Source organism: Pangasianodon hypophthalmus, chromosome 10 (genome assembly GCF_027358585.1).
Source record: "Pangasianodon hypophthalmus isolate fPanHyp1 chromosome 10, fPanHyp1.pri, whole genome shotgun sequence".
In the NCBI taxonomy this organism is placed as follows: Eukaryota; Metazoa; Chordata; class Actinopteri; order Siluriformes; family Pangasiidae; genus Pangasianodon; species Pangasianodon hypophthalmus.
The window spans coordinates 19675992-19947917 of record NC_069719.1 but is presented as its reverse complement, the minus strand read 5'-3'; the positions used below and the strand labels follow the sequence as shown (position 1 = coordinate 19947917).

General features: G+C 38.8%; 11 protein-coding genes and 1 long non-coding RNA gene across 26 annotated transcripts; 7 read left to right on the top strand and 5 right to left on the bottom strand.

Moving 5' to 3' along the window:
* Positions 1–40376: 40376 nt before the first annotated feature.
* mthfd1b (methylenetetrahydrofolate dehydrogenase (NADP+ dependent) 1b) lies at positions 40377–63568 on the bottom strand. Its single transcript, XM_034308225.2, has 27 exons — positions 63371–63568; positions 59479–59563; positions 58791–58850; positions 58583–58636; positions 58163–58299; positions 57932–58032; positions 57322–57458; positions 55324–55435; positions 54619–54746; positions 54427–54524; positions 53295–53468; positions 52911–53047; positions 52785–52831; positions 52090–52197; positions 51511–51585; positions 51211–51313; positions 50989–51065; positions 50653–50793; positions 49310–49378; positions 48810–48921; positions 47652–47791; positions 46335–46376; positions 46067–46167; positions 45022–45199; positions 44802–44909; positions 42639–42791; positions 40377–41772 (listed from the first exon to the last, which is right to left on the bottom strand). Exons 1-27 carry the CDS (start codon positions 63406–63408, stop codon positions 41683–41685), a joined length of 2805 nt encoding a protein of 934 aa, XP_034164116.2. The 5' UTR covers positions 63409–63568; the 3' UTR covers positions 40377–41682.
* Positions 63569–66529: 2961 nt separating this feature from the next.
* On the top strand, positions 66530–79984 carry LOC113538986 (sushi domain-containing protein 6). Its single transcript, XM_026934500.3, has 9 exons — positions 66530–66693; positions 70547–70691; positions 70976–71167; positions 71707–71901; positions 74953–75144; positions 75397–75591; positions 75870–76008; positions 77474–77838; positions 79559–79984. Exons 2-9 carry the CDS (start codon positions 70577–70579, stop codon positions 79582–79584), a joined length of 1419 nt encoding a protein of 472 aa, XP_026790301.2. The 5' UTR covers positions 66530–66693; positions 70547–70576; the 3' UTR covers positions 79585–79984.
* Positions 79442–89651, bottom strand: LOC113538896 (hepatic sodium/bile acid cotransporter). 4 transcript variants are annotated; one of them, XM_034308209.2, is made up of 7 exons: positions 89498–89651; positions 86824–86895; positions 86176–86509; positions 84994–85198; positions 84121–84299; positions 82692–82891; positions 79442–81548 (listed from the first exon to the last, which is right to left on the bottom strand). In XM_034308209.2, exons 3-7 carry the CDS (start codon positions 86463–86465, stop codon positions 81484–81486), a joined length of 939 nt encoding a protein of 312 aa, XP_034164100.2. In that variant the 5' UTR covers positions 86466–86509; positions 86824–86895; positions 89498–89651; the 3' UTR covers positions 79442–81483. The 4 variants fall into 4 exon arrangements, with proteins under 4 accessions (XP_034164100.2, XP_034164099.2, XP_034164098.2 ...); XM_034308208.2 differs by lacking the exon at positions 89498–89651 and adding an exon at positions 88806–89436; XM_034308207.2 differs by having other exon boundaries at positions 81236–81548; positions 86176–86624.
* Positions 89652–100564: 10913 nt separating this feature from the next.
* Positions 100565–109494, top strand: LOC113538763 (protein max). Its single transcript, XM_026934113.3, has 5 exons — positions 100565–100729; positions 101023–101049; positions 103919–104026; positions 106042–106180; positions 108332–109494. Exons 1-5 carry the CDS (start codon positions 100694–100696, stop codon positions 108514–108516), a joined length of 495 nt encoding a protein of 164 aa, XP_026789914.1. The 5' UTR covers positions 100565–100693; the 3' UTR covers positions 108517–109494.
* A 5566-nt stretch (positions 109495–115060) lies between these two features.
* On the top strand, positions 115061–121491 carry LOC113538862 (ras-related protein Rab-15). Of its 5 annotated transcripts, XM_034307869.2 has the most exons (8): positions 115713–115837; positions 116920–117033; positions 118568–118628; positions 118707–118794; positions 118971–119048; positions 119181–119270; positions 119911–119976; positions 120107–121491. In XM_034307869.2, the coding sequence occupies exons 3-8, from the start codon at positions 118582–118584 to the stop codon at positions 120239–120241; spliced, it is 504 nt and encodes a 167-aa protein (XP_034163760.2). In that variant the 5' UTR covers positions 115713–115837; positions 116920–117033; positions 118568–118581; the 3' UTR covers positions 120242–121491. The 5 variants fall into 5 exon arrangements, with proteins under 5 accessions (XP_034163759.2, XP_026790072.3, XP_034163760.2 ...); XM_034307868.2 differs by lacking the exon at positions 116920–117033 and having other exon boundaries at positions 115061–115837; XM_026934271.3 differs by lacking the exon at positions 116920–117033 and having other exon boundaries at positions 115645–115837; positions 118734–118794.
* An 11-nt stretch (positions 121492–121502) lies between these two features.
* gpx2 (glutathione peroxidase 2) lies at positions 121503–123354 on the top strand. The gene is made up of 2 exons (XM_026934177.3): positions 121503–121962; positions 122794–123354. The coding sequence occupies exons 1-2, from the start codon at positions 121741–121743 to the stop codon at positions 123145–123147; spliced, it is 576 nt and encodes a 191-aa protein (XP_026789978.1). The 5' UTR covers positions 121503–121740; the 3' UTR covers positions 123148–123354.
* Positions 123355–124119: 765 nt separating this feature from the next.
* Positions 124120–182031, top strand: LOC113538672 (signal-induced proliferation-associated 1-like protein 1). Of its 6 annotated transcripts, none has more exons than XM_053237436.1 (22): positions 124232–124249; positions 149698–149795; positions 150218–151885; positions 151982–152112; positions 152693–152881; positions 153057–153231; positions 156188–156291; positions 156734–156891; positions 163438–164017; positions 166070–166344; positions 166864–167139; positions 167994–168143; positions 169153–169274; positions 169789–169877; positions 169966–170363; positions 172368–172571; positions 176505–176664; positions 176815–177016; positions 177520–177669; positions 178524–178638; positions 179700–179778; positions 180044–182031. In XM_053237436.1, the coding sequence occupies exons 3-22, from the start codon at positions 150406–150408 to the stop codon at positions 180185–180187; spliced, it is 5181 nt and encodes a 1726-aa protein (XP_053093411.1). In that variant the 5' UTR covers positions 124232–124249; positions 149698–149795; positions 150218–150405; the 3' UTR covers positions 180188–182031. The 6 variants fall into 6 exon arrangements, with proteins under 6 accessions (XP_053093412.1, XP_053093411.1, XP_026789723.3 ...); XM_026933922.3 differs by lacking the exon at positions 124232–124249 and adding an exon at positions 127049–127349; XM_053237437.1 differs by lacking the exon at positions 149698–149795 and having other exon boundaries at positions 124120–124249.
* A 3646-nt stretch (positions 182032–185677) lies between these two features.
* LOC113538555 (zinc finger protein DPF3) lies at positions 185678–216438 on the top strand. 2 transcript variants are annotated; one of them, XM_026933698.3, is made up of 11 exons: positions 185678–185892; positions 201298–201458; positions 203715–203822; positions 204427–204548; positions 205116–205211; positions 207548–207611; positions 207900–207941; positions 208194–208337; positions 208495–208605; positions 211312–212210; positions 212948–216438. In XM_026933698.3, exons 1-10 carry the CDS (start codon positions 185693–185695, stop codon positions 211470–211472), a joined length of 1209 nt encoding a protein of 402 aa, XP_026789499.2. In that variant the 5' UTR covers positions 185678–185692; the 3' UTR covers positions 211473–212210; positions 212948–216438. The 2 variants fall into 2 exon arrangements, with proteins under 2 accessions (XP_026789499.2, XP_026789500.2); XM_026933699.3 differs by lacking the exon at positions 207900–207941.
* A 136-nt stretch (positions 216439–216574) lies between these two features.
* LOC113538831 (RAS guanyl-releasing protein 1-like) lies at positions 216575–233076 on the bottom strand. Its single transcript, XM_053237526.1, has 16 exons — positions 233001–233076; positions 231419–231524; positions 230232–230294; positions 229128–229259; positions 228813–228966; positions 228323–228496; positions 227322–227438; positions 225079–225354; positions 224036–224116; positions 223099–223203; positions 222742–222851; positions 222273–222417; positions 222140–222176; positions 221327–221461; positions 220840–221228; positions 216575–218362 (listed from the first exon to the last, which is right to left on the bottom strand). Exons 1-16 carry the CDS (start codon positions 233074–233076, stop codon positions 218222–218224), a joined length of 2241 nt encoding a protein of 746 aa, XP_053093501.1. The 3' UTR covers positions 216575–218221.
* Positions 233077–235512: 2436 nt separating this feature from the next.
* On the bottom strand, positions 235513–250366 carry gcfc2 (GC-rich sequence DNA-binding factor 2). Its single transcript, XM_034308096.2, has 18 exons — positions 250000–250366; positions 248591–248698; positions 248360–248494; positions 248039–248278; positions 247237–247334; positions 246980–247089; positions 246188–246371; positions 245914–246037; positions 244638–244698; positions 243865–243950; positions 243472–243671; positions 240926–241070; positions 239423–239544; positions 239261–239337; positions 238592–238658; positions 236407–236553; positions 236176–236315; positions 235513–235927 (listed from the first exon to the last, which is right to left on the bottom strand). The coding sequence occupies exons 1-18, from the start codon at positions 250289–250291 to the stop codon at positions 235810–235812; spliced, it is 2454 nt and encodes an 817-aa protein (XP_034163987.2). The 5' UTR covers positions 250292–250366; the 3' UTR covers positions 235513–235809.
* Positions 250367–253616: 3250 nt separating this feature from the next.
* On the bottom strand, positions 253617–260862 carry ywhaqb (tyrosine 3-monooxygenase/tryptophan 5-monooxygenase activation protein, theta polypeptide b). 2 transcript variants are annotated; one of them, XM_034308097.2, is made up of 6 exons: positions 260732–260862; positions 257775–258221; positions 256318–256438; positions 255267–255430; positions 255070–255165; positions 253617–254897 (listed from the first exon to the last, which is right to left on the bottom strand). In XM_034308097.2, exons 2-6 carry the CDS (start codon positions 258066–258068, stop codon positions 254865–254867), a joined length of 708 nt encoding a protein of 235 aa, XP_034163988.1. In that variant the 5' UTR covers positions 258069–258221; positions 260732–260862; the 3' UTR covers positions 253617–254864. The 2 variants fall into 2 exon arrangements, with proteins under 2 accessions (XP_034163988.1, XP_034163989.1); XM_034308098.2 differs by having other exon boundaries at positions 260727–260842.
* Positions 260837–269627, top strand: LOC113538592 (uncharacterized). Its single transcript, XR_003403864.3, has 3 exons — positions 260837–261006; positions 268767–268791; positions 269231–269627. It is a non-coding gene; the product is annotated as an uncharacterized LOC113538592 (long non-coding RNA).
* The last annotated feature ends 2299 nt before the right edge of the window (positions 269628–271926 follow it).

Genomic DNA, 271926 nt, shown 5'->3' with positions numbered 1-271926 from the left:
AGTTTTTGTGATTTTGCCTTTATACACCACCACAATGGATATGACATTAAACAATCAAGATGTGATCGAAGTGTAGATTTTCAGCTTTATTTTAAGAGGTTCCACACAAATATGGCATTTACCATTTAGGAATTACAGCCATTTTAAGCAAAGTACCTCCATTTTCAGGGGCTCAAAGGTATTTGGACAAAGTGACATAATTGTAAATATAACCATAATTTTAATACTTGGATGAAAATCCTTTGCAGTCAATAACCGCCTGAAGTCTGGAGCCCATGTTCTCTGAGTTTCCTCGCTGGAGATGCTTTGCTGAAGTTATCAGATGGATTTTTGATATTAGAAACTGTTTACCCATAGCATGCAAATAAATTTGACAGTGAAGGTGTAAAACAGAAAGTGGGGTGATATTTTGAAAACGCACATATGAATTCAAAAAATTATGTACAAATAATGACATCTACTAATCAAACTGAATCCAGCAAGTTAAAAAAAAAAAAAAAAGCAATGTTCAGACCTACCATGTGTGCACAGTATACAAAGCCTTTCCTGCAAGAAAGCACACAGAGCTCTGAAACCTGATATTTATACAGATGTCTCACCTCATTTGGTCTGTAGAGGAAATAGTGCATTTTTATTATTGTTATGAATTTCTGTGGATTTTTTTTTTCATGAGTGTATTTTTACTACACTCACCAGACACTTTAACAGGAACACCTGTACATACGCTCCTTTATGCAGTTACCCAATCAGCCAATCAGCCCATCATGTGGGAGCAGCACAATGCATAAAATCATGCAGATACAGGTCAAGAGCTTCAGTTAATGTTCACATCAAACATCAGAATGGGGAAAAAGTGTGATCACTCTGACTTTAAATGCAGCATGGTTGCTGGTGCCAGAAGGACTGGTTTGAGTATTTCAGAAACTGCTGATCTCCTCGGATTTTCTCTAGAGTTTACACAGAATGGTGTGAAAGACAGACAAAAAAAAAATCCTGTGAGCAGAGGGTCTGCAGGCTGAAACACCGTGTTGATAGGAGAGATCAGAGGAGAATGACCAGACTGGTTTGAACTGACAGGATGTCTATAGTAACTCAAATAAGCACTCTTTTCAACCATGGTAAGCAGACAAGCATCTCAGAATGCACAACACATCAAACCTTGAGGTGGATGGACTACAACAGCAGAAGACCACATCAGGTTCCAATACTGTCAGCCAAGAACAGAAATCTGAGGCTATCATGGGCACAGAATCACAGAAACGAAACGGTTGAATACTGGAAAAAGATCTGGTTTTTTTTCTAATCTTCAACTGTCCAGGTTGGGTGAATTCCCACACAAAAATGTGTTCTGCTCAGGGTCATTTATTCTTCATGCCTGTGTAGTGAAAAACATAAATGGACAAGCATTAACATCAGTGGTGCTCGCTCTTCCCTACCTCTCTTCTCTGATGGCACCGCTGGAAATAGTGCGAGCCAAAGCCATACATATATAATAACACTAATACTAATAAATATAACAAAAATGGCATTTTCCATACAAAATACACATGTCCAATGCATTCAAAACAAACAATATAGGGTTCTTTAAATACATATTACATACATGTGTAGCAAAAAACATAAACGGACAAGCGTTATCATCAGTGGTGCTCACTCTGCCCTGCCTGTTAACCACAGAATACACAGTTTTAATATACCAGGTAATTAATTATAAAACACACAATATACTATACGTTATATGTATACATATATATACATATATATAAAAATATTTATGAATGCTTCATAAAATATAACATATACATTCATAAAATATAACCCATACAGCACATGCACACACTACCATGTTACAGCAATAAGAGATTCTCCCATAGCAAAACATGAATAAACTCAATATCGCATGTTGTTAACTCAAACTAATGATCGAACATGACAATGCCTGTAACAACTTCTCACATTTAACCACATTTAAACAAAATGAGCAATTAAAAGATGTGATATTACAACAAATTAGCTGAGCCAGCAAAGTCGTGCCTCTCTGGCATCACTGGAAAGAGGCCGAACCCGGATCTCGCTACAGCTTCAGTGCTCTAGTCTGTGCATGACATCAGCCAACATGCATGCTGTGACCATTACCTCTGGTAATACGCAACAAACCCCTTTCAAAATAAAATACCCCATAACAAATAATAACAAAATGAATTCATAATCTGGTGTAACAACATATCCCTGCTACATCCTCTCCCACTGTTTTACACCAGATTATAAAACACATTCAGGTTTGTACTGACTTATCAGGGATGTCACATGTTCTGAGATCACTTAAGATCTGTTCAGCATCAAAATACCTCTTTCAAGATTAAGGTAACTCAGGGGTAGCTAATTCCCGAATTACCCATAGAAAATTATGACTTTTACATAGTTCTACTCATGACACCCACTACAAATTTCCGACAAATGTGTAGCCCTCAAAACAACATGCAATTAACATTAAATTTGTTTCTTTTTTCCAGGGTTTAAAAATTTTATTTCTAATCGATATCACAATTTAAACATTTACAACAGGCTACACTCCTGCATAGACATGGTCTGTATTAGTCTGTTAACTGGCTTAATGAGTCTACCATATCTTGACCAAAGGTCCTCTGTTATTAATATGTTCTTGCACACTCAAGGGTGTCCCCATTGGTGTCTCTCCATGGTAGAACCATCACACTTGCCAATCTTGGAAGCGTATTCATCACTTAGAACAGCCGACACAGAAGATTCATCAAACATCACAGAACATACAGACGTAGACGGATTAGACAGGCTCTTGGAACGTAAACCTTAAACACAGTCATTCCATCCCACTCCACAGACACTATGCTTGCCACATCTGTGGTAGCATTTAAATCAGCCACCCAACGGGAGGTCTGATCTTCACTCTCAGTTTGATCATTTTCTTCATGTGATGTACCAACTCTTGAACTATCTAATATCTTGATTAATCCAAGTGGTTAACGGCAAGAAGTTGACAGGCATCAACAGGTTATGATGCACCGTCTTAATCTGACTTGTTCCAGGATTACTTATCTTATGTGTTCAATGAGCCATTTTTGCCCACAAAAACATACAATATACTCTCCCATCGATCAACAACAACTTTGAAATGTCTGGATGAGCAAACCCTGGCTCATCAATGCAGTCTTCAAGTTCTCTAGAGCTGCTCTGCAGTCATCAGGCCAATCATCAGACCTCCTTTCAGCCTCTTTACATGCTTCCTCTTTCTAGGTCTATTCTGACCAGACATAAGCTGGAACAGGGGTTTGGCTACATGACCCAAATATTTTACAGACTTCCTCAAGAACCTACACTTTGATGGACCCAGAAGTCAGGTCCATGGTACTAAAATACACGTTCCCACCCAATGCTGCCAGCACATCCACTTGGTGAGGAAGGGGATGTGCTTCCTTCACTGTGCGGGAATTCAACCATCGGAAATCAGTGCATATACTCAATTCACCATTTTTCTTCCACACTAATACCAACGGTGACAAAAACTCACTGCTGGACGTTCTTATAATTTCATCTAATGTCTCTCTCAACTCCAGCCCCAGGTCATCTAACCATCTGTTACTTATAGTGCTAGCCCCAGATGTAGAACATCTCATAATGAGGCTACCACACAACCTGTCATGACAAACCTTGCCTGTATTTTGACAAACCACGCTGTCAGTGATTTGTTCAAGGTCCTTCAAAGCAAGACAAGGATACACATCAGCCACCTTTGCATTTTTCCTCAACACAATTTTTGCATTGTTTGGGTTGAGCATTTTCACTGGGAGACAGCCTTTGCCCCACAATGGTAAAACTGCCCTCCCAACAAAACAATCAAATGTACACAAAAAGAGGTACTCCGGTCAATGACTATAGTGCTCCCCAAAGAGAGTACCAATCCTGGAGGCAAAGGCCCCAAACAAGATGGTTGCTCTCCCCTCCATTTCTCAATACAGAAGAGCATGCAAAGAAGCTTTTCTGATTGGACAGATGTGTCAGGTTTACTCACCACCTTCCAAAACCTCTCTGTACACTTCATCTTACTAATCAGGGGTTTCAATACATTTGTGCCAAGTATAATTTGATCCTTTTGACCACTCATGATAAGTACAGGAGCACTGAAGCTGACCCCGTACACTTCAAGCTTCAGATTGCACACATTGATAGGGCTAGTTTGTTTCCCACCTCAACCTGCCAAAACACTGTTTGAAGGACTAAGAATTTCTTGGTCCAGGACTCTGGTGTCTGAGTTGAGGAACTACTTCAGCACTCAGAGTTGCTGCCATGGAGCCACTGTCCAGCATCCCCTGAAGCTCAACTTTGTCTTGTACCAACACACTCGCGTAGAACAAACTATCACTCTAATTAACTTGTATGCTGTTCTGAAAAAACAGTCTTTGTTTAGCGAACAGTTTCACAAAAGAAGGGATACACAGACTCAACGTTTGGTTCTCCAGAGGAATTTTCACACAGCTCCACCTCGTCCTTTGCCCGAAGGGAGCAGTCTAGTTTTCCTCAAATGTCACTTTTTCTTGTTGAACAGAGCTCACCTGTATGTAGTTTTGTTGCAGTTGTAGCTCACGTGTCCTGCTGCAAAACACTTGAGACACAAATTATGCATTCTGCAATGAGCATTTGTGCTGTGTTCAATAATATTGAACACGTTGCATTCACGAGTCTGGTTTCTGTTTTGCTTAGGCCAGGCACCACACAGTGTGTGTTGCATACTAATGCCTTTTCCAGCAAAGTCAATACTTTGTCCAATGCTTTATCGTCAGCTATGGCTGTGACTTGTTCAGACTTAGTACAAGGTGAGAGAATCACATTACCTGTGGTACACAGCTGTGGCACGTTGATATACAGCTTGACTCGTCAACTTCTGCTCTCTTATCACCTCCAGTTGCTCCTGTACCTCAGATGCAGTCCACGACTGTACTGGTCTACTCTTGAAAACTAGTGATAATTCTTGGTCTGCGCATGCTAATTCTTTGCTTCTGCTATCCAGAGTTCTACGCTCCCACTTTAAATTTTGCTCAGCTACTGCCATGTTCAGCCTTATCCAATAATCCCAAGTACTCTCGTTAGAATAAGGTCTTACAGAAGTTAGCCAATGGAATACCTGAACTGCTGGAGTCACCAAAGTCCTGCTCTAAGACAGAAAATACAGAATCAACGGTCGTAACAGGTGTAGCTGTACTGTTGCACAGCCAGGCTTTCATTACATATCTGGCCCGCCCCATTACTCTGTTCATTATCTCATCAACCATTTCACAATTCGTCACATCAAGTTTGTTCAAGTATACTTTCATCAGTTCCTCCCATTGCATAATGGAATACCTATCTGACCTATCTCCTCTAAAGTGAGGCATAGCCACCACCTCAGCTTTCAGAAAATTTTTTATTTTTGATGCTTCAATGACAGTGGTATTTGACTATTCAGGCACTTGGCCACAAAACACCTTCCTGGAAATTATCTATTAGATGGGGAATTCGAGAGTTCACTTCTCATCATACTCGCGCTTATTGATTCCTCAATCTCACTTCTGATTTGTTTGATGAGACTACCGACTTTGAAGTGATGCATTGCTTTTGAAATATGCAGTGTAATATGGCAGACACATAGAGCACATAATTAGCTTATCATACCTTTGAGACAAATTATGTTAGCTGTCACTTTTCAGCCTAGTTAAATAAATTTGGGCAAGCACAACTTGGCGGACTAGTTTACGAATTATTAATTTTCCAAACCTGCAAATACAAAATACTTCAATACACCCAAATTTAACCCAACCCTTAATCTGAGTAAACAAAATGAATCATTTAGAATCTTTTAGGATCTTTTTTAATAGAAAGTAATAAGTTTGTTAAAATAAAGCAGTGTTCCTCATACAGACCAACCAAATGTCCCTATTGTCAGTCAGAATTGATATTCCAATCTTTGTGGGGACATATAAAAAAACAGATATAAAAACAGGCCCACCAGAGGTAAAGCTTTGCACCGCCCACCTGCTGACCTGCTTCGTCCCTTGCCTTTTCCCAGCTGCCCCTGGTCCCACATCGCCTTGTACTTGAACTGTGAGCAACTAAAGCTGGTCCACATCAGCCGTCTGAGACTCAAACCATTCCTATTATAAATTGACCCTAATAGTGGAACTGTGAGCAATCTTGAGCATTACATTAGGACTTAAGTTCCAAGTATAAGGAACAAGAATGTGCAAAATGTTTATATATGTACATGTACCTCGTAATGTGTTCTAGAGATCAGTTTTTGTTCCAAGGAGCTAAGACCATCCTGAGCCGAGATACTGAGGTTTCCATAAACAGCTCAATAACCAAAATTTGTTGCGTGTCATGGCTATCGTGGTTAAACCAAGTGAAATAAAAAAAATTATGGTTTTGCAATGCCAATACATACAGGTAATCACTCAAAAAAAAATTAGAAAAATTAAAACGGTCAAGCAACCAACTTTACAATTATTGGACCACTTGAGATAGACTGACCTTGTAGTCTGTGTACTGAACTACTGTACTGTCATGGGTTGCACCATGGTCCTGTAGAAACGACATTTCATTCTGATGTATACCAGCTATATTTAGGAATGACAATAAAAAGCCGCTTGACTTAAAATGTGTGTATGCAGTAATCATATTGAAAGGACATGCCTTTATTTAACAAGACTGTCTGAATGGAGATGGAGTTCCAGTTTTAGGATTAAAAGTTTCATTTTGTAAAAAGACAACACTGATTCAAACATTCAATGGATATGTACATCAAGGTTAGAAAACAGTCAAGCTTAAGACATAGGAGAAACTTTTAACAGTTACCAGTTTATAATCTCTTTACAGTTCTTAAGTTACAAAAAACTGGATGTTAAAGAGTTTGTCTGAGATAGAACTGGGCGCATATCCCCAATTTTTCCAGTCCTCAGCTTTGTCTTTATACCAGCCTACAGAAGCCATGTTTAGTCATTACTTGATCATCTTCAGTACTACTTAATGATGATGGCTTTGTATATTTCACTTATAGGGCAGATACACTTCTGTCAGCTCATGGTGTTACACAGAGAATTAATACAGTGGACCAATTATCATGTAGTGTACCATTAAAGGAATACTATATATATATGAAGAAAAACAGCTCTTATTAACTGTTTCATATTTTCTGATATTCTGATTGGCAGAATAAATAACTCCATACAACTCCATATTTAACCACATTAAATGGAGAAAGTGATTTGATAGTTGTTCATTTTTACATTCCCAATGCTGCACTTTGATTTAATTTTTTTTATAATAGGCACATAATAATGTGACTAGGCAGGTCTAGTCACAATGTTTCACGCTTTCATCATCATGTCAACTAACTGTACATAAAATACATAATTACTCAAATCAAGGCCAGTTAGAAGGGCTTTACGCTGGAATAATTCCACCCACCACATACAAATTACATAATCCAATTGGATGGTAGGTGTGAGAGTCTGAAATTACATTCCCATTTAACTGAACATAAATGTTTACAGCTTTGTTGCCTCTGAGAGTTTGTCAGTTATAAGAACATCTCTCCATAGTAGCACACTCTTATAGCTATAATACTGTCCCAATGACTACATCAAATATGAAACTATGAAACAAATTTTTATCAAATATGAAACTATGAAACAATCAGGAAATGATTCTAACTCTACTAATATATGTTCCTAAGTAAAAGATTACAAATAGTGAATGAAACAGGGGTGTGTTGGGAGGCCTGGTATGGTGGGCATCTCTATCGGAAAACCACAAAGTGACAAATATGTGTAAATATGTGTGAACAGTTTAAACAGTTTCTAACTACCTTTTATACCGCAACACTGTTGAATTTGCTGTTTTCTGTGAGGAGCTTTCTGTGAGAACCTGTGTCAGTGCTTTGTAACAGTCAGAGGTAGGAAAAAAAGAAAAGAAAAAAGAAAAGATAAAGATAGAGATAGAGATAAAGAAATCTTCAGATGGAAGGCTTTATAGTTTCTTGTTAAAATCCTTTTTTTCTTAATAATGTAAGAGATAAACAAAGAAAGGCTGGTGAGGGAAATACTGTTTATAACTGCATTATTGTAAGTGATAAAAGGAACTAACTTGTGTCGCAACATTAACCTTAACTAAAAATATATAACGTATGATGTGTCATTCTTAAATAAATAAAAATTTATTAGTGTTGGCAAACTTCAAAAGTGAATTTCAAAAGTGACTGAGACAATTCAGAACATGAGGGCTGCCTCGACACACTCTTCATATAATCACAAGTGGGGGGTATTTGAAAGATGGTGTGCTGATAAGGATGTCATCCCATACTTATATTCAGTTTTGGATGTGTTATGTTGCAAGACATGCTGGATAAGAGCAGAGTCTTTTCTACGGTTAAGGTTTATTTGGCAGCTCTCTCTACATGTCATACAGGACTTAACTCAGGTTCTATAGGTCAGCACCCTCTCATCTACTGATTTATAAGAGGAGCACGGCAGTTACTCCCAGTATGTAAACTGCTGGTCTCGCCCTGGGATCTGTCCGTGGTCCTGAAGACGCTCTCAAAGCCCCATTTTGAACCCATTGGGAGCATTACTTTAAAGCCGCTTTCCAGGTGAGTGAACTGCAGGCTTTATCAGTACACTCCTCATGTATGTTGTTCGCCCCAGGTGGTCACAAGGTAACATTTAGAACAACCCAGTGTTTGTGCCTAATTAAGTGATCTGTCTGGCTTTTCATCAGCCGCTTTTTTATCCGCAGAAGAAGGGCAGATACACTGTTGGTGCCTGGTTCGTGCTCTACATATGTATGAACAGAGAACCAGAGCACTTCAGGTGAGTAATCAGCTTTTTGTCTCTCGGGCTGATTCTTGTGAAGAAAAACCTATCTCTTGTCAGTGCCTTTCCCACTGGGTGGTGGAGGCGATCATGTTGTGTTGTGTTTTATGAGCTCACACCACCAAAGGTATGGCTACATCTTTTGTGCTGTTTAAGGTCATTTTGATCCAGGAAATATGTACTGCATCTGGATGGTCTTCCTTGCACATGTTTTTGAGATTGGATGTGACAAGCCCTGTCTAGCTCACTCGGTCTTGGGAGTGAGTAGAGATAAGGTATATTAAGCACTCGTGTATGCTGTTTTTTTATACAGGGATGACTTTACATATCATATTGATCTGTTTCATTTCTTGGGTTGGTTCTAAGAGGAATGAATTTCGGTGTATTATACATATCATTCAGTCTGCTTTGACAGCACATCTGCAAACCAGGAGTTGTCTATATACCATAGTGAGATACCAAACGAATGTTAGAAAGAGAACTTTGATAACCGGTTCACTGATGACATGAAGAGAGGTATCTTACAACATTGCCCTCCTTGCAGTTTGCACGAAGAGATTTGCGAAGAATGATGAAACACCAGGCAGCTGTGGTTTATATTCAAGGAGGCGGGACTCCCTCGCTGCAGCAATTGGTCTGCCATGTCGGCAGACGTGGTGTCATTGGTGCTTCTGCAATCGGCCATGACTGAGGCATTCCCATAGTGAGATCCTCACTTCATGTTATCAGAGAACCAGGGTTACATTAGCAACCTAAAGATACGAATAGTAGACACAATATTTGTTGACAGCATCTGGTTGAGTCTAGAGGTGTGCATGGGAGGACCCGAAAAAAAAGCCTGAGTGTGAGGTTTTTTTTTACTTTTTTGCAGGTGTGGGTGAGCAGTTAGATATGAAACTTGAACAACCAAAGACCACATTCATTCATCAACTGTCTGGTCAAGGTTACGGTGGTTTAAATGAAGCTACAACAAACTAAATTTGTTAGAAAATATCGCAGGCAGGTACAAACAAAAGAACCGCGTGAGCTGGATTATGCTGGTGGCACAGTAAGGGCATTGCCTAAAAAAACATCCCTCCGGTTTAAATTTGAAGACATAGAAACGATTATTTGGAGCACTTATACAGATAGTGGCATTTCATTAGACCCATCCCCCTCCCCCCACAACTCACACACCTACACACACACACACACACACAGAAGAATAGCTTAGACATCTTTATAATCATGTCAGAGTGATGTCACGTGATAATTTCGCATTATGCCCAGGTAAACTGTGTGCCCAAGTATATTTCACACAATTAAAAAATTCCTTTTTTATTAATCCGTTCAGAGAAAACAAGGCACCTTGATTCCAATTTGGCTGTGACAGTTACGGTCACCCCGATCGCAAGTCAGGGTGTAAAGTCAATCATGTTGAGAGTAGTTAAATCCCACATTGAGAGTACTTAATTTAAAACTAGCATGATGTAGAATTTCAGCTGTCCCACAGGCACTTAAGGTACACTATATGGCAAAACATATACTGACACCTGACCATCAAACCCCTACTTGTTTCTTCCCCAAATTGTTGTTACAAAGTTACAAGCACACAATTATCTAGAATATCATTGTATGCTGTAGCATTTCCCCTTCACTGGAACTAAGAGGCCCAAACCTGTTCCAGCATGGCAATGCCCCTGTGCACAAACCGAGGACCAGTATGACATGGTTTGCCAAGGTTGGAGTGGAAGGACTCTAGTGACCTGCAGAGAGCCCTGACCTCAATCCCACTGAACACGTTTGGGATGAATCTGAACACCGACCGCGCACCAGACCTTCTTGCTCAACATCAATGCCTGACCTCACTAATGCTCTTGTGGCTGAATGAGCATAAATTCCCATAGCCATGTTCCAATATCTAGTGGTAAGCCTTCCCAGAAGAATGAAAGTTATTAATGTAGCAAACATCCAGTTCCAAACCAAGCATGGAACTGAATGTTCAACAAGCACATGTGGGTGTGATGGTCAGGTGTCCACATACCGTTGGCCCATTGTAACTAGTAGTGTGCACTCTTTGTCACACAGAGTGATGTATTTCACCATCACCAGCCAATCAGAAACATGATTTAATAGTATATCCTTGATCAAGATTTTCTTATTCTAAGCAAGGTCTATGTCTCAAGTTAGTCAAATAGACTGTGCTTTACTATAAACTGGTGACTCAAATGATCCATCTCTTGTATTTTTACTTTATACACTTCTGTAATAAATGGTATTTTAGTAACAAACCATAGGAACAAAAAATAAAGTGGCTGCAAACTTTATTTGCATTTGAATATGCTGAATGACAGAATAAGGTATAATAATATATTTAATGATATTTTGAGATGTACTTTATGAATAATCTCCAATTTTCCCATGACATTTTGTGCTAAACGAGTAAATTGCTCCTGATATAAAAAAAATAGCCTAGTTGTAGTATATCCCATGATCCCTTATGTTTATAGATGAACATAGCTGCAATTTGAAATTTACATTCACACTAGGCTGTGATTGCTTTTGTGAAACTTACTATCCACATAGGGAGCTTTAGATTAAAAAAAGTTTGATAACTCTTGCCCTAGAATAAAGTGAAGATTGCATTGCTTATAGCAACATTTAATTAATCATGCATTAAATGAAATAGCTGGTGACATTTTTCTGTCCCTAGTTGAGTTCATGGTGCATCCTGCTCCCCAATTAACCACTCATAATAAGCTGCCTTAACATAGTACTGTAGAAAGGTACTGGCAAAAAAACATGATTAAATCAATATCAATTTCTTGTTGCCAAATGATATATTATGACACTGAGAGCTAAGTGGCTCAGCCTGTTTTTAACTGAGCCTGCACATGGCTGTTTTTTCTTTCCTGCATAAGAGCCATGGTTTCATGGCCTCACTCCCATCAATCACCTTTGCCAGACGGTGTAGAGGTAAATGAGAGACAAACACAAGGAAAGGGACAGAAGGATGCAGATGACAGTTCGAGCTTAGCGATAGACAGATAGTGAGGGAGGGCAGCAGTGAGGAAGGGAGACAGTGTGAGACAGAGGGAGAAACAGAGAAGAGATAGAGAGTTAAAGCCACTCACAGATCGGTCCATGTCAGCAATGAAAGCTGGATTGCTTCCAGACACAAGGCAGCCGAGGAGGCACAGAGAAGTGAGTGGAGTGTGCAAGCATGCCTTGATTACAAATGAAAAAAACCATGATCTCTAGCAAATGCCCACTTACTCATGTACATGCGCACATACACATTCTTTCTGCTTCTCCCACTCTCTCTATCTGCCACTCCTCCCTCTCCACCACCCCCTTCTCTCTCTCTCTCTCTCTCAAACACTTGCAACCCTGGATCCTGTCTTTTTGCTCCCTTGTGCTGAACTACAAAAAGAAACAGAGCAGTCTGTTTCATCACTCTTCTGCTTTCACTCTAAAACTTGTACCATACACAGCCTACCATGGTAAAGTCTGAAATACTTACATTATAGTATATAACAGCCTATAATCATTAGATTTATTCTATACCACTTAAACTACCACATCACCAAAACCACACAGATCCAGATACAACATAAAAATATAGCTGCAACCAATAATTATCAGGGTTCAAGCACTTTAGGGCCTTTAAGGACATGTGTAAAAAGATATTATGTAATATTGTGCAAGTCTGTAAGCACCTAAATGAGAAAAAACAAGATAATTTTAAGAAATATTTGGTCATTTACCATAAAGAAATAGCATTTTTAAACATGTGTAAAGTGCTGTACTGCCATCTATTGTCCGATTTCCATTAAATTTTGCATGCTTCTTAAGAATCATATACGTTGCATGTGCTTACTTAATTTCATGCAGTGCTAAGTTTTCCTTCAGGAGTTATTGACTTCTGGGTACACTAAACCACACTCATTTTTGTAAATAACCCTGTTATGACTATCTAAATAAAAAATGTTTTGATCAATTATTGACCTGGAGAGTCCAGAGAATTGTACTACACTGGTTTTGTTGTGACTGAGTAAAAAAAAACTAGGACTAGTTAAAAAAAGTTGGTTTTTAAATAATCTCAAATATTTAATGAACAATTTGATGAACAACAGTGGTCCATGAGACAAAGGAATGAGGAGATCTAACATACCGTATGAATACCATGTGCACATAATATACAATAATTTACACATGTACAATGTGATAGCATCTCCTGGTGGTCTTTTTTTATTTATTTATTTTTTAAATTTTGCACAGACCTTTGGGGAAGGGAGTCAAACAGGCCCACCAAGTTTTGTTCTGTTCAGCCTTCATTAACCTTGTCTAATAGCTGCTGAACATGGATTGGCCACTGGCAGCCATGTTTTTCAAGATTCACAACTGTCCTCATAGATACTCATGGGACATTGGACAAGGACACTTGATGCAAGAATTCAAGTGGATTGGACCAATGGTTCCATATTTAACGCCAATTTCATGGTTTGTCCTGTTATAGCACCACCACGTGGCCAAGCTCTGCCCTTTTGTACATGTGACCTCAGATTGAGCCCATACATAAGAGTGCCCATACATACTGTAAGTTTGGTGAAAATATCTCATTCCGTTCAAAAGTTCTAGCCATTTCAGTAAAAGTGGCCACACCCTCTTCAAACGTTTCTGCCTGCCGTCATGGCGATGAATTGAAAGTTAAAATTTTTTTTTGATAATTATTGATCTAAGGAATGCAAACAATTGTCCTGCACTGGTTGTATTTTGGTTGAACGAAAAACCTAGGAATAGTTCGCAAAAGCATGTTTTTTAATTAATCGCAAATATTTAACAAACAATTTGACTGACTCCAATGGTTCTTGAGGCAAACTTGTTCAGAATGAGGTGCTCCATTAAACGGTATGAACTACTTGTGTTTGCGTGAAACACTGCAATATATAAAACCATTTATGTGCATGAAAAAACTTAATTAGCCACTGGGAGGTGCTATCAGTTTCAAATTTCTCACAGACCTCTGAAGCCAAGAGTCAAGCAAGTCCACCAAGTTTCGTTCCAATCGGCCTTTGTTAACATTGTCTAATAGCTGCTGAAAATTAATTGGCCGATGACACGTGTTTTTCGAGGTACGTGCCTGCCGTCATAAATACTGACTGGACCTTTGACAAAGACACTGTATGCAAATTTTCAAGTCAATTTTTCTGACATGTCCTCAGATTGGGCCCATATATAAGTGTGTCAATGTTGGTGAAAATATCTCATTCAATTCACGAGTTATAGCCATTTAAGTAAAAGTGACCATGCTTACTTCAAACATTTTGACATGCCATCACAAGGTTAAAAGTTCAACATTTTTTTGATAATTATTGATAGTGATTGATAGAGAATTTTTCTGCACTGGTTTGGTTCCAAGCGGACGAACGACCTAGGACTAGTTCACAAAAGCAGGTTCTGCAAAAAATCCAAAATGGCGGAAATGAAATTGAGCTGTACTCTTTGTTTGTCTTGAGCCAAGGATTCCAAGGATATAAGACACTTGAGTCTGTGACAAACGGTTCAAAAGTTATGGCCATTTTTGTTTCATTTTTTTCTTTTGATCACTGTAGCACCAAAGTGTGGCAGATCGGGGCGAGACTTTGTGCCGTTGTAGACTGGTGGAGTAATACTATCCTTCAAAGTTTCATATATCTAGGCCTAACAGTTTGGTCTGAACAATCAGTTTTAGGGCAGAATAATAATAATCCTTACAAAAACAATAGGATTTCAGCACTTCATGCTTGAAACCCTAATAATAATAATAATTATAATAATAATAATAATAATTAAAGCTGCAAGCAGCATTTTCAGGGCACCCAGACTCGGTGAGCCACACATTCGCAGACGCGCTACCATTGCTGCCTAAGCAATCACAGGAAAGCGGAGCCATAACTTTAGGCAAAGGGATTCAAGAGTGATTTGTAGTTTCACTCATGATGTGTATGTTTTGACCACGGACAGTGGTGGAATTCTCTGTCTGTAGGACGAAAGGTCTAGATGAACAAATGCTACTGCTCTGACCTAAAAACTTTTTTTTTCTTGCAATTTAAAAACGTCTAAGGTATTTATGTTTTTTCGCACCAGGCTGGGCCTTTTTTCCTCACTTTCTGCAAGTTTAGACAAGTTTCAAAATTTGGTGAAGATTGGACAAAATTTGAGGAAGAGTAGCAAAAATGGCAGTTAGATGGAAGCATTTTCGGCATGTTATTGTAACTTTTGACCAGTAAGTGGCGCTGTCACAAAACTTGTACTGAGATACAGCCTCGGTTCCTGTCTGTCATCAGATCTGTTGGCACATTACGGGCAAACCGTTTGGACTATGAACATTCTTTTGATAACTTTTGACCAGGTTGGTCTGAATATGATGTATGCCAAATTTGGTGTTGATTAGACGTAATTTGTAGGAGGAGTAGCAAAAAAGAAGTTTGACAGCAAGTATACATGAATTTCAGATCTTGGTGTGCATTCACTTCAGCATACCCCAGGGAATTATAAGAAAAAAGAACTGTGAATTTAGCACAAACTCTTCAGATGATATAAGGAAAAAAATAAAAGTCGTTACAGGTCTTAACATGTTGGCACAGTCACGAAACATCTTGGGTACATTCTGAGCATGGTCCTGAAGATAATTATCAAGTCTTGTGATGATACGTAGATGCATTGCTGAGATACACCCTCACATCCTGTTTTTTTTGCATTTGCCAGTGCAGGAGAATGGTTTGAATATCAATACTCTTTGATAACTTCTGTTCAGACAGCTCTCAAGATGATGCGAGCCAAATTCAGTGAAGATTGGAAAAAATTTGGAGGAACAGTTGCAAAAAATGGCAGTTAGATGTAAGCATCTTTTAATTTCTGCCCAGTAGGTGACGCTGGCATGAAATTTGTCGCATAGCCTCAGGTCATGGTCTTGAAGATGCCTACCAGGTTTTGTGTCAGTGTACAAAGTCAGTGCTGAGATACAGCCTCACTTCCTGTTTGGCAGTTTCACTGTCAGATTCGTTGAGCCATCAACCTCTGGATTGCTCATTAGGGAACGAAATATACATATGGATTTCTATAAAGCTGATTTGTGATAATGTCTGTTGTTAAATGTTATGTACAAATAAATTGAATTCAATGTATATACGAGTAAATAATTTTAGTATTTGTTTAATGAATTTGTAAAGCTGATTTTGAGGTAAATATGCATCTAAAAATACAACTTTTATATGTTAACTAAATAAAAACTATTTTTAAAAAAAACCCTAAACTAAAAGAACGTAAATGTTTCCTTTTGGTTACTGAGGTTAGGATTTGAGTTAGATTTAGATGTAACATAGCATTTACTAGCTATGTCAATGGAAAGTCCTCATAAGGATAGTAAACCATTTTGTGTGTGTGTGTGTGTTTATATTATGTTGGGGAAAATAAAAGATTTAAAGTTTAAAATTAAACCATGGTCCTCTAATTGGGGCTGACGGATCCCCAGGGGTCTGGGAAGCCTACACTCATAAGAGTTCTTCAGATAGTTATAGGTTATTAGCCTCTGAAAGGGTTTATATATCTGAAACCTCTATGCTACACACCACATGCACAGTGATGCAGATTAACAGATGGACCCTGAGGCTAATATTCTAGAAATTCTGAACTTGAATTTAATCAGATGTGAGACAGGGTATAAAATCATTTACAGACAGAGCTTTAGAGATGCATTGTCTTTCCAGTGGGAAAGCATGAGTGGAAAAACCTCTACAGGAGATTTTCAAAGTGTGTTTGAAGAATGTATTTTGTGTCAACGCAATAAAAAAACTATTTACAGATTCATCCATGTAGAGCTCTGTTGTGCTGTGTGAAGAATTCTAAGCCAACTTAGTACTAAAATGTTTGTTAGCCTTTTTAAAAGTGTAAGGAACAGTGTTTTTAAAAATGGAAGGAACAGTATCCAGAGGTTAGTGGCATAATGTTAGTGCTGAGTAAGAGATAGTAAGAGATGACATGTTACTGAATAGGTGACACACTGTAAAGCCATAATGACAGGGGTCAGGGTTCACATATTCCTGAACTTCCTTTTTATACTCTTTTTTCCTTTTTACATATGACTGACGTCTGACTTTTTTTACTCCCTGTACTTTTTGCTTCTTGAACATTCTTGATTATTTGTAAAATATTTGAAGTAAATAGTTTGGCCAACTATTCAGACATTGCACATCCATATGTTTTACAAATGCACATTCAGTGCTAAGCAAATAGATTATGGAGTCGTCTACATTACCCCTATATATATATATATATATATATATATATATATATATATATATATATATATATATATATATATATATACAGTCAGGTCCATAAATATTGGGACAGTGACACAGTTTTGGTAATTTTGCCTCTGTACACCACCACAGTGGATTTGAAATCAAGCAGTCAAGATGTGACTGAAGCGTAGACTTTCAGCTTTAATTCAAGGGGTTTAACAAAAATATTGCATTAGCCGTTTAGGAATTACAGCCATTTTTTACAGAGTTCCTCCATTTTCACAGGCTCAAAAGTAATGGGACAAACTAATATAATCATAAATATTAGGATTATTTTTATTACTTGGAGGTAAATCCTTTGCAGTCAATGACTACCTGAAGTCTGGACCCCATGAACATCACCAAATGCTGAGTTTCCTCCCTTGAGATGATTTGCCAGGTCTTTACTGCAGCCATCTTCAGTTGCTGCTTGTTTGTGGGTCATTCTGCCTTCAGATTTGTCTTCAGTAAGTGAAAAGCAGCTCAGGTGGGTTGAGGTCAGGTGACTGACTCGGCCATTTAAGAACATTTAATTTCCAAGCTCTTGGGCTGCTTTCACAGTATGTTTTGGGTTGTTATCCATCTGTACTGTGAAGCGCTGTACTATCAGTTTTGCAGCATTTGACTGAATCTGAGCAGAAAGTATAGCTCTGTACACTTCAGAATTCATCCTGCTACTTCTATCAACAGTCACATTATCAATAAACCCCAGTGACCCAGTTCCATTGGCAGCCAAACATGCCCATGCCATAACACTTCCTCCACATGTTTGACGGATGATGTGGTATGCTTTGGATCATGAGCCCTTCCTTTCCTTCTCCAAACTTTTCTCTTCCCATCATTCTGGTACAAGTTAATCTTGCATCAGAACTGGTCAGGCTTTTTTTTAGAGGTTTTTTTAGCAAAGTCTAATCTGGCCTTTTTGTTCTTGAGTGTTATCAGCGGTTTGCATCTTGAGGTAAACCGTCTGTATTTACATTCATGAAGGTGGCTCTTGATTGTAGACTTTGACAATGATAGGCCTACCTCCTCCAGAGAGTTCCTGACTTGCCTAGATGTTGTGAAGGGGTTGTTCTTCAAGAAAAGAATTCTGCAATCATCCACTTTAGTTGTTTTCTGTGGTCTCCCAGGCCTTTTGGTGTTGCTGAGCTCGCCAGTGCATTCCTTCTTTTTAAGAATGTACCAAATTGTTGATTTGGCCCTCCTAAAGTTTCTGCTATCTCTCTGATAGTTCTGTTTTGGTTTTTCAGCCTAATGATGGCCTCCTTCACTTGCATCAACACCTCTTTGGATGGCATATTGAGAGTTCCCATGAACAGCTACCAAATGCAAAATCAACACTTGGAATCAGCTCCAGACCTTTTATCTCCTTAATTTATCATGATATAAGGAGGAAACAGGCCACAGCTGGCCATGAAACTGCTTATCATTCAATTGTCCCATTACTTTTGAACCTGTGAAAATGGAGGAACTCTGTAAAAAATGGCTGTAATTCCTAAACGGTTAATGCAATATTTTTGTTAAACCCCTTGAATTAAAGCTGAAAGTCTACGCTTCAGTCACATCTTGACTGCTTCATTTCAAATCCACTGTGGTGGTGTACAGAGGCAAAATTACCAAAACTGTGTCACTGTCCCAATATTTATGGACCTGACTGTATATATATATATATATATCTTAAAATATTATTTGCACCCATCTAATCTTTATTCACTGTAGATGTTAAAAAAAAAGCACAGGGGCTTGATCTTAACTATACTTGCTAATATAGGGCATTTTTAAAATGCCTGAATAATATAAAAATATAAGAAAAGGAATGCCTATAAAATCTATAAAATAGAAAAATCTACACATGCATATTATAAGAGAGTATCTTAAAGGCACAGGAAATAATGTAACTACTACAATGTGTTTGCGAGTGTGTGGAGGTGTGTGTTTGGGTAAGGAAGTTGTATTATCTATTTCTATGTGCGCAGTAACATAAATACCATAAATACCATGACTATAAATACCTTCCTCTTAGCCTCTGATGGTAATGTTGCTATTTCTGATAGTTTTGATTAGTGATTCCCGGAGAGATGTTTATATAATCGTGTAAACATGGGAGAGCCTGCCAGTGGAACAGATTCAAAAGTCTTTATATGACTGCTGAAACATTATTGTAACTTCTATGACTTAATTCCTCAAAACTCACAGGGTGGCCCTTCATTCTGAAAGACAGTGAGCCCAAAAGGCAACTGTTCATTTCTTCAGTACCAAAGACTTGATGAAAGCTCCAAAACATGCAGCTGTTCTGTTATTAAAGCTGCCAGAGATGTCCTGATGTCATTTTTCATTTTCGGTACATGATACATATATATCACTGCTCTGATACTGATCAGACAATGACCCTTTGCAAGCTTCTCCTTCCTAATTAATGTTACCTGCATTCACATGCAGGATGTGTGTCATGTCAGTCAACATCACACGCACTCACAGCATAGAATATGTCAAGTGATTGAACAGAAAATGCTCTACATGTGTTTGATACTGGTGGTTCTAGCCATTATCAGCCCTGCTACTGATACTCAGTTGATCAGTGCAGCCCTAGTCTGTGTTACTGTGGCTTATGCAACCGTCAGTTCCAGTTCACTGATTTGATTGGTCGAGCGGTGTTCCAAGCGTGCCTATATTCTCTATAACCGCAGTGGGACATTTCACTCCGTGTATCGCTCCACTTGTATTTGTTCGGCATGTAAAATTCCACTTCCTAATTCAAAACGGTTACTACAGTAGAGTTAGTGACATCATCAGCAGACGTATCAAATGATAATCTTCAGGAATATAACTTTTGGTTTAAAATATGAAAGATCGTCACATGAAGATGAAAAGGAAGGAGGGATGTCAATTTTACCAGAAGCACCTTTAACAAGAATGTAAATCAATGTAAGCTAGCTAGCCAGCTAGCCGACGTGCTATAAAGTGACTGTGGCTTCTTTGGGAGATACTTTCGCTAGTGGAGCAAAAATAAACAGAACATTTGGCCATATTGTGTCCTAAATGTCACTCACGCAATATTAATTTCTTGTTTATAGAACTGTTGTATAAAAGCAATATCGAGTTCACATTCCTGCAGTTATGCTGAATATCGGCAAACCCGCAGGGCCGGCACGCACGAGCCTTGTGCCTGCTTCTGTTGTGGCATATTGCTTAATAACATTTTAAGAAGCAAATCCCATTAGGTGTAAACTCATGGATGCAAGATTGACACTATGACACTAAGACATTTTATTAAAAAAGAAGACAAAAGTTTATCAGCCGTGCAAAGAAAGTGCTCCTGAAGCTGAAGGAGGTGAAAGCATTTGATATTCAAAATGGCTGATAAAATAATTGTTGTTGTCGTCAAAACATGATATTCATTCCATGGGTTTCCCTTAGCAACAACTAGTGATACAAAAGGATAATATGTTCATTGTTGTTAAAGTGTGTCACCACTGGAAAGGAGAAATCCTTCATTCCAAACAATCAGCCAGTCTCCTCTGGGTTTCTTTGATGTAAAGCTGATTGCATCTCTTACAGGAAATACAATAAACAGCTCCTGCAGCAATGTATGAGGAGTGATGGGTGACAAAACCTGATCCCTTAGGGATCCCTCAGTGGCTGTCTTAATAAATTCGCAGCAAACTGTAAGCTGATGGGATCAGTTCACACCCCTGACTGCATGAATGTGGCCTAGAATGAAGTTTATTGATAGTTCTATTTAAAATTCAGAATTTCCCCAGGACGAGACACCTTTGCTTATTGTGCCTGTTGTTTATAGTCCCACTGAAATTGTAATCCTGGTGATTTTCACAAGAACAGGAATTGCCAAACAAGTATTATTAAGTGTTAGTATTAATAGTATTATAAGGCTATTGCTTTCATGTTTATAATAAACCACTGAGTTAGCAGAGGAACTTTTTCATACAATACGTACTTAGAGTTAAAAGTGTCTGAGAATGGTTTATACAGTGCATGCTTAAAGATAAATAAAAGCCTCAGAGACCTTTCAGTCACATTTTATTGAAAAGCTTCTTATTAGTTTCATATAAAACTGGGCACATATTAGTATTGGTAATACCTTTCCAACATTTTAACTAAAGTTCATTATTTGGTATCAGTTGCAATAAGCCTCTTCTCCAATGTAGAAATGCGTCTAAAAAAGATTTGTGCCAAGTCATGTTTTTATTAGATTGTTTTCATGTCCACTACAATGGACACCATGACTGAAGCAAAGTAAAATTTCAATAAATCTTTGGGAGAAATCCTCATATTTTAACCATACTTGTGAACTAGAGTTTAAACATATACAGTATGTGAACTAGTCTTAAAGATTTTGAAAAGAACATGCATACTGAAACAATGAATAATGCAATGAGAATGTAGGAAGAAAAAGTTGTTGTATGATATGATGAAGTCTCTAAAAACTTGTTTGATTCTTTTTGTTCCTTGCAGTGTGTGAGTCTGTGTGTATATTTCTGTATGTGTTTATGGGTGTGTTTATGTGTACTTGCTGGTAGCATTACAGGCTTTTGCACTCTCACCAGACACTGGGCCATGTTCATTTTGAAATGGAGGAGATCTAGGATGTCTTTTTTTTGGGATCTTGGTCCTCTCTGCATCCTGCCTGTAGTCAGACCAACTGTTGACTATAGCCAGGTCAAAAGCATGTGTGATCATTCTCAGGTTTCACTTTTTGGACCTAATGTCATTTTATACTCTAAAATATCTATTCTTCCATCCATTCATCCATTCTCTGTATCGCTTATCTTACACAGGGTCGCGGGGTAGCCTGGAGCCTATCCCAGGGAACTCGGGGTACAAAGTGGGGGACACACTGGACAGGGTGCCAACCCATTGCAGGACACAATCACACACACATTTACACACCCATTCACACACTACGGACAATTTGGAAATGTCAATCAGCATACAGTGCATGTCTTTGGATTGGGGGAGGAAACCCCTGAAGCACGGTGAGAACATACAAACTCCGCACACAGGGCGAACCCCCAACCCCAGAGGTGCGAGGCGACAGTGCTAACCACTACACCACCCTGTCCCCATACTCTAAAATATAATTGTTGAATTGTTGTTGTTCTTTCAGCTGCTCCTGTTAGGGGTCGCCACATCGGTCCACACATTTGATTTGCCACAGTTTTTATGTCGTATGCCCTTCCTGATGCAAAGCTCCCTAATTTGTAATAGTGGCTGGGGTTGGTTCCCTAGCCTGGAATCGAACCTAGACCACAGTGGTGAGAGCGCCAAAGCCTAACCACTAGTCCTCCAGGGACCCATAATAATATTAATAATTAATAAACATTAATGTTCATAAAGCATTAACATTCGAATTTTTCGCTCTGTATTTTAGCTCTGAAGTGCTTGCCCAAATTTCACACCCTGATCAGGGAACAGTCAGTGACTAGGCATAATTCATATTATAAAAGCATAAAATTTTATTGGTTTAAACAAAAAAGCATGTGATGTCCATTCCAATGGACACAGGGTCTGAAGGACCTTATAGTTAACCTTATAGATCAGATAATTCAGTTACACCAAAATTATAAATTGGAGTCAGACATTTACTTAATAAAATCAACAAAAACATTTAACCTTCATATGTACCTGTTTCTGCCTTTGCTTTTAGGTTAGAAGAGGGTTTTCCCCCTACAGCTTGTTGGACATCTTGAACAGTTGCATGCAAGAATGGTGTAGTTTCTGTCAGACAGATCATTTAATTTGCTTCTGACAAGCATGTCGTTAATGCTTTTATCCTGTCTGAAGGAGATCATTGGAAATTCTTTAAAAACCAAAGCAGTCTCAGGATGGAGGATTCTGAAGTTTTTAAGTATAATTTAGCCACTTTTTTGGCAGCAACTACCACTTTTTCTTAGGAATTCCTGAGTTATAAATATTATATAGTAGCTACTATATATCATCCAGACAAACCAACCAACATTCACACTGCATTCCAAAGCACGCTGAACAATTTTAGAAACTGTAAAAATAGACATAACTTAGCCAGACAAAGTCCTCCCAAAAACAAATGCTGACAACATAGCTCATAACTGGTAGAACAAGGTACGTCCGCTTTCCCAGACACACCTCCAAAGTGGCTACTGAGTATAACGAGACGTGTTAAAATGAGTATCAGTTTACATATTACACTGAGGATTACTCTATGAGACTTGAGGTCAAACACCACAATAAAGCTATGAAGCTTACAGCGCTGTGAAAAAGTATTTGCCCCCATCCTGATTTCTTCTGTTTTTGTGTATATTTCATACTAAATTGTTTCAGAAATTAAAACAAAATCTAACATAAAACGAAGGCAAACACAAAATACAGTTTTTGAATGATAGTTATTTATTGAAGCAAAAAAGTTATCGAATACCAACTGGGCCTGTGTGAAAATGTATTCCAGTATTTACTAATTCCCCAAATCTATGAAACTGCAGTCATAATGGGGTTCAGCTGGACTAGACGCAACCAGGCCTGATTACTGCCAGCCAATTCCAAAAATGGCATCCATGGAAGAATGGCAAGGCAAAAACCACCGCTAACCCAGAAGAGCGTTAAGACTCGTCTGAATTTTGTCAAAACACACCACGATGATCCTCAAATCTTTCAGGAGAAAGTTCTGTGGACTGATGCATCAAAAGTGGAACTGTTTAGAAGACAGGGTCCCGTTACATCTGGCGTAAACCAAACACCGAATTCCACAAAAAGAACATCATACCTACAGTCAAGGATGGTGGTGGCAGTGTGGTGGCGTGGGGATGCTTTGCTGCTTCAGGTCCTGGGCAACTTGCAATCATTGAAGGAAATATGAATTCTGCTCTCTACCAGAAAATCCTAAAGGAGAATGTCCAGTCTTCAGTCCGTAAGTTGAAACTCAAGCGCAACTAGATTATGCAGCAAGACATGATCCAAAGGATAAGAGGAAGTCTACCTCTGAATGGCTCAAAAAAGCAAAATTAAACTTTTGGAGTGGCCTAGTCAAAGTCCTTACTTGAACCCAATTGAGATGCTGTGGCAGGACTTTAAACGGGCAGCTCATGCTGGAAAACTCTTCAATGTGGCTGAACTAAAGCAGTCCTGAAAAGAAGAGTGGGCCAAAATTCCACCACAGGGCTGTGAAAGACTGATCTCCAGTTATCAGAAGCGTTTGGTTGCAGTTACTGCTGATAAAGGTGGCACAACCAGATTTTAGGTTTAAGAGAGCAGTTAGTTTTTCACATGGGTGATAGGTGTTGGATAACTTTTTTTGCTTCAATAAAAAAAATAAAAATAAAAACTGTATTCTGTGTTTAGAAGGTTGCTTTCGTTTTATATTGTATTTTGTTTGAAGGTCTAAAACTATTTCGTATGAGATATACACAAAAACAGAAGAAATCAGGATGGGGCAAGTATTGGGAATTAAGGTTTTACATAACAGTTTGGAAATTAATGCCACCACAATAATAATGAACAAATTTTAATCCCCAATAATTAAGAATACAAGTGCAAAACACCCAAAAAGTAAATGTTATCTAGATTCTGTATATTGTGCAGTGATGTTTGGTGTATGAAATATATGAGTAACCACACAGACAGGCTGTACACAAAGCTGGAGACACAATGACACATATATGGGCTCCACCCAACCCTGTTTGTGTGCCGTTAAGACTTCTTTATTGTAACCATGGCTGGTGCTCAGTCTTAATCAAGGTGTCACTCAAGAGGGACATCCTTGTCTTTGTTAACAACACTGTATCTATTGACACACATACACACTGACAAGAAAATTTCAAGGTGGGGTTTCATAGTCTAAACAACCGAAATACATATTTTTGCGAGTGTGCATTATAGATATTGAGGAAAAAATGGAATCTCCGTTGTTTCTGACTACAGCTCTTTCTTCCTGAATTTGCTCAATCCCCTGTATTTAAATAAATCATGGGTGAACTTGGTATTGGTTCAGTATTATTGGATCTCTGCTTTAGTCCACTTCTTTTGATTTGGATAGTATGTAAACCGGTTGCATCCTTGGTTGTAAATCTGGTCCTCTATAAAGCATTGCACAGTATATTATACAAGTGGAGAGTGGCAATGATATGTTATTATTGAACTATTATAAAGCTTACTGAACTCTTATGCATTTGTTTCATATCCTGAAAATATTACTACTACAGTACTCCTTCCACCTCAGGCAGGTATATGCATGTCAGGCAAGAAAGCTCTGGGTGTAAATGTGTAATTAAAATTCCTGTCAGTGTATCTACGCAATTATTGTAGGCGTTGCCTTCTTACATCACCAGAGCAATTCCACAGCTATTCTACTGAAAAACAAACATAGTTTTCACATAAAGTACTTCCAGAAAGTTCATCCCCAATGATTATTTCTCTTTTTGCTGTATTGCAACATCAAATTTAAGCATATCACAATGTGATTTTTTCTGCTCCTTTTGAAGTCATTTTCTACTTTAATAAAACTAAATAAAGTATTTAGATGTCCTCACACTTATTTGAAAAGAAAACATCTAAGCTGCTAAACTGATAAGAATTCACCCCCTCAGTTTGAATGGAAGAAAATGCCCAAATCAAAATGTGCAAAGCTCAAACAGGCACATCTGGGACAACTCAAATCTGTTAATCTTGCAAAAGGACAATTTCTTCTGCAAGATTAACAGATTTGAGTTGTCGGAGATGTGTCTATATGAGCTTTGCACATTTTGTTTTGGGCATTTTGCTCCATTCCTCAATGCAAAATCTATCCAACTCTGTGATGGCAACAAGTGTTCCAGTTCCTCCTGCTGAAAAGCAACCATAGAGCATGATGCTACTATGCTTGATCAAAGAAATGGTGTTATTTGGTTTGTGCCAAATATTATGCTCTCGCATTAGACCAAGTACCTCAACTTTATTCTCATCAGACCATAAAATCTTTTCCCAAAAGTTCTCAGGTTTTCTAAGATGGCCTTTCTCAGAAGTGACTTCCTTCTGTCCACTCTCCCATAGATCTGACAGAAGGATTCGTGAAGAGCTGATGATATTGTTGATATCTTCAGAGGTTCTTCTATTTCTGCTAGAGAGCTCTGTAGCCCCTTCAGTATTATAGCTGGACTCTCAGACACTTCTCTGTCAACTGCTCTTTCTGCCTGAGCACTCAGTTTGGCCTGATCTTGGTAGAGTCTGAGTTGTGCCATATTTTTTTCCACTTTGTTATAATGGATTTCACAGTGCTTCTAGGAAGGTTCAAAGTTTTGCCATTGTTTTAATAACTTTCTCCATCTTTTTTCCTACTAACAACTTCACCTCGAAGCTTCACAGGCAGTTACTTGGTCTTCGAGACAGCAGGGCTGATCTGATCTGCCGTTTTAGCTGTGACAGCTCCCTAAGTCAGAGATATTTATCGTGCAAGCATACTGTATATTTGGACACAGGCGAATTAAAAAAAATTAAACACTTGTCCTAAAATAGATTGCTAAAAGAAAGGGGGGTGGGGGGTGAATACTTTTTAATTATGTATTTTTATTTATTTATTTTTTTTTAATTCTGAGGGAACACTGGGCACGAGGCAGGAATACACCGTGGATGTGACGCTGGTCCATTGTAGGGCATCATGCCCACACAGTGACACACGCAATCACAACTAGGGGGCAATTTAGCATAGCCAATCCACCTATCATGTTTTTGTGAAGTGGGAGGAAACCAGAAAACCCATGCAGACACAGGAAGAACATGGAAAACTCCACACAGACAGTAACCCGAGCTCATGATCAGACCAGGGACCCTGGAGAACCTGCTGTAGCACTAAGCCACACTGGCCTTCAGTAGCATTGTAATTTGGTTTCGATTCATAACTGTGTTTCCCCCCAAAATTTCAATTGTTAAGCTAGCCTGGAACAAGAAGAAATAATTAGCATTTTGCATGCCCTTGCCTATATGCTTTGGACCACAATCAGCAGTAATTATCAGATGCATATCACAGCCTCTGCAGCCACACCTGTGTATGACTTGGAAACTCTATCCTGCCTACCTTCACACTTTTTTTTTTTTTCTTCAGAAACACGCATGCTATAAGTCAAAGAGACTGTACAATGACTCATAACTGTCCACGCAATGCAAGGTAAAAACAACCTATACACATCACATGCACGAACATGTGCAGATGATCTGCTTTCCCAGGTGCTGAAAAGGGGGCATGTTTAGGAATTTCAGCATAGTGATCCTTGCCATGTCCACTGCCTGGCTAGTGTTAATACTGCTGTATTTTCCAGTACATAAGATTTCTTTTTTCCACTCTATCAGGTACTGTTACTTACACTGCAGCCTTCTGTTTACTTGCTGTCTTACTTCCTGGTTTTCACAGTTTCTTCTGTTTATCCGGCATTACTTCTGCCTTGATCGGCGTTTGCTTCTGTCCCTCACCGTTAACAAGTGTCTGTAATATCACAGTGATAGGTCTGCAGTTCTGAACTGGATTCAGTGTGATTTCAGAGTTTATAGTTTCAAGTTCCCAGATTACAAATCTCCATTTTCTAGTTTCTGGTTTCTAGTTTCCAGACACCAAGTACTTAGCATTCCTGTTTGTGGTTCACTGTGCTTTCTGCATCTTCTGGTTTTTACCTTCTGCCATTGCTTTTAATTAATGATGATAAGTTCACCTCTGATAAATGTCTATTTGTGTTTTTACCACAGCTATGAATTCAGCTGTAATTCAGAAGGATAGTATATAAAACAAGAGAAAGATTCAGTACAACCATCTGTGGCTTGGGTTACTTTTACATAGGTTTTGTTGTTGTTGTTGTTGTTTTTGTTGTTGTTGTTTGCAGTGAACCATTCAGTAGTGTCTAGTTGTTTCTTTGTGTTTTTTTCTTTCTTACCTAGCCAACTCCCATGACCCATACAAAGGAACCTGCTTAACAGGTTCAATTTTTTTGTTTGTTTGTTTGTTTATTTTGTCTGTTATATTCATTTATTGTCCCATTGTTGAGTATGATAATTCTTGTACTTTTCCTCTGATTTATTTGATTTTAATTTTGCACATGGTAGATAAGTTACACGGTTTGTTTTGCCACAAGAGTTCATTGCATGACTCACATCATCATTATGAGACAGCAGACATTCAATCCCATAAAAGGCTGGTATGACAAGTTATTGAGGAGTGGTGCAAACAGTTTCACACTGCTGCAAAGGGGAAAAAAGCATATAGACTTATGTGGACACCTTAGGGCAATCACAACCCAGTGCAGTTAAATCTATTAATTGTGTTACACTGGCAGCTAATAATGGATAGAACAATGTGTTTGTGCTTTCTGATATAGAATGCACAGAAACCTCATGTTCTAATGTCACTTATAATCTCTGTTATCAGACTATGTATAGAAATATTTTCAATGTTTCACTGCTTTTTTGGAAAAATGTGAACATAACTTTATTATAAACCTCCATAAAAGATTCCAATGAGGTATCTTTCTGGCCCAAATATACAGTACATAGCACATTAAACTACACTACATGGATAGGATTGGCATCCTATACACCATCATGAAACATATATGGAATGTGATATTACCTTTGGCCCAAACAATATACATGACAATAATTTATGCATGACAAAGACTTATCATTTGGGAGTCTTTCATGAATGCTTAAAGATCCTCTTTGTGCAGTTCTACAAAGCAGCATTACAAATCCATCATGCATCACCTCCTACTCATTTTTTACTTACATCCTTAATATACTTTATTCATAATTTGTTTTTTCTAATTTTTTTTTTATAGTTTTTAGTATTTATTTATTTGTTTAGCGTTTATTAGATAATTTATTTTAGCAACTATCACCCAATAAATATTAACTGGGGAGAAAAATCAAGATTCAAAATATATGATTTTAATCAGAGGAAACACTGACACTTGACCACACCTGCTGACTGAACTGAACTGTGGATTAATAAATTCATTCATATGAAATGTCAAACAAACCTGTCTGTGGGCGCTGTACGAACATGCGTTAATGCATTCACAGTATTTGCAAATGCATATGGACAGTTATTAATTAGAAAAATTAATTAGAAACTGCCACATGCAAAATCATTGTTATGGCTAATATAACACCTGAAAATACTTAATTAGAAGTATATGCTGTATATGCTTTTTATATGCTCTTTCCTGATGTCTCCTTCATTCTCTTCTAAATTTCCGACATCTAACTTTGCAATATCAACATTTTAATATCTAAAAATGATCTTCCTCTTCTCCAATAGTTTGTGTAGCCGGCGTCCCACATTAGGGTTGTCCTTAACGCTTCTCCACTTGCTTAACATGTTGTACCAGTCTATACCTGTCCATCTACTCCAGGGTGTGGCTACATCATAAATTCAGACAGAGCAGAGAGTTTCTTCAGAGGTGGACTTGTCAAGCCAACAGGTAGGACATGATACAACAATTATTTTTAGTGATGATTGTTCAGCAAGAAAAGTTTTAAAATATTGGTTATTAGTGACGTATGAATATATGTAAACTCTAGAACTATGCAACAACTAATGTAACAAAAAAATTAGACCAAGAAAAATTAGAACACAGAAATGCATGCTTCATACGTTAGTTTAACAGTCTCCTTTTCATGCAGTTTCAGTGCAGTTATTCCTGAGAACAATGGCAGATACAAACCCAGGTAAGTACATTTCAATATTCTATACATATATATTCTATTTTCTGTAAGCATTTCTAAAAGAAGCTTTTGTTTATTCAATTAAAAAACATGTGCTCTGTTTTCTCTTTTTGCATGGAAAGATCAAACCCCTCAGGTAACAGCTTAACTTCTTTTCTTCTTTCTGATGTATGTGCTAATGATATGCATGTATACATATGATATCCATATGCAACAATAGCATCATATGCTTTGAGAAATATGAAGCTCATGTATATTTCTGCTGCAGTGCAATAAGAGCAAAGAATGCCAAGGTGAGAGCAAGGGCAAAGGAAAAGGCCAAGAGCACGGACATGGCCATGGGCCAGGTCAAGGCCAAGGTCAAGGCCAAGGTCATGGCAAGGGTCAGGGTCATGGTCATGGTCACGGTCATGGTCATGGTCAAGGACAAGGAAAGGAGGGCAAAGGCAAGCCATAATGACAAGGAGACCTCTGAAGTCTGTCTGATGCTGTTTTTTCTTGTGTAAACATCACCAATGAAATAAAACATGTATAAGTAAGCTACATATATTTGTTTTCAATTAAGTGATAATAAAAAAAAGGTTGGTTTTAAAGAATGACTTTTAGAATCATTGACTCCTTGGGCTCTGAAATTCACACAGATGAAACTTCAGTCTCCAGATGTTCCAAAAAAAAAAAAAAAAAAAAGAAGCAGCTGTGGCATGGTGTGCAACTTTAAAGAAGGTGGAAATGCTGAAACAATGTCAAATCTTGAATTCTGGAAATAAGACCCACTTGGTTTAAGAATGATCTCCTTTGTAAATAACACTTGTTCACTTGATTATGCAACTTGTGCAAGGTGTAGATTAAACCATTAAGCGCACATAACCCATGCACCTGAAACATTTTTATAGGTTTTAGGAGCAAGAATGGCTCAGAAGTTTACATTTCCATTATAAAACTTATCACTGGTTACAGGTTCAGTAGAACAAAGAAAATTAAGGATGAATATGGTTCTCAATCTCAGTCTTAGTTTATTAGGGGTCAAGCACTGATGGTGCTGGAACACTATTGTTTTTGTTTGTGTTTTTCTCTTATTATTCTTCTACACTGGAAATCTATGTCATTCCCTAGAACCATATGACAAACAGTTGGAAAAATTTGGCACACCGATTGGGCATAGTTCCAATAGTCATTTCACCAGATTTGGGCTCCGCCCCTCATTGTCTCTAGCACCAGCATTGGGTCAGATTTCATGGTACATTTATGCTTATAACTTTGGAACCATTTGACATAGGAACAAAGTTTATTTTCCACATTAATCCTTGGCTCATGCCAATTTCAACAGACTCACTATATTGGATTTTCCACCTTTCCAACTTTGGCTCAGATGATCTTTAGACTAATCTCCACAAAAGTTATCTGAAGGTTTTTTACCTTCAAAAATGTTCGCTTGTAACAAAACAAATTTGACAGTGAAGCCGCCAAACAGGAAGTGAGGCCATATCTCGACAACGGCCTGATTGATCAACATGAAACTTGAGAAAACTTAGTGGGACAGCACCCCCAAAACTTTTCACAGCATTTGATATTTGCTCATGCAAAAAGATATATTTTTCTATTTACTCTGGAACCATTTGGAATAAATTGGTAATTCTGGTCCAGTCTGATTTGTGACATGATGTCATGTCATGTCAGTGCAAACATTTTCCATCCACCATTATGCACCCCAAAAATTTGGCTGTCTCTCAGTAATGCTTTGACATTTTCACACCAAACTTGACAAAGACTTCAAGAAAAATGAGTTTTATAGAGAACCAGACGGCAGGAGGGTGAAGAGTGTGTGAGAGGGGTGTGTGGGGTCATCCACAATGCTGGTGGCTTTGCGGATGCAGCGAGAGGTGTAAATGTCCGAGATGGAGGGAAGAGAGACCCCGATGATCTTCTCAGCTGTCCTCACTATCCGCTGCAGGGTCTTGCGTTCTGAGACAGTGCAATTCCCAAACCAGGCAGTGATGCAGCTGCACGGGATGCTCTCGATAGTCCCTCTGTAGAACAGGGTGAGGATGGAGGGTGGGAGATGTGCTTTCCTCAGCCTTCGTAGAAAGTACAGGCGCTGCTGGGCTTTCTTCGTTACAGAACTGGTGTTGAGCGACCAGGTGAGGTTCTCCGCCAGGTGAACACCAAGAAACTTGGTGCTCTTGACGATCTCCACGGAGGAGCCACCGATGTTCAGCGGACAGTGGTCACTCTGTGCTCTTCTGAAGTCAACAACCATCTCTTTAGTTTTGTCCACATTCAGGGACAGGTTGTTGGCTCTGCACCAGTCCGCTAGCCGCTGCACCTCATCTCTGTATGCTGACTCGTCGTTCTTGCTGATGAGACCCACCACGGTCGTGTCAACGGCGAACTTGATGATGTGATTTGAGCCGTGCATAGCTACACAGTCGTGAGTCAGCAGAGTGAACAGCAATGGACTGAGCACACAGCCCTGTGGGGCCCCAGTGCTCAGTGTGGTGGTGTTGGAGATGCTGTTCCCGATCCGGACTGACTGAGGTCTCCCAGTCAGGAAATCCAGGATCCAGTTACAGAGGGAGGTGTTCAGGCCCAGCAGGTTCAGCTTTCCAATCAGGTGCTGAGGAATGATTGTATTGAATGCTGAACTAAAGTCTATGAACAGCATTCTAACATAAGTGTCTTTATTGTCCAGGTGGGTGATGGCCAGATGGAGGGCGGTGGTGATGGCGTCATCTGTTGAACGGTTGGGACGGTAAGCGAATTGCAGGGGGTCCAGTGAGGGAGGCAGCAGGGTCTTGATGTACCTCATGACGAGCCTCTCGAAGCACTTCATGATGATGGGTGTAAGTGCAACGGGACGGTAGTCATTGAGGCAGGACACTGAAGACTTCTTTGGTACGGGGACGATGGTGGTGGCCTTGAGGCACGTCGGAACAACGGTGCTGCTCAGGGAGGTGTTGAAGATGTCCGTGAAAACATCTGCCAACTGGTCTGCACGTCCCCTGAGCACCCTGCCAGGAATGTTGTCTGGTCTGGTCCAGCAGCCTTTCGTGGGTTGACTCTGTGTAGACACAGCACCTGGTCATTGGGAGGAGGGGTGGTCTTCCTCGCCGTCACGCCGTTCTGTGCCTCGAACCGAGCGTAGAAGTCGTTCAGCGCATCTGGGAGGGAGGCATCACTGTCACAGGCAGATGGTGGTGTCCTGTAGTTTGTGATGTTCTGAATGCCCTGCCACATGCGCCGTGTGTCTCTGCTGGTCTTGAAGTGGTTGTGGATTCTCTGAGCGTGTGCGCGCTTTGCTTCTCTGATGGCCCGGGACAGATTGGCCCTCGCTGTTTTTAGGGCCACCTTGTCGCCTGCTCTGAAAGCAGAGTCCCGGGTCCTCAGTAGCGCACGCACCTCTGCAGTCATCCACGGCTTCTGGTTGGAGCGTGAGGTGATGGTCTTGGAGACGGTGACGTTATTAATGGACAGTTATTGGACAGTTATTAATTAGAAAAATTAATTAGAAACTGCCACATGCAAAATCATTGTTATAGCTAATATAACACCTGAAAATACTTAATTAGAAGTATATGCTGTATATGCTTTTTATATGGCATCCCACATTAGGGTTGTCCGTAACGCTTATCTCCACTTGCTTATCATGTTGTACTTGTCTATACCTGTCCATCTTCTCCAGGGTGTCGCTACATCATAAATTCAGACAGAGCAGAGAGTTTCTTCAGAGGTGGACTTGTCAAGCCAACAGGTAGGACATGATACAACAATTATTTTTAGTGATGATTGTTCAGCAAGAAAATTTTTAAAATATTGGTTATTAGTGACGTATGAATATATGTAAACTCTAGAACTATGCAACAACTAATGTAACAAAAAAATTAGACCAAGAAAAATTAGAACACAGAAATGCATGCTTCATACTTTAGTTTAACAGTCTCCTTTTCATGCAGTTTCAGTGCAGTTATTCCTGAGAACAATGGGAAATACAGGTAAGTACATTTCAATATATTCTATACATATATATTCTATTTTCTGTAAGCATTTCTAAAAGAAGCTTTTGTTTATTCAATCAAAAAACATGTGCTCTGTTTTCTCTTTTTGCATGGAAAGATCAAACCTCTCAGGTAACAGCTTAACTTCTTTTCTTCTTTCTGATGTATGTGCTAATGATATGCATGTATACATATGATATCCATATGCAACAATAGCATCATAGGCTTTGAGAAATATGAAGCTCATGTATATTTCTGTTGCACTGCAATAAGAGCAAAGAATGCCCAGGTGAGGGCAAGGACAAAGGAAGAGGCCAAGAGCACGGACCTCGCCATGAGCCAGGTCAAGGCCAACATCACGGCAAGTGTAATGACAAGAGTCAAGAAAAAGGACAAGAAAAGGAGGGCAAAGGCAAGCCATAATGACAAGGAGACCTCTGAAGTCTGTCTGATGCTGTTTTTTCTTGTGTAAACATCACCATTGAAATAAAATATGTATAAGTAAGCTACATATATTTGTTTTCAATTAAGTGATAATAAAAAAAAGGTTGGTTTTAAAGAATGGCTTTTAGAATCATTGACTCCTTGGGCTCTGAAATTCACACAGATGAAACTTAAGTCTCCAGATGTTCCAAAAAAAAAAAAAAAAAAAAAAGAAGCAGCTGTGGCATGGTGTGCAACTTTAAAGAAGGTGGAAATGCTGAAACAATGTCAAATCTTGAATTCTGGAAATAAGACCCACTTGGTTTAAGAATGATCTCCTTTGTAAATAACACTTGTTCACTTGATTATGCAACTTGTGCAAGGTGTAGATTAAACCATTAAATGCACATAACTCATGCACCTGAAACATTTTTATAGGTTTTAGGAGCAAGAATGGCTCAGAAGTTTACATTTCCATTATAAAACTCATCACTGGTTACAGGTTCAGTAGAACAAAGAAAATTAAGGATGAATATGGTTCTCAATCTCAGTCTTAGTTTATTAGGGGTCAAGCACTGATGGTGCTGGAACACTATTGTTTTTGTTTGTGTTTTTCTCTTATTATTCTTCTACACTGGAAATCTATGTCATTCCCTAGAACCATATGACAAACAGTTGGAAAAATTTGGCTCCGCCCCTCATTGTCTCTAGCACCAGCATTGGGTCAGATTTCATGGTACATTTATGCTTATAACTTTGGAACCATTTGACATAGGAACAAAGTTTATTTTCCACATTAATCCTTGGCTCATGCCAATTTCAACAGACTCACTATATTGGATTTTCCACCTTTCCAACTTTGGCTCAGATGATCTTTAGACTAATCTCCACAAAAGTTATCTGAAGGTTTTTTACCTTCAAAAATGTTCGCTTGTAACAAAACAAATTTGACAGTGAAGCCGCCAAACAGGAAGTGAGGCCATATCTCGACAACGGCCTGATTGATCAACATGAAACTTGAGAAAACTTAGTGGGACAGCACCCCCAAAACTTTTCACAGCATTTGATATTTGCTCATGTAAAAAGATATATTTTTCTATTTACTCTGGAACCATTTGGAATAAATTGGTAATTCTGGTCCAGTCTGATTTGTGACATGATGTCATGTCATGTCAGTGCAAACATTTTCCATCCGCCATTTCTAAATTTCCACCATTATGCAAGCCAGAAAGTTTGGCTGTCTCTCAATAATGCTTTGACATTTTCACACCAAACTTGACAAAGACTTCAAGAATGAGTTTTATAGAGAACCAATCAAGTTTTGTCTCATTTGACCGCTAGGTGGCGCTGTAATAAGCAAAACCATGTTTCTTTTCCAATTACTTTTTTAATTGTTTAGTTTAGAATCATGATTATTGTTTTCCCTGATTCCTTGTAAGATCATTTGATGTTTCTTTTCCAATTACTTTTTTAAGCGTTTGGTTTAGAATCATGATTATTGTTTTCCCTGATTCCTTGAAAGCTTCTAAGATCAGTACATGACATGGCCACCTTTGTATTTCATGAACAATTTGAAATTTCTTGAAAACCACATAAAACTTTTCACAACCTTCAATTTTTGCCCAATCCTCACCACCGTTGGCTCAGATAATCTTCAGACCAAACTGCGCAAAGGATTTTTGATATTAGAAACCATCCACCCATAGCATGCAAACAAATTTGACAGTGAAGATATAAAACAGGAAGTGAGGTGACATTTTTAAAACGCACATATAAATTCACAAAATAATGTACAAATAGTGAATCCACCGGTATATCATACATACTTGTAGACCCATGGCAAGTTGAAAAAAGCAATGTTCAGATCTAACGTGTGCACAGCATACAAAGCCTTTCCTGCAAGAATAGAAAAAAAAGAAAGCAGACCTCTGAATGCTGAGTTCTGAAACCTGATATTTGTACAGATATCTCATCTCATGTGGTCTGTAGAAGAAATAATGCATTTTTATTATTGTTTTGAATTTCTATGGATTTCTTTTCATTAGTGTATTTTTACTTCACTCACCTGTCACTTTAAAAGGAACCCCTATACAAATGCTCATTTATGCAGTTACCCAATCAGCCAATCATATATCAGCAGGACAATGCATAAAATTATGCAGATACAGGTCAAGAGCTTCAGTTAATGCTTCAGTTAATGCTCAAGTGTGATCTCAGTGACTTTAACCGTGGCATGGTTGTTGGTGCCAGATGGGCTGGTTTGAGTATTTCAGAAACTGCTGATCTCCAACAACAGTCTCTAGAGTTTACACAGAATAGTGCAAAAAACAAAAAACATCCTGTGTGCAGAGGCTCTGCAGACTGAAACACCTTGTTGATGAGTGAGATCAGAGGAGACTGACCAGACTGTTTTGAGCTGACAGGAAGTATATACTATAGTAACTCAAGAATAACTCAGAAGTACTTGCAGTAGGACCACATGAAGCTCGAAATAAGCTTTCTGATTATATAGTAACTCTGGATGGCCTTTCTGTTTCATCATGTGCAACAGTAAAAGACCTTGGTGTGATTATTGACTCCACTCTTTCATTTGAAGCTCATGTAGATAATTTTACTAGGATAACCTTCTTTCATCTCAGAAATATTGCTAAGATAAGAAATATAATGTCACTACACAATGCAGAAAAATGAGTTCATGTTTATTATTGTAATGATTATTGTAATGCCTTACTGCTTTGCGCGTTGCATAGTCCACTAAAACTTACAAAACGATGCCCTCATGCAATCCATTCTAATGGCCCGACGAGGTCCATACCAATTCTTTCGAAGGGGACCTCAATTAAGGGTAATGCACACTATGGTAGTTTTGGGGTGGCCGGCGGATTCACCAGCTGACATTGCGACATGCTGCACACCACCTGCCAACATCATCTCGAATGCCTGGCCAATAGAAATAGGCCATGAGTAGGTTCAGTGTTTTATCCTTGTCTAAGTGCCCCGCTATTTGATTATGGTGAGCTGCCTGGAATAACATCTCCCGACAACTCAGTGGGACCAATTATTGGGACGTTTCCTCTGGTTTGAGTGTCCTGTATCACTCGGGATAACCTATCTTTAATAACTGCAAAATAGGGGCAGGAGAGTGCAATGTTGGGCTGAACCCACTGACTATGAATTACTTTCATTTGGTCGAAGGTGTGACTCAGAGTTTCGTCTCATGTCTGCTCCAAAGGGCAATCCCTGAGGGTAATTCCCCCGAAGGGTGGGGCCTTTCCCGCCCTCCCCGCCCTCCCCACCCTAACGTGTCTTCCTGACAGCCCGTCAGAAACTGGACAGTTGAAGGTTAGAAAAAAATCACCTGGTCTTTTTCCAGTCTTGTCTAGTTTTGGTGAGTCTGTGCCCATGATAGCCTCAGATTCCACAGGAGTGGAACCCAATGTGGTCATCTGCTGTTGTAGCAGACATCCACGCCACGATCAAAGTCACTGAGATCACACTTTTTCCGCATTCTGATGTATGTTATGAACAGTAACTGAAGCTCTTGACCTGTATCTGCATGATCTCAGTGTTTACAAGCACTATAAAGATTTCAGTCTGTAATTTTTTTAAAAACGTGCTCATATCTCTTTAACTGTTTGACCTAAAATTGTGATGTCTTTGTCATATGATTCCTTGGAGACTGCTGCTTTGAAGTCATGTATTGCTTTTGAAATCTGCAGTGAAATATGGCAGGCATTGACGATGAAATAGCCAGTAAGTACCATGTCCTGAGAGAGGAAAAAACATTGGTGTCATTTGCCCCATATGTAGTGCAATGTAGTGCTTGACTCCTCCGTAGTCAAGCATATTTCATGTAATAACTGTCTTTAATTGTATTTAATGAGTATAACACAATTCATGCATTAATGCCATTCAGCTCAATTCACAATTTTTTTTTTACGAGAATTGTCTAATATTTACATTTAGAATTTTTTTTATTTCACTCATCAAACAACTAGACAACGGGAAAACTCTATTCCTTATTGACTTTTGCATAACAACACATTTAATTTGATCTGTTTGTTTAAACACAATACACTCCAACTGGTCCATATGCTGTGGCACATGCTACTGTTTTCAGAATCCTGCCACCTGCTGATGCACTACGCATGCGCACCAAGGACGTGGTCTGGCTGTTAGTAGGAACTATATTTACTAGTCATGTTAATCAGCTTGAACGGATGATAGATATGGAAACAAAACTAAGCAAAATACAGCATAATGCAGTACAAAAACAGTTTATAACTCGATTGCCAGCATAACAGTTACCTCATATTTAAACACTTCATCAAGTGAAATGAAGACTAGTCAGATTCCATCGTTGAAACAAGAAAATACCACAGCTCATAGCTGAAATGTTAGCCAGTACTTTCTGGCATTTTGTCTTATGCAGAGACATAAAGCAGAGACATAAAAGTCACCCCTTCCATAATTAGTCTGTATTAGCCCAGATAATTAACTCATCATACATTTGAGTTAAATTTATTCATCTTTGATTTGTCCGAACCTGGAAATACAAAATATTTTACATGTATTGACTTTTTGATACATTATTTCTCCACTCTCTTACACAAACACACACACACACACGTTCATATTATTATCATTGTGAGGCGGACCTTCCATTAACATCATTATTAAAGCAGCTAATTAATACTGTGCCTACACCTAAATTTAACCCAACCCTTAATCTCAGTAAACAAAATGAATAATTTAAGATCTTTTAGTTTTTTTTTATAGAAAATAAAAATTTTGTCCAAAAAAAAAAAGCAGTTTTCCTCATGCAGACCAACCAAATGTCCCTACTGTCAGTCAGAACTGATGTTCCAACTCTTGTGGGGACATTTGGTCCCCAAACAACATATAAAAACAGGCCCACTCACAGACAAAACACACACACACACAATTCATCCATTCTAAAGCTTGTCTCTGTTGGTCATGAATAATTCATTCGGAGCTGCTTTGCTGATTGTTTTATAAAAATGAATGTGATCACCTGTTTGAAATGTGTCAGGTCAATACAGGGTTTTCACTATGGCAGGTTTCTAGTGTACTCTACTGTTTAGGAGATATCTAAGAACAGTACATGGTTTATATTTTTCCATGCCAGTCTGAGTTTAAAAAAAAACAACTTGTTTTTATAAAATGGAATGTGCAGAATACCTGTGGCTAGGTATTTTTTTTAGGTAGGTATTTTAAGATAGGACTTAGAAAGTGCATGTCAGGGCATGGAGGATGAGGGACATCATAGTTCTTCCTACCTAGTTTAACGCACTTGATTCAGCTCGGGTTATTAACAGGTTTACCAGCAACAGGAAAGTCACATTCTGACATTCCAGGCCTGCAGTTACTCCGAGCCACATCAAGTGGGTGTGACAAATCTTCATCAAAACAGGTTTTGCTAAACAGTGTCTCTGGCTCTAAATAGTTACTATGATTCTATAACTCATAAAAATATGTCTTTGCTTTAAGTGTATTTGTGCTGCTGCACAATAAACTTCATAGCAGAAGCACGGTTGTTTAAGCCAGAGGTACTTAACTTGCTGCCCTGGTCAAACCCACCTTACTGAGTCCCTTGTTTGCGGGATCAGGTTTCATTTCACTCTGTCACTGCAACTCCATCTGAACCATAGAGGTTATAGACACTAAAGATGTACAAGAAACTAGAAAGCAGAAAAGGAACGAGTACAGCAGTAACATCACAGTTATGTGGACAGGATAGCTCAGATAAAGAAGACTCAGATAATGCTACTTGAATGAGTCCATTGTTGCAGTAGCTTTCCCACACAGCACTGTTCTATTATCACTGCACTGTGTATTTGTTATCTTGCATATTCACTGTTCTGTGTATTTTGTTCTGTGTACTTGTCTTGCACTCATCTCATGCTGTTGTGTATTTGCACTTTATGTAGTATGTGTACTGAACTACTATCCTGTTACGTTTTGCACCATGGTCCTGTACCAACGACATTTCATTCTGATGTATACCACTTATTTAGAGAATTGACAATAAAAAGCCACTGGACTTGACTTAAAATGTGTATATGCAATAATGGTATGCCTTTAAGGGATATGCCTTTATTTAACAAGACTGTCGGAATGGAGATGGGGTTCCAGTTTTAGGTTTAAATGTTTCATTTTGTAAAAAGACAACAGTGATTCAGACATTCAAAGGACATGTACACCATGTCAGACTTCCAGAAAAAAAATTCCATGAAGAAAAAAAGTCAAGGTTAAGACATAGGAGAAACTTTTAACAGTGAACAGTTTATAAACTCTTTACAGTTCTTAGTTCTTTCAGTTACAAACCTGGACGTTAAAGAGTTTGTTTGGAATAGAACTGAGGGCATGTCCCCAATTTTTCCAGTCCTCAGCTTTGTCTTTAAACCAGCCTACATAAGCCATGTTTAGTCATCATATGACCATCTTCAGTACTACATAATGATGACTGTGTAAATTTCACTTGCATGGCAGGTACATTTCTGAAATTGTCAGTTCAAAGAGTAACAGAGAATTAATACAGTGGATCATTTATCATGTAGTGTACCATTAAAGGAATGCTATATGTATGAAGAAAAAAAGCCCTTCTTAACTATTTCATATTTTCTGATTCACATTGCTTGCAGATGAACTTGGTTTTGTTTTCCTGTGTCTAAATTTCCAGAGTATTCCTCCCTAACGTAAAGTGTAATAATATCTATACCTAATAGTTCATATTAAACTGTTGTTTTAACACAGTTCTACTGAAAAATTCCATCGTACAATCTCAAGCACATTGCCAGTAGTCATTATTCGTGATGCACTTTGAATTTAAAAATGCTCCAAATTGGCAGAAAAAAATACAGCTCCATATTTAACTACATTCAATGGGGAAGGTGATGTGATAGTAGCTAATTTTTAAATTTCCCATGCTGCACTTTGATTTAATTTGTTTTTATAATGGGCACATGATTACGTGTCTAACCAAGTCTGTTGACCTACTTTGTGAATTTTTCACAATGTCTCATGCTTTCAACATTGTGTCAACTAACTGTACATAAAATGCATAATTGCTCAAATCAAGGCCAGTTAGAAGGGCTTTAGCGATTGTACGTTGGAATAATTCCACCCATCACATACAAATTACATTCCCATTTAATTGAATGTAAATATTTAGGGCTTTGCTGGCTCTGAGAGTTTGTCAGTTCTAAGAACATCTCTCCATAGCAGAACACTCTTATAGTTGTAATACTGATCCAACAACTATGAAGACCACTTACAAACTATGAAACAATCAGGAAATGATTATAACTCATATAGCTTCCTAATTAAACCATTACAAACATCTGGTTCAGAAGTGTGCCTACGGGGGATTCAATTCAGCATCTGTTAGAAGAGGCCGATGACTTCTCCAGTCACTGGATCCAGATCTATGTCGTAGAAACAGGGGCGTGTTGGGAGGCCTGGTATGGTGGGCATCTGTATCGGAAAACCACACAGTGAGAAATATGTGTAAATATGTGAATGTTTTAAAACAGTTTCTAATTATTTTTTATACCACAACACTGTTGAATTCTCAATTCCAATTGTTGAGAAGGTTGATTCATTTTCTGTAACAACAGATCTTACAGTAGTGCTGGCTGTAATTCAAATTGCACGTATATATCAATGCACTTGTCCAAATCATTATGGTTTCCATAGTAACAACTTTCACTGGGACTTGTATAGCTGTCTCAGAATTGTATTAAATAAGTTAATAATATTATTGTTGATATGATGAAGCTTTCTGTGAGGAGATTATTTAGCATTTTTGGAAGTCTCCAGTGTCAGCACTTTGTAACAGTCAGAGGTATAAATAAATAAATAAATAAATAAATAAAGCTGTTTCGGACACAGAAGACTTCAGATGGAGGGCTTTAGAGTTTCTTGTTAAAACTGCATATTTTGTCTTATTAACATAAGAGATAAAGAAAGGCTGGTGAGGGCAAGACTGTTTATAACTGCATGATTGTAAGTGATAATAGGAACTAACGTATTTGGCAACATTAACCTGAACTAAAAATAGATAATATACATGCCGTTCTTAAATAAATAAAAAATTATTAGTGTTGGCAAACTGCTGTGGTGTAAGAGGAATAAAGGAATATAGATACTCCATATTTGCTTACAGGCACAACATTACTTGCATACAAGGCTTGCTCGTATTATCAGTCCAATGTACTGGCTAGGCCTATAAAGTTGTTTAGGCCAGTAAAGGCCAGTACAGTTGGTTTTCTTGAATATATTTCCTGTTTTAATTCATAGTGTAAGATAAGGAAGAACCACTGACTCTTAGAAGTGCTCACCGTGCCAACCAGTGGGTAGAGAAACCCAGCACCAACGCTCGCACGAATATCACGAATAGGTAGCACAAAGCCAGTGGGCACACCCTTCTTTTCAGCATCATGAGAAAGAGACAGATGGGTCTTTGCCATACAGATGGGCAAATTGCCAAAACCCTACAAAGAAAGAGGGAAAAAATGAAAAGCTCTTTAGAAACATAATATGGAAGTTGTTCATCAGCACCGCAAGCAATTCGATGCCACACATACACATGTGTACACATGTTCATGTGCAATTATTTTACCCATCGTACAACTAATTGATCTGATTTAACGTGGAGTAAAAACACAACACACTTCCTTGAGCATTTCTGGCTCCAGGGGCCTCCACCCTTTCAGCTAATGTCTGTCATGTAGGCATGCAGGGCTTTTCTTCTCCAAAGAAGTTGGCAAATCAGAGACAATAAAGACATTTAATGTAATGTGATGTGTGATGTGACAGTGTGTTCTGGACAAAAAAATAAGTGTGCTGCCCTATCACATGTTTTGGTTACCCGGAAAGTAAGAAGGCTGAAAAGTGGTAGCTAACATTATCATATGCCAGGCTAGTTTAGCTAGTTCAGTGTAGCAATACAGACTAAAGGAAACAAACCAGTATATGATCATTAACTTCTAACAAAGTTTCTAATGTAGCACACCATGTTTTTGCCCTTGACAAAAAGACAGCAAGTCATTGGCAAACATTTTGGCAATGGTAGTGTTCTGTTCTCACAACACACATAAAAGGTATTATTTGAGTCTAGGTGGTGTTTTTGTTTTCTCTTGATATGTTAACCATGAGGTGACTTATTTATAGCTGGAGAGTTATATGATGGCTGATTCTGAAAAGAGAATCTGTAATCCATACGAGCATCCATATACCTACTAAAAGATTAATATGCCTAATAAAAATCATTCTACCATCAACCAGATCAGGCCTCTGTAAATGTGCGTAGTGCAGCAGGCAGTGGAAATTGGAAGCATGTGCTATAGTTAAAGTCTCGAGGTGTGTCTTGTCTCTGTGAAGCGCACTATTGTTTTGTCGAAGTCAACTAGCATTAGGTCAGCTATGAATAAAAATGCTGTTAGTGCAGACACTAAATCTGCTTGTCCACCCCTGATACTACTTAAGATGCTTTCAATACAAACTTGCAGCAATGACATATCAAATCTAAAAACAACCTTTTAAATAGCTTAAAAAAACACTACATCTGTAGAAAGAATCCATACGTATGCAGTGAGCTTTGGGTTTATTGCCAGACACAAGTTTCAACCAGCAATGTTTTTTACTGTTCTATTGCCACGTTGGTTGAATGTAGATTTCCCACATATTTACATGTCTCAACAACAGATAACTATCGCTAGGCTTTGTTTATCACACACTCAGCCTGTGACCCTGCAAGCAACCTCATGTTATCATGTCATTGTAAATCTCTATAAACAATTATAGTAACTTAAGAAAAACTTAAATCTAGGCCAATGTAAGACACTATATGGCCAAAGGTTTGTGGACACCTGACCATCACACCCATACGTGGTTCTTCCCCAAACTGCTGCCACAAAGCTGGAAGCACACAACTGTATAGGATGTCTTTGCATTGCTACAGCATTCAATTTCACTGGAACTAAGAGGTCCAAACATGTTCTAGCATGACAATGCCCTGGAGCACAACATGAGATCCATTAAGGTTAGAGTGGAAGAACTCGTGTGGCCTGCACGGAGCCCCGACCTCAACCCCACTGAACACCTTTGGAATTCCTGAACTAGAATGCTGACTGCACCACAGGCATCCTTGCCCGATAATCAGTGCCTGACCTCACTAATGCTCTTGTGGCTGAATGGCTTATATGCCCAAGCAACGGTCAGGTTTCCACAAACTTTTGGCCATATAGTGTATGCTGCTTATGGCGTTTAATTCATAAAATGTCATTTTAGAATAAATTTTAAAAATTGTCTTAAAAAAAGGACACTCCAGTGACTATAATAAATCAAATACTTCAACATTTTCACAAAAGGTTCCTAAACTACATCATGTCATTACATCCCATTGATTTTCTAAATTATATCCGTGCCATTGTTTGGATGCTGGAGGTGAAGCCTGACCCTCCAAGTGCTAGCACAAGACGTAACCCTGATAAATGTCTTACCTGTTTGGTGTATAGCTCCACTTTATGCTGGGCTTCTGGGAGCAGCTCGACATCATCTGCTCCGTAAATCTTCTGTGCAATTATTCTGATCTTATCAACGACAGGCAACTAAAGAATCAGAATAAGAATACAGAAGCACTTTATACATACACAACTTAAAAACAGCAGTTATGAAGTATATAAACTACAGCAGAAGTGCTGAAAGTGTGAATGATATTACCTCAGTGTCGTACAGGAAGCTGAAGTTGCTGGGTGCTTCTGCAGCTTTCTGCACGGCTTTGCCCAACTCAGTGGCTCCAGCACCCCCATCTGCCCAGTGAGTGCAGGGCACTGCATCAAACGCTCCTGCCTGTTTAGCCAGCTCACAGATCAGCTGCAGTTCAGCATCAGTGTCTGTCCTGCATACAAGCACGCAGAGAGAACATTCACGCTCAAACTATCTGAACTCAAATATAAGGTATAAAGCACAACAGGGCATGCTGTTATCGGAAAATAACCAATAACAAGGTGGTGTGTTGTGCGCAGACGAGAAGCGGAGTTACTCTTTCCACCACTAGTTGCTTGCTTTCATTTAGCAGCACATGCGAAAGTGTTACTCCTCTTATACCGCACCAATTCGCTAACGACTACAATTCTTATTTACTAAAGAATGGCATCATACTTTTTATCCACCTATAGATATATTTATTTTGTGTAACCTCTCTTTCTTTCTCTCACTTATAGTTGATTACAAACAAAATGCAGCTTGTCATGTTACCACGAAACTTCAAATCCCTCAGTCCTAAAAACTTTCCTATGAAGGAAAACTTAAAGTTACAGCTTCACCGCTGACTTTACAAAGCACTGACTCTGGAGACTCATTCCAAAAATGTTAAACAAAATCTCTTAGAAAGCGTCAATGATTACATGTTTTCTTTGTTAAATTACATTTTTATAATTAATTTATTATTTATTTATTATATAATAAATATTAGTTATTAATTTATTATTAGCCTTAGCTTAGCTTATGTAGATCATCCACTATACAAGTGCCTGTGTAAGTTACTATAGAAACAAACGCATTCATTACAAAACTTTTTGAATTTGAATTAGAGCCAGAACTACTCTCAGAGAAAATAAATCAACACCTCCTGACCAATCAGAATCGAGAATTATTCATAAATAAGCTATATCTTTCAATGTAATATAATTACGTAGCTCACATCAGTGGAATGCATAGTCTAGGTGTTATATTAAATGTACTTTATGCCTGTACAGTCTCTTACTTGAAAGCATTGACTGCTACAACAACTGGCACACCAAAGTGCTTGGCATTCTCGATCTGCTTCCTCAGGTTGCTGCAGCCTTTCTCCACCAGCTCCAGGTTCTAGAAGACCATCATATACACAAGTCATAGTTAGGACAGGTTTCTATTAGCTTTATTTACTGTACAGATATAATATTTCTGTACAATAATTGTATAAAAAAGACGTGTTGCTGGTATGAAATGTACAAGTAAGTTTATTAGACAGAAGAACTGATAGATATTCTCACCTCTTCTATGTATTCCTTTGGAAGAGGCATGCCAGCTGTGACCTAGAGAAAAATATATACACATTTCAGTACATTGCAGTATAGCAAAATGCAATCGAACTACGACAACTTCAGTCAATTTTTTTTATAGTCTAATCTAATTCTCACCAACATGTCCAGCATGTCACTTTGAAATAGGAGGCATTAAAAATCTATGCAAAAAGGACATTACTACTGATGTAGAGTCTAAATAATGAATATAATTTCCCATGCATAGGTTATATTGCTTTTCTCATTTTCATTATTAGTCAGAAGGAGAAAAGGAGAGGGAAGGGACAAAATCTGAGCGCCTCACAGCAGCAGTAACCCAACAAAAACAACAAAGTCGTGAGAGAGTAACCTAAAGGACCTGGTAAAATATTCAACATCCCTGTCATTTTAATTTGTTTGATGCTAATGACTCCAATATGACTTTGTTCGCTAACTAGTAACAAACTAGTACACTAGGGATGTAAGATAATACTGTCTGTCTATCTATCTATCTATCTATCTACACATCTCATGGGCACAGACTCACTGAAACTGGACAGGTGAAGACTGGGGAAAAAGAAAAGAAGGAGAAAAAAAAAATTATTTTTTTTCCCCTTATCTTCAAACTGCCCAGTTTTTGTAAGTCTGTACCCATGACAGTCTCAGATTCCTGTTCTTAACTGACAGGAGTGGATCCCAATGCGGCCATTTGCTGTTGTAGCCCATCCACCTCAAGGTTCAATGTTTTGTGCATGCTGAGATGCTTTTCTGCTCATCACGGTTGTAAAGAGTGATTATATGAGTTACTGTATCCTTCCTGGCACCTCGAACCAATCTGGCCATTTTCCTCTGACCTCTCTCATCAACAAAGCATTTACACCCACCACAACTTTTGCTTACTGAAAGTTTTTTTTTTTGCACCATTCTGTATAAACTCTACAGACTGTTGTGTGAGAAATTCCCAGGAGATCAACATTTTTTGAAATACTCAAACCAGCCCATGAGAAAAGCATCTGTTTGATGTGAACATTAACTGAAGCTCTTGACTTGTATCTACATGATTATATGCATTGTGCTGCTGCCACATGATGGAATGATTGGATAACTGCATAAACAAGCAGGTGTATAGGTGTTCCTATTAAAATGGATAGTGAGTGTAGATAAAATAATAAAACTACTTCACACATGGATAGCACTACATCATGTAGCTGGCATATCTAATCATTACCTAAACTTCAGCGTAGTTAGCAGATCACCAATAAAAGTAAATCACTCTTTTATTAGCTATTAATAAGTGCTCTCACTCACTGTTGGTCCACCCCCGTGCATCTTCAGCGCTCTCACTGTGGCGACCAGCACCACCACGTGAGGACGCAGCCCGGAGTAACGACACTTAATGTTGAAAAACTTCTCCATGCCGATGTCTGCACCAAAGCCTGCCTCAGTTACTGCCAGAAAGAAAGCACCAAGGACAATAAAAGATTAGAAATAAACATGACAATTCAGCTATGTGTATGTAGCAGAAGAAAAAATTAATTAAGCCAGTGGTTCTCAAAGTGGGGTCCAGGAACCCCCGGCTGTCTGTCATTTTTTATTTTTTTGTTAGTGGTGGAAATCACAATCCATCATTCTCAAAGTTATTATAATTATTATTGACTTCCTAAAATTATTAACCTGTTTGCCTTGGTCACTAATCTAAATATGAATAACTCAAACATTAGTATGGCTATAAATAACATTAACATGGACCTACTGTGTTACTTTGGTGGAAGTTTCAGGAATAAAAAGCTCTGTGGTGCTAATAAATAGCCAAAATATTATTACACTCATTTAATATTCTCATATCTAAGAGTTAAAGTGCAAAAGTTTGAGAACCATTAACTCTTTTTACCAGAGGCCTGTGTTCAGCATTGAGTTTATTTGTGATGTCACACTCCAGTGGCTCATATGAAAGTAGTCACTCAGGGCTTTAATAATTTGCAGATGTTCGTAAGTATTTCCGTTTTTATCTAGCCTACTAGGTTTAAATGTTATAGTTTTATTGTGGCAGTTGTATACAGTGTTTTATCAAAAAAGCTTTAGTTATGCTGTCCGTTTTATCTCTGTACCAGTGTTATTGTGGAGAGATGTGAATTGTTTGTCCAGCAGGGGGCTCACACCCCTCCCTTTTCCCATCATCCTGCTCACCAGCAGCTAAACACAGAGTCACAATACTCTACATACAGAAACCCAACAGTGTCCTGACTAAACTTATAGCAGACTTGCAGCGATAAAATAATTAATTTGTTTATACTGATCGAAAATGTCTGATATGTCAATTTCCATTCCTCCAGCAAGATGGAACGCAAGTATACTGCGAGAAAGGGTTAAGCAAGCTGAACAATGCTAATGTCAACTTATCTATAGTTATCTATAGTACTAGCTTATATTATATTATTACTTTGTCAAAACCTTTATTAGTCTTACCCACAAATCCTTCAGGCCCTACAAGCTTCAGAGCGATTTTATCAGCCAGGATGGAGGAGTTTCCATGGGCGATGTTGGCGAAAGGGCCGGCGTGAACAAACACAGGGTTTCCCTAAGACAGAAACATGAATCACTTTGGTCATTTTTCTTATTAGAAAGGTGATAAGCTTATTTTCTGGCTAAGCACAGAAAACCACGTTAGTATATTGTCTGTGTATTCTCATATTTCTCAAGATTTAATTTTATGAAAAAATTGTGTATGTCAAAAAAAAAACAAAAAAACAAAAATACAACTAAACAAAAAGCTGGTTCCTTGTTGTCCAAATTTGGTTTGGAAATGTAAAATGGATGAATGCAAAGCACACAGACCCACTGCTCTCCTCCAAATTCACCAACTGAGGAGCAGAACCTATACAACCTATAGCTCATAGTTGTAAATAAATCCAGCACACACAAATGCATGAACACACACACATGTACATGCATGCAGGTTCTCATACCTCTAGGGTCTGCATAAGGTTGGGTTTGATGGCATCTCTCATTAGCACTGTCAGTGCTCCACACACACCCTGAAAAGAGATAAAGATCAAGAAGATAAAGCAGGGTTGGACTAATCATAAATTCATTAGATAGCAAGTGAAAGCTTCAGTGTGCATGCCCATTTGCATGTTGTGCTTGCTAGAGCCAACTAGCCAACTCAAATGTATTATAGCCTATTTATTTGCATTAAGACACACTATTGAAAAGAAGTGAGTACTTGAATCCCTGAGAGGGGTGACTATGTACCCACAGTCTCCTGATAATGTCTCAGGTGAAGAAGCATCGAGTTTGTGCCCTCAACAAAAAGGCAGAAAGTCTTCGGCTAACATTTCAGCTATGAGCTGTGGTGTTCTTCTGTCGTATATAAATACGTTATTGTCTAGGTTTCCACATCCCTTCATATTCCTGATTCAGAAAAGATTGTCCATCATCGCACTCATTCATCATCTTCATTCATCAACTGCTATATCCTGGGTAGGGGCAATTCAGCGCCAGTCTGCCTAAATACATATTTGTTGGATAGTTGGGGGGAAAGCAGAGAATCCAGAGGAAATCCAGAGGAACACAATCAAACCAGGGACCCTAGAGCTATGAGGCGACAACACTACCTACTGTGCCACCGTGCTGCCCCTGGCAATCAAGCTAATTAATATGACCAGTAAAACAATTCCTATCAGACAGACCAAGTCCTTGGTTCACATGCAGCAGTTGGTAGGATCTCTGCTACTCTTTCAGAAAAGAGTAGTACACATCACAGAGTTGAGGTGCTTTGCACCACAGAGAAATGTATGAACCAACCAGCGCATGTTATGTTTAAACAAACGCATCAAATATACATTTTCTTTAGTGAAAATCAATAAGGGGGTAACGTTTTTCTTTCGCTAGTTGCTCTGCAGCTTAAATGCAGAACCTACTTGTCCACTGGATGAAACTGATAGCCCAAGCTACAGATTTGTCGACTCCTTTAAAGTCGATGCAATTAAGCGGAACAGCTAATGCTCCACACACAGATAACTGAGCTACAGTTATCTTAGTCCTGAGCTCCACTGCATGCATATACTGATAATAGATTAACTAGAATTTTTGGCTATAATATATGCTTGATGGATCTCTGTTTGTCTCTTTGTATATTCCCCTTTCTGCCCCTCCAAAAAAAAAAAAAAAAAAAAAAAAAAAACACAAATAAAAGACAAATTTGCAATGAAGACTACATAGAAAATTAAACAGCAACACAAGAGATGATTATTTACAATGGATTGTATTGAATTCAGATTTAATGACCATCAAAATCTGCATCACTGACCAGGTCTTCTGTGGTGATGGGCTCTCCACTGCGACTGGTTGCTACCACCATTTTAGCAAGCCTCTGCCTCATGTCCTCCAGACTACTGGTGAGAGCCAACACAGCCATGATCTCACTGGCCACCGTGATATCAAACTGAGCCTGCAAAGCACACACAGGTTTCCAGCTCAAGAACAGCCACTTTACTAATAATTAGATTCCAATATTATACACTAGCAATGTGAACAGTATGAATGAGTGCATTATTATACACCAGCAATGTGTACAGTATGAATGAGTGCATTATTATACACCAGCAATGTGAATAGTATGAATGAGTGCATCTATAATGCTTACTGCTCTGGTATAGCCCTTTTCAGTGGGGCTTTGGCCAATGGTAATCTTCCGGAGGAATCGATCATTTGTGTCCAACACTGCATTATGGGGAAGGGGAAAAAAACAAACAATAATTAAAAAAAAAATAATAATAATCTAGAAAGAAATCTGTGTATTTCAGCACAAGGAGGAATCAATATGTTTGCACACAGTAGTAAATTTAGAGCCTGCAGTCATCCATACCTCTTTGCCAGGTGACTGATTCAGGGTCAATGTCCAGCCTGGCAAAGCGAGTGATCTCTTCCTCTGTCAGTGCGGACGGATCAGTTTTCTCAATGCCCAGTTTCTGTGGTTACAACGCACAATCACACTATTCATAGGCAAGTGAATAATGTTACAAATAAACAACGGTGCTAATGTTTTATCAAAAAAAATGATATTGATGGAAAATACAGTTTGAATTTTGGGCCAGTTATTTAAGAAAAAAAAGAATGCAAGCCACTCTTGCAATCATTAAAACATGTCATATACAAATATTCATACTTTGAGTCGGTTGATCTGCACAGGGGAAAACTTCCTCTGGCCTCCACTTAGCGGCACCAGGCGGTTAAAAAGTGCCTGAATGGATCACAGACACATAAGAGAGCTTGAAAGTTTAGAAATTTTGTAATTATAACACTACATTAGGGACAGGCAATATGACAACAATATTATATCATGATATATACTGAAAGACATTATTACAATATCATAATATCAACTGAAAGACATTATTACAATACAAGATATGTATCAGGATATACAGGTTTGCTAGCAAACTGCCAGTTGTGTTACTTTATCAAGACTATTTTTATTTAATAACTACAAAATTAAAGTATTTAACAGTGAAAAAGAGGAAAATGAACAGTTTACACTTTTAAAGATTTAGTACAAATTTTAAACCATCAAAACAAATTAAGTTTGTAATTGTCTTTTTAAAAAAGGAAAATGATTTTGCATCTCAGTAAACTGTACTGTGACACAGTTTATCAGGATATTGATATTATATTGTCATATTTCCCAGCTTTATGCTACACTGATGCTTTCTCAAGAAGCTCAAACTATGCCCAAAGAATTCTTTACCTTATCAGACTGAGTGGCTTCATGAAACATACGAGCATCGATGGCAGCAGCCACCAGGTTATTTGCAGCAGTGATGGCATGGATATCACCAGTGAGATGAAGATTAAACTACAACCGACAAAAAATTCAGCAAACATTAACGTACATTAATGTACTCGCTCTAACGCATTACTATTTCTGTAGTAAGAACTAATTCACAGTAACTTGTATGACAGATGCTCCACTTAATCTCAGGCTAATAATAAATGGATCGAGAATATCATATCAATTGACAACAATCAATGGTTGATACAGTGAAGCTTCCTGTAAGATGATGTTTAACATTACGGGCGTCCCAGGTAACAGTCAATAAATTTTCCACCAAGTGAGAACAGGAACTAACTTGTCTCACAGACGTTCTGCGAAATTAAAATGTAACTATAAATGGTTAAAAGGTCTGAGGTAGCATTCATGCAGTCTAAAAATTGTAATCAATAGAGAATTATTGTGGTATGAGAGGAATAAAACTTCAGGATGTACTGTTATAGGAAAATTACACTCTCCATCACATCACCTTGTTTTGTTTTTGTTTTTCCTATAACAGCATGCTCTGTCATTTTATTCCACATTTAATATTTCTCCAGCATTTAAATATTTTCACTGCTAACCATTTTCTGAAACAACTTATCAAATTAGCAAGAGAACAGCCAGATTACCTCTTCCATGGGAATAACCTGAGAATAGCCACCTCCAGCTGCACCACCTAGTAAGAAAATATGTTGTGTCCATGTTCAATAAAGAGACCTGCTAAGCAAATTCTGCAACATGACCACATGACGTACCTTTGATGCCGAACGTGGGGCCTTGAGATGGTTGGCGCACGCAGGCAAACACATTGCACTTGAGGTGAGCACCAAGAGCCTGCACTAACCCTATCGTAGTGGTGCTTTTCCCCTCACCAAGAGGTGTAGGAGTGATCCTACAAAAGCAAAAATCGTACCATTTATAGACTTGATTCATATATAACGCCACGTTTTTGACCTAACACTCACCGTTTCATTCACGACAAAGGAACAAAGCTAAATTGTGAGATCCACTTGCTTATACAAATATACAGATCATTTATGCCTTTTACACAGAAGCAGATATTTTGAGTCAAAATGTTCCTTTCTGACATCGATCTATAAACCCAAATGTTGGATCAACTGTAAAAACAAATTTCTTACCCAGTAACAACCACATATTTGCCATCAGCCTGGGACTTCAATCGATCAATAGTTTCCAACTGGACTTTGGCTTTGGTCTTGCCATAGAGCTCGACTTCATCCGAGAGAAGCCCGATCTCTCTGGCCAGACGGTCAATGGGCTTGGGTATACCGGAGCGGGAAATAACGATATCACTGTGACAGAGAGAGGCAAAATTAGACAAAACTCTCAGTAGTAAGATGCCAGACAGTTATAGAGTTAGCTATATAAATTGTTATCTGAGCCACACAGAAACCTGTGACTTATTTAGATATAAAATATATTTGTAACATTTTGTTATAACTTTTCAGTTTGTTTTTTTTAAAATAACTTTTCAGTTTTAGCTTATATGCAGTTTTCCACAGTCAAAATCATCCTGTTAACAACAGCTGCTATAAACTAAGTAAGGAATAAAACATTTCTGGGTGTGCTGTTAGGATTTTTTTTAAATAATTAACAAAGGGGTAGTGTAATGCCCAAAGTTGATTACTTTCCTAAAACAGCTCATAGCAAAAGTGTTTTATTCCTCTTATTCCTCAGCAGTTTGCTGTCATACTTTCTATCTGTTTATAATTACATGTATTTAGGTGTCCGTGAAACAAGTTCGTACCCATTACCACTTACAATAATGCAACTTGTCATCTTATTGAGAAAGTGCAAAAGCACAAAAGAGTCCACTGTTCTGAAGACTCTTCCATACTGACTGTTACAAAGCACTGAGAAATGTAAAATAAACATTACCATACAGAAAGCTTCACAATAGCAACGATTCTACATTTTTATTTGTTAAATAACAAGAATCCATTATTTACTAGCCTTAGATTTCACGTTGTTGTCCACCATACAAGTCCCTATGTAAGTTGTTGCTATAGAAACCATAACGTATATGAACAAATGCATTAATATATAACTGGGATTGGAATTTGATCTGGCACTACTGTCTGAGGCATGGTGTTATAGAAAATTAATCAACACATTCTGACCAAACACATTTGATAATTCAACAGTGCTGTGGGATTATATACTTTAATACAGATGCCATAAACGTGACAGACTCTGCAGTTTACACTAAATCAAACACGCAAATTAAAAAAAGGGAAGAAATAGTGGAACCTGGGAACGGGTCTCTGCAAGTTGAGCTTGGTATAAGAGATGTTCCATTTGCCTGGTTCATGTGCTTGAAGGAAGCGCTTGGCACTCAGTACGGTATTCTAAGTAAAAAAAATTTAAAAAACATACGGCTCATACAAAGACAATAACACACTGCTTACTATAAAATAAGAAGACAGAAAACATCAAATATACCTGCATGAGCATGGCGACAGTCATGGGGCCGACTCCACCCGGGACAGGCGTGATGAAGGCTGCTTGCTCCTTGGCAGTGGCAAAGTGAACATCACCTACGACCCGCTTCCCACTTGGCTTGGTGCTGTCTGTGAGAAGATTTAAACATACATAGCCTCAAAGATGAGAGAAACACTCAACAGTTGTCCTGATCGTAGGTAAATGTGTACAAAATTAAACAGTTATTGCTCTCTTATAGTGTCGGCTGTCTTCTGACACTGCACACAACAGTTTTTTTTTTCCATTTTTACCCTATTTTCTCTCTGTGTGCTTAGCCATCACATCTTTTTAGAAAGGTTGCTGATGATGTTACATCACAGCTCAGCAGAACACACTCGACAGAAAGTGCTATCTGCCCTCTTCCTCATACAGAGGCTCACAGACGCCCATGATTGGCTGTCTAGTGTCGTTGTGATTGACAGGGGAGAGAACTGATATCCCGCCCATCAAGAGAGACGCCTGGCCACGGCTGGCTGTGGCATTGTCAGGATTCAAACTTCTCCTGAGAATAGGGCAAATGTTTTTCTGATGCCAATCAGGAGCCCAGATATGCATGTTTTTAAAGAAAGAAGTCATCGGCCTTCACACTAGAAGATGGATAACGTGATGACGGAACTACACTCTAAAAACTGGGCAAAAAAAAAACATTTCTCTCTCCGCACCCACCTGGAACATGGTTGATGCCACAGTCAATGACTACAGCACCTTTCTTCACCCACTCGCCCTTCACCATCTCCGGTTTCCCAATCCCGGTCACCAAGATGTCTGCCTTTCCCACCTTTGGGGAAAAAAAGAATGTGCATAATTTTAGTGATCCATCATTTCTGCAATAATAACAATGTAAATTAAGCTGGTGCAATATAACAATATTATAATCCCTACACGATATTACATCGGCACAATATCCAGCAGTGTTTATCGTCGATTATATTATATTATATATTACCAGACCCGTCAAACATTACGTATTTTGCATAGTGATCTCCAGGAGATCAGTCCAAAATACACAAAAAGAGCAATCTCCGCAATAAAAAACTGGAAATGAGCCATTATGAATATGAATATATGACGTATGAATCTGAAATGATTTGTGCAAGTGTTCTGAACTCTCCAATATTAAGAGACACTTCCTGGAAGTGAATGCAGTGAAGTGAACACTACATTCAGGAGTGGGTGGTTGATGATTTTTAGATCGTGAACAATTAAAATGTCTCCATGGTCTGTCTTTATAGAGAGATCATGAGTACAATGATATTAACAACACTCAGATACGGCATCCCAAGTTGTTTTATGAACCAGACTTTGCTCTATTCACTAGTCCAGCTCGCATTCTCCCTGACAGACATGTGAATAAACACATCAAGTGTAGGCAGTTCCTTAGCTTATGCTTCCCCCTCGTTTAATTTGGCAAATCAGCAGCATGGCTGACAACACCGAGGCGTTGGTGCCTAAAAAATTTTACATCAGTTACATGGAACTCGTTTGGATTTTTCACAGTGAACACAGCGCAAACAACAGCTATTTGCAAAAATATGTAAAGGCAAGATCGGCATGTCTGGAGGAAACACAACAAGCCTGCTTAACGAGGAAAGTGCCCCAAATGCCAGATAACATGGAGAAACAGCGCTGAAGCGAAATAACTAATGCATTTGGAAAAAGTACTACTTATGAGAAAACAAGTGAGTGCTGGAAAGACAAGGCCAAGGATATAATACCCATCAAAACAGTCAAAAAGATGGGTTTTTGAACGACTTCTAAAAATAACTGATCTTCATTACAACTTACTGAGTCATAAATATTCCTCAGCTGTACACATAGTGCCCAGAGAAGTGCAAAAAAAGCCAAAGCAATGAAATAAATCACTTAAAAAAAATAAATAAATAAATAAAAATGTAAAAACAACTCTGCTAAATTATCCAGTATTAAAACATATTTAAATACTCGTTCACCTGTCAATCACCTTCCCATTTATTGCACTTTTGAATACTGAAGACATTAGTATAACTCATGTACATATTTAACATTTTTTAAACATGATGATATCAGTGCTCGGTTTTCATTATTTGAGAAAGAATTGTTTATATTTTGGAATAATTTAATTTTTGTTGGTAAGTGCACTTTATTAAATTTCATTTTAAATGGTGCTTTGTGTGTCTTTTTCTTTGGAGTCATATTTCTTTGTATATTTTTTATACATAGGGAAATTAGTTTCTGCTCAGTAACTTAAAAATAGTTTTAAAAAAATAATCATATTAGTAATCATATTGTGGATCATGATCTAGCCTGAAAAACATATATGATATGATATTTTTGTCAGCAGAGAGACAACAAAAAGTAACCATTATGAGGAGCAAATGCATCTTTCACATCGTAGGTCCTTTCCCCTTCACTGGTGGCTTTTCCACCATGCAAATTTTATTCATATTTTGACTGCTGCTTTAGCTGAGAAAGCAGAAAAGTGTAGTTTTCATGTGTCTCTTGTATCGTTGTAGCAACGGGTTAAACGTCGTGAATGCAACAGCCAAGCCTAGCTGTCGTCGCTGTGTGAGGATGGGATGCCCATCTCTAAGCAAATAACTGAATTTATAGTCTTTTTGGTGAGAATAAAAGACATAGATCATATCTTAGAGCAGTTTTGTACATGTGTCGTGTTTGGAAATTTACCTCAGCTGCCAGGTCAGCAGTTTTTGAGTGACAGGTGGTAACAGTGGCGTGATTCCAGAGCAGGAGGTCGTGCATTGGTGCACCCACAATCTTACTGCGGCCAATCACAACTGCCCGTTTTCCTGCCACGGATACACCTGTGGAAAAGCTTCACATTAATCAACCACACTGACATTATAACACTGACTTGTAGACAAGTCAGTGTTATACAGAGCATTTTTGTCATGAAATAAGACTTGCTATTCAATTAAGACAAAAGAGATGGCACCCTGTAGAAGGAAATTATAGTTAATGTCTGTCATAGCGACACGCTGCAGTGGCCGAGCTGCATTATTAGAAGATTTAGCACATGCTGCACCTAGGAGGCACTCTTTCACCATTTAGTCATCGTTCACCATTTACTTTGAATTTTATGGAGATTTGCACTTGGTAATTTATGGGTGTTTGGAAATTATCAGCATACATATGTGAGTACGAAGAAAATCAGCGTTACCTAAACTTTTATAAATCTGTTGGGAATTTTTAGTGGCCTACGAAAACATTTACACACAAAAATACTAAAGATTGATCAATGAGGCCTGTTGTTATTATCAGAAGACCACATACTGACCTGTCTGTTTAATGAGCTCCATACAGCCATTGGGAGTGCAGGGAATGAAGCAGTCTCCAAGGTCACCCCGGGCCAGTTTCCCTGCGTTAATGCTAGTCAAACTGGAAAACAGAAAACATCCGCTCTAATTTTCCAAAATGTCACTTAATAAATACAGACATTTCTGAAAGAATGTCTTTAATCATAAGTTATGGTGCAGAGTGGAAGACTAGATTAAGTCTCTTTATTTACCCATCTACATCCTTCTCTGGTGCCACAGCGTTGGTGACCTTCTCAGTGTCAATGCGGTGAATGGAGTCCAAAGGCAGCTGCACTATGAGCCCATGCACACTGGAGTTCTCATTGATCTCTCTGATGCGCTGCAGGACCTGAGTACATGTGTGTTCGAGACATGTGTGTACATGTATACATGAGTACATGTGTGTTCGAGACAGAAGTTGACAAACATTTTATATGCTTTGCAGCATGACTTTATATTATGATTAAAAACCCGTTACTAATTCCATATCAAATATTTCAAGCTTCCAAAACCAATTATTGATTTTTCTTAGCTTTGAAGAGTTTACATTTTAAACCTCTTTGTTTTCCGATTCTGTTCTACACACAGTGAATGAGAATAGGCAGAATATACATCCGTGAGGTTTCTCTCACCTCTTCTTCAGTAGCGGTCTGTGGAAGCCTCACGTGCATCGCATTGATTCCAATCTAAAATTACATTCCATCAAAAAATAAATATAATAAACACAGTCATTACATGAAAATGATGGTGCATGAATTGGAGGCAAGTTATAATAATCTAAAAATGTGCCAAACTATCTTATTCCGTAAGCGAGCATTCGATTACTGGAGCCAAAATTACCTCAGCAGCAGCTTTCATCTTCATGCTGATGTACAGGTTTGAGTCCTCTCTGTTTCCCACCTGCAAGACAGATGTAATGTAACAATCAGTGTTTATGAAGAGCTGCATTACAAAATAAATGATTGGTTATGGAAGTTTATTTCCATAAATCAACTATTATGGCAATACAAGCAATCCTAAGCACACCATCTAGAGCATCTGGTGCCACTTGATGGTCCACCGCAGGAAGAGGACTGCCTAGACTCTATCTTGAATCAAGAGCTACAGTCAGGTCCATAAGTATGTGGACAGTGATACGATTTCCATAATTCTGCGTCTGTACACCACCACAATGGATTTGCAATGAAACAATCAAGATGTGATTCAAGTGTAGACCTGCAGCTTTAACTCAAGGAGATGATTGCTTAATTGCTTGATAATTCATTTTAATTGCTTTTTAAAAAACATTTAATGCTTAAGATTATAATTTTCTGTAGCAAATTTACCTTGCATTCAGTATTTGGACGAAAGAAATGTCTAAATAAATGAGCTAAATAAATAAAAATGAGCCAGCCATAATAAGAGTGATCATGATGACGATGACTCGTAACCCTGAAGATATCTTATTACAAGATGCATGTCGTATTTGAGATGCATGTCTCTCAAGTTCAGTAGACAGCAAAAAAAAAAAAAACTTGTTCCCACTGACCTGTAACACCACCAAGCCTGGTCTGAAGTTTGGGTCTTGAGTCTTCATTTCTTCCACCTGCTTCTTCAGCTTCTCTCGCACCTGGCTGTATTGTGAAGATAAATAAATAAATAAATAAATAAAACAATTTAGTCTATACTTTCAGTCACTTTAGCCAAGGAAATACCAGAAATCATTTAGCCCTGACATGATTCTTCAAGATTTGAGAAATGAGGTCAAACATTTCTTCGTTTTAAGTGGCTCTAAAAGCAAACCAGCATCGTCAGTTTGCTTCAAATTTCATTTGAAACATTTCACCCTGAACGACTTGCAACCTATTCTTCATAATTTTCGTGAGCTACAGTGAGCTCCAAGATTTAATTTGTAATAAAATTCCGAATTTACTTTTTTAGTTTAAAATTCTTTCCTCAACGTGAATGGGCTAATTTCACTGTATCGGTTTCCTACATTACTCACAATGCCATTTGACCACCTGCTGATAGTAGGAATTACCCCTTGCTTCATCTCTACCTAAAGAAATTTGTGCAATCCTTTAATCTGTCCAGCTCTCTCTGCTACTCCTGTGGTCTGACAGAATCACAGTAACTGTTTCGACACATGAAGACTGCTACTACGTTTACATTTCTACGGAATGCAAGCTCACACATTATTGTGCAATTTTTTTGGCTTGTTCAGCTTAAAATAAGCCTTTTGACTTGTACTTCAGGATTCAAGCACATCTATCACATCTCCAGTCCAGAGGTCATGCAGAAAATATGTAGGTCAAATTTTTCTTTATTACAATGAAATTCAATTCTGGCCGAAACGTGAGGTAGCAAAATATGCCTGAGAGTCTGGTCAGTCTGATAAATTAGACCCGTCACTGTTGTTACAGAATAGCAATTATTTAAGCTGACCATGTGACCAAGCATTAGATTACACCACAGTGGTTCAATATAAATGTATGCTCAATTACTTAACTGATTTAAGCACATACACACATTGCCTGGCCAAAAAAAGTCACTGTTTAGATTTTAATAGGCAAATACATAAGAGTCTATGAATGGATCATTATTAGAGTAATTATAATGTTTCTAGCATGTTATATGTTTGGCAACTGTTCTTTTAATCTTAAAAGATGAAGTGTGTAGCTTTTTAGTTCTTTAATAACCATGTAGAAAGACGTATCATGGCCATATTCCAGGATGACACTGCCAAGATTCATCAGGGTTAACCTGTGCAAGATCTTGACCAAAACAAAACAAGAGCTTGACCAAAAACTGATGCACCTCTTGATGGAAATAAATGTTGTGATGTTATTTCCACCAAGTGGTGCATCAATTTTTGGTCAAGATCTTGTACTGACAATGAAAGAGGTGAGCACTCTGTAAAGTCTCCTCCAGCACATCCCAAAGACTTTCACTGAGGTTAAGGTCAGGACTCCGAGGTGCCAATTCATGTGTGAAAATGATTCTTTATGCTCTCTGAACCATTCTTTCACAATTTTAACCCTGATGAATCTTGGCAGTGTCATCCTGGAATATGGCCATGATACGTCTTTCTACATGGTTATTAAAGAACTAAAAAGCTACACACTTCATCTTTTAAGATTAAAAGAACAGTTGCCAAACATATAACATGCTAGAAATATTATAATCACTCTAATAATGATCCATTCCTAGACTCTTATGTATTTGCCTATTAAAATCTGAACAGCGACTTTTTTTTTGGCCAGGCAGTGTGTGTATATATATATATATATATATATATATATATATATATATATATATATATATATATATATATATATAATTTTTTTTTTTTATTCACTTTTTTCACCAAATCCCTTCATATATTTATGTATATAGTTTTCTTATAATTAAAATATTCTTATATATATATATATATATATATATATATATATATATATATATATATATATATATATACACACACACACACACACACGTGTGTGTATATATTTTATGTATATATTTTTCTATATATATATTTTTTATTTCGGAACAGTTGTATAAAGCATTTCACTGCAAGTCGTACTGTGTATGGTTATGCATGTGACAAATAATATTTGAATTTGATTTCTATAAAACTGCTTTGTGACAATGTCTATAGTTAAAAGTGCAATACAAATAAAACTGAACTGACTTGAAGACAGGAACATGGCTGGCTTTTGCTACACAGCTCTGGATCCTACAGTACATTGTGTGCTGTTCGGTAACCCCTTTACCCTTTTTATAATGCTGAAATTGAATTTACTTGCATGTTTACAGCTGATATCTATCTTATTACAATAATTTTATCTTTATATTATATGATTGGCTCAGACTCGACTATAGATAGCTTATGATCTTATAGATAGACTTATGATCATAGCCTAGAATGATTATAAGTGAAACTGTTTGGTGCACATTTAAAGGAAGATCCAAAGACTAAATAAAAACCTTATGACACTAAACAATAGCTTCACTGAGCTCATTGTAGAGGTGTGCATCAAGACTGGGATCCCACAGGACCCAACTAAAAAAAAAAATCACAGAAGCATTGTTCATGTTGCACAGGCGGAACCAGGTGGTCCGAAATGAAGCCCGTGCAACAAAGAAAAGCAGTTTTAATGAACACAGGAGTGTGTTGGACAGGGTACGCTGCTTGTGATGAGTTTACCATATTCAGTCATTAATCATAAGTAAATTCTTTATCCTAACCAGAGGCACTGTGGATCAAATTACTTGGGTTATATAATATTATATTATATTATATTATATTATATTTTAGGAAATAGAACCGAGTAAAAGCATTAGAATATATCACAGGCAGGTACAAAAAAAAAAAGATAACTGTGGGAGAGATAACCTGTGATAAGTGTGATAACCTGAGCACAGCAGCAGGCAGTGGGATTAAAAATCAATCCCCGAACACACACGCCTCTAGTAGGGCCTATTTCTTATTTTAACTATTACTGTTATAACCGGGTGGAGGTGGAAGAGGTGTTGTACTCTGATCAGAGTTAGCCAATTTGACAGAAACTATAACACTGACTCTATCTTTATCTCTCAGTGATTAAAAAAAAAAAGGCATGCACAAAGGTCAGTGTGCAGGCCAAAGGATTACACCATGCCTCCAAATTCCAGGACTGAACTCTCTAAAGAGAATCATCACATAGCTAAAAATAAAAAAGTAAAAAACAGTGAGAGTAGTAATGGTAGATCAGCTACTGTTAATTACAGCCAAATCAGTCATGCAGTGTCCCAGATAGAGACTGATTCCACTCAGCCTTGTGACCAAGTGGCTGCAACAGAGCTGAATAATGCTGAAGAGTGCTGAAGACTGCTGAATGCTGATCCTCTAGCACTAATGTGATCAGATCAGCATTACTACAAGATTGCAAAAGACAGACTCCACAATCTTATCGCGGATTTCTTATCACTTGATCAGCTTAAACTGTCAGAAATATTATATGGTATAGGACCAATAAAAATCCCATGCAGGAAGCGACTGCATTGCAGATCTTATTATACTTAGAAAGTAAACCTATATCTAAATTCATTTCATTGCAAGACTCATGCACACTTGCACACTTGGATAAAGTCACTCTATAAGGATCCTGCACTAACCAAGTTCATGTAATGCAAGAGTGGAGGAGATGAAATGCGCACGAGCGCTGCACGTGTTCTCAGGTGTTCCTCCAGCACGAGAACTTTCTCATGCTTTATTCTGTACAAGTGCAGACCTTCAAAGAGCCATCGACACCACGTTTACCTGATAGCACTGCTGAAGAAATGTGGTCCATAAAAACAACCCCTGAATCAATCACGTGCATGATGAATAGCGTCAAAATGCTACCCAGCTACCACTTCAGAGTTGCGGAAACTGCGGTTTGAAAAAGCTAACTTACGCTGAGACTTCTTTTCCGCTGATGATTTGGGCCGACATGGTAGGCTTCCTGACTTTCTCTTCTCCAGAGAACAAAGTTGACCACTCTGTCCAGAAGTTCACCACTCACACACACACTCACACACACTCACACGCTTAGAAATGATCCACGCAATTTCCGTTGCGCACTGAAACCCTGCCGCTGCTGCTCCAGCCGCGCGCGCGCCGACACTACGCCTTAAACACCTTCGTGAATAGCGCTAGATGCTGACGTAAAAATGTGGGCGTAACTATTTGCACCAATCATACAGTTCGGAGAACTTACAGGCTTTCCTGAACGCTAATATGCTTCCCTTTGTACGTATTTAAGCCATAACTAAAAAACTCAAGCTACTCATGAGGAAAAAGTCAAAGTCTAGTGTAAGTTCAGTAGAATACACAAAGTTTCCTGTGAAACAGAAAGCTGTGGTGAGGCTCAGAAGCACTCTAACTGTACACCTCATTTCTGTTTCAGTGGAAACTTTGTGTACTGTATGACCTCTACCATTATAAACAGTCAGGTCCATTATATTTGGACATTGACAAAGTGTTTTTTTTTTTTTTTATCTGTCTACTACAGTATATTGAAGTTGAAATTAGATATGAATATGAGCTCAAAGGTGCAACTTTCACTTTTGGGGGTATTTACACCCAAATCAGGTACCAGAAGTAATTGGACAAACTAACATAATCATAAATCAAATTGTCATTTTTAATACTTGGTTGCAAATCCTTTGCAGTAAATGACTGCCTGAAGTCTGGAAACCATAGACATCACCAGACGCTAGGTTTCTTCCCTGGTATTGCTCTGTCAGGCCTTTACTGCAGCTGTCTTCACTTCCTGCTTGTTCTTGAGGTGTTTTGCCTTCAGCAATGAAATGCATGCTCAGTTAGATTCAGGTCAGATCACTGACTTTGCGATTGCAGAATATTCCACTTCTTTGCCTTAAAAAAGTCTTGGGATAGGAAGTCTGCACTCTGAAGCACCGTCCAATGGGTTTTGAAGCATTTGGCTGAATCTGAGCAGATACTATAGCCTTCAGATACTACAGAATTCATCCTGCTGCTTTTGTCAGCAGTCACATCATCAATAAATGCACAGGAACCAGTTCCATTGGCAGCCATACATGCCCACGCCATAAGATGAGGTAGTTTACAGTTACTTCCCTTCTCCAGACCCAATGAGCATGCAACATACGGAGGACGTCCCATTTGTGTCCAAATCAGGTTCATCCATCAAGGCTCTCAGTGGGACGTCTGTTGGATGTTCAGCTTTGACTGGGTTTAGAGCAGCATTGTAAAGTCCATCAGAAATGATGTAAAATTCTTATGGTTGATGAGTATACAGAAAGTATTGGAGTGCTATTTGGGTTTGAGATGAAAAGATGAATATGAGACGATAGATCATAATTTCAGCTTTCACTTCCTGATATTTATATCTAGATATGTTAAACAACTCAGAACATGGCACCCACCCATTTTTTAAGTGATCGCCTGTCAGTGATTGACTGACAGGTGTTTCTTGTTGCCTAGGTGTACCCTGTTAGATTGATTGTTTAAACAATTGATAGCTCTGAATGTCCATAACTTTGTGATAGATATATTTTGTGTTACCTAACTGAAGACTGTAAAGCATCTTTACAGAAAATCCAGGCCCCGAATGAGCAAAATAGGACAGTGGCAAGGAGAAGCTCAGATGACATGAAGAAGAAACCAGGAGCCAGACTTAATTATAGTAATTCATTCATAGAAAATTGATTAATTATTGCATGAGGTTTGCAAGGCTTGTTATATTTAAGAAACAATACATGCAAGAAAAGTCAAGATATGAAAGACCATATAAGGACGTCTACTGGATGTACATATTTGAACACTGGATTGACGTACATCCTGAAAACTTTAATTCTGGCTCCCATGGACGGACTTAGTAGAAGTGCTTTAGACGTCATTGGCCATGTGACTGCTCAGTGGGTACTTTTTTCTTCTTCAGATACAAGTTGATCTTTGTCTCACCTGTGTATATGATATTGTTCCAGAGCTGTACAGGCTTTTTTTTTTTTTTTTTTTTTACAGTGGATATAAAAAGTCTACACACCCCTGTTAAAATCGCAGGTTTATGAGAAATAAAAGAATGAAACTAAGATAAATCATGTCAGATCTTTTCCACCTTTAATGTGAAATTGCAAAGTATACAAATAAAGTGAAAACCAATCAGAAGCTTTTTTAGGGAAAAAATGAAAACTTAACAAAAACTTACAATAACCTAGTTCTATAAGTGTGCACACCCCTAAACTAATGATTTTTTGAAGCACCTTTTTTTTATTACACAACTCAGTCTTTTTGGCTAAGAGTCTGTCAGCATGGCACATTTTGTCTTGGCAAAATTTTCCCCTCTTTCTTGCAAAAACATTCTAGATCCATTGAACTGTAAGGGCATCGCCTGCTTCATGTCACCCCACAGATTTTTAGTTGGATTCAGGTCTGGGCTCTGGCTAGGCCATTCAAAACATTGATCTTCTTTTGGTTAAGCCTTTCCTTTGTTGATTTGGATGTATGCTTTGGGTCATTGTCATGCTGAAAGGAGAAAATTCCTTTTCATCTTCAGCTTACTAGCAGACACCTGAAGGTTTTGCACTAAAATTGACTGGTATTTGCAGCTATTCATGACTCCCTCCACCTTGATAAAACTCACAGTTCTGGCTGAAGAAAAGCAGCACAAAAGCATGATGCTGCCACCACCATGCTTCACCGTGGGTATTGTGTTCTTTTGTTGTTCCTTTTTTTTGCACCAACCATACCTTTTGGGATTATGGAGTTATTATAACTTTTGGAATTGGTCTCATCAGACCATAACACATTTTGCCACATGGTTTGGGCATGGTTTTTTGTGAGAAACGGCTTCTGTCTAGCCACCCTACCCCATACCCAATATCACGAAGATTGTTTCTGGGTTAGAAATAAATGGCAATGTCTCTGTCTGGGAGCCAAAAGAGTCGACTCTTTTTAGTGAACTGAGCCAAATGATGTGACTCACTGAAAAGAGCCGAAATCACCATTCAGAACTCCGTATAATTTCACCACATGAAGGGTTTTCGCAATATTATAAGTAGCTGTAACTGGTGGATATTTGAGATTTGAGACTCTTATTGTGGCAGTGTTGTGTTTGTGTCCCTGTGGTGTGTGTGTGTGTGTGTGTGTGTGGGGAGAGAGAGAGAGAGAGAGAGAGAGAGAGAGGAGGCGCTCTGCTAGCTGACAGCTGTGCGCGGCGGCAGAGCTAACCTGCTAGCTACCTATCCCCGAACAAAGGTCAGTTTCCACACAAAACATTCGTGTTTTATTTTTTAAAAAAAGAGCAGGATAATGTATTAGGAATATGAGGTTGGAATTTAACGAAAGAAGAAATGACGGAATGTGTGCTTTATTCACATGAGCTAATATTGTCGGTCTAACGTTAATTACTGACATCCTAACGAAAACAAAGCTAGGTTACTGTTAAAGGGAAAAGAATTGGTGATTTAATGAGCTAGCTAACCTGTGGAGTTATAGCTGTAGTCATTCTCAGTGGATAACAGCTGATAACAGCTGAGCTTGCGGCTCATTACTTGAGTTCATGTTGGTGAAGAGAACATTTTGTTTTCTTCATCAGATAGCAAACAATGATTGGCTAACGCTAGCTAGCTATTGTCTGTGCTTCCTTTGTTGCTGAAACAGTAACCATACACATACACACACAGACACACGGTGAAAAACACAACCAGTAACCATAAAGACATGTTTTTATCGTGGTTGTTAAGGTATTTTAAGTTATGTGAAGATAAACTAACTCTCTGGTGGTTAGCTTAGGTTTTTGTAAACATTCTAGCCAGTTAGCTACGTTTCCGGTGTTGCTAACTGTAGCTTTAGCTTTACGTTCGCGCTTGATATATGCCACATAAACAGTAGAAGGAGTAATACTGTTGATGCCACGTCGACATTTATGAACTAGTCAGCTTTAAATGACATCGAGTCTTGTGAGGAAACGACATGAGGAAGTCGGTTTTTCAGCAGTGGTGATGTGTGGGCGGGTCTGTGTTGATGTGCTCTTTATTATGGCAGAGAAAGTAGCTCGCGCGTTGAGGTCACCAGGTGAGGTCACAGCCTAATTTGCATATCAGGTGAATAGTAATGATCATTTGCATATCAAAAGAAGGAAGATTTTCGGAAGACACTTGGACTAGACAAGAGGTTTATCGAAATAGGAAAAAAGTAAGGGATGAAACATAATGGGGCGGTGCTTTTATAGGAAAACAATCCACCAAGGGGTGGTGTGATGAGAAAAACGCAAAGCAGAGTTATGCTGCCTTCACGTGCTGTGGCAATTCTGCTACACACCACTTCTGAGTGGGAATTACGAGTAGGCCGTGTTCACATGCTTTGTTGTCGGAAAGAACATGAAGCATAGACGACGTCAGGGTCATTCATACATATTTCTTTTTTATTTTACTTTTATTTTGACACCATAACACTTGGTAGTGCTTGCTGACGGGAATTTTGGTCAAATAGCGACTATTTTCATGGTATAAAAATGTACAACATGCATAGAATGGTTGCTGAATATGACCAAAACGGTAAGCGCTAACAATTTAGAAAAATGAACAAAACCTGTTATTCAGTACAGAAATGAACTCTGCTCTGCCATGTTGAAAGTTTAGGACTCCTACCATCTCGGAAACTCGGGTATCAAAATTATCTCCGAGTTTCCCAGACTGAATTACGACTTGAGGGGTCATTCATGTGCAACTTCCTAGTGGGAAACTCCTGTGTACGAGAATTCTGATTGCACGGGAAGGCAGCATGACTGTTACCGCCCCAGAGTGGATTATTTTCCCATAACAGCGTATCCTGAACTGTTTTATTCCTCTTATCACAGCTATTTGTTAATGATTACCATTTTAATTTATTAATGAATGACACATCATGCTTTTTAATCGTTTATAGTTATTTAATGTTGTGAAATGGGAGCACATTAATATAAACTTATCATTTGAATTACAGCCAGCACTACTCTCAGAGCTGCTGTTATAGAAAATTAATCAACACCTTTTGACCAATCAGATTTGGGACGATTGACCATAGTATCTGTAGTAAATATCACAATAGCTGTCAAGTTGGACAATTTAAATGTCTGTGGGAAAACGTGCTGTCTGCAGCTTTAAGACTGACAGTGTTTCCCCCTTCTTTTTTTTTTCGGCCTATTTTGTATTCTATATGAACCTGCCATGAATGTCTTTGCCCTCAAAACATGAACTGAGATTTAAATTAAGAACACAACGTGTTATTCGTCAGGGCTGCTTCACTATATAAGAATTAAATAAGTATCTCCATGGCTGTTCACCACAGAGCACATGCACATGTAGTTTACATTATTTTATTTACATTTTGTAATGAGCTTAGTCACAGCTAATAACTTGTTACATTTATTTACAGTCCCAACTTAAGTTTTGCAGCATTCCTGATCTTCTTAACAGGGAATTAAGCCAAAAAAACCCACACTGACTGAACACTAACACTAGCGATTGCAGCTACAGCTGACTCATAACCCGTAATGACGTAATGTATACGTGACACATTCTATATGTCTGGCCACGCCACTTCCTTCCTCCCCTCAGAACGAACAGGCAATACTATCATCAATCAGCGATAATTTGGGGGCAGGATAGGACGATGGCATATTACACACAATCTTACAAGCCCACTGGTAATTTAACGGTGCTGTGGTACAGTAGATTATCAATTAATTTATATAGAATGAAATCATCTTGCAATGGCACCACAAACTATTTATGTATTTACCAAATAGTGTCAAACCAATTATTTACAAAAAAATAGAATATTATAATAAAGACAGTGGCTCTTTTTTTAAATTAAGCTAAATATAAACTAGTTTATATCGTACAAACATTTAAACAAGAACTGTGGTATTTATGAAAATCCCATAAATTCTGAAAAATGTTCATATCCTACTCATGCTCTTGAATGTTTGTAAATTTACACATAAGAAGACTAACATCGACTTTAAAACATATAATTTGAGTGGATTGCTGCACTTTTATATATGGAATATACTGTCGAGTTTAAGCTGCTTATTTTTATTACGTTTGCAGATGCTCTTATCCAGAGCGACTTACAGCTTTGGAGTCTCTATGAAAAGCACATTGTCATGCTAGTTCACTAGGTCAGGGACTAAGAAGCTAAATTTTGCTAACTAAGCGAAAATTTAGCAAAAAACAGTCGTTTTATAGTTTGGCATTAACTAAAGAATATGAAAAATAAAGAAAGTGAGCCAACACAAACCCATAAATTAAGACACATAAAACTAATCATTCAGTTATGACAAAAGAAATGGCACCGTATAAACGGAGGATGGGTTGGTCTGTCTGTGCATAGCCGTACGCCGTATACAAATGCCTCAGCTGCCTGAAGATTTAGCACATGCTTATTATTATGAATATTATATATTATTGAATATTTTCTTGGCATAGAAGTGAGTCAAAATAACTTCCACTTCTGCCTTTCAGCCTTTACCCTCAGCATTCATTTCATGCTCCCAGCTGTCTGTGCACTTGAACTTTTATGGTGTTTTGTGGGTGTCACTATGTGCAAATAAGCTGTGTCAGCTGTGTGCTTTGCACTTTACAGGGGATCAACATGCACGTGCGAGTACAGGGTAAATCAGTGTTTCCTAAACCTTTGTAAATCCGCCAGAAAATTTTAGTTCAGTTTGGCTAAAAGATTTATAAATGAGGCCCAGTGTTAGTAAGCATTCAGAAATAGACATGAAGAAAATGGTTATGGAAGAAATAACCTGTTTGTTACTTGTAAACATTGCCAAGAAGAGAGTTTAAAATGAAGAACAAAGAAGTGCATGGGAGGGACAAGTAACCGTGATCAGTGAATGGTTATTGGGCTCACATAGCACAACTCAGCCAGGCTTTACACAGTGGTGGTGAGTTGACCGAACCTGGTTTTGAAAATGTCAAGTAGCCTATTAGTCTGAATCATCTCAAGCCAGTGAGCACTTCATGCTAAAAATGTTTGTCTATATAAAAGTAAGTATCGTACAGTGGATTTCCCAGGTTCATTTATTGTGATGGATTGTTAACACTTTAATTCTCTACAGGAGACAGTAGCCCTGCCGCCGAGCTGTAAGATGTCAGAAGGAATCACTGAAGGTTGTTCACTGGATGGTGTCTCATTTCCACTTTCTACCCTGTCTTGGTCTCTTTTGCTCTTCGTGAGTGTGCTGTCTACTACACAGGCATCAAGTAAGTTCCCTGCAGCCACATATTTTTATGTCCTAGGGTACAGTTTTAATCTATTAAGGCAAACTCTGGGCCCGTGGGACAACACAGCTTCAACTGATTAGCTGTATGAGATAATGAAGTTAAGGGGAGCTTAGGAATAGAAATAGAGCTTTTTACTCCACCCCCACTCTAGCCTACTAAAGACAGGTTATTAATTAGTTCTGCCCTCAGCTTTGAACTACTACATTCTTTGTTCATTAGCTTTACTAAATTTGGGAATTCGTCTGCTGGTTTTTCCTTACCAGGTTGTGTGAGGCCGTTCTCCATCCAACATGGCCGAGTAAATGTGACTGAGACAAACAGAGGCTCGTTCCCTGTGGGCACTGTGCTGCAGTACAGCTGTGATTCAGGCTACACTGTGGACGGACCCAGCATCATCGTCTGTACCAGAGAGGGCCTCTGGTCCTCGGGCCCACCACGCTGCCTCCACAATAACTGTGAGCTACTCTTGTGACTCGTCAGAAATTTGCAAGGGTTATTTACGGGTAGCACCAGAAAACCATGAAGCTTCCTAATGTCTATGTAAAACTTAACCTAATCCCAAAATAGTGTCAAAATAAGAACGCATATATGCCAAGACTATTTAATGGACTGCCGGAGTATTTCTAACACCAGCTTTTTTTTTTTCACCAAATGTCATGTTGCACAAATTATAATACTTCACATCTGGGTTTTGACCTGGGTCAGTATCTAATATATCAGTATTCAATGTGCATGTTGATTTTAAGAGCCATCTATCTAAACAGTTCTGCTTGTATTGGTAGTCTAGGCGGATCTGTTTTAAAAAAAAAAGGATTGTACCAACGTGTGATGCTTGATTTCCACACCAATAGAGCTGAAGTGTGAATGCAAAATGCTCTACTTTTGTAGTGTTGAAACATAAATATAAACAAAAAATTTGTATATTTGCCTTTTGTTCACTCATTGATTCATTGATTCATTCATATATAATGAAAATGTCTCATTTCCCCACCAGACTGTGCCCCCCCATTAGAGCCAGAGAACGGGGGTTACACCTGCCACCCGTCTCCATGTCATCGTTTGACTCACGGCACAGTGGTGGAGTATTTCTGTGACGAGGGCTACACACTGAAAGGAGATTACAAATACCTCACCTGCCAGAAGGGAGAATGGAACGGTCCTACAGAGATCAGCTGTGTGCTCACTCAAGGTCAGTAGCAGTGTTAGGAATGAGATTTAAAGTGGGGCTTTGTTATTCTCATTAAACTCAGCTCTGTGTCACCCCTCCTAACTGCCAGGGGCAATGTGAAACATCAGGATACCTCCTTGTGCACATGTGCACACCTGCCATGACCTTCCAAAAAAGGTCACATAGTGATGTATGGTGCAGTCAGTTGCAATAACTACTGTCATCATGTAGCCATCTTTCCCTGTCTTCTCGCCTGTGAGCATGTCGGATTACACGTACACAATATGGACCTCACCACCTAGCAGCTTGTGATCTCAGGTGACTTTTCCTTCATAACTGGGGATAGCCTCATCTCATTCCTTTGCATCTTTGTAAAATGCTACCAAACAGGCAGATTTGAACCTGGGCTCAGAGTCGACCCAAGCCTCTCATCTTAAACAGCTTGCTAGTCGCAAATGCTTAGGTCTGGCAATGGCCTATAAGCACAACAAGAAGCCCGGGACAGTCTTGATTATCTTCTGGGCAAATCAACAACCTGGTTGCAGACATGGCGCAGCTGAAATCAGTCAGCAGCTGAAACTGTATAACGCAGTGGTTTGTACTTTTCAACAGAGGCCTCCTTACAATTCAATGGCCAGCCATCCTTCTTGTGGGGATTACAGAGGAGCATGAGGGCGCTATATCTGCAGCCATGTCTGGGACGTCTTCCCAGGTTGATGATAACTTACCAGCCAAGCTGCCAATTTCAACTCTGGTCTCAGCAGAGTCTGAGGAAGAGTCTCCGCCCCTGCCAGCACTAAGGCCTCTATGGCAGGCACTATAAAGATGCTGGTGGCTCGAGTAGGATTGCATGGTGCAATGCAACCCACAACCTTGAGTGCATTGTTTTGCACAGCATCTATTGTGATAGAGTTTGCTACAATAGTGCAAGCATTTACTGACAGATTTCAAGGGGGATTCAGGCAGGCCCCAGCTCACGAGCGCCCAAATTCTTTGGTGTGTTTTCTAGCTAGTATGATGACTCACGGGCAAGTGGTAATATACCTGACTTTGATACTTGTGTGACATTGTTGGTGGTCTCACCAGGTGATGCGCTATGCCCAGATAAATGCTAACCAAGTGCTGAGTGCAGATGTCCTGACACATCTAGTGAGGACTAAATATTGCCTTTTATGTGGTATACACTATCAGTGCATTAGCTAATTTGTTGCAGTCACTGGAGCAGCCCTTCCAATTTGATCCCTCTGTAAGGGAGCTTAAAAATCCACTCTGCCTGATGTGTGCAAATTGATCCTTTGGAATCTTTCAGTACAATCCTGGGTCACCCTTTGGTCCTGTCCCCAAAGACCCCCTGGATAGGAGAGTACAGGTTTCAAAAGCCAGCACCGCCAAACGGATCTTTCATGTGGCACCTTTAGGACACCACAACTGGGTTCTGTGTTCCAACGGCTAAAAAGGAACCGATCTGACTCACACTAACCTTAGGCGGGGGGTGCCACACCTTCAGACTCCTGGTAGGCATACTCTGTGGGACAGGACCAAACAATTACAAACACGACTAGAGTCCCACAGAGCATGTCTGTGAAGGGTAGGGGCTGGCGATAGGGCACTTTACAACAGAAAACTTTGTTCATTGGACGTCAGCTACTTTGGATGAGTGGGTCCTGATGACAGTGTTGCAGAGATGCAATCTGCATTCCACTGACGGCCGCCAGTCTTTTTGAGCTCAAGGCGTTGTTGATACCAGGCCCAAACAAAAACAAACTTACCAGTCTATAGTTGGGCCCCAAACTCTGGGGATGGGAATGTGTCCTTATTTTAGTGAAAGGAGTCACAGATATGTCAGCCATCACTGTGGCACAAGATCAACTGCTTTTCTACTCTTTACACAAAATCTCCTCAGTTGGGCTCCATCTGCAACTGGCCTCACCGAAAGCAACTCATCTCCTGGAGCTGCACAATGGTGTGATGGATGCCCTCTTGTGTATGTGCAGAAAAGTGGGATCTGCTCCCAGAGGTGGTAGCCCAGATCTGGGAACGGTTTGGAGCAGATGGACCTCTTCGCCACTGCCTGGTCAACATGTTGCGTGTTGTAGTTCTTTGTGGCAGAGTAGGACAGCCCAATGCAACAGGATGCCCTGGCCCATGACTGACCAATGGGATCTTCGTTCCCACTACTGCTTTCACTAGTTGTTGGAACACCCCAATGGCTTCCTCCAGCCAGATGTGGCATTAATCATGGCGCTGTTTTTATTTTTCTGCCGATAACTCCAGTTGGCAGATGAAGCCAGCTGCGGATGAAACATGCTCTATGTGTAATACGTCAGTGGCAAGTTTTAAGGAAGACGGCGCATGCAGCCATGAATTGCTTGCCCCATTCATTCATTTCATACTTTTAGTTGTTCTTTTTTGAGTTGTTGGGAAATATAGTATTGAGTACCTACCATTTGTTTACGACGTTTGTTCCCTCTCTGTACAAGCAAGTGCTTGAGTAATTTGAAAAATTATTCAGATTAGCTTTCCAACATTGTTTCTCTCCTTTTTCTTCTGTAGATTCACCATACTTCAGGGGTAGTGTGTGAGGTCATGTAGTAGAACATATATATGGTCATTAGTCACAGCAAACATTGGAATAGTGGTGCCCTGTTTTATCTGGTTTTATGGTTGTCTGAGTGCCAATTCTGCAGAACTGGTGCTGTGCTTGAATCGATTTACTTTGGAAAATGAATACTTCATGGTTTTACTATGATTTTTATTTTTTTTGGTGCAACTCCATAATGGAGGATAGTTATCAGGAGTCAACTTATTAAGGGTATTTCCAGGTACCTTCTACCATCTTTGATTTAACTCTGAATCTCTGAAAATGTTCCTTAAGTGGTCATTTGTACCCATCAGTTTTGATCTTAGATAGTTTTGGATGTAATTTAGTATTTTGTACAAAATGTTTGAAGTACTTTTGTACTAAGTATTTTGAGGTACATTTTAAATATGCTTGTTTTTAAAACATTTTAGGAGTTTTTCTAATAATCGTGCTCCTAAACTTTTCTGTTGGTAAATGCTTTTTCTTACCAGGTTGTGTGAGGCCGTTCTCCATCCAGCATGGCCGAGTAAATGTGACTGAGACAAACAGAGGCTCGTTCCCTGTGGGCACTGTGCTGCAGTACAGCTGTGATTCAGGCTACACTGTGGACGGACCCAGCATCGTCGTCTGTACCAGAGAGGGCCTCTGGTCCTCAGGCCCACCACGCTGCCTCCACAATAACTGTGAGTTCTTCCATACCGTTTTTAAAGTCCTGCAGGAGTGCTTAAGAATACTCATAAACTGATATCAATTAAAAATTAAGATATTATTAAACTATTAAAAAATAATTTAATAATATATGAATAAATTCTGTTTTAAATTGTGATCTGAATGGTTGTGTTTAAATAGGAAAAGGCACTGAAGTAGGGCATGATTTCTTATTATGCCACTTACTTAGACTTTTCTTCTGTAGCTGTTTATCCTGTGTGTTTCAGTGTGCAGTCCTCCATTTGTGCCAAAGAACGGGGGTTACAACTGCCATCCTTCACCTTGTCATCGTCTCACCGATGGCATGGTGGTGGAGTATTTCTGTGAGGAGGGCTACACGCTGAAGGGAGATTACAAATATATTACCTGCCAGAACGGAGAATGGAACAGTCGCATGCAGATCAGCTGTGTGTTCAATCAAGGTGAATTCTCACTTCAAACATCTGCCAGACCACTTCAGTGTTGTCCACTGCTCCTTCCGCCACCTCTATTTTATGAGCCTTTTTAGGCTCATCTGTAATTAATGCTAAAAATTATTTGGCTTGAGCGAAGAACAGGAAACAGCTGTCACAATGCCAGATGTAGTAAGGGAGATAAGATTTCAGTGGGGCTGTTGCTAATAATTTTAGCCGTTTTTTTTTTTTTTTTTTTTTTTTTGGAAACTTTTAAAACTTGTAAATATAAATTCTGCTTTGTACAGAAAAACATGCAGCTCCTGTGCTGGGAATGAACACACTGTCCATTGTGGCCACCACAGCCAGTTCTGTGGCACTTGTCCTTCTCCTAATGGTGGTGCTCGTTTTACTGCAGCCCAGACTGAAGGCTTTTCATCATGGACGGTGAGCTTACTTTTACTTTTAGGTTTTCTGATCTTCAGTATAATAGGGTACAAACACAATCTGTAAACAACAGTTTTCTTGGAGCGGAAGAGCAGTATCTGGATCAGTTTGGTTTTTTAATGTATTATTATTAGTTGTCTCAAACCAAGTCAGGTTTCACTCCAATAACTTATTTTTTATAAGTTATTGGAGTGAAACCTGACTTGAGCAGCTCTTTTAAGATAAATGGGTGTGCCTTGTTGAGCCATCTTCTACATTCTGTCACTGAAGTCTTTCCTGTACTCAAATGCTAAGATTGTTCAATCATTGATGAATGTTTCCCAAGACCCTCCTTAAGTAAAGTACTTCTTTATTTGGACACTTCTTTATTTGGAAACAGTTCTACCTCATAAAAGGAGAAATGAGGTATGCAGTCACTGAGGCAACTAACTTTCTAAAAAAACAAAAAAACAAAAAAAAACCCATGCTGAACAATGTCCTGAACTAAAGTTGTTTATTATTATTATTATTATTATTATTATTATTCACAGAACTGTTTATTAGTCCTTTTGTAGATTGATCATTGATGGTGATCATTGATTGTCTGCCTGATGAAAACTGTAGTCAGTTAGGCCGCAGTAGGACTTCTGTTCAAATAAATAAATATGGAAAGACAGATGATTATGCACCAGCAGGGCAGACTGTAGAGTCCACTAGGTGGAGCTGTTCGTCCAAATGCTGTGGTGTGATCAACTGTACAAATTGTTAGTCTCAGTCACTTGTTCGATTATTTGATTTGGTGCACAATAAAGGCCGCACGACAACATTACTGTATTCGCTTTATAGTTCCAGATACATTTTAATGTTGTAAGTATTGGTTAAATATCGCAGCATGACAATGATTAACACCCTGATGGCATGTTAACGGGGTAAACCGGTTGTCCATGGGTAAAATAGTGACTGAAGTAATTTGCAGTGTTACTCTGTGCAGTGTTATGCCTCCTTTTTTGAGATTAAGACATTAATATAATTTGTTCGGAGGCAACTGTGATTTCCAGTATAAACTGTTGATTACACTTACATCTACAGTCTGCCATTTCTAAGTACTGTCTCCTAATGTTATTTGTACTATTTCAGTAGCTGATCCAGAATCTGGACTGTGAATCGATTGTTTGACTATTTACTATTTACTCATGCTACTTTTGTCCAGGCTTGGGTTTGAGGCAGTGAAGAAGCACTGAACTCTTTCTTTAAATATCAGTTAATTCAATCTTCACTCGCAAAACAGGCTTATACGTAACGTTACAGACACAGCATACGGTGTAAAAATTTCCACAATAATGCACACCGGAACAACAAATGTTTATAAATGATAAGAATAAATATTATAAGACTAAATAATTACTTCAAGGTATTTATTAACATTAACATGTCATTAGAAAATATGTGAAACTTTTCTGCTTATTTGTGCTTTCCCCTGCTGTAGGCGTGAGCAGGGAGACTCTGGGCAGCCGGTGACCATCATGGTGGAGGGTGTGCAGGTTACCTTGCCATCCTATGAGGAGGCAGTGTCTGGAGCTGGAGGTGCAGTTTTGCCTCAGCTTCTACCCCAAACACAACTAGAGTCTATGGAGCATGTGTTAACCCAGACCTCAACAACACACGCTCAGCACACAGAGATCTCAGTGGTGCATCAGCCATCTTCCTCATCTTCCTTCTCATCCTCCTGGAGTTTAGATGGTGCACAGGGAGCAACAGCAGCATCCTCAGCATTTCAGTGTCAGAATCCAGACTCCAGTCCGCAAAACAGTTTACTGTCTCTACACGGCTCAGAACAGAACCTCGCTGATGGTAAAGAACTCACTGTGCTTTTCTACTATTCCTCTAACCTTTGCATTCATGTCTTTTAAGCTTTTCAGTCTTTCCAGTCAGTTTGAAAAATGTCAGGGAGGGACTTCATTAAAATTGTGGAACAATTGGGCCTTTCACACCGCGGGAACCTTTTCATACCTGAACTAATTGTGGAACTACCCACTTTTTGGTGTTTTCGCACCTCCGGAACTGGGTGCGATTTTAGTACTAGACTGCCTTTTTCGAGAACCAAATTAGCTCCTACTCTGGAGCAGGGTCTTAACCAGCACAACTGGTACTATCTCTGACGTAAGTAGACGTTGATTGGCCAAACGTGTACGAAAACGCCCTCACTCGCCATGATTTAATACGCCGTGTAAACATACTGTAGTGTCAACTTATTTCGCGAGTATGGAGAACAGCGATAGATGGACGCGAGACACAACAAAAACACAGCTCCGATCACAGCGTCCTCCATCCTCCTTGTTTCCGTTGTTGAACTCTGCGCACAAATGACGTCGCTGTCACCCGGCTTACGTCACTTCCTAGTGTCCACTGTTGGTGCGAATGCAACCTTTTAAATGGTACTGGGAAATAGTTCGCGCAAAATCACCCAGTACTTTCTTACTGTATATTTAGTTCTGGAACTAAAGCGGTGCGAAGACCCTATTAAGACTTTTACACAAGTCTAGGTGCCTTGAAGGTATTATACTAAACATCTTTCTTTCTCTGTCTAACTCTGTCTCAGCATTGCTGTAAACTGTTTTAAAATACATTAACGGTGCTTTTCTCAAGTCTGATTGATCAGAAGTTGTTTATTAATTTTCTAGAACATCACCGCTGGGACAGTAGTTCCAGCTGCAGAGCAAATCACATGTTTATGTTAATGCCCTTGTACTTATACATTATCATTTCTATAGTAACACTTCATTCACAGAGACTCTGTATGGTGGATGCTTCACATAACCCAAGTCTAATGATAAATGGATGAAAAAAAACATGTTGCCTTTTAACAAGGAGAAATGTATAATTGTTCACGTGGTGAAGTTTCTGTAAGGAGACGTTTATACAATAACGTATGGAAGTGTCTGCTTTACAACAGGAAGTGAGTCTTCAGGACAGAGGACTTTACACTTCCAGTTTCTCAGTAACATGGCAGGAACAAGTGGTTGTATGCTTGCAATATTTATGTGGAATTATCATTGTAACCAGCCGATGTGATTACATTTTGGAATTAATCCAAAGAGGGTCAAGGTCACAGCAAGGTGAAATGTCTGAAATAGATTTCCTCCCTGATTAAAGTGTACTTAATGATATTTGAATCATACAAATTAGTAACAAGAAGGACCAGAGTTCTACTTGTTGTCTTATTAATATCAAGAGATAAAAAAAAGAGGCTGGTGAGGGAACAACTGTTAGAGCTGTTATAACGTAAGGAGTAACATGAACTAACTTATGGCATTCCGAGACGTTAAATGTATGATGTGTCATTCATTGGAAAATTGCAGTGGTACAAGAGGAATACAACACTTCAGGAGGTGCTGTTATTGGAAAATAATCAATCAATAATTCTATTATTGGAAAATAATCAATCAATAATTCCTTCATGTTTTATTCATTTTATTTATTCCAGGTATATCAAGGATATTAAGAATTAAACCGAATGGTTTTCAGGCTTTTGGTCCATAAATAAACACTGTTCCTTTTCTCTTCCCATTAGACATTCCCTTATTAAAGGAATCCTGAGACTTTCTGTCACAGCCTCTGTTGTTGAGGCCACAAAGACTGCAGCCACACACGCCTGACTGCTATGATCTGACTTTCAGCTGAATCTCTGCAACACGTAACCCATCTCAGGTGATACTGAACTAGACCGACCTGATGCCCAGCGTGAGCCACCAGTTCTGTCCAGTCAAGAACTTACAAATTATTTTCACATGTATTATACACACACACACACACACACACACACTCACACTCAGATACGTCACAGCTTTTGATTCCTCTGTTTCCTTGGACATGTAGCAAAGACACGACACTGTACAGAGAGTACAAGTTTTATGAAAGGCCTTTAAAGGATTTAAATCTTATTTTGGTAGTAAACACATTGTTCTGAAATAGACAACATTCCCCCCCCCCACACACACACACACGCAAACACACACCACCCACACAGCAATGTTATGAACAATGTTATGTACACCCATGGCACCACCTGACATTGTGATTGATGCATTCACACTTGTGCTAGCACTGAGTGGTTGTTTGTTTGCATTTTTTTTTTTTTTTTTTTTTTTTTTTTTTTTTTGCTTGATTTTTTTTGTTTTTAAGATTGGAGAATTTAAAGTGTCCTCACACTCATGGCAATTAAGTGGTTTCTGTGGAAATGTTATTTTAAAATTTTATTGTGTACACCTTGCTACAGCATAACAAAGGGCTATTTCTACCCTCATAGTGGTTTTATCCCCCATTTATTCGTCACTGCCGAGCATTATTTAAAAAAGTAATCTTCTTGTCTGATTAGCATGCATTATAAAAAAAAATGACTCTTAAGATTAAGTAATAAGGCATGTGACTTAGTGTTTTAAGAAGCTTTAGAGTAGGATTGAGGTGGTTGGTGATGTATGGATTTTAAAACGCATGGATTTGCTCTGAAAGCATACAAAACACACTGGAGGCCCTGCAGTAGCACACTGATTCATCTATAAGTTAGCTATACATGCAGCGGGGCTCCATTTCCATAGGGATTGGCTGAATGTTATGTTCTCTCATAGCCTCTTAAAGCTTAAGCAAATGTGCTTGCTTTGACAGTATCACAGGCTTTTTCACATTTTTTTTGTTGTTAATGTGCATTGATGTGCATTAGTACATTTTTTAAAAAAAATGACTTTCAGTATGAAGTGCTATTGATTAGCATTTTAAAATTCATTTTTAAATATATGATGCAAGCAAGTTCCTAACTCTCCTTGCTTTAATGAAGATAATCCAGATATCTTTGCAGGAGCAAATGTTGGATAATTTAATGTAAATTGATTTATTTAATACCAAACAAGTGAAGTCCTGTACTGTATAACATCTGTTTTTCATTTTTGGAACAGAATGAAGTTACTTGCCAGGCATAGGATTTTAAAAAAAAAATAAATTTAATTTATCTCTGCATTGTAAATAATTATTTCTGATTAAATATCATTTCACCTATATGTTCTATTTGTATTTTTTTTTTTTAAGAGATTTGCAACTGTGTGTGTGTGTGTGTGTCTATATATATAATATAATATAAAATATAAAAAAAATTATTTTCTTAGAGAATTTTACAAAAAGTGCATATTAGTTAGAATTTGATTTTTTTTTTTAAATATACAAAATGAGCCCTTTGTCCAAGAAAATCATCTTTAAATATCCCAGCAGGATTCCACATTTTTAATACTGATTAAAAAAAACAGAACGCTTCAAATGCCCTATGTTTGGAGTAGTTGTGGATGGAGTACCACAGAGCTCACAGCAAGCTCCACATCAACACCATTAACAAGATGCTCAGACAAACATGCCCTTCATCCTGTCAGTCATCCTGTTGTTTGTTTTTAGTCTGGTTTAATGATCTGCACTATATCCCTTGTATTGTATTGCAATCCAGATGAAGTCTTATTAGGAAACTTTCACCACCTCCACCGTGTTGTCCACTGCTACATACTCAGCCGTCTTTACGGGATCTGCCACAAAAACACCACAATATGAATTCAATGTGAATGAAAGATACAGATCATACAGACCAGGTTTGTACAGTACATATGCTGGAGAGTCAGTTAGTTCAAATTGAAAATAGACTTGTATCAGCTCAATTCATTCAGTGGCTTTGGACCAGTGGAAGTTCTCAAAGCGTTATAGTCCAGGTATCCCAGGGGTCTCTGATATAATTTTTTAAATTTGTTACAGTGTTGGAAATCATGACACACCATAATCAAAGTTACTATATTAACCAGCAGATGAACGGATTACATTTTGGAATTAATCCAAAGAGGGTCAAGGTCACAGCAAGGTGAAATGTCTAGAATAGCTATTTGGGGCAGTCGTGGCCTAATGGATAGAGAGTCGGCTTTGCAACCCGAAGGTGAACCTGAAGGTTGCGGGTTCGAGTCTCAGGTCCGGCAGGGATTGTAGGTAGGGGGAGTGAATGACCAGCGCTCTCTCTCACCCTCAATACCACGACTGAGGTGAGACCCTTGAGCAAGGCTGCCCACTGCTCCAGGTGTGTGTGTGTGTGTGTGTGTTCACTACTGTGTGTGTGTGTGTTCACTACTGTGTGTGTGCACTTGGATAGGTTAAATGCGGAGCACAAATTCCGAGTATGGGTCACCCTACTTGACCACAAGTCACTTCACTTCAATCGCTTCCTTCCTAAATGAAAGTGTAATTTAAAGGTATTTGAATCATACAAATTAGTAACAAGAATGACTAGACTTGGTGGTGGTGGAGTTGTCGTTAATGTCAAGAGTCTGAGGGAACTGTTTAGAGCAGTTGTATTGTAAGGAATAATATGAACTAACTTGTGACATTCCACAACATATTAAACGTAATTCTAATCGTGACACGCCATTATCAAAGTTACTATATTTATTATAGTGGTCTTTTAGTTATTAGCCGGGTTGACTGGTCACTTGAACTGAATGGGTTTAATCCAAACTACATACTGTATATGCACATTTATTTTTATATTTGGATAGTTGGATAATGTTGATAAAATAAATGAGGTGTATTAAGTCTGTGGAATTTATTTTACAGTCAAAGGGGTCCCTGGCTACAAAAGGTTTGAGAACCCCTGATCTAGACGAAGTACTACAGGCAAGATATCTCACCTTCAGTTGAGGGTTTAAACCTTTGGTACATTCTGAAGAAGAAGATGAGCAATAGAGCTTCAGCACCCTGAAATACGATGTAAATCAGTGGGAAGAGAAACAGGGGTCCGATGACCTCTGGAGGGAAAGCCACTTTCAAAATCGCTGAGCACAGCTGGATGTTTTGACAGCCGGTCTCCATAGCGATCGTCCTCCTGCACCTGAAAAGACAGCAGAAAACTGGAATTGTCCAGTGTGTCTTTTATAATAATCAGGCTGAGCAAACTTATCAAGATCAGTTCATATGCAACAGATATGCTTTTAGAGATCTATTCAAATCCATAATTTCACTTTATATCACTTTATATTTGTAAAGATGTGATTGTGCAGTCTGTAGTTGCATAGCAAATTGTTTGTATGGTGGTGATAGCCTACTAATGACTCGAAAAAAGGTGCAGGTTCTGTTTATTTCCAGTGCTATTGTCTCATGCCACAGTTTTATTGAACAAAGTTGTAATTACAGCTGGCCCAATTTCAACATCCCCCGTTTCACTGACATGTAGAAAAAAAACTGAAGTGCAGAACATACCTGGGACATGACACTGCTTAATGTTCACAACTACCAAGTGACACCAATTCTTTATATTTATATTTAGTTTATGGGGTCATTCTTTTGACAGAAGCCAGTAGTTGGGACCAATAGTTGATGAAATGGGTGAAATTTGGTGTTTTGTCGCTTTTTCTTTTTACAATCTTTAAGTGTCCTGTTTCAGTGAGCCTGTGCCCAATGCAGCCTCAGATCTTGGCTCCTGTTCTTGGCTGTCAGGAGTGAAACTCGATATAGTCTCCTTAAGGTTGATGTGTTGTGCATTCTGAGATGCTTTTCAGCTCATCATGGCTGTAAAGAGTGAGTATTTGTGTTACTGTAGCCTTCCTGACAACTCAAAGCAGTCTGGCCATTCTCCTCTTACTTGTCTGAGCAACAATGCATCCACTTACTGGATGTTTTTTGATTTCGTAGTTCTGTTCAATAAATTGTGGGAGAAGTTTGGTGTTTCTAGGTCTCTGTTTTAACACATCAAGCTGCATTAAGCTGTTTCCTTATAATGGGTTCTTATAGAAATGAAAATGCTAAATGTGAAAATTATAGTGTTGTTTTTCAATTATTGTTTTGTCCTTTGGCCGTGAAGATAGTGTTTATGACAAGGTTAGTGTGTGAGATTTGGTGTTGCTTGGTCATCGTTTTGGTACGTTAAGCATTTAGAATGTAAACAAGCTGGTGTGAATTCATGGAGTGGAGATGTAAAATACCGGATTACTGGAAATACTGGATTACATTTTAGCACTATGACATTAGGCATCTCACAGGAATGTACAGTGATGTATCATATAAAATGTTTGTCCAGTTTGATTTTTGTTTTAATGCTTTAAAGACATTCTTGGTACTCACGGGCCATTCTGCTTGAAGATCATGGACATGGTGTAGCCTAACAGGTAGCCTATGAAAGGCATGAGAAAACCCACAGCCAAGATTTGAGGAGAGAGCACAATCCACACTGTCGATCCTAAAGTGATTCCGCACATCACACCAATCGCCACAGTGGCTATTAGCAAGATGCTAAGACCAGCCTGTTGAAAAGACGAGCATCACTGATGTCTCAATGAATTAAATTCAGTGTTGTGGTTGGTAGCAGAAGTCTCACTCAGAATTAGTGTAAACAATACAGTACAGAAATATTAGCATAGATTTAAGTGTAACTCAACTACCTATATCAAAATTGCATAAAGAGCCATTTTCCTTGATGGTCAGGATGATCTGTTGAAAGACTTTTCATTGGTGCTGACTTAAGTTTGTGTCTGAAACTGAATCCTTGATTTTACAGACAATATACTCCCAGATTTGTTACTAATTCATTGTAGAAGAGTGTTTTCTAAAGTTACACCAAAGGTCTAATATACAACAAAGTGCAAAAGATGGCATACATAAAGAAACGTAATTTATAGTAACTAGAAATTTAGCGGTTGTTTCCTGGACATGGTTAAATTAAGACAGGTGACCCCTGAAAGACCATATTTTTAAGGAAGCAGCACAACATTATGGCAGTTAGAAAATCTCAAGCATTTAGTCATGTAATAAGGAAGCTGGGAAATAACTAACGAGCTGGAAAAGACTGGGAGCAGGTCAGACTAAGCTGGATTTTTCAGCAGTGTTAGGGTTGTATAGATGAATGAATTCTATAGAGGAATCATAAAATAGAGGTATATGTTCCTTTTTTCCCATTCAAAAACCCAGAGGGGTACAAACTTTTGTGTTGCAGTATACCTTAGTTATGATTTGAGAGTAACGTGGTACCCAGTGGTTGATGGCGATTCCTACAGCACAGGGCACTAAGGTCATGATGAGAGCAATGAAGATCCCAGTGTAGGGAACTGCATTCTCCAGACCAGAGAACCCTTGGCAGTACAGATACAGGAGAAGCGGCATTGCACCCAACGCTAAAACTGTAGAGCAGGTGGTCATCACAATACTGTAGAAGAGAGTTTCTGGGTCACTTTTCACTTCTCTGTGTCATTATTCTTTGCAGGTGTTAACAATAGCGTTTAAACAAAAGTGTAGGAACCTTGTAGTGTTCCACAAACCAGTCTGTGACTTCAGTGAATGAACTGATCTAGGATTATTTGGGAGATTCCACAATTGAAGTGTCATTTAGCCGTTGTAACTCTTAAAAATAAACTTTTTAAAAATTCATTTTTCAAAACTGAATCTAAAAAAACATGTATTTAACCATTCAAAAATGGGTTAAACAGTCTCCGGCAACAAGATCTCATTTTCTACATGGTTTCCTTGCTGAAATTGGTTGCATTTTGCTCTTCGGATTAAAAAAGTAAAAGTGTGAGTTTTTGAGCATAGAATTAGCAGATACAAAATACATGAGTAACTAGCAATATCACTGAAAAAAATGAAAGAATGTATTTTTCTTCTTCCCATGATCTGGAAATTCAGAAATTCCTGCTGCACTCCACTGTTGTGGAATATTTTATATATTGCATAGAAGACAATGTGTTCAGTTAACACGGTTGAGTAAATGTTGTGGAACTAAAAAGTCCTAAAAAGTCAATTTTTCCTCATTTATAATGGTTGGCTCACTGAGTTACATGTTTCCAGCACGAGATGTTAAACACATTTACAAATTAATGCAAAAAATAATAATATTTTTGAAGTATTTAATGATTGTGTTTTAAGGTAAAGTGTATTTACATATGGCTGGGGCAGGCCAAAATGCTGTTGTCTAAGTGTTGTATAGAACACTTTACCTCTGTCTTTTAGTGTCTTTTACCTTTATTTACATACATATTTGGAATATCAATGGGACACTAATGAGACCCCTATCATGAAATCATCCATTTGGTACCTTTTAAATCCTAATAAATGCAGTTCTGTGTGCAAAGGAAAGCTGAAAATCACCTCTGAAACCCTTGCTAAATGTAGGCCAGTGTAATTTACCTTAAATTCATGTCTCCTTGGAGAGCTAAGGCAAAAATGTTGGAGAGATTTCCTCCAGGACAGCATCCACAGATGAGTACAGTGATGGCCTCAATGGACCCGAGCTGGAGGATCTTGGCCAGACAGAAGGCTGTGAGAGGCATTATTCCGAACTGAGCCACCACCGCTATGCCCACGCCACTCGGCCTGACAATGTGCTGCTTGATCTTGTTTATCTCCATGGTGCAGCCCAGGGAAATCATAGTGATAAAGAGGATGATGATGGTGATTCCATTGATTGCCTTGTCCATGACTGGAGGGAAGGGAGACTGGAAACCTCCAGTGGTGCCATTTCCTGAGGTGCCATTGTCAAAGCTGTAGTTAAAGCTGTAGCTGAAATATCTTTGGTAATCTTCTGTCACATTCATCACTGCATTAGAGGCTTCCCAATACGGCTGACTCTGTGTTCACTAATGAAGATTAAACATATTTCTTTAATTTTCCTTTCAATAGTTCTTTAATTGGATAAAATCACTCTAAACTTTACAGCACTTTGTAAACTATATAGAAAAAACAGTTGATTGTGGAAGTGTCATAGAAATGTAGCTATAATTGAAAAGTATTGTAATTTCAGAGTATTATATTTTGAAATTTTAGGTAAGATCCTACCCTCTTGGTTTTTGTTTTTTTGTTTTCCTCCTCTTCACTCTTCAACTCTTGTTATCATGCTGTTCTTGTTCCCTGCAACAAGACGAAAATGAGAAAATCAAGCAACGAAAACATGAAAAAGCTCAAGGAAGAAAAAAAAGTTTGTTGAACTAAAGTGATTTAAACATTGGAGGATTCACTCAACGTATGATGAGAAGAAGCTGTTTAAATGCAATAGATGGTACATTTTACAGTAAACTTTTTTCTGTACCGTTCATTTTTGTTAAGATGAATGTCAAAGCTCGGGTTCCACAGGGTTCAATTTCGGGGCCTCTGTTATTCACTCTGTATATATTAATGATGTTGGCAATAATGTCTCCGATTCTGATATGCATTTATATACTGATGGCACTGTTATCTGTTATTTTGTCTGATCTCCAGCCGTGGCAATCTCAGATCTTAAAAAAGTAACTGCATATAGCTCCATATAGCAAAGTCTCAACAATCTAAAATTAGTCCTAAATGATAAAAAAAAAGCATGGTATTTTCTAAAAATTTGATACATTTGATCTCTATCTCGCAAATATACACAGGCCTTGCATGGCAGACCAATAGAATTAATGTCGTCATATAAATACTTTTTGTATTAAACAGTGATCACATTGAACAAATGATAATAAAAGAACTTTAAAGTTAAAACTAGTTGTTTTATTTTTGTTTAGAATTTAGAATTTAATTCCCTTCCTGATGCAACTCTCCCCAATTTTGTCCAGGCTTGGGACCAGCACTGAAAGTGCACTGTCTTGTGCAACCCCAGTGGCTGGAGTCGGTTCCCAGGCTGGGAATCAAACCCGGGCTGCAGCAGTGAGAGAGCCGTGGCCTAACTACTAGTCCATCAGAAACCCCTGTATTCATCACTGTAATCTCTGTTAAATTTCTGAATGCCTCTGCTTTAATGGAGTAATGGAGTTTTTTCCTGTATATATAAGGCAGTTCTCTGTAAATCTGCTTAATCTGTATTTTTACAAACACAATGCATGAAATATAATTTACATTCTTATAGATGTTTTTATTTATTTGGTAAGACAGCATTTCATTCTAGTAACACACCATCACAGAATGACTCTCAGGATCATCTTGCAATTAATCTCATTATCAGAACTGAAATTTAAAATATTATTTATAAGGACATTGTTTTGGTACGAATGCTCCTGTTTCACAGCGCTGTTAGAAGTGTTATTTATGTTTTGTGTCTGAATGTCATTTGTGTTGCCTTTTTGGCCAGGGATTGCTTGAAAAGGAGATTTTGTCTCTATGTGACGAAGACAAGTATGTTCTGGATACTTTCTAGTTTTGTCACACAGCTGAAGTCTCAGTAGTCCAGAGTTTCTCAGAGGACATAATACTCCAAAGGAGCTTCAGCTAGCTGTTAGAGACACTGAAAAGGAGGTTAAAGCACGCTCCAATAGCCAATCTCCATGCTGAAAGGAATGCAAGCCAAAAAACAATCATGCTGCTGGTAAGGAGAGGTACCAACATCCGTTTCACACGATTTTCCTCACAGATTACCACAGACACACACTTAGAGTGCTTTAATCTGTCATACTCTGCTACACATTTTGCAGGTTATTTTTCAGTTTCACTTTCAAAATGTAAAAAAAAAAAGCTGTAAAGAAAGATTTTGTGGCTAAAAAGTGCAGTCTGGCTGCCTGTGTATGAAATGACACACCCTTAGTAAACCAAGTACTTCTAAGCAAAACAGAAAAGTCCAGATTGAACATTGAGAAGGTTAAAATCAGACTGGAAAGGATTCATGATAGCCAAAGATCTAAATCAATAAATTGTGCCCTCTTAAAACTTTGCAAAAAAAAAAATTTAATTGCAAAGTCAACTTCATATATTGGATATACTAGAAGATAAATGTTTGAATAAATAAAAGGGTAAAAAAAAAAAAAGAAGCAACAATTATCCACATTACAAATACAGCAAATGGATTTTCTTACCTTAATTGACTGAGTGCATGAAGCTAGTCTACAAATGTGGTGCACCTCAGAAATCTCTCAATCTCACTTACTCTCTCACTCACTCTTACTTTTCTCTCACACACATTCTCTACGCCCCCTTTTTCTTCTGTTCAAAGCCTTTGCTGTGATCTCTGCAATCACATGTTGTTTTACAGTCACTGTGCCGTCCCCCCTGCATAATTCAACTGAATCTCAGCACTCAGCTGAATCAACACTCATCTCTACATCAAATATCTACATCTGTGCTCTACAAAGTGCTTCTTATTTGCATTCAGTAATGTGATAAAATTTGTCTGTCTGACTATCGTGGGAACTCTCCAAATATACACCAATATGTGGTTTTTTTTTTTCATTCACACTCATTGAGATGCTCTGGGCAAAGAGCTAAGCCTGGTTCTTTGCCAAGACTCCCTGGCCTGTTCTAGGAAGTCATTATCACTGCTGGTGTTGTCTTGAAAAACACAAGTCATGCAGCACAAAAAGAATCGTAACATGTCACAGAGTTACAGTGTGAGCTCCGGGTTTGTGTTCTCCATGCTGTCCTTTTAAATGCCCATGTAGATGTAGTTCCGGAAAACAAGAAAGAAGACAGACAGAAAACCTAGTGCAAATGTTTTCATACTAGCACACACACTAGTGACTTCTCTAGAATGTTATTAACATACACTCACCATCCACTTTAAAAGGAACTCCTGTACACCTGCTCATTTATGCACTTATCCAATCAGACAATCATGTGGCAGCAGCACGATGCATAAAATCATGCAGATACAGGACAAGAGCTTCAGTTAATGTTCATATCAAACATCAGAATGGGGAAAAAGTGTGATCTCGGTGACTTTAAACATGGCATGGTGGGTGGTGCCAGATGGGCTGGTTTGAGTATTTGAGAAACTGCTGAACTCCTGAGATTTTCACACACAACAGTCTTGAGCATTTACACAGAATGGTGAGTGTAGTGAGTGAGTGAGTATAGTTTAGTTTAGTGTAGTTTTATATATATACAAACCGATATAAAATGAGATAAAAATGAGAATCGATAAAATGAGTTTATTTGGTAAAATGGTTAATTAGTATTTACTTTTATTTATATGTACACTTTGTATGTACACTTTTTTAAAACCTTTTTTCTACCACTCGTAAACTAGTTCCTTAGAGATTTCTAAGATCTCCTTAATACAGATACAATTTGTCTAAAATTTGCAGTACAGTTAACATTAAAACACTGTACACTTAATTAAAAATGATTAAATAGACTCTATAAATGGGTCTGTAAATGATTATAGCAGAATATATGTTTTTAATGCATATATTTGAACAAAAAAAGTGGCATGTGCTTCCTATATAGTTCATGTGACAGTAGATCATTCATCAAAAAATATGACAACAACCAGGATTGTATTTTAGCAATTTTCACTTCAAGCTTAAACAAAGAGCCCCTAATTTGTTGTTTCCTCACAAACATTTTTCACTTTTTCACTTTTGTATTAAAATATATATATATATATATATATATATATATATATATATATATATATATATATATATATATATATATACTGTCTGTGTAGAGATTCTGTCTACGTGGTTAAGCTAAACAGCCCTAGGTGTGAATGAGTGTGTGAATGTGTGTGTGCGTGGTGCCTTGTGATGGATTGGCGTTCAGGGTGTGCCCCACCTCACGACCAGTGTTCCCGAAACTGGATCCACTGCAACCCTGACCAGGAGAAAGCAGTTACTGAAGATAAATGAATGAATGAATGTATAGTCTATTGTCTGTATTTATTGTGGTTATTGATTTTTCATTGTCTGTCATTGTGCACTTCATCTGAAGTGTAGCACTGTGATACTGGAGGAACTATATTTCATTCTAACATCTTTAAATATCTTAGATAAATTTCAAGATAAACCTTGATACCATTGCTAAAAAACACTCCTGATTTCTCAGCGAAACAGAACTGAGTACCATGAAGGTGATACACTGCAGTGAAATTACATAAATGTAAGATATTATTTTTAGTTTTAATGTGTTTGGGAGTCAGGTTTCTGTGTCGAGTGCCTCAAACAGGGTTCACTGAGCTCCCATCTCCAACCTTCACCTCACTTTGCCTTGAGCATATCGAACACAGGACAGGGACTTCGAGCTGATGGTGCACGCTGACAGTCCACCTTATACGTCTTTACTACATGATTATGGTGCAGAAGGTCCAACCTGAGCCTGAACATCTTATCTTAAGCAAATTTATCATAAGAAAGCTTATCTATGGCTTATCCTGAGCGTGTTAGGTCTAACAGATTTTTCCTCTGTATCTCTTATTGATTATTCATTTTTATCTCTTTGGGCTTTATCTTCTTGCTCTTTTTCTTTAGCAAGCATCTGTCTATCATTTTACAATGAAAAATCTTGTGTGCATTTTCAGGTGTGTTTAATGCTATTATTTTGCCAATGATTTGGAAATATATTTAAATTTCCTTTGCAAAAACATTTTTTAAAGCACCTAAGAAGAAACACCCAAATCAGTTAGCCAACCTTGACATGAAGATGTTGTCACTAATTGTGAGGAAGGTGTCGTAATATGCGTTTCGCAAAACGTCAGTTATCTAAGAGTGGACACCTCCTAAAACTGATGATCATCTCTGATTGCTCAAAGTGCTTACTCATTCTAATGTTCTGTGTGTGTGTGTGTGTGTGTGTGTGTGTGTGTGTGTGTGTGTGCTTCAAAAACACAAATTGATTGAATTCAGACTCTGCTGTAAACTACATTTGATCAATAAAATGAGAAGGTTTATTTGTATTTATGTATTTTTTTGTTAAATTTTAGGAAAATTTTGAAAAAAATTAAGGTTAATAATTAAGGTAATGAAATTACATTACACAGGCATTTATGGAGTTCCATGTATCTTAATATTATGCAAATAAAACACTTTTTTAAAACCTTTTTCTAGCACTCCTAAACTAGTTTCTTAGAGATTTCTAAGATCTCCTTAATACAGATACAATTTGTCTAAAATTTGCAGTACAGTTAACATTAAAACACTCTACATTTGATTAAAAATGATTAAATGGACTCTATAAATGGGTCTGTAAATGGGTTTATAGCTGAATATATGTTTTTAATGCATACATTTAAACAAAAAGAGGTGGCATGTGCTTCCTATATACTGTAGTTCATGTGACAGTAGATCGTTCATCAAAAAATGTGACGACAACCAGGATTTTCACTTCAAGCTTAAACAAAGAGCCTCTAAAAGAAATTTGTTGTTTCCTTGCGCTTTTTTCACATTTGTATTGGAATAATTTTCTTATTCCTTCTCATCAATTTATTCATCAGTATTTGTACTCTTCACCAGCTGAATGTATGGATGGAACAAACCGGCTCTGAAGACTGTATTCCAGCAAGGCCTTATCCCCGTGCTTCAAGCCGAGCTAGCCTGTCGAGAAGATGCTTTAACTCAAAACCAGTTTATCCAACTCACTATTCATACTAACAACCTGATTCAAGCTCTTGCTGTCCCTAACTGGTCATTCAAACCCAGTCTCGAAAATGAATGACATAGGCGCTTTGTTTCTACTGTGGGAATAGGGGACAGATTCATATAGTTATGCATAACATATAGTTATGGTCATGTAAGTCACATGAATTACACTGAGTTTAATCCATACTTCAGTAACTCAAAAACAAGTAAGCCTATAAATAATGTCAAATTAGACCTAAATATGTTCTCTAGGTAGAAGGTCCAGGAATCAAAGGCTTTATGACAAGAAAATTAATGTACAAATTTAAATAAAGAGCCTAATATTTATATTATTATATAAATAGTTGGTATTTTTTGTAAAATAAATTTGTATTGATGGGGTCAGTGGAATTTATTTAACAGTTTAAGAGGCCCCTGGTGGCAAAAAGTATTATGAAAATAACCAGTATTTACCATTAGCTAAAATTTGACTTGACTGCCTAGCCAGTTATGCTAGGTACTGGAATTGATGCTAGTCTAAACTGGCATTAGCAAAGAAAACAGTCTAAATTAAATATAGAATTTAGTTCATGCTTTCTAGGGAGGCAAAAGGGACTCCTTATTTTATATGAGTCTTTGGTTACTCCAGTGTATTGAAACATTTTAGTGAGGTAAGGTCAGGGATGCTCATCCTCATGTTCCACGCTGGAGTGCTTCCATCTTCAAACCCATCCATCTTCAAACACACATGGATAGCTATAGCGTACTACATTGTGTAGCATGAGAAGGTTACTGCAGATGACAAATTGGCATGATTTTTATTAATTTTTTTACACTGATGAACTTGATTGGATATTTTAAACGGAAATGTAAATAAAATGCAAGCCCATTCTATTGATATATAGCACACAGTCATTAGCTAGATAAGAGAAGAAGAGACCTTCAAGAAGGTTTCAAAATAAATTTCATGCACTCACAGCTTTCTCCTAGGGTTTGTCACATCATTCTCCTCTATGATGTAAATATGGGTTCTGTGAAAGTGAGAACTGTCACTTTTACAAAAGATTTATTCTAAATTTACCATAAATAACTGCCCTAAATGCTTGATCACATATCAACAACTCCCCTTTTTTAATGAATTAATTGTCTGTATACTGAGATCACATGACACTTTAACTGCACACACGTGGACTCCATTAAAATAATTATGGCAAGTGATTGCACCAGAAATAATTTAGGGGTTTTACAGTAATGGGGTGAATACTTATGCACTTACTCATGGAAAAGCTTTACTTTTTTATTTGTAAATAATTGTGCAAATTATATAGATCTGTTTAACACTGTTAAACAGATAACACTGTTTAGTGTTGATTCATGACATAATAGTGAAAAGGGCTGGGAGACTTAGGACTAGATAAGCAAATTGGGCTCTGTTCTTCTATAATCTGTTCAATTTTGTTGTTACTTATCATAAAGGGTGAAAAGTGCGAAGACCTTCACTATCTCTCACCAACTCGACTCCTCCCTAATGGATTCCAAAACTGTATAGATACCAGTCAGCTCAGCATGTCAGGATATAAACAAAAAAATAATCTATTGCTCTGAATCTCTAAAGATTTTCATTGGTCCATTCAAAATCATCAGACACATGTTGGAGGATTGTCACGTTCTTTATATCTCTTAAAAGGGGGGGTGGGAGGTGGAAACGAAGGTCAATATCACCTCTGCCTCCTGGAAATAACCACTTACAGATTCAGAGACTGTACCTGTTGCCTCTTCACTCTGCTTCTTTAAGGATTATATCATTAATGTGGCTCAGTATTGAAAATGGTATTCACTAATTTCAGTGAGATATATATATATTTATTTATATATATATTTTCTGCGACATAAGAAGAAACTTTCTTTGTGGTGACCAAGGCCAGTCTACGTTGAGTCCAGTGAAATCAGCATGGCTATGTTATTTGTCCTTCCACAGAAATCTCAAGAAGGACAGAAAGCTGTGCTCTAACACGTGCAATATGGCATGCTCTTCTCAGCAGTCAGTGTTCCAGGCAGCTCTGTGGGAGAGAAGGCTCTTTATCACACAATTACTGTCTAACCTGATCAGCTGCTTCCACCCAGCTGACTGCAGAACCATAGTTCATAAAGGGTAATGATCGAGGCCTCATTTTTGTATTGTGTTGATGGAATGTTATACCAATGTCACTGTATGTTGTCCTGAATTCAGTGTGTCTCAATCACTGCTTCTATTTCCTGTGCTGGGGTTTGGGAATGCCTTTGGAATTAGGGAAAAATAAATTATTCACTGTAGCCAGGTGTGGTTTTGGCTTGTTTCAGTGGCATGCACAAGCATGCCTTATATTTTTTTTGCAAACTTCATAAACAGCAGTCCCATTAATTACTAAATAACGATCAATAAATACTAGCCTATACAATTCTTGTTTGCAAAGCAGTATACATTAAAGGTGTAACACACTGCCTGTATCTGTATCTGTATCTGTTTGGTGCTCCAAATATTCATATCTGTATCTGCATTCAGATATAAGGGTTTTTATTTATTGCTTTTCTAATCCCGCTCGTGCAGTTGCAATATTTTGCAATATTTTATAACATTAATAGTTGGTTCTATTTCTCAGAATATAAACAAACTCATAGCCTAATTAAAACCACAATGACTCTGACCAGGCAGTTACTAAGGATGACTGAACAAATGCTGTAAATGCATTGCGTAGCACTGTACATTCTTGTTAATGAATGTTGTCTTTATCTGTATTTGTATCGGTTTAGAACACATTATCTGTTCATTCTGAATAATATATTCATATTCAGTTACACCCCAATCTATGTGTAGGCATGCCTCATAATCCCAGTCAAGTCAGGGAAGGAAAAGTTTTAATATGTTCTAAGTAGTCTGCTAGTTGCTAGTAAGCTAGTATCACCATAGTTAGCATGAGAGCACAGCTTTGTTGACCCATGGCTGGACTCCAAATGCCACAAACTGAAACATGTTTTTGTCCCAGCAAGAGGAACTCAGGCTCTCAGTTGCTGGAGATGCAAGGTACTATTTAGACTGGACTGATCCTCAGAGCAGCTGTTCATCTCTCATGGAAGTGTGAAGAGAAACAGATCTGTGAAGAGAAAAAAGGGACAACCCTCATTTTCCCAAATACGTGCACCACCCCCGCTACACATACCCTGAATTCATCATTAATAACCACTAATGATGTACTCATGTACTTATTATTCAAAGTCCACTCAAATGCATAATCCTGTGGAAAAAACAAAATTTTTTTTTTTCAAGAAACAAATAGTTTCTCCAAAACCTCAATGCTATATGGAAACCATACATTTCAAGTATGTACAATAGCAATATACAAATTAGTGTGGCAGGAATCTGTCCATTCTCTTCATGATTATCAGCTTCACTTCAGCATCAAATCACACAGACATCACAGAAATATGATTTTCTCTATTCCAAGAACAGGAATTTGTGACAAAGATGTTCATATTATCCAGTTTTTAAGTTGTTTTAGCTTGCTAGCTAATAGCAGCCAGTGTGATTAGCTAACAACATTTGTCTTTTTTCATTATTGCCAATATTAACATACAATGGTGTTGGATTGATATGAGCTTACTGCAGTTACGGTGCCTTTTCCTAGAAAACCTGTCAGATGTTGGATGGACTCGCCATCCTACTTCATTGGTCGACATGATACTTTATGTTGCACTGTGGTCCAGATTTCAGGGCATTCTGAGCTTCTGTGTGGTGGAGTGCATGCCACGAAGGTGTTGGGGCCTGGTTAAAGTGCAGATTGTGGTACAGCTTTTAAAAGACCCTACTGCATACACTTCATTCACTTGCTTCTGACTGGGAGTGCACTGTACAAACTTTTGCTTTTTAGGTGCTAACATCAGCACCAGGGACAGCAACAGGGCCTTTTGCCAAAAATAAATGGAACATGTTCATGCCAGAGGTGATGCAGGACTCTGGAATATGCGTGGCTGAGAGCGTCAGGCCCCCAGGCTGGTGGCTCATCAGGAAGAATATACAGGAGCTGAGGAATATGGAGATGATCTATAATCTATAATGATCTATATAGTAAAAAGTATAAATGAGTCCCAACATCTCTCTCCTTTTTCTGTAAATTTGTAGATTTTTCCCATGGAAAGCTCTAGTCCAGCTTTCCCCATAGCTGCTGACTGAACATGCATGGCACTGCTGAAGAGCACCACAAGCTTCTCTCATGTGACTTTCTTTGCAAATTATATCATTTTGTATGAGTTTCTCTCCACTCTCAGCCTGTTTCCACAGCTTTGAAGTGCTTTTGCCAATTTTAGGGGTTTTTAGGGCAATTACTGTGGAATGAAGATGTAATTAGTGGTGGCTTTCTGTGCACTGTTAGCAAGTGCATTACTGTTAACTAGTTAGCCACTAGACAACAAAAACCTGTCACAATCCTTACTGCATTTTCATACTGGCTCTGTCAGAATGATTAACCCATCCATTAGACATACTACACAGTACTACATGGTTTTATTAGAAATTATTATCAGATACCACAGTGAAATATGCCACTATTTGCATGATTACAGCAACATTTCTTTAGGATTGTAAGTATACAATACTTCATTGAGACTTTTGTGATTAAACATTCACTAACACATAGCTCATGGAATGTCAATCATCGAAGGTTTATACATTATCGCTAATAATCAAATTTGCTACAGAATTGAGACCTTGTGGTGGTCAAGGGGCTTGTATACTTCATTGAACCTCAGGGCTATGTCACCAGAAGCATAATGCTCCCGGTAGGATTAGATTAGATTAGATTAGAGAGCTTTATTGTCCTTCTAGCCATATAAAAATATACAGTAGAACAATATAAGGCCCTTCAATGCTTTGGTACAGAACAGAAAGTGACAACAATAAACATTTTCACAGATCTGTTCTGAACGACTTTTTGTGTTCAGGCAAGCAATATGGCTGTCTGCGTACAAACACACCAGGAGTTTTTATGTGGTGTTCTATGAGGTTTGTGCATCCAGGCAGGGAAGAAGTAGAAGGATGGATGCAGAGCTGGACTTAAAGAGAAAGCAAAGATCAAAAGTGATGGTACAAGCCTTTCATTCAGTCGATCATTACGGGGAAAGTGAGGTCATTTGCTAATAAGATGGATGAGCTCATGGATCAGAACCCAGAAGGAGTTACAGGAATGCAGTGTGCTTTGTTTTACTGAGACACTGCTGAATGAGGATATTCCAGACTTAAATGCTTCCATCCCTAGCTTTCAGTCAAAAAGGATGTACAGGGATGTGAAAATGAGTGGTAAGAGGAGATGTGGCAGGGATTGCACTGTTAGTGAACAACAGATGGTTTAATCTGGGACATGTTATGAAGAAGACACATCACTGTTGCCCGAATATTGAACTGTTGGTTGTTGGGCCACGTCCATATTATCTGCCAAGGGAATTCACGGTTGCCATTGTGGTAATTGTTTACATTCCACCGTCAGCTGATGAGGAAGTTGCGTGTGACATCATCCACTCGGCTATCGTGAGACTTTAGACTCAGCACCCAAACGCTTTTCTTTTAATCTCTGGTGATTTCAATCATGCATCACTCTCCACCACGTTGCCAAAGGTTTAATAGATTGTTGAATGTGCAACCAGAGAGAACAGTACACTGGACCTCCTGTATGCACATATAAAGGATGCATACACTTCATCTGCTCTGCCCCTGCTTGGAAGGTCTGACCACAGCCTGGTTCTACTACACCCACGTACCTGCCTGTTGTCCAAAGGTCATCTGTGAAAAAGAAGACCATAAGGAGGTGGTCATGGGAAGCAGAGGAATCTCTACAAGTCTGCTTTGAGACCATAGTCTGGGAGGTGTTGTGTGAGCCAGCTGGGGAAGACATTAACAGCATGACAGATTGCATCACAGACTACATCAATTTTTGCACAGAACAAATCAAAGGATGTGTGGGCCTTCATGAAGAAAATCACTGGCTTCAAGGTGACGCAACAGCCAGTGGGCAGCAGCCTGGACAGAGCCAACAAGCTGAATGTGGTTTTCAACAGGTTCATCATGCCGTCACCCCCACCTGCAGCGGCCCCACATCCTCGCTCATCTCCCCCACTCTCTCACCTTCTGCATACTGCACTGATGCTACTCATAATAATACTAAACTATACAACTGAACAACAGTGGTCGCTCTGTTGCTCACAGCTACTCTGCACCTCAATACCTGCTGTTTTGCACCATTAGCACCATACATTAGACTAATCATTCATCTTCCCTGGGGTTAATTTACTCATAAGACTTGTATATGTAAGGTTAAACTCACTTTATATCCAATATTATTGTGGCAGGTGTGAGCGTGGTTTAGCAGGAGGCTGCAGCGGGAGTGTGAGTGAGCAAATTAACATGGCACACCTGTCTTATTTAACGTGTTGTTTTTCTTTCTATTTCTCTCTCAGTGAGCGGGGGTAATGTGTGTGTTTGTGGATGGATGGGTGGGTGGGAGTGTGGGCTGAGCTGAGCTGAACCGAATTGAACCAAGCAGCTGAAAAGCCGTCAATTTTCTGTTTGCTTTTTTCTGTGGTTTGCCTTTTTTTCCCCGTGCAGGGGCATGGACAAAAAAATAAATGCTCCCCAGTCATCTCACCCTGAGTCCACTGTGTCCTTGAGCTGCGTAGTGTCACACTGGTGCTGAAACCCAGGAGGAAGCCTCCTGTATGCACATATACAGAGAATGTCATCCCGCAGACATGGAGTCCAGTACTTTCACCCAGGTGATTCAGTCGCTAGCGCAGATGCGGGAGTGACAGCATCAAGCTCTCGTGAGTCTGCAATAGCAGCAGTAGGAGATTCTGACCAAAGTGGTGGACGGGTAAGCTGCAGGATGAGCTACCATCCAGAGCCGCATTCAGGCCCTCCTGACGGGAGAAGCCCAGCTGGCTGCCTATAGTCTGCCACCTAAGTGCCAGCTGGACTACACAGCCATGAGGAAAGCTGTGCTCGAGTGGGTCGGATTGTCGCCACAGGCATATCATCGGTGCTTCTGATCATGCTGTTAGAGGAGAGGGATCATCTATTCACCTACGACCAGTGACTGGACTCTAAGCATTGGTCATGGCTTAATTATCTTGTTCCCATACCTTACTAAGTCATGGACATTATCTCATTCCTATACCTAACTAAGCACTGGTCATGGCTTAATTATCTCATTCCTATACCTAACTAAGCATTGGTCATGGCTTAATTATCTCATTCCTATACCTTACTAAGCATTGGTCATGGCTTAATTATCTCATTCCTATACTAAGCATTGGTCATGGCTTAATTATCTCATTCCTATACCTTACTAAGCATTGGTCATGGCTTAATTATCTCATTCCTATACTAAGCATTGGTCATGGCTTAATTATCTCATTCCTATACCTTACTAAGCATTGGTCATGGCTTAATTATCTCATTCCTATACCTTACTAAGCATTAGTCATGGCTTAATTATCTCATTCCTATACTAAGCATTGGTCATGGCTTAATTATCTCATTCCTATACCTTACTAAGCATTAGTCATGGCTTAATTATCTCATTCCTATACCTTACTAAGCATTAGTCATGGCTTAATTATCTCATTCCTATACCTTACTAAGCATTGGACATGGCTTAATTATCTCATTCCTATACCTTACTAAGCATTGGTCATGGCTTAATTATCTCATTCCTATACCTTACTAAGCATTGGTCATGGCTTAATGATCTCATTCCTATACTAAGCATTGGTCATGGCTTAATTATCTCATTCCTATACCTTACTAAGCATTAGTCATGGCTTAATTATCTCATTCCTATACCTTACTAAGCATTGGTCATGGCTTAATTATCTCATTCCTATACTAAGCATTGGTCATGGCTTAATTATCTCATTCCTATACCTTACTAAGCATTAGTCATGGCTTAATTATCTCATTCCTATACCTTACTAAGCATTGGTCATGGCTTAATTATCTCATTCCTATACCTTACTAAGCATTAGTCATGGCTTAATTATCTCATTCCTATACCTTACTTGTTGTTTTTTTTATTTATTTTCTCATTCCATCACCCCTTACTGAGCTGTGGCCACGACCCACTGATCCCGTTCCCACGCATTAATAAAAAGTCGTAACCACGGCAGTATACTTCTGGGCTGTTTTCTGATGTTCTCTCATGATCGAGACTCGCTTCCTTTAAGAACCCTAAAGCCCAGCATACCTCGCGCCACCGCGCATGCGCGCACTTGGCGGTGTCGCTCAGTCACGTGTACACGTCTAACTCGAGTCCCTCTTGTCTCACAGTGGAGCTGTGGTGTTTGCCGTCTGCTCGGAATCCAAGTGGCATTTCTGTCGATTTCAGAGAATGAGTGATAACGATGACATCGAAGTCGACAGTGATGTACGTCCCGGTGCTCCTCGTGAGCTGTTTCTCTGTGTGATTAGACGCCAGTGTTTTGTGGAAGTATCTGCATGTGTAATTGATAAGACGCGTGCTTCAGTCCATTTCTCCTCGGCTAGCTAGCTTACAGAAAGCTACCGGGTTAGCTAGCTAGCCTGTTAGCTAGCGCTGTTTTGCATGAGATTTCTCATCCAGTTCGATTTTGTGACTGGGTATAGAAATTGGATTTGTATTCGGAGCTGTGCCTCTTGATTCCCAGTTAACTCCATTTTGTTTTTGTTTATTTTTTACAGGAAGAGTCGTCGAGATTTCACCCAGTGGTATGTAGCCGCTTTGCTAACTAATGAGCTCCAGCAGCGTTTCTGCTCTCTGCTGCTGCTCTCATGTGGCCTTTAGCTCGATGACCTGCCTGATGTTCACAAACCTCAAACACTCCTGTAGAAAACATGTCCACTGCAGGCAGGAGATCTTTTTTTGCAGCAGTTCATGTTCATTTGACTGCCTGATTGCCCAATGAGCCAGCTTCTTCCTTAAAAAAAAAAGAGTGGCTTCATAAATCGCAGTGCTACACACTATAAAGATGTTAGCACAGAGAAAAAAAGCAAATAGTCACTCTCAAAATGTCTGCTAAATCGAGATTGTGTTGTACTGTAACATAGATGATAAATATGGCTAAGGAGCTGTTTACATACCCTCTATAGTAGCCCAAGTCAGACCTGTCATAGCTTTCATTTTTACTTTTTTATCTCTTCCTTAGTCTTATGGACACCAACACTAGAGTGTATCTATGGGGGAAATAATTTTGGAGTTTTAATTTTATTAAAAAAAATTTTTTTTGATGACTCAACCCGTACTATACTTGTTCATCCAATGAAATGCTCTCTAGAGTGTCTATGTCCCGCCCCCAGGGGTGGGACTTGCTCTACAGCAAACATGGTTGTAAAACTTGTAAACACCATTTCTTGGTTGTGAAAAAAATGTCAGTTTATTCATTTTAAGCAGAGTGAGTATGTGCACGTTTGCTGTTACGTGACAGGCGCTGTTCAGTGAAGTGTTTTACCCCCTGAGTGTTTTACGTCCAGGCGACTCAGTGCCAGAATGTTGCTACCTCGTTCTGATCGAGAACATGATTCTGTCTTTATACACTGGACAGTAGTAAGAGTCAGTAGTATGATTTTTATCCATCATTCAGATGCCTCCTGGTCACTATCAGTGCTGTTAACAGTGAACCTCGGCTCAAACATGTACGTCATAACTCCAAAAAAACACGTGGTGTCTCGCCATCTAAGATATCCTCTTAAAGTCAACGTGAAATCCTCCACAGTAGGAAAAAAATCTCTCCTTAAATGCTTCGCTGTTCCATATTTATTGAGTTTACTAAGTTATCGTTAAGTAGGTTTATATTCGGTGAGGGTGTAGTGTATCTCGGATGCTATTGGCTGCTGTTCTGTAAATCAGTCGAGCAGTTTAACACCCCGTCACTCTGACTTCCTGTTTTTAAAGGAAACAAGTCAACATAGGCATCAAATAATGGCTGACAAGCCTAACACTGCTTACTTTGTCACGGAAATACAAGACATCACGCACAGCTGTTATTTAATTTTGAACTTGTTTTCTATCCAAGATGTGACGGAAAACCACAGCTACGTATGGACAGCGTGTTCTTTAGCCATAAAGCAAACAAACAAAAGTGGACACTTTTCACAAGACACAAATCAAGTGGACCACAAAATGAACCACAGACAAAACAGAATGAGACCAACTCTGAGACCGAAGGTGGTCTGAGTAAGGTTTGCTCGTGGTCCATTTTAGAAGGTCTGAGTTCAGGAAGTGGTAGCTCAGTGGTTACGACGTTGGACTGTTGATGGGAAGGTCAAGTGTTAAAATCCCAGGACCACCAGGCTGCCACTGCTGGGCCCTTGAGCAAGGCTCTTAACCCTCAACTGCTCAGTTGTATAAATAAGATAATTGTAAGTCGCTCTGGATAAGGACATCTGCCAAATGCTGTAAATGTAAATGCCATTTGTTGTGTAGCACTTGGAATGCTAAAATGGACCTAGTTTGAAAACACCCATAGATTTAAAATGTATAAATATAGCTAGCTGTTTACATACCAGCTTCAGTAGCCCTCATTAGACGTGTAAAATATATATATAATATATACATATACACACACACCAGTTTTACTGCTCCCTTGTGCCCTTAGGGAAAATAATTGAGGAGAAGAGCATATTAAGGTCCATCTATTCCACCCACACTACATAGCGGCTACTGAGTGTGCATGTTTTAAAGTTATTCAATTACCCTAAATATTAAATGCAAGATAAATACGCTACAGAACATTATAATCTTAAAGATTAACTGTCAACAATTTGTTTACATCACCCCTTTCCCCCCTTTACTTAAAATAAAGACAAGACGCACCAGCCACTTTTATATGAACACCTATATACCTGCTCATTCATGCAATTATCCAATCAGCTGACAGGTTTGTGCTGATGGAAAGTTTAAAGAAATTCAAATAAACACTCTTTACAAACGTGGTAAGCAGAAAAGCATCACACAGCGCACAGCATGCTGAACCTTGAGACGGATAGGCTACAGCAGAAGAAAAGCACATCAGGTTCCTCTCCTGTCAGCCGGGAACAGGAATCTGAGTCTGCAGTAGATCTGACCAACATGGCAAAAATATCATATCATATGATACATGATATGGATTGCAATATATTGGATTATATTGTGATTTAAAAATACTACGAAACTGAGTTTGTAGAAATTAAATGAAAGTATTTAACACTGAAAAGGAGGGAAAAACCTGTACAAACTTTTAATCAGCTGCTCCAAATCAGAGTTTGTAATTGTTAGAATACTGTGGTGCTGCCTCAGAAAAGGTTTATTGCGACAGTTTATGCTGATATCAACGATAAAAGGCCAAAGAGAAATTTTTAAAGCAATAAAACTAGAATGTTGAAGTTAGAAACCGTATCACTACATGGCCTGTTTGTGTTTCTCAGTGGTAAATCTCTTGAAGACATAGTTACTATTAAATTCAAGAAAGGTCATTTCAAGTCATGGTGCTTGGGCAGTCTTTCTCGTTAGTGGAATTATAGTATGCTGTTGTAATTATACTTATTTTGTGTCTGTTTTTGTGTCTGTATAAGAACATGGGCTGTTTTATTTAAACTGCAGGCAGACAAGCGAGCACACCACAACGCACTGGAGCGCAAACGCAGGGACCACATCAAAGACAGCTTTCACAGTTTACGTGACTCTGTGCCTTCTTTACAAGGAGAGAAGGTTGGAGGACATTTCTCATTCTGTCTTTTGTTTGTATTCTGTATTAGGTGCAAACTTTATTATGTCTTTTTACCACTGCAATTATTCCATTTGTGTGTGTGGTGGTCTGGGAAAATGAGACGGAATTCTGGCAAATGGGCAAAAAAAAACAAAAAAAAAAACATATATGTGTGTGTGTGTGTGTGTGTGTGTGTGTATATATATATATATATATATATATATATATATATATATATATATATATATATATATATATATATATATAAAAATAAATAAATAATTTTTAGGCCTATAATATTTGACATCTCAACTTAAATAAACCATAAATATATTTCAGCAAAATTACATGTTTTTATTTACTTTTTAGTCTTGTCTAAGGTTACTTCCACATTAATCTGGATAAATTTAAAACCGCATCTTTTACTCATCCACACAGAGACGGCGTGCCTGTCAAGCGAAAACCGAGCTTTTCGAAAACGCTCTCTCGATTGGATACATATGAAAACGCCATTTCCGTGTTGTAGCATGAAAACTGAGATATTCAAAAACAATGATGTGTTTTTAGTCATGTGATGCAGTCATGTGACCCATTCAACTCAACTCATCCATTCAACTCAAAACAAACGACTTTATAGTCTTGGGTTACCCGCAGCAACATCTCCACCTCTTCGACTGTCCATTTAGAAAACTTTTTTCTTTTCCTCAACATTGCCGCATCATTTCAGAGAGATAGAAGGTCAATAAACACCTGACAGAAATGATGCGGGCCAAAGCTTCTTACGTTTTAACACGTGCGCAGTATAGGGATGTAAGCGTTTTCAGATGTTTCAGTGTGGATGAGCAATTTTTGGAAAATGTTTGAAAATGCCAGTGAAGACGGAGAGCATTTTAAAATGAAAATGCAGTTTTCAGATCTATCTGGATTGATGTGGACGTAGCCTAAGTCAGTCTGTGTAAACCTTCCTAGCTAATATCCACATGCAGTGCATGTCAAGCTTTGATCAAGTTGTTGGATAGCTACATGCTGTAGTGAAATTGACATAGGCTTGATTTTCTTCCTTTTCACTTATGAGGGTAACCTGACTTTAAAATGCTGTAACTTATTTCTGGTTGAGATGCATGCAAAAGAGAAACATATTTCAAAATTGTGTGCAGATGAAAATTACACCAGTTTCCCACCAGTTTCCCACCAGTTTCCCACCAGTTTCCCACCAGTTTCCCACCAGTTTCCCACCAGTTTCCCAGGCCATCACACATTTTTACTACAAAAATGTTTATACTATTTTTAGTTTATTTTATAGACTTCTTAAATTTCATTTGAAGTCATTATTAATTTTGGATTAATGATTAATTGCATGCTGTTTTACAGTAAATGAAGCTGAATATAGCTGGCATACAAGCTGAATATAGCTGGCATTCGAGTAATTATAATGTTTCTAGCATGTTATATGTTTGACAACAGTTCTTTTAATCTTAAAAGATGAAGTGTGTAGCTTTTTAGTTCTTTAATAACCGTGTAGAAAGACGTATCATGGCCATATTCCAGGATGACACTGCCAAGATTCATCAGGGTTAAAACTGTGAAAGAATGGTTCAGAGAGCATAAAGAATCATTTTCACACATGAATTGGCACCTCGGAGTCCTGACCTTAACCTCAGTGAAAGTCTTTGGGATGTGCTGGAGGAGACTTTACAGAGTGCTCACCTCTTTTTATTTCTATTTATTTCCATCAAGTGGTGCATCAGTTTTTGGTCAAGCTCTTGTACTGACAATGAAAGAGGAATCTTGGCAGTGTCATCCTGGAATATGGCCATGATACGAAATCTAAACAGTGACTTTTTTTTGGCAGTGTATATAACAAGTTCATATTAATGTATTAACTGCTTCGTTTAAATATTTGATGCAAATTAACATTAACAAGCTTTCTAACCATTAGAGATGAAAGGATTATTATTGTCATCTTGATATATGTATATATGATGGAACCTCCTGTCATGATTCAGATGTGTGACAGCACTTTGTCAAACAGGCTTCCCGAGCTCAGATTTTAGACAAAGCCACAGAGTATATCCAGTACATGCGCCGCAAGAACCACACGCACCAACAGGACATTGATGACCTGAAGAAACAGAATGCTTTGCTGGAGCAGCAGGGTAAGAGTGAGAGTTCTTTAAAAGCGTAGTAGAGCCACAGTATTTCACATGCTTTAAAATCAGGGCTTGAAATGAATAACGCCGGCCAGATGAGGGAACATTTACTAGGGGCGGATCAATGTCAGTTTCATATCATCTACAGAGGTGCCAACGTCAAGGGATTAACTGGAGCATTTACGATTTCAACCCCTTGCTACGTCGGTACGAGAAACACTTGAAGGCTTTTCTGCTTTCTCAGATAAAGTTTCCGGCTGCAGTTACTTTCAATAAACCGTGCCGGATTTATCTAGGTGAAATTTGACCTGTGAGTTCACAAACATCTGTCTTGTGAACCAACAAAGACTGGTTGTTAAAAAATGGAGGAGTTGCTTATTATTAATAATAAACATCTGAGCTGTCTAGCCATCGTCTCCACTGACATGCACTAATGGGTTTGTGGAAAACTTCTGTTTATTTTCCCTGCCTGCTAAGATTTTCTCATTAGGAATGTTGGCACCTCGTAGTCTACATGCATCACCCAGCATGATCACCACTTTATTTCTCGTACTAAAACAAGTGAGGGTAGCTGAAGCCCCTTAAACAAGCCAGAACTGAACAAAGCTGCATTTTTACCAGGAAAGATGCCGAGCATCTAGTAATGAGCGTGGCTGTGTAAAAGACTGTCATTCCTATATGTATGACCCAGTATAAATAGGGAATATCACACCACAGTGCATGCTGTTATAGAGAAAACTGACTGTTTTCATTGTTTTACTATAATAGCATGGTGGAAATTTTATTTGGTTAGCTGTCTAGGATCCATTCAGATTCAGGAACTCTTCCTCGGTTTAGTCTTTTGCAATGGGGTTCAGATCAGGCGATTTACTCAGCCAAGGTTATTTCACTATTTGGCCCTACGTCACTGCTTTCAGTGTAGCTCTGGAGGCAGAAAGTGTGGAGCTGAGGTGAGGAGCTGCCTATGTGACTTGACTGTATGCAACCACAGTTAACGGGGACGTCACACTGCTTACTGGGGAATGTCTCAAAAACAGCCAAGTCTTTACTTGTAGTTACATTGCAGTGTTGCAATATTTGCACTGAACTATTTTCGATTCAGTCATTAATATTTACTCACTAACAGAACGCATTTGTTTTCCATGTTGGTTTTTCTAACTTCTCCTCAGCAGAGGGGAAGAGGAGGCAGTAGAGGTGTTAAAAGTGTAACAACACTCACTGCTTTTCTAAAAAAAAAAATCTTTTAAATCTTTTTTTTTAGTAGTAATCTTTATTTTATTAAAAAAAAATTCTCTTCAAATATTGGAAGTGGTCTGTCACCCAAAAAGAAAAATGTCAGCAGCAGCACTTTTTTAAAAATAAGATTACATTGTCTAGAGTGAAGGCAGCCTGTTATTGACTCTACTTTCAGTTAAGCTTTGAAGGATTTAAATCCATTTGAATGGACTTTTTAACTACAGAATTATTCCTACTCTTGCTATGGATCTGACTGCTGTAGCAGCAGTAGGAAGAATTCTGAAGTTAATAACGATGAACGAGCCAGCTCTTCTGGCAGCAGTACATTCATTCGTGTTTCACAGATGGGTGAATGTGGCTGCATAGAACTGGATGTTTTGGCTCCGAAGTTGCACGATAGAAAAATAACTCAGTTGAGAGTGGGAAAATTAAGAGTTTGAATCCTGCCAATGCCACAGACATCCGTGTCTAGGAGTCCAAGAGAAAAAAAAATCTGGCCACACTCTCATGGCGTTACTTTCTCCACCTGTCAGTCAGATTGACATTAGCCAATCATGAGCGTCTGTGAGCTAATGTATGTGGAAGAGGGCAGTCAGCACTCTCCTCAGGGTTTATCCAGCTGCTCTGGTCCATAGCATGAGCAGCAGTTTGAAATGTTGCTGTGACTTCAGGTATCTCAGAGCAAGCATGTGCTAGTCTTCAGCCTCCCTCGTTGGGAGCTGTCATGTGATAAGGGAGAGCTAGCTAGAGAGTGGGAATTGGCAAATGATTAAAATGAGGTAATAAAAAATAATAAAAAAAAAAAAAGAACTGGACGTTTTGTGCAACCTCTCTAAAGGTTCGTTTGTTCACATAGCTTGAAAATGCAAATGCCTCATTTAGTTATTTGTCTATGCATATTTTTTTTCTCGGCCACACCAGTCCGTGCTCTAGAGAAGGCCAAGGGGAACACGCAGCTGCAGGCCAGCTACTCATCGGACAGCAGCTTGTACACCAACCCTAAAGGCAGTGCTGTGTCGGCCTTCGATGGCGGTTCTGATTCCAGCTCCGAGTCTGAGCCTGAGGAGCCTTCCACCAGGAAGAAGCTGCGTGCGGAGCACAGCTAGACACATCCATCCTGCCTGTCAGACTCTCTCCTCCATCCTCGCCCCTTTCTGTCTCACCCTCCCACAACCTGTTCCTTCCTCTCTTTTCTCCTGTGTGTTCAGAAACCTGGGGAGTGTCTCGAAAGGCCTGAAGTTTCAGCCTTTCATCTCTCAACACTGATGCCACTTTGTGCGTGGATCAAGCAAAGCTTCATTTTCCTCCAAGGCGTGGCAGCTTGGCAGTTTTAAGACTGCGATATTTTTCAGCCTCTTCAAGTAGTCATGCAGCAAGTAATGTAAAGCAACAAACCATTATGTTTCCCAAATGAGCTGAGATAGAAAAAAGGAAAATAGGCATTTAATAAAAATAATTTACATTTGTAATATTTCTAATTTTCCATGAGATATACAATGGTGCTTTTTAAAAGAACACAAGGTATGTTGGCTGTATGGTCCTTGTATGGAAGCCTGGTGTTCTCCCCAACTTGGCAAATATCTGTTGCTGAATTTGTTTATTTAATGGAATGTTGAGGCTGTATTTTGTTAATGTGTTGTTTTTGCCTGAGATTATAAGTGGAAGTAGCTGGCCTCGACTTTTCCATATCCAGACTTCATAGTTTTGGAACTTGGATTTTTAATCTGCTTCGCCAAAAGAGGACAACTTTTTAATACAGGTAAACTTCCCTCCAGAAGTTGAATGTCACCATGTAGTTCAAAAGCAGTTTTTTGATGACATGTAAGTTTGTCCATTTCAGTATGTAGTATGTGGCACTGTATACTCTTAAACGTAATTGTCTTGATGGAATAACCTTCCCCGCGAACCTGCCTGCCTAGGGAATGTTTTGGTTTCATTTGAAAGAGTGTGTATGAAATATTGTGCTTTTATTCCATTCCATGGAAATTACAGGTATGTTGTACATACTGCCAACAGTTGTCTTGCAAGTTGAGGCATACCTTTACTATGAGACTCCAAATAAAACTATTTTATCTTCGACCTTATCAGGTGTGGTTGTGCTGGAGGGGGTGAGATTTCAGTGTGTGTTTGCCGGAAAGAGATTTCGAGTTTACATCTTCCGGTTGGTATAAGAGTATTACGACAATCAAACCTTGTACAAAGTACACAAATTCCCACCTGAATTTAGATTGTGAGATATTAAGGCATCAGCATCCTCTCCGACATCATTGCAGTTCCAACTGTAAAATGCACTAATATTTAATTTCAGGTAAATGGCAGCCAGACCCAAACGTGATATTGCGAAAGCCCATGGAACCAGATTCTGAGTGTGTGGTTGAATTGTGAATGTTGAAATGTTATTATATGCATCCACAGCATTGGCCTGTAATGGCAAATTGTCAATCAAATGGCTTGTATTAATTGTATTTTGTTTATGTAATGTACATTTGTTAAGCTGTGTTGTGTCTTTTATTTTTTATGTCCATTTAAAAAAAAGACCTACACCTTTTACTTTTGTTAACATGTTCGGTTGGGTTAATGAAAATATCAGCAATAATTTGGAGTGTTTTGGGTATCTGCATAGCTCAGTGGCCTCTCTCACCCCCTCGTTGAAACTTGTCCACATTTTGTAGTTTTACAACCAGGACCTGAAATGGACTTGGTATTATTCGTCATGGATCTACACAAAAGAGGTGAACATATTGATCTGGGGGGAAAAATCAATATAATTTACAAAAATATTTACAAAAAAAAAAATGTAAAAGGTGTGATTGCATGTTGACATCTGTTAGTGCATGGTGCTGGGTTGAGAGTCCACCAACCAAAAAGTGTACAGCATCCTGAGGCTAGAAACTGACACTCAGGAATGGTACTGAAAATGTTACATGGGGAATTATATTTATAGTTTCTAATTGTACACCTATAAGGGAAGTGTGTCTAATAAATTGGGCAGTACTGTGTTTAAAGTTTAAAGCAATATTGCTGTGCCTGATGTACTCGTACCAGCCCCACATACACTAACACTGCTATGCTGAGAAAGATTCACTCCCAAAATAATGACTAATGGTGGTCCCTTTCCATTGATCGATGAGTTGGGGGGGCAAGCAATGCACTTTGCTCGTACTATAGCATTGTCAGCTGCCTATGACTGTCATAGGTAGCTGACTGTCATTTTGTTTAATGCACTTTGATACAGTGGACTGGTCAGGATTTCACCAGGGCCTGTCACGAGGCATCAACATTTTTAGTTGTTGCAACCACTAATGGGTACTGTATGATTCATAAGATACTGCTTGTTACTAATGCAATTGTTTAGTTGACCTTGCATTTATGGATGAGATAGTCATAATGCAAGGATGAGGGAAAATATTTTGTCAATTTGATATGGATTTTTCACCAGCTTCAGCATACTCATTGCTTTTTCTCCTGCCGGATGGGTTGTGAAGTGTGAAGACTATAAACCTTCAAGTCAGCAACCAAAAAAAAATTAAAAGTTTTTTTAAATCATGTTACAAGTAGCTTGAAAGTACACTATAGGGCCATAAGTATGTAGACACCTGACCATCACACAAACATGTATTTTTTAAACATCTCATTCCAGATTTATTCCCCTCTTTGCTGTTCTAATAACCTCCACACTTCTGAGAAGACTTTCCACTAGATTTTAGAGTGTGGTTATGGGGATTTGTGATCATTCAGCAACAAAAGTGTGTTAATGAGGTCAGGGGTGCAGTCGGTGTTCCAGTTCATCTCAAAGGTGTTCAGTGGGGTTGAGGTCAGGGCTCTGTGCAGGAAACTCAAGTTCTTCCACTCCAACCTTGGCATGCCATGTCTGTATGGAGCTCGCTTTGGGCACAGGGGCATCGTCATGCTGGAACAGGTTTGGGTCCCTTAGTTCTAGTGAAGGGAAATTGTAATGCTACAGCATACACAGACATTCTACACAATTTTGTGCTTCCAACTTTGCATCAACATTTTAGGGAAGAACCACATATGGGTATGATGGACAGGTGTCTACATACTTTTGGCCATATAGTGTATATGAGCTTGTTGGACATAACATTCAAATACGAGGGGTGTTCATATGGAGTTGGCCCTCTCTTTGCAACTATAACAGCCTCCACTCATCTGGGAGGGCTTTCTACAGGATTTTGAAGTGTGTATGGGAATTCAATCAAAAGAACATTTGTGAGGTTGTGAGGTTTGGGCATTAATGTTGGAAAAGAAGGCCTGGGCTGCAATAGACGTTCGAGTTCATCCTAAAGGTGTTCAGTGGGGTCTTTTCAGGCAACTGGAGTTCATCCAAACCTGGCATTCGCCAAACCCAGGTTCATCCACCAGATAGTGTGATTCATCACTCCAGAGAACACGTTTTCACTGCTCCAGAGTCCAGTGGTAACGTACTTTACACCTCTCTAGCCGACGTTTGGTATAGCGCATAGTGATCTCAGGCTTGTGTGCAGCTTCTCGGCCATGGAAACTTTTTTCATGAAGCTCCCAATGAGCAGTTTTTGTGACAATGATAGGCGATTTTTATGCACTATGTGTTTCAGCACTCAGCAGCCCTGTTCTGTGAGTTTGGGTGGGCTACTGCTTTGTGGCTGACACGATGTTTCTCCTAAATGCTTCCATTTCACAATAATAGCACTTACAGTTGATGGGCAGATCGAGCAGGACAGGAATTCACAAACTGATTTCCGGCAAAGGTGGCACCCTATGACAGTACCACGTTCAAAGTCACTGGCCTCTTCAGTTCATATAACCCATTCTACTGCCAGTGATTGGCTATGGAGATTGCATGCCTGTGTGCTTGATTTTATGCACCTCTTAGCAATGAGTGTGGCTGAAACACCTGAACTCAATCATTAGGATGGATGTCCACATACATCTGGTCATATAGTGTACATAGATGAGCCTGTATATTTTTAAGAGGACTCATTAATTCACGTCTGAGGTGTTCCAGCAATTGTAAAGATGGCAGCAGCAGTGCAGCTGTGCACAAACATACAAGTAAATACCAAAATAGGATTATATTATAATAGGGCCAGTTCTTGCGAGATAACCTTAATGTATGGAAAATCTGATTTTAGTTTTTGTGTGACCATCCATTTCAAGGAAACAATTTAAATACTAGGTGTATAGAAGCCTTTTTTTTACACTAGTAATAAGAATTTGAGATTAAACAAAAGTGCAAATGGTCTCTTTTTTGACTTGCAGTTTTGTGGGAATAATTAGTTTTCAGACCTTCAAGCTATTTATTTATTTATTTATTTGCTGTGAATGCAGCTTTTAGCCTTTTACTCTTAATCTTCAACAACTGCCTCTGGGGTGAAAAGGTATGAGATGATGCTTAATAAATACAAAACACTCAGAACCAAAGTTAATGCACTTGGTCTTAGCAACCTGAATGAGTTAAGAATTTTGGAAATGAAAAAAATCCACTTGCAAGAACAACATGAGGCAAAAACATAGTTTGTACAAAAAGTAAGTAAACTGAAAATGCATACCAAAGTGCGAGTACCTTTTGCTGAAGATCTGCACTTGTTAAATGTAGAACCTTCAATGATCTTTCAGTTCATCCCTCTGGGGAACCGTAGAACCGTTTGTTTCCATGTTAGAGACGGTTACAAATACAATCTCTTCAGAAAGCTAAGAATATTTGAAGAACCTTTCTTTCTAAATGTAAAAGAGACTAATTAGGACAGTGAACTCAAAGTTGCTAAGCTGTTATGAGCACAAAAACAGATTAGAAAGAAAATGTAGGGATGACTGAGTTCTGTTTTTATTCTTTTATTGTCCCAGTGTCTCACTAATGTGTGTGTACATAACATACATACATATACATACATTTATATTTCACACACACTGACAGGTGAAGTGAATAACATTGACTATCTTGTTACAAAGGCACCTGTCAAGGGGTGGGACATATTAGGCAGCAAGTGAACAGTCAGTTCTCCAAGTTGATCTGTTGGAAGCAGGAAAAATGGGCAAGCGTAAGGATCTGAGTGAATTTGACAAGGGCCAAATTGTGATGGCTAGACGACTGGGTCAGAGCATCTCCAAAACGGCGGGTCTTATGAGGTATTCCTGGTATGCAGTGGTTAGTACCTACCAAAAGTGGTCCAAAGAACGGCAACCCGTGAAACAGTGACAGGGTCATTGGTGCCCAAGGCTCACTGATGCGTATGAGGAGTGAAGCCTAACCCATCTGGTCTGATCAGAAGAGCTACCGTAGCACAAATTGCTGAAAAAGTTCATGCTGGCTAAGATAGAAAGGTGTCAGAACACACAGTGCATCGCAGCTTGCTGTGTATGAGGCTGCATAGCTGCAGACCGGTCAGAGTGCCCATGCTGACCCCTGTCCACCACTGAAAGCGCCTACAATGGGCATGTGAGCATCAGAACTGGACCATGGAGCAATGGAAGAAGGTGGCCTGGTCTGATGAATCACATTTTCTTTTACATCATGTGGACAGCCGGGTGCGTGTGCATCGCTTACCTGGGGAACAGACGGCACCAGGGTGCACTATGGGAATAAGGTGAGCCGGCAGAGGCACTGTGATGCTCTGAGCAATGTTCTGCTGGGAAACCTTGGGTCCTGGCATTCATGTGGATGTTACTTTGACATGTACCACCTACCTAAACATTTTTGCAGACCAAGTACATCTCTTCATGGCAACGGTATTCCCTAATGCCAGTGGCCTCCTTCAGCAAGATAATACGCCCTACCACAGTGCAAAAAATTGTTCAGGAACGGTTTGAGGAACATGGCAAAGAGTTCAAGGTGTTGGACTTGGCCTCCGAATTCCCACAGATGCTCAATCGGATTAGTTTACTGAACAAACAAGTCTGATCCATGGAGGCTCCATCTCGCAACTTACAGGACTTAAAGGATCTGCTGCTACCGTCTTGGTGCCAGATACAACAGCACACCTTCAGAGGTCTTGTGGAGTCCATGCCTTGACAGTTCAGAGCTGTTTTGGCAGCAAAAGTGGGACCTACACAATAGTAGGCAGGTTGTTTTAATGCTATGGCTGATCAGTGTATATAGTGTCAGTTGTTAAAAAAAAAAGTGCATCTATTTATAAAGTTAATACCAAGATAGAAGATACAAATAGATACAGATCAGTTGGTACATTTCTACCCACCCAAGTATTTTTTTTTTTTTTTTTTGACTTTCCTACTGAAAATTCCGGCTATATTTACACTACACATTTTTCTGAGATTTTAATAAAGTATTTCTGACGCTGCCAGAAGTTTGTCGTCAGCTGTCCTGGGTCTCAATGGCACCAAATCAGCTGCTTTTGAGCAGGAAATTAAGTCTCATCTCATTCTGTACAATGTGCAATTGTTGTCTGCGACAGCAAAATTGGTCATATTGTACAGTATAAAGCTGGCTTTAGTTTTTACAGCTGCCATCTGCCAAAACATAGGCTGAGCTGGTTAAACTGGGAGACAGTCTCCACCAAAAGTGCTGGTAGACAGGAAACTATAGTAAGGAAGCTGAAAAATACTGTAGCAGCAGGTAAAGATGGTCTACCAGTTTGACCAGCAGCTGGTAGATGATAAATCTAAGCTGGATTTTTCAGTAGGATTATGATGCTTGGATTCATGCATGTTCTTCACACATGCAGCACATTTTTCTCCTGTTCTGGGGCATATTATTATAAACTGCTTAGTCAACCAGACTTTATGGCATTTTGTCATTTATAGAATTATTTAAGGGCGTCCCTTAGTGGGTTAAATTATGCCTAAATAAACTAAGAACCCTGCACAAATTTGCTTGAAAGAAGGAAAACTAGCCTTGTCCTTATCTATGTATCAGTAATACATATTGGAGACTATACTACATATGTTTATATGGTTTAGCATAGCTTATCTTTTCCAAGGCAGCCATTCATTTTAAGCTGAAGGCTATTTGACATTTTGCTTTATCTGGCTGTAGCAAGAGCATGACATGGGTTTGACCCTGAAAAATGAATGAATAAAAGGTGATATCATTAAAAGATGAAGTTGAGGACACTTACAGAGCAGACTGTCATGGCTGCTCTGAGGCTGGAGGGAGAAAACTACTGAAGAAAAAAAAAACAATACAGGAGAGGCTCTTTTCCTTCCTCTCGGCTACTTTTAGGAGTGTGACTGATGGTGATGAGTGAAGCTTAGCTTAATTACAGGAAATATGAAAGAATACGGCTCTTGAACAGCAGTTCTCGACGAGCACTTGGCTTGTGAACGCGTTTGTCAGGAACTTGGTCCACGCCATGGCGAAGCAATACGACGTCCTCTTCAGACTGCTGCTGTTAGGAGACTCTGGTGTGGGGAAAACCTGTTTACTCTGCCGCCTCACCGACAACGAGTTCCTGTCGCCGCACATTTCCACTATCGGTAAGACTGGAGCCCTGGAGCACTGGGAAATGCTGGCTAACTTCATTATTATTACCTGCAGTTCACTGTGGAAGCCAGGGAACAGGTCAACTAGGATGAAACTGATGTAAATAACTTCTGTTTGTAAACGGTGCAATGTTCATGCCGAACTGTTTCAGGCTGAATAAAAGCAGTTTAGAGTAAAAGTTGCCATCATTCGGATCTCCAGTGGCCTCTGCTGGCTGTGGAGAGGTAAAGCAGCCTGCAGGCCTGAGGGTCAAGTGCAGGCTGGGGTGGAGGAGGACAAGTGACTCAAGTATAAATTAATTAAATAAAATAAGTAAATAAGTCTGTAAATAAATAAGTGTAGAAATCAAGTGTAGAAATCAAGTGTAGAAATAAATAAGTGTAGAAATCAAATGTAGAAATAAATAAGTGTAGAAATCAAATGTAGAAATAAATAAGTGTAGAAATAAATAAGTATAAATAAATAAGTGTGTAAATAAATAAGTGTGTAAATAAGTGTAGAAATCAAGTGTATAAATAAATAAGTGTGTAAATAAATAAGTGTGTAAATAAGTAAGTGTATAAATAAATAAGTGTAGAAATCAAGTGTATAAATAAATAAGTATAAATAAGTGTAGAAATAAGTAAGTATAAATAAATAAATGTATAAATAAATAAGTGTGTAAATAAAAAGTGTATAAGTGTGTAAATAAGTAAGTGTATAAATAAATAAATAAATAAGTGTAGTAATCAAGTGTATGAATAAGTGTATAAATAAATAAATAAGTGTATAAATAAATAAGTGTAGAAATCAAGTGTATAAATAAAAGAATTAGTGTATAAAGAAGTGTGGAAACAAATAAATAATTGTAGAAATAAAGAAGTGTATAAATAAATAAGTGTGTAAATACGTAAGTGTAGAAACAAACAAATAAGTGTAGAAATACAGAAATAGCCCAGATAAATGTTGATGTGTGGAAATCTAGAAATAAATGAATGGCTTTAATTTAATTATGCCCTTTTTCATGAACAAAATGAATGAATTAGTTAGTTAGGTTGTTTGTTTATACCTAAGTCATTTTTTTTGTCCTCCATAGCTGATCTTTCTTGCTGAAAATCCAGGGTGTGGGTCTGACCAGCTGCCATAACGCAGGCCGAGCTGCTCAAGTGCTGGTAGCAAGGACACAGTTTCTGAAACACAACTACTAATGGTACACTGCAGACTTTGTTGTTAAGGCAATAACACAACAGCAAAGTGTTTAAACATTTAATGAACTGTTTATTCAATTGCTAGAAAGTGGCAAAAGCAAAAAATGGTCTACTGTTTCGAGCAGCTCAGCCTGTTTTGGCAGCTTGTAGTTGGTCAGATTAAGATGGATTTTTTCGCAGGATTTTCAGTTGGTTTAATCTGCTCAATTTGTTCCAGATAGATATGGAGCAACTTTGAATCATCACCATGTTAAATCGAGTAGATTTTCGCCTGATACGACCTCTCAGAACCAGTAGAAATAGTGAAATTTTCACCAATCCTGTTACTGATCTGCCTTCCTACAGAATTCAACCCTACTACAGGATTAAACCCTGCTCCAGATAGAGCCATAACATAATAGCCAGGATTAAAATTTTAATGAGGTCCACATTGCGGAAATATGACCCACTTCAGAGTATGTATATTGTATGGCCAAAAGTATGTGGACCCCTGACCACGACACCCATAAATGCTGTTTGAACATCCCATACCAAAACCATGGGCATTAACACAGAGCTGGTCCCCCCTTTTTGCTGGTATAACAGTTTCCACTCTATTGCAAAGGCTTTCCACTATATTCTGGAACATGGCTGTGGGGATTTGTGCTCATTCAGCCACAAGAGCATTAGTGAGGTCAGGCACCGATGTTGGGTAAGGAAGCCTGGAGTGCAGTCAGCGTTCCAGTTCATCCCAAAGGTGTTCGGTGATGTCGAGGCTCAGGGTTAGATTTCTTCCACAACAACCTTGGCAAACCATGTCTTTATGGAAATTGTTTTGTGCACAGGGCCCTTTAGTTCCAGTGAAGGGAAATCTTAAAGCTACAGCATACAAAGACATTCTAGACATTTCTATGCTTCCAACTTTGTGCCACCAGTTTAGAGGAATGCCCACATATGGGTGTGATGGTCAGGGGTCCACATACTTTTGGGAATCTAGTGTACCACAATGCCGAATGTGTACATCAGTAATAATTTCTAATAATTTCTAATCTGTTTAATTTTACTTAGTTCAATATTTTGGTATACGTCGCTGTTTTCATATTGAATTTGACAATGGAGGTAGTTTACTTGGGAGGTAAAGAAAAAAAAAAACAGTCTACTTGATTAACTGGAAAAGCAGAGATGGAGCTTAATTCTTCAGGAAGGTAAATCTTCCTGGTGGAGGAAGTTGAGGATCACAGTGCAAAAAAATGTTTAGAGGTAAAGATCTCGCCAGAATTCTTGAAAACATACTGAGAGAATCTGAGACATACTGAGAATCTGAAATTATGATGATTATGATGATTATACTAATTAAGCCTCTTCTATGTTTCTTTGCTAGAGAACTGATAACCTGCCTGTTGTATACCGTATGTTCACATAACAAAATGCTGTCCACTTTTTCAACAGTATTCTACACAATTCCTTGTATGAAGTAAAAACAAACAAACTACTTTTCTGGGTAGTGTTTTAATTGTTTAATCCTGTCATGTACATGTATCCTTTATCTTTCTTCAGGGGTGGATTTCAAAATGAAAACAATAGAAGTCAATGGAATCAAAGTGAGAATACAGATATGGTGAGTGAGATATCCAGATTATAGATATTTTAGATTATGCAAAGTCTCAATTTAGCTAATTAAGTCATTGAAGATTAGCTTTGCTCGTGTAACTGTCTTCTACAGGGACACAGCTGGACAGGAGAGGTACCAAACTATTACGAAGCAATATTACAGACGAGCACAGGTATGGATTATGCTCTAGCCTGTGGCTCTGATCCTTTTCACTACAATAACTAGAAGAGTACAACCATCACTGAACATGTTGGAGACCTGAAGCTAAATGTAGCCTAGATTACTGTGGTTTCAAAGTTTGAGTTCTTTGGAAACATAGTTTCGGAGTGTTTCCTTTTCTTTTCCCAGGGAATTTTCCTTGTATACGACATTACTAGCTCCCTTTCCTTCCAACATATAATGAAGTGGATTAGTGACGTTGATGAGGTGAGGAGGCTTTTTCCTCTTAAACTTCCTAAGCGCTCAGATTCTGTTCTCCAGTGCAATGTCCTATTGAGCTGTTCTAACAGGCTGAAGATCAGTCAATGCCAGCTTCACAGTTAGTTTTTTGTTCTCTAGTATGCACCACACATAGTGCAGAAGATTCTCGTTGGGAACAAACATGATGAGGAGCATCGAAGACAAGTGACCACAGAGCAGGGGAACAAGGTACCAGTTGCATTTTATTCTCAAAGCCATATGACCAAGAGCAGGTTTTTTACCTATAGCCTGTTTCCTCTACATTTTACAGTTGGAATAATATTCACTGTGACACAGCTCCAGGGTCCCTGATTCAATCTTGAACTCAGGTTACTGTCTGTTGAGTTTCACATATGTCCTTGTGGATTTCCTCAAGGGTTCTCCAGTTTCTTTCCACTTCCCAAAAATGTCAGTAATTGGCTTTGCCCAACTGACTCCAGGTGTGTATAGGTGTGTCCGGGTGTGTCACTGTGTGTGGTGTCCCAACCACTAGCCCTGTAACAGGCTCCGGATCCAAGGCTACTTGACCAGGATACAGCGGGTTACTGAAGATGAATGAATGAATAATAGTAATATTATATTAATATTATTTGCAGGCATTAGGGTAAAAGTGCTTTTATACAATGATGTTTCTTCTTCAAAGTTAACGTGCAGCAATTGCATTGTTAATAATGAGTGCAAAAGAGCAGTTTCTATTTGGTAGTCAGGTTTGACTTTTGTAGATTCTGTTAAAGGAAGGCAAATGCATTTTTTGTGGAAGGATGGAATTCTGTTTGCCCTGTACTGAAAAAAGATTAGGTGTAATGTAACGCTACTTTCTTTCAATAAGCTTGCTAAGTCTTATGGTATGGATTTCTTGGAGACAAGCGCCTTTACCAACTATAACATCAACGAGGTGAGTTGCATGGTTTGTTTTGATGTCTAATAGTGTAAAATGATTGTTGGAACAGAGATGTGTCAATAATAAAATGGTTCCACCATAATTGGATTAACTTGGGGTTAGTATTACTCTTTGCGCTTCTCAGGCATTCATTCGGATGACCGAGCTGGTGCTGGAAGCCAACAAGGAGGAGTTGGATAGTGCGCTGCCATCCAACAACGATGATCTCGGCGCTACGGAAACAGAGCAGGAGCATGAATATTCCACCTGCTCATGTTAATAAAGTGTTAAAGCATATTTTTCAGCTGCTACTGATGTCAGTAAGGCAGTTACGAAAATCATTTCAGCAATGTCCTTGTATTTCTGAAACGCTTTGTAATCTCCCTCATTACTGCATCTGTATAATGTGTGCTTTGTCTCATTGCTTGATCCTAGATGCAAGAATGATCAGTAAACATTTGGAAAAAGCACTTCCGTTTGTGTCTCACTAGGGGGCAGTCATCTACGAATCATTTTTTTGTTCATCACTGCAAACAACTGTTCAGCTAAAATGCATCAAATTGCTGCTTTGACCTAATTTTGATATTTAGAGCCATTTAGAGTTGCAGCAGCTTGTGACATAAACACGGGCAGAGCTGTAAGGTTGATCAAGGACTTGTGATACATTTGACCACCATTCCATCGAATTGACAGGAGAAAATCCTCCATCCCACCCATACGAACCACAGAATTGGATAATGGGGGTGTGCTGACCTCACTGTAGTGCTTACTTCTTAAGCAGAGAGAGAGATTTCCTTTTGGCATTAAAATGACACATAAATTTAGAATTTGATTCCATTATTAGTGTAAAAACTAAAAATATATTATATTTGCTGTCAAATCTGTATGTCTACTAAAGGATTGTATTGTATAAATAAGTTGTAAAGCTTTGTATATGATCTAGAGCTATGCATGAAATACTAGTACTCTCTAAAATAAATGCGTATTATGATCATAATCACTGACCACTCCTATGAATACTAGTGAAAACACCTTTTTATGAACATTACCTCAGGCCACACTGACCCACTGACCAGTTCGTTGTCAGACACACACTAGACGAGGCTGGACTTTATATATGTTTCAGGAAGCTTAGCTCTTTGGCAGATTAGGAGTGCCGCTGAATTACAGATTCCACGTAACGGAATCAGAATTTGGGCCGAGCTCTACTGAAGCGGATTAGATTGAACAGTTATCCATTTTTAATGACGTGAGAATGTAGGCAATGACTTGCTGAATGTTTAATGGCTCAGAAGTAGATTCAGTCTCTAAAGCCACTGAGAGTTTAATGCAATCTGCTGCACAGAAAACTGTATAACTTCCTTTCTCACCATGGGAAACAGATAACAGCATTTAGGTAATCACTGTACATGTAACTAGAACAACTGCTACCATCTGTTTAGAGTGTGCCATTAATTGCTTGTTGAGTTGTAGTTAATTCCCTGTATATTTTATACCATCTTTCCCTCTTGTTTGTGGAAAATATCTTCCAGACCAACATATTCCATAGACAGGACTGTCTGAATGTGTATAAAAACTGGTGCAGGTTTATAGATTACCTGCACCTGAGATGGCCTACCTCGGTCTTTTCACCACATCGATGCATTATGTATCACTTGCATATCAACTTCCCTCCAAGTCATTTGACACCCAAGCTTTATAGCTGAAGCCAGGCAACCAGGATGACTTGCATGCCAGTTAGGAAGCAGACGCACATCAGGAGGACACCAAACACGGACCATGACCTTCATAGCCAAGACGTTTTATGACCTGCGTGCTACCACGTTGGAAGGGGAATCTATCGATTTTAATGTCTACCGAGGCCGAGTGGTACTTATCGAGAATGTGGCATCGCTATGAGGGACCACCACCCGGGACTACAGCCAGCTCAACCAGCTCCAGAGCAGGTACCCGCACCGGCTGGTGGTCCTGGCCTTCCCCTGTAATCAGTTTGGCTACCAGGTTAGTGGGACAAACAATTCACCATGTATTCAGAATTGTTTTTGATATGTTGGATTAGCTCAGGCACAATGCATTTTCAGCTCAGTTTAGATAACCAAGATGAAGCAAGTGTGGTGTATCAGGCTTTAAGAATTTTCTTTACACCAAAGAACACCCTTGTACCTGGAGAGCCAGCATCAGGCAGAATTCAATTTTAACCCAACTCCAGTACACTAGCTATAGTGAAGCAAGGAAACCTGGTTTGATTGATTGGATCAGATGTGTGCAATTAGGGATGAAACCAAAAGTTTCAAGAATGCAAATGGTTAAGTGCTTTAAATCATGACAAACATTGTGCTAATGCTACTTACTACTGATGCCAGTGTATAGTGCTGGTAAAAGGAATTAATGAAAATTAATTAATTAGTTAATTAATGAAAAATTTCTACACACATTCTCAGAAATAAAGGTATCAAACTCTTCTTTTTTGATGGTATCACCAAGGCTACAACTTCTGTACCTTTAATATGTATCTTTATGCCTTTAAAAATAATTTATGGTACATAATTGGACCTTAAAGGCCACTGCTATACCTGTAAACATTACTCTAAAAGCTAATCAAAGGTACGCCACATGCACTTTCCCAGGTAAAAGAAATAGACTAAAGGTACAAAAGATTTACGCTTGATGTTACCACCCAAGCAACAAGGAAAATATAGTTGGTATCTTTATTTCTGAGTGGGTATGAAGGAGCTTGTCATCTTTTCATCACTAGACACAATTCACCAAATTACAAGCATTGCAGAAGCATGGTATACTTATAAAGAGTGATTATATCTTCTCTTTCTCCAGGAAAACTGCAGAAATGGAGAGATCCTGAACTCTTTGAAGCACGTACGACCAGGTGGAGGGTTTGAGCCTTCGTTCACCGTTTTTGAGAAGTGCGATGTGAATGGGGCTAACACACATCCCGTCTTCGCATACCTGAAAGACAAACTTCCGTACCCCGATGATGACCCAGTCTCTCTTATTCAGGACCCCAAGTTCTTAGTGTGGAGTCCCATCAGCAGAACTGATGTCTCTTGGAATTTTGAGAAGTTCCTGATTGGCCCAGAGGGAGAACCCTTCAAGAGATACAGCAAAAACTTTGAGACCATTAATATAGAACCTGATATTCAAAGGTTATTGAGGCTGACCAAAAACTAATCAAAACAAGTGCCTCATAATGTATTTAATTTTACTGTAGGTACCACTGTGCACTCCTCTACCTTTTCTTATTTTACTTAATGAAGTTGATGCTCTAAACTAACGTAGGGAGTATTAACTGAGGTGGTGTAAATATAAAAAAGACGTGTAGAGGATGCTAACAGAGATGTACTGAAAGGAATCCTTTAATAAAAAAAACAACTTTGAACTTGCAAAGTGTCTTATCACAAAACATTATTACATGCTCATGAATGAATACTATCATGAAGGAATATGTATAAGAGTCTAACGTGGTTACCACCGTGCTACATCATGTAGGCATCATGTAATGTCTAACTACCAAACATTTTGGTTCTCTATTCAGTAACAAGTGGTATCTTCCATGTAACACAAATGCCTGAGGTTTTTGTTCATTTATTCTGACCATTAGGTGGTAGTATTGCTGAATATTTCTAACAGGTACCTCATAACCACTAGTCTTCCCTAGGTCTAGACTAGTACAAATAGTTTGAATTGAATTTCATTTAATGTAGATCACATTCCTTTCTCTCTAGTGGCAGCATTGACCAAAGCTGGAAAGCTCTTGACTTTGGGGGCAGTCGTGGCTTAATGGTTGGAGTCACGGACTTGTAACCCGAAGGTGTACTTGAAGGTTGTGGGTTCGAGTCTCAGGTCTAGCAGGGATTGTAGGTGGGGGGAGTGAATGACCAGCGCTCTCTCCCACCCGCAATACCACGACTGAGGTGAGACCCTTGTACAAGGCACCGAACCAACTGCTCCCCGGGTACCGCAGCAAAAAAGGCTGCCCACTGCTCCGTGTGTGTGTGTTCACTACTGTGTGTGCACTTGGATGGGTTAAATGCAGAGCACAAATTCCGAGTATTGGTCACCATACTTGGCTACACGTCACGTCACGTCATGTTGCATCATTTCACTTTGAGTACACATTTCTTGAGGCTTTCCACACACTGAAAAAAATATTGGAGTGAAATTTACTCAACAAGAGTGTGGTAACAATTTCCGCACAAAAAAATTAGTAAATTTAACTAGGCATAATTTAAGTAAGCTTTACACAGCACCAAGGATTATTCTCCTAAAAAATGTAAGTAAATTTAACTAGCAACTTTCCTATCTTATAAATAAATTTTACTCAAATTTGAGTTAAATGAACTACATAAACTTCAATCCTGTAAAAAAAATATATATATACACATCAACTAAACACTGCATGGTCACTAATACATTTAACAGTTCCAAACAGAATTAACACAACAATGAGTAAATGCAGTCACATTTCATAAAAACTGAACTAATTTGTGTGCACATCAACACCATAGACCTGACCGATAAACACAAAGAGGGTGAACCAAGACAACTTGACTGAATCACTTGATCTTTCCAAAGATTTCATAATATAATAGTCTTAGGCTTTAAAGCTGACACAAAACAAGAAATATTGAAAAAACAATCCACCAGTAATGTTCAAAATTTAAATTTAAAATTTAAAAGTTTAAAGTTCTGTGAACACATGCAAATCGAGTTCAGAAACCATGCCCCCACTTTAGTATGCAATCGCTTCAAGTAAACATGACTTCTTTTTTCCTAGTTTTATGAGCACTTGCAAAATAATAGTAAATTTAATACAGTAAAGTAAGTAAAATATACACTTTGGGTTTTAGTCGCATATTTACATGAATTAATTTAGTACAGAACTTAAAGCATTCAAGCATTTGTCTTCTTTGTGTAAAAATCACAGGTTTGTTTTTGTCATATTTACTGAACAACTGAATCATTTTTTTTTCAGTGCAGTAATATACAACCAAGACATTAGTAAGGACTATTCTTCCATTTTGTAGCCTATACTACATGATACAGCATTTTCATACCTTTAAATGATTAAATGCTGCATTTTTATTCTTTTGAAACTTACTGTAATAAATTTAATAGCTATACTTGAGCTCTGCCATGACATTAAATAATAATATCACTATAAGAACGGATGATTTCTACAGAAGTAAATCCATAAAGAAACCATGCCTGTAATTCTATATAACATGGTCAGTTGACTAACTCTATTAAGACCACTGCCTATAGTTAATTGAGTTCACTCCATTTTAATCTCGTTCTGGAGTAGAGCTTAGTGTAATCGAATACCAAAATGAGTGCCTTGTTGAATACCAGATCTGTCTATAATATAATACAAAAATACAGATCCATCCACATGAATTTTCCAGTGTTTGTGGGTAAGACATTTGGGTGGGTTTAAAAGAACCTGCAGCTCAGAAGAACATTTCTTTGCTCTAACAAATTAGTCAAACCCCATTCTGAATGGCAATGTTGACGAAAATGCAGTGAACACTGACATAAATGGGAAGCTACTAATGTTCCACTCAACAATCTCTGATTCAATTAATCAAGATAGTCACTATAATGACAGGAGCCAAGTTAATATCTGTTCTATGCACATCTCTAAAATGGCAAAGTAAAATGAAACATCTGCTCACTAGGACATCTTATTCTCCATTTTAATCATTACTGTTCCTCATCTGGCCCTGATGATTTGGCCTTGGTGATTTTTAATAGTAAAGGACAATGTGAGGTAAGGAAATATTGAGGTAGGACAAAATGTAACAGAGGGTTGCAACAGTAATATCCTGTATCTTCCTAGAAATATGTTACAAAATGAGTTCTGACGTGATTGTTATTAAGAGGACTCAGACCCAAAGTATATCAGGAAAGGGTCTAGACCAGTCTAGATATGATCTGCTTCTTTTTCGAATAGCCACTCTAGGTTTTTCTAATGTTAAGTGTTCTATTAAAATGTTAAGGCAGTGCAGGGAGGATATTTTAAATTAGTAATATGATCTTCTTGGCTAGGGTTGGTGATGTTAGTGCAAATGGTTGGAGCTGTCAGGGTATCTGAAGTGATGGTAGATCACAGAGTATTATAATGGTGGGGCAGTGTGGGATGTTCTAATCTGGTTCATGTTGCAGAATTAATTTCAAGTGACTGCTTTTTTTTTTTTTTTTAAATGAATTTCTCCTATAATTTGAGTTTCTCAGATTAGACATCCCAGTGATTAACCAAGCATGAGTACATGAACTCACTGGGCACTTCGGAACATCTGCACAACAACAAACACACACACAAAACACACAAACACATACAGAAAACAACAACAAAAACAAAAAACAGACAATGGCCAGTCTGGTTCAGCCTGAAAGATATGCTTGGTAACTATGGCTATGGTAACTCAAATAACCACTCTTTACAGCCATGGTGAGCAGAAAAGCATCTCAAAATGCATAACTTTGCAGCAGATGGGCTTAAAAAAGCAGAAGATCACATTAGGCTTCATTCCTGTCAGCCATGAACAGAATTTTGTTGCTACAGTGGGGACAGGGTCACTGAAATTGGACAGTCGAAGACTGGAAAAGACCACGCGCCGTTGTAGCCCATATCACCTCAAGGTTCGACATGTTGTGTGTTTTCTGAGATGCTTTTCTGCTCAGCACTGCTTGGATAATTGCACGAATAATAAAGAAGTATGTGAGCGTACAGCATAGTTTTCTACTTGTGATTCACATTATAACATAGTCACTAATTTTAGGCTAGGTCTGGAACAGCACTGTGTAGTAAACAGTAGCTATTTAGCCATGACTGCAGTATGTGGCTGTGGACTGGAGAACAGTATTATAGTCAGAAAAGAAGTTAATGTTCAACTAGACAGGAGTTGTTTGTCATTTGTGTATTTGTTAATCCTGTCTAAGTGCTACGACTGCACTGTGTTTTGTTTCACCGCAGGTGGCGTAGTATTCTGAGGTATTATTTATGCTACAGTAGTTTGCCATTCTCATCCATTGATCCATTCAGTTTCCGGTGTAGTCCCGTTCTCGGCGCACTTCTCGCGATACTCCAGTAGGGGGAGGATACAGCACAGCGCGGTGATCTCATTGCTTCAGTAAACTGCATGGTGCAGCTGGAGTGCTGGAGTCGCAACTTTTTAACTCGGAAGCAAACTTTTAATTCCTACCACCAGCAAAACAAGCGGATTGCGGTGTTTGTGTGTGGATGCGGTGGAAGAGGAGTAGATGGGTCGGGGTGAGGACGGCGGTGTGCGCCTGTGTTTAGGAGCGGAGGGGAAACGCTGTTTAGTATTTCTCTCATGCAGGGCAGCTGTTGTTGAACAGGGAGTGGGAAGGTGAGTAAAGCAGTTTAAAACCGGGATGCGGATATCTCTTTGCTTTCCTTTCAAACCAGACATAGAATTTATCATTCTTTTTATTTTGTTCTCTGAAGGTACGGCTTTATTGTTGTTCATTCACGACGCTTTAACGTGGCACCAGCTGTGTCATTCTTTCTTTTCAATCAAATCCTGTTGTTAGCTTCTTAACCATCAATGCGGTAGGTGGACTGGGTCCCTTTCCAAAAACACAAAAACAGCTGGGAAAGAAGCGTTTCGACGGAAGAAAACAAAACTTTTAAACAGAAACACCAAAAATAACGTTTCACACGCTTGTCAAATTGCTTTCTCTACCCAAAAGACTGTATGTTTTAGGTGTTCAGACCTTTTGTTTGACCAAACCGGGGCCCAGTTTCCCCCAAAAACACCATAGTGAATAGTTTTGGAGTGAGTGTGCTGTGTGAGACTGTCTGGTTTTTCACAATACTGCTCTCTGCTTTCATCCTAACCCTAAAATGAGCATCTGGTTATGATGGCTAGGTCTCTGCAGTGTGTCCTTTAGAAACAGTTCAGACCTTTTATCAGCTATGATAACCAGAATTGCTGTTTACTTTGCAAATTAGGCGTTTGAGCAAGCTGCTCTTGTCCAAAGTGTCCCCCTGACCCACTGAGACACTATCACTTCATCATTTCTTACTGTTTATTTCTTTGTTTCTTTTATAGCATCTCACGGAAGTTAGGATTTGCTAGGGTTTTGTGGATTTACAGTGCCATGTTTACTGATGGGTAGCTAGCTAACTGTATTTCTGTCTATTTTGTCAACACCAGGAGGAAATTTGGTTAATTCACAGTTTGGTTTTCATTATTTTCCTTCTCCTGGACAGTTGTGATGACTAAGAGTACCCTTGGGCTCCTTATTTATGCAGGGCCTTTTGAATCACTCCACCTCCCCCATCCTTTTACACCACCCCTGTTTCTGTATCCGCACTAGACTTCGTTGAATTCATTGTTAGTTTGGTCGTTTTTCCGTTACATACACTCTGAGAAATAAAGGTACCTTTCCTTGTCGCCGGCGTTACCATGAACGGTACATCATTTCTACCTTTGGTATGTGTCAGTCATCTGGAAACGTGAAAATGGTGTACCTTTAGACGTGACCTGAAGTACAGAATCGGACCACGTGTAAAGCTGTATATTCGAACGGCTCATTAAACGGACACAACATAGACTTTCCAAGTAACAGATGACTACAATCGATGCAAACGATGTACCCTTGATGTTACCATGCCGATGACAAAGAAAAGTAGGTTTTGGTATCTTTATTTGGCGGCGTGCCAGAATCCAGTCCAAGCATGTGCTTGAGGCACTTCAGCTGTGCTCAAGGACTGAGCAGTGGCTCTCTGGCACTCATGGGATTTGAGCTCACAACATTCTGGTCACTAGCTCGCACCTGAAACACATAAACATAGAATATGTTTATATCAAGATATCTGTGTACTGAAGGAAGGAATTTGTAGGTTGATCCCGGATTTTCTTTATTCCTGTGAGAAGTCTGAACTTCCTATCTCACTAGGTATTTTTCAACAACGTTCGGTGTTGTATCAGTGAAAAAATCCAGCGCAGAAGTCATGCAGACGGCAAATGATGGACTCGAAGTTCCAGAATGTCATTGACTGAAAGTTGAGCAGACTGATGAACAGAGTGTACAGATGAGAAGACAAGAGAGCTAGACAGACGAAAGGACTAAAGCGCTGCTGCTGAAAGTCACTCTCTTTAGGTAAAGATGAAGCAAGAGCTGATTCTGCATTTGACTAAAGGTCGTAACTCGTAACTCTTACTAGGGGAAAAAGACAAAGAAAACAATCTCTGAACTCAGAATTCCTACTCGGGAACTTGGGATGGTGTCCTCAACTCGAGTTCAGCAAGTGACAACATGGCTGCTCACAGCATCAGCCATAAACAAAGTAGTATATCTTACCTTGTAATGAGTTATGCTGTATATACGAGTATTTGCTTTAGATCAATCAACATACAGACATATTCGCTTTTTAAATCTTTCAAATGTTAGGTAAATTTAATGACGGTGGTAAATTTGCTTCACTCATCACAATTAGCTGGCTAGATTGTTGCTAACAAAATATAAACTTGGAGGCATCCATGTCCCCCCCCCCCCCCCCCCCCCCCCCCACTTTGTAGCTCGAACTTGTGAATGTCGCAAAATGACATAAATCCCAGCTCTGACTTTCCAATTTTGAGGTAAATCGAATGCAACCTAAATCCCACTACCACCACTATCAGCTGGTAGTTGAATGGCATTGTGGGTAATGTAGTTAACCAAAGTGAAAATAGACCAACATGTCAATGAAACAAGTTTAAACTAAAAATGTCATCTCACACCCTTGATGATTTATATGCAAGTCATTCAGGGAAGATTTTTCCTCTAACTGCAGCATTACCTCTAACCCCGATTCAATCTCGAATCCACCACGACCATGTCCATACGATGCTCAGGAAATTATCAGACAGTTTGCAAGATAGTAACTGGCTGCAGGACATTTATGAGCTAATGGTGCCCTGTTAAAGATCATAGTGCACGAGTTTATTTGCTGACTTTTTGCCTCCTCAGATTTCCGGTCAGCCATTTGTGAACTAGGGCAGGAACGTTATGGAAAAATTCTGGTGCTGACACCAGCACAATATCACACTGTAGTTTTTGGTATATTAGAGTATCTGTTTACAGCTACACATTTAAAGAGGTTGACATTAATGCTATTTAACACTGCAGCAGCAATCCAAGATTTGGAATATTTGTTTGGGGAAAGTATTAAAATAATTAAGGATTGCTTATGGCCTTCAGTAATTTATCACTGTCATGTAGAAATATAGTTTTCTCTTATTTGCACCCAGTATGTTGATTAAAGAAATCTTAAAAATAGCATATTTCAAAGGGCATAATGAAAATAACGTTTTGAGACGTCACCATCTATGCTTATACTTAATACTACAACTATTTTAGACTTTCTTATTACAGTATACCAATATCTCATTACATCCCTAATGTAATAAAACTATGTATGGATGAGCTCTGGCCAGTAGTTGATGTTATTTACCCTTATTTCATGGACAGGTACTTAATTAAAACACCTTTAGCTTCAGTTTCAAATCCTGAACCCAGTCATTTTGAAGGAATTGTGATTAAAATGTGATGTAAACACCACAGTGTGCTGAAGATGCATATTTCTGCTTCATGGATCATTTTTGTTGTTCCATAGTAACATCTGACAAAAGTAGAGCAAGCTGTTTAACACCTTCCTTGTAGTATTACGCTGCGCTACAGAGCAAATGTTTACCTCCGAACCCGGCGCTGAGTGGTGAGCAGATCACAGCTGGATATTCTTCCTGTGTGAGGAGCATGACTTGCGTTTAGCACTCTCAGCTCGGCACCTGCTCTGCATGCTGATCGGAGTTTCCTCTTGCTTCAGGACAAAACACATCTGTCCTGCATATATGAAGGGAAAATCAATTGTTCCAGAGTCCCTTCACTCTACTTTTTAAAGTATTTTTAAAGCTGCAGCACTGCTAAACTGAGCCAAAGCAAGAGTTCTGGTTATTTGGAGAAAATAAACGCTGGGTGCGACACACTAAATATTTTAAGCTAGCTAATCATATAATTATCTCATCGTTTATTTAATGCCAGCTCTGTGTCCTCCATGTTCGGGTAATCTTTGTGATTTCTAAGTGTGCTTGCCAAAGGTTTGTTTACTTTTTTTTTTTTTTTTTTTTTTTTTTTTTTTTTTTTTTAACCGTCTTCAACTGTGCCCCTAAGCCAATGATTTTAAATTTTTTTTTTTTGGTTCATTTATTTATGTGCAATGTGAAAACAAACCAAAAGTATCTATTTCACGCTGACTCAGCAAACAGGTGTGAAAGCGACTTGTATGTCATCAGTCCCAAAGCATGCAAGGAGCCGTGTTTAGTGTCAGAGTTACCATAAGAAATGAGGCGTGTGTAAGTCCTATCAGAGTGTTAGTTCAGCATGTTGGCCTAGTGTTTGTTTGCGCTGCGTGTTTAAAGTTTTAACTAGAGATGACACAATACCACTTTTTCCTTTCCGACGCCGATACTGAAGCACTGAGTATCGGCTTATATCAATAACCATCCGATATTGTTTTCTTTACATCCGACTAAGCTTAATGTTTCTTTAACTGAAGCACTTCACACAAAAATCAAATGTAATAAGCATAATAAAGTATTAATATAATAGTATAAACGTAATAAAGTCATTCCTAGCAAAAGAAAAACATGTCTCTTTTATATGTAAACATTTCCGGTTCCCAAAATAAATTTCACTTCCAAATCCAATTCCAGTCTTTGCCGGTTATTACAGGATTTTATATCCAGTATGTTTTTTTTTCCCCCCCGATATCTGATCCGTTATTTTTTGCTGGTATTGGCCTGGTGCCAATACTGGGTATCGGACCAGTGCCATCTCTAGTTTCAAATGATATACGTCTTAGCAAAGGTTTCTCCAAAGTTCCTTATTGAACAGACAGCTGGAAGAAAAATTTGTGATCCCAGTGAAGTTTTTTCAGCATTAGGAAGTTGTCTGAATTACAGTGAGAATGCCTTAGTTGTAAAAATTAAATGAAAATGTACACATAGTCTGTAGGTAAAGCAGATCTATTGGCTTTATTCATCTTCTCCTCCAGTGTTAACAACATTAAAAGCATTGTCTGGGAGTATTCATATTCTTAATGCTGATACTTTACTGTACTGTCCTCAGAATTCAGCTTTGATGCCCAAATATTTGAAATCGTCTAAAGTGTGTATTTTGTTTGCCTACACCACCATGCTTTTCACTTCTGGTTGCGAAAGTAATCAGATACGGAGGTTTACATTCCGAATATTCTTTTGTTTAACAGCTTATACACCTCGTTTTATCAGATACATCTTTCTTTCAGACTAACTTTAGGAGTTCACAAGAATTGTTTTTATTCCATCTAGCCATTATCAGTAGGATTATTAACAGGTTTTTTCAGCTGTATTTCTTTTGAAGCCCAGAATTTTTGACCATGTCACAATGTTCGTAGCAACACCACGCATGAAGGAATTATACATGTTGAGAGTTTAGTTTGTGTTGGGTAGTAAACATGTTAGACCAGAGTCTTTTTAGTAATTGTAGGTATATTACGTTCACTCATTTGGCAAATGCTTTTTTTTTTTTTTTTAAATTCGAAGCACCTTTACGAGTGAGAAAGAATCCAATCCAAGTGTACAGCAGGGCAATTGAGGTTTAAGTGCCCGTTTAAAGCGCCACAGTGTTTCTCTGGCAGTCCTGTGATTTGAACTCAACCATCTTTCACTGCCACAGAACATTAACTACTGAGATTTTATATGTTTATGAATAACCACAAGGTTTAAAAGTAGTCCAGGAGTGGGGAACAAAAATGATCTATTGATTATGACAGCATCTACGACCTGACGATGGTTCATCAAGGTTTATTTTTATTAATTAATTAATTTATTTATTTTTTAAAGAGTGTGAATGCAGTATAATGTGGTCAGTGATATGGAGTGTGTGTGTGTGTGTGTGGTGGCTGCCTGTGTATGAAATAACAGTATCTGGAGTTTTCTGAAGTTGTGTAATTAGTTTGTGTTGTATATTATCCCACATCACTACTGAATTCTTGACCGTTAATCGTTAACATTAACCTGCTGATTAATTTTCTACAACAGCAGCTCTGACATTAATTACAGCTGTAATTCAAATGACAGGTTTCTATCAATGCGCTTGTTCTAATATGGTATTGTTTCTATAGTAGCAGCTCATTCACAGGGAATTCACTTGTGTAGCAGATGATCTGTTTAATCTTAGATTAAGAAAATGTTTTTCTTTGATTAAAAAAAAAACTATATAATCATTGAAATGGTGGTTTTAACATATATGGAATGTCAGCGCTTTGTAATGGTCGGTAAGTTTTCTGCCACTGGAGAGTCTTCAGGACAGATGAGTTTTTGTTTTCTGGTTTCTTGACAAGCTGTGTTTTTATTGTCTTGTTAACCTCGAGAGAGAGAGAGAGAGAGAGAGAGAGAGAGACACTGGTGAGGAAATGACTATAGCTTTAATAATGTAAGCGATAACAGGAACTAAGACTCTCTTCACATCTGGCATTAACGTGCATCCTGGGCGATCTGTTAGTAAGTGGACGGCACTAAGTACAGGTGTGAACGGGGTTTGATGTTTCTCAGAGGCACATTGTGATCCGATCACTCGAGTCACCTTCAAAGGTGGTCTGGGCCACATATGATCACCTAACATTTGTAGTGTGAACACAAAAACTTCTCAGTGCGTCTCAGACAGCAACGAAGGACCAACTAATTGTCTGCGTCATTGACCTAGCCGAAAACTACGTAAGCATTGTGAGACCGTTCAGAAATCTCGCTGAAGAGCAGAGCTCTCCACCGCCAGGCTAAAGGATAAAGGAGATGCTCTAACAGCAGAGACGAAAGCAGATGCTTTTTGTAGCGTCGTAATTTCATTAGCAGACCACGTGATTGAAATGTTTGAAACAACCCCTACGTGTACATAAAATAGGATTCATGGGATAAAACCAATTACTGATGTAATAAATGTGCGCAACAGTCTTCCTGGCTGTCCGCTTGTGATGGGGGTCACTCGAGACGGATGTTAATACCAGGTGTGATCAGGGCCCAACTTGTCTCACAGACGTTGCACAACATTCAGTGTAACTATAAACAGTTAAAAAGCAGGAGGTGTTATTCATTAACAAACCCAAATTGTAATCTCTGTCAGTTTGCCGTGCTAACGTAATCTACTTCAGAGCAGTAATAATAAATCCGCCTTGGATCAGGCAGCATCACATTATTTCCTATAACAGCATGCTCTGTCGTGTTTCATTCCTTATTTAATATACATATGGAAATATTTATTACACAGAGCTCATGTAAAGATGTAGAGCGCGCAGCGATTAGTACAGCTAGGAATGATGCTGCAGGAGTACTAATGAACGAAATATAATTGCAGGCTTTTGCTCTCATCATATCTTAGAAGGCACTTTTGGAATAACAGTTAACTTATGGAGTAACGTGCAGTTGTCTGACACGATTGCATAAATAAAACACTCATTTTTGCCCTTCTGGAAAAGGCAGGAGTGTGGCGGAATGAATTTGCAAGTCAATGTGCCCTTCTGTAACGCGCCCTGGCATTGCTCGGTGGCCACTGATTAATTTGAATGTGTTCTTCAATAATGCCTATGACTATGGCTTCCTGTTGTGCTGCTGGGACCGGTAAAGCTTTGTGTGTATGGAAGCCAATTGTGACCGATGTGAGCTTTTTTTTTTTTTTTTTTTTCTTTAGAGTGCTGCGTGGAAGGAAATGCATATGAACAATGCACACGGTCTCCCCGATCACATTTCATCTGCATTCATAAAACACTCTGTCGGATTTAGTGGATCCATGCATCAAAATTGACTTAATTGTTTCCCTTGTTCGTTTGCGTGTATCTAGTCCTGTGTCCGTGCCCTGAGGGCTCGCTTAGTAAATATGACGGATCAACAGGAAAGGGCACGTTTCTCCATTGATTTGCCAGGCTACAAAGAATAACTAGGAGCAGCACATGCTGGAGTCTTGTATGACCTGCATCTTCATGTGATTACTTAGCAGCAGATTTCAGAAAGGAGTTAAGCAGGTGTTCTGGAAGCATTCGATTTCAACAACCCTAACACACAACTCTGTTCCTCTCATTTTACCCCTGTTAAAAACTTTCAGAGTTCAAACAGTCACCAAGATTTCAATCACAAATGACTTGCATTCTTTTAATCCCTGTTGATTGAGAAAGGGCCGTGCAGGTAATAAGCTCAATGTTGCTGGCTTTGGGAAAGAAATGCACAATGTGGTTTAAGCCAGAACCACAGCCGAGCTAAACAGAGCATGCTTTCCCGTCTCGGTCCCATTCCCGAACCCAGCTGTGTCTGAAAATAGTTAGCACTTGGCAGGCTTCTCTCTAACCAGACAAGTGTAATGGGGCTTAAGAGAAGAGAAACGAGAGACGCTTCCCAGCTCGGAGCAGTGTGTGCGGCTGCGTACTTTTTTTTTTTTTTTTTTTTTTTTTTTCCCTCAAGGAAAACACGCCCGTACATGTTTGCCTTGTATCTTCTCACCAGCCATCCAGGGGGAACCACACAGAGGTGCAAGTAGGGGCAGAATAATCTGGATTTCTTTTAACACTGATATGGTGGTTAATTTTTAGCCAGGACTTGCTACAATAATAATCCTCAGAAATACATGAAGATGGGGCAGAAGTGAAACGAACAAGGAATCAATAAGCATATTAAATAAAATGTGTAATATGCTGTGCATTCAGAACTAATTTACTAAGAAATGTAAGCTAAATGGTTTGTTATAGGTGCTAAAATAATCTCTCATAAACAAGCGCAAAAGCAAGGAGCAAGTCTTCAGTTTTGGAAGTTGTAATTGTTTTTAAGTCAGATCAAGTTTCCAGTCTCACCTGCTGGGCCTCCATAATCTTAACTGTCCTTTGTCTAATGTGCTGTGATTGTGTCTGAAAGCCTTTCCAAATAAGACAATGTGTAAATGCATCAGTAGTAATTGGATTCTCTGTGAGGGAAGAAAGGTCCTGACCGCCTGGTCTGTCTGCTCTCTTGTAGTTATTATGGGTTATTATGTTAGACCAGTACTTTTTTTTTTCTTCACTTATATTGATATTATGGCTCCTTCGCAGTGAATCAGCAGTGAATTTCTATGTTGCCACTTCTACTTAAAATAGCTTATAACACAGTGCTGGTGAATTCTCGTTTGAGATTGGTCAGAAGGTGTTGGACGGTACTTCCAGCCATAACCTGAACAATAGTTTTATATTCATACGCTTGTTCTAATACGTTATTGTTCCTATAGTACATACTATAATATATACAGGGGATTGTACATCAGACGCTCAACATAATCTACGATGGATTTAAAAAACATGTTTTGTTTAACAAAGTAATACGTACAGTCAGGTCCCTAAGTATTTGGACAGCGACACAATTTTTGTAATTTTGCCTCTGTAAACATCACAATGGATTTGAAATGAAGCAATCATTCAAGATGTGGTTGAACTGTAGACTTTCAGCTTTAATTTCAGGGGTTTAACAAAAATATTGCATTAACTGTTTAGGAATTACAGCCATTTAAAAAAAAAAATTTTTTTTTAACATACTACCTCCATTTTCACAGGCTCAAAAGTATTTGGACAGTTGACTGATAAACAGTTTCATGGCCAAGCTTTAGCATGCTTTTCACCTACTGAAGACAAAACTGAATGTAAAGTCTACACTTAAGTCATATCTTGATTGCTTCATTTCAAATCCATTGTATTGTATTGAAGCAAAATACGAAGATTGTGTCACTGTCCAAATACTTATGGACCTGACTGTCGTTGATGTGGTGGCGTTTTTTTGTTAGGAGATATTTATTTAACATTTAAGGAAGGAGTCTTGGTTATAAGCTCTATGTAACATTCACGGTGCCTTGCGAAGTTTCCCACCACGGGAAAGTCTTCAGGACAGGAGTTACGCCTTCCGGTTTCTTGGTAAAATGGCAATGCGTGTTTTTTGAGAGCGAGAACGCCGGGCTGGTGAGGGAATGACTGTTTATCGCGGCTATAAAGTAGGTGAGAACAGAAACTAACTTGTCTCTCAGATGGTCCACAGCATTTAATCTAACTATAAACTGTTAAAATGCATGAGAAATCAATAATTTATAAATTAAACATTGTAATTGTGGGTAAATCGCGTGGTATAAGTGAACACACTCAAAACCATGCTTTTATATGAAAATAATGCACATCGGGGGGTAGCAGCACTCTGTTGTGCGTTGTGCTGCATCACACCCCCCCGGTGTGCATTGTTTTCGTATAACCGCATGGTTTGGAGTGTGTTATTAATTACATAACAGCAGCTCTGACAGTAGTGCTGGCTGTAATTTAAAACACACGACAGAGTCGCGGGAGAGCATTCTCGTTTCTCGATAACATGACAAATTGCATTTTTTTTTATTATTAGCTTCGAGAAAGAGAAAAAAAAAATGACAGGCTGGTAAGAGAATGGCTGTTTATAGCATAAATGATAAGAGGAACCAATTTATCTCATGGATCTTCCAGAACATTGAATGCAACTATAAATGGTTAAAAAGCCAGACTTGTCATTCATAAAAATTAGAAATTGTAATCATTGGCAAGTTGTTGTAGTGTAAGAGGAAGAAAACAATTCAGGACACGCTGTTATTTGAAAATAATCTTTGGGGAGGTACCAGTAATCGGTCATATCACACCACCTTGTTGTGCGTGCCATGTCATGTTTTACTCCTTACTTATCAGACCAGGGTGCTGTGGCCTTCTGCATTCTTTTAGCTTTGCTTCTTTAGAATCAGACCGCTGTGTTTTGTGCTGAAATTGTGGCTTTCGGCTGCCGAAGGCTTGTGGGTGTTACAAGCACCACTCTCCTCTGACATACCATTTACACGACCTTCTGACTCATGAGGTCAGCTTATCTCAAATGATCACCTGGCACTTTTAGTTAAAGCCAAAACAAACTCACCGCTTACGTCTGTCCAGCCATCGTTTCAAAATAATCTGTGGAAAAAATGGCGCATTTAGTGTGCCCGTTTATTATTAGGACTATTTTAGTCATACGGTAGTCATTGTGGCATTGCATTCGGATTGAATTTTTTTTTTTTTTTTTTTTTTTACCTGCCTGTATGGTGAGTGATGGGGCAAAAAAGGGGAAATTAGTCAGTCTGACTGTGTGTCTGCTGGTTTAGTCATTGGAAATCATCATATGAGATTGATGGCTGCCTTGTGGGCAAGAATAGCAATTAAACTGCTGACATCTGCAATCTCTCCAGATATTTAATGAGAGTTCATACACTGCATAGGCATGAACACACTCACACACAGTCCTTCGTCTCACTCTTAATTACAGTGTCATGCACGTGTTTGTTCGTATGATTTTTGTACGTGCTATGCTATGCAGGGAAACAGGAAGCTGAGAAAGAGGTATTGAGGGGCAGAAGGTGAACTGGACCGGAATCACGGTACAACTGAAAGGTCAAGGGTTAAACAAATTGCAGCAGGCTTATTAAGAGCTTATCAGCTAAGGGTTGGCTGGAGATCATTGTATTTTTGGCGATTCACGCTCATTATTAACACATCATGCCCTGTATCTGGGAAATCAAAATCAGTTTTTATTAAGATATACCGGTTGAGCCTAGGGTTGAAATTAGGGTTGTGAGATATGCCAATTAAATTGTCTTTACATGATTACACATTGCCATGATTTATAGGACATTTACTCTAATTGTATTACCAGGTAGGTTTGGGACAATTGATGGCCATCACGTCGGAAAATGTGCCTGCAGCTTTAAGATCAACAAAATTAAATTTTATTGTATTGCGTAATGTACTTCCTTTTAGCCTATTTTGTATCCTGCATGAATCTTGATAGCTTACATTGTCTGACTTCAGGGCAGAGCAACAAAACATCTTTCTCTGATGCGTCCTGACTTCATTTGTCCGTGCTGCCAAACACCTAAAGCCTTGAAAAAGCCTCACAAAATGTGAGCTCTAGTTTAAATTAAGAAAAAGAAACAACTTTTTTTTGTGTGTGTGTATCAGGGCTTAATGAGTATCTCCACTGCTGTTTAACAGCATGCATAGTTTATATAATTTCATTTCAATTTTATAATGAGCATAGTTACAGCTAATAACTTGTTACGTTTACTTACAGTCTCGATTTCGGTTTTCCAAGCATTTCTGACCTTATAAATAGGTAATTAATTTTAAAAAATATGACTGAATGCTAGCAACTAGAAGGTACTGGTTACAAACTGTAACCAGCTTCCAGTATTTTTTTCCGCTGTAGTGGCATAACATGTACATGACACGTGTTACGCATGCCTGGCCACTCCCCCTTCTTCCTCTACCACCATCTCACATGCTCTAGACCGAACCCTTTCTTTGTCAAGGTAAACGGAGAATGTGTTGATTTCATTAACTGTGAGAATTTGAGATCGTCACCAGTGAAAAATGTCAGCCATGTGGAGAGTACAAAACCGATTTATAAAAGGATTATATTGAAACTGATGAGTTTATTGATTGATCCAGGTGAGTTTTCGCAATTGCTGCTGCCAGCAAGCAGTTCCTGACTGCACAGCTGGTAATATTATTACGCCCTCCCATACTCTCCCTAAACCTGAAATGGTGGAAATGCTTGTTTTCCTGTCTTGTTTTTTAACCTATTGGTTCTGGATGATCAATTGCGATTTAAAAAAAAAAAAGGTTAATTGTGAGCAGGGGGGAAAAAACGATATCGCACATGTCTAGCAGACGTTGGGAGTTGGATTGCTGAGTGCTATATTTACAGCATTGAGGTTTGCACAACATCAAGTTTAACTGTGGCCCCCATACCAAATTTAATGATTTTTCAGAAGTCAACAAGGAGTAGGGAATTTTTTTTATTTATTTATTTTTTTCTGGTCTGGTTGAATGTCCATTGGGCAACTGCTAATTTAAAAACTGTCCCAGGTGCCCTGGCTGTTGAATTGTCCACCTCTGGACACTGTTGCTAACCAACTGAGCAGTTAGAAAGATGATCAGTGATGCAAAGCCAGCATTGTGCCAGAGACCTAGTCCCAACCTGACTACTCTGACTCACTGCACCACAGGAACACCATGTTTTATGATATTTTTCTCCACTGGCTTAATGACGTGGGTACTTTAATTGTTTAAAAAGTATGTTACTCACTGTAGCCTTAAACGTAGAATTTAACTGGCTGTAGAATCAGCCCCAGTGGAACGTTCACAAAAGCACATAACATCATGTAAGCAGTGCTAAGTAATAAACAACATATATAGAGAAGTAAACATATAAAATTCTGTAAAATGCCCTATAAACAAATATAAACTTAAAAAGGATTTACTTGAAGTGGTCCTCTATGAGAAGTTTTAACTACAGAAGTAAATGACTGTTTTTTTTGTGCTTGTGTGCAATTTATTCCAGCTGTGTGGCATGTAAAAATAAAAGAGCTGAACCAATCCTGTGAATCAAGTGTGAAGATTAATGGCATCAGCACAGCAGGAGAATAATGGGAGAATAAAAATTGCTTCCATCTTCAGTCCCTCTTACTCGTTTTCCACTTGGCATTGCATCTGCTGATGGTGGTGGCCATTTTTTTTTTTTTTCCCCTCTCCTGCTTTTTCTGAAGCCCTGCCAGAAGTGAACAGTCCCAGAATCCACACGGGTGTGTCTCGAATACTGCGTACCAGTCACACTCTTATTCAGATGAAAGGGCATTATTCCACAATGCAAGAAGTATGGCAGAGCTGGGAGGCTCATGCATAGTAGCAATTATGGCTAAGTAACACCAGCTTTTCAGTCAAAACACAAACATTTATGGCAGAAGGAACTTGACCTATGCCACACAAGATTATGCAATCTTAACCAAGGTTAAGATTGATCATGTGAGAAACACCAGATAGAATGACAGATTTCGCTGGTGCTTTTGTCCTACATTGCATTTCAGTCATCAAATCCCTGACATTACAAGATTTACCCAAAAAAAAAACGTTCAACCAATGATCCCCACTCTCAGAAACTGGAATCTTGCAGAATATACTTAAGCCAGGTTGAATATTTTCATACTAAGGTCATGTAACCATGTAAGGACTTTTTTTCATTGTAGTATTGAGTCATAAATATTGAAGATGTTTAATTCACAATTTTTATCAAGGCTGCCACCACTGTGAGAAGATTGAACAGCTTAAGATTTGAATTTGCACAACACACACCACAGGATAATCTGGAAAGGCCAGCCTAAAATCAGGACACAGTGATGTCGTGATGGTCGGCAGGGGCAAACTGGCCTCAAAATGATCCTCTTATCATCCCCATTATCCTCTAGTTTGGCCCAGCCATTGGTTCATGTATTAGTCAATCTAAATAGATGAAAACTACAGCACTGAAAACAATACCTATGGGTCTTTCCTACTGGAAATCTTTCTTTTTAGCATAATTTATAGAATACCCATATTTTGTATCTCTGTATTCTGAGATTAAAATTATCAAACTATGACAGAATGGTGCATATCAGAGTTTGTGTGTTAAAATGAGGGAGGGTGAGGAATTGTTTTATTTATGTTTTATTTGGAAGAAAAAAACACACAGTCTTGGAGGAAATTGACTCTTTTGCTGAAGCGAAACCTTGAACCCGACTACTGCTTACGATTCCTTCACCAAATTCTCAACGCTCCTCATTTTAACACAGCATTGCTCTGATATGTACTATTTTATGTACTATAATAGGATTATGACTTTATTCTCAAAATATTGCCACTTCTCATATCTAATATTACAGCTTCATTCTCGAAATATTGCGACTTTATTCACAAAATCTTGTATTTTTTTAAACACTGGCCCTAAAACACATTCGTAGCACATCACCTACTGTGACAATGGTGACAGGAAACACACCTGCTGTATTCAACACAGTTGAATAAAGTTATATGTAAAACCATTCAAAACGTGCTGCTAGACTGTATGTTTGATGAGTGTTGTCGAGACTCAACTGCCTAAATCTGGGGCTACGCTTAAAAACTTATTAGATAGTAGCGAATTTGTTAAAGTTATTATTACTGTCATCCTGTGCCACCAAAAAAATAAATAAATAAATAAATTCAAGCAAGCCACTGCTGCTTTGTCCATTCCAAATGGATAACAAGAACCAGTAATGGCTTTCTCTAAATTGTGCAGTAAGTCTGACAAAATAAGCTTATTTGTACTTATGGAAATTGTGTAACTGGCTGTGCATCATACCTTCAATACCAACATGCCTGTGTCGACGAGTGACATGTGGTGCTTAGACCCCAATGATTGTTGCTTGCGGCTGTATTTGTTTTTGGTTTTGAGCAGACAGAAATCGCGGGGCAGTCTCTCTACTCAAGGTTGTTGAGATTGTTAAGACCTGCAAACCCCTCCTCTTCTTACTCATCCTTGTTACTTCCTGTGTCATCGGAATTCCGCTCAGTTTCACCCTGGCTTCGTTTGCTTACCTGGGGGGATGTGTGCTGGCCAGGAGGCGTTACATTTACAGTTTGTTCAGACAGCTGTACTTTTGCCCTGTGAATAATTTAAATCTTTTTGCTGTCTTTGTCTCAGGCAGAGGTTTTGTGGTTGAGTTGTGAAATTGTGTCCTGTGTGACGCTGTAGTGCGTGTATAGGCGGAGGGAAGCAAGCTTTCCAAATTAAAATATTATATAATCTCTTCAGTACCTTCTCTTCCCTAACTGATTCAGCAGAGCAATATCGAACATGCGCTCAGTAGAAGTGCACTTGCTCTTATTACTTGTAATGAATTGATTGAGAAAATTTTATCTGAAGTGTCGCATTGACAGAAACAGGAAGCAACTGACACCCTGGTCTTATTAGATTAGAAAGGTTCCCAGCTCAAAGACCAAAATGTCTCAGCACCACTATTCTGAACCTTTAGGAATCTTGGTGTTATGCTGATTGCATTACTTAAGTCGTACTTTAATTCAGCTAAATTAAATAAATAAATAAATAAACACTTTTACCAATAGACATTGTCAGAAAGCAGCTTTGCAGAATTCCCATATAGCCACAGGCTACAGTGAAAAGGAAAAACTCTGAGACAACATGAGGAACAACCATTGTGAGGAACCAGACTCAAAAGGGAACCTCTTCTGAGTGACAGCAGAGTGTGCAGTTATAAATCCTCACATTAGTAGAAGTTGTAGAAGAATATAGGATGTTCTGTAAAATCAAATTGTGAATAGGAGCACTGGGATGAGCACAGGACATATCTAAGTGAGAATTTCCACTGAAGCAGGGTGAGTTTTTGGGAAGTGAAAATCTTTAGGTTCACCATTGTATGACCATCCACAACAGCAGAAAGTGAGTCACAAGTGCAGGAGTAGAGCATCTGGATGAATCAAACAGGTCTGGAGGGCAAGAGGAGTCACAGTAGGACAAAAAAAGTGTCAGACTCTGGCCCTGGCATCATGTCAGGCAGCAGCAGTGCACGTACAGCTTGAAAGAGAGAGACACACACACTAAATTAGGGATGCTCTTATCCTACAGTAGTTTAAAAGAGTGTACATTGTGAGACAATGTAAGCAAGGTCTCATTAGTTGTGGCAGTATAAGTAAAAGAGATAGCCAGAATGTAACACGTGTGAGAACGAACTCTTCTTCAGAGCAAAAGGAATCCACTCTCGTCTCTTGGCACTACAGTGTCATTTTATGCTTGCTTAAAATTCACACACAAACTGCGTGTGTGTGTGTGTGTGTGTGTGTGTGTGGTGTGAGTAACAGCCATGTGCCAGCTAACTGTGGACGTAACTCTAGACATGATGTTCACAACCTAGCCTGTGGTGATGCTGGACAGCTTTACTAATCGATATCCTGTTTCGCCCTTCAACAGTGTTGGCTCTCGCTCTGTTGTCAAGGCTGGGACTTACAGGCTTTGAAAAACTTTCTCACAGCTAGCTCTGGAACTGGGCCAAAAGATTTCCGAAAACTACCCCTTCACTCAGTGGCTTTTTAGTGGCCTTGTTATTTAAAACACTCTTGTGAAGCAGACTACTGTCAATAGTGAAAGAGGACAAGTGCACTGAAGTAAGCTAGTGTTTTAGGTGGGGGGAAATGATAGGGATCAATCAAATTGATTGAAAAACAAGTCTAGTCTGCACTTAAAGGTGTGTGTGCCTTAAAATCCAAGGCATTCAGGCAACAGAAAGCTCCAGACATCTATTTGATAAAGCAAATCAATTCATTGTAAGTAGATACTAAATTACAATTGATCTTAGAAATGCTGTCTTGTTTGGACTGTGAGAAAGCAGTGTCATCATTCTGGCATGTAATGTTTTCACAGTGTGAGGTTTGTGCTGTTAAATATACTGTCCAGACACAAGCAAGGCTTAATCCAATGTCCACATTGTAGAACAGCGCTGGACACACGCACACACACACACACACACACACACACACACACACACACACACACACACACACACTCCCTCCCTGTTGCTCTCTGACTCATTAAGAACAATCTGCTCGTTAAATGAGCAGGGTCAGAGATGCCAACATAAAACTAGCATGTAATACAGGGTGTCCCAAATTAGGGGTCATGACTCCATTTGTAAATCAAATGACCCCATGTGGGAAACACATTTGTTTCATTTATTTATTTTACAGATTCATATTAGAAATATTGAAAACGGACGTTACTGGGAGTCACAATCAGACAAGCCATGATTAATTTAACAGGGTACATGCTGTTTTAGTCATTTCACTATCCTGACACCCTGCAAGAACATCTAAATCACATATTATGTACTATTCGACTATACTATTCTAAATAACTTTGAATGTAAGGACAGAGTTTGAGATGCAGTTCATGACAATAATCACAACAACAGCGGAACGTTTTAAAAGGAAACAGTCCGTCATCGCTGTGCATGGAATCGATAAACATTTAAAGTTCGATTTGGAACTCAGATAGACAGGGGTGTTTGGGCTCAGAAGTGCCATCTAGTGAATGTCACTTTTAAATCTTTCGGATGTACGTAAGATACGCAGACAAGTATGAGAACATTGCCACTCGCATTGCCTCTCATTGTGCACGCAATTTCATGCGTCAAGTATAAACCAGGCTCCTCGGCTTATGGCGTGGATTATTTTCCTGCAACAACACAACAGTTCACACTAAACTGCTAAGTTACTGCAAGGAATGTTCCTTTGGTTTTTAGTTGGGTTTTATTTTATTTTAAGATGTGGTCAAGGCTTGAGGTCACAGAAAATTCATGTCCATTTAGGGTTGTTTGCTTAAAAAGTTTGGGAACCCCTGGCGTAATAGGTTATTTAGTAGTGTGTAGTATGCTTTAGGCATACCTTGTCTCAACAGTTGCAGAGTTCAAGTAACAATTTGTTCACGTAAGCAAGTGATATGCGTCTTGTTTGCCTCTTGTGGGAGCCTATAGACTGCTGCTGCTGCTGTTGTTGCCTCCGGATGTACACTGTCAAGGTTTTTTTTTTTTTTTTTTTTTTTTTTAAACAGTAGTAGCTACTGTATATATATCTTAACTAACTATTTAAAAAATGCCCTGTTCAGTGTGAAAATTGATTTATATGTTATGTTACATGGTTATAAGTTTTTCTAACATTTTTGCAAGTCAAATAGTAAATGGGACCTAAAGTTCTCAGTGTTCCCCGAAGAAACATCAGCCCACACATGTCATAGGAGTGGTCTAAGAAATCATTCAAGCCAATCCTTTGTGTTTGTCATTTTACCATATCATAATTAGCGTAGAATTGAGGAAAAAATCTTATTTCAAATGTCGCTTGTCATGCTGTCCCTTTGTTACTTGCTACTTAAGCTGACATTTTTGAGGAGGACTTGGCGGAAAAAAGGAGGGGTTTAGAATTTGGACATTTCTGAAATTATGCTAAGTGTAAAATGTATTTATTTTATTCGATTTAATCTTTATCTAACCAGAGTAGCCACATCGAGATTAAATCTCTTTTTCAAGCCAGCCCGAGCAATGAATTTAGCTGAAGTTACCACTAACAACATTCCGAAACAGGACAAAATAACAAACAACACTTAACGGCACTTAAGTACAATTACAAACAGGAACATTCATACTGAAACAATTCTCTTATAATAGATTATCTCTGATAATGGAATTCTTTTAGCCAGTTTCAGATCTTTGTGCCAGTCATTCCATGGTGCCGGGGGTCCAATAACTATAGGCCGTCTTACCAAATTTGGATCTCACTGAAGGAACATCTAAATAAATATGACTGTAAGAATGTAAATTCTATGTCAGTATGAATGTAAATTGTATAAATCGATATTTTAAATGCAGACAGAATGGTAAGCTTCATATAATTCAAGTTCAAAGCAGGAACACCACCTGATAAGGTAGCTGGGTAGATAGATATCTATCCATATGTAATCAGCACTACTGAAAAATTACACATTGCAGTTTTGGTTTTAGTCTCTCTGCAAGAAAGACACCATGGTGTCTGTTGCCTAGCAACTCCATGCACTTTCCCCTCATTATACCTTTAAGTTCACTTGGGACATGGTGCTCTTTTTGGCTTTATGGCCTTTGACTCATCTGCATGACCGACAGGAGTCTAGACAAGAGCTCCAGATTAGCTTTCTTTCTCCACTAGAGCCATATCCTTTCTTTAAAATTGCATTCATATTTTATTGGAGTGCATTTCAATATTAATTAGCCTATAATTTTATACTGCCACAAACAGAATGAACTGTATCGGTAGAGGAGGTGAAAATGATCACCTCTTAAACAAAGAGAATCATGAGGCTGCAATGTGCAGTTTTATCCAGAATTCGAATGTTCCTGAATTTGTTATTAATTATCTACAGATATGCCTAGATTTTACATTTTTTTTATGCTACCCAGGAACCATGTACAACTTTTCCTCTCCTCACACAGGAATACTTTTCCATTTATTTCACTGTCTTACTTCCTATTCACTGTGTTCACTAGATAAGCTATAACATGGTATAATAAAACCTTCCTAGTGCACTGTCTGCCCTGTGAGAGACTCAAGATTTGAGATTCAGCCACAGAAAACATTACTCCAGTGTAGAAAACTTTAATAGCAATTCAATAGCAATTTTAAGATGCATATGTTTTCATTTTTATGCATGTAAAATGGAAAAATAGAAAAGGATAATATAAAAGGAACCTCTAGTTTGTGATCACTCCATCAAGCGAGTCAGTTGGCCAAATAGTTGAGGAAAATGTGACTTGATAGACTTGTGTTGCGATTTTTTTTTTTCCATTTGAATAAAAGATTGGAGTAGTATTACTTTGGAAACTGAAAGAGAATATTATTCAAACTGTTAAATGTATTCTGACAGCTCCACTCCCTACTCAAACACATGGTTAATAGTTCTTAACAAGTGTAACAAGTCAGCTGTGTTTCTTTTTAACTGACTAGATTCGCTTTTCTCTTTCAAATTCAGAATAGTGAAGCAAAAAACATCCAGTGATGACAGGTTCACTGAAACTGGACAGGAGAAGATTGGAAAAACATTGCCTTGTCTGTTTGTATGTGGTTCTCAAAACTCTGTCGATCTTCAACTGTCCATTTTCAGTGAGTCTGTGCCTATGATAGCCCCAGATTCCTTTTCTTGGCTGGCAGAAGAGGAACCCGATGTGGTCTTCCGCTGTTGTAGCCCATCCACCTCAAGGTTGGACGTGTTGTGCCTTCTGATATGCTTTTCTGCTCACCGCAGTTGTAAAGAGTGGGTGGTTGAGTTACTATAGACTTCCTGTCTTGTCGAACCAGTCTGGTCATTCTTTTCTGTCCTCTCTCATAAACTAGGTGTTTCGGGTCACAGAACCGCAGCAAACTGGATGTTTTTTTTTTTTTTTTTTTTAAAAAACACCATTTTTTAATGTAAACTCTAGAGGCTGTTAAAATCTAGAGTGCATGAAAATCCCAGATCAGCAGTTTCTGAAATGCTCAGACCAGCCTGTCTGGCACCAATAACCATGCCACGGTCAAGGTCAATGAGATCACATTTTCCCCATTCTGGTGTTTCACGTGAACATTACCTGAAGCTCTTGACCTGTATCTGCATGATTATTTGCGTTGCACTGCTGCCACGTGATTGGCTGATTGGATAACTACAGGTTTTCCTATTAAGGTGGTTGGTGAGCGTATAAGAGAGCAAAATTGTTATATGAACACCTGATGATTTTTTTTTTACGTGGTGTTCACTTCTTGTTTACATGCTTTTGGTCTTTTAAAAAAATTTAATGAATGCCCTAGTGTGGATATGTGTGTTATCCCAGTTGCAGGTCACTTAATGTTTATTATTTCTGTCATGCTGGTGCATCTGAGTGCCAAATGAAATGCTTCCAACGGTGATGGCACTGACAGCGTGGGAACGATGTGGTGATTCTTTTGTTGTTGGGTCTTAATGACTTAGGTTGGCATATGTCTGCTGACCTAACTCAAACTCAAGTCTGTGCTCCACATTATTTAATTTCCTGCTGGTTCTGATCAGGACTTCTTTTGATACCACAGAACTGTAGCAGAGTGTTTTAATGAGCACAGGAGCATGCCATGAATCCCTGAGAAAAAAGACCTGAGTTGAAAAGAGACTGAAATTGTACATTCATACCTATATAGGTTATAGGAAACTAGACTCTAGTTACATGGATCACAGGGAAAGGAATGATTATTGAATTAGGGCACTTGTGGCTCAACGGTTAAGGCTCTTGGTTACTGATCAAAAGGTTGGGCTTCAAGCCCCAGCACCACCAAACTGCCACTGTTGGGCCCTTGTGTAAGGCCCTTAACCCTCTCTGCTCCAGGGGTGCTGTATCATGGCAGTTGCTCCTGCGCTCTGGCCCTAGCTTCCTAACAAGCAGGGATATGTGTGTTGTAATGTATATGTGACAAAGAAAGGCGGCTGCTTCTTCTTCTTTTTCATCTCTTCCTCTTCTTCTTCTGGTCAGACACATATCGGCTATACATATGCATGATAATTGAAGACCCTTGCTGTAGTCTAAAACAGAAGGTTGTTATACCCTACTTCTTATAGTGCCCTAATGTTCCTCTTAGCTTTTCTAATAAAATGATATGAAAGGAACTCCTTATCTGAAATGATTGTCGGTAACTTTTCTTGACTTGTCATGGAAGGACCTGTATTTGTAAAACTTCTTTCAGGATTGGTAGAAGCTGTGTCCTTTCATTTAATGCTGAATCTAAGATATTATTACTCACCATAAATAGTCACTAGACATTTTTGATTAAGTGGGCTACATCTGCGTTCTGAGGCTTGAAATGTTTTAATTAAGCTGCAAGAACATTCTCTTATGGAAAAGGTCTGTGAAAAAAGGTATGAGTTTTTGTAGCTTTAGCAGAAAATCTCAGTAATTTTGTTACTTCTTTATAAGTTGTTTGATGAACTGAAAATGTGTGAAAGCTTCTTGAATGTAGGGTGTTGAAAAGCATATTATCATTAATTAAACTACTTCTTAATTTTACTGATGATGATGTCAATATCTATGAAAATGGTTTATCTTTATGTGAATTCATATGCATTGAGGGTGTAACAATACATCGTGACAAAACACACCGCAATGCAAATGCATCGTCAAAATCAGTGGTCTATTAATTATGCTTTTGCACTATTTGAACACCAGATGTCTCAATCTGTGCAACCCATAGATTTAAAATATATAGAAAGCATGCTGGTCACATGAGCACTTTCTTTCATGCAGAGCCTGTGAGATCTGCACTTGTGAAGTCCAATAGCCCGATAACTCCAGACTGCAACAAGCTACATGCATTATGCGTTATGCAGTCGATCAGTCCCCAGGTCAGACACTTTGTTTATTCAATCAAAATTTTTGGGAGAATTTAGAAATTTATTTATTTATTTTTAAGATATGGTGAACCTGTAGTACATTTTCTTTACAAATGTGAACCCATGTTTGTAGCAAATTTTTGTTTATTTAATTTTATACTGACAAAAATGCACATTGTTTTTCATTTTTTTATGGTTCAGAAATAAAAGGTATTTTCAATCATAATTTTTCTTCATTCAGATTTTGTTCAAAATATTATGAGAATCGAATTGAGAGAACTGAATCGAGCTGGCATTGAAATACCAGTATCGTGTATCAGTTCGTGGCCAGAGTGTATTGTTGCACCCCTATTTGCAGTAAAAATATCTTTCATGCCTAATACCAAGAGGTAGCTCAGCTGTCACCACTCATAACTCTGATCTGTTTCTTGCAGGGGTGTGAATGATCAGGCATGACCATTTTACAAGCTCACCATGCAGGCCTGAGAAATATTGCACTGATGCCCATAGTCTGTGGAAACCAAAGGACAAGGACATAGTCTTAGTGAAGTGGAGCTTGCTGCCACAACCCCATCCTCAAAAATGCTCCAGACTTAAGATGCTCAGTTGGTGAGGCGTCATCATGACAAGCCTGAAACACTCACCTTCTGAGCGGCCTGCTCTGGGGACTGTCCAGGCACCTGAAGAATTTTACACTCGTCCGTTACGCCAGACCAATGGAGGGGTATCCCTTCTACGTCCAGAAAACTCTTACCAGGCAGGGGGCATGATTGGAGTACCGAAGATGGGAGTCCGAGCTCGGGTTGCTGACTGGCCACCTCGGAGAGATGGGGGAACTTTGCGACTACCCAATACAAATGCTGATACAATGACTCACACGGGAGCTAGCTCAGGTAGTCAGCCCAAACCTGGTGCTCTGATTGGTCCTCAAGATTCTTTTATGCTCCAAAGCATCCAAAAGACACTCCAGAGCAAGATAAATCCAGCCAGTTGTGGAAGCTCCATGGAAGAGCAGTTGCTCACAGTTAATGACCATAGAAGCTCCTCTCGTGGTAACACTAGACGCATCCGGCAACGTAGTAATAGTGACATGACCCTAAGTGAAGTTGACGGTAGTGGAGATAGCGGGGAAGATTGGGGCACTATAGGGACAAAGTGGTCTCCATTGCACCGGGAGTACGGCAGCACTTCTTCCATTGATCAGCATGCAGTTTCCTCCTCTGAGGTCTCAAGGAACAGCTTCTTTGAGATGCTAAAGGGCTATGAGGGGGAGAAGCAAGACCAACGCAGCCCAGCACCTGAAAGACTGGCAGAACTTCTAACAGTCTCTACCAAAGAGCAAGATCTGCTGGACTCTGCCGTAGAGGACTTTAAAAATGAGTCTCCTTCTAGTCGGTTGAGAGAACGAGACAAACCCCCGAAGAGAAGGTCCAAATCAGAGACAGGGGGTGAATCAATATTCAGGAAACTCCGCAGTGCAAGGACAGATGTGGATTCTCCCAGGGTGGGTTCTGATATGGAGGACAACCGTCTTGAAGATTCCAAACCTCCCTTAAAGCCCTGGGTCTGCCAGAAAGGTTTTGCACACTATGATGTTCAGAGTATGTTGTTTAACATGAATGAGGTGATCCAGAACAGACAGAACTCTGCAGCCAAATGCAAAAACACTACTTCTGGTGCCTCTGCTGCTTCTGCTTTTTCTGGTTCAGCAACATCCACCTTATCTTCAACACACAGCCTGCCATACAGTTCTCCTGGTGGAAGCCAGGAGGAACTTAACACACGGGATAGTCCCACTTTGGACACAGCTGATGATGAGGGCAACGGACTAGTACTGAAATGTCCTTGTTTCTGTACTGAAACGGGGGGTGACCTTAGACATAAGGTAGGGGTTGTTGTACCAGGTGAGCTGGGTAGTGGGAATTCCAGAGTTTTTGGACGAGATGAAACTACACTAAGCCACTATTGCACCAATGGAGGCATTGCTGTTGTAGAGGGTCCCAAAGATGCATCCAGCTTACTCAGTGATAGGGACAAGCAGTACGTCATTGAGCATGTGGACCTTGGAGCATATTACTACAGGAAATTCTTTTACTTGAGAGGTAAGGCATTTCCTTTGAGATACAGGGGCCTTCTAGAGCAAAAGGGTGTGTAGCACCCATCTCACATCCTGTGTGTATTGCCCTATACATTTGCAGAGCATTGGAACTACTTTGGCATAGACGAGGTATTGGGCCCAGTGGCAATAAGCATAAGGAGAGAGAAGTTGGAGGACCACAAGGAGCATGGCCAGCAGTATAACTACAGAATAATATTCAGAACCAGTGAGGTGAGTTCACACTTACCTCTCTAAATAAACAAATAACCTTTGTTTACATGTTTTATGTTTTATATACAGTATTTTTGCCTCATTTCTAAATTTTGCTGCATTATGGGAAAAATTTCTAGAAAGGACATCCCAACACTTTTTTACAAAATTATGGTCCAGCTTCCCTGCTTATTGACTTGGATCCAAGACTCACGGAATGTATCTAGTACAGCTTAGGTGGCATGCTGTCTCATAGTGTTTGAAACAAACTTTAAGAGGCTTTTTATCTCTCCTGAAAGGCCACTCAGTGCTGTTGCATAACTAATTCAAATGTGTAAGCACACAGGTTAAAGGCTACACGAAGATGGGAGAAGCAGTGTACTGCCTCTCCAAAGTTTTGGGAAATCCCACGTTTTGGGAAATCACATTTTATAGTACACAGTAAAAGTAAATGAGATGCATCCATAAAAATTAGTGCTATTTTTTTCTTTTCAGGGCTCTAAATATACCTCTCTGCCTTGCGTGTATTTGCCCATGTATAGGGTTATCTTTGTTAAGCATGTCAATAATTCTGGCACTGACTGTACCTCTCTTTGTTTAGCTGACCACCTTGCGTGGCTCTGTACTCGAGGATTCAGTGCCTTCCACTGCTAAACATGGCACTGCTCGAGGATTACCCCTTAAAGAAGTGCTGGAATACCTGCTCCCAGAGCTGGACATCTCCTGTCTGCGGCTTGCCCTCAATACACCAAAAGTCACAGAGCAGCTGATGAAATTGGATGAGCAGGGGGTATGTAGGCCAAAAGGCAAACTGTCATGCATTATCTGTTAGCTCTGTTACCATTCTTTCTGATGCTTTGATTATGGCTCTCAGCAGGGCTAATTTGATATAGATGATCTGCATTTATATCACAGCTGCATCAGTTATCTTGTCCTTATATTCCTTCTTTTCCTTGTTTCCTCAGCTTAGTTTCCAGGTGAAGGTGGGGGTAATGTACTGTCGTGCAGGCCAGAGCACAGAGGAGGAGATGTATAACAACGAAATGGCTGGTCCTGCCTTTGAAGAGTTCCTCCAGCTCCTGGGAGAGAAAGTGCGATTGAAAGGATTCAGCAAGTACCGGGCTCAGCTGGACACCAAGAGTAAGTATTATACTTAATCAGGTTTATAATAAACAATTAGTTTCTCTGATGCTGGACTAAATGGAGTGTTCTTTAAAACAGGGGTTCTCAAACAATTTGCAGTCAATGACTGCACTTTAACTGTAAGAAAAAATCCATGTATTTTTTTATGATCATAATCAATTATTCAATAGGCTCATTATTTTCTAAATATTTCTTTTGAGACAGCGCTTTTTTTCCGTGAACGTTTTAATTACAATACACATTAAAATTATTGGATAGTTGACTTTATTTAAAGGCCTGCTTGTTTTTGAGTTGAGGTTCATTCAGTCATACTGGCTAATAGCTGCAGGAACTCTCCAACAATTTGATTAAAATTTTGATCAGGAAAGCTTAATAAGCTTTAGGCAGACTGACCGTTTTTACCACAGTGTTAAACTGGCTCCTTAACTCAACATAGCCTCTGCAGGATGATATATCTATCCAGGCTGTCTTTATTTCCACATCATGTTTGTCAGTTATTTTTATGTTTACCTAAGGTTGAGTTGTAACCATTTTGTCAGTCATGTAGGACTCCTTTGACTTTGAAGCACATTTTATTGAAGTGTTCTGCTTTTAATGTCATCAGACAATGCTATTATTTAGTAAGGTCTTTAGAGAGGTTTTTGATAAATGTCACCAGAAGGGATTTTAGAATTATTATCCCAAATAACTTGGAAACCTCTCATATAGATGTTTAGCTTGCACTTGTAAATATTTTTTACTTTTTTAAATGTCCATAAAATGGCTATTTAAATTCTGAGTGCGCTATCTTTACCTAACATTGGTTATGATTTTCTTGGGTAAACATCCATTTTTAGTCCATCCTCACAAATAAATGCTGCTTCAGATTTTTAAAAAGGGACCTGTCCTCTTGGTGCCTTTTCTCCTTCAGTCTTACACTTTTACTCTGTTTCTACCTCTGCAGCTGTATTTTCTCTCTCTCTCGTTCCTTTTTCCCAAAAGACTTTAAATAATCCTGATGGATACCACAGCCACATGTACACGTGGTCCAGCTGCCTGAATGAATCTTTTGTGCTTCTAATAAAAACCAAGGCACGATAGATAATTCCAACCATGCACTTAATTACATGTCCGTGTTCATCCTTTGAAATGCCCCTTCATAAACGGAGTTTCTCTCAGGAAATAGCCTTTTATCTAAGAAGGCAGCCGAGAAACAGATTTCTTTTGTGTTAAATATGAATGTGGTGTATTTTTTTTTTTCCCTTTGGGTCTCATTAGGCATAGATTGTACTTGGTGGATGTTTTTGTCAACATACTGATTTTTATAGAATTGGTAAATAATTTTTCTCTTGAAAATAATAAATGTTTTCAAGCAACTAACTTTTACTTTAGGTCTTCATTATACACAGTTTCTTACCATTGCGTGTTAAAATAGTTACTGGGCATTGCCACATTTATCACAGACTCAAGCTGGTTGCTGTATATGGTCAGTATTGCACATAGCATAAATGTGGGTGCATTTATTTATTTATTTATTTTTTTAGGTTAGACTGTATGGTCTGTATGTTACCCTACATTCATAGTAGCAAGCAACAAAACAGCAGATGACAATTGATTTTCTATGTAAATGCGTGACACAGAACTGCGATTTCAGTGACTGTGGCAAGAAACAAAGAGACATTTGAATTGAGCTTTTCCTCAATTTTATGCAAATTTGGTATGACATGGTAAAACGACAAATCTAAACGAATGGCTCAAATGATTCCTCAGGCAAATCCAGTGGCATGTGTGGTCCAACATTTATTCAGTTCCCCACTCACAATTTAAGTTCCTACCTGCAGTTAGATCCCGTTCACTGTCTGATGTGCAAAGAAAGGAAGAAAAACTTATAACTGTGGTTTCATCTTATCCTGTTATATATAACCTCTCTTTAAATGTGTATTGAGACATTAAAAAAAAAACAATAAAACTTGGAAGAATGTAACAGATTGTTAGTGTCTGTGGTGAGTGTATGCATCTAGATTAGTTGGAGATCTAGATCGAGTATCAATGCTGTAAATATAAATGTGGTTTGCTTTGCTAATCTGCCGATGAAGCTAGTACGAAGCCTAGCATATAACATGTAAATCAAAAAAACAATTTTCATACTGAGTAGGACATTATATAACTTCTGTTTAACTACTTCAGTGTTAGGGATAGGTGATGTAGACTTAAATCTATATCACAATATTTCATGGTAGTTTTTGCGGCAATGATATAAATGACGATATGAAAATAGTAAAATTGAACGCTGTCTTCTGGCTTTCCTCATATTCTGGTCAGTGTTTTTGCTTGATGTGGTGGAACAAATTTGACGTGTTTCCACCCTTTATTTGATACGGGTTTTTGACACACTTTACAAATCGCAGATGTTCGATTCACATCTGATCTTCTGTATCCGACCCACTTACATATTACACAGGAAGCTCCTTTTTGGGGGATCAATTCTTCTTCCTCATCTAGGGTTGGAACTCCACCTTCCGCCTTGCTTGCTCTCGTTCTGTTTATGAGATGTCCATGTCGCGGCGTGTGAACACATCAATACGTCAATATCGCGGGTTGACCGATTCTTATCATGGGGAGGAATTGTACCGGTACATCATGGATGATACGATATGACACAGCCCTACTGTATACAGCTACTCTTGTTTCTCTTGAGAACTAAAAAAAAAAAAACAAAAAAAAAAAAACACTGGACAGTGCATACCCAGAAGTGACAACAGTAGTGATCATTACATAACATGCCCATAAGAGAAAAACAAAGTGACATGCAACTTGTCATTTGCTAGTGTGAATGTAGTGTTATATAATTTCTCTGTATTGTTTTTATTTTTCTCCTGTGAAGTGTCAGAGTGTGAGATAATCACTAAATAATGATTAAAAAATTGTTGTTGTTGTTGTTGTTATTAATGGTTGGCTTACTCTTCTCTTCTAGCGGATTCCACTGGGACACACTCTCTGTACACTGCATACAAGGACTATGAGATCATGTTTCACGTGACAACTATGCTGCCATACACTCCAAACAACAAACAGCAGGTTAAGCAATGTTTCTTTCACTGTTCCATGCAGTATCTGCCATTCATCAAGTTTTAAAACTTATGATCTTGCTTTGGGGCTTACTTCACCAGTTCTTCAACACTTTGCTGAAGATCCCTGTATCTCTAGTTATAATTGTTTGTGTAATTGTGATTTTGCCTCAGACATCATTATTACCAGATGAGGTGTCACATAAGTAATAAATTACAGATTACAATTATTATTTGGCTACTGGAAAGTAAAATTATGAAGTAGTTATGTAGTCTGTGTCGTTGCTGGGATATTATGAATGCTACTGTAATGCTGAGACTGAGAGATACAATACAGTGCTTCAGAAACTTGCATTTCATATGACATAATATTTAATGTTATTTTATGTCAATATACATCTGGTGACATGGCCTGTCTGTACTACTGCTCAAGTTTCTCTTTTTTTGTGCAGTTGTTGCGGAAAAGGCACATTGGGAATGATATAGTCACCATCGTTTTCCAGGAGCCAGGAGCTCATCCCTTCACCCCCAAACACATCCGCTCACATTTCCAACATGTCTTCATCATCGTCCGCGTTCACAATCCCTGCTCTGACAACACCTGCTACAGGTAAACACCAGAACAAGCAAAGGGGTACAAGTTCAGTTATGTTGTTAAATAGAGCGTACATGTACCGGCCCCCCAAAAATCAGGCAGGTGTAACATTCTTGAGCTGCATTTTCACAGTCAAATCAGCTATGTGAAGTTAAAGTGTTACTCTGATGACTTTAAGTTGGTTGGTTTTATGTAAGAAATAGATACTTAGGTCAGATTTACTTTGATAGGCACCATTTACATAATTTGTAGCCACTATTTGTGGTGGTTGGCCAATTTAGCAAGTAATCTACCAAGTTGGTACATGCAAGTGGAACACAGGCTTAGCAAGCACTTAATTTGTGCTGGATCCTGCTGTGCTGTTGACTCCTCCAGTCCTCCCACAGCATCACTGAAATGATTGCAGCATCACTGAAATGGTTGCAGAATCCCTCGTTGTACCATGGTCATCATACCTATGCTATTAGCCCTATAGCCCAGCATTCAACACTACTCTATTATGTGAAGCATTTGGAGTGTTGTTGTGTTTATATGTACTGGAATAACTTCCCTCCCTGCCCATTTGCTGGATCACCTTTTGCCATTCTTGTTGTTCTGGTACCTTTTTTTTTTAAAATACAAATTAAGCACTGGCAAATATTAAAAAAAAACTGTGTTTGTCTTCCTGTCAGGAAATAACTTTGATACACAAATGATTAAGGAGTCTGTGTGCTTTTGTGTTGATTGTTTATATGTTGGGCTTAACTGACCAAGTACATTTAGGAACTTTGCTGTGCTGAAAAATCCATCTTTAATATCATTAAACACCTTCTGGTCTTTTGAGACCTTTATGTGGTCTAGAGAGAGTCTGGTACATTTTGCCAGTAACCACAGAATGCAAAGGACCTAAAAGACTGAACAAAAAGAAGGCCTTTAGGTCAGGAGACAGGAAGGACATCAAAGGGTCAGCAGAGCTGATGTAGTGGCTTCATGAGGGCAAAGACAAATACAAGGACAAGCTGGAGTGCAAGCTGCAGCAGAACAGTGTGAAGCAGGTCTGGATTGGAATGAGGACCCTAAGTGGCTACAAACAGGTTGAGTATTGAGTTGTGGAGAGGTTCCTGGTTAGGGCTAGTATTGTTGTCCAAACACCTCCAACTCTAGCACCTTTGTGCCAGCTGGGGTTCTTTCAGCCTAGGTGCTACCCCCACCCCCTTTCCTCCTTCCCTCAGTCCCTGTGACATCCCCTCAAAACACAGAGGGCACCACCCCCAGTGATCCCCATACTTACTGAGAATACCACTCCTGCTGTCTACTGTAAAGTTTGCACAGGCAAGGCTGTGGGGGCCTGATGGAATCAGCCCCAGGGTGCTGAAGACCTGTGCCAGCTAGTTCTGTAGGGTGCTGCAGTACCTGTTCTCCCTAACACCGCAGAAAGTGTCTTAGCTCTGGAAGACTTCCTGCATAGTCCCAGTTCCAAAGACAACACACCCGAGTACCCACAAACACTATGGGCCTGTTGCAATAACATTTCACATCATCAAGACCTTTGAGGGGCTGGTCCTCAAACAGCTCCTATCTCTGGTAATGGACCATCAAGACCCCTACCAGGCACATACAGTTGTGGAGGATGTTCTGATCTATATGCTCCACTGAGTTTACTCACACTTGGACACAGTCGGGGCCACTGGAAGGATCATGTTCCATTCTGCCTCAGTCTCCTGGATCTTGGACAGCCCAACAGGCTACAGTTTGTGAGGCCCCAGAAGTGTGGCAGACCATGGGTACCCCATGGAACCATCCTGTCTCCCTTCCTCTTCACTGTCTATATTGGACTTTCAGTAGTACACTAGCTCATGCCACCTGCAGAAACTCTTGAATGATTCCTCCCTTGTAGGGTGCATTTATAATTAGGTGATTATAATGATTACAGGAGGCTTGTGGAGGACTTTGTCCTGTGGTGCAGGGAAAACCATCTTCAGCTTAACATTAGCAAGACAAAGGAAGTGGTGGAGGAATCCCTGTGTGTTGGAGAGCCTGTCAAGCCTGTCACTGTACAGGGCAAGGATGTGGAAATGGTGCAGTGCTAAAAATCACAGGTGGTCTAAATTATCTGGATTAAAAATGCTGAATGCTGGTGTGGGCAAAACAAAAAAGTGTTTTCAGTATTACCTGTGTTAGTGTGGACCACAGATGAGGATGGTACCCGTTTTTGAGAGCATTTTGAAGATTCTGCCCATGGTGTGATATCCAGGAGCACCTTTAGCCAACAGCTCATTCTACCTAGGTGAACAAAGAAGTGCTATTGGGGATCTTTTCTGTCCACTGCTAGCAAGCTCCACAACACCTCTTCCCAGCATGCTATCGTGCCTTCTCTTCCTCAGGGTGAACAATAGGACAGAAAGTCAATATAAAATAGTTATACTTTCAATTCTGTTACTTACTTTGTCTGTTTATAGTCTATAGCTTCTGATTGTGACTTAAAATTGTCCTATTTCTGAGAATTATAGATTTCAGTATCAATCCTAGTGAAACACTCCACTTGTCACGTATATGTCATAATGAGTTAAACTATGAAGACCATTTCAGAAGAGCTCTATAGCGGGTGTATAGTACATGCTGCTCTGATTAAGTTTGACTATGTGTCTGCTCCATGAACTGTTATCTAATGTGATGGAGGTACCGGGGCACTGATTCCAGACCATGTAACGTGTTTTTACATTTTTTTCAATCATTTTAATGTGTGCAGTTTTTTTGCCATGTATTTTGTGTCTGGGCGTTCCAGATGAAAAAGGCTTTAATGATTAAGCAGATTAAAAAAAAAAAGAAATGTTTTGATGGTATTATAAAAATCAAAAACAGTCTGAACATACATGTACACACACACACATGTACACACACACACATGTACACACACACACATGTACACACACACACATCTCCTTTTGACTGCCTCAGGAGTCTGCAGAAGTTAAGTGGTGTGTGTGCAGGACTCGTAAGACCTTTGTCCTCTACCCTCATACATGCACTCGCACACACTCATACATGCACTAGTTTTTCAGCTGAATGACACCATTCGCTGCTCACAGAAAAGGCTTTGCTCTCTCTCAAGCTGCACACACACACCTGCCGTTGGAACCCTCCATTAGTTTTTGTCTTAATAGGGTTTCTTAAAGGCTCACCATTCAGTTCTGTATGCTTGAAATATAAACATTTAGTTGAGAATATTTTTTTTTCTTTTTCCAAGAACGCAATGGGAAAGAGAAATCTGGATTTCATAGCACCCCACAGGAACAAATGGAGATAAATGAATCCTAAAAAAAAAGGCATGAGCCCTTTTTAAATGTGTGGTTCTGATTTCTTTTTCTTTCTTGACGTCACTGTCTCAGCATTATTGGATTCTGAAAATATAACAGCGATGACGACCACCTTTTTCTTTCTGGACACTTAATTTATTCTTTCTTCAAATGATTGAGAGGAAGTTGAAATCGAAGAGGAAGCTTGCTCTAGGAAATATAGCGTTAACAAGAAGAAATTGTTTGTGATATTCTGCTAGCTGCATTTGTCCTTGGCGCGGCTTTAATCCTGTATCTGCACACATCTGTCTCCGAGGCATTGCTTGTCCATCCGATTCATCACTGGACTCTTACTGAAGGTGTGGTTAATCTGAACCTATTGCATGTGGATAGAAAATTTTAATTAGATCTTTTCATTGAACTGCTTTTGCATACAATTGTGAATGGATTACAGGTTTTGGTAGCAGACTCTGAGACCTATACATTTAAAGGTGTATTAAATTACCCAACAGAATTTAGCCTTAGGCAGTTGTCAGAAGTGGGTGTGGATGTTGATTGATGAAAATGAAATTATTCACAGTGGCATGGGTTTCATTTCAGTGTAGGAGGACAGGCACTGCTCATAACCCATAAGAGGATTAAAGCTATCTACTAAATATTATTATATATGCCAGGTAGTGAAAATAACAAGGTAGTTCATAAACGTTCCAAAGAAAAAGGAAGTTTTGGACAGAAGTTCTTCAGTAGTGCAAATGCTAATAGAGGCTTCATACAGTATATGATATACCCTATCACTTCGCTTAGAATTATTTACAGCGTGAATTATTAACATGTGTACAGACTTGTAATCAGTTAATACAATATTAGCCAAAATATTTATTAGCCATCAAGTTTGTTTCTCTTTGTGGGAGTTTGTGAGCAAGTGAGAGGTATCAGTATGAGGAGAATAACTGGTTCATAAGCTACGAAGGATGTACTCTCTTTTGAATAGACCGTGGACAGCCGAGAAGACATTTAAGTATTTGTCATTGGTTGTCACTATGGTTATGAGCGTTAAAGACAAGAGCTGACTCCGGGCTAAATGTTCCCCTTAAGCCTGCGCTCCACAACGAAGCCCGTACTTTGGGAATGTAGGCAAAGTGAAAAAGTCCTTGAGTCCATTGTATACTACATGCTCTGCTGCAGTAGAAGTGGCTGATTTCCCTACGTCTTCCATGTGCTAGAATAATAGATATGTCATAATCTGTGCGTATGTATTTAAACCGTAGTGGATTAAAACGAAAGAATTTTTATATGCAATCTTGCGAAATGTACCAACCCACAGCAAGAAATGCAGTATATTTTAAATGAAGCCATGATGGTTTCAGTATCCACAGTTGTAGTCCCGCTCCTCATCTCCCCCCTAACCTACGCCTGGGGCTATTTGAAAGACTGAGCCTCTCTCACTGTGCTGCAAATGACTCCAATTCTCCAGGTTGCACTTATCAAGAGCAGCAAAAGTCTTGAATGGCTGCCATGGCTTCATGTATAAAGTAAAACAGGTCACACTTTTTGTATTGTGTAATATCCATTGAGCTGTGCTTTATCCTCTCTTTTGATCCTAACATCCTAGTGTACATTTTTCTCTTGGACACTGATTGATCTAGTTTTACGTCACAAACCAGGAAGTTTCTGCAGATCGCAGGCCGCCAGTGGACATGTCTTAATGTAGTATTGAATGGTACAGCATCAGACGTTTCTGAATAAGCATAGGACTTGCACTCGGATTTTCTGAAATCTATTTTTTTTCAGGTTATCCCATGTTGGTGCATAAGCTAGCGTTAGCTATGGAGATTATAAACATGTATGCATGCAACTTGAAAATTCTGGCATGTTGGTTCATGTTAGCTAGCCACGTAGCAGTGAAGCTTAAATCCTTTTGAGTATGAATCCTCTTGGAAATCCTGTTAGCTCATGTTGGCTAGTGAAGATTATGAACTTTTGTGGATCTACCCTAAAAAAAAAAAAAAAAAAAATGAAGAAATCCTGGCTAACAAATTTCTGTCCACAGTCTGAAGTTGTTCTTCCTACCTTTCATCTATGGACTCAAAGACGTGTGATTTTAAAGACCTGCCTGCATTCGCTCTCGTTTCCATATATTTTCATTCTCATTTCCAGACAGACACTTTTGTCCGAGTGACCTGCCTAGTTTTAGTTTCTTTAGTCTAACAATTAGTTTGGTGCAAACTGGTGGAGCTGTGTTTAAGGTTTTACTTTGGGACCACTGCTGTATTACATTTAATCATTTTGTGGTGTTTCTGTATTTCCTTATAGTGAATTGTTATGTGCGTTTGTCTGTGTTTTTTGCACTGTCTCACTACATACAGTCATCATGTTTGCAGATAAATAAGAGCCTGTTACTGACAGTTTGTGTGTGTGGGAGTAATTCAGTGGTGGTCAGCTACAGCATCATGAGGCAGTATCAGAAGTTCGTAACCCAACAAAAACCCTGGAAAGTTCACACCCTTATTTGTGAAGGAATGTGAAAAGGCTTGGCAGGAACAATAGCCAAAGGAAAATTGTTTGCTTGATAATAATGGATTTTTTATTTTTTTTGCTTTTTACCTCACTTTGACCTTCCTAGTACTTCTTTCCAGCTATCCCGAGGGAGAGTCCACTCGACCTACTTCTTTTGTCCCTCTACAGTGCATGCCAAGCAAGAAACCTGACTAAATAGTGCTCTTTCTTTTTTGTGGTTTGCAACTAGGTACTGCCAAACCACTGTTCTTTTTCTAGTGGTTTCAGGCTTTGCTATTTTGTAGGATAAATTAAGAACCAACTTTCATTTTTTCATATTTCAGTACAGCAGTGATTTGTGTGACTATACTTCAATGTGCACTCATCAAAGCACTTACTAAATAGTATAGGAAGTAATTGTGGGGAAAAAAAAGCTTGAATATAGACTTGGACAACACCACAGTCAGCACATCACACATTTGCAGAAATGAAATTAAATGAAATCACACTAATCGGATTTTAAGCTGGTCAATAGATAGTGCATTAGTGTAATTAGTTTTTAATCAACTTTTTTTATTTTAATTCTTTTTTTCAGACAATTTTCTGAGGTTAGTTAATTCTAGATTTTATGTTTACAATGTAGTGCAGTAGTTGTGTTTATATTGAATGCTGTTTTGAATTTGATCTGGTTTATCACAGTTTTTTTTTTAAAAATATCTTGTACACAGAGAAACTTTCTATTTGTATTAAAACACACAATTCCAAATAATGTTTTGCTTTTTGCTCGCAGTGTGGCAGTCAGTCGCTCGAGTGATGTGCCCTCGTTTGGACCTCCAATCCCCAAAGAAGTGACTTTACCCAAATCCACCGTGTTCAGAGAGTTCCTTCTGACGAAAGTCGTCAACGCTGAGAACGCCGCTCACAAATCGTCCAAGTTTGGCGCCATGGCTACACGCACGCGTCAGGAGTATCTGCGCGACCTGGCCGAGCGGCATGTCACCAGCACACCGGTGGAATCATCGGGAAAATTTCCTTTCATCTCTCTGGCACATAAGAGAAAGGAGAAGATCCGCCCTTACGCAGGGGCAGAGCTGCGCAGCCTGGGCGCAATCACATGGGCGGTGCATTTGGAGGACCTGGCGATGGGGGCGGAGCGCGAGGGTCTGCTGGCCATCTCCAATGAGTTTGTCATTATCCTCGACCAGGAGATCAAAGCATTGGCATTCAACTGCTCCACAAGAGATGTGATTGGCTGGTCGCTGGGAAGCCCTGCCTCCATGAAGATCTACTATGAGCGTGGTGAGAGTGTTTCACTGCGATCCATCAATAACAACACAGAGGACTTCGGCGAGGTCGTCAAACGCCTGGAGGTCAGTGTGAGCCTTCATATAGTAGTTAAGACTTGACGCACTTGACAATATTATTCAAGTAAAGAGAGTTTTTATTTGGTATTATGCCTATATACATGTGCAACATATGCGCATCATATAATACCATGGCATGGCTGTTCATAAATTGCTACATAAAGCGCAAATAATGTGACCAGTGTAAGACAATGCCTAAAGCTACAGTTTCATGAGAACGACACATTGCAATAAACACAGAAGGCAGTATGGAGACATTTAGTACACAGGTGAAACAATTGTAAAAAGCTAAGCAGAGTGACAGTGCAAATTGCATGCACTAAACATCTGTAAGGACAAGTAAACACTACCTCAGTTTACCCTTAGCTATCTCTCTCTCTCTCACTCGCGCGCACACACACACTCACACGCACAGTCAGACATTTTATCTGTCGGTGTGTGCTCTTTTGTTCTTTTGGCCACTGCCTAGATTTGATTGCTGTGTGTGGCAGTGTAGTAATAGTATGGTAGATAATTATCCACACACACACACACACACACACACACACACACACACACACACACACACAAGAAGCGTTGTCATCAGTCTCACACAAGTGGAGCTTTGTGGCTCAGTGGTGTCATTTAATTCCCCACAGACCTATTTAAAGGTATAGCACTCCTAGCTACCGCTATGCTTGTGTTTGCGTCTGTAGTCGCTGTCACTTGTATGTACTCTATATGGCCAAAAGTTTGTGGACACCTGACAATAACACCGCTTCATGAACATCCCATTTCACATTTACTCCCCCTCTGCTGTTTTAATAACCTCCACAGTTCCGGGAAGGCTTTCACTAGATTTTGGAGCGTGGCTGTGGGGATTTGCTCATTCAGCCACAAGAGCATTAGTGATGTCAGGGACTGATGTTGGGTGAGAAAACCTGGCACGCAGTTGTCTCTGTGCAGACCAATCAAGTTCTTTCACTTCAACCTTGACAAGCCATGTCTTCATGGAGCTTGTTTTGTGCACAGGGGGGATTGTCATGCTGGAACAAGTTTGTGCCCCTTAGTTCCAGTGGGAAATCTTAATGCTACAGTATACAAAGACATTCCAGACAATGGTTTGGGGAAGGCCCACATATCGTGTCCACATATTTTTGACCATATAGCTATTGTTGTTGTTTACTGAACACCTCAACATTGTCATAAATTAGATTATATTTGGTCCATGCGCTGTTGATCATTTATTCTAGGTGTCATTGTACCCTAGGTATTGGGTTTCTAGTTTTCATACTGTATATTAAATGCAAATAACATCTTTGCTAACATCATTATGGACATGGGCCGAGCAACTTGGTAGAACTTGAAAAGCAACTTGAAAATGGTGCAGGATAATCATGTCTGTGTGATATGCCAGAGTGTCCTGTGTAATAAAACGAGTATCCGCTAATCATTCTAAACCGCTAAAAAATACTAACATCCTCCACATACTACCTTTACTTTCAGACATTAATCATTTTCGTTTGTTTAACATGCTATTCTGAGAAATAGAGATGTATCACAGTACCAGATTAAAAGTCCATATAGTGTTCACCCATAAAGAACCATACAGGTATATGAAAATCTATCTGACTAGCCTCTTAAGAGCAAAATAAAATGTACTTCTGAAATACTTTTTTAGTCAGAACAAAGGAATAAGGACAAATGCTATCACCACCAGAGCTGACCTCAGTTTTAAGACTGATTATTTAAAAAGTAAAAACATGTAAAGGTTTAAAAGGAGTTAAACACTATCAGCTGGCACAGAAGTAAGTGGTGGGGTTTCCATCCACAAATTTTTCTGCAGATTTGAAGTTTGCGTGTTCAAAACTATTAGCAGAAATTCCAGATATGCAGAAAACAACTGTATAATTATTGCACATTATTGCAGCTGGTGTATCCATAAAGAGAAGAATTGATATGCTACGCCGCAATTATGTAATATATTCAACACAATAAATAAAATCTCAAACTAGTATGTCATTGGAATGAAAATGTACTAGTTTTGACTTGTTGGCATCTTGTTTGTTTATTCCTCAGCTAGTGACTAAGGGGAGTCAGACGAAGGAGATGACGCTGAGGAGGAACGCTCTGGGCCAGCTCGGTTTCCATGTGAACTTCGAGGGCGTTGTAGCTGACGTCGAGCCCTACGGCTACGCGTGGCAGGCAGGGTTGAGGCAGGGCAGCCGATTGGTAGAGATCTGCAAGGTGGCCGTGGCAACGCTGTCACACGAGCAAATCATTGACCTGCTGCGCACCTCAGTGACGGTCCGAGTGGTGATCATCCCTCCACATGAGGACTCCACTCCCCGCAGGTGATCTTACGCTGCTCAATTCTAAATGTTGTTATATTATCTTCATTATGAGTGTGCATGAGATGCTGTCTTCAGGTTCAGGTTTAGAAGATAGCTGCCTTTAATTGCATTCCGAACAGGACAGTATTTATCTTACAAATGGAGAATGGCCCAATTTGATGTATCCATGGTAACAATATTGTGCATGTTGGGATATTGAGATATAGTGTACATGCTTATTTGAGAAACAAGCTTCAGTAAACTTGTAAAATGGCATTTGTAAAAGAACATATATATATATATATATATAATATAGACGTTACCTTTATCATCTGGTTGTGCTCAGGGTTCATATGTAGCGTGCTGTATTTGATTTATATTTGATGCCATTGTCTCTGATTTATCTGGGTTGTTGCAATTTCTCAGCTTCCTGACAGCCGTTTTGTGGTTGTTAGAACCTCATTTATCTGCATTGTGTGGCTGGCAGTTAAATTACTGAGTGACTGTTTGCTTTTTTTTTTTTTTTTTTTTTCCCTGAAGAGGTTGCTCGGAGATATACCACATGCCACTAGTAGACTACAAGAACCACAAGGAGGGGATGCCCTATGAGTACAAGTTCCCCTTTCGCAATAGCAATGAGAAGTGGCCTCGACCCACCGCTCCTCCACAGACTGTGGTCTGCACTTCCCAGAATCGAAATGTCAACCAAGGCCAAGGGGCAACACTAAGCAAGACGCAGAATTCGGACTACGCAAGACGTGGTTCACTCCTCCCTCGCAGTGTGTCCAGTGAAGGCCGCCCACTGAACGCTAAACGGTATCTCTCAGATCCTAATGAGTAGATAGGAGAATTCTGTGAATTTATGAAATGTTTATGAAATGTTTCCAATCTTCCTGCTTTTGAGGGTTGAAATGTCTGGCTAGTAGACCTACGTTCAGTGTTTCAATCAGAACTTTATAGTAAAGCCATTGCACTTTGCTTTCTATCCCAGTCACATGTGCGTCTGACTCAATCATGTGTCATATTGCTGCAATAAATGGAGGCGAGGGGGGGGAAAAAAAACCCCATGAAATGTATTTTATGTGAATTGAGGACACACTCAATTCACTATCTGATAATGTGCCGCTATTTTTTCCACAGATGGGTGGCAGATAGGCCTAAATGCAACCATAAATCAAGCCACATTCATTTTGTGTATAAAAACAAACAAACAAAAAAAAAAACACCTCCAGCTCTTTAATGTCATTCTATTTGCTCCACCAAATTTTTGAAGTTCCCCACATCTCACCTGGTAACCTCACTGGATGAAACACAAATGTTGATATGACTATGTCCACTGTTAAAAGCGCTATATAAATAGAATTGAATTGATCTAGTTCCCAGCGGAAACGTTCACTCATCACTTATTTAGACCTTATTTAGACATTACAGGGTAAAGCATGTACATGAACATATGCTTAAGTTGGTCAAAATTGCTGTTGATGCTGCTTTTAACTCTGTTAATGCACTCTGGTGGTTTCCCTTTCAAAGAACTTTATTGCCGTAACTAACGCATTATTTATTTTATAAAGACTGCTGACTTAAAGATTTCATTGATTATGAGATGTAACTTCCTCCTGTAATATTGTAGTGTAATGTAGTGAAGCTGACAGGATCCTCTTCTCTCTCAGATATTCTCCAGGCTCTGATAACTACGCCCTGGCTTGCTCCATTGTGATGGGGCGGTCTCCCCATACCCGCAACTCCCCCAACAACCAATCATTCTCCAGTGACACCAGCTCCAGCTCCACCCACTGGCGTCAGAAGTCCAATCCAGATGGGTAGGTGATGCAAATGATCAAATAATTACACACCAGTTAGTTCCCAAACATACAGTCTGATTAGTTGAAAAGCATACCAGCAACTGCCATGTTACTCCATGACATTTTGAATCAATCAGCATACTTGCGTGAAAGAGTCGTCATTATTATTATTATTATTATTATTATTATAACACAGTAGCCTAAATAAGCTATGACTGTAACCATTGAGTAATGTTATAACCCGCATTTCATTTTTGGTAGCAAACGTAGTTCAGGGATTGGCATATACACAACAGTTTTAATTATCCCATGCTAGTCCAAAAAAGAGTTAACTCTTTGCCACTTGTCATGTACCTTTTTTTTATACATTTATTTATTCTTGAGCTAGATGATGGACAAAAGCAATACCAATTCATTCACTGGCGAATCAGTTTGTTGATCAAATAAGACCAAGAAGGACTCACTTGTTATGTTAAAGCAATAGAACACTCTAAGTTATCTCCGTCTCCATACAGTTGTGATGTTTTACTACACTTGACAACCTCATATTTTATTTTATAGATTTCATATAGATTTTATTTGCACGTTCCTCCTTAGTCTTATTGCTAGAGCATTCAAAGAATTCGTTTTGAGTGTACTGTGGAAGCTATTCATTTTCTAATAATGTTTCTGTCTATTTTTTAACGTTGATTTGTTGTTAGCTTCTATGTCATTTTTAAACCAGAAAATGTCATTTTTGACCCGGACTTTCTCTTACATAATATAAAACACAATACTGATGCTTCTGTACACTTTGTAATCACAAAGCATCAGGTCTGTTAGAGTAGGAAAACCAAATGTATTTTTATTTAATAACAAAAAATAAATGTATATTCTATGTACCGTTAACATGGTCATTGAATCAGAATATGGATACAAACTCATCTGATGGATTGCGCATTAATAAGGAGGCCTTGCTTCTTCAAGTTATTTATAGTTTGCTTAGAGTCTGTTTTATATTTGCTTTTCCTGATAATATCCTCTTCAGGTTTAATGCAAACCGCAGCTCGCCATTAGCTGCTGATCGTCAAATGGTGAAAGAGTGTGTGTGGGTTACACCCAGCTGGGTCAGAGTGGTGGAGGGAGAAGGAGCCAGTAGGACACCATCAGGTAATCGGAAGTACTGTTCAATTTACTCTCAGTTTTATTGCAGGTAGTGGAAGTTGTGTTATCAGATGTGTGTTTCAGCTTTAGCTGTGCCGGTGTACTTTATGAGGTTATGACTTTATAGGTAAACCACACTTTGTTCATAATAATGATCAGATATAAAACTCCTGGCTGTTCAGATAGAGAGTGTGTGTGGTTAGTGTAAGAGCTCTGAGATTGAGATGTACTTTGTCCTTCACTGTGAACAAGACAAAAAAAACTCTTTGTCTGATACAACCAAGTTACTAAATTTCCTCAAGCTAACAGACGATGAGAGATAACAGATCACACACACACACACACACACACAAATGCTATGGCAACAGTGTATTTAACGTGGCCATGCCAGTAAAGCTCAATTGTTACAAATGCACTTTTGTGAGACAGTGCTTACTTGCTTATACTCTGTGACCCAACACACCCTACGCTTTTCTGCAAATATTTGTTTTCCATTTTAACTCCACCCTTTGTCATTTAGACCTGACAAAAGTAAAGCCAGTCCTAACGAACATTGATCAACACCACAAAGATCTTAACACATCACTCTACCCAAATACGAACTCCAAGGTGAGTCTAAGGTCTGGTTTCACTTGTTATGTAAGTGTATATGTGATTGCACACTGGTCAATCTGACGTCTCTGCCATCACACTACAGAACGATCCTACGTCCATCAACCAATCCAGCATCACCACGCTGTCCAGCCTTGCCTCCAGCTCCACACATAGTGACGAGAAGTGGTTCGATTTGGGTGGGAGGCTGGACTCTGAGCTGAATGGCTTTACAACCGCTTGTCCCCAGGGAACTACTGCCAATGGCGCCGGTGAAGCTACGTCCAGGAACCTTGACTCTGTTTCAGTTAGCATCAGCTCTAAGCTTAAAGAGAAGGCCGCGGCTCATTGGGGGGAGATCACCTCCACCTGTCAGGCTCCGCAGGTCTCCCCTGCAGGCTCAGAGACACCTCTTCACACAGATCTCACTGAGAATCAGGCCAAAAGCTCCCTGCCTACAGATACCTGTTCCCATACTGTCAGTGACACAGCCTCTTATTCCAGGTATGCTTTCAAACACTTAACCGACTAGCGCACAGTGCATGTAATAATCCAGAGCTCAGACCTCTATAATTTTATATGTCTTTATGAGACCATCATGCACTTTATTTATTTATTTATTTATTTTTTTTTTTTTTTTGAACCACAGTGCTGTTGAAGTCTGGAATCTGATTGGTCAGAAGGTGTTGACTAATTTTCTAAAACAGCACGACTCTGACAGAAGTTCTGGCTGTAATTTAAAGCACAAGTTTATATTAATGACCACGTTCTAACACGTTATCAATTCTATAGTAACATCTCAAACACAGGGACTGTATGGCGGTCCAAGTATCCAAGTAAAATAATAAAAGGAATGCTGTTATTTAACATAGAAAAAATATATGGTTAAGCAGTATCACATGAGTAAGAGTGCGGTTATGCTGAACACTGGCATGACTGTGATTCGGCATATGCAGAAAGTTGATAGCTGTGGGCCGTAGGTCATCACAGCCGTGCTAATATTCAGTATAACCGCACGATTGTGAGTGTGATATTGCTTTTATACAACAGTTCTACAAACAAGAAGTTAATATTGGGTAAGTGCCATTTAGGAGACAATATGGCCAAATGTTCTGTTTATTTTTGCTCCACTAGCGGAAATAGATCCGAAAGAATCCACACTCACTTTATCGCCCGTTGGCTAGCTCTTTAGCTAGCTCACGCTGATTTGTACATTCCTGTTAAAGGTGCTTCCAGGAAAATTCCTGAAAAATATCATTTTCCATGTCCACTGATGATCATGTCACTAAGTCTACCGTAGTAGCAGTTTCGAGCTAGGAAGTGGAATTTTACGTGGCGAACACAGATGAGTGGAGTGATCCACGCAGTGAAACGTCCCAGTGCGGTTATAGGAAATATAGGCACTCTTGGAATGGAGCTCGGCCAATCAGATTAGTGGACCGGAACTGACTGTTGCATAGTCATTGTTATGGTTTCTGTAATCTTTCTGTAAGGAGACATTTATTTTAAAAAATGTCTCGAGTGTCAACACTTTGTAACAGGACAAGAGTTTCAAGTTTCTCAGGAACCTGACAATATATGAGTGGTATAAGAGGAATAAAATACTTTTGGGTTGTCCTGCCATAGAAAAATAAGCCACGTTTCCTATAACAGCATGTCTCATCAGGTTTTAATCTTTCCTTTGCATTTCATCTTATACTTGCGCAGTATGTGGAACAGAGAAGAGAGATAGGGAGCGGGTGGTTTGCAGTTCTAGTACAGCAGTTAATATCTCCGATGCCTCAAGCGTAGTTGATGAAGCTCACACAGAGCCTCAATGCAGGCCAAGGGGTCAGGTTAATCTTCTTGTATAAAGACTTCATGAGACACTATGTGATAAGTCGTATTTGTTTATTTAAGTGTTAATACTCGTAAAACGTGTAGACATAGGCTTTCACAGATGCTTGTGTTGAATTCACACACAGAGATTGTGTCTTTTATGAACTACTTAAGTGGGGATTTATTATTATTATTATTATTATTTTTTTTACTTGAAAGAGTTGCTCTCTGCCTAACACATCACTCAACATGAACTGTGCAGTTCTCCACTGGTTGGGATGTTTTTATGTTTAACAAGCGCTAGCTTGTTTTTAGCAAAATGCGCATGCTTGCTCCATCTCGGAGAGAAGCGAGACCGCACAAATCACTCAGGAATGCGGAACGCAAGAATCTTGTCTTATGAAAAAGCCTGATCTGTATTGACCTCTAGCTGTTGTGCCACATGAAGCTTTTTTTCTTCTGGAAAAAAAGACAAAACCTCTTTTACTGAGCATGGTTTCCACTTTTAGGCAGTCCAGTTTTTCACTAATCATCGCTTCAGTTATGTTTGTGGCATTAAGGCATATATATATCTGGCAACATGCTTCACTTATACATTGGAGTTTCACTACTGTGCTCGCTGTGTGCATGGTTTAGAGGAGGAGAGAAAGGGAAAGTATTGATTCTTTATACTCTCTTTGTGTCTGAAAGCACTCTGAGTTCAGTGCACTCGGGCAGCCCACCGAGTTCTGCTCAGGAGGAGTCAACCCCCTCCACCTCCTCCCCCACCCATCCATCCCTCTCTCCTGGAGCCAAGAGCTTCTACCCCCGCCAGGGAGCCACCAGCAAGTACCTGATTGGCTGGAAGAAACCAGGGGGCACCATCAACTCGGTGGAGTTTGGTAGCAGTCGCAAGTAAGTCTTGGGTTAAAAAAAAAAAAAAAGAGTAACCAAAACTACATAGAGTGAAACTGGAGTTCAGGAAAACCAGGGTACTGTACGCTTCTGTGTTTCCCCTGCACTTAACTCCTGATGACTCATGAAGGGTTTGACCTTGTGAGCTGAATCAGTTGCGTTACAGAGATGTGCAATACACGGTGAATTTAAGGCTGCTCAAGCAATCATGTGAATAAGACTCATCTCAGGCTGATTGTCAACAGCCAGAAGTTAAAGGCTTTCATTTGTTAGTGCTGCTGGGCTGCACACACAGGTGGATGTTACTAAGCATATCTTAACCCAGTTGAAACCTTGCTGAGGTGAAGACTTCAAATTATATTTGATATAAACAGCATTTTTTTTTTTTTTACTTCATTGAATATTGCTAAAACTAGCAGTATAGGTGTTAGACTGGGAGCCCCCTGAGTCACAGCCTGAGAAATCAGAAAGTCCTTTAGTTTAACTTTTAAAGTTAAACTAAAGCTTTGACATTTCCATCTTGTGGCTATGTGTTTAATTGCATTATTTCATTGTTTACTTGCTCAAAAAAATGAGGAACTGTAACACAAAAGGGTAATGGATAGTAAAACACATTTAAACTTCATTACAGTTTTGAAAAATGGGTTTAATTAATGTTACAGTGATTAGGGTTTTTTTTTCTTGTAATGAATAAAAAATTATTATTAAGTCAAGCTAAAATACACTAAAATACATACACTCAAATAGACTCCCAAAGAAATTCTGACCAATCCCACCCACTCTTACCAAAACTTTGACCAATCTTGCCTCCTCCCTTCCTACAATACTTGCTAATAGGGCTTGGAAATTGATATCATGTCACACTGCATTTCTAGGATTGTTCTGCCATTTTGGTAGGGCTGTGCTGCATTCGACTTACTTTAGAAGTTGTAAGTTGGTGCTTAGAACAGTGTCATTTTCGAACTTTGTGCATTCGAGGTACAAATTGGGGGCAGCAACATGTCTCCATGTTCGTCTTTTGGCTAGACAGCGATGAGGGCTGTATATTTGCCTCCTCAAATCTATGTAGTCAGTGTTATTGATTTACCAAGCCAATATGTTGGTATGTTGATTGATCTAAAGCAAATACATGTGTATACAGCATAACTCCTTTAAAGGTAAAGAGGTGCTACTTTGTGTTGTGGATTCTTCTGATGCCGTGCGCAGCCATGTTGATTTGCCGTCACTCCCTGAACTCCAAGGAACTCGTAGTTGAGAAGTTGATGAGTGTTTTCTTTGGTGTTTCCTGGTCAGAGGTTGGGAAGTTGCGATCTGTAGACTAACGCAGCATTAGTTCTATTTTCGTTGGCTACAAACAGTCCACACACAGTACAGGAGCTTAGAGATAGACCACTCCTACCTGCCAGAGATGGTCTGAATCACCTGGATGCCTTCTTGTACATATACGCACATGCCAAGATCTTCAACATCTTCACAGAGTGAAGTGTATGATGTAGTACTTTATATATGTCTAGTCTAAATCTACCTAATCAGGTAACTAGTTCTCCAAAGCAAGCAATAGATTCCTATCATCTCTCTCTCCAATTCTTTACACCTGAATAGTGTGTATTTAACAAATTCACCATTATTAGCTATTAGCTTGTGTTGGGTTCCCTCATTTGCTTGCTAGCCTTGTTATCTATTTTGTCACGTACATTGCTATCCATGAGTAAGATGCAAAATGCTCTGTTGCTCAGAATGGCAGTCACCTCTCTATCTGTTGCCACATCTTCCATCGACACACTGAGTTTTTCCTACCTGTGAATATGTGCCGCTGGCACAGCTGAGTGCCCCCCCACCACAAAATACGACTTTTGAGCTTGCAAAGTTGTGCATTATGCGGTTCCTAGAGTTCTAGCTTTCCTACATGGACTGCTCAATATGAGACAGTCCCCTTCTACATTGAAAGTGTTTGTGGTGGCCATTGCACCTTGTTACAGCATCGTGGATGGTTTGTTGCTTGGGGCTCATAAACTTGCCACAATCTTTCTGAAGGGAGCTTGCTGCCTTCATCTACCAAACTCCATCAAAAGCCAACCGTGGGATCCTGCCCTTGTCCTGTAGTCTTTTAAGATCTCCCCTTATAACTTCAGTGAAAAGACTGGGAGAACACCCTTGGTGATTAACTTGCCTTGCATGTATTGGTGACCAGATGATTCTGAGGTGACATCGTGATTAAAGGTTTCTGTCCAAAGTCATATCATCTAGTTTTGTTACCTACCCAAGTCCTATGCTACTACTTGGACTAGATGGTGGCAGTTCATTCATCAGTTCAGCTGTTTGTTTGCCTTGGAGGGAAGACCCAAAGAGCTCCCCTGTCTAAACAGAGATTGGCCCACTGGGTGGTGCATGTCATCACCTTGGCTTATAGACAGGCTTACTTAGTTGGTTTGCAAAAATATAAACAACTAAGTGATTTAAACCAAAGCAACCTGACCAGGACAAAGGAATTACTGAACATGAACGTGCCAGCGCACCCTGCCGTTTCCAGTACATTCCCATATTAATTAACATGGCCTTTTTGTTTTAAGAGAGCCATGTCTGACCACCCATCGTCAAGACTTTTTGTTGGGTTCCGTGGGATCCCAGTCCTGATGCACACCACTAATCTAAAACAGGATGTTTTTGAGCTGCTGTAAGTTGCCTTGGAAATTTGAAATCAGAGCTGGTTCATCTGGGGGTTCATCATATGTCATCGCATCCTTTGTCATCACACCTACGGCCAGAGACCCACTCCCAAATTTCTGGTAGGGCATAACATGGACAGTTATTACTCTCTTAACACTGTAATTCTGAGGAACTAAGCAGATAATTATATCCTCTGGTCCATAATACTACCGTTCTAAACATGTCACTACACAAATATTGTCATTACAAATTATCTGTCCTGTTTAGTGAGTGGAATGCGGATTGGGCTTTTGCGCAGTGGGGAAGGCTGCAGCACAACCCACGTTATGAAATGTTCTTCTGCAAGTAGCTTATAATAGAATTTTTCTAGTAGAGAGGGTAGAAAATCTTACATCCTGCAACTTAAATGTGAGTAGCTGAAAAGTGAGAAGTACCAAAGATCCTGGGTAACAAGTGTGAAAATACCGGGTGCTCTGAGGAGGTGTTAATATTTTAAAATCTTTTTGGTAGTTTTGGTATTTGTTATTTTATAGTAAGCTACAGGACTTTATCTACTGGATATTAAGTGCTTTACATATCTATGATGCCTTATATTCTATAATACGGCTTGAAGATATTTTGTCGGACCTGCAGGATGGTCACACTGTTCAGCTTGCTGTTTCTTCAGCATGGTAAGAATCATTATCGCTCTGCGATAATGCAGTGGATTGGTCTGGAATTCTGTCACTTATAAAGTCCTGTCACTTATAAAGTCTCAGTGAATCACATTTATAGGATGGCCTACATTCATGAATATGAATAAAATACACTTTAGAGTATTCGGTTATCGTCTTGGACGAATGAACCGTTGGAATGAATGTCATTTGCTTCTGCCCACATGCGTCATATTGTAAGTAAAGGGCGCTCAGTTGTCTCTGCAGAAATTAAGTTACTAGTTCACGTTAGAGGAGCTCTGGCTCGAGTTCAAAATTGTGAAGGGCATTAATGTTGAGTAATAACTCACTATATTCTCACTATCTGTTGTCAACCAAAAGAGGATGGGTTCCCTTTTGAGTCTGGTTCCTCTCAAGGTTTCTTCCTCATGTCTTCTCAGGGAGTTTTTTTTTTTCTTGCTACCGACACCACTGGCTTGCTCACTAGGGCCACATTAAAAATCATTATCCAGATTTCTGTAAAGCTACTTTGTGACAGTGTACATTGTAAAAAATGCTATACGAGCATGTGATCAAGTGGCTTTTGGCTTTGTGTCTGTCCTCTCTGATTCAGGCGGCATCAGAGCGATGGGTATTTAGGTGGGCAGCCTCAGCTACGGGCCACTATGAAGGTGAGCCAGTCCCCTCAGCCCACTCCCAAATCCACTGTAGAGGAGGATCTAAAGAAGCTCATCGCTCTGGACAGCCCACCTCCTAGCTGCAGCAAAACTCAGGTACTGCACTCTGCTGCCTTCATTAGGGCTAAACCTATTCGAATTTGATAATACAGTCTATTTCACACATGACATTTTTTCATGTTTCGGTGAATGCAGGAGTGTGTGTGATTTTTGACCTGTTCTTACTGGCATTTCTCTGTTTTTCAGCCCTTATTCTCACTGTCCACACCAAGTCCCCGCTCCTTACAGCGGACCTTCTCTGACGAGAGTATCTTTAGCGGGCAGAGGGTGCTCACGGCAGCCCGTCAGAGTGCCAACCTGTTCGGTCGCTCCACCATGCCACGCTCACCCAGTGCACGCAGCGCCTCACTGCACCAACAATCTTACACACAGGGTGCCAAATCTCTGGGTGAGCTGTAGCTTAAAACATGGGAGAAAATGAGGAAATTAGTCATGGAAATTAGTGTGTGCGTCTTTTCTGTCTCAGTGCTGCTTTTGTTACTCTTATCAAACTGAGACCCTTTAATGCAAGATTTTGTGTTATAACGTTAAATTTCTACTGCGTTTGCAATCATTTCTCACCTTCTTGCAACTCTATGCTGTTAACTATGCTGTCAGATTTCAGTTTTTGAACATAATAATATTAGAATAAAAAAATTATATTAGAATAATGCTTCCAGGTTTTTTTTTTTATTTATTTTTTTATTTTTAAAACAAGCCTAGTCCAAAATGGGTTTATCTCTATCCAGAGTGGATGAGTCCTGCTGTTTTTTTTTTTTTTTAAACACATGTAGAAGTGACACTTGTAAATGGATGTAGAGAAAACAAGCATTGTTCCAGCTTTCCGCTTATACCTAATGGCTATAGGTTAGATTCACAGTAGCACGACTGATACTTTTGTTCTTTCCCCAGGTGACCTCACTTTTACAGAGAGCAGTGTTTTTGAGGCTGCACCATGCAGGAAGCCCCAGCAGGACCCTGGCCTCATCCCGCTTCCTGATGCCAGTGCAGACAGCGGGCTCGACTGGTCTGACCTAGTGGATGCAGCCAAAGCCTTTGAAGGTATTCAAGACACCTAGGTCCATTTTGTTCACAAAGCCAAGCTTTAAAGTGCAGTTTATCATTTTAAAAGTGTTTATATATCTATAATTATCATAGTTCAAAGATACTTTGAACTGGTTTTGCAATATTCCCGTATAATAGATCCTCATTCATTTCTTTATTTCAGACTTCTGTTTATTTTCCCAGCCTTGAAATCAGCTCCCTCTTTAGCCAGAACAGAGCTGCTGAACTCACTCTCTCTCTCTCACCACCATCACGCTATCATTGCAGTTCACCTCTTAGACAGCAGAGGGCTCTAGAGCTCTTATAAACTACTTTATTTTGTAGCTATGTAAATGTGTTTCAAGGAGTTGACGCAAAAGAAATGTAGACATGTTTATTTGACTACTAAAGTACAAAATTATGATAAAGTATACATAACAGTGTAGAATATTGTGAAATTTGTGAGGTAATAATGTTTTGTATTAAGGCAACATTTCTAATATGTAAGATTATTCAGCCTAAAGTTGGTTCTTTTTTGTCTTTTTTGTCTTTTTTTAAAAAACTGCACATTATCAAGTAAAATGATGCTACTTTGGCTTTGGCAGACAACTTTGTGCCTTTATTTGTTAACAATCCCTTTTAGCAGCCATCATTTTCACAGCGTATGTGTAATTGTGTGCCTTAAGTGGCCATGCTGCTTCACAGTTTATTGGCTTGCTGACAAGAGAATTACTTTTGCATAAAAGACAAGTTTTTTTCATACTCTGGAGATGATAATAAGAGTCTTCCTTCAAAAGCTGACAGCCTCGGAGGCATTTTAAAGCTCTCCCTCAGATGACGTTTCTTCTCTCTTTCTCCATTTGTGTCTATAGTTCAAAGAGCAACATTCTTGGCCGTGAAAGATGTCACTTCTAGGTCAGAGACACACACCCCCAGCTCACAGAAGACCGAGCTTCAGACGTCCCTACAGCAGCACGTCTCTTCCAGGTGCATGGCTGGTTTATACCAAACGTCTGTGCTAGGGATGCATTGATACTGGTATTGGGTATCGGCCTGATACCATGCTCATGTACGCTTTCCTGTAAACATCTGATACCACATGATACTATGGGATGTACATCATGTGTACATTGACATACAGATGAACAAACTGACAGTGATCTGGACTTATTTCACATTTAATGGCAGACAAAGCAAAGCAGACTGCAAACTGTGTTGTGTGAAAATATCAAAAGGAGAAAATACAGTATAGAAGTAACCTGATAATAACATCTTAGGGTGTTTAAACAGTATCTTTAATAAAGAGCACAAGGGCAGCTGTGAGCGTGGTTATTAGAAATGAGCACAAGGTGCCATGAATTTTGCAATCGTGGATCAGTGAAGTGAGCGTACAGAGAAACTGTCACGTAAGAAAGCGCTTCAGTTCTGCAAGCAGTGAGACGCATGCTTCAGGTCTACTCTTTGCTTGGGGGTCAAGGCGCAATTTATGGTGCAGTTCATTCAGTTTTTAATAACACTCACTGATACTTCTCTGCTCGCTCAGATTGACCGCTGTCACGCTCTCTGTTAAAGATACCGAATAAACGGCATGAGATCTTAAATGTAAATCTCAGCATAAGGAGTTCATCGCTAGGACCACACCACAGCAACTAACATAAACAGAGCTAAATAAAATGTTCCATGCCATCCCTGATTGCTTAATACCAAGCAGGTTAGTCATTTCTGTATCAGTATCAGCGAGTACCAGCAAACATGTCGTACTCGTACTCTATCCTAAACAACGGTATTGATGCATCCTTGGTCTGTGCTCTAACATTTACGGCATATACCTCATATTAAGTGCATCTTGTACATTTCAGACTGCACTTTGACCCTAGATTTTGCCTGAATAGGTTGTTACTGTAGTGCACGTGCTGCACATACGAAAACAACATAGAAAACAACATTTCATTTTGTTAGAAAAATACTCTGCAAAACAGTGTGAAATGTTGTTTTCTAACAAAACTTTAACGTATTCCTGTGGTGTTCTCCTGTGTGCTCCTGCTCAGTGAGAGTTCTGCCAGTCTAATTGGGAAGGTCAGCCAGCTGGAGTCTATGGTGAAACTGCTGCAGGAGGATCTGAAAAAGGTGAGCGAAAGAGAAAATAACTAGATTATAGCATGTAAAGCTGCAGATTAATGTACTTTGGTCTGTTTTATTGCCGTAACTGACTCATTTAAGTGAATTGGATCAGACAATTTTGTTTGAAATGAAACACTATGTGAAACTCTCGCCATTTCCCATCTGTATGCTTTCTTGGCAGCTATAAATTTGAGCTGTGTGTGTGTTACAAATACACCTTTTCATCCTTTCCTTCTCTGAGGACTCAATTTTTCAATCTCTTTTGCCCCAGGAGAAGGATGCGAAGGCCTCTTTGCAGGCCCAGATTCAGAGTCTGAGGGTAGACAATCAGCGGCTGCTTGAGGAATCTCAAAACGCCTCAGCCAAACTGAAGAAATTCACAGAGTGGGTTTTCAACACCATCGACATGAACTGACTCTCTGACCTTCCAGTGCCGTATTGCCACAAATGCAATATGATTAATCAAAGTGAATCACAGTGAATGATTCACCGTGACTCCTCACAGTCATATATAACTGAAAGTCATGACGGGAACCCTGCATGTGTTTCTATTGTCCTGAAATCGGGGTGGGTATCTGTGCATGCCCCCCTTAGAGTGCCAGACCTGACCGAACTATTTCCATAGTTCTATTATCAGGAGAACTACTGTAGTGTATGACACTTTTTTGGGGGTCATTAATTTTTTTATTGCTCACTTCCTCAGTGTTCTTTGGTTCTCTATAATGTGATGTCCTTAAAGAAACTCTGCCTTGGTATCAAGGCTGTAACACTAATTATTTAATTCACTAACAGGTAATTCACTCACTTTATAAAAGTTCAAGAAATTGCAAAGAAAGCTATGACCAAGTTCGCTATGCTGTGCAGTTCAAACCTGTGTGAGCATAAACATATTAATAAACACTTACATTTAGAGACCGGTGAATTAACTGGTGGATTTACAGGTGATTTGCCACATAGCAGTAGATGTTTGGAGACCCGACATCATGCTTGATAAAGACACTGTGGAAGCCATTCCTATGCCGTTACAGTGACCTTACTTTGGGCAATTACCAGAATTTTAAACTCTCTGTATATTCACATAACCATTGGCTATGTAGTTGGCCATTGGCTGGTTTACTGACTGTTGTGTTTGATTACTGATGGTTGTGAGAAAGGGGTACTGTCTTGCTCCTCATGTTCCACTGACACAAATATGATGGAGATGTCCAGATTGATGTATTTATGTGCAAAGGACTACAGTGGCCTCAGTTATCCTCTGGCTAAGAGCCAAACTTGCAGTGAAGTCTGACTGCGGTCAGCTACGTTGCTTGCTCCTGTTGAACTGTTACGATGATGATAATATACTCATCTTAGAGGTACCTGTGGTTGGTGATTCTCAATCCTGCTTCGAGGTCCATGACTTATTTGAACTGACCACTTAACTGAACTGAAATATTTGAAAGATCAATAAAAATGTGATCTACAGCCTTATGTGTAACTTGACCTACTGTATATCAGCTACAGTACTTGTTATAAAGCAAGATGATATATTACTGATAGATGGGTGGTGTGCCATAAGGTAAATATTTATAGCTTATTGTGTATAACTAGAAATAAATTAACAGCTTCTCTTGTACAATTGCCCCATAAAAAGAAAACTTATTTTAAAAAATATTTATTTGTTGGATAGTCATTTTAAGATGTATGAAACCATTTTAAGATGTACGTAGAGGCACGGGGGATTTGGCAGAGTGCTGTGTAGCTGTTTGTAAATAATTCTCTTTTTTCCTCTCTTTTTTTGCCATGGATAAGTGAAATGTTGCCATCTATTGGAGAAAATGCCACATGTACGTCACTAAAAGGAGCCACTAAAAGGAGCCACTAAAAGGAGCCACTAAAAGCTCAAAATGGCATTTTCTATGATTTACAAAATGTGGTTTACACCTCTTTATTAATTTTTATCTTTATTATAAACAAATGGCATCAGAAAAGACAGCAAGACGTTTTTCCTTTCATGGAGTTTAATCATTGTTTTTATTGTGCTTGTTAAATTGATGTCACATTTCCTCAGTGTGTTTTCCCCTCTTATTTGTATTGCTCTCCTGATAGAGCTTATTTTCCGTTGTCTGAAATCTGACATTCTCTCTGCAGACATTACTGGATCCTCTTTCCTGTTGGAAACTGTTATCTCCGACGTGCAGTAGCATGTTGTAATTTTTCCCTTAACCTTTGACATGTAAAGACATTTATTCCATTAAAAAAATATTTTGGGCATTTTAAATGCTTTTGTCAGGTTATTGGGCATGTTGCGTAGTGTAGTAAAGCTTATATTTTTATTTTAGATAATGCCATAAACAAGTAATTGCAATTAAAAATAATTGAAAGAGTAACAATTTTAAGATGTTGATTAGATTATATTTAATTCCACTATATATCAGATGCTATGAGAGAGCTGGTCGCAATGCTTTTAGGTCCACTTTACATTGAATTTCATTTCCTTTTGTGCATCATCAGTTCAATTTCCATTGAAATTTTGCAGCATGGCACTTTTACCGTGGATTTGGATGTAACAGATGATGCATGGACCAGCCAGCAGGGTAGGGCTTGTGAGGTCTGGTAAGTACATGGGAACAAGGAGAGTGAGGTCATGAACGCTTCACAAGTGTGTATAATCCAAAAAGACGTGCCTTTCCTCACAGGTAACTGTAAAATTTGGAGCTACACACCCCACATACTGTAAGACTCACTCAGAACTGGTCAGTAAAAGGGGTGCCAGTGCCAATCCTAATCCTAATGGATTATGACTGTTAATCCCATTCTTCTTTCACAGTTTTTTTTTTTTTTTGGGAAGAGCAGCATCTTTTCACTTATTATGACTTGTTTGTCCCTTAATTAACCACAGATGAGGGACCAGTTCTGTTCTACCAATTTACATACTTCTGAACAAGGTGTCTGACTCTGTGCTCTAACCCTGTACTTATTTTCACTTAGATGAGAAAAGGTGTCATGATGTATAAAGTGAAGAAAATTATGTAACAATAAAATGGCCAGTAAATATCACTTTCTATGAAACAGTAAGGCAGGTGAAGTTTAGCAGAGTAGTTTTTTTTTCCTCACTTGGCCATTCCAGACAGTTGACACCAGTTCTTTCATTTCCCCCTCTTCAATACTTGTCCTGTCATCCATGATTCAGGGTGAAATCACCATTCCTCAGTGAAACTCTCAGATTACAGCTAGCATAAAAATCATAGCACACAGTCATGAATGTTAATGTGTGGAAATTTTTACATGAACGCAGAGGTTATATTAAGATCTAGTAACAATTACTTGTTCAGGGGTACAAGGAATGGGGCTAGTGCTGTATAGTCTATGTGTTATGTATTATACAGTGTTTTCAACATTGATATGTTGGAATTCACAAAGGTTTTGACTAATGACTAATTTTAAGACTTCAGGTTTAAAGTAAACATGAACACGTTTTCCTTTAATGATTAAAAGTATATACCCAGCAGTTAGAATTTGCCTTGACTGGAGGAATACATTTTCAAAATTTTTATTTTAACGTAAAATATTACGTTAGCCTTATTATCACCATTACACCTTGCTATGACTTATTTTTACATTGAGTTATACAGTACTAGTGGAGCTCAGGTCACATAAGTTACTTATATAACTGGTCCTACGAATCCCAGATAATGGTCGGGGTGTGAGAATCACCTGGATAGCTTCTTCAATGCAAGACCTTCCAACAAAGTCACAAAGTGACATGATGAAGTGTACTGAATTAATACCACTGTTAGACAGCCATCTTTCCCCTGGTCCTTTTTGATGACTTCTGGCCATGTCTGCACTGGTTCCAAAGGACAAGCAACCTGAACAGTTATTCATATGTAACTGTGGTTCTGTGAACAACGCAAACCATAGGACTTACTGGAAAGGTGTTTGGGTATGACTGCCGCACTCACTTCACTGAAAGGGGCAATGTTAATCATGTAGAACCTGGAGAAGGTTCTACAGAGATGCCCAGGTAGCAGCACTGTAGTCTACCTGGAGCAGCATACCTCTAAGCAATACCCATGAGGATGAGACACTCCTCGTAGAGTGGCATGGTGGCATGGTAGTACGGTAGCGGCCAGGCTTCTGGCCTGCCTGTTGGCTGTGATGGACATCCACCACCCGGTGAGCCAGTCTCTGTTTTGAAAAAGTATTTCCCCATGTATTTCCTCCGTCACAGAACAGTCTAAATAGTACTATAGGGCATGTACTGGGTACAAAAAAGGAACACTCTGCATGCTTGCCTTCATGGAATACTGCGAGATCAGTCAGTTTACAAATTTGGGGGATTTTACTTTGGGCAAAACTTCAACCACAAGAGTCATCTGGCCACCAATGCGTGCAAGGCAAGCTTATAGCCAGAGCATGCTGTTTTCCTACTCTTTCTGATGAAGCGATTGCAAGCACATTTTAGTTTGCGACTGGCAAAGGCTCATAAAGCAGAGCCTTAACGGATTCCAGCACAAGGGGTAGATCCAAAACTCAATAATCATGGGGGCTCTTTGTTGTAGATGGGGACATGCCACTTTCCAGGAGTCCATGAAGAAATGTTAGTACCTTGCAAAACAATGCATCCAGCCAATGAGGTTCACACCAATCAATGGACAGTTTCCACCTACCAGGCCCGTGTACTAGATGCACTTGCATTCAGAAGTGTTTTCTGGAATACTAGGTCAGAATTTCATGTCAAGAGGACAAACCCACAGGCACAAGTGACCTGGCTGAGGATGCCAAATGTATCTGTCCATTTAAGAGAGCAGGTTTGCTTGGGGAGGAAGCTGTCAGGGTGTCCCAACAACTAGCAAAGCAGCAGTGGAAGCCAAGGCCTCATCAGCCATCTTTGGGCTATGGGCAGGACTCTGGTGCCGCTGTTGCCCAGTTTACAGTGTAGTTTTATATCGCTCAATTTTAACCCATATTTAACACAATATGATAGAATGTGCTTTATTAATTAATTAATACATTCTAATATTTGAGAATGTGCTTATAGGTGATCACTTATTGGTACAAAATACTGAGACATTAAATAGATACAAATAATTAGGATGTAATGAATTGTTTCCTTAATTAGACACTATTATATTATTATATTATATTGACACAACAGACAGGCAAAGGTCAGTGACATGTATTTGAATGTGTAGAAATGAAATTTGCCAGGATGTAAAAAAAAAAAAAAAAAAAAAAATCAGATCAGCATGGTGGTGCAGCAGGTAGCGATTAGATCCGGAGCTACTGTCTTTGAGAAGATTTGCATGTTCTCCCCATGTCCATGTGGGTTTCCTCAGGGTTCTCCGGTTTTCTCCCATCGTTAGGTGGACTGGCTACACTAAATTGCCTGAAGATGTGTATGCGTGTGTGTGTGTGTGTGTGGTGCCCTGCAATAGACTGGCATCCCATCTCATGCCCACGGTTCCTGGTTCCACCGCCCCCCTGACCAGGATAAAGAGGTTACTGAAGATGAATGAATGTAAAAGAAATCCGTAAGATCCGTAAGGTATATGTGAATAATTTCATAATAAATAGTAATACATGGATGTTTGGCTCATAAAATAAATATCAACAGAAGTCAAGTCAATTTATTTACTTTAGGAGCTGCTTGTGTTTAAGGAGAAGGGAATTCTAGTGAAGTCCATAATTGCTATTAAAACAATTTGAATTAAGCATTTAGGTTGACTGGATTAAAAAAAAAAAAAAATTAAATCTTTGTCAAATTGTATATTTCTGAAGTTTAGTTTGTAGTTAGAAGAGGTTTTCTGAGGTCATGTTGTCTGTCCTGAAGGGGGCTTTGTGGAGATGAAGCGCGTTTTAGAGGCTCTTCATTAAACTTCACACTATTGGCCTGTTTCACTGCACAAAGGAAATCCCTTTAAAATACCTTTCAAACATGGGCGTTCCCAGGCTGACAGCTCAGACACTAAAGCCACGCCCATTCACCAATTCCACCCGCGGATTGGCTGGAATTCTCACACGGCTCTCTGATTGGTTGTTTGTTCTCGGGCTTCTCCCTCAGATCTGCGTTGCCTCCGCTGCTATTCCGTTACAGTGGGGCAAAATGGCGGCTGTCATTCAGAATCCTCTAAACGCGTAAGTAACGAATTATTTCCTAAAAGCAATGTGTTCAGACTTTGTGAGTTTGTTTGAAAAGCGAAACAGTGCTGGTGCGATATGCTAAACACTTCTTTTTGTTTCATTCGGAAATTGTTCCTGTGCTCATGTTCATTTTCTTGTGCTCGTGATGAGTCGGTGTCTTTTAGATTATAACTAAACAATATTACAAAAAGGTTTGTTTTGTTTGCCAAATAAATAGTGCGTGTTTGCAAAAAAATCTTGCGCACACCGCGCTTAGTAACAGTGTCGTGGCTTGCTAGCGTTAAAGAGCAACGTCTTTATTACTGGAATGCAGTTTTCATGGAAAATGAATGCAACTCTGTGGAACTGAAGTATTAAATAAAACTGGTGGCATGATGTGTTTTACATTCGGCTGAATTTATGATCCGGTGTCTCACTGCAGTAATGTGTGTGTTTGCAGTCTGAGCTTTTGTTTTATTATTTTTTAAAATGAAGTTCCTGGCTAGCTAAGCTAACTAGCTGGCTAGTTTACAGTCGACGTTGTGCTAGGTCTTATTTGTTCACAAAGAGCAGGCTTTTTGTTTGCAATGCCGTTGTTATAATCTTTGTGTGTAGTGTTTACATTCCGATAAAGGGCTAAAGCTGAGTGCAGGGCAGACTCTCCAGCTCACAGCTCACAGCACTGTCCAGACCAGCACAGTAAAGTACAGTACAGCACAGTAACCTACAGTCCAGCACAGTAAAGTACAGTACAGCACAGTAACCTACAGTCCAGCACAGTAAAGTACAGACCAGCACAGTAAAGTACAGACCAGCACAGTAAAGTACAGACCAGCACAGTAACCTACAGTCCAGCACAGTAACCTACAGTCCAGCACAGTAACCTACAGTCCAGCACAGTAAAGTACAGTCCAGCACAGTAAAGTACAGACCAGCACAGTAAAGTACAGACCAGCACAGTCCAGCACAGTAAAGTACAGACCAGCACAGTAAAGTACAGACCAGCACAGTAAAGTACAGACCAGCACAGTCCAGCACAGTAAAGTACAGACCATCACAGTAAAGTATAGTACAGGACAGTCCAGTCTAGTAAAATTAAAGTACAGCACAGTCCAGTAGAGTACAGTAAAGTACAGCACAGTCCAGTCCACCACAGTAAAGTGCAGCACAGTCCAGTCTAGTAAAGTACAGCACAGTCCAGTCCACCACAGTAAAGTACAGTCCAGTAGAGTACAGTAAAGTACAGCACAGTCCAGTCCAGTCGAGTACAGTACACTCTAGTTCAGTCCAGTTCAATCCAGTCCAGTCTGGCTCATCTGGATCTGTTTCAGCTGTGAACCAAACAAGAACTGGTGTGAATGAGCACTGAGCTTGTCTTTTGCTCTGTTTTGATATTAATAAGCATAGATCTCTCTCTCTTGCTCTGTCTTGATATTAGTAAGCATAGATCTCTCTCTCTCTCTCTCTCTCTCTCTCTCTCTCTCTGTGTGTGTGTGTGTGTGTGTGTGTGTGTGTGTGTGTGTGTGTGTATACACACTACTCTGCTGAAAAAAACCATCCATCACAGAAATGGTTTCCACTACAAATAGCATTATAAACAATCAGCTAACCATTAAACCATTTCCATTACTGGTCCTTAATGGTGTCCACTAGACAGAACATGCCTCCAGTAGAAATTACCAGTAGAGACCCACAGGGACCATTACATTACATTAAAACCAATACAATTCCCATTATAATAAGCATTAAAACCATTACAGATTTTATGAGGCTTTCTATTGTGTGTTTTTTTTTTTTCTTCTTTTTTTTTCTTTTTTTCTTTTTAAAAGCATGGTACACATACACGTCAGTGTTCATAACAAAGCTACACCTGAATATACATTGATTTTTTTTTTTTTTTTTTTTTTTTTTTTAAACTGTAATTTTAGTTCCTGGTTAACTACGTGGCTTTACAGAAACACTTATATCTCAATCACATATTTTGATCTACCCTGATATGTTTTGCAGTGTAATTTAACACTATATGAGAATCCTGGATCAATGGCAGTAAATAAACTGTTGAATTATAAGACAGATGTAAGGATATATTAATATCACACTAAAGCAGAGTCATATACAATGAGAGAAAGGCTAATCGTGCACATGAATTATTGCACTTTTTGCACCTTTTTTTCCCCCCACCAAAAACCCTGTACTATCAGTTAGGGTGGTTACGGTTTGATATTTTCCCGGAGTGAAAATAACCTAAAACTGTCTCTATTTCACAGTATTAATTGAACAAACACACACAAGCCGGTGGTGAAAATGAAAGGAGAAATTCATTACAAAATTGTTGTACAAGTCTGTATTTTTGAGTGTGATTTTCCATAAAATTTCTCACATGGTCAGTGTTTGTCTTGTCTTTATAAGCTGAAAGAGAGGGAGGTTGTGAGGAAAGGCAGTGTGCTGAGGCAAAAAAAAAAAAAAAAAAGAAAAACACGACCTAGTGTGGTAGTGTGCAGTGGTGCTTGGATAAATATAGATGGATAGTTTGGTTTAGATCTGGTCAGCATTGCGTTGTTGTTCTGTATGATTCATAGCAGTTGTGTATGATGAGGTTATGAACATGCTAGAAGTGGAATCAGAGGTAGCAGTGTAACGTGTTTACAACAGTAGCGGATCACACAGCTACAGGGTTTTCAGTGTTGTCACGTCCCCTGTGCTGAGAAACAGAGCTCGCTGTAGTATGATTTAGGGCGAGTCCAGAGGTATGGGGTTGTAAAATGTTTGGGGAGTCGCAGCTGGACACCAACAAGATGAGAAGCACTGGAGTGAGGAACTTGATCAAGTAAGAAAAATAAATAGGTAGCTGGTAATAGACAGAAATGCATTTTATTCGCTATTACGTGAATCAACAGTGAGGTAATCATTCATGACAGTGACACCTTAACAATCCAAAAATCAATCCACTTCCGTTTGTTCAATTTGCCACAATGCGATAATTAATAGATTCATTATTTTATTTGGTCCATCTTGATTTCTTGTAATTTCTACAGCCCATATTCTGATCTTTTGTTTGTCATTTTCCTCAGTCACGATGAAACAGGATTTCTGTATTTCATTTACGGACATCAGAACCACTACTACCTCGATTATGAATGGAATGTTCCTAACATTTATGTATTTACGGCAAAAAAAAAAAAACATCTACACTTAAATGTTTAAGACCCCATGTTCTGTTTTTAATCACCATGCGGTCCTGGCTGTTATTTTTCATCAGAAATCTTTGATATGTAAAAAGATTAATGCATAAGCCAACAAAAGGACTGATTATGATGATTTGTGCCTCAGTGCATAAATGTTCCAGTGAGATTCGCAATGCATCTAATTTGTCCCTGATATTTATTTATTAACACCAATATGCTCCCAAAGATGGTCCAAATAAATGTGTGTGAACACCGTTTAGACAGAAATTCTATATTTTTCAAATATTTTATTAAATATTTGCTTGCACTGTCCATAGCCCACCAGCTCTTTTGTGTTTTTGTCTCAGTTTTACCATTTAAGAATCCTGCTTGATCTACTCGGCTATGTCTGTACTTTATCAGGCACTTTTTTGATCATGGATGTCTTTCTGGCATCGAGTTGCTCAGTGAATTGAGTTTGACTAGAATTCGTGACTATCTCCACTTTAGTAAATGATTCTTTACACTATGGTCCGTTACCTGTGTAACATGTCGAGAGCTTGATGGTCACAGCGCACACAGATGTGGTACAAAGGTTTATGTAGTTCATTTTAAAAGAGCATCATGCAATTTTGACGCCGTTTCAGTGATACAGAAAAACGGTCGACTTTTGTTGACCCCAGCTTCTTTTCCTTAGCTGCCTGATTGCCCAGTGATTAATCATTCTCCCATATCTAATAGTTTACTCTAGTTGCTAATCAGCAGCTGTGTTCAGGTGGTTATATTTTTATGTCTTCAACTTGTTCTGAGAAATAGATCTTGGGTGTTACCACGCACTAAGTGGTTTAATCAGTCAGTAGGCCAGAATGAGGCTCAGTAACATTCCAGGCGGAGGCGCAGTGAGAGTTTCTCCTTCACCGTGTCGTCCTACACTGCATTATAGGTGTGTACATGTGTGCATCTTTCTTCCTCATAGATTCAGGCAGCAAAGTTTTGGGGGGGTAAAGAAGAAAAGTGGGCAATGGGTTGATAAAATGAGTTACGCTGTAGGAGTGGGCTTGTTATTGTAGTCGACGTCATTTTAAATGAAACAACTTTTGATCATCCATAAGCCTACTGTTTTTTTGTTTGTTTGTTTGTTTTTTGTTTAAGTTATTTGCTGCACATTTGTGATTTTAAGTTCTACACAAAGGGGTGCAGTGTAATTATTGAGCACACAATGCAGCGGAATAAGAAACAGTGAGACATGAAATGGAGTCCTGTGTGGGAGCATTTTACAAAGACAACAGCGTTCATTGCTGCTACAGCGATGCTTTTCTAAACTATAAGAGCAAGAATAAAGTTGGGAATCTATCATTTATGCATACACACAACACCTGTTCGTGTTTTTTTTTAATTTAAAGAAAATAAACAGTCCTGTTCGATGTTCTAGCAGCACGTTTTCACTTAAAGGTGCAATAGTCTATTTTTTTTTTATTTCCTTCTTGTACAAATAACGTGGAAGGTATGTAGAAAATGATTTAAAAAAAAACAAAACAAAAAAAAAACCAATGCATTAAGCCGTGGCCTTAAGTTACTGAGAAAACCCATCTGGAAAACTGCCTTCTGGTCCAGATTGCTTGTTTGCGTTTGAATGTGCCTCCTGTCAATCATTTTATAGACACGCTACTCTGTGGGCCATTGTAGATCCTGGGGGCGGAGCTTTGTGAACATGGGCAGGAATCATTCAAATTTCGAACCTACCTAACTGTTAGAGACCTAATCTTGCCTAATACTCATTTAACTAAAGCTGCAATGGTGAGTCCAAATTAGCCTAGGACTGTTCATTTGAATTTATAGTTACATTAGAATTTTTTCCCCCCATTTTCCTTTTAAGTCAGTTTTTAATCAAGGCATGTTTGAGAGGAAAATGTGCATTTTCTATTACATGTCACAGACCTTGTATGCTTGTCAATTATTAGTCGAACACTGTTTAACGCTAGCAATAATCAATCAAGGAAATTCCTTTTGCAACCCTATTCAGGAGGAACCTAATACGCCTCCATTCCTGTTGTGCCAACTAGACCTACATTTACCATTTATACACATGTCTAACTTTAATTCATCTTTAAAATATCTCCATAGTTCAGTAAATATCTGTTCTGCTGAAATGCATATGCAGTTGGAATTGGGCCAGATTTCCCACGTGCACGCTATAACTGGGCAGCGTGAGAGAGCCATGGAGCAGAGATCAGGTGACCTCAGGACTGAGGAGTAAACATCTCTCGTAATGAAAGATAAGAGGAACCACAGGGTCAGGAAAGATGTGCGGTTTGACGCCTTTTCACCCTAAAAGTGGAACCATGTGAGAGTGAAAGAAATGAGTTTCTCCTGAATGAGAACTTTGCATTGCAACTAGATGATTTGCACTGAAACTTTTCCAAAGGTTGCAGTGTGTTTCAGGAGTGGGCAGTATGACGAACATATCATGTCAGAATGCTTGAAGACATTTCTATGATGTGCTATGTCTAACATGATATTTTTGTTGGCTAACAAACTGCACACAAACCAGGAGTGTTGCATTTAAAACATAAAGCTTAAAAACTGAGCTTTTTCAATGCTACTTTTATACTGTCACCAAAAGTAAGCACTGAGTAAGGAGGGAAATTATCTGTAAAAATATTCTCATGTTACTTTTTTAAAGATTCAACACTGTAGAAAATATTAGCATTAACTCAGGTACTTCCATATTATGTAATTGTCGTTTTAAAAAAGTAACAGTGTACAGAACAGTGTATTGTGATATAATTTATTAATATCATTATTAAATCACTCAACTCTAATGGGTTCTCTGTAAACTGTAAGTTCATCCCGTTTATTCTCAATAAGCCTCTTTATATGATAGTAATGCTTTGAGCCGAGCTTCACCAGGTTTTGCAGAATTAAGGCTTCAGCATGCGGAGATGGTCGAGCCTTCATGAGTTTACACGCAGTTTCGTATTGGCCGTCACGTACGAATGCTCCAGTTACAGACAGTGACACGTAGCACGTCCGTCCGTGAATTTCACCCATGTGTGTGAACGATGTCCGTTTGCTTTTTCAGTTACACCGTATCGTTTGCGGACTTTTAGAGGTTAGGAAGAAGTCCTGAAAACTGGTCAGTTCAAGTGGACACGCTGAGAGCAAATTCTAGCACAAGATCTTCACTCAGGCTTCACTCTTTTGTGTCATGAATAGTGCAGTGTCCACTTTGGCAGATCTGTATTTTATATTTAAGTGCAAGGTTGCAGACCTGTAATGAGTTCTCTTACACGTACGTGTGGTTGCAACGTTGAGAAATGACCGCAGAAGTGAAAAGAGAAAAGGCTTGGGTTACCGGAAAGACACAACAAACCATCAATTCATGCATACACTGAGGTTTTCAGGTCTTTGGCCACACAGAACCATGTGCATCACCTTCTAGCCCGCGTAACCTAACCGTCTTCACACCAGCCCCAGGTAGAAAGGCCTGTACCATTTCTGAGTGGTGTGTTCTTGTTAACTTTCCAGACTCAACTGACAAGCGCTTTGTCTTAGAGACATAAACGGCTTTTCTAGCACATGTGCGCCTGACGCTTAACTTTTACGTGAACGTTGGTAGTCCGTACATCATTGTGAACTTCATATTTCAGAACTGATGAGTGACTGATAAGCAGTTGTAAGCTAAGGAAATGGCAGTGGAATCAGCACACATTTAGGCTGTGTTCATTCTAACATATTAGAAGTCATTTCTCAACATGCAGGCTGTTAAGAGTAGAAGATGCAGCTAGCGCTGTCAGTTTGAAACCAGTGACTTTGCCTCAACACCACAACATGCTGAGTCATAGCACAATTACTGGGTGCAGTGCTAGCTAGATTGCACCGTGGCCTGCACGATGTGCTGGAATTCATGCTCCTTCCTCATCGTGCCATGATTTGGATTCTTTTTCAGATATGTTTGCCCTTCTTTTTTTTTTTTTTTCAGATTTAATGTTTGTTTTTAGAGACATTTCATGTGAAACTCTGAGCTTGCAATGCTGCAGATAAAGTGACTTCCTGTTTAAACGCTAAAGTGCACCTGCATGGTCTCAAGAAACAGCCTGAGTCTCATAGCCCAGGTTCAATTCACTGGTGGGAAAGATGCCAGCGTCGAAGTAGAACGTGTCAATTTCTCATCTGATTAGGTGCTGACTTTGTTCTCTGGTCCGTGACTTCCACTCCGGATCAGCAGACTGAACTCTAACCTCTTTTTTTCTCATTAAAAGTCTTTAAAAAACTCGATCAGTATCAATGTTCAGCGAACGTTAAAGGGAAGTTGTTTATTTTTTGTGGTATTGTGGTTGGAAAAGTCTGAAGGTGTATATGTGTTTGTGTGTGTGTGAGAAAGAGAGAGAAAGAGAGAGAGAGAAAACGTGTGTGTGCGCGTGTGTGTGTTGGGGCACATGCATCTTCAGCATGCAAACTAAGTTTATGTAATTCCAGCTTGGAGAGATTGGACTCTGACATGTGACACAGTAAATGGTTGACACGAACACACTCCCAGCAAACATCCCAATCAGCCACCGCATTCATTCACACTGCTACTCCTGCTCGTGTAATCCGTCTGTCATAGTGCACTTCTGCGAGACCTCAGCATGTAAAACCCTGGAAGCTGTCACCATTTAGGCTAATCAGCAAACTATTTTAAATCAGTGAGACACCATTGTGAGAAAAAGTGAGTGAATACTTTGCGAATATCAGGTTTTCTGTTTAATTTGTAAAAGATGCACACACGATTTCAACTTTATTGAGGAACTTCATTTCTTTTAGAGAGAATATTATTATCAGTACATGCTTTTTTTTGGTATTTGTTATTACTAATACAGAAATGAGTAACTTATTTAATATTAAGCAATCAGAGATGACTTGGAACATTTTATTTAGCTTTGTTTGTACGCTGCTAGCAATGAGCGCCTTGTGCTTGGTTTTATATTAAAGATGTTGTCACTTTAATATTATCTTTAATAAACAGCTTGAGGTGCAGTGAATTGAACTTTGACTTGCTAGCAAAGTGTAGACCAGGGTTTCCAAACTTTGTGCAAACTGTCGCAATTGGACATTATGAATCTTCTGCAACCCCAAGCCTTGACCATCCTAAAAAAAAAAAAAAAGACAGATTTATAATATAGGACTACTGTCACATTTGAATATTTTATTATATCATTAACAAGCTTATTCCTTGTCTTTCCTTGTCCTTATCGGTCTAGTGGGAAGTGTTGTGTTATAGGAAAATAGTCCAGCCCGGGCTGGTATGATGCGTTCCGACCCAAAGCAGCCTGGTTTATACTCGATGCATGATTTTGCAGAAGCAGCAGTAATGCAAGCAGGATTGTTATTCGCACGCTTGCCTGCGTATCTGATGTACATCTGGAAGATTTAAAACCGAAAACCACTAGATGGCATGTCAGAGCCAGAACATCCCTGTCCATCACGCTTCCAAGTCGAGCTGTAAAACATTTAGTGATTTTACACAGCGCACAGCGACGTTAAACTCACAGACGAGCTCTGTCTCTCTTAAAAGTTCCCGCTGTCGTCGTGATTGTTGTCATGAGCTGCGTCTCAAATCAGAAACTCTGACCTTACATTCAAAATCCAGAAGACTGGTACGCAAAACAGACCTTTCAGTAGGTTTGAAGGCTATATGAGAGGTTTTTAAAATTCAAACACTGACTGCGATAGGAAAGCCGGGTAACGTTAGTACACAATCACAGTATAGGATAGTACAGAAGTATGTGATCTGAGACACAACGGTAATTTGTTAGCTGAGGTAGATGGACGGGGAAATTGGGAAATTTTCTTAGCTGAACTACACTAGGTAAAGAAAAAGACTAAAACAGCATGAATTCATTTAAACATGACTTGTTGAGTGTGACCCCAATAACATTTCAAAATATGAGCACACAAAATCTGTCTTTGTTTCTAATATTAATTTGTAAACTAAATTTGTAATTCAGTGAAACAAAAGAGGAGATTCGGAGCTTTTCTCGTGACCCTATTTGTAAATAAAGTGACCCCAAATGGGGTCGCGACCCCTAGTTTGGGAACTCCTGCTTTAGACCACAGTGAAAGGAAGTGTGTGTCTGTGTCTGTACTCAGTTCTCGCAGAAGTGAAGTGCTCTAACACGTGACATTCAGAGCACGTTGGCATTTCCTTTGTGTGTGTAATTCACGTCACTTTGCACTCATCATCGCAGATGCTCTGCACATTCAGGTTAGCTGTCCTCCATACTAGTTTAGATACTATAAGATTTTATTTTTTAATTTTATTGGGTTACTTGCATTGTAGGATGCTGTAGTACTTCCTCTTGACATTTTCACAGAGCAGAGTTAGCTTTCCTCTGCTTTGATCATTAATCATGAAATAGTGTGACAGTGTACACTAGGCTTATGTCACGTAGTATTGGTATCAGAGCATTTTGTACGAGTAAATGAGCACGGTATCAGAAATACTCAATCAGCACTTTCAGTTAAAGGTGAGGGAGATCTCCAAAAAATGTAGGAAGAGCTCAATATACCAAAGCACTGCTGATTAGACGGTGAGCCTGATTAAATATGATCCTGAATAACGAGTACTGATTTTTTTTTTTTGCGATTGCAGTCGTACAAGTTGTGCGCACAGTTCGTAGTGGGATGTGGATGATTGACAGAACTCTTTGTAAATGACATCATGTGCAAAGTAGGCTAGGTAAACGAGATTTAATAATACAATGCAGATTAAAGGCAGTGAGACACATCGAAAACCGTTCAGCGTCTGATAAGAAGCTAAAATAGATCAGTGTTGACGTGACTGTGTTTTGTTATTAAGGTATATGTGAACAAAAACCTTTACAGAGCTACTGTTTGTATTGGAGATGTGGCAAATATCTAATATAAAATCTATAAGACAATGGCGTTTTGTCTTCAACAGGCAGGAACTGGCTTTCTACAGATTGGTAGTATTAATTTTCGCACACAATGAGCATTCCGAGAGTGACTTTCAGGTTTAGGAAGACACGTTGCTAGTGCAGAGCGCCTCTACGCTGTATTTTGCACCTTTAGGCATATTCATTAAGGCAAACACTTGAAAAGGACGTGATGTGCCATTTTGCTCTTTTTAAACTGAGGCAATTCTCCATAGTTCCTGTTAGTAAATCAGCTTGCAGGGTTTTTTTTTTTAAAAACAGGCTTTAATCATATTTCTGCACAAACAAACTTTTAATAAAAAGTCTTTGTCTTGGTTGGGCTAGAACAGCTGAAACCCCATGAGGTGAGAACAGGAAAGTGTCCATTCTGTGGGCACAAGCATCAAAACTGTACCCTTGAGGACTGAAAAAAGTTGCCTGGCGAGACAGATCCAGGTTCCTTTTGCACCCTGCTGATGGAGGAGATCTGCATTTGCCGCAAGCAAAGTGATGTCTGTTTTTTTCTGGCACGCGTTAGTGCCCCAATATCCACTGAAGAATGTCTGAACTTTTTTGTATTGCTCCTGCTTAAGTTTATCCCTTTACGCCTGCAGCTTTCTAAGCTCGAATGGACAATTTCAGTATGACGGTGCGCCATGGTACAAGACACTCTTTCATAAACATGACCATGAATGTTCATGGTACAAGACACTGTTTCAGGAACATGACAGTGAATATTTATTGCTTCAGTGGCTTATACTGCCCCTGGATCACAGCCCTATCAAACATCTTTAGGATCAGGTGGAGAGGGCTGTTTGCAGTAAGACTACACAGCTGTCCAATTAAAAGTGTTTTTGTTAGTGAGGATTTTATTGATTTTTCAATTTTTACACATTTTCAGTTATCTGTTTTCATTTTTCTTAAATTCGCTCCTAAATTCCATCCTTTATAATTTGTCAGCAATTGGTTAAAGTGGATTTTGTTATAGTGCTCATCTTTTGTTGTTGTTATTGTTGACACGCATTTACAAAAGGTTTTTAAATGCTATTTTCATCTGTAATTTTGTTTGACAAGATTGTCGAGCCTTATAAAGCCTAGAAACCCCGAATTTGGCAGAAAGTTGCAGATTTTCCCACTACTCGGGCAGATAAAGGACTCATTGTGCTGTTGGAACTGCGAGTTGAACAGCTAATTAGGTTTGGGATGATTGGCGATAGATTCCAACTATTGCGATGGCTATCGAGTTGGACGATTTAAATGTCTGTCGGGAAACGTGATGTCTTACAGCTTTAAAATCGACAAAAATAAATTGTGTTGTATCTCGGAATATGTGTTTTCTTTTTAGTCTATTTTGTATCCTATATTTTGTATCCTGTAACAACCTGCTGTCTGAGTGAAGCAACAAAACATGTTTCTTTGATGCATCTTCGCTTCTCTTGTTTCTCTTTGGCGGCACGGATATGAACAGAAACTTAAAATAAGGAATTTGGTAATGGGTAATTAAAAAAAAAAAAAAAAAAAAACCACCACTGACTAAATGCTAATGCTAGTGATTGCAGCTGACTTGTAACCAGCTTCCAGCTTAATAATGTATTGTGTACAGGCCATGCCTTACGTATGTCTGACCACGCCCCCTCTTTTCACCCCTCAGAACCACAGATGATGCTGTTGTCAATCGATAGTTAGGGGGCACGATAGGAGAATGGCGTATTACAGACCATCTCACAAGCCTACAGCTAACTTTTTTGCCCAGAATTCTTTATTAAAGCCAAACTAGCGTGGAATTTGGGCAGTATAAAATCTTTCAATATTGGACATTGTCATAAAGCAGCTTTATAGAAATCCAGACATAGATTTAAATTTGTTGCTAATGAGCAAGCCAGAGAGTGGCAAGGGAAAAACTCCCTGAGACAACATGAGGAAGAACCCTTGAGAGGAACCAGACTCACTGGGTGACACCGGATAGTGAGACTATAAATCATTGACCATCCACAGCTGTATACTATAGAGTCAAGCAGTGCTGCGTGTGTTGAAAGGATCTTTTGAGTTATTTAGAGTTATAACACTGTCTGTAGTATCAAAGTGAACTTATCTGCTGTTCCATGATTGGGACTTGAGAGTAAAATTCTATAATTATAATTATAATTTGAACATTATAGTATGTTCACATATGGACTCTCTGCTTCAAGAATTTAACTTCAGAATGACAAAAGTATGTCTTTACTGTCTACTTGGTCCTGTTTTGTGTCTTGAAATGACATCAGATTGTATTTATATTTTGTGACAACCTTGCAACAGTCTTCTCTTCACACAGATTGGTCATTAGCAGTTCACACCAGGTAGGGTGAGGGCTAACACATGCTTCCTGTGACAGTTTTTTTTTTTTGTTTTTTTTTTTTTTGCAAACTGCTGCTCATGCAACCTCGCAGTTGATCATGCATGGAAGAGATGTCAACTACCCTCTTACAAAACCATGAGCTCACAGACCTCCATGATTGATTAGTGTTGCACTGTCGCTCCTTCCCACACAGACACCGGGGTCTGTTGTGCCCACTCGGATTCCCGGCCATGGATAGTTGTTTCAGCTTTGGCATTCAAACTCAAAACAATTGGATGAACTCTCCTCTCAAGAGCCTGTAGAATATATATATATATATTTAAACTTATTCTTGTTTTCACATCAATCAGTGTGTATGGGGTTTAACTGACTCAGTTGGCTAAAACTCGGTCACTTAGTCAGGGGTTGACTAACTGTGATATTTTGATGAATTTGCAACTAAGAAATTTGCAAGAATTTCTTATGCTGAACAGTTTTTCTAATAAATGGTTTTCTGAATTGTAAGCTTGGCTTTTTTGCACCATGCTGACATTGTTTGCAGATATAGATCAGTACGATATCGGTTAATACCCCGTAATGATTTGATACTGACATCCTCTTAGTAACCAAACCTCTGTAGGTATTTGATGAGAAACTTCAGAAGTGTTATTAGCTTTAGCACAATTTGTCTCAGTTATGTTATATCATACACATTTATGGTAACCGGGTAGTGCTGCAGCCTCATAGCTCGTGCCAGTGATTTGATCCTGAGCTTGAGTTACTGTCTGTCGGGAGGTTTGCGTGGTCTCTCCTTGTCCATGTAGGTTTCCTCCAGGTTCTGTGGTCTCCTCCCACCTCCCTAAAACATGTCAGTAAGTGGACTGGCAGCTTTAAATTGTCCCTAGATGTGAATGAGGGTGTGACTGTGTGTATGTGTGTGTGTGTGTGTGTGTGTGCACGCATGATGCCTTGCAATGGATTAATGTCCCATCAAATGAATGAATGTATTCCCTCAAATGAATGATTGTTTATGGAAATCCATACCAATCCAGGCTTTCAAACTAGTATTGGTGTCAATAATTCATAAGGATTAATATATTCTTAAAGCTGCAGTATGGAACATTTGCCTCTCTATTGCCATCTCTGTTCAAAACATAAAATTACAAGTTACTTGCAGAGTTTGTTTGTTTTTTTGTTTTTTTTTTTACATGGGTTGCTCCTCTGTGTGGATGAATCTGATGGTTTGAGGTATACGTATGGGTTAACTGTGATCACCACATCAGAGCAGCTCCGTCACTTTACATCGACATGACAGTAAGAAGTACGTCCTACAAGGTATATATCCGAAAAAAATGGCATCTGAGCAAGTAAATTCATTCAAGCTCAAGTCACACATTGCGAATTATAATTATTAAACTTTGGTTCACAAATTGTTAATGTTGCCAACATCTACATTGTGTAACTAACTGTAATTTGTGTGTATTAACGTTATCTTTAGATTTCACTTTCTAGGCAGTCTCATCTCTTTCTGATTTCTTTCAGATTACTCGTTGCATGTTTTGATAAATTATTAATTTGAAGTGTACTACCTAAGAATTTCATCTAACAAATTTATCCTTTTGGATACAGTCTTGGAGTAGAGGGGAATTGCTCTCTCTCATAGCTAGCAGAAAATAAATGCAATTTACCACACTGACCATAGCAAAACAAAAACAAAAAAACACATAGCTAGCTGAAACAAGCAAACAGGTGTGCTAATGTTAGCTAGCTAACTATTGAGCCAATGAAATGTCTTACCTGTTCAGCAGAAAAAAAGCCATCTCTCTGCATCAGTCTTCAGTGCATTCAGATCTCGGAGTTGTCAACATCTCTCAAAAGCCTTGCTGATATTTATTCTCGTTTTAGCACGGGTTCTGTCGCTTTCCCTTTTTGACTGCGGGCTCTCTGCAGGTTTCTTGGTTTTGACAGCAGGTGATTCCCCAGATCTCAACGATGATTGTCGGTTAGAACTATCCGGATTCAAAGCAGCCATCTAGATGACAAGTTTAAATTCTAAGTAACTGTTGTAAGAACAAGCTGCAAACACGCAATAGAGTAGCCAGGTCTTCTTCTTTCTCTTTTTTCCGGACGTCACGTAACCACACAAAGAAGAATGAGGTTAAACTGACGTTTCCCGCGAAATCTGACCTGACAGCTTACATTATAAATCATTATTATAAGCTCACCGTTGTGAGTCTGGGTAAGGTATGGAGAGAGTTTTTAACACTGATTTTTTTATGTACTTGCTCAATAATTGATTTTTGTTCATTTTTAACCCCCAAAAAAAGTTCCATACTGCAGCTTTAATAACTGTAATTGTAGTTAGTGATCATGTTGCTTAGACCTTATGTATGAGTGTTTTTTTTTTTTTTTAAATTGCAGGGATGGTGGTCTAGTCAAATGTGTGCAACTTAACTGGAACACACTGACTCCTATTACCCTCTTTTAAAGAGGCCATTATTCCAGAGGTTCACATTCATTTCCAGTAATGACTTTTACTGTTGAAACCATTAGTGTAATAAGCAGAAAGCAAGTTAAATCTTAAACATGACTGTCTTTATTATCACATTGCACAATATGGTGTTTTTTCCTTTTTGAATTTCAGTCCTCCTGATTGTCTTATTGTGCCTTTCAGGCTACACTGGGGGCTTGTACTTGTCTTTGTCATACGTTGTTTGTGCAGTGTTTTGCATTGCAAACTACTGAAGTATCTCATTTCTCAAGCTTTCGCTGCCAAAGCCAATTGGTACTGCTGTAAAACTGGTTTGCATTAAAATAAATTAACATAACAGGTGGTTTATGTCTGAATCATATTGAATCATATAATGAATCCTTACTTTGGTGACTGGCGTCGGTATTGCAGGTCACCTGCTGGTTACACTTGAATCCAATACTGAACCACAGAGATGTAATTCAGCTTAGTATAACGGCTAAAAATGCACCAGTTTTTAAATATGCTCAGTTATGGGTTGTGTTCCTTCAGGTTGGGTGACCAGTTTTACAGAGAAGCCATCGAGCACTGTCGCAGCTATAATGCTCGTCTGTGTGCTGAGCGCAGCGTCCGCCTGCCCTTCCTCGACTCTCAAACCGGCGTCGCCCAGAACAACTGCTACATCTGGATGGAGCGTCATCATCGTGGACCGGGTGAGATTTAACAGGACAAGAGAAAGAATCTAGTCATTGTCCTGTCCTTATCCTTCATGTTCGGTCTTGTTTCTTAAGAACGCAGTTGTTTTCTACCTGTATGTCTGTGAAGGAGTTTACAATCATCCAGATTGTTCTGAATGTCTCAACCTAGTAAGTCTAGGCAACTGGACTGTTATAAAGTAATTTTATTAACATTCTCAATCAGCTGCTGAATCACTGTGAAAAATCTACCAGTCAGTGACCCTTACACTCTAAGCCCAGAAAAATGGCGGTTGAGATTCGATGTACCGAAAGATTGAGAGTGCAGTATGCTAGGAAAAATAAGCAGTTACCCATTTTACCCATTACCCAGTTTGTACAACTATATGTGATCTGGTTGACCAGGATTACTGCATACTTATAAAATGTCTGATTTTAATTCACGCCATAACAATAACAGTCTGTTAAAACTAATAAAACACAAATATTTATACAGTACTATGCAAAAGTCTTAAGCATCCCTATAACAAACCTTAAGATTGTTATAGATGCTTATTTCGTGACCTCTGTATTATTGAGTCAGGAGAAAACATATCTTTCCATTACTTTTCCAACCAAAAAAAGTAAATCTTACAGACCACTGTTTGTACATCAGTTAAGAAAGCAACATATTATGTAACAGACCACTTTTCAGACAGAAAACAGAAATGAAGGCTGCTAGGTTTTGCAGGCAAAAAAAAAAAAAAAGAAGCAAATGTGACAAAGTCTGCAGAAGAGCTGTGGTAGATTCTCCAAGCTGCTCAGTAAAACTTACCAACTAATTTCCTTATACAACTGTACAAATTACACCTGAGAATACTAATGTTTTTTTTTTTTTATTGTTTTTGTTTTTAAAAAAAAAAAAAAAAGCATTGCCAACTATTGACTTGATTTATTACTGTTTACTGCACTTTATAGCATTTTTTTTAATGAAGAAGCGTTTAATTTAATTATTTTTAATGGCATCTTTGTTTTACAGCGTTTCTTTGCATGTGCCTAAGACTTTTGCACAGTACATTACTTTCAATTAAAAGTAATTGTAAGTAATGACACAAATTGAGGCAGTGCTGACTGAAGCATGGTGGAGGGAGCATCATGGTTTGTGGCTGCTTTGCTGCCTCAGGTTCTGGGTAGCTTGCGATCATTGATGGAACATTCATTCATTGTTTATTAACTGCTTTATCCTGGTCAGGGTTGCAGTGAAGCCGGAGCCTATCCTGGGAACACTGGGCGTGCCAGCCCATCGCTGGGCCATGCACACACACATTCAAACCTACAGCCAATTTAGAGTAGCCGATCCTCCTACAGTAGTGTTTTGTGAAGTCGGAGGAGATCTGAGAACCAGGAGGAAACCCACGCGGACACGGGGAGAATACGAGTCAAATATAATCAAAAATGTATCAGGAAAGACAGCAGAATTCCTGGAGAATGTCAGAGAAGTGGTCTGTCACCTGAAGCTTAATCGTTTTTGGAAAGGAAACAGTGCACAATGTACATAAGTAAATCAAGAGATTGGTGTTAAAAAGAGTTTTGGAATGACCAAGTGAGAGATCAGACCCTGAGATGCCGAAGCATGACCTGAAGAGAGTGTTCATGCAAGACATGCCAGAAATATTGTCGAACTGAACCAGTTTTGTAGAGAGGAATGGTCTGAAATTCACTTAAATTCACATGCTGACGATTTATTTTGATTTGATTTATTTTGAATGTATTTATTTCTGTAGAGCTGTTTCGTCACAATGTCCATTGTTAAAAGCGCCATACAAATGAATTGAATTGATCAGCAGTTATGGAAAATTTTTGGTGGGGGTTATTGCTGCTAAAGAGGTTTCTAATAGTTATTTAATACAATAGTTGACATATTTTTCCAGCCTGGACTTCGAATAGTTAATCAGTATGTTCTGAGACATTGAAAATGCAATTGTTTGTTTAAAAAAGTAAAATGTGCTTTTAGTTTAGGCAGAATGTGTTTGTCTATTATTATGACTTGGATGAAGATCAGATGACATTTTATGAGTTATTAACTCAGAAATCCAAGCAATTCCAAAGGGTTCACAAACTTTTTCTTTTCCTAACTGTTTGTCTCTTGCCTCACCAGAAAACATTATCCGTCTTGCACAGTTTATTGGAAGGCAGCCTGGTGTTTAAAAGGGTTAACGACATGCAATTCGAAATCAGTAGGCTGGAATTATTTAATTATTGCCTGCCTGTGTTTTTGCGTGGTTGTGTGTTCAGGTTTGGCAGCTGGCCAGATGTATACATACCCTGCCCGCTGCTGGAGGAAGAAGAGGAGGTTACACACTTCCATGGATTCAAGCCTTCACATCTATGGTCTAAATATAGGTAAAATATAGGGCATCCTGACACTAGTTATCCCATATGACTTGCACTGGTTTAATCTTCAGAGCATTAAGTCAAGCTTTCTCTCCCTCGTATCATTTTTAAAATGCTTGAATTAACAGCTGGAAGCTTGAAAGACTTTCGCTGTCATCATGGTTTTGTGATTTGATTTGTAAATGATTAGGGTGAATTGCACTAATGTTCTCTGACTGGTTGCAAATTTGACCCAGTGGCTGAGAATACATGTGTGCAGAAGGATGAGCAGGAGTCTGTTGTTGTTATGCAATTCAACATCTGGTAAAAATTGCAGCAGAAATGTTTGGAAGAACATTAGTTAACGAAGACCAGAAAAAGAAATTGTCATCTGCTCTTCACTGAAAGAAGAGAGCTTTGCAGTTGACAGCAAAAGGGTTTTCTTGGCTTTCAAGACAATGTTCAGTATTATTTGTGGTGGCTCGACAGCCAGATATTGCTTCTAAATAATTCCCCGCAATTTCCCGTGCTACTGTCGGCTCTGCTATAGAGAACACGAGATGATTTCAGATGAGCAATTTTACAAACAGCTGAGACTATTACGCGCTAAATGGTTATGTCTCCATTTTTATAGATAACGGCCTGACAGCTAAAGATACTTTGCCTACACCAAGCACTACGCTGGAGGCTTTGCTGAGAGGGGACAGCTTGGACAAGAGGAACAGCACCAGAGACGAGGACCTGCTGGAGATTCAGGTGAGCATCTGCCTTTAGACACAGCATCTAACAACCTTTGTAGAGAAGGATGAGCCATGTTCTCTACTTTTTTTCTGCTGTCTTCTGACTCTTTCTACACACATACCTCCTCACCGAGTTAATAACCTGACTGTTTACATGTAAATGGTGAAAATCACTCGACCGCCATCCTTTTTATAAACAGCACTGCTGACTTCAACCACCATCTCTATTCAAAAAAGATGCTGAAATTGCTACCAGCTGAATAACACAACAGCAACGGCAGAATGGAAAGAACAAGTGAACAAAAATATATTGTAGCTCCGTTGGTCCGTGGTGTATAATTGTTTAGTGTCAGTTACCCCATGGTGTATGACTGAAGTGTTACATGATTTGTTAGGTAGTGCTATGAATTAGCTAGTAATTTCCTTATAAAATCATTATGAATATCCTCCTCAAAAGTAAATAAATTCCATATTTGCTTAATTGTTTATGCCATAAATCCCATGTCTCTCACTTCCTATCCTGCACTTTCTATTCCCCGCTCTTTCACTCTGACACTGTTCCTCCCCTCATTTTTGCTTACAGAGAGTTTTGGAGGCTGACGCCAACGAAGATGGTTACCATGACGATGAAGACTTTGAAGTGGACATACCAAAAAGGAAACACCGGGGAAAAGGCAGAGTGAGTGACTCCTCTCTGATTTATTCATGAAGCCAAAAGGCTACACACTGCTATACGCTGCACACTGATGCTCATCTATCGATCTGTTATGATAATATCCCTGATAACATAAGTGGAAATAAGAGCTAGAACTTGAATACTGTTGCAGCCTGCATGCAGGTTTTTTTTTTTGTTTTTTTTTTTTTTTTGGACATTGCACATTTAAACTCTTTCCACATCCAAAATAGCAAGTGAGGGATCTCCATATATATCTAAATGGGCCAGAGCACTGTGGTTGACTTGGACATGTATGGGAATATTTATAACTTGTATGGAATTCACTCCCAACTTTGTGTGTTAAAATGATATACAAAATAATATAATAATATTCTTTATTTTATAGCACATACCATTTTTGAGTTGAAAATTTCAGAGTACCTTAAGGTCAAAGCAAGGTATTTTATGACAAAGCACATTAAAGATCCTGTGTAAAATCTAATGAATTAACTGTTAATCTATGTGAATTGCTATGAATTATCACTTTATTTTGCAAAGTAAATCCCAAGACTAAGAATAGGCTGGGAATGTGTGTGTCCGCTAAATGCTGTAAATGATGATAAGAAATTAAGCAATTTAAACTGGACAGTATATTCCATATATAAAAGTGCAGTAATCCATGCACATTATATGACCTGAAGTCGATCAGGTCGCGGTTTACATTAGTTGGCCTTCTCGTGTGTAAATTTACACACACTCGGGAGCATGAATAGGACATGAACGTTTTTCCATATTTACAGGATTTTCATGAATACCAAATGTCTTGTGTAAATGCTGGTACAAAGGATTTACGAATACATTCGTACGTGTCCTGTTTAATAAATAAGGCCCATTGTTGGCATACGGTCAGGTCCATAAGTATTTGGATAGTGACACAATTTTTGTATTTTTGCCTCTGTACACCACCACAGTGGATTTGAAATGAAGCAATAAAGATGTGACTGAAGTGTAGACTTTCAGCTTTTTTTTTTTTTTTTTTTTTTTTTTTTTACATAGTCCCTCCATTTTCACAGGCTCAAAAGTAATTGGACAAACTAACAAGGATAAATGTAAGGATTATTTTTAATACTTGGATGAAAAATAAATTGTGTCATTGTCCAAATACTTATGGACCTGACTTACGGACCTGACCTGACCTGACCTGCCAAAAGTTTGTGGACATCTGACCATCACACCCATATGTGGGCCTTCCTCAAACTGTTGACACAAAGTTGAAAGCACACAATTGCCATGGATGCCTTTGTATGTCTTATCTTTAAGATTTCCCTTCACTGGCACTAAGGGGCCTAAACCTGTTCCAGTATGACAATGCCCGAGTGCAAAAAGCAAGGTCCATAAAGACATGGTTTGCCAGTTATGGTGTGGAAGAACCCGAGTGGCCTGTACAGACCCCTGACCTCAACCCCACTGAACACCTTTGGGATGAATTGAAATGCCGACTGCACACCAGGCCTCCTTGACGAAGATAAGAGCCTGACCGCACTAAAGCTCTTGTGGCTGAATGGGCAGAAATCCCCACAAGCATGCTCCGAAATCTAGTGGAAAGCATTCCCAAAAGAGTGGAGGTCATTACAACAGCAAAGGGGGGACAAACTTTGAAATGGCATGTTCAGCAAGCACATATGGGTGTGATGGTCAGGTGTACACATACTTTTGGCCATATAGTGTGTATATATTTTTTGGTTATGCTTCTCAGATAATAAGAAGCAGTTTTGGAGTGAGGTACTATAGCTATAGCTGTAGGTATTACAGAAAAGCCATCAACAACCTTACTGCAGGCAGACTTGGTACCCAACATCAATATTTTTTTGTCAAAATTTAGAAGATGTTTCTGTTCTGTTTCATTCTTTTGTGTCTTCAGTTTTGCATAGCTGTGCTGCTGAATCGGGCTAAACTGAAGAATATAATTGTGCATCATCAGTGTAGAAGCGAAAGCCAAAATTGTGTTGTGGGAATTGCATGTCTAGGGATGGATATAAAGGGAGAATATTAGAGGACACCGTATCATACGTTTTAGGCTCTCAAAAGTCTTTATTTATGCAAATCAGTAATGGTCTGCCAAAATAAGATCAAACACAGGCCAGAACTTTGAGTTTCTGAGTTCAACTGGGTTTTCAAGCCTGTCCAGTAAAATATCATGATCAATAGTGTCAAATGATGCACTCAAGTCCAAGAGAACCGGAAGAGAAGCATAAATATAATTCCCTAACTGGAGTATTTATTAGACATAACTTTAAATGCACTGCACAGATGGGTTCTTCTAAGCATAGGGATGAGATTATTTGTCTGTCTCATTGCAGGGGCGAGGCTCAGGACGCCGGAGGACAGACCATGATGACCAAGATAAGCCATATATCTGTGAAAGTAAGTAACTTGTACTGATAAAATTGTAAAAGCATATTATGTGATTGAAAAGTGTACTGGAGCCTTGCAGTCTGCTTTACAAAATTTCAGTAAAACACATTTGGTTTGGTTAATTGGACTTGCAGGGTTTTGTTCAGCCTGTAGTTTACATGTGGAATACCCCGGAAGGCAGATTAGGTTCTCAGGGTTAACTGTGCCACCTTTCTGAGTAACCCTTTCTCATGTTTGTTCTTTCTTTTTTTTTTTTTTTTTTTTGTCTCTTTTTGCTTTGTGTCTTCTCTGTTTCAGACAGATACAAACAAAAGCATAACTCAAAAACTGCAGCTTCAGGTATATGGATTTTTGTCTGCTTTGGACTCAAAAATTAGGATTAGGAAGTGAAAAGATTCCCTGTCTCTAGTCCTTGTTAATGTACCAATTCTAGTCATATTTTTGCCAATTATTCTCCTATGTTAGACCAAGACTTGGGCCACCCACAGGTGAATCATTGTCTCAGTTTTCTAAAAGTCATCCACAGGTTTTGCATGCTGTGAGGATTTTGGGATTGTGCCTCCTAGGTAATCAGTTCTCCTTATTTTTCAGTCTGTGGGAAGCGCTACAGGAATCGCACTGGCTTAAGCTACCACTATGGCCATAGCCACATTGCTGATAAGGAGGGACCTCAAGCCAGAGACCAAGAGCCATCACAGTCTCCAGCCATCAACCACCGTCCTCACAGTCGCAAACGTACGAAATTTACTCTTCTTTTCAAACATAAATAAATGCGTTTAGATGAATGGAATAGTGTCTAAAAATACAACTCAAAACTAACTATTAATTGTAATAGTGTTATTTGGTCAATGCCTATTTTTCTTACTGTCTGTATTTTGTTTCGTGCTCTCAGATCAGAAGAGTCCAGATGAAGCTCATACACTGAACAATTTCTGCAAAGTCTGTCAAGCACATTCAGACTCCAAACTGAAAGATGGCAAGTGCTCCAAGTGTAGCCGCTTAGGTATGTTGTGGTCTTAGTACTTAGTGCTGTAGTACTTTAGTTTCAGTCCCAACCCTCCTCAATTCCTAAAGTATTTCTGCTTTAAGCGTGTTCCTTCTCCTGCTGTTAGAAGTAGCACAGTAAAGTGTGGATGTGGTACACACTGGGTCTCACCTTTATGTATCGTGTTCATGTTGTATATGTATATCTTTTAATTTATATATTACACACATGTACACATGGTAGCATTTAGAAATGCTTAATACAATCAATTCATTTTAAATGTTTAAATACACTGGTTTTGCACATCTCCCTTTATGGACTTGTATTCGACTTTTTGGTTTCGTCTTTAACCCGTCTTTAATTGAAATCAATATTCATGCACTTTTTTGTTTGTTTGTTTGTTCAAGGTTGCAAAAAAAAAAAAACTAGTAATATCTGTTAGTACTGTACTATAGGAGAAAGATGGTGGAATTTGACATTTAAACAAATGAAATAAGCATCTTCAATAATTTGATTAGTAGTCCTCTCCACATTAGGGCTTTTTTTCTCTGTTTATTTGAAATATTAGACAAGAGGAAGCAGAAAGCAACTCCTACACTTTGTATTTTAAAAAAATAATAAGAAGAATAAGAAAGAAAAGAAAAACCTTTGCTCAGATAGATTTCTCCCAAATAATCACAGATGGAGTACTGAGATAATTTAAACCAGCAGTGTCCAATCTTATCCACTAAGGGCTGGTGTGGCTGCAAGTTTTTATTCCACCCAAACAGGAGCCACACCTGATTCTACCTGTTTAATCAGTTGATTTTGGCTCTTTCTGCGGCTCGTCTTTGGTTGGAATGAAAACTTGCAGCCACACCCGTGTACCCTTCGCTGCAGAACCATCCCTGGACAAGAAATATTCACGTGTCATTTCTTTTCTAATACTTGGTTACACCTCCCATCACATTAAAAACAATGCCAATCCTGTCAGCTAAGCATCTCACTGACTCTCACTAACTGGGTGTGCAATATGGAGTTTTGTAGATGCCTTTTTTTTTTTGTCTTAATCCAATTATTTATAGACTTGCAGATTTAGTGACTGATGTCTTTTTGCCATACAAAATGTGATAACACCCTTTTGCCGCTCTATGGTGTCCTTCTTCCAACCCATTTTTCACAACACTGCCTCAGTTGATACTCCTCTTTACGTGCTTTGCACAACATCTGACAATCTTCATATGTTGTCTGGTCAATAACTTCCAGTCCAGTTTTATACTACATTTGTCCAGGTGCAGTGCCAACAAAAGCTCCATAATTGCCACTCAATTCTCCTGCCCCATATATGTTAGGATGCTTTTACACCTATTAGTCCTTTTGCCAATTCTGAAACAGTGTAATTGATACTTTTTTTTGTTTCATTTGATTTCAGTTGGCGTGGTTTAGTTTTACACTGCACATAATTAAGAGGCACATAGGGCTGAGAACGTACTCATAAAACTCTTTCATTTGTTAGTCAGAAATATGGCACCAGCAAAAGGTAAACAAACCTTTGGCAATTGTGTGTAGAAATCACAACAGCCACCTGAGCCAGTGCACAATAAATTACTAGACAATTATACAATTAGTTTATATGTATCCACTGTTTTTCTCTTTTTGTTTGTTGGTCCACATAACCAGAACACTTGATGTTTTGGTCCCGAGGGTGATTTCTGTGGTCTCATCAGCCTAAACGAACTGTACCAAAGAGGAAATACACCAGGGTTCGATTCAAATATACAAAATGCAGCATATGTGAAAGCACCATTAAATTCTCAGAGCAAAGACAAAAACAGAGGTTTTGGGGCTCCCAAAAGGTGCAACAGAAAAGCATTCATCCTGTCATCAAGAGATTGAGTTCCAATCCTGAGGATGCAATAGCCATCCATTGGCAGGAGCCAAGAGATCAAATTTGGCCATGTTGTCTGGGTGGGAAGGATGGCACGATCTATCTCACCTGTCAGTCACAGCAAAACTAGCCAATCGTGGGCATCTGTGAGCTTAGGTATGTGGAAGAGGGCAGATAGCACTTTCTTCTGAGTGTGTTATGCTGCCCTGTGATGTAGCATGAGCAGCAGTTCGAAAAGATGTGGTTGGCTGGCTTCATGCGTTTCAGAGGAAGCACATGTTAGCCTTCACCCTCTCCGGTTGGTAGCTGTTGTATGATACAGGAGAGCTGGCTGGTGGGTGGGAATTGGGGAAAAGTGGTGAAAGATTAAAAAGAGATTCCCAATTCTTATGATTTAATTAGCTAAACAGTGGCTTGTGTTCCTCTGGTCTAAATCAGAAGTCTTTTCAATCAGTAAGTGTTTAAATATATATCACTCCTAAAGAAATTTTGGCCTGCATTAAAGATTTGATAAATTCTTAAAGGATAAAGGATGTGGTCACATTTACTGTTCTATTTGGAAAATGTAATCTCTCAACCATCCTCTTCTTGGTTATATTGTATCCTATTCTTGCTTATCATTCTTCTGTAGTCTTCTTTAGTCTTTATTTTAGAATTTTTGTATTGATTGGTTTGTGTAAATCTTATTCAATTTAACATGTTCCAGCTGGCTTGCTGGTGTAAATGCTTCTTATAGATGTCTTCACCGCTGTGCAGCTAGGATAATCTAATCTAAAAAAAAAAATCAGATAATTACAACAAAAAGAAAGCTTTATGATATATTTTATGATATAGTACATTATGATGTATTTTGTCAGGTGGACAAGATGAAGCAAAAGAGGAGAAGCCTTTCGCTGGAGCGGAGGAGCTGTTTGGTGCCAGCTCTGAGAGCGACACTTCTACATTTCATGGCTTTGAGGAGGATGAGCTGGAAGAGCCCCTGTCCAACAGCGGCGAGGCCTCTCCAAAGGGCAGATAGAGAACAGTTTAAAAAGACGTGCCGTTCCTTTCTAACACAGCGCATCCCCCTGCAAAAATTCTGCTGCTTCTTTTTAAAGGTTTCGTTTGTTTGTTTGTTTGTTTTTTCCCTCTCCCTTTTATTGGAAGCACAAGTCATTGTATCAGAAGATGATGTATGAAAGTTTTATCTTCCTTTTAATGAGTTGTGGCTATTATTATTATTATTATTACTACTACCATTATTATTTATACTTTAAGAGCAAATAGGAACAGACTTTTTTTTTTTTTTTTTTTTTTTATTTTAAGAAACTTTTCTATAGTAGTTTTTTTCCCTTGAGGGGAAAGATGGTATATTATAAAGGCCGTAATGGACAGAGATTAATTGCAGATTTATTTCTGGAATCAATTTTCCGAGACTGAAGAAAAAAAAAAAAAATCAACAACAACAAAAAAACTTAAGAGACCTTTGCCCCGTTAAAGAGTACAAGTCCGTGAAGAGAAGACGCGAACTTCAAAATAAACTGGTAGCGTTTCATGTCACTGGAATTGCCAAGGGATGCAACGGAGATCTCCTCAGTAACTCTGGGTACTTAGTCTTGTGTACTGTGACTGCGCCAAAATGGAGTTGGGACAACTTTTAAGGAGAGGAGTAGCAGATGTACTGTCTTTCATCCTGCTTTGGAGATTACGGAGCTGTTGTGAAGAAGAGATTATCTGAATCAACTTTATAAATGTGGGAGACCTTGGCTATGGAAAGGTAAGGATAACTATGTTTCGGCTGAATATATGTGTATATCTGACTTTATCTTGGTCTTTGTAGTGTGAAAATAGCAGTGGTTTAAAGGTTTTGTTGTGTCTCAGGGGGGTAAAAATTGCTGTACTCAATTTTTTGCACTTGTCCGAGTACACGTGTCCAAGTACCACTCCAGCTTTTTAAATTGTACATGTACAGTGTCAGTGTTGCCCTTAGAGACTAATCTGTGGGGTAGAGACTTTAGACCTTGATGTTATTCAACATTCTTCCTAGCCACGCAAGCCAGAATTTTAGGATTTGCAAGGGCTTCTGGTATGTTTCATCGATAAATGTGACCAATAACTGTCTACTTTTACAGAAAGTGGCATTTTAATGACCTTTACCTGTAGCCTTGTGGACAAATGCATGTGATTATCTTTTTAACTCACTGCTAACTGGTTCAAGCAAACCTTTTCAATAACCTTTAAACCTCTTTTATAACTTTTAAATGTGCTGCCTTAATTTATATATATATATAGATAGAAGTGCTAATACACTTAAGTGTGGACAGCCAGTCAGATTATAACATTCAAGATTCTGTATCTTGTTGCCAGAAAAGTATACAAAGGATATTAAACACTTATTCATGTGAAAAGCATCTGAAGATGAGTCTACATTCTTCCTAACTTCCACTTTTCCATATACTAATCTGATTTATGGGTCATGCTTTTGATATCTGTGCTTATCTTTTCCCTCCACAGCAGAGAGAGGAGCTGTAGTGAAGGAGGAAGGAAAGATGAGCTACTCTTGGAAATGAAAATGATTTCAGGAGTCTCATTCCACCTCTTCAGTCTTCTGAATGTCTGAGCCAGTGAAGCTGAGGAAGCCTTCAGTGCAGCCAGACAAACACCAGACTTGCACTCATGGACAAGTATTGAACCCCCCCCCCCCCTTTTTTTTTTCTTTTCCCCCCTGCTGCTGCTCCCCTCATGTTGGTCTACAGCCTGAATCTGAGACTGTGATCAGAGCCATATGAAACTCTTCCTCCACTCTCTGTACTGCAGGAGTCTCAAACAGCCTAGGAGAGATTCCTGTTCTAGCTTTACAGTGTCACTTGGTAAGGTTACAACCTCAAGGACTGTACTTAATATGAAAACTACTCAGTTTTATTCAGGTTCTTTACAGCCATTGTATGATTTTGTTGTAACATAAACTGTGAGATGGTCTGTGAGATGTCTTGTTCACACATTTAAAGAAAAGCGAGATGTTCCTGTTATACGTAAAAGCACACAGCCATCCCGCTAGCTTTCCTGCGTTGCTCTGAAATTGACTCTGATTGGTTGAGTGACCGGGCGCTAGAGCTGTGCATTCTGATTTCATCAATACTGTGCTCGCCATACCATCACGTCACGCAGCATTTTTCCGCAAATGTGTGAACATGACATAAAAGCAGAGAGAGAATTTTTGTGTAACTTTTTTCCACGGCCCTGCTGCACAAAATTTCTATTCTGAAGCAACATGCTGAATAGCATAGCGCTGTGTTTAACCTAGTTTCTCAGGGGAAGATGATCCTGACAGCCATATTTAACACACACCACTATACAATCCTCCAAATGTGGATCTTTTAAAACTGCAGTTTCAATACCTACTACAGAAATGCTTTATTTCTACTGATTACATTTCACTTTTCTTGGTGGAAATACTCTCTACAGGCTCTTCTACCCCTCTTGTATTTGAGCTTCAATAACTGCTCAGGCATTTTCTTTGAAATGTAGGACTGCTCCTTCCATACCGGTGCTGTATACTGTATAGTCAGGCTTCATTATGCATTTGGAAAAGGATGAAGCTAAACAAGCTTAAGCTAATAACACACTGGTGGGGTGTGACACTGAGCAAGCTGGAGACTGTGACCCAGCAAAACCTTCCACTTCATAGAACAACCACTGATGGAAAGCCGTTACAGATTTATAGATCTGTCAGCTACGGGTTGCTTTTAAAAATGGTTAAATTTTTTCTTTTACCTATTTCTTTTGATTATTTTTCCAAGCATTGGCATCAAAATCAGAATAAAGTCAGCTCCACCACATTACGAGGAACAAAGTAGGGAATAAAACACAGTATGGTGTGCTGTTCTAGGATTATTTTCCTATAACAACCCATTCCATAGTGTTATTCCTCTCATACCACAGTGATTTGCCAAGGATTACAGTTTTTAATTTATTAACGAATGACACTTTTTTGTGTTTTTTTTTTATCCTGATATAGTTACAGACCATCCATGAAACAAATTAATTCCTGTTATCACTTAGCAGCTCATCAGCCTCCTTTGTTTCTCTCTCTTGAAGCTAATGAGACCAAAAAAAAAAAACAAAAAACAGAAAGCGGAATGTGCGAACCTGTCTGACGTAAAGACTTTCCTGTGGTGGAAAACTTACTGACCATTAAAAAAGAGCTGATTTTTGAGACTCCTTCTATAAATGTTACTTAAACGCCGCCTAACGAAAACTTCACTATATCAATGACTATACAATTTTCTTTGTGATATAACAACCCGTTTTTTTTTTTTTTTTTTTTATTATTATTTTTTTAAATCCATTTATTATTATGTGATGTGTCCACTATACAGGTCCCTCTGTGTGAGCTGTTACTATAGAAACAGTAATGAGAACTAGTCCATTAATTTAAACCTGTCATTTATGTTACACATGGAAACTACTGGTAGAGCTGCTGTTAAAGAAAATGAATCCACAAATTCTGATTTGAGAATTCAACAGCGCTGTGGTATAAAAACAGATCACGCATGCATGTAACACAATGCTGAAAACATTGCTGTTGGCATTTCCTGACCATGCATTAATCAAGATTCAGACGATTGAGTCTTCCTAATGATCATGGGAAAAAAATCTTTTTTTTTTTAAAATTCTGCATAACATCTTACTTTTTCCTTATGAATTTTATATTAATAATTGGGTCGTGCACTCAAGGAGCTCTGTGAAAAGCTGTGTGGATTGCAAAAGGGGTGAATGATCACATTCAAGATTTTTTTTTTCTTTTTTTTTTGGTTGTTTCATGGTTCTCACCAACACTCAGCCGGATTTCCTGTATTGTCAGAAACAGCCCATGTTTAATCAGGCGTCGCTGGGATCGTATTTGCGGCTGTACGGGTCACTCAGCGATGCCAGCATGAAGTAGAGGAAATGCACCTTTCATATTCTATACATTTTCCCCTCAAATGAAGTCTAAAGGTGCTGAGCTAAACCGTCATTACGTCCAGCACGGTGAAGAGGTTGGCACTCCAGGGTACATGTTTATTTCAGAAAATGTTTAAAAAAAAAAAAAAAAAAATGATGGCACATAGATTTACACTTGATGTGAATAACACTCCGCCTCCGTGTCGGCCAGAAGACTGTGAGTGCCATTTATTGCTTATTCCTCACATATCTTAACCCTGTTCCCACACTGAGGTTCTAATATGATTTATGAGTCCAGTTCTATATGCAGTTGGTGAATTAGGCATAATGCTGTGATGTAAATTTTAGTGCTTTTGTTTTCTTTCTTTTTGAGAACGTTTATTTATGTTTATGCAAGAATATTGTTGGCTTTGTCTACTGCACATCTTAGACTATTATAGGCCTGCAATGTTAATTGTGAGTTTTCACATCTATAGATATGAAGGTTACCAAGTGATACACAATGAACGACAGATATGTGTACATGACTGCTTACACGATGACATGGACTGGTGTGCAAACATGCACATATAATAACAGACACATTCAACAAATCCCCTCAGGGACCATAACTGCACACTCAACAAGAGCATGAGCAATGATTCTCTGGAATAAGAAACATTTTGTCTGTCAGATTTCTTCACTTCTTCATAGCTACAGAGTTTAAGGAAAGGTGTGCATTTGCTGATCTTCCAGGCAGTGGATCTTGTGCACTTTTTGAACAACGAATGCTCCTGCTGAGGGGTTATGATTGATTATAATGAAAATAATGAACTTAAGCAACTGCTCTGTCTAATATTTTCTGCTAATAAGTTTGTAGTCACTTCTGTACCTCAGAAAAGTCAATGAGCAATAGGCCCATGTTTTTTCTGCATTCCTGGGGTTGGAACCAGAGCCAATTTGAGGTGAAGGAGTTGAACTGATTATTTTGTCTGCATCTGTACATAATATAATCCAAATGAAGTCTTTGTTAGTTGTTATTTTTATTGTGGCAAAAGGAATTAAAGAATGAATTAGAAGTGTGTGGATGTAATTCTGTTTTTGTTTCTGTAGTATCAAGGGAACATGGGCTCTAGGAAATCTGAGATGCTCTTGTAGCGTATATAACTATGTGATAAGCGTTATGCTACATATCCATTTGCTAGCTCATAGCACCACATGCTATTCATTGCATCTTAGAGATTTGGGGTGTGTGTGTGTGTGTGTGTGTGATGGTTGCAGCAGGATTAGCAAAGCTCAGCATAAGCAAATTAGAACCAATCAGGCAAAGCCTTCATAAATATAGAATAAAGAAAATATATCTTTGAATAAACAAAAAACTATCTATGCTTTTAAAGGAGATGAAAACAGGAACCACGGCTTCCGTATAGCAACAATAAATATCATTATGTATTAAAAAAAGTAAATAGTAAATATGTATCTTAAACATTGTGTCCATCATGATGCAAAACTACAAAGTGACCGCTCTGTGCCGTTTTTAAAAAAACGGACCAATTGGACACAAATTTGCTATGATGTCATTTGTTTATATAGAAATTTCTTTCTTTTATAGCCAAGATTTTCAAAAATTTTCTAAAGTCTGTCACTTTTTCTTTATCGTTAATCAAATTATCATTAATCAAAACCAGCAGGAAGAACCCATAATGCAGTGCGACATGATTTCAACTCCCGAGCCTTAGTAACCGCCAACAAAATGACAATAACGCTGATGTTCATAAAGGGCCTACGAAATGATTAATATATTAAACACTATACAAAGCTGACAGCAGTGTTGTTCAGCTTATTGAGTCAGAGGATTAACTAATGCTCATTAGATTGCTGGCTTCACTGCTTACTCCGTGATTAGAAGTGGACATGTAGCATCTTTTGTGTTTTTGAAATGACGTACAAGCCTCGCATCGAACTACTATTTTAACCATCTATGTCAGATGGTTACCAGCCTGTATTATTGGTTAATTAGCCTCTAATATTGAAGTGGAAAGAAATCAGTATCGTTTGCAAAATTATCTGCAAATAGAAACCAGAAAGTTTCCAAAAGTATTCACCTCCTTTTTGCTGTGAACCCTGGAGAGATCCACAGCTCAGATGGGCTAAATTAAATACATTTCTTGTTCCAGGATGTAACACAAAATGTTCAAGGGGGCGAATAATTATGCAAGACACTGTTACTGTCTGAAGGTTAGCTACTGAGTCTGTTTTTCAAGTGAACTATCATTTTAATGGTTTTCACTGTTTCATCTTGTTAAGGCTGCTAGCACCAGAAACATCACAGTTAAATAAATGTAGTATTAACTATGAAACAACTTACCTGTAAGTAGGTGAGACTGAACTAACATTATGCTATTACACATACTAAGGTGTGTTACTAACCTGCCAGCTGTCCTTCTGTTACATAGCAGCTAATTAAAAGAAAACTGAGCACACCAATGCCTATTTTCACAGATATCAGAGTCATTATGCTGGGAAGAAGAGTAGCTGCAGTACCTTGTGTGCTGGTGTACAGTCTAAAACTCACAACAGCAGAGCTGCTCAGAAATACACTTAAAAAAAAAAAAACTAATGAAATGCCCCAGGTAACACATACCCTACATATAATTATTAATAACAGATAATTATAGTAGTTTGAATGTATAGACTCATGTGCAGAGGAATCTGCTTCCACACTGAATGTGTTAACTGAATTTGTGACCCTGAGTTCAAGTGAATTATAACCATCATAAATATAGTAGGGTAAAGTGGATTGCAAGTCCATGAGTCCAGGGCTGTTCTGCATTTTGAGTTTCAACAGCCAAAATATTTACAAGATCAAGAAGATGAAGAGGAATCCTCCTCCACTGGACGGAGAGCATGCCGTTTCAAGAGCGTTTTTAGGATCTCCACCTCACGTTCGGCTTCTTTTAGCTTTCTCTGGAGCCTCTCGTTGCTTTTCTGTAGAGACTGATTCTCCTAAACACACACACACACACACACACACACAATTACTCCACAGTTCTATCAATCTATCTATCTATCTATCTATCTATCTATCTATCTATCTCTCTCTCTATATATATATATATATATAGAGAGAGAGAGAGAGAGAGAGATATGTATATATGTGTATATCTATATGTATATATATATACAGTCAGGTCCGGAAGTATTTGGACAATGACAGAGTTTTTGTGATTTTGCCTTTATACACCACCACAATGGATTTGAAATAAAACAAAGACATGATCGAAGTGTAGACTTTCAGCTTTATTTTTAAGAGGTTCCACAAAAATATGGCAAAGGTATTTGGACAAAGTGACATAATTGTAAAATGGCTGTAATTCCTTTATTTCATTGTGGTGGTGTATAAAGGCAAAATCACAAAAACTCTGTCATTGTCCAAATACTTCCGGACCTGACTGTATGTGTGTGTGTGTATGTATGTATGTATGTACATATATATATATATATATATATATATATATATATATATATATATATATATATATATATATATATATATATATATATATATATATATATATACAGTTGAGGTCAAAAGTTTACATCCCCCTTTCAGAATCTGCAAAATGTTAATTATTTTGCCAAAATAAGAGGGATCATACAAAATGCATGTTATTGTTTATTTAGTGCTGACCTGAATAAGATATTTCACATAAAAAATGTTTACATATAGTCCACAAGAGAAAATAATAGTTGAATTTATAAAAATGACCCCGTTCAAAAGTTTACATACCCTTGATTCTTAATACTGTGTTGTTACCTGAATGATCCACAGCAGTGTTTTTTTGTTTAGTGATAGTTGTTCATGAGTCCCTTGTTTGTCCTGAACAGTTAAACTGCCTGCCGTTCTTCAGAAAAATCCAACAATGACTGTATGATTTTGAGATCCATCTTTTCACACTGAGGACAACTGAGGGACTCATATGCAACTATTACAGAGGGTTCAAACGCACACTGATGCTCCAGAAGGAAAAAACATGCATTAAGAGCCGGGGGGTGAAAACTTTTGAACAGAATGGAGATGTGTACATTTTTCTTATTTTGCCTAAATATCGTATTTTTTCATTTAGTACTGCCCTTCAGAGGCTACAGAGAAGATAGTTACATGTTTCCCAGAAGACAAAATAAGTTAAATTTACCCTGATCTTCAAATTCAAAAAGTTTTTACCCCCCCAGCTCTTAATGCATGGTTTTTCCTTCTCAAACATCAGTGTGCGTTTGAACCTTCTGTAATAGTTGCATATGAGTCCCTCAGTTGTCCTCAGTGTGAAAAGATGGATCTCAAAATCATACAGTCATTGTTGGAAAGGGTTCAAATACACAAAAAATGCTGGAAAACCAAAGAATTTGTGGGACCTGAAGGATTTTTCTGAAGAACAGCAGGCAGTTTAACTGTTCAGGACAAACAAGGGACTCATGAACAACTATCACTAAACAAAAAAACACAGCTGTGGATCATTCAGGTAACAACACAGTATTAAGAATCAAGGGGATGTAAACTTTTGAATGGGGTCATTTTTATAAATTCAGCTATTATTTTCTCTTGTGGACTATATGTAAACATCTTATATGTGAAATATCTTATTCAGATTCTGAAAGGGGGATGTAAACTTTTGACCTCAACTGTATATATATATATATATATATATATATATATATATATACCACTTGTATTACAAGATTACAGTTTTTAAAAAAGGAAGAAAAGGAAAATCATGCAGAGCCTTATGCTCTTTCAGAATGACAGGTAGCAGGTTACTGGCTATTCTAAAGTAGACCTAGGTGTGAATTCCCTGCAATGGACCGGTGTCCCAGGCATTCCTGTCTCACAGCCAGTGTTCCAGGATAAAGCATTTACTGAAGATGAATGAATGAATGAACTGGCAATTTGTAAATATGAATCCATTCTGTCACACATGCTCTCACACCTGCCACTGAGAAGATCCCTAAGCATGCCCAATGGTCTTGTGTATTGTTAATATTAGTAATAACTCACTCACACACTCACTTTCAGTAAGCACTTTATCCTGTCAGGGTCATGGTGAACCCGGAGACAATCTTGGGAAAACTGGGTGTGAGACAGGACTACACCCTGGATGGGACACCAGTCCATCGCAGGGCACCATGCACACACATTCACACATTCATTCACACCTAGAGGCAATTTATATTAGTCAGTCCACTAAACTGATGTGTTTTTGGGAAGAAACTGTGGAAACCTGGAGGAATCCCACAGGGACACTGGGAGAACATGCACAGGAACTCAACCCAACAGTAACCCAAGCTCAGGATCAAACCTAGGACCCTGCACCATAACTGAGATGATGATATGTTTTTTGTGTATTTTAAAATACATTCTTTGCTAAATAGTGAACAGAACACAAAGGTTAGAAGTATTTCAAAAATCCTGCTGATACACCAATAACCTTCTCCAGAGCTTCATAGGTGGGCTTGTTTTCCTCAGCAGGGTTGAGTGTGTTGGGAGTCTTGTTGGCACAGACTCGTTTGCGCTGAGGAACAGGGCTCGGGCATGGTGTGAGGGGTGGACCGCTTGGATGCAGCAGAGAAGACTGCACATGGCTGGATGATGGAGTTCCCTCTGTCTGAGTACTTCTGTGCACCTTTAAGGTTCTTGGCGCTGTGCTCGGGCTAAACTCTTTATGGCGCTCAGAGTTGTCTGTTAGAGCATCAGGTGGATATATGAACCGAGTTTCATCTGACCATGCAAAAAAAAAAATCAAAGCGTTAAGAGTATTAAATTCAACTTGCTTAATAGTTTTTATAGTCTGGTTCAGTCCAAAACTGACCATCATAATCAATCATTTAAACCATAACACATGCTGTTGATTCTCATATATTTATTCTCATTATTAAAAAAAATGTTTTATTGCTTTACGCTTTCTGTTATCTCACCATCATGACCACGTGTTGAGGTATCTGGCGTATTAGAAGGTGGACTCCAGTCTGAGCTGCTGTTTGGTTTGGCATTCTTCTTACACTCGAATGCTACCTGATCCTTGCAGGATTTATGGCAGTTCATTCCACAGTCTGCAGAATGACAAGATAAGCAGTATAGGCTTTCCACCTTACACAATATGGCCAAAAGTTTGTGGACACTTGACCATCACACCCATATGTGCTTTATGAACATCCCAATCAAGATTTAGTCCCGCTTTGCTGTTATAATAACCTCCACTCTTCTGGGAAGGCTTTCCAAGTAGATTTTGGAGCGAGGATGTGGTTGGTGATTTGTGCTCATTCATGCAAACAAGCATTAGTGAGGTTAGACACTGATGTTGGGTGAGGAGGCCTGGGGGACAGCTGGCAGTCCATCCAACACAAATATGTTCAGTGGGGTTGAGGTCAGGGCTCTGTGCAGGCCACTCGAGTTCTTCCACTCCAACCTTGGCAAACCATGCCTTCATGTACCTTGTTTTGTGCACAGGGGCATTGTCATGCTAGAACATGTTTAGGCCTCTTAGATCCAGTGAAGGGAAATCATAATTCTACAGCATACAAAGACATTATATACAATCATGTGCTTCCAACTTTGTGGCAGTTTGGGGAAGAGCCACACATGGGTGTGATGGACAGGTGTCCACAAACTGTTGGCCATGTAGTGTATGCAGCATATATAGTTGTGCTTAGCTGTTTATAACACAAAGTCATTTAATAAGAATGCATTGACTGTCCACTATCATAAAGCAGTAACGGTATGACTGTTACCTCTGCATCTGTAGCCTTGTTTAATGACGCCCCACAACTGCAACAGAATAAAAAAAAATGCATTTCGGTGTGACTCAGCAGAGCCGCTTCCTACATAGCAGCATGATCATGTCTGTTTGTCAGTGTGACTTACAAATCCTGAGCAGTTGTCACAGAAGGTAGGCCTCATGTATGTTGTTTCCTGGAAGTTGTGAGAGAAGCCTAGACCGAGTTTGGAACAGATGACACTGGCCCGCATGAAATAAGCCGTGATCTCATCTCTGCTGATGAGCCCGTCTCTGTATTGAGCAGCAAAGACAGTAAAAGCTGAGTAAATAATTTGAAAGTAAAAACCTTTGTAAAGGTGAAATCACCGTTGGAAGCATTTCATTTGGCACTGAGATGCACCAGGCAAGATAAAAGCCAGGAATAATAAACATTAAGTGACTTGTAATTGGGATAAAACATACATGATTAGGTGTCCTCATACCTTTGGACGTATAGTATTAACAGATTCTGTCAGACCGTCATGTTAAAATTGTATTATTTTGTGTATGTAATTGTATGCATACACAAAAAAGCTCTATTTCTTGCTGCAATCAGTATTCATATTTGATACTCACTTGTCCTTGTCTGTAACACAGAATGAGAAAGGAAAGCTCGCAGCAATTTTCTCAAAGTCTTCCTGGGAGATGAAACCCTTTTCGTCATGGTCGTAATTCATAAACACAGACTGCCAGAAAACAAAAGCAAAGACCAAATGAACATGTATGATTAAAAGTATTCGTCTAGACATTTCTTACTATAATAAACAACAAACTTTATAATCTACAGTATATATGAATTGAAACATTCTTATAGGATGGTTGAAAAATATTCCTAAAACCTTGTTTAACTTGAAAAACCTAACGCACTCTTTTCAAAGGCAGAGGAACATAAAAGAAACTGTGTTTACGGCTCATGCAGATGGGCTCACTCACATCGACCATTCTCTGAACATGTTTGCTGATGGTTTTGGGATCTGGCTTGGGAGCCACACCTGAAGCCCAGTCCACCACCACAGGGGGTCTGTAAGGAGTCGCTGGCTGATGGAGAACAAAAAAAAAACCCAATAGATATAAGAATCCATAAACAGTATTGTGATCATTCGTTTTTTGGTTCATACTTACGGAGAAAATTCCACGCCAGAGTGAATGCAACCACACCAGTGAAAAAAATATGAAATACAATACACAAAAATATAGCTTTTCATTAATGACATGCAGAAACTGTATCACACTGCAAAGCAAACGCTTTCATCGGTTCCGTTGCTTGTTATCTTCAGTGAAAAACAATCAGCAGGGGATTGCTTTTTTAAGAAATAAATGCTGATTTGTCTTGAGTCTTGAATGTAGAAATGTGAATGTAATTCCCCACTGCACTGCATTTCACTTTCATCAGTACATGGTTAAATGCAACCATGTATGCAACCAAAATGCACAGAAATGCAACCACTGTCTGAAGACGTATTACGTGGCATTGTTGTAAAAACAGTGTTGTTTCCCAGGAGGGGCTTTAATCCATATAAAGGAACATCCTTTCTTATTGGCTCATTGTTTCTTCATTGCTACTGCACTGATTGTTGAAATCCAAATCAAGCTTTTCACAATTGCTACTAAATATGAAGTCTTAATATGAATAAGTGTTAATATGAATACGTACACTTTACAGTAGGACTTAGGCATTATGTCACCATTTGTGTATTGTATTTCAAGGTTCTTCACTGGTGTGATTGCATTTTGCTTAAGTATGATCTCCATAGTTATCCACAGTGTGAGCCCTCTTAATGATGTCCATCATTTAAACCTCAAACACTTTCATTTATACTAAATCTGAAACACACACACACACACACACATAGTTTGCAGCTGCACTCACAGGTGCTCTGTGGTTCCTCGGCTCTCTTGCGTAGGACAGCTCATAGATTTCATCCTCGGTGTAGTACAGGTCAAGAGACAGCTGTGTGGGAGAACAAGTAAAACATTTCTTAGTCATTCTTCAGGAGAAAAACTGTAGGCTGTTTTTTTCCCCCATCACCCACACCTAGTCTGAATGAAGTAGAATTAAATTCTAAAGGATTTCACCTTCTTTGTCTGTAACCATGTAAAATACCCGCACATCTCACTACCTCGAATAACAAGACAGAAGTCAGAGAAAAAAATCACTTCAGAAATCAGTTTAAATTGAAATCACTTAAAATAAAAATGGTTTTGTTTAATTCTAGAGAAAACTATATGTGATTAGGATGCGTGGGATGCGCAGTTTTAAAATGCCACTGAGGAGCAGGTAATGCTTTTGAGCTTGTATACAGTATAGTGTATTTTACTAGATTACTGGGTGCATTTACTTTTGTAAAATCTGAGGAAACAAAAGCAACCAAAATTATACATTTAGGTTGTAAGCTAAGAGTCATAGTATGAGCAATTATGTTTCTTGGGTCCGAATCCAAAACTATATGGATTTTTTTTTTAAGTTTAACAAAAGTACAAAAGATTTTTCAACAAGAAGCTTCATATACTTGGCTTAGTTTCTCTGATTCCAAAAAAAAAAAAAAAAAAAAAAAGACAGCTTGCAGTTCTGGTATCAGCCTGAAAATAAATAGGGGAAAGAAAACTTAAAATAACTGGTCTTTGTAAATATGAAATATGTTGATTTTAGTTTCATATTTCACATCTCTTCCAGTTCGTATTTGCACTCACACCTGCACAGTGCACACACACACACACACACACACACACTCCCCTAAGCATATAAAATGGTTTTGTGTGTCTGTTTTTGTCAATATTCTTTATAATGCTAATTAAAATGAATATTCAATATATTAGATATTTTCAAATGTCGTGTATATAAAGAGGTGGACTAGTTTAATGAGACATGCTTTCCTAAGTATGTAGTGAACAGAAGATAAAGCCAGTACTGACGGTCAGTAAGTGCACTAGGTCTTTGTTTGCATCTAGGAGTGGTGGATTCTGCTGCAGTTGGATGAGTTCGTTTATGTGGTTGTAGAGGGCCTGAAGTTTCTGCACATTGACCTTGCCGTTGTCTACATAGTCAGTCATGGCCTCGTTCACGGCAATCAAGTCTTTCAGATGGACCCCCAAGATAGGAATCTTGAAGCCTGTGGATTTGCTGTATGCTTGTCTGTAATTCTCGTAGTTTCTAGATGATGAGAGCAGATCGGTCATTTCACTCAGAACCTGTGGAGAAAAAGAGCCTTGAGCAACGCAATCTCTGGAGCTGTCTGCTTCATCCTGATGCTCTACTTCTGCTTGGTGCTTCTGCACTTTCTGCTATGCAGATGGTCCTGCATGGACAGATTTCCACTTCCCCAAAAGAGTTTATTCCCACGTCTCCCCCTGAATACTGTAGACAGTATCTAAGAATTGCTGCTGTAATCATAAAGACTCATGCTCATACACAACATAATTTTAACACAGTTTTAACACTGTTTAACTTTCTAGATACATCGATCAGCCATAACATTAAAACCACCTGCCTAATATTGTGTAGGTCCCCCTTGTGCCGCCAAAACAGCTCTGACCCATTGAGGCACGAACTCCACAAGACCTCTGAAGGTGTGCTGTGTTGTCTGGCACCAAGACGTTAGCAGCAGATCATGTAAGTTGCCAGGTGTGGCCTCCATGGATCTGACATGTTTGTCCAGCACATCCCACAGATGCTCAACTGGATTGAGATCTGGGGAATTTGGACACCAAGTCAAAACCCTGAACTCTTTGTTATGTTCCTCAAACCATTCCTGAACAAATTTTTGCAGTGTGGCAGGGTGCATTATCCTGCTGAAAGAGAGCACTGCCATTAGGGAATATCGTAGCCATGAAGGGGTGTACTTGGTCTGCAACAACGTTTAGGTAGGTGGTACGTGTCAAAGTAACATCCACAGGAATGCCAGGACCCAAGGTTTCCCAGTAGAACATTACCCAGAGCATCACAGTGCCTCTGCCGGCTCGCCTTCTTCCCATAGTGCCATCTCTTTCCCAGGTAAGTGATGCACACACGCTCAGCTATCCACATGATGTAAATGAAAATGTGATTCATCAGACCAGGCCACCTTCTTCCATCTTCCAGTTCTGATGCTCACGTGCCCATTGTAGGCGCTTTCGGCGGTGGACAGGGGTCAGCATGGACACTTTAACCAGTCCGTGGCTTACACAGCCCCATATGCAGCAAGCTGCGATGCACTGTGTGTACTGACACCTTTCTATCATAGCATTATGAGCATTAACTTTTTCAGCAATTTGTGCTACAGTAGCTCTTCTGTGGGATCAGACCAGATGGGCTAACCTTCACTCCCCATACGCATCAGTGAGCCTTGGGCACCAATGACCCTGTCACTGGTTCACAGGTTGTTGTTCTTTGGACCACTTTTGGTAGGTACTAACCACTGCATACCAGGAATACCTCATAAGACCTGCCGTTTTGGAGATGCTCTGACCCAGTCGTCTAGCCATCACAATTTGGCCCTTGTCAAAGTCACTCAGATCCTGACGCTTGCCCATTTTTCCTGCTTCCAACACATCAACTTCAAGAACTGACTGTTCACTTGCTGCCTAATATATCCCACCCCTTGGTGCCATTGTAATGAGATAATCAATTCACTTCACCTGTTATTCACTTCAGTGGTTTTAATATTACGGCTGATCGGTATGAATGATTTACTATAACATTAGTTGTTTTCACACAGAAGAGGATATGTTCTCATGTCATCTCAGGGTGTTTTTGTCCTTGCCACTATCTCTGCTGGTTTGCTCATCAGGGATCTAAATCTACATATACGCAGATTTCTGTAAAGCTGCTTTGTGACAATTTCTATGATTCAAATAAAAATTTAACTGAATTAAATTCCATGTCATGTACTCCTAAGTAATGTAGGACCAACACAGACCCATGTAGGCACACAGATTTGGGGCTTAAAAGGAAAGAAATCGTTTGATATTATGATACTTTTAGATCGGTCTTCTCAGAAATCCTTTAGTACTTTAGCTACTTGGGAACTTTGCTGGCAGTTGAAGTTCAGGTTCTATGTGAAACCTATCAGTGTAATATGATCATACTATGAAGTCAATATTAAAAGTTTTTCCACAAAATGTCCACGAAATTCTGGTAACATAGACTATTGTGACAGATTGTGTGATGCGTATCATACCTTGGTGGTTTCATTTGGCACGTGTGTACACGTGTCTTTCAGGCGGGAAATAGACGTGTGACAGAGGCCTCCCACCACAGCCATAAGAGAGTTAAAGTTCTGCATCTGATGGAGGTTCTGCAGCAGTGGAATATAAAACATTAACACACTGCACCAAAAAGTATGTGGTGGATGTGTATGGATCTGTGGATGGTAAGTGTGTGGATGTGTATGGATCTGTCTTTTTGTGATTTTTGCTTCAGATGGATGTCAACAGCAACATATTATATGCATAACATATTATATTATATGCATATTCAACATATGGGAGATACTATTGCTCAGCACGATGGGACATTCCATTGTGGGTTTTCCTGACATCAGATAAAGATACTCATTACGTGTTCTAGCTTACTGACAGAGTTGGAATCTAGAGCTTATTCATTTCTCAAGAAAATGTGGCTTCGATCTGAGTCTTTGGAGTGTTTGGAGTCTTCTGAGGTCTCAGTTTTAGCTGGTAATCACCGCCTCTTTCCAGAATACTGACAGTGATAATCATCTCTTTCCACGTGCAGTATCTTCACAGGAAATTCCTCATTCCTTTGGTGAGTATGAGCATTTCTCAAATGATAGATGACAGTACCATTATACTAATTACAGCATAACAACACCAAACATTTAACTGAGTACAATCCTGTGCTTAAAGTGGGCCGGAATTCACTGATACACAGCTGCGCCATACAAAGCATACTTCTTGTTTTGCTTTTGTAAGTACCGAAAGGTTTTCGGTGTACCAGTACCACATACACTAACATGCCACAAATGGGTTATTTTTTTTCACTTCAATCACAATCATTAGTAATCTATGACACAGGATTTGATACAGGATACAGGATACAGGATTTGCTTGAATATTTGCTCTTGACTTCAGCTTAATCAATAATGGTTAATGGATCAGATTCATTAAAACTTGGAGATGGAAGAACATCCTGGTGATGTTGCTGAAATGTTGAGCATGTTACCTGCGCTACATAGATGAACTTGGTGAAAACCTCTGCTCGGAGCTGAGGGGTCGGTCGACTGAGCACCATGAGCTGCACCCACTGGGAGATACCATTGCACAGTGCAATGGAACGTTCCATCGTGGGGATCTCTGACAAACTCTCATTTCGGATATATTTCTGGTAATCTGCAAACTGAAATAAAAGAAAATCCTTATGTATGAACTTACTAATACTAATAATTTGAGTGTTTATTAGTGGTCACCTTGAAAAACCGAATAAGATATTACAAAAATTAAAAAAATAATCAAGGAACTTTGAAATTGTATTACACTATTACAGTACTACACTAGTATTTTGTTGTTAATCATTAGGTACTGTATAATTGAATACCCAATACACCCCCCTCCCCCTGTGGTTTTCACAAATTGATAGAGATTGATGTAGTCATGCTGATTTGTCCTGCGAGATAAAGAAAGCATTGTACCACTCTTTGTGAAAAAGTACTCACAGATATCCTGCAGAAAGATTTGAACTCCAAGTAGGTGAGATGTTCAGCTAACTCCACAGGCTCCAAATGATCGAAGAGCAAAGACACTTTCCTCTTCCTGCTGCTTCTTACCTTGATTTTCTGACTGGCTTTGTGAGACCACACTCTGTCACCCCTAAACCAGATCGGAGGAGATCAGACACAAGCATTAATCTAGTATTTATTTGCAGTCCAATCAATATCCAGAGAAAGATGGAGGTTTTTAAAGTAATGTCTGACTATTGTTTGAACAGTCAGTTATTTGGAAGCAAGATTTGATATTATTACAACACTGACATCCACTTGGTTTGGAGTAAAGGACAGAGATTCTCCTGTCCATGTTCCCTCATAAGCTCCTTAAATTGCTCCAAAGTTTCTGCCAGACAGCTGTGCAACTGGAACATGGTCCAGAACTCACTTATCCAATATCTATAGAGAAAAAATACACAGTAAACAAACTTAGGTCTGTTTTCTTTTGAGCAGCTTTATTCCTTCACATTTCAGATTGGATCACTGTCAGATCTAACAGGACATTAACATTGCAAAGAGTTTCCACTTGTCAAATGCTATTTTGTCTAAAAAAAAAAAAAAAAGTCAGTTGAGTCAATGAGCTGTTTAAAACTGCTTAGATCAGAACTTCTGCACTTGGGACTGACTTTGTGCTGCTGTGGATGATCCCAAATGCATACTCCACCCAGTGCCCAAGACTTCAATTAGTCTTTATAAGTTTACACACAGCAGAAATAATTGTTTTTAATAATGTTAGATTTTTAATAACTTAATGTAAACATACCTCAAAGCTGTGTGAGTCATATAAGGATAAGAATTAGACAGTACTCTCTGTAATAAAAGCCTTGTTCAGTCATGAGCCCTTAACCTAATTTAAGCTGTTGGATTAAAGGTTCAACCTTTGGAATATCTTGCATGCTCTCAAAATCAATATAGCTAGTCTTTAATATGTTTCATTATTGCAAACAAAGTGTTTATGGTCTACAACACTGCACAATAATCATGCATAATTAAAATCTAGTTATTAAAATCAAAAGATATCACACTTCTGCAATGTTTCAGAGTCAAAGATCATTTCATTAATAAAAGATAAAGCTAAAAGTGCTGAGATCTAGAGGACCACTGTAGACAAAACATATTAATGTTCGTCTTGTGTGATTATGATTTTATCACTACAAGCTCATAGGTCATGTTTCACTAATAGGGGAAACAGTAATGTTAGCTTGCTAATATTTGCTAATATTGGCTAATATACAGAGCAAACCTGCATTATCAGTGTTCTGCTACTTCACATATACCAGTATAATAGTCTAGCAGGCAGTGCAAGTGGTTTGTTTTAGATAAGGACAGATTAACAGTGCTTCTGTTGTCAAAGACAAGAGGAGAACCTACCGAATGAAATAACATATTTTCAGGCATGCTGCAGATTTTTCATCCTCCAGTGTATTTTTAAAGGTAAGGAATACAGGTTAAGGAACATAAGCAAGAAAATGGACAAGAAGGGACATAAGTTGACACTGAAGAACTCACTGCTTTCTTGTGGCTTGGTAAATTGAAAAACTTCAGGTAGTTAAACATGAACCGAAGTGTTTTTTTTTAAAGCGTCCATGTAATGCAAAGGCAGCAACTTGGCTATGCTAAATGTTTACAGCTTATGTATTCATTACTGATATACACTGCATTCATTCCCCATGCATCTGGTATGACAGTAAACAGGTAAATGAATAAAAGTACAGTATATTACAAATTCTAAATTATAAATTGTATAATATGGTGATGATCAGCACTTAATTAAGTTGAGGGAGTGTGTTCTTCACCTTTTTTGTTTAATGCAAAGCCTAAAATGAACCAAAAACCCCCAACAAAAACAACCTAATATCACCTAATAATCTCTCTCTCTCTCTCTCTCTCTCTCTCTCTCTCTCTGTGTTACCCCTGACATACAAGTGATACTGACTCCTCCTGTTCTCTGGACCTGCCTGATCCATTCTGATGCCCCCACTTCTGCTTGAAGATGAGAGTGACCTGAAAATCACTCGCTGCTGCTGAGGATGGCTGAGCATGTACAGCCTAAAGGTCAACATGAGATTACTGTGGATGGTACCACACAGACACCCTAAAGATGGCTGGGGATGTTCTTCCTTGGACAGTCTAAAGACTGCAATTTCTAAGAACAGTTTACACTCAAGTCTCCATCATTGAACAGTTAATAACTTCAGTTTGATACGATAGACCCTAATGATGCTCATACTCATGTTCCTTTTAACACACTTAGCAGTGTTTGACTCTATAGTATACAGATATAGAAGAGAAATGATTTATGATCACACTATCCAGTGTTACCCAGAGGAGGATGGGTTCCCTTTAGAGTCTGGTTCTTCTCAAGGTTTCTTCCTCTTGTCGCCTCAGGGAGTTTTTCCTGGCCACCGTTGCCTCTGTAAAAGCCAAAGCTGCTGTAAAGCTGCTTTGTGCCAGCGTCCATTGTTAAAAGCGCTATACTGTATAAATGTAATTTAATTGAATTGAATTCAACAGCAACAACAAATAAGACATTTTGAGTGGCTGAATTAAAAGGATATAGGATAATCAGCTTGTCCAGGAGATCATTGGAGGACAGTAGTAATCGGTGCATGGTGAGAGTGATGTTCAAAAGATGGCTGCTGTGGCAAACATTACCATCGTCATCTGTAGAGGAAAAGATTTCAAGAATGTGTGCACAAGACTGATTTTTCCTCTTGATGGACTTCTGACCAATCCTGCCTGCTCCTGCAGGTTTGTACCTGCAGTTAATACTTTTGCTTGTACCCACCCACAGTACTTTCTAATGGCCATAGCTGGTTCTATTTCTAAATTATATACAAACTACTAGTATAAACCTTAGTGACCCTGACCAGGATAAAGCGTTTAGTGAAGATGAATGAATGAACATGGTGAATGGGTTGTGCAACACCGTGAATGCAACCCACTGTGTCCAATGCACTCCATGTTAATGAACATGGCCTTGCTTTGCCCTGCAAGCTTCATGTCTGAACATAATCTTTTGAGCCAGTGTGTAAACGGAGTACTCTTGAGATTTGGTCCTTTTACCACATCTGGACAAGCAAAAACATGTCATTAATGTCACTAAATTAAGAACAGTCTACCTAAATAAAGTGAGAGGCTTTGCAGGACACAAGAGAAAGAAAAATCAGATCTTTCAAATGTAGTTTTTTTTAAAGAAAAAGCTTTAATGACACAGTAATCAAGTCTTTTGGGAGAGGGAAAAATCAGCAGGTGTTTTATTTCTTCCTTTGCACTTGTCTTGTGAAGAGTGGGTGTGATGTAGGGCGTATGATGTCATGCTATTGATTCAGCCCTCGGAGAGCTTCAAAGACTGACCATTATCTGAGAGACCTCATTTGGAGAAGTGACCTTTCTGAAAAATGCAGTGGCTTCCAGGTAATCATATCAGTTATGTTGGATTCTTTCACCTTTCAAAAGGCTGCTAAACCACAGGAAGCTTTCTGATGTAAGACCTGAGCACCAACACCTGCCATATTACATTTTAACTCACACTACAATACTAGTCTCTCAAATGCAAGCTAATTCAATCTATTGTTTAATCTTATGTATTGCAATGACTCTGTGTGGACATTTTGCTGAATACTTTGCTATGTTTAGTGCAACAGATTAAACAGACTCGAGACTTGCGTATATACATTCATATTCTGGTAAAAAAAAAAAAAAAAGAAATTCTTAAATAAAATTTAATCTTTATTTAAAAAAACATATGAAGTAAGGTTCGACAGGGTTGAAGTGGTATAATGTTTATATTTCAGATAAAATTTTTAAATATTATACTAAAAAAATGACTATTATATGATGTCTGTATACTAGAAAAATATACAACCAAAACAGTCCAGCAAAACCACAGAATAGCTATTTACTTACAAATGTTCTGAACATTTTCACACAAAGCATTAATTAGAGCTACAATGAAACCCCACACAATTTATTCTTTTTTTTTCTATTTTTTTTTAAAAGTGTTTGATATTCCTCCTTCCTTACACACAGCCAAACTATCTCATGCAGTACATTACTGAATGAAATAAATAGATCATGGCCTAGTATTAAACTGCAGGACCATCAACACAAATCAGCAGAAGGAAATGGATCACATACCGAATGACTGGATGCTTGCCTGAATGAGTTCCTCCCAGGAAGCTCCTTTAGTAAACTTTCCCACAATGCTGCTCATGATCGTCTGTGTCCTGACCGTAATTGGGTAAATGGAGTAGTTGAGTAGCAGTTGATCCAGCGGGTGGAGGTAAACAGCACAGAGATATCTATGTCCATTCCAGTGGAATGAACATATGAGTGCGTGAAAAAAGCCACACTCTAGCGTGTGTGTGTGTGTGTGTGTGTGTGTGTGCGCGTGCATACAACTGAGTGAGTGAGCACACAAGTGATTGATGTTTTCTATCAATAAAATGCTGGTTAAAAAATCCTATGCCATTATTGACAAAAAAGCTTGAATAGAGAATAAAATACAAAATAGAAGAGACAAAAAAAAAACAAAAACAACAACAAACACATAAACAAAAATCTGTCAGACTTGTAAAAAAAATAACTTACAAAAATCCATAAAAATGTAAATGTAAATAAATGTAATAATAGGTAAACGTATAATGATTTGAATGTTATTTAATATTTCAATTAATTATCAATTTAAACATTGCAAAAACAAATGTGGACAAAAAGTAGGACAATCTGTATCTACTGTATCTGTTGCAGCACATTCAGTGAAAATCTACTTTTGAAGAGCAGTGGTAACTGTGATACACTTATTGTTTTGATTCTTTTGAGCTACTCACAGCTCCAGGGTTCCTGGTTTGATCCTGAGCTCAGGTTACTGTGGGGTTTTAAATATTCTCCTCATATTCATGTGGGTTTCGTCTGTGTTTTCCTACCACTGTCCAAAAACATGTAGGTAGATGCACTGACTACGCTAAATTACCCATAGCTGTGAATGAGTGTGTGAATGATGTCGTGCAATGGACTGACGTCCCGTCCCAGGTGGATTCTCCCGCCTTGCACCAAATATCTCCAGGATTGGCTCCGGATCCACAGTGACCCTGACCAGGATAAAGCACTTACAGATGAATGAACAAATGACCGAATGAATGAATGAATGAATGAATGAACCTTGAGAGTTTGATTTTTTTCTGCTGTTTTCATAGTCATTTCACAGTCGGGTGAAACCCAAATCACTGCAAAGAATAATTATTTATATACAGTAAATTATTACACCTTGAATATCTATTAATGTTAATGGATTATAACATGAGAGAAATCTTCCATCACTGTTTATTTATGTGCAATAGGGGTTTGGATATGGTGGTGTTCTGTTCTGACTGATTTCTAATGCAGTTTTTAAGGAGTTTTGGATATAGTCAAAATTTTACAAGGTCTGTTTATTAGGGACTCTCCCCAAAATTGGAAAATGGCGGTCCAAAAAGTCTGCGAGCACTAGTGAAAATGCCTCTATTTTGCATTCTCTTGTAATTTAATTCAACAATTTTCATTACAAATTAAATTACTGAGAACAGTGTGAGTGAAATCTTTACATGAATTTCAGAATTTCTTAGTATGTGGTATGTCCACATATATGGCGTGCAGTTGAGCTGGCATGGACTCCACAAATTTTTGCTTATGATCCATTTTAGATCAAACCCATCAGAGTGACGTCTGAATATATGCTTCAGTAGAAGAGATTAGCCATGAGGAAAATCTGACCTTTTGTACAAAGCAGTTAACATGGTCAATATCACACATATGCTTACATTTAAATAGGGACCTCGAAATAGTGCAGAATTAAATTAATTACATATTAAATATTCAGGATATTGAACATTTAGAATTTACAAAATTCTAAAACCTCATTTATTTCTAATTTTAATTAATAAAAAAAAGTGGTTAAACTGAATTTTTATCCCTTTTTTTTTTGTAAACAAGTTTACAAGTTTGATTTCAAATGACCGCTATTATACAATATCATGTACATTCAAGGTCATGGCCAAACAAAGTGATTTTTTTTGTTTTGTTTTGTTTTGTTGTTACTGTTCTCAGGCAGTTTGAAGTCAGAAAGCCTTGTTTAAATCCCAGCTCACACAATACTTAAAAAATACAATACTAAAAAAAACTGAAACAAGCAATATTCAGTTTGTGTAACGCCACATGCTCAGAGCTGATGTGGGCTCTGGAGGTGGAGGATACAACGGATTGAAGTAGATGGAAAAGGCGATGTACAGACATCCTCATTCTGCAGTAATTCCACATTTCCACATTTCATACAGTGACAGTGCAGTGAGAAACGTTTGAAAGGAATACTGCAGTGCAACACTGGGATTTCTAAACTCCTAAATGAACTCAGGAAAGAGGTATTTCCTAGAGCATATCGTTCTAGTAAAACTATTGCAAGGATTGAAGTCACTTGTTTTCCATTTCAGACAAAATATGGTAGCAGTTAATGGTCACAGATCTGATATTATTATCATTAGGATGGCAGTTCAGTTCCTGTAATTTGTCATCATGGCTGAATTGTGGCTGTTTGCACAGGATGCTCCTTTAAACAAGGTTCAATAGCACCATATATTCTAATTAGAACACATTTAACTCTGTGTATAGCAGGGCAGATGATTCACAGTTTAATAATGTAGCTGGCTGTAGGGTTATAAGGGTTAACGGCTGGAAATACAGGGGTAGAATAAATAATAAATAAATAAATAAATAACAAACAAACCTCATGAGCCAATAAAATGAAAACTAGCAACAATTCAAAAAAAAAAAAAAAAAAAAAGAAAAGAAAAGAAAAACAATCTCACGCTGTTTTTTTTTTTCAAATCACATTTTTTTTTTCACAAATCACAAATCACACAATACATTGATTTCTTGGCTATAAAAATAAATTTATTGTTACATTGATAAAAAACTATGACTTATTTATAGATTCCAGCAAATCATGACAATTGTATTTTTCTGCTATAATCTTCATGCTCTCAGATGCCTTGATGGTCCAAAGAAGGATCATGACATCAGATAGGACAGTTCTGTTCAAAAAAAAAAAAAAAAAAAAAAAAAAAAAAAAAGCCACATGAAGCATATCATTAATTATACCTAGTGCTTAACGGCTGACATTTTAAAATATGAGTCTGAAAGTGTGACAGCAGAAGCTTCATTTGTCCATCGCTCTTTTGTTTTATATCACTTTAAATCAGCCACCAACACTATAAACCTCTGTGAAGGAATACTTTAAATGTTCTGTCAGTGTTAAAGCATAGATCCGTTTCATAATTACCTGCAGCTGGTGGGATCCTTTCTGTCTTTACATAATAAATCTGCTGTCTGGAGAAGATGCTTGCTGAAGTGTTGCAGTTGTGATAGTGATGATCCAGTGTTGAGATCCACAAACCAGGACTTTGGAAAACACTCAGTCACCTATCAGGAAAAAAACAGTTTGCATACGGATGAAGACTGACACGCCTAACAGTAGCTTTTATCTGATTCATGCTTTGCAGAGCGCCATTACCTTCTTGCTCTTCTGTATAATGTGCTTTGCATTGGACTCATTCAGAAGAGTCATCATCAGGTAACGGTTGAGAAGTTTGTCCAGCATCAGCTCCTTCAGAACATCCTGAGCGATCAAGCCATCCCATAATGCCATGTTTCCAAGCAACTTAAAAACAGGACATTTTTTTGACACTGATTAATATTGCTGTCTGCAAAAGTCTGCAAGTAACAGATGGCATCATCTCTTTAGTAAACATTTTATACAATCCAAATGTGACCAGCAATGTCTTTCCTGAACTTAAGTCCCGAACTAATTATACATAATACTGAATCGATGTGTCAAGCAATACTGCGTCAAAAGCAAGCAATACATACGTTAATCCTGAGTTTTTAATTGCATTTAGTTAAAATGGTAGAGAAATTGTGCTCTTCACATATCACAAAAAACTGCAAAGACAAACTGCATGCACTGTTCTGTTCATTTCTTTTTACTGTAGTCGTGTCACTAATTTTTAGTATCCATCAAAAACATGCCACTAGCAATCATTTCAATGAGAAGGATACGTTGACGGTACCAGTGCATACCAGCGTTTAAAAATTTCTCCTTTTCCTCTGTTTAGTTCACTGGAGTTGAAATTTTAAAAGAAAATAAGGAAAAGACTCTGCGCCAGAGTGAAAAGCAATCACACTAGGGAAAAACAGTGGGGAAAAAAACTGAAATACACAGTACTGCTTTTCATTAGTGACATGCAGAAAACCTTACACACTGAAAAGTACAACCTTCATTGCATTTCTCTTATATCGCTTGATCTCTTCAGTGAAAGAGAGCAGGAACTGTTTCTTTTAGGAATTAAAAACTGCTGGCCGTGTGTCTGGAGTGAATGTAATTCTCCACTGCATTGCATTTCACATTCATCAGTGTGTTGCAGTAGCGCCATTCTGAAATGCAGTCACTGTCCAATCAGATGTGTGGTTGAAATCGGAGAAAGTAATAATAATAATAATAATAATAATAATAATAATAATGAATCTGCTCTGAATTATTGCTAAAACATGATAAAAGCGTTGTTAGACTCAGCAATGCCGTAACTACACACATCAAAACGAAGCACATCTGTTTATGTTCATAATGTAGAAGCTTTAATTTAAAAAAAAAAATTTAATTAAATGAAAACTCCCACTTGTTTATGGTTTATGGCTGTTCTGCTGTTCTCTCATTATTCCAGGCATCACAGTGGGGAAGTAACAGAGTAATATCGCCACCTACTTGATATTTTTCACATTTAAGATCCTATAGGTGAGGAGTAGGAACATTTATCAGATTCTTGCCATGTTTTAGCACAGCATTGTGTGGTGGGCTGACGTAATGTTTGTATGTTGTACTTCACATTTAACAGCCGTGTGACTGCTTTTTGCTCTGGCACAGAATCTGTTCTATAGGAACGTACGCTGCGATATACGTGTGTCAGCCAATGAGATGTTCTTAACGAGGTGTCAGTCATTCAATCTCTGCCCACAAACACACCTAAGACCAATCAGCAAGGCATATCAGGGCAATTTTTGATGGATGCCACAAATTCCTTGTAAACGTTGCCTTACTCTTCCCCTCACTCTGCATCCAGAACTTTAGATATGAGAATAAAAAGGCTGTTGAAATGCAACAAGTGTGTCTTTTGAGTAAACCTGACATCTGAGTTTAGCTGTTTGTTTCAGAGGTTCAATTTTCAGTTCAGTTCAGTAATATCATATAGTGCTTTTAACAACAGATATTGTCACAAAGCAGCTTTACAGAAAACCGGATGTAGATTTTTATTTACATCCCTAATGAGTAATCCAGAGGTGACAGAGTCAAGTAAAAATCTCCCTGAGACAACCTGAGGAAGAAATCTTGAGAGGAACCAGACTCAAAAGACTCAAAACAGAACCACATAGTGCGATTATAAATCATTACTCTTTTACATCTGTATACTACAAAGTCAAACAGTACTAGGTATGCTGGAAGGATGTTCAGTATGAGACTCATAGTCTTTATGAAGAAGGGCTGAGACTTAGACATAAACTGTTCTTTGGAGACGTAATCTTTAGGGTTTCTCTGTGGTACAGTTCACACATTACATGCATTCAGAGCTCAAGAGCCAGTTTGGCTCGGTTCGGGACTGGTGTTGAGATTTCAAGTCTGAGTGGAGAACTGGAAAGCACTGTACCTTAACAGCACTCCAAAACTGTTGATTCTGAAACTGGAATTGTGGGGAAGTCTTGTCATCCAAATAACTAAAAAAAAAATACAATGAAAATACATAATGTACTAAAGCGTTAGTAGTAAAAATATAAACGAGCGATCACTGATGCTTAGATCTTCCCTCATGTACGAGGATGTGTCAAATGAAAATATTAAGGTTAAAGCATAAGGTTAAAGAATTAACGGTCTCCTTGCTTCCAGTGCATTTTTTAAATATTCATCAAAGTATGCTTTTTCATATTTTGATTTTGCAGCCTGTTAAGCAGCAACCAGATCCCAATGATTTTCCCCTAACACACACACACACACACACACACACACGCTGCCTTCACATAATGTAAAAACTAGAATCCATGAATCTTTATGAAGTAGAATCTTTATGAACAACTGGAAGATTTTGCTAAGCTTGCAAAGCCTTGCATTCATAAAAGTGTACATTTGCATACTGACAGAGAATAGACCGACCCTGCTACACATCCCTGTTAGGAACAGTATTACAAAACCCCATTTATTTTGGTAAAATACTAACAATAAATAATACTTACACAAATTCTAATACAACAATATGTGTAATACAGGACAAGTGTTCCAGTATTGGGATGCTAGAGAAAACAATGGCCACTTGCATCCTTACCTTTTTGGATAAAGAGGGATGAACACATCATTGTCCACAGCACTCCTGAGTCTCTGCATAACAGCTTCCAGAAAAGCCTGTGAGGGATCATATACACCACATTAGATGTTATGGCAGAGGTCATTTACACCACCAGTGCTGTAAAATACTGTAGAACAATACCTTCACAGGCTTGCTCTGTTCACCATCGAAAACACAGTAATCCTCCTGTATCCTTTTGCAAAGCGACGTGAGACACTGAGACTCCTGCAGAGACAAAGGGTCCCACACCAGCTCCACAAATCCTTTGGGGCAAAACAAGCAAGCTAGTGGATTAATTAAGAATTTTCTAGATGACTTGTGATGTGTGTAGTGACATGACACAACATGATTTAAGTGCACATTCAAAGAAAATTACTGAAGATGAATGGTGTATATTTCCCTCGTTGACTCAGTGTTAAGGTTTCCTAACACTCTTGACCCTACTCTTGACCCTACTCTTGAAGGGCTAATAATAAGTAAGGAAAAAAAAAATACAGCTTTTTTTTAGCGCTTTCGCTTATTGGAGAAAAATCAACATTTGATGTGACCCAACACGAAGTTTTATTCCTCTTTTACTACAGCAAGTATTAATTTTTTTCAAATTAAAGAACAACACCTTGTACATTTTATTTGCTTATAGTTATGCCTAATATTGTAGAACATCCACGAAACAAGTTAGTTCCTGTTATCACTTACGTCATAACAGCTACGCTAACGTCATAACAGCTACGCTAACGTCATGACAGCTACACTCACTCATTCACCAGCCTCTATTTTTTTTGCATCTTGAATGTAATAAGCCAGTAAAATGCATCTTCTGAAGGCAACGAGAAACCACAAAGCCCACCATCCTGAATCCTGTGTCAGAAAACTTAGAGCTTTACCTCTAACTACAAAGTCCTGTTACTGGAGACTCCTTCCAAAAATTCCTCACAGAAAGCTTCACCATATCAAAGATTACACATGTTTTTCAAACCCATTTGTGTGGAGCATCATACAAGTCCCTGCGTAAGTAGAGAAAACAATGGCCAATTGCATCCTTACATTTTGGGATACTATAGAAATAATAACATATTAAAAGAAGCACATTAATATAAACGTGTGATTTGCCTTGCAGCTACTGTCTGAGCAGCGCTGTTACAGGAACTTAATCAACACCTTCTGACCAATCAGATTCAAGCATTCAGTAGGGCTGTAGTGTAATAATAAAGAATAATTAGCTGGAGCAGGTAAGTGGGAATTTTTTTTTTACCTCATATTTATACCAAAGGTAAACAGGAAGTCAGAACAGTGCTTAACAGTTCCATAACACTCAGGTGAACTAAAAGTGAAATATAAATATGTACATGCTTCATTTACATTTCGTTCATTAGAATTTCTAGGAGTGCTACTATTTGTAATGTGGTTTTGTTAAACAAAAATCAATTAAAAGTTAGTTCTCACATTTTCAATGTAACCACAAAAAAAAATTCATAAGTTTTTTTTTGTTTGTTTTTAATTACCAAGGGTGCTATTAATTCTGGATCTGACTGTAAAAGGAACAATAACTATAATATAAGCTGCAATAAGAAAAGTGAAGAATACAGCGCACGGTAAAGGTGAAATAATTAATATATAATGTTTGGAATCAGAACTTGGGTTTACCTCGAATTTTGGGCAGGATGGCCTTCTCTACGATAGCAGGTAGTGTTTTCTCATCAACATTCTCAGATTCTTCGTAGCCTTGTCCATGGCAGAATTTCTCGACAGCAGAGTACCATGGCAGTGCTTCAAAATCTTCACCCTCAGCCTGAGATAAGCAGAACAAAAAATTACTAGTTCTTATTTTTTCATAAATCTCATATCTAGTACTAAAAACTGGCAACACAAGTAGAACTTTGGCTGCCACCTAAGAGTCTAGTCCTTCTTGTTACAAATTTGTATGCAGGAGATACACTTAAAGTATGCTTCAAACAGGATTAAAGAGAAACTATTTCAGACATTTGACCTTGCTGTGACCTTGACCCTGTTTGGATCAATTCCAAATTCTCAAAAGACAGATGCATGGATGGATGGATGGATGGATGGACGGATGAACGGACAGCCCAAAATGATACAGAGGATATAAAAAGTCTACACCACCCTGTTAAAACTGCAGGTTCTTGTGATAAAAAATAAATAAATAAAAGATATTTTCTCACCTTTAATGTGATATAGCAACCACAGAATTCAAGAGAAAATGAATACAAAACATTTTAGGGGGAAAAAAAAAAAAGAAAAAACTTTCAGTAACCTGGTTGCATAAGTGTGTACACACCCCTTAACTAATACTTTGTTGAAGCACCTTTTGCCTGTAATGCAGCACTCAGTCTTTTGGGGTAAGAGTCTACCAACTCGGCACGTCCTGATTTAGCTCCAGATCTATTAAACTGCGAGGGGATTTTCTGTGCAGAGTCCTCTTCAAGTCGTTCCACAAGATTTAGATCTGGGCTTTGACTGAGACTTTCCAAAATTCCTTTGTTGACTCGGATTTGTGCTTTGGGTCATTATCGTGCTGGAAGGTGAAGTTTTTCTTCTTCTTCAGCTGTCTAACAGAGGCCTACAGGTCGTGTGCCAAAATAGATTGGTATCTGGAGCTATCCATGATTCCCTCTATCTTGACTAGAGCCACCACCATGCTTCAGTATGGTGTTCTTTGGGTCATGAGCTGTCTTGTATTTGCGCAAAACAAATCTTATGCCCAAAAATTTCTACCTTGAATTACGCCCAAAAAGTTCTACCTTGGTCTCATCAGACCATAACACATTTTTGCTGTTAGAAAGCACTTTTGTCTAGCCACCCTATCGCATAGCCCAGACATGTGAAGAACATGAGAGCTTGTCACAAGCAAGGAGAGACCAGCACGTGCCAGATATTCATACAGCTACTTTAATGTAGCCGTATGTCTCATGGCAGCATCTCTGATAAGATTTCTTCTTGTCCTTTCATCAATTTTGGAGGGATGTCCTGTTTTTGATGTCACTGTGGTGCCCCATTTTCTCCACTTTTTCATGATGGCCTTCACGGTGTTCCATGGTACATCTAATGTTTTGGAAATTCTCTTGTACCCCTCTCCTGATCAATACCTTTTGACAAGGAAATCCCGGAAGCTCTTTGTGGACCATGACTTCAGCAGTTAGACGAAACCAAGAACACGTAAAGAAAATCTTACAGAAACAGCTGGTCTTTATTTCGGGTTAATCAGAATCACTTCATTGAGGACAGCTGTATGATAATTACTTTTGAACATGAGTTGAATGTGATTGGTTAAATTTGAGCACAGTCACATGCCCCATTATAAAGGGGTATGCACACGTATGGTTAATAACCAGGTTATTGTAAGTTTTTTCTTTTCTCCCCCCTAAAACATTTCTATTTGTTTCTCACCTGAATTTTGTTGGTTGCTGTATCGCATTAAAGGTGGAAACAGATCTGACAGATCATCAGGATGGACAAGGCAGTCAACAATGATGATCAAGGGACCAAGCTTTTAAATTACTTGGCTGTTTAATTGTTGGGGGAAATGGAAAATGTACTTACGATAAAAAAATAAATAAGAATGATACAAAGGGAACTGCAGATAAGATCAGAAAAAAGTCAAAGTATCTGCAGAAACAAGTGGGCGTGGTCAGATTCCCTGTGGGCCGGGTGGTTGTGGAATAAAAACAAGAGACCCAACCATAAATCCAATTTAAAAACACTGTGATTCAAAGTTAACCCTTACGGGAGACATTTTTCTTTACAGTTTTCTGTGCTTTTCTTCACAGTACTGTTGTCTGGTTTTTGTTTTTGTTTTTTTTGGTAGAGAAACGGCTACCAGACTGGCGCTCTCACTGCCGTGGCCTGGGTTCGATTCTCAGCCAGGGAACTGACTCCAGCTACTGGGGCTGCACAGGATAGTGCACTCCAAGCCCGGAAAAAAATTGGGGAGGGTTGCGTCAGGAAGGGCATCTGGCGTAAAAACTGTGCCAAATCAAATACGTGGATCAATGATCTGCCATGGCGACCCGTAACGGGAGCATCCGAAGAAAAATAAAATCCTTTGAATCACCCTGTATGTTTAGGGACGGGTCTTTGCTTTCAAGGTAAAATCTGATATCTAAACTACTGGGGGCAAAAACCTTTACTAGGTAACTGTAGTAAAGTGAGAAACTGTATGTGGAGTATGATACCTTGAGAGGGTTCCAGCCAATGAGCTGGTGTCGTATCAAAGGGGCCAGGAGTTTAGGAAGACATAAACTGATGTAGGCGTTGGTATACGACTCTGGAAATGAGACACGCCATTCATTAAACCTGGAGAGGATTTTCTTCACATCTGAGAAGTCGTCCTGAACATCAGTAAAAATCTCCTGACTTCCCTTCAGTATGTCCTCTGTAGAGCAGAGACCGAGATTCACTATTAGCAACTGTAGTTTGGATGTAACTCTGTTTTCATCTCAGTTTATTAAAGTAAGAATAAGGTGCTGTTTTCACCTCAGTTTATTAAAGTAAGTATAAGGTGCTGTCGACAGTTGATATGATCATCTTAATATGCTAATTGTGTGGAATCTTGAGTGAATACACACTTCTTTTACTCTGCAGTTCGGCCTCCTGCTCTGCTGTTGGTCCCAAATCAGCTGGGACGCTCCCACAATCTTCCTCTAACAGCTCACTGGAATATGATCAGAGATTTCTAAATCACACAATATTTCACAGAACAACATGCAGTAAATGTACTACAATATACAGACAGGTGACAAATTAAAGGAAAAACCAACAAGTGTCTTAGTAAGGCACCAAGAGCCACCAGAACAGCTACATGCTTTGGCACAGATTCTACACAGTCTCTGGAAGTGTACTGGAGAGAAAGATGCCATTCTTCCAAAATATATTCTCAACTGGTGTTGTGATGATGGTGGAGGAGAGTGTTGTCTAACATGGCAGTCCAAAATCTCCCACAGGTCTTCATTTGGGTTGAGGTCTGGTGACTGTGAAGGCCACAGCATATGATTTACATTATTTTCATACTCATCAATCCATTCAGTGAGCTCTCCTGACCTGTGTATGGGAACACTGTCATCCTGAAAGAGACCACTCCCATCAGGATAGAAATGTTTCATCATAGGATAAAGGTGATCAGTCAGAATAACTTTGTATTGATTTGCAGTGATTCTTTCCTCTAAGAGCAACAAGCCCCCACAGCGTAACAGCCTCTGGTTTTCCCTTTATCACCTGTTTGTATATAATATATACACTACAGCTGCATATTGTCTCAATACAACATGTTGAATTTTTTCCCTTGATATTTGTACCTGCTGCATTTACAAGCTAATTTGTGCATCATGTTGAGCTGCTTCACCTGTCTGTAGCTGTGCTGGTTTTCCCCAGTGCTTCTCCATTGCTGTGTGGATTAGTGCTGTCTACAGAGGAGACATTATAGAGACAAACGATTAATAATTTCCTAATGGAGGAAGAGAAATGTTCGAGAGTGCAGTGGTGGATGGTCAAGGAAACAATAATGGGTGCAATTAAGCAATAATGGATCCAGAGTTAGAACTATCAGTGACGCTCATGAATTTCCCCAGTATTAACCTGTAGTTGCAACTATCAGTGACGCTCATGAATTTCCCCAGTATTAACCTGTAGTTGCAACTAATTAAAGCTAAAGTAAAGAGATTTGAAAATAACATATCAAGCATGATACACATTTGTAAGGCTGTCTTCATGCCAGGCATTTGTTTTCCACAACTGCCAGCACATACAGTGGGGTCCAAAAGTCTGAGACCACACTGAAAATCTGTGGTTTTTTTCCCATTTAAAATTGGAAATAAACAGGTTTTAGAATTTTGAAATACTTAAAACAAATAAGTAATTGTTCAATATCTTGAATATTTAATATTCAAGACTCTGGCACTATTTCTAGGTACCTAAAATGTAAGCATATTTAAATTTAAAGCATGTGTGTGATACTGACCATGTTAACTGCTTTGTACAAAAGGTCAGATTTTTCTCATGTCTAATCTGTTCTATTGAAGCATGTGTTCAGACGACACTCTGATGGATTTGATCTAAAATGGATCATAAGGTTTTAGACAAACTTGTGGAGTCCATGCCAGCTCGAGTGCACACTGTCATTAAAGCAAACAGAAATAGCAAAGAATCTCTGAAATTCATGAAAATATTCTACTTTTCACTGATGTTGTTGACAATAATATAGTTTGTTATGAAAATTGCTGTATTAAAAAAAGAAATAGAAGCATTTTCACTCAAGGGCTCAGACTTTTGGACCCCTCTGTAATCCTACAGGAAGCAGGCAGTTAAAATGGTGGCAGAGTGGAACACTATCAAACACTGAATAAATGCTCCTGTTCAGAAAAGTACTGAGGGACATCAAGTGCTTCTTAACAACAAACCAATCAAATTACAGCGTGTGGTTTCAAAAAAAAAAAAAAAGAACTATGATGGAGAGTTGAAGTGTGGCTGGTGGGAAAAAGTGTCACCTTTTTGTAAAATGCTTTATTTCCCTTCATAATGTATTATTATTAGTAACAAATTTACTCTAGCTAGAATCTGCTCTTATACAAGAGAACTCCTAATGCGAACATGCGCGTGTAACGCGGTAACCTTCCACTTACAGGTTAACTGCTGAAGGTGTCTGGACTGTTCCTGCACTGCTTTTCTTCTCTGAGACAACAGCGCCTCCGCCTGGTCAATATACAGATTGTGCATGTCCAGCTCCGCGGAGTTTATCAGCTGCATCTATAGCAATCATAACATACTGCATTTTAGCTATCTGAAAATTTAACACTGTAGCCTTATACCCCATACCTCAAGTCTAAGATTAGCCCCGCCATATGAGGTATGAGGTAAGAGGTACGAGGTACGAGGTACGAGGTATGCTCTCTTGACCTTCTCAGACAAGCAGTCCACCAGGTTCTGGGTGAAGGTGTTCATGCTGCGATAGAAGAGGAGCTGGCTGTCAGCAGGATGGTTCTCTAGGTTCTCTACAGAGCTCCTTGCACTCTCTATGTCCTGCTGCATCCTCCTGAGCTCGGCTTCATGAGCCCTCTGCACCTCCTTCAGAGATTCCAGCCTACAGAGATACAAATACATACAGAAAGTCTGTAGATTGATAGTCAGGAGGATTTGTCTTGTGGTAGCATTAGTCCTCATTGCAGTGGGATTACCAAAAGTATATTTCTCTGTGGTAGAGATGTACATGTTTTTCAATCCTAATCCTGCAGTTATTTTTGTTAAGGAATATAGTTAGTTAGTTCAGTGTCCTAAAATAAAATATAAACACATTAGTTAATTATTCTACAGCACCACTAACCAGAATAAAGCAGTTATCATCATGTATCATCATATCCTAGGACAGTACAATAAATGGTTTGTAATTAATGCAATAATGTTTTAGGAAACGATTAAGAACTGGAATAAGCACCATTACAACAGACCAGTGGTTAGTAATGACTACTGATCGTGGTGCACTTGCATATTGTACATACTGTATGTTAATGATAGCAGGGTCGTAGGATGGTGTTTAAAAACCTCTGTCTCTGTCCCTCCAGTACTAAAACTACAGTGACACTCATCCCGTAGGAATATTCTTGTTCTGGACCAACTAACACAATTTAGAACGCAGGTTAATGCAAAACATTCACACTTTCAATAATTACCATGAAGAGAATGAAAACTTACTTTCCAGCGATTCTCTTCTTTATGATATCGATGCTGACTGGTGAAAGAGTCTCAGGGATGTCAAGCATTTTCTTCCGCCTGAGAGGTTTGAAATCATTTCTACTTTGCTTCTGAAAACAAAAGTAGTTATAGAAAAAAAAATACGTCCAAGTTGAAACCCTGAAAACGGTCATGAATTTTGCGATTCAATTTTCTCAAAATAAAAACAGCACCTTAAAGGGGTGTGCAAAATTTGCCTTCAAAACAATGGTATTCACCTGGTGTCGTTTAACACCTTTTCCTATCTGCTGCTCCTCCCAGAGGTGCTGGTCCTCCTCCTGGCTATCAGAGCAACTCTCCTCACTCCCACTCCCACCTACGCAGGACATTTAGATTTTTATGGTAGATTTTGACAGGTTTGGCTACTGTTAAATACATTCCTGGGAATATGATGACAGAAATTGAGATTCAAATATTGAAACATATCGACAAATACAAGCTAGATTACTGTCATTTACCTAATTATTATTACCTAATTACTATTTATCTATTTATTTACTACTTTATCTAATTAGATTACTATCATTTACCTAATTATGGCAGAAATTAAGACTTATCGACAAATACAAGCTAGATTACTGTCATTTACCTAATTATTATTACCTAATTACTATTTACTATTTATTTACTACTTTATCTAATTAGATTACTATCATTTACCTAATTATGGCAGAAATTAAGACTTAAATACTGAAACATATCAACAAATACAAGCTAGATTACTATCATCTATCTAATTATACTCTAAGGAATGACAGAAAGACATGTAGGTCTTATTCATGCATATTCAACTATTCATACAACTAATCAAACATTTTAATATTCTACATATGTTATGTTAAATGGTTTAAAATGCCATTGCCAAATTTATGCCATTTTTTAATAGAATTTCAGTATTTTGAAAGTGTTAAAGCTTGGTTAAGGCAATATGACAGAAGAAACAAAGATTAAGTTATTAGCTCTGTTTAAGGTTTAAATCATGAAGCTGCCTGTGACATATATCTACTTTCCATTTCTTACCCATTTTCTCAGTCATCCGTTCTCTAAGTGTTTTGGATTTGGGTGCAAACTGGATCCTGCGTTCGTGATCGTCCGGTTCATCGTCACTGCCGTGTTCTCTATCGCTCTCATCCTGCGCTCTATCTCCAACCTCTGCTCCACTTTCCTGATCTGCATCCAGAGGAATGTAGTCTCGCTGTGCCCTCGCTCTCCTCCTCTGCTCCTTAGCTGCGCGGATCTTCTCGGCATTAGGGATGTTAACTACAATGGAGGACACAACGTCATACACTGCACCGAACAGCTATCGGTTAATATCCAATGATGCGACCTGACTCTGTTTACCGGTCTGAGTTTTGAAAGACTCAGTAGAGCTGGAGGAGCTGGAAGCTGTGGAGTTTGTTTCATCGCTGCTGTCTGGAGACATGTCCTCAGCAGAACTGCTCTCTGACTGCTCCTTAGGCTCAATGTCTTCCACATCTAAACAGAATGAATGTGATCAGTGTGTAGGATTTTTGGGTTGCATCCAAGCTTTGGTTATGAAATCAATACACTGAACTATATAATGTGTTGTACCTTGTTGTGAAGGTGACACCTTGATGGGCGAATCTTCCTTTTTGCGAGCCTGGAAGACCACAGCTTTGTTCGCAGTTCTTTTCAACTTGAAGTCACTCTCACCTGCACCTGTAGAGCACAGGTTTATTTGATTAAATCACCATTCTCTTGAACGTTACAGAACTGCCAGATTCTCCTTAAACAATTTCTGAATTTCATCACCCTCATTGGGTGTTCCCATGGCCTTTCTCTTGTTTTATGCCAAAATCTTTTTAACAACCACAGAAAGCTAAAACTGATTTGTTGAAGTGACTACAGGCTGTTATAATCTTCAGATTTACTTCATCACAGTGGCAACAAGCTGAGAAGGTCAATCCAGGCTTCTCTATACCCAGATTCCAGCTCCTCCTGGGGGATCCCCAGATGTTCCCAAGCCAACTGTGAAATATAATCTCTCCAGCTGATCCTGGGTCTCCCGCAGGGTCTCTGTCCACTGGGACATGCCTGATACACCTCTAACAGGAGCCGACCAGGAAGAACCCCTCTAAAGCCACCTCAACTGGCTCCTCTTAATTTGGACGAGCAGTGCCTCTACTCTGAGGCTCTCCTGGATTGTCGAGCTCCTTATCTTATCAAAGAGGAGCCTCATTTCTTCTACCTGGACTCCTGATCTTATTATTCTGGTCACAACCCTAAGCTCATAACTATAGGGGAAGATAGACTGACTGGCAAACATTGTGTGTTAATCATCATCTAGCCCTTCAGCAGTGTTTTCAGTTTTCAAAACCAAGCAGTTACTGAAAATCGCAGCAACGTTGGTGTGTCGGCTCCACTCAGGGTCACAGGGTCACTAATGTGCTGAGAATGATCCATGACCCAAAACATATCTCCTCAGAGGTGGTGCTACAGTGGTCTCTTTCCAGTGACGGACAGTTTATAGGACAGGCTGAGAAACCTTGATGGTCAAGTGTGTGCACAATTCAAAAGAATGCAGAAAATACATACATTTTATACATATGTACACACACATTATATGCATACACACACACACACACACATACATATACATATATACACACATATACGTGTATATACGTGTGCTGACAGGTAAGATGCTGAGGTGCATCACCAATACACACACACACACACACACACACACACATACATACATATATATACATATATATATATATATATATATATATATATATACATACACATGTGTGTGTGTGCATTGGTGATACACACACACACACACACACACACGTGTGTATATATGTGTGTATATATATATATATATATATATATATATATATATATATATATATATATATACACATGTGTGTGTGTGTGTGTGTATTGGTGATACACCTCAGCATCTTACCTGTCAGCAGGGGGAATAATGGTTAGAGAGCCAGATCGAGACTCACCTTCTTTTTCACCCAGGAAGCTCAGGGTTTGACTCTTGGGCGTCTTGTCTTCTTTAGTTGGGGCTTTAGATGGCTCAGGATCCTGTGTGTGTTGTGGGCTGGACTCAGCGCACGAGCCTCTGTGTGCTGGAGCTGGGTTTGATTTTGAGCTGCATGAGATTCCTCTCCGCACATTCACCTGCTTTAAACTGTCCACTTCCTTCACACCATCACTGACTTTTTCACCTTCATCCTCTTCACTGGAGTCGTCTCTTCGTTGCCGAAAATTTCTCCTTGCTTTCTTGTTAAACATCCTGCTGCCAGTTTAAAACCGACAATAATGCAGGCGGAGATCAAAGCATTTCCACTTCCGGGTCACGACGCGTCAAAATAAAAGTCTCTCTCTCTCTCTCTCTCTCTCTCTCTCTCTCAAATTAGAAAATAACTTCAGAAATAAATAAATAGAAACAAATGCGCTACTACAAACTAGTAGAGTAGTAGAGTAAAGTACTTTATAGTACTTTATTCCCCCAAGGGGAAATTTGGTGTCACAACAGCCACAACACAAGAGCAACAAGGAAGACTAAGACCTTAAAAGTGCACAATAAACTCACAATATAAAAACTTTTTTTTTTTTTAAATTACATTCGTATCCTCATGCGTGACCACTCTCTCAAACCTAGCCTGCCCTGACTGAAAGGTCTTTCTTGAAAATAAATTCACCAGACCTTCTCTTTGTGGACTGGACATGCCAAATTTAATAAATCATAATACTAAAACTTGTCTCTTGAAAAATGGTGTTTTTACATGAGTGTATTGAGTGAATGAAACAATGCCTTACTCATAATATCTAAAAAGACACTCACTGGCACCAACTACTGGTGTAATGATGTAACTTACAGAAAGGTTCGGCTCAGTGAACGGATCAGTGAACGACTCAGTGAACGGATCAGTGAACGACTCAGTGAACGAATCTTTCTGGTGAACTGAATAACCACCATTGCTGGTTACACAGGAGCAGTGGGAGATTACACAACTGTAGATTTGGCCATTTAGATTAAAGTGTTAGTCTCAGAGATGTATGGGGAACTGTTTTTTTAAAAGAACTTAGTTCTGTATCCCAAATTATAAAAATTTAAACCACAGCAACTCCTACCAGGTTAAAGCATTTACTGAAAATAAATGAATAAACATGGTAAACATGTCACACTGCACCACAAGACAAGTGAAACATGAAACACACTCCCACGTTAACCAACATGGCCTTTCTTTGTCCTGTGAGTTGTGTATCTTGCCTTCTGCTCCCGCAGCTTTTTGTTGGCTATGTGGTTCCTGCAGGATGAAAACAGGGGACAGCATTTTTTCAGTTTTTAAAACTTATTTTTTAAATGTTAAAAGACAGGCCAAGCACATTTCCACTCAGTTGGCCATATTTAACAATCTTTTAGTAAAGTTGTGTGTAAACGTTTGCGTAAGCCAAACCGAAGTAATATGGATTTTTAAAAAAAAGTGTCAGAAAGGCTGATTTTCTTTGTGCTTGTGTGTGTATGCTGATCACCCATAACATGCAAAGCGCATTCCTGACACAGTTAATTTGCATAGTGACACAGCGTCTCATGATGGTGCAATTAAATGCATGTGAACTATGCAAAGTGGAGTTCATTTCCTTGCATTTTCCATACCTTATCCTACACAGGGTCATGGGGAGCCTGGAGCCTATCCTAGGGGACTTGGGGCATGAGGCAGGGGACACCCTGGATGGGGTGAAAACCCATTGCAGGACACACACACTCACACACTATGGACAATTTGCCAATCAGCTTACAATGCATGTCTTTTTTCTGGGGAGGAAACCGGAGTACCTGGAGGAAACCCCCCAAAGCACGGGGAGAGTATGCAAACTCCGTGCACACAGGGCAGAGGCGGGAATCGAACCCCCCACCCTGGAGGTGCACAAATATTTTTCTAGGACCACAACACTCATCAAACCATTGTGCAAAGCTTTGTCATAGCTGTTAGCAACAGTGCTCTGTGTTTGTAAGTGAGAAACCTGTGCATGATTTGTAGTCAGTTCTGCTGATATCTTCAGTTCTGCACATCTTCCATAGTGGAAAGAGACTACGGAAGATGACAGTTGACATTTCAGATGGTCCTGGCAGGTGACTGTCATGTACTAGCTTATCAACTGATTCTCAACATAGTTTAAGGTTGTTGAAGTTTATTAGATAATTTAGACTTTTTTCATCTAGTCATTTAGCAGACAGTTGAAGGTGTAACAATACACAGCACCTAAAAAAAATCTGCACGGTTTCATAACCTGAAAGGCTAGAGACTAAACCTGGTTTGCAGAAGTGCTAATGTGGTCTAGTCTAGCTGGCATAAGGAGAATTAAAAATCTAAGCACATAAACAAAAAAATCATTATTTTTGTGAAGCTGCTTTGTGACAATGTCAATTGTTAAATGTGCTATACAAATAAAATAATTGAGTTGAATTAAACAATAATCAATAAATCTGAATTTGTGATCATGCTTTATTTGGATAGTCCGCATAATTTTGTTCCCTTTGCCATCAGTTTATTTGCTTAGTCCAGTTTATGACTGTTGATCTTTATTAGATATCAACTTGTCCCTAAACGTGTCACTAGTGCTATCACTACTTTCAGGTCCAGCTCTTGTGCACTCTATTAATTAAAAAAACACAGGGTTGAAAATAAACCGATAAACGTTTGTTGACGTAGATAGGCAGGTTCATGACAGTCTATAAATGGTTATCAGAAAATCAGCTTTTATAACTAGGGAAATTAGACACACCCCAACCCTAACTGTACATGTGCCCACACTCTAACACTTAAATCAACTGCAGCTCTGCATTTGCAGATGTGAAATGGCAGGCTCTTATATTTTATGACACAACACCACTTGTCCGTTACATACTAATTAGACTATCAGCACCTATAAGAAAGAGATAAAACCACCACAGTAACAGTTTTCACACTTTGACCATTCAGATTTAATCATGATTTTAATTATCTTGAGAGATTACAGACCAAAGCCATTGGCCCTTTACATTCCCTTTTAATATCATAGTAAATCAAAGTTTTGATGATGTGATGATGTTGTGGCCACTAGTTAGGATTCATATTCCCTTAAGTTACATAATCTGTGGCCCCAGTATATCAGCTTTCTGATAGATTCAAGTTATGAGCAAGATGGTAGCCCTATACCTATAAACTTAGGCACCCAACAGAGGGCGCAAAAGGTGTGCTAAAGCCACACCTTCAGTAATGGATACTCCCGAAGCAAAAGGTGCGCATTGAGAGAAAGGAGATAGGTATGTACTGTCCCCAGAAGCATAGCTAACCTGACTGGGCCAATCTATAAACCATCAGCCAGCTATGGAGTCAAACTGAGGGCTTTAACATTGTTCAAAATAGAAAATATCACAATGATGAAGTTGCAAACAAAGTAAGGTATTGATGTTTTTTTGATGCAATAATTTTGTTTTGTAGTACCATTTTGAAGTGTTTCACTTCTTTGTCTCTGCAAATTTTCCCTTTACTTTTTTGTTTCCAGCTCAGTTTTGTCATTTTTTAAGGTGGCATTAGAATGACAGAAGTAAAGCATGAACAGACCAGAAGGTGATTATGACTGTAATTGTTGACTAGCAAAACACATTCATGTTCCAAATCTATCCGAGCACTCGCTCAAAGTCTCACAATTTATCAAACCTGCTGTGAAAAGTATTTAACTGTTCTTGCCATGACATTCCAACAATATTTGTCTTTAAGAACATGCATGGGAACATACCTTATTCAACTTACATACTTTTCACTGTTAAAATGTCAAACATCTGCTTCTGCATCATTTCTAATTCATGTAAAATGTGAGATACGAGTCTTGAATTTATGCAGCTATCAATAGCAGTAAAAACACTAAACTGCAAAACTGTAAAAAGTTCATAAATTCATGTTCACTGCTGAAAGAATGCAGAGATAATGCAGAATTAACAGCTGTGCACATACAATAGGTCAAATGAAATCTATTTGAACATTGTATTATTTTATAAAGATGAACAATCAAGTACTTATTTTTTGTTAGACGATGACTAGCTGAATTGACATTTTCATCTGTTCTTGATTATTCTGATTGGTTGTATATAAATAAATCACACTGGTATCTTCATATGTTGGATACTGTTTGTCACAGAGCTTTTAGCTTCCTTACAAACTGTGGAGCTCTTGCACATCACTCCTCTCTGCGCTCATTCAACCTGAAGCCTTAGATATTACTAAGTTTTTATTTATTAGGCAAAATTAAAAAGGCTGACATATTACTCATCTTCCAATTTTACAATTTTAAGTGTCATAATTAATGAAAAAATACATTTGCCCTTTTTCAACTGGGAAAATCTTTTGTAAAATTGTTTGGATTTTAGAAAATCTCAGAGCCTCATTCCTCAGTTTTATTGTTGTTTTCAAGTGGGTTTTCATGTTTGTATGTGACCAAGCAGTTAGGAATTTTGAATGTCACGTTGCATAAGTACAAAAGAATATTCTAAAGATTTAAAGATTCCCCATTAAGAAATGACCATAAAACACATTACTCAAATGTTAAAGTAAAATCTACTGGTTTAAATGTGAACTCTTAATTTTCCTAATGTGAGAATCTTTCGATTTTTTACCTTTTTTTGCGTTAAGAGCATTAGGAGTTTGACTAACTAACAGTGGTATAACCCATAACATAGCTTAAATAGCAGCACTGAGGTGCAGTAGACAGTAGTGTGAGGTGATGGATTATTAAAAGAATGATTTTCATCCTATTGGATAATCCCCCCCCCCCCCCCCCATCTAATCTGAAGGCATGGAAGTTTCAGCTCTTCTGTCCTTCATTTTCCATCGCTGTTATCAGATGTCCATAACTAGAAAAAAATGAACAAAAAAAGTGGCAATCACTAGGCTCAGCTGAACATGAAGATATTACAATACCACTGGTTAGTAAATGTAGATCACTTACAGATGAATAAAGATTATTTGACATGTCAACTGAAGTTAAAAATTTGCTTAGAGCTTCTTAAAAAAAATGTTACTCACGGAGAGGTTGTCTCTTAGCAGCTGTATGATGATGGTGCTGTCTTTAAAAGACTCTTCATTAAGTGAACTGACCTCTGCTGTGGCTTTTTCAAGTACCTGCAAGCAACCACACCCAGTTTACATGGCTGCTCAAAAAAAGTGGGGAAAAAAAAGATGATGGATGTTAATCGTCTGTCTCATTGCTGGGCTGAGTGTACCTCTCTGGCGAGGTTGCAAGCCTCCTTTGGAGAGCCAAGAATCTCGTAATAGAAGACAGAGAAGTTCAGGGCAAGGCCCAGGTGGATGGGGTGTGTTGGCTGCATCTCCGCCTTGCTCAGATTGAATGCCTCTTGGTAGGCTTGCTGAGAGTCATTTATAGCAGCTGGGATGCAAAGAAAGAAAAATCAGTGAACAACTACTCCACAAGAAGGAACACCAAAAGGATAGAAAGATATAATATATTCATTCAGTCATTTTCAGTAACTTTTCAGTAACATGATCAGAATTGCAGTGGATCCAGAGCCCATCCCAGGAATACTGGGTGTGAGGCAGGTACACACCCCAAATGGAACACCAGTCCATCTCAGCACACCACGCACACACACATTCACACCTAGGGGCAATTTAGCATAGCCAAACCACCTACTGGCATGTTTTTTGGAGGTGGGAGGAAACTAGGGAAGTGGGAGGAAACTAGCGAACACTGGGAGAACAACAAAGCAGTAACCCAAGCTCACTATTGAACGAGGGACCCTGGAGCTGTGAGGCAGCAACACTACACACCACACCATCAAGCTGTCCTGATATGATATATGCAAGGTCTATCCATAATATTCCCAGTGAGCACCGACTGGGTAGTGACGTCCAGTCTTAGTTACTGCGCCAATCTGGCTGATTTATCTGGCTGATCTGCTCCCTATAAATACACATATTTTTGTTATTATTCGTGGTAGGTTCATGATCACAATAGCTATCTTTTCTACATGTTTAAAAGCATGTATATATTAGAATCTAGAAATCTAGATATCCAATTAACATAGGCAAAGGGATCTTTTTCACATCCTGGTGTTCATCAATGTTAAATATCCTCTTTTCCTCATAAGGTAGCATTCCTACAGTCCACTTTTTGGAGCCCTATGTCTAAGTTGTTTGGCTAACAATTAAGCAACAGCATGGTCTCACAACCAACACAAGGTGGCCTACTGTGTCCTCACATTGAGGACTGGCAGTATGCATGCATTTTTATAATCATCAGGTTTATTTTCTTACATTTATCATCTTTAGGGGCCACTTCAGCAAGGTATCTGAAGTAGTCTCCCTTCATCTTCAGGTAAAAGACCTTGTTTTCGTAATTTTCAGAATTTGTTATTAGGTATTTACTCAGCAGCTCCTGTAGAAGAGAGACGAAATTATTAGATTAAATGAGAAAAATTGGTACAAAAACTCCATCAAAATTTGAAAAAGACCTAAGAAGCTGAATATTGAGTGTATGAGTAAGATGCAGTTTGACTGTGTTGCCTTTATCACCAGTCACTTCTCACATGGACTATGTAAGTATGAACTACTGCTGTGCTCACGGTGCCTTGTAAGTGGTAAGTTATGAAGACGTCATTTCCGATCTCAGCACAAAACCTCTTTTGTTTGTTCTGTCAGAGCATGTAAAGCTCATAAAATAGCTGCATTAACAGCACTTTTACAGTTACAGGCCTGGGGGCAATTAGTACTGTTCTAGTATAGTGAATTTCAAACATTCATACAACATTTTGGACTGAAATTGCAGTACAGCAACAACAGCGGACAATAGTGAGTAGCGTTAGCAACAAGCTAGCCAGTCAATGTTAGTTATATGAGTGATAATTCTAATGTTGATTATTATCTTCTTGAAATAGCGATTAGTATGGTCAGTGTTATAGAATTAACCAACTACTGAGTCTGTATATTAATGTGTTTAAAGCCGATATTGCTATAAACTAATTTAAAAGTAGAGAAGGAGCACTTTACACTGTTCGCAGTGTGCGTGGCCATGTTGATTTCACTCTGAAGACAGGGAAGGAACTGGTAGTTGAGAAGACTACCCCAAGTTGATGAGTTGAAATTTCAAGTTGAGGGGTCTTGTTGCAACCTCACCTCGAACGCAGCAGTAGTCTTTATCATGTCCTAGCACACTCAACCTTAACTGTATACTAAGAGGGAACCTTTAAATAGGAAACACTGATGTCCATTACTTAGGAGGTACAGACGAATGGTGGCTTCTTTACCATAACCCTTTGTTTATCCTACTAGAGCTCAATGAGGACAAGAACTCGCTGTTCAGAACAGTTCCTCCAAGCAGTAATATGTTCAGTTATCCAGGTCATTTAAACTGCTGCCAATAGTTACTCTAGGGGACTGGATTTGGATTATAACTTTAAAGACTTTAAATATCTGATTTTTAAAGAAGCTAGCTGAAGGGGTAGGCCACATTGTATTGTATTTGTATAATGGATTCAGTTCTTGTGTGGTGTTAAAAGAGAAGGGTTTTCTATCAACCTAAGAGCTTTCAGTATTCATTTCCAGAATGTCTATCTGATATCAGGTAATATTGCATGAACTGTTGAATGGATCACTTTATTACTCAATATCTAGCAAAGTATCTGCGAAATAAAGACCACTCAAGATATAAGCTTGAATCCAAAACCTACACAATCCTGTTTTCATCCCATGCCTTGCCAAACAGTATTGCTTACCAGTACATCATTGCAGATATCTCGGAGTTCACGCTCCACTTTCTCCCGGTATTCTTTGACCACCTCAGGCTTCTTGTCACTCTCTTCAGGATTGTTCTCAATGTTGGATATGACCCGCCAGGCCAACCTGCGTGTGCCCACCACATTCTTGTAGGCAACAGACAGCAAGTTCCTTTCCTCATTAGAGAGATCGTGGCCAGTCTTGGTCACCTCCCTCATACAAGCCACCATATCTTCATAACGCTCAGCTTGCTCAGCCAATTTGGCCTTTTGGACAAAGTCTGCTCTTTCCATTCTGGGTCTGTTTTATGGGTGTTTTTATGGAAACCAAAAAAAGAAAGAAGCTCTCTACGGAGCACAACAATGAAACAAAATTTTGGGGAATTTTGTTTTAAGACTAATCAAGTGGCTGCAGTGGACACAGTTCTTCCTCAATCTTCAAAGAAGCTGAGGGGGAAAGAAAGAGGTTTCATTAGTAACGCTGAACATCAGCTTAATTCACGGCATACATGTTCAATATACATGCTTGTTTCAATTTACTTACATTACAAACTTATTTTATCAAATGATAAACATTCTCCATTTATATACTTCTGCACTGATTAATTCTATTTTTTAAATGAAAAATCCATCCTGAATGACTTGCATATTAATCTTTATCATTAACATGTGATCCTCCATGGTCTCCAAGTTTTAGTGTGTCATGAAATTCTGAGTTGCTCTAGTTTCACTTTGGTTTTCTATATTACCCACAATGCTGTTCGACTACCTGCTGGTAGTGCTTCCAATAGGATTTAGCCCTTGCTTCATCTCTATCTAAAGAGACTGATGCAGCAGTGCTTTAGTACTTTAGTTTGCCCAGCTCTCCAACCTCCTCATCTGTGCACAAAGCTTCAACTTTCATGCTGATACCACTATCAATACCACTGTGCTTGTAATCTTGCAGATCACTAACTAGCTAGAGTCGAGTCTCTTCCATAACTCAGCACAACCGTGCCATGTAGCTGCACTACATCCTGGATCTTTGAGTCGGACATTTGCGGTCTATACTATCTCCATGCTGGATTTCTCATTAATATAACATTCACAGGAACACATTCACACTATCATCGGGTGATCGCCAGGTCAAATCCTGACAATGGCACAGCCATCTTTGGCTGGAAGCCAAGGGAGCAAAATTGGCTGTGCCCTCCAGGTAGGGGGGTCTCTATTCCATGTCAATCACAAAAACTAGCCACTAGAATCTGTGAGCCCATGTATTCATTTGTACTAGATCAGATAGATTTATGATCTAAATCTATATCCAGATTTCTGTCAGTGCTATATAATTAAAATTGAATTGAATTGAATGTGTGTGGAAGAAGTCAGATAGTGCTTTCCTCCGAGTGTGTTACGCTGCCTGTGATGTAGCATGAGCAGCAGTTCAAAACGATGCAGTAGGCTGGCTTCACGTGTCTCAGAGGAAGCACATGCTAGCCTTAACTCTCTCTGATTGGTAGCTGTTGTATGATTTAGAAGAGTTGGCTGGTGGGTGGGAATTGACAGCTGACCAAATTGGGGAGAAAATTAAGAAAAAGACATTGAACGTCACTGAAGATTGGTGAGTAAGAAAAGTAGTTCTTGCTTCTTTGTCTTTAGGAGCTACCAGTGTTTCACTGAGCTTTATGTTTGAGATAGGTGAAATGTTTTCTCCTATTAAAGGCCATTGTAACTGTGCTCGCAATGTCCCCATGTGACATCATAGCAACACACAATTGTAACCTCTCATAGGAATAAAAAGATTACAGCAACATGCTAAGAAATATTGCAATGAAAACAATTGCAATGAAAACAAGGTGAAGATTTCCTTTAAGTATTAACACAGAAAAATTAAGAAATGAACACCTAGAAGAGCAAAAATTTACACTGAACAATCAGGCTGTGTATTTGCATACCCTCAGTAGCTCAGTAACTGGCACAAAAGGACACTTTGAATCAACAGATACAGACCAATATAGCTGCAAAACTTTTACAAGTTGAATCAGCCATCTATTTTCTGTACCACTTATCCTACACGGAGTTGTGGGAAGCCTGGAGCCTATCCTGGGAGACTCAGGGCAGTAGGTGGGGGACACTCTGGATGGGGTGTCAACCCAACACAGAGCACAACCATACACACACACACACACTCACACTCACACACCATGGACAATTTAGAGACTCCAATCAGCCTACAACGCATGTCTTTGGACTGGGAAGGAAGCCAGAGTACCCGGAAGAAACCCCTGAAGCATGGGAGAGCATACAAACTCCACGCACACAGGGCGGAGGCAGGAATCGAGCCCCAAGCCCTGGAAGTGCGAGGCAAGTGTGCTAACCACTAAGCCACCGTAACTCCCCCACCCCCAAGTTGAATCAGTGAAACATTATATATTAAGAATCAAAGAGCAGAACAGTCTATACAGTCTGATTAACTATTCACACCTTTCATTCAGAGTGCATGTAGTGTTGCACAAGGAATCTGCATTTCCACACTAAATAACAGCAGTTTCTATAGGGTTCTACAGACATATTAAGATTGAACATAAAGTCTGATGCGGAAAGAAAGAAAGAAGGAAAGAAGGAAGGAATGTGGTGATTTTAGGTGGCCACACCTGTGAGTCGAGTTCTTAGACACTTTCCTGCCACACCTAATCAATCTGCTGGCAAACTAAAAGTGTGTGAAGTGCAGCATGGTGAGGAGGAAGAAGCATTCCTGACTTTCTTTTTTATTTATTATTATTTTTTTTTTTACACATGTTTTAAAACATTTCTATCTTTGTAAAAGAGGAAAGTCTGTTTAAAAAAAATAAGCATTTGAAATTCTGTAAATAAATAGGAAAGTGTGGCTTGTTTAGAAATTAAGTTATTTCCCTAAAATTTCCTGTTAGAAAACACCTACATAAGCAAGTCATGCATGCATGATAAACAGACCTCACCTGAGATATGAACGCTCCTCTTTACACCTGAGCAGCTGAGAGAATGAGGCATACATTCCTCATCGGAAAGCACTTCTGTATGGTATAACCACGCCCACGACGTCCTCCTCCAATCAGAGCGCAGGACCGCGCCTGTTCTCTTGGCACCGTTTACCAAATTCGTCCATTAGATTCTGAGCGCGCGCGCGGCCGGGTTAAATCGGCTAAAGCTGATTGCCATGGTGACGTCGCATCCTCTCTCCAGCATCTGGAACATCATGAAGAGACCCAGTCCAGTATGTCCTGTTTCCTACAGACAGCAGAGTGTATGATGGGAATGCTGTGCCTGCTAGCACACTGGGCCACTAAGCTCTTGCAGTGCACTTTGGGATTTTATGAGTGCACTGGATATTCTTTACTAGAAAAGGGCACAACGTCCAAAATAGTGCATTGTATAGTAGATAGGGTCTGATTTCAGACTTAACACAGAATCAGTTGTAGGTGGGATACTTGCTAATTTAGTTATTGACTTTTAAGATGGATTTCCTTGTATATCTATCTATCTATATATATATATATATATATATATATATATATATATATATATATATATATATGCATGCATGGTAAACGGACTACACCTTAGATATGAACACTCCTCTTCAGACCTGAACAAATATATATATATATATATATATATATATATATATATATATATATATATATATATATATATATATATATATATATAGTCCTTTTGTATTTAATGTGTTTGTTTGTGTGTCTGTCCTTCTTGTGAGTTTTCTCTCTTGGATAGTCTTTACTAGAAAAAGGGAAAGGGCACAACGTCCAAAATAGTGCATTGTATAGTAAATAGGGTATGATTTCAGACTTAACACAGAATCAGTTGTAGTTGGCATACTTGCTAATTTATTTATTGACTTTTAAGATGGATTTCCTTGTGGAGATAGATAGATAGATAGATATGCATGCATGCATGATAAACAGACCACACCTCAGATATAAACGCTCCTCTTCAGAGCTGAACGGGTATATATATATATATATGTATATGGGAATATGTGTTTTTTTGCGTGTTTGTCCTTCTTGTTCATGGTTTTTCACCAATTGGAGCATTCTTTCAGCTCTTCCAATCACAGGGGTTATATGTGGGATCTGCTCATTTCGAGGGCTCTACAAAATGCAACTATTAGCATGCATTTGAGAACAGTTATTTATGAAGATCATGCAAAAAAATACAGCAAATATAAAATGGCCTTTATTATCTTTCAGTAAACTTGTGTGTAAATATATTCGTAGGCCAAACCGAGTTAAAATATTCCCCTAAACAGTGAAAGAGTGCCACCTCAGCATGGTTTGTATTAATCTTCCAGTAATACAGCTCAGCCAGTTATACTGCAGCATTTGTTTTGTGCTAACTGAGTGGCTAGTCTTCTTTGTCTTAATTTTTGGATTTCTTTGGGATTGCTTTGTTTTAAGTCATTAATATTATCAAATTTTAAAATCATTTTTCACATTTGTGCATGCAATTGAAATAAATGACTGAAACTTAACACTGTAATCCGTATATAAAAATGCTATGCTAATTATACGACCCAAGCAAATTATACAATTTGAAGTCCAGCAATCAAGGTTTACATCCATTAATGAGTCTCCTTATATATAAATTATATCAACTCAGGAGCACTCGTAGGATACAAACGTTTTTCCAAACTAACCGTATGGCACAGGAAAGCCACATTTCTTGTGTGCATGCTCCTGCAAATGATTTACAAATACATTTGTTTGTATGCAGTTTGTTAAATGAGGCCCATTGTGTGGAAGGCATATTCAGAAATAATAATAAAACTATATAAAAAAAATGAAACATACTCAGAGCTAGGCATTACAGCTCCATCAAAATTTCAATATTGACCCATATTTCATTCCAACACTTCTGAGTAACCAAAGATCTGATAAAAGAATCTGAAAACATAAAGCACTGGGTAGTGATGGCATTTCTGGAACATGAAAAAAATAGAGGGGAGATATTAACATAAAGTGACAAATCCAGTTTGTCTGGGTTTCCTGTTGTCAGATTCACTGAATCATTGTTAAAGCCCAGTTCAAAAAAGAGGTGTGGAAAGCCACAAATGTTTAAAAAGAGGACAATGGTGATGCTGTCTTGACCACCCTGTAAAGCAAAGAGTAGCATACTCAGATCTGTATTATAAAAGTATATGAACTGCTTGTATTTTAAGACAGACTTGCATCGTTTGGATTTAACAGATGTACTCCCTTTTGGGGAATCAAAATGTTTTACTGTTGGGCGTGACAGGATGCGTAGTAGGCTTTCTGTAGTAGTAAGTGTTTAATAGCCTGATCTTGTCCGAACATGTAGTTCTTCATGTCAGTGCACAATAACTCTCTGAAGTGGTGGTATATGAGACAACACAGAGAGAGACTGTAGTCTCATCCAGACACACACACCCTTAATGCTGTGTGCGAAAGTTGATTTTTAGATGTAACACCATTTTATAGGGTGTTGTTGTTAAATCAGTGTAGCCAGTTTAATCACACTCTTTTGACGTCATTAGCATATATGCTTTAATATAAAAAATGGTTTCCGGTTTCCTTTCAGTGTCCAAAAACATGGCAGTAGGTGGATTGGCTACGTTAAATTGCCCCTAGGTGTGAATTCTCCCACCTTGTGCCTGGTGTTCTTGGGATAGGCTGTAACAGGCATGACCAGGATAAAGCGGTTAATGAAGATGAATGAATGAATAACTGAATACACTTGGAATTTAAGGGGTCAAAGCTGATATTTCTATAGGCTACATCAGCATGTTAGCACTGAGAAAGAACCATGTCAGCTCTTACATAGCTGCAGAGGCTCAGTCATCGAGTCATCCGCGTGTATATGTGTGTGTTGGAAGGTAGAAATATTACTGTGGCTCTTCTAAGTGAATCATCTCTCAGCACATGACAACTTTAATACATATATTATGAAGAAAATATGATACTCCATTGGATTTCCTCACTCACGCATATCAGTTTTTACTTCTAAATCCAGGATGTAATTTCATCTTATCTATTCAATGTGTACCAGTGACTTCATCATCATAGTGTTGCAGAGAGATTCTGTCAACGTTTATGAAGTTTATTTTGGTGTCTTTTATTAAATCTATCAAGGAGTGCCATTATTTAAAATACAGTCAATAAATTCAAGGCAGTGGTCTAAAATTTTACTGGACTAATGAGCTTCTTATTGCGGACACAAAAGTTTTTCTACTATAAGAAACGTTATATGTGGGTTTGAGGATTTAAACGAATGACATTGTCCTTCATGATGTGTGTGTGTGTGTGTGTGTGTGTGTGGGAGTGAGGGGACAGTAAATGCTCACTTTGCCTTTTCACTAATGTGAAATGAAACACATTTACAGTGAGCATAATTTGTTGTAAGCTCTCTGCTTGTCTGCCCCCACAGTTTCCTCATGTGTGTGTGTTTTTTTTTTCTTTTACATGCCTGTGTTTTGGCAAACTAAGCAAAAAGAGTGATTGATTTATTGCATTAAACATGTTAGAACACATTTCGCTCATATTGGTAAATTTGACATTGTTCTGCTGTTTGCCTATTTTGCTTTTATTCCCTGTTAAGTTAATTCTGAAATTATGTGTGTGCAAGCTGGGTCACTGTGGGTGTGTGTGGTGGGTTTGGTTGTATTGTTGTTTCTAGTCAGTTGGCTTAACCCTAGTCTTATGATGTCTTGCTAGCCAATTGCATCTTTTCAAACTGATTCCCATGGTGTGTCACTGGGCAGTGTAACACACTTTTATGAAAGCGTTATCTGCTATAATAGTATATAATAGTAGACATGCCATAATATAATAGTAGACATGATTGTAGGTTTGATTCTGTGGTGAAGCAAAGTGCAAATATTGTGACTAACAGACATTTTAAATGAAATGAGATAATGATTTATGTCAAACCTTAATATGAAATCAAGGGTGTGTCTGCCCTAGTGATTGGGTCCTGTCCCCTACTGAGTCTAATATGTACACGGAGCATTTTTTATCTGACAATTACAGCTTTTTCTACTGTATCTTTCTTAAATAAACAAACACAGTAGATTAAATCCGTGATCAGTTAGATTATTATATTATAATTTACACATTTTAGATGTAAGAGCTCAAATATTTAGTAGTTTTAGCTTCAAATCAAAGGTGCAGACTGTGTACTTGGTATGATTTAATATTAATTAGATTAATAAAACAACCATTCTGGGATGTTCTGCATTTTTGTTTATGTTTAGCTAGGGAACAGATACAGTCTCAATGTGGTGTAACTTGAGCAATGCCTCAAGGCAGCTAGCATACAATCAGATTAGCATTTTTGTCTGCTGCCTCTCTGTCTGTAATAAGATTTTGAGTTATATTACAGTTACACCTTCCCGAATGGGATGTACAGTATAACATCCTGCCCTAAAGGCTTCACTAGTTTCCCATATCGTAGAAGAGAGTCTCCTATAACCAGAGCACTTTCAGCAGGCTTCTTAGTGGGCGTTTTGCTGTTAGACACACAAAAATCTGAGGGGAGTGGTGCTCCTGCGGACAAGCCTTAGCGTTAGCATCAGCTTTGTGACTGTGCTGCTGAGTCGTCATCCATTTCCCAATTTTGAGAGCTCTAATGGCAGAGACGAGGGCTCACAGTGTACACCTAAGACATCTAGACATTCGTCTCTGATGTCTGGATGTGGACCATTATTGGCATTATTTTCTCCATCAGAATGGCTACTAATCTACACTTTTCACAAGTAAAACTATGACTAATGATGGAAGAAGACTAGATACATCTTTCTAGATACTTCTTAGAACATCTTTCACCCAATACAGTGAATAGGGCCAAGGTTATCCATGATGAAATACTGAGGATGTTTATTGTCACTTACTTATTTTGTCACTTACTTAGGGATTTCAGGATCAAAAAGAAACTTTGAAAAAAATTAGTTGCACGTGAAAAAGTAAATAATGAAAATGCAGCAGCTACTAAAGAATGTAAAGAAGAAAAATGGGGATAAATGGGGCAGGGGGGTGGAATGGGGAAAAAAGTGGAAAATAAAAATGTGGAAAGGTCTAAACTCTGAAACAGCTAGTCTCTCCTGAAAAATGGATTTGAAAACAGGAACTGTGTCAGGACAAATGTCACTGGATAAACGTGTCTGCTAAACAAACATGTATAAATGAAAGCAGTGGATGCAATGCATGTAGGACTGGGAGCATGTTCATGGGAATATGTTTGTCCAATCCTATTTGCATGACTTTAACGTGTTACACCAATAAATATAAAAATACTCTCATGCATTCGTATGCAAAAATAGACCTCTTTAACTTTTCCTGATCACAGTTCACTTGCCTTTTTTGCCAATACTGATTTACACTGCTTAATCAACTCTGATCTGTGACACTAACACTGACTTCTCATTTGAAAAGATGAATGTACGAACATTTGAATTTTAACACAAGCTGTTATTTCTTTTACGTAGATACACGCATCAATGTGTTGTAACAGACTAGCCGTGAGAATGGCCACACGAGAGTATTCACGTCATACTGAACTGAATTCTAATCTTTAGTAATCCAAGCAACTGTTAGCAAAAGGCAGTGCGTATCAAAAAAGCAGATAGCATTGCATATGAAAATCTCATCTTCGTCATTTACTGCTAGCTATGTGCTTACCAGGAAAGGCCAGAGAAGATAAGAGATTGACAGCATGGAAAGCTAAACAAATGGCATAGATAATACAAATGTGTCAGACAGAATATCAACATCACACATATAATTATCTTGCTAATGACTCATGGCTTGTTGTATGATGGAAGTGTTCTGTCTATAAGATCATCTTTAGTTTTAGAGAATGGGTTTGAATCATATTTTCATCTTATAATTATCTTACGGTAAAACTATGAAACCCTGATTAGAAGTGTGTGCCATTGAATTTTGTGCCAATGGCATTTAATGGCATTTCTTGCCATTAAACCCATTTAATTTGATATTAGTTAGTAAATGTTCAGACAAGCTCTTCCCATGACTCATGATTATGCAGTCCGGGCATGTCAGTGTGCAGCTAATTGTGTGAAAGTAGCCTTTCTGTTTCAGATCATTCTGCCAGATCATTATGTTAGTTAAATAGTATATATAACAACTGCCTAATACAGAGAACTGAGAACTGTACAGATGGAAATAGCTGATTTCTGTAAGAGTACTGATAGTTATCATTGTCAATGCAGAGTGGAATTGAACAAACACGGGTTCTGATATACTGATAAGAAACAGGTCCAGGATCAGATTTTCTATGTCTGTTATGATCTTACGCAATGTGAGCTAAAGCTGCCACACTAAATGTGAAGCAGCTTTCCTGCTCTGAGATGCTTAAGGGATATTGTAACCGAGAACGTAAGAAGATCCAGGAGTATGGATGTAACTGAATATGAATACACTATGTGGAATGAACAGATAATGTGTTCTAAACAGATATAACAGATATGAATAGGAGGGTAGCAGGCAGGCTTTGTTTTTTTGTTTTTTTTTTTGGTCACAGGGTTCACAGGGTGTCTGACTGAACCAGAATTCACAGACCATGCTGACAGTGCTGGCACCTCTGGTGTTTAAGCCATGCACACTTCGGGTTTAATTCAGAATATAGATACAGATAGTGGCTTTGCGTCACACCCCTATCCAGGAGGTACGTGACCTCATATCCTCTTATCTATTGTTATGGTAACGTTGTACAGGTTGTCTCAATGTCTCCTTCCCCTTCTCTCACTCTCTCTCTCCTTTTCTGTTACCCCTTATCCAAATCTCAATCCCCCACACACCCAATTCCCATGGCTTTTTAACCTGATTTACATAAAACACACACACACACACACACACACAGGGGATTGTAATGAGAGCAGAGGAAGGCACTTAACATGCAAAAATAAAGGTAAACAACTAGAGTACAAGCTTTGGAATGACCTGAATTATACAAACTGTGAATAATACAAGCAAAAACCTCTAAATGAGAGCCTGGAGAATGAAGGATGAGACTGCAAGTGGTTCATTAAACCCAGGATTTACTGAATATTTAACATCTTAATTCCCATTTTGACGCCTAATGATTCAGCGACATGGTCCCTAACATATATAATATGAACTATACCCAAATCTTTGTCATTGTGTAAGACATAATCTTCATGAATTCTTACAGTAGTATGTCATTCTTTTTGGCTGAGAGCATTGCTTTCCAATGAAAATTTTGTCACTTGGTTTGGAGGAAGTGAGGCACATTTTTGGGCGTGTTTTGTTATTGACAACTTCTTGGTTGTAGTCCATAGGGAGTGAGTCAGTGGGGTTCTGGGCAAGCCCAGCCTGGCTGTTTAAAAACCATTCTTTATCACATCAGCTGGAACAAGCACTGACTTCACTGTGGCTTACACACGTTTTAGGGTGTGACTGAGAACTGTAGGGCACTCAAATATCAGCCTTAGCATGGAAAGACTCATGTCTTTCACTCATATTTCATTGTATTATCTTCTCTGGTTGAATTATAGAGAAAACTGCATCCTTTATAAATCAAAAATAAGGAGTACTGGTTCAGACATGCCACATCCATAACGCAAAACTTTCACATCCATAATGCCAGTATTTCTTAAAGATGTACTCCCAAAACAAGAAATATTTTCAAATCTCTTTCTCTCTTTCAATATTATACACATGCCGCCTTATGTGATGGTATAGTCTCCCAAAAAAGTTTGTCCATTTGACATCACATCCACATCACTGATAAATTGCTATGTATTTGAAACATGTAAATTAATACATGCCTTTTTTTTTAAACATGTATCTGCATTTTCCTCAAGAGCTTAAATAATAACATAAGCAAAATGACTCAGTGGTCTTAAGCTTGTCTCTGCTGTGAAACATTTTGTTACCCAGTACCACAGTGAGTGCAAATGTCACATCCATAATGCTGGAATTGCTCTGTAATGCTGTTTTCCGTTCCGTCTCATTTCAGATCCTGTACATGTACAGTCCTGTGTGTAAGTAGTCTAATAAGTAGCAGAAAAAGCATTCTGATCTGTGTCTTGAGTAAACAGCTCAGTGAAATGAGGTAACTAGTATACTTTGACTAGTCATCCAGTTTGACTTTTAATCTCTCAAAGTGGAGACCGGAGATCTCAGGGGTCAGTGATGTATAGCCAGGATATAAACAGAATTATCTGGCATTCACACTAACTGGTTTAATTCTTCATCTAAATCCCACTAACTAAAAAACAAGCAGGAGTAACATTAGCATGAATCTACCTGTAATTTTAATAAACTAGAAAAAATTGATACAAACAGTGGGTGAAAAGTTCAAAAATAAAATAAAAATCTCTAATGGCGCCAATAAGATGTTGCGCATTTTGCAAATACATTTGGCATCTGTTCATGTGTCCTCTCATCCCAACTTTTTTTTTTCTTTCCTTTCGTCCTCAGAGGGAGCAGCTAAGATCTGATTAAGGAAATCAAAGAAGGACAACAAGTGAGTGCATGTAATGAAATTAGAAGCACCTCCTGTCTGCTGATCAAATTCCAGACCTGCACTCCAGAGCACAATTATCAGTTTAAACGATCGGATAAATTCAGTTTGTTTTCAAAGATTAACAAAAGATGTATCCTGGTCACGACAGGAGATGGATCAGAAACATTAATGTGGGCTGTTGAAACATTTCATTCATTCGTTCGTTTGTGCGTTCGTTCGTTCGTTCATTCGTTCTTTCATTCATTTGTTTGTTCTTTTGTTTGTTTGACTTTGTGCATTTTAAACCTTTGTATAAGCCACTGAATAATGTGAATCTTTATACTTTGAATCTTTTTGTACAATATCATTATTTTGTAGACATTATTAATATTATTATTATTATTGTTCTGCCTACTATATGGTATATTCCCATGTACTGAAGAATTATGGCTATTCTTGATCACTGCATCATGTTATTACGTGGTTATATCATAAATTAAATGACAAGTTAAAGAATTTTCATAGCATGTTGTATGTATTGCACTTTACTATCTGAGCATTATCACTCTACAGTTATGTAGAATTGATTCTGTGTTATACTAGTGCATTGATATGGAGTCAAACTGATTTCTCCCACCTTGCGTCCAGTGTTACCAGTATGGCTCTGGACCCTTTCCACGATAAAGTGTTTACTGAAGATGAATGAATGAATGATCAGTTAGGACACAAGATTTTTTTTATATGTAATGAGAGTTTTGAAACTTATTACCTTGATTTCTTAATCCTAGTTTTTAAATGCTTATGTATGTTTATATCTGTTACTTGCTTTGCTGAGTTGTCTATAGGGGCAGGCAGAAAAAATCCACGTTCACAACTCAGTACATTATAATTCTGTTGCAGTTACCTCGTTTGAGTGACCAATGACTTTCTAAAACCTGTTGCTATTAGACAGATATAAGCAGATGCTCTATTGATTTACTCACCTTTCCTGCACAATCATGGGGCAGAGTGTTCACTGCCCCATTTATCTCCATAGAGTTATTACTGCACCACATGATCAGAAAATTAGAACAGCAACAAGCGCTAATAAAGGGCAGAAATCATGCTGCCCCATTGCTTTATATGAATGTTTTCAGTGGAGTAGCAGTGGACAAGACAGTTAACCCTGACCAGGTTGCCATGTTCACAGTGTTTACACCAAATTGGGCTAGTTTAAAAATACTCTGTGGTCACCATGATCTTGTTCATCCACCAGAACATTAATTCATTAATGATGTTGAGTGAGAAGGCTTGGCATGCAGTCTGCGTCCCATCCCAAAGGTTTTTAATGGAGTTGAGGTCAGGGCTCTGTACAGGCCACTCAAATTCTTCCTCTCCAAACTTGGCAAACTAGGTCTTAATGGCGCTCGCTTTGTGCACAGGGGCATTGTCATGCTGGAACAGGTTTGGGCCCCTTAGATCCAGTGAAGACAAATCTTAATGCTACAGCATACAAAAACATATTTCCTATACAGTTGTGTGCTTCCAGCTTTGTGGCAACGTATGATGTGATGGTGTCCATAGAATTTTGGTCATTTGATTAAAGGCAACCATGGAGATTACTGAGAACAATTTAAAAATTATTTTCTCAGGGATGAAATTGCATTTATTTTAAATATTCTTTATGGGGGTCAGTAATTATATATTCTTTATGGAGGTCAAAATACTATAATTTAAACATTGCTTATGATTTTTGTCAAAGGAAATATAAGTAGTTATTGTATTTGCTTAAATGGAAAGCATTACGTGTAATGTTTATTTTATACTATCATTTTTGCCTAATTTCCTGTAAAATGGCAATAATGCTATAGTGCAGTTGTGATGAAGGTATATGCTGCCCCCTAGAGGTCAATTAACAGCATCACAGATTATCCAGGTTAAATTAGCATACTAACTTCTAAGCATTCATTTGTAATTTTTTTTTTTTAAATCAGTTTCTAAATATATTACTTGGTTTATCTTATTCACCATTAGCCTATTCAAAACAGTTTATGCAAATGAGCATACTGAGATTAGCATCCCCAGTGCATTGATTTAGTTGTATTGTCCAGTGAATTGTCCAATAATAGTTTAAAAATGGTTTGCTATTTATATGAAATGGGGAAAAAATCATATACTGGAGGTCACTTTGAAAAATCAATCAATCAATCAATCAATCAATCAATCAATCAATCAATCAACCCTGTACTGAAACTATCTTAATAATGTACAGAAATGCATGAAGATGTATTATAATTATAATGAAGTGTGAAGCATTATAATTTATACAATTTTCAGCATTAAAAGTTAAGACCTGCCTTACTAAATATTATGTTTCAAATACTGCACTACCATCAGAACAACTCATAAGGTGTTTATATGATGGAGTAGCTTTGCACTGTACTAGAGTATCTAATCATACAGTAATAATATATATAATGCATACATTCAACTGTGTATGTTATAAATAAAGACTTTGAAATAACTCTATTTACACACTGACGTGCTCCAAGCACTAAGTCTGGCTGAAATTATGTTTGAAAAAAAGGATCCAGCATAGCTGTGTAAATACACAGTTACTTTATATACCCTTTATTGCTTTTCTACTCCAACACACAAATAATAGTTTCCATCAAGTATATAAATGACAAGG

What these genes read in the sequence shown, in the direction of transcription:
- LOC113538831 (XM_053237526.1), bottom strand. Translation starts at nt 233,076, where the DNA reads ATGAGCAGCATTGTGGGAAAGTTTACTAAAGGAGCTTCCTGGGAGGAA. An exon ending in ACCTAGTGCACTTACTGACC is followed by an intron (nt 224,117 to 225,078) that starts GTCAGTACTGGC and finishes TCTCCCACACAG; the next exon opens with CTGTCTCTTGACCTGTACTA. An exon ending in CTCAACACGTGGTCATGATG is followed by an intron (nt 221,229 to 221,326) that starts GTGAGATAACAG and finishes TTAAATGATTGA; the next exon opens with TTATGATGGTCAGTTTTGGA.
- LOC113538862 (XM_034307868.2), top strand. Translation starts at nt 115,714, where the DNA reads ATGGCGAAGCAATACGACGTCCTCTTCAGACTGCTGCTGTTAGGAGAC. An exon ending in GCCGCACATTTCCACTATCG is followed by an intron (nt 115,838 to 118,567) that starts GTAAGACTGGAG and finishes ATCTTTCTTCAG; the next exon opens with GGGTGGATTTCAAAATGAAA. An exon ending in CCACAGAGCAGGGGAACAAG is followed by an intron (nt 119,271 to 119,910) that starts GTACCAGTTGCA and finishes TCTTTCAATAAG; the next exon opens with CTTGCTAAGTCTTATGGTAT.
- gcfc2 (XM_034308096.2), bottom strand. Translation starts at nt 250,291, where the DNA reads ATGTTTAACAAGAAAGCAAGGAGAAATTTTCGGCAACGAAGAGACGAC. An exon ending in AGTTTTGGAGTGCTGTTAAG is followed by an intron (nt 236,554 to 238,591) that starts GTACAGTGCTTT and finishes CCTGTTTTTAAG; the next exon opens with TTGCTTGGAAACATGGCATT. An exon ending in AAGGATCCCACCAGCTGCAG is followed by an intron (nt 235,928 to 236,175) that starts GTAATTATGAAA and finishes TTTTTTGAACAG; the next exon opens with AACTGTCCTATCTGATGTCA.
- LOC113538672 (XM_053237437.1), top strand. Translation starts at nt 150,406, where the DNA reads ATGACAAGCCTGAAACACTCACCTTCTGAGCGGCCTGCTCTGGGGACT. An exon ending in GGCTCAGCTGGACACCAAGA is followed by an intron (nt 153,232 to 156,187) that starts GTAAGTATTATA and finishes CTTCTCTTCTAG; the next exon opens with CGGATTCCACTGGGACACAC. An exon ending in ACCCAAATACGAACTCCAAG is followed by an intron (nt 169,878 to 169,965) that starts GTGAGTCTAAGG and finishes ATCACACTACAG; the next exon opens with AACGATCCTACGTCCATCAA.
- ywhaqb (XM_034308097.2), bottom strand. Translation starts at nt 258,068, where the DNA reads ATGGAAAGAGCAGACTTTGTCCAAAAGGCCAAATTGGCTGAGCAAGCT. An exon ending in CTTGCAACCTCGCCAGAGAG is followed by an intron (nt 255,166 to 255,266) that starts GTACACTCAGCC and finishes GGTTGCTTGCAG; the next exon opens with GTACTTGAAAAAGCCACAGC. An exon ending in TGCTAAGAGACAACCTCTCC is followed by an intron (nt 254,898 to 255,069) that starts GTGAGTAACATT and finishes ATTTTTTTCTAG; the next exon opens with TTATGGACATCTGATAACAG.
- LOC113538763 (XM_026934113.3), top strand. Translation starts at nt 100,694, where the DNA reads ATGAGTGATAACGATGACATCGAAGTCGACAGTGAT. An exon ending in ACATCGAAGTCGACAGTGAT is followed by an intron (nt 100,730 to 101,022) that starts GTACGTCCCGGT and finishes TATTTTTTACAG; the next exon opens with GAAGAGTCGTCGAGATTTCA. An exon ending in CGTCGAGATTTCACCCAGTG is followed by an intron (nt 101,050 to 103,918) that starts GTATGTAGCCGC and finishes TTTAAACTGCAG; the next exon opens with GCAGACAAGCGAGCACACCA.
- mthfd1b (XM_034308225.2), bottom strand. Translation starts at nt 63,408, where the DNA reads ATGTCGGCCCAAATCATCAGCGGAAAAGAAGTCTCAGC. An exon ending in CTGCTGACCTGGCAGCTGAG is followed by an intron (nt 55,436 to 57,321) that starts GTAAATTTCCAA and finishes TTTTCCCCAAAG; the next exon opens with GTGGGAAAGGCAGACATCTT. An exon ending in CCCCACGTTCGGCATCAAAG is followed by an intron (nt 52,832 to 52,910) that starts GTACGTCATGTG and finishes TTTTCTTACTAG; the next exon opens with GTGGTGCAGCTGGAGGTGGC.
- LOC113538986 (XM_026934500.3), top strand. Translation starts at nt 70,577, where the DNA reads ATGTCAGAAGGAATCACTGAAGGTTGTTCACTGGATGGTGTCTCATTT. An exon ending in AAGGCTTTTCATCATGGACG is followed by an intron (nt 76,009 to 77,473) that starts GTGAGCTTACTT and finishes CCCCTGCTGTAG; the next exon opens with GCGTGAGCAGGGAGACTCTG. An exon ending in AGAACAGAACCTCGCTGATG is followed by an intron (nt 77,839 to 79,558) that starts GTAAAGAACTCA and finishes TCTTCCCATTAG; the next exon opens with ACATTCCCTTATTAAAGGAA.
- LOC113538555 (XM_026933698.3), top strand. Translation starts at nt 185,693, where the DNA reads ATGGGCGTTCCCAGGCTGACAGCTCAGACACTAAAGCCACGCCCATTC. An exon ending in CATCTATGGTCTAAATATAG is followed by an intron (nt 203,823 to 204,426) that starts GTAAAATATAGG and finishes CCATTTTTATAG; the next exon opens with ATAACGGCCTGACAGCTAAA. An exon ending in CCGTCCTCACAGTCGCAAAC is followed by an intron (nt 208,338 to 208,494) that starts GTACGAAATTTA and finishes TCGTGCTCTCAG; the next exon opens with ATCAGAAGAGTCCAGATGAA.
- LOC113538896 (XM_034308207.2), bottom strand. Translation starts at nt 86,582, where the DNA reads ATGAATGTGACAGAAGATTACCAAAGATATTTCAGCTACAGCTTTAAC. An exon ending in CAAGGAGACATGAATTTAAG is followed by an intron (nt 85,199 to 86,175) that starts GTAAATTACACT and finishes TCTCTTCTACAG; the next exon opens with TATTGTGATGACCACCTGCT. An exon ending in ACTCTCAAATCATAACTAAG is followed by an intron (nt 84,300 to 84,993) that starts GTATACTGCAAC and finishes TCTTTTCAACAG; the next exon opens with GCTGGTCTTAGCATCTTGCT.